Source organism: Carassius gibelio, chromosome B14, assembly GCF_023724105.1.
Source record: "Carassius gibelio isolate Cgi1373 ecotype wild population from Czech Republic chromosome B14, carGib1.2-hapl.c, whole genome shotgun sequence".
NCBI classification, from domain to species: Eukaryota; Metazoa; Chordata; class Actinopteri; order Cypriniformes; family Cyprinidae; genus Carassius; species Carassius gibelio.
In genome coordinates this window covers 28,740,991-29,029,348 of record NC_068409.1, presented here as the reverse complement: position 1 = coordinate 29,029,348, position 288,358 = coordinate 28,740,991, and the positions used below count along the sequence as shown (strand labels likewise).

Sequence of the window (288,358 nt, the reverse complement as noted above, 5' to 3'; positions counted from 1 at the left end):
CTGAAAAAATAGGAAGTGAAATAAGCCACATTGTGTCTTTAGCACTGTTCGTCAAAACAGGAAAAATATTTGTATGTGACCTCTATAATGCTGACGAAGTTTATGTTTCAGAATATTCTGGACAAGATTTGCTCAGTCAAAAGATCTGACTAACAAACCTGAAACCTGAAAACATTCAGCTGTGTCTCATTATCTTGTTAACTCATCCTATTATAAGCTCGTTTTTGCGTGTCCTTGGTCACTGGTTGATTGTTTTCTGTTACGTTTTTCTTTATTCTTTTTGCCCTATTTTTTTTTTTTTTTATTTTTTTTTTTTTTTGGATTATTCAATAAATTCTGCACTTGTATCATCCGGTTTGTGAGTTTTCTGTGAAATAATCAACCAGTCATCACAGACCCAGCAGCTAGGCCGGGCTTATTGGAGTGTGAACCATTGACATTCGTATTATTCCTCCTGCTTTGAAGAAGGAGAGCAAGGCTCGATATTGGAAGTTTCGCTCAGACCTTTTGGAACCTTGAAGTACGGATGACTCTGGTTTGAAGGTCCCGTTCTTCATGACCCCATGTTTTAAACTTTAGTTAGTGTGTTATGTTGTTGTTAGAGTATAAATAATATCTGTAAAATTCTAAAGCTCAAACTTCAATGCCAAGCGAGATATTATATTTAACAGAATTTGCCTACAAAAAACGACCCATTTGGACTACATCCCTCTAGTTCCTGCAGTAATGACGTCACTAAAAAAGTTTTTTGACTAACCTCCGCCCACAGGAATACACAAAAAAGGGGGGCGTGGTCTTGTTGCGCTCCGATGGAGAAGAGGAAGAGCTGCGTTTGTGTTTGTCGCCATGTCGTCGAAACGCTGTTATTTTCATCTCGGAGTCCAGTCCAGTCATCTTTGTTTGGGCTTCCCAGAGACGCTGTACTTAGAGATCAATGGTTACAAATTATGTTTAACTCGGTTCCTGAAAATTATAATCCACATGTAAAACTATGTGTAGCAGATTTTGGTGGAGCAGTTCCCTCTTTGTCTGGAGAAGGCGTTGTTTATGGACCACAACCGGTAAGTGTATTTTATTATTTAAGTTGGTGTGTATAACAGTTTCTGTAACTTATTACACAAAGGGCAACGCTGTTTAGCTTTGTTAACTAGATGGTAGGGATGTGCAAAAAAAATCGAATGCGATTTTCATGCACATCTCGTCAGTAAAAACGCTTCTGTCATTAGAAGTACATCTCCAGCATGTGCGTTCATATCAGCATCGCCAGGTTTTCAAAACAAATTATGCCCACTTGCTTCTCAAAACTAGCCTAATCGCGTTTCCAGGAGGGCAGCATGCTCTAAGCAGCTGTCGAATCATAACACAGGAACCGCTGGCACAATCAGAACTCGTAACGTATTTCTGAAGGAGGGACTAAGGAAGTCATCAGCTCATATTTATGACAGTGAAAACAGCGGTATACAGATAAGTGAATTGTCTGAAAAATACTGTTTTTTTACACGTGATACATGAACATGTTATATTGCACACTGTAATCACAATCATAGCTTCAAAAAAGCACGAAAAACAGGATCTTTAAAGAAGATTTTTAATGATTGTTTATACAAACCCTTGCCTCCTTGGGAGAGGGGCTTATGATTCTTAACTTTTGGGGTCTCATTCAGTATCTCTGTTACCGCAACTTGGTTATGTCTTGTCTGTACCTTGCAGTGCCCCCGGAGATGCCCGAGCCAGGTTTATAGCGAATCCCTGGTGTCTCAGTCTCACAAGCGCAGATCACGGAAAAGGGCAGCAAGGTCCACTCCAGTTCTCCCACTCCAGTCCTTAAATCTGTCCCAAACCACAAGTTTGAGTCTGATTCATATCCAGTGGTCCTGGAGGACCTGATTCTGGGGTTGCCAAGTTCGTTGGTCCTGGATGACCTGACTCTGGTGGTCCTGAGTCTGGTGGTCCTGGAGGACCCAGCTCCAGTGGTCTCAAGTCTGGTGGTCATGGAGGAACTGACTTCGGTGGTCTCCGATGTCATCACAGAGTAACCCAATCTTACTGCTGCTGCCATAATCAGAAAGGTAGTCTTCGCCTTTCAACTCAGGGCTGTTCTGCCTGCATGGGCCACTTCAGAGTACACTCCAGAGCCTATTCCAGTCCTGGAGCCCTTAGAGTCTACTCCAGAATCTGCTTCAGTCAGTGAGCTTTCCAAATCCACTTATACACTTACTCCAGTCCAGAAGCCTTCAGACTCCACTCTAGAATCCACTCCAGTCCAGAAACCCTCAGAGTCCACTCCAGAGCCTGCTCCAGTCCAGGAACCCTCAGATTTTACTCCAGAGCCTGCTCCAGCTCAGGAGACCTCAAAGTTTATTCATGAACTCGTTCCAGTCCAGGAACCTTCAGAATCCACTCAAGAGTCAACTCCAGTCTGTGAGACCTCCAAGTCCAATCCAGACAAGAAGCCCTCAGAATCCATTCCAGAGCCCGCTCCAGTCCAAGACCCCTTAGAATTCACTTCAGAATCCACTCTAGTATCAGCATATTACAATGATTTCTGAAGGATTGGGTAAAACTGAAAACTGGGCCAATGGCTGCTGAAAAATCAGCTTTGCCATCACAGGAATTAATTAAACTTTAAAATATATTAAAACAAATAATACAAAAAAAGGTTTAATGTATTTATATTTTCATTATGTATTTTTATCAAAAAAAATCCACACTGATGAGCATAAGACTTAAAAAAATATACTTATTTTATTTCTTTCTCCCAATTTGCATATAAAATATGAGTCTGTTAATGTGAGTTACTTTAACATTGTCATGTGCTGAATGTATTACTGAAGATATTAAAAATGAGCAATTAGAAGAAATTAATTACTGACTGTTAGTGTTGAAAATGATGTTATTCATGATAAATGTCAATATGCTAAGCACTCAATTTCCACTCTGAAACTAGTCTCATTGTACTTTGATATCTCAATAATTCATTGTCTCATTTATGGAGCACAAACAATTGGCCTCTGTTAAATAAAGAACAGAAGAGATTACAGAGAGTAAGGCAGTGGTATTCACAAGGATAAACCCAACCAGAACAAGAAAGTCAAAATGTTTCTCTTTGATCATGATACATGTTTCTCAAAAGGACAGCGATTACAAATCATGTGTGTGTGAGTGAAGGAGAGAGATCTGAATGTTTAATCTGAAGGTCACAGAACACAGAGGATTCTCTCTGAAGGGGGCAGTCAAAGCTCTCTGTGGGACTCAAGGCTTCAGATATACAAAACGGATGTTGCTCTCGATGGTAGGGCTCAAAATACATTCACAATTGAAATACAGACTAGATATTTTCCCCAAAGTCACAATTTCACAGACTCCTCATTGAAGCTATGCAAAGCTGATTTTTATCACAATATTAAAGGAAAAACCACCATTAAGTCTCACCTGTATCTAACATTTTCTGATTTCAGCAAGAATGCAACACAGCATAAGAAACAAGATCATTAAAAAATATATCTGAAAGCCAACATGCTGATTATGTCGATGATTAACATATTTTATTACTCTATGCATCATTAATATATTTAAATGTTAGAAATATGTTTTCTATTATATTTATTTATTCCACAAATGCACACAGCGCTCCACATTACGAGGTCAAACAGCATCCAGGTAATAAACTTATCCTGGTTTCACACAGCAAGTGTGAGCGGCGCATATTTTTTTAGCGTGCATGTTAACAAATTCATTATTCATTCATTATTGACATGTTCTGTAAATACTATATTTTGTAAATATTGCACACTTACGATTGGCATGACAACAAACCTTAACCTCTAATTTATTTTCAGTTCTTCAGTTACAGAAACAGAGCTATGGACAAAATAAATGCACATAAAACATACTGACATCTTCAACATTGGGCCTAATAAAAAAATAGTATGATTGCTCAGCATGTTCACCTGGGTTAGAAACACACATATTTGTTTTTTTTTAATGAATTTCTATGAACAAATAATGACTTAAACATAATATTCTCACTTAACAATTTGCTAAAATAGAATGAATAATCATATCGCTCCAGGTCTCCAGTTACAAAAATGGACAATAAGGCACAAATCACAAACAAGGACACAAAATGAACACAGACATTAAAATTGTGGTGTATCAGACACAAACCAGACAAACTAAAGATTTGATTGGGAGCGTGGTTGAAACACGAGGAGCCGAATTCTGCAGAAAGGCAACAGAAGGTTGTAAATCAACTCCTAGCACCACAGTCTAAAGCAAGATAACCAACCAACTCTTTCACAGAACAGCTTTCAACATTAACACCATTAGAACAATTATTGACAATATCAATTCGGAAAAGAGATTTGGGGCAAGTAATCCAGACTGATGGTCAAAAAGATGCACAGCATGACCATCGCATGTAAACCCATGATAGTAATCATGATCACAAGATCTTTGGATTTACTTCCCCCACTTAGAAGTTAAGAACCAGACTGAATTTCCTTAGAGGACCTTTTAACCTCTGGTCTCCACAGAATGTACTTATCTCAGAGAATGGCACAGAAACTGTCTTTTATAGATGTAGATGCACTAAAATGAACTCAAAGAGACTTATAAATTAATATCAGTCCATTGTTTAGCTCCATATTCATATATATGTAACCCACACATTTGACTATCATGTTTCTAATCACTTATTGTGTATGTCTTTTTAATAACCACTGAATAGCTTAAGGATTCATATTCATGTTTAGTATGTATGTGTTTGAATGTGCTTGCTTGAAACGTTTCTGACCATCAGTTATTTGTAAAATGTATCGTATTCTTGTTATAGGAATCATGTCCAAAATTATACCCTGCAAGAGCGGGAAAATTTGGACCATGCGATTGATAAGATAACATATGATTTGTGACACCCCGAGCAAAGACAAATTTCTAATTGGTCAAGACAACATTTGAGGTGTGGCCAAAAGGCCAGTTTAATTCCTCAGGACACCATAAAATTTAGCTTTTAGCTTTTTCTTTTTAGCATTTGTTTTAGTCATGCCAGCTCTTAGCTGCTGCTTTTAGTCATCAGTGTTAGGATTCTTTGAGCGCTGTTCCAGCGTGCTTCGGCCTGTACGCCTGCTGCTACTTAGATACGATGAGAAGAAACACCACCTAGTCTTGTCAAAATTTACTTCTATTCTTTTACTTTTGTTTATTTTCTTTTCAGTTGAGAGTTTTGTGTTTCTCAGTTAAGTTTTGCAATGCAGTGTCTCCGAGTCTGACCTTGAGCACCCGCCTAAAACTACAACCAGTCCACAACTCTGAATCGTCAGCCGATGCCCAAATCAGGCTTCCCAAGACGTCACTTCAGACTACAGAACTTCCAGCCAATCGACAACCTCGGGAAACCCCTTTTCAATGACAAAAAAGGGAACCCCCTTTACACAGGCAATTCAAGTAACTAACCTCAAGACTCTGATCTTAACTGGTGTAGCTATCTAATATAATTTTAACTTATTGAGGAACTCAGTGTGAGGGTTAATTAAGTGATTGATAGTTGTTCATGTCTATGCAATTTCACGTATTGCTGAAACTTGGGATTTCACATTTTCATTATCTTAAACTCATTCTTCCCTGACTTTCGATCTTCCTGCCACTTGTGTGAATGTGTGTGTGCTTATGTGTTAGATTAGTTTATATGTCTTAGATTTTTCTAATAAAGCCTTATTCATATTGAAAAGAGAAGTATCTTGTGTTTTGTGCTTACGAGTTAATGTCTTAAACTGCCGTTCTTGTTACTGTGCCAATTAATAGTGTTTTCACTATACTTTGTTTGTTAATATCCATTGCAGAGTTGATGTAACATGTAACAGCTCATTCAATGAATCGCTGGCCATCTCAGTGATCAGCCGTAAAACAGTTTTTTTTTAAACAAAAATAATGATTATATTAGAACATTCTGGATGATTGAATTAAATAAATATGAAATATATATATTATACAGATAACTGACAAAATTATGAAAACTTAAATACATTATTACAGTGTAATTTTTTTTTCTTTAAATTTCAATGTATTTTACTTCTACTTTCTGGAATTTTAATTACAATTATGGATCTAGTTTACAACCTCAACTCAGTTTCTACTTCAGTTTCCATCATACGTCATTCTCCGTTTAGTCATGAATAGTGCACCATGGTGGTCTGTAGAGACATTACTGCAGTCTGTCCCTGTTCATTCTATCATGCAGGCATAAGTGATAGTGGTATATGACACAGAGGCTTCAATCTATCCCATCAGCATCCAAAAAATAGCGGTGGTTAATAATTTGTAACTGTGAGAGAACCCATGAAATGAAATGGGAATAGGAACAGGCCAACAGAGGCAAGAGGTTGTCATAGAAACTGTCTAATGTTATAACATAAGTCTCCAAGTCACCAATGTGAATAGCTGAACTTAGACCTAAAGACATTCTGTTTAACCTATAATAAATGCACTTGAAATCAGTAGGTTATATTATAGAGTGCATTTTGATTTCTGTTATAATTAAAATGCTTTTAAGCTCATATCCACTACATTTTAAGTGAAACATTAGATTAGATTAAGTGCTGGCTTACTGCTTTTATGTCATTTCCAATATTAGAAACCAGAATTTGAGGTTACTTAGAATTTGAACATGACCCAGAGAGGAAATATGCTATACCTTAACAAAAGATATTCTGCAAGAAGCTCTTTGTTGTGTTACACGTCACCTAGAGACTGTTGACACATTTACATTCTTTTTGACTGGGTTTTGACAGTCTGCGCTTCTAAAATGAGTTCTGCAGCTCTGGTAAACTAAGCAGGTTAGTGTGTGTTTGTGTGTTTTGCACATTGTGTTTCACTCCACATCATCTGCCATTGATGGCTGTTCAAGTATAAGGCAGTCAGACTGTATCCACACTGATGACAGTCAGATCCATACCTACAGGCTGTGCAGTATTCAAGTGTGCATAGGGCTCTTTGTGTGACATAAATGCATATTGACCACATTGCAGAAACAAAGATGGCAGCTTGAGTTTAACTTAATTTTATGACCTTCAGTGGTTTGATTTTGTAGATTCGGAATTCAAAATACACATGCTGTTTAACTGTTTATTAACTATAGGCCAGTGTACGACACTCTTTTACCTCAAATATTGGGCAAAATAATACATTTAAACTGAAGTATTTCTATAAATACTTTTCTGAATTTAAGAAATTATATTTATAATCAACAAAAAATGGCAGCTTTAGAAATTAATATATAGATATATTTATTGATACACAATTACATAATAACATATACCATTTACTGTGTGTGTGTGTGTGTGTGTGTGTGTGTGTGTGTGTATAAATAGATTTCGACCGCAGAGACCATGCAAAATCTTATCACACCATATATTGATTTGTGTGATTAGATGAGGTTAATTTGATTAATTAATCAGCATATAATGTGATAAATTCAATTACAATTCTACAAACAAGCATTACACTGTAATATCAATGAAGAGAGGAAGAATAATAAAGCAGAGGGGAACAGAGATCTATTTAGTGTAAACGCCTGACAGGTTTATGTTATAGACAGGTTACACATCAGGTTTATGCTTTAGATTCTACACTATCATTCAGCAACACACATGTAACCATTAGCTAATACATCACAGAACAAAAGGAAGAGAATGATAAGAGGATAGTGATTAGTGAGTGAGGATGCAGGAAAAGAGCGAAGGACATGCAGAGTGTGCTCACAATAGGGACAGCCTGGGTCTTTTGTATACAGCACAACTCTTCTAGCATTTTAATATGCAGGACTGAATAAATTAGGATAAAACAGTTTGGCCTGGGTAAAGCTATCTGGTTAAAAATACTTTATCAAAAGGCAAATATTACAGAACTTAGCCATACTTTAGCTAAATGCAATGAATCCTTCTTAACACATTGACATTAATATATAATTTATCTTAATAAGTAGCAATGAATAATAGTCATGCACCTGCTACTGCCATACCTGTGGGAAAGCAATAAAATAATTAGCTTGGAAAGGTCATGTAAGTGGCTAAATTTAGATGTTTTAGATTCCTCAACTTAGCTTGCCATTTTGCAAGTGTTGCAGTTCTTTTTACATCCCGGCTAAAGGTCACAAATGTCCAGAAGTCACAAAAGTTAGTATGAAATTCATCTTGCTGGTATTTTTTTATTATTTTATGTTATACCTTGTCTTTTATAATTCGATGGAGAAAACGTCATACAGGTGATTTTTTTTATTTATTCTTTTGCTAAAGGTATTTATGAATTGTGAAGTTGAAATGCAAAAAAATAAAAAATAAAAATAAAAAAAAATAGATAATTCATTATATAAATACAATACATAACTGACAAGTATAGTTGTCACGCACGCCACTATAAACTAAATCTACTTTGTCTCCAAATTAGAACAATATCTCATTACAACAGATTATTAAATTTAGCAAGATCGTGTTTAAAGTCTATGTACAAGTTACAATTGGTGGAATTGAACATAAGCAGCAGCTCAACCGAACCTGAATAATGCACAAGAAACTAACCTCTTCCAGAAGCTCAAACGTACTGTGTGACACACATGAATGGTTATGCAACGTTTGAGCTTCCATAAGAGTTTTGTTCTTGTGCGTTATTCAGGTTAGGTTGAACTTCGGGTTATGTTCACTGATCAATGTTTACAATTGCTAGTAAAAGCCTAAATTAAAGGCTTAGCTAACCCTAACCCTAACCTAACCCTAACCCTAATTAATGACAGAATTTTCAGTTTAGGGTAAACTAACCCTTTAAGATTCTATTGCTTGTAAATATATAAAGATTATTTTCTTTTTCTTTTTTTTTCAACCTGAATATCCATCTAAGCAATGAATATAAAATTAATCAGGCATGAAACTCCACATCTTAAGCACACAGTAAGCCATTTCCTCTGTGTATTATGTCATTCTTTTCATCCTTGCTTTATTAACACACTGCAGTATGCGTTTTATGTCAGTAAAAAAAGTCACTCTTTTGATTATAGTTTACCTGAGGTTTGAGACTAGCTTGAACACATCAAAAGATAACCACAATGCACCAAGTCAAAATGAGTCACACCACTTCACATTATGCAAAAAAGTAAAATCCACAGTGTGGGTGTACTTAAAAGTGTTTTTATTACCCAGAAGTCTCAGGTAACTATTTTCTTTTGTCACAATATTTCTGTGATGAAAAATATATTGAAAATGTGAATATATATTTGCTTTTAATACAGCGTCCAAACATCCTAGAATATATTCATATAACTTTTGATTAGTTGAATTTTGTTTGTCAGAACATCTGCCATGTTACTTCAGAGATGTTGGAAGTGGGAATTGGCTCTTCTCTCTTCTGTGCAAAACTCAGTGGTTTGATTATATTCAGGTGTGGTGACTTGTCTAGTTCATCTTTGTGCTCCAACTGTCCAGGTTTATTAATTGTATATGATTTATATGCACATGCTCACATAAAGAGATTTACCATTGGTAAACGGTGTCATCTGTACATTACACTACTGGCAGTTATGTTATAGCTATTGTTCATGACTTTAATAAAATGTCTTTCTTTTCTCATTTGAAATGCCTCATATGCTTTGACCTAATCTTCAATAGTGAACCGATGAGAAACAACGCACTTGTGGGAAAAATTGTACAGTCTGCTTCAGTTTTCTACAGGTTTCTAAATTACTTCAGCATTTGTACTAACAGTCAAACTAACAGTAACTAACAAACAGTAACATTTGTACTAAAAGTAACAGTCTTTAGGTTTTTTTTTTTGTTTGTTTGTTTTTTGATTCTCTGTATTTGTGTATGTCCTTTGGGCTTTTTCCAAACATTATACTAATTGGTGGACTAATTTGTGTCCAAATAGGTTAAATAGGTCTGTTAAATAGGTCTGTTTCACAAATTAAATATATAACAAATATTTGAAATCACCATTCCTCCTCAGTTAACTTCAAATTATACAGTACCACAAAAACAACAACACCATCAGGTTTTGGGTTGCTTATTTATTAATAATACTTAAATTAAATCTATTTCTATCTACATGGGAATCACAAGTTCAAAATTTTACTTCAAATTTTCTGAAACTTCCATGTGCAAACTCGAGCAAAAATGATCCATTAGCTCACAGGTTCGGACTCATTATGAAACATCCATACTGCTAGAAGAGCATGACCTTAACTTAATAGACAGATAGCATCAGCCAATCAATACGGCTCATCATGGGGCTTATAATCCGTTCCTCTGGTCTGAGGCAGACGTGCACTGTCAACTATACAGACAGGAATCTGTATCTGAAGTGAATAAAAGAAGATGTATGTCATTGAGCTTAAGGCATGTGTCAGAAAATATCAGATCCAATCGATCCGTGTTGGATACGTGTTTCAATACTTGTGTTTTATTTGTATTTTTCCTGAACATGTGCTTTAAGGGTAAACCCTTTTCTTTTTTCTTTTTTCTTTCTTTTTTTTTTTTTTTTTTAGTTAAGTAAGTATATAAGTGGATTATATTTTAAGAAAAATACAGGTAGGCCTAGAGGATTAAGCATTTGAAAGAGGATGTTTTTGTACTTTACGTTTTCTGAAATACAGTAGGCAGACATACTGTGATCTTACTCCCTAAAGGTTTAAAAGTCCCACATTAGTCGAGGCTGCATTCTAAATCAAATGCTTTCTTCTTAATCTTCTTCTCTTTTGGCTTAAGGAGGCTATTCCAAATATGTCTGGGTGACAAATGACAGTGAAGAAAAGCATATTTTCAATTCAAGCCATTAATCCACAACCGTAAATAAAAGCACTCCCTCTTAACGACCATAAATTATCTTCCTCTTTCTCCCCATTATCTACTATGCACACTTCTGCTCTAGCTTTTTTATTTACTCTGATTCAAGCTGCTGATATTATTTGTGATCCTGGATCACAAAACCAGTCTTAAGTGTCAATTTTTCGAAATTGAGATTTATACATCATCAGTGCCATGTTTATTCATGGATTTAGTTCCATGATTTCCTTCTAAGTCTACTTCCCAAAATATACGTTTTACCCACGTTAAATTTCAATTGGAAAATACACATTGAAGTGGGTTTTAGCTCTAGATGATTTCTTGCAACAGAGAGCTTGAAAACTAGACAAAATAAGAGCTGTCAATCGATTTAAAAATTGGGAGCAGTGGAGGTCTTTCTTTCTCGTACCTGATGTGATTGATGGTAAGGCTTATGAGAGGAATGAAGTAATCCTTAACCCTGGCCTGGCTGATCACATGATACACGGAAGAGTCACACAGTCAAGTGGCCCATGAAAGATGCAGCTGGTGTTTCTTCATTGGCTCTATTGCTCTCTTACTCTCTCATAGGTATGCTTGAAAGCTTTAATTGCGATATACAGGAGTGAGTATATTATACCTGTCCTAGAGAGCAATAGTGTATTTTTATCTTTTCATCAGAATCTGTCAAACTTGGTGTTTTAAAGAGGATAGGCTCTGCTGTATTTAGGCCAATCATTTGATATGTATTCCCACAGAGACTGCCTGCTACTGCTTGCATTACTTGGGCATACTCTAAAAAATATTGACAGAAAAACCCACGCGGAGCTAGATCTTCTTTTTATGAAAAAGAACGCCGGGAGCATTAGTTAGGTGGATATTTTCCTCTCTAGTGTTTGAAGGCTGTTTTTCACAGGGCTTGATTAAAGCTCAAAAGCAACCCATCTGCCAGCGTGGAGTCCTGGAGTGATTTGGCTAAAATTACCTGGGATGCTTTTCGAGATTTCTTGAAAATTCACACCTGGTTATCAAAGCATTTTACGTTGCTGTTGCACTGGAAACCAAGATGATGGATTGTCATCTTCCTAGTTCTTTCTTAGAGGTCGTGGTTTCTGAGTAAAACCTCTATAATGAATAATAATACATTATTCAAAATTATTAATCACTTATATAACAAATTATTTTTATTATTATTCATTGTAATTATTAATATAGATAGTCACTACTTAAAAAATAAATATTATAATTTAATATCTACACATACACTTTTTATTTAAAATCATTAAATAATAACATGTAATGGAAACAGGTCAATTTAGCTCAAAGGGAATCATTTAAGATTTTAAAGGGAATTTGAACAGAATCACTGTTTCACGGCTGTTCACGGAGACGCGCCTGCGGTTCAGTGAACGAGTCGTTTAACATCAAATCTGCGCTGGATACTAATATCCAAGCTATAGTGAAACACTATCAATTAGCACAGTAACAAGATCGGCAGTTTAAGACATTAACTTGTAAGCACAAAACACAAGATACTTCTCTTTTCAATATGAATAAGGCTTTATTAGATAAATCTAAGACATATAAACTAATCTAACACATAAACGCACGCACTCACACATTCACACAAGTTGCAGGAAGATCGAAAGTTAGGAAAAGATGAGTTTAAGAGAATGGAAATATGGAATTCTGAGTTTACAGCAATACGTTAAATTGCATAGACATGAACAACCATCAATCACGTAATTAGCCCTTGCATTGAGTTCCTCAATGTGACTAAAATTATATTAGATACACCCAGTGTTCGAACTATACCGTGTCCTTTGGGGGAGCCCACTTCTTTTTTTTGGGGGGGGGGGGGGTAGAAGTCGTGCACATGCGCATGCGCATGCCTCATATAGGGACTTACAACAGCTACAAGTGTGTGCACTATTATACATTATCGACACGAGTGCCTCAAAAAAGGACATATAATGACTTACAAAGATACATAACAGCCACAATATGCACTATTATACTTTATCGACACAAATTGATAGGTCAGGAAGACAGCCTTGAATGATGTTGCGCTCTCCTCCGTTAATTTAGAATTCACCTCAATTACTTTATTTGCCAGAATCGCCTTTTGCTTAGTCAATGCCACTTCAATGGCCATCTTGTGTGCAATGCTGTCCCTGTATTTATATATAATTTTTCGCGACTGGTTCTGAGCATTAATCATTAATCCACTCCTCAGACAAGTGCGTGCCAGGTACCTTTTCAGACAGAAGAAGGTTTTTTGCGTCCTTTCAAGTTGTAACGAGTGGAAAAAAATGTGGCCCCTTTAAGAGCTGCGCGCTCCCTGTAAAACGGTATGCACTCTGTATGATAATGTATACACGCGCGACTCGAATCCCCTATGTATGCGGGTAATCTCTGTTTGGAAATCATTTTGTTTTAATCTTGTTTGTTTTGTTTTGGTTACGCTGTGGACGGTGGAACATGGGACAGACAATTGCCCGAGTTCGATTGGAGAAATAAAATGAGTCGTTGTTAAATGTCAATCGCCTCCGTGAGTTTTGTCTGGCCTAATAACTTTGTGAGCTATCCATATTTTTTCCCCCTCCTGACACAACGCGTTACAAAGTGATACACCCCAAGCTTCCATCCTTAACACACAGCCATGTATATTGGCTCTTCCAGTCTCTCCACTGCTGGCTGTTCCAGTTTAACGCGAGAGAGGACTCGAAGCAAGAGGGGTTAGGATCCCAGAGATTACTTTTCTTCAGCTTCATGCGTTTTCACAGTGGGCTTGGCTTGAGGTTTACCAGTGCTTGCAGCAGGTAAATCAGTCGTGCGTTATCACTACACAATTTCTTAATAATACCAAAATTAATTGAACTACCTTGTTTTCTTTTTGCCCTGGCTATGATGCTATAACTGCATAATGGAAGGACTTTGCGCACGATAAATGGCCTCCAACGTTTATTTTTTTCGACGAACCTATGACATACTAACATGGAATTTGCAGCGCAGCACCCCCACACCTTGATGCTGTGACGTCTTTAATCTTTATTGAAGTTAATTAGGTTTTTGCCATCATAATCACATTACAAAACTGAAATTGCACTTAAAAATATTCACATTGTCAGTATTTTTTGAGACCCCCCAAAATTTCAGATTTCTCGTTTTCAGGGGAGCCCATGTCTTATTAAGGGGAGCCGAGCTCCCCCTAGCTCCCCCGTAGTTCGCACTATGGATACACCAGCACAACAAATATCTGGGGATACGTTGCCTTCGTTTCCTGTGAAAGGGACTCCCGTTGAAAGGGGTATCCCGGTGTCGCTGATTGGCTGGAAGTTCAGTAGTGAAGTGACCTCTTGGGAAGCCCGTGGTTGTTGGGCGTTGGCTGAAAGTGCAGAGTCGTGTGCGCTGGTCGAAGTTGAACGGGCATCCGAGGTCAGGCGTCGGAGACTCGACGTTACAAAACTTAACTCAGAACACGAAACTCTCAAACGGAAAAGAAAAGAAATAAAGTTTGACGAGACAAGGTTGTGTTCCTTCTCACCGTGGCATAGTAGCAGCAGGCAGGCACGCTGGAACCGCGCTCAAAGAACAATGATGACTAACCGCATGGCTAGATGCTACAAGCTAAAGCTAGGTAGCAAATCTACAAGCTAAAAGCTAAGAGCAGGCATGACTGATAGCACGAGCAAGGCTGGAACTAAAAACCGACATGGCTAACAGCAGCAGCTAGGGACTAAAAGCAGACTAAAAGCAAGGCATGACTGATAGCACAAGCAATGCTAGAACTAAAAGCAAAATTTCATGGGGTCCAAAGTATTTAAACTTCCTTGTTGGCCACCCCTCAAATGTTGCCTTGACCAATCAGATATGGTCTTGGGTCTGGGGTATCATAAATCATTTGTTTATCTTACCAAGCATGTGGTTCTTGCCTCACAGGGTCTAATTTTGGACATGATTCCTATAACATGATTATGATATATTTTACAAATAAATGATTGTCAGGACAACATCAAGCAAGAAAATTCGATTATATCAATACTAGACATGACTATGTATCCTATAGTTATCAAAAGACATACACAATAAGTGATTATACATGATAGTCAAATGTGTGGGTTACACATAAATTAATATGGAGTTAAGCAATGGAACGATTAATTTATAAGTCTTTTTGAGTTCATTCTGGTCCATATATAATGTATAAAAAGCAGTTTCTTTGCCATTCTCTGGCAAAGGGACTTTTCTGTGAAGACAAAGGTTTAAAGCCCTTCCCCCTTAGGAATTTCAGTTTGGTTCTGCCTGATGGGGGAAGTCAGTGCAAGTATTTAACTTGATCTCCTGGGTTTACATGTGATATCCAGCGCTGCATTTCAATCACGAACAATAAATTTGACAATCTCTTCTTCGAATTAAAATTGTCAATAATTGTTCTATTGGTGTTAATGTTGAAAGCTGTTGTGTGAACAAGTTGGTTGGTTGGTTATCTTGCTTGGTTCTTGTGGCACTAGAACTGATTTATGACTTCCTGAGGAGTTCGGCTCTCGTTTCAATGCACACAGCTCTGATAGACTCTTTGATTTGTCTGGTTCGACTCATTTCTGCTACAACATTAACATTTATTTTGCAAAATATATTTTATTTTTGTAATGATTGGATAAAAACAACAACAACAACAACAAAACATTCTGATCAAAAGCCACTGCAACTAGACCTCACATAAAATAAAGTACTTTATTTCAGTAAAGAATTGTGGAATGTCTTTCTGAGCTCAGTTAAAGGTCTTCGTTATAAAAGCACCGCTGATAGCATCTAAAGTTCAGCAAGTCTTGGGATAACAGCTTTTCATTCATATACACACAGATACATGTATAAATAAACAATTCCAATTGATGCAAAAAAAATAAATAAATAAATAATATATATTATGGGTGGCACGGTTTAACTTTACATGGTTCAGTTTGTTTCACGGTTTTAGAATCATGGTATGTGCTACTGTATGTTTATGGAAAAACTATACTTTATAATTAAAAAGAATAAGAATATTCTATCCAACTACAAGTAACAACACAAATAAATACAATAGAGTACACATACAAACAATAAATAGTGATTTTCAGTGATTTTTTTTTTTTTTTTTTGCTAGGTCTAGATTAAGTTTTTGTAACAGAAACTGAATAAAGTAATCAAATGTAAAACAGCATTGCATGTTGGACTGTATTGTCCTTTATTAAGTTACAAAAAAAAAATAATCAAGAGCAGTGAGTGATTTCTTTGTTGTTGCTGTTTGATTAATATAAAGACTGCTGCTTTAAGAGACTGCACTGATCCAGTAGGCCTACGTTCAGCCGGCTATGTCTGCTGTAGGATACCTACCAAGATGGGCATTTTGACATTTTTATTTTTTATTTGTCCATATAAACACAGTATTTCAGAGAGAGCTTAAAGTGTTAGTTCACCCAATAATCATAATTATGTAATTAATAACTCCCTCATGTCGTTCCAAACCCGTAAGACCTCCGTTTATCTTCGGAACAGAGTTTAAGATATTTTAGATTTAGTCCGAGAGCTCTCAGTCCCTCCATTGAAACTGTGTGAACGGTTTACTGTCCATGTCCAGAAAGATAATAAAAATATCATCAAAGTAGTTAATGTGACATCAGAGGGTCAGTTGGAATTTTTTCAAGCATTGAAAATACATTTTGCTCCAAAAATAGCAAAAACTGACTTTATTCAGCATTGTCTTCTCTTCCGTGTCTGTTGTGAGCGAGTTCAAAACAAAGCAGTTTGTGATATCCAGTTCGCACACAAATCATTCGATGTAACCGGATCTTCTTGAACCAGTTCACCAAATCGAACTGAATCGTTTGAAATGGTTCACGTCTCCAATAATCATTAATCCACAAATGACTTAAGCTGTTAACTTTTTTAATGTAACTGACACTCCCTCTGAGTTAAAACAAACCAAACCAATATCCCGGAGTAATTCATTTACTCCAACAGTACACTGACTGAACTGATGTGAAGAGAGTATTGAAGATGAACACCGAGCCGAGCCAGATAACAAACAAACGATTGACTCGTTCTCGAGTCAAAGAACCGTTTTTGTCGGACGTGTCCGATTTGAGAACCGAGGAGCTGATGAAACTGTGCATGTATGATACAGTGTGAAGCAGACCGACACACAGAGTGTCTGAACTGAACTGATTCTTTTGGTGATTGATTCTGAACCGATTCTGTGCTAATGTTATGAGTGCGGGTAAACCGAAGGCTGGAATCAAGGGCAATCATCGCCCATGACGTCATTACGTCCATCGCAAAAGAACAGGTGAACTGTTTTCTCCAACCGGTTTATTGAATCGAACTGTCCGGAAGAACCAGTTTGTGGAAAAGAACTGAACTGCCCATCACTACTAGTGATCCGAAAACCGATGCAAACGAAGAGTATATATATATATATATATATATATTTTTTTTTTTTCTTCCTCAATTTTCTTTAAGAACATCTTATGGAATTTAAGAATGTATGCATTTCATTTATTTACTAAGCTGTTGTACATCTTAAATGTTCAAGAAGATGCATTAAGGGATAATAACACATTCTGCTGTTCATGATGCCTGTCAAATGAGGAGTTGGTTGGCAGCGGCTCAAATCTCCATACGTCAAGTAATCTGGGGGAACAGATGTGCATACTGACGTTCTATCCGACTTCCCTAGCTCCCCTCCTTCAGAGGATTAAGATAAGTGACTTCAGGAGGCTCTTCTCTATAAATACATATTCAAGGTGGACCAGAAACGATGCTTCAGCAACTTATTTAGTTCACTTACACAGTGGGGTCCAAACATCAGAAAGCACATTGAAAAATCAAGGGATTTAAAATTTTAATTATTTAACCCTGGAAATATCAGGGTTAAAAATAAATAAACAATAATAATTATATCAATTTCAACATTGAATATAATTATATTGTGTGACTGAATTACCACTTTGTATGAAATGAGCAATGAGCAAACAAACAATACCTTTGTTTTGCCTAGTTTCATTGTGTTGAGCAAATGTGTTATTTAGAGGAAAAAAAAAAAAAGATTAAGATTAAGGTCTTTGCACACTGCGTTCAAAACGTTCATATACATTTTTTAGTGTTCATAATCATACATAAACCTTGCACACTGTGTCAAAATGCTTGCTATGGATGTGAAAAATGCAGAACCTCAATCTGAATTTTTCTGTGGCGGACAGTTTTTGGTGGCAGTGCGAAAACATGATTGACACAACGTGAGGTTAGATTTATTTTTTAACGTGCAAACATTTTAGACAAAAATTTCAGACTCAGTGTGCAATGACCTTAAGTCATTATTTTAATATTACATCTGCATTGCAATTTCCTTTCCTTATAAGAACCGTTCTATGGATGTTAAAGGTTCTTCGTGGAACCATCAATGCCAATAAAGATCCTTTATTTTTAAGAGTGTACTTGATCTGGACTCTAATGGCTCCTGAGAGACAATATTTGTCTCGATGAGCTGTGTGAAATGTCTGAGATGAAAGTTGTATTATAAGCCGGTACCTCTTTGTCACAGCTGGATCAGGTGGCTAATTAGCACTTGTTAATTTGATGTAATGAAACCAAACCTCTAGCTGACCAAATAACGAATGTGCGATGCACGCCAGAGCAACATTACATATCCCAGTATGCACAGGTGAGCACTGGCAGTAAGACTGGCACCAGCTGGCACTCAAAAAGGTGTTCGCTGTGGGAGACAAATAAGAAATCTCAACCCAACACATCATCCAGGCCATTCAGTGCTATATGACTTGGAACACACAAAGACAGTCCATGAGAGAGCAAAGCAATCAGGACAGAAAGCATGACTGCAGAGGAATTAAGTTCTTTGAATAGGAATAGAGTCACAGATGAATCAAGCTAATTAGGAAGTCATAATATGTGAGTCATTTGAATTAATGTATAGCAACTTGTATACACAGTGTTTTCTCACACATAATGTGGTTTAATTAATTGTCCATGGAGAATATGTTTCTGATGTCTATGAATCACACTCATTTTACCACTTCAGTCAATTTTAAATTGTTCCAGAGGATAGTTAACCTAGTATTTGAGGTGAACATTTCGAGGAGAGTCATTACGGTTTATTGGCTAACCTGAATGTCCATATGTGATCAGATGTCTGCAGTTATCACCCTTGTATGTTGATGACAAAGTAGCATAGATAAATAGCGTAGGTAAATGGGTACATTATTTCCCCTTTATTTATTTATTTAATTAATTATTAAATTTGTTTATCTAAGAGTATTTTTCAACTCAACTGCCAAGACTGGATCATTGAGTAAGTGATGAATTGACAAATATTTAATGAAATTATTTGGTTCACAAACTGGAACAGTTAATTTCTTCATGACTCATGGATTTGCTCAGTCAGAGTTTAACTCAATGAGCCCTTCCCTAATCAACATCCCACTGGAAGAGAAGATTAACAACAACATACATTTCTCATTGTTCCTTACACAAATCTAGTTTATGACTTAAGAAGTTGATGGTTTCTAGGTGATTTAAACAGATTAATGTAGTTTAACAGTGATGATCCCTAAATTATTATTATTATTTTCTTTTTATAGATTAGAAATTCTATGAGTAAAATATCTCCATATACACACACACACACACACACACACACACACATATATATATATATATACTCCACAACATAGAAAGTGGCTGAAACCATTGGAAAACACTATTTCCACTACCAGGGTAACAATTAAGAAGTTCCTATCAAATAAAGATTTTACAAATCTGCCTGGAAGAGGACATGTGTCTATATCGTCCTAATGCATGGTGAGGAGGAGCGTTTAAGTGGCCAAAGACTCTCTAAGGATCACAGCTGGAGAATTGCAGAAATTACTTGAGTCTTGGGGTCAGAAAGCATAAAATAATAATAATAATAATAATAATAATAATAATAATAATATTAATAATAATAATAATAATAATAATAATAATAATAATAATAATAAAAAAATAAAAATCAAACAGCACCTACATCACCATAAATTGTTTCAAGAAAAATGATCCTCGCTCATCCATAAACTCCTGCATATTCAGATGTCAAGACACGACTGGAACTTCAAATGGCACTGGATTCTAAGGTTAGATAAAACAACATCAAAAAAGCCTTTTTAGCAGCAAACCCACCAGATGTGTTTAATACAAACAGGGATACAATGTACCCATTGCCTATGGTTCAATATACTGCTGGATATTTAATTAGGTGGGCCAGTTTTTCTGCTGGAGGTCCGGGACATTTTGTTCAGATGTATGACATCATAGATTCTATCAAATACCAACAGATAAAAAATTTAAACCTGACTGCCTCTGTAAGAAATCTTATAATGGGCCATGGTCAGATCTTCCATTACAACAATAATCTAAAACAAAATCAACACACACACACAAAAAAAAAAAAAAAAAATGTGCCGCTGTGCACAAAATAAATCTTCTGCCATGGCTGTCCCAGACCTCTGACCTAAACCCTACAGAAAATGAGTGGGGTGAATTGAAGAGAAGAAGCACCAACATGGAGACATGGAGCAGTGAATATGAAGGATCTGGAGAAATTCTGGATGAAGGAATGGTCTCTGATCTCTTTTCAGGTGTTCTCCAAACTCCTCAGGCATTATAGGAGAAAATTCTGTGCTGTTTTCTTGGGATAAGGATACTGCAATAATTGAGTGCCAATAGTTGTGGCCAACATGAACTAGAGAAAGCATTTATTTCACAAAGAGATTCTCCCCTGACTTTCAATTATTTTATTTCAGTGAAATGCTAGAATCTTTTTTTTTTTTTTTTTTTTTTTTTGAATGAATGGTCATATGGATACAAAATGCCTATTTATTTTCACAGCTACCTTTGCTCATGTTTACCAAGGGTGCCAATATTAGTGGAGGGCACTGTAGATAAAAGTGCATTTATTCGCATCCAGAATCTCATCCCACAATCAATAATTTGTAAAAGAGGTCAAGATATAAAAGAGGGACAATCTTTCCCCTCAAGGTAATTTTTGGCTCATATTCTTACAAGCTTAAGAACATTTTCAGGTCTTTTCTTGAGCCATGGGGCAGCTAGAGGGGCTCTTTCTTAAACCTGAAAATATTCCCATTCCATAAATGTTTACTCACTTCTCCACATCACTTAAATTATGGATAGACTGAGAGAAAATGGAAGGCATATTTAAGAAGCTAGACCACTAGATGGCCAAACAGATTTATATTTTATTGTAAGTGCAAAAATAACTTTTACATGCAGTACAGGCAAAATAACTTGTTCACACATTCTTAGTTACAGCAGTCAAATGTGAGCAAAGGAAGACCAACCAAATACAAACCTGATATGATAACCATGATAACCAGGGTGTAAATTAGTTTACATTATTGTAGTAAATTTCATATAAGTCAGTTAAATACAATCATGAAAACTGAGACAATATTTTAAGCAATGCTCTGACTGGCCAGAAATGATGTATCACTGGGTAGAAGTTCAGCCAGTTGACTGTCTACTTCTTCATTATATCACTGTGCTGGCGTTAACTGTAACCTTAATGAACTCATCTCATCATCATCACCATAATCTATCAATCCATATACATCTAAATTTAAATTAGACAGAGGTAAACGTGAAAGTCATATCCCATGAGCAGAACATTGAAAAACCGTTGCAGCAGTGTTTTTTCTATGTTCTTCCCCAGACAGCATTTGGCCGGGTGCTTGCCATTACAGCCTGGCATTTGATTGATGTGCTAATAGAGGCCTGCTGCCTCTCTGGAGGCTGAGACCTCAGACTCTGCATTCATGGCACTGGAGATCCGCACAAACACTGGCATCTCATCAATGCTAACGGCTCTGATGAAACAGCGAGAAAGAGGGAAGTGCCCATTAAAATACATATGTAAATCTAACATCAGTTTATCAGCAAGATCTCACAAATGATATGTTGCTGTAAGGAGGGATGAAAGCGATGTCAGAAGACATAAGGAGAAGGAGTCCAAGCAATGACAAGTGCTGAAGATCAAACTCCAGACTGCAGCCGCATGGGACTAGCTGTGATCACTGTAAACAGCTGTGTCAATGCAAATTAAATGGAGTTGAAATATTGGTCATGTTATGGGAAGAGATTTATATTTGTATGTAAGCTTGCAGCAGTAGCTAAGCAGTGAAACAGGAGCTTTGTATAATTATGCAGTTTAATGGCATCTACAGTAGGTGCACCCGGACCACAATTTGTGACACGCTAATTTATAAACATGCCATTATACTAACACATTATATATCATGTGCATCGATATATACATATCATACCCCTAATAAGCACATTAGGTTGACAAACCATTTGTGTATACAGTAGGACATGCACAAATCAAAAAGTCATAGTTTTCTATGTCTCCTGACAGAGCTCAGTCAACAAAACTTAACACTGTCAAATGAACAGATTGTATAAAATTTAGTAATTTGTTATAAGGTGAAGCCAATCGAGGAGGAAACCTATTTTATTTTGTAGAGCATAGATTTAACAGCTCTCTATCTTTTACGAGACAGTTCCCATGCGAGCTGATCGACTTCCTGCTGAATTGGATGTGTGTATGTATGGATGGTGCTGGTTACTAGCTGGATGACTTTGGTGGTGTTCTTATACAAGCCCATAAAATATATGTCCAGTCCCCAGACTGGAAGCAGTATAGTGGAAGAACCATTAAATGAGACTGGAAAGCTGGGGACAAAAGGTGATATAGTATCCTATATACAACATTACCGAGTTAAAATAATCATTTACAGAAAAAAAAAAAGAATGCCTAAAAGATACAAACCCGTTACGGGCCCGAAGACCACAGGCATCCAGTATGGTTTTCTGGCCTTGACCCTTATGCACAGAGATTGTTCCAGATTGTGTAACTCTCATAAAATCCAAAATGAGCCAATATTTGGCATGACATTTCATAATGTCTCACTTTCAACATTTGATTTTTTATCTATATTCTCTTGTGAATAAAATATATGTTTATGAGATTTGGAAATTATTCCATTCCTTTTTTTTACTCACAATTTGCACAGTGTCTCAACTTTTTTGGAATCGAGTTTGTAGAATCACATATTAAAATGAGAATATACTGCCTCGCATATAATAAAGAGATCCATAAAAATCCATCCTGATATTTCACATCAAGTATGTCACAAAGTGTTTTGCATCTTGCAAAAAAAAAAAAAAAAGATATGTTTTGACATGAAATCAGGCTTGCAGTTACTGTATAACCATCTATGATATAATTTTAGTGTTATAGCTTAAAAAAAAAAAAAAGAAAACACTTATGTGATTACTTTGATGAATTTCTCCCATTGTGACACAGTGTCGCCTTCAGGTAAAAACATCTGAAAGAAAAAAGACAAAGGAGAAAATAAAATGATCATTGATTTCATAATGCTTGCAATAAAGGGCTAACTGATGAATGTTTCTCGTTAGCAAGAGCTGCCTTTTATATTAACACCAATCATAACCAAATTATCAGTTTCCATTATTTCTAGATTGCTCAGCATTGGATTTTAAAGTGAAGATATGACCCCTAAGTGTCCTGTACTTATCTGATTCTTTCTAATTCTGTCCGTGTCTCTATCTCACAGCAGTGTGCAAAGCAATCTACCACAGTTCACCTGCGATTCTAATCTCACACATTCAACTTCCTATTCTCTTTTTCTCTCTGTGTCTGTCCCTCGCACATTCACTTTCAGTACAGCTAAAGACGGAACAATAAATAACAGTAAAAAAAAAGTGTGAGTTTGAATTTGATCTTTCCAAAGTGCTTATTCACGTCCTGCATATGCATTATTTTTGCATACAAGGGAAATTGAAAACTTTTATAAGAATATGAACAAAGCTATGAACCACAGAGGCTAATGGCATCTTTACACTAAGTGTCTGTGGGACTATATGTATATTAAATATATATTTCTGTATATTTCTGTTAAACTGAATTAAAATGCAGAACTGTACACCACGACACAGACTGGATCTAAAGCCTTCAGATAACACAACTCATATCTTAATCTCTGAGAGATACCGTAACTCTGAGTGAAACAATAGCACACTTTACTAAAATTAGCACTGACAAGTGCCCATCCTTCTGCAATGTCCTTTTACTTTTCATAAAATAATGTATCAGGATATAGGAGTGAAGACCATTACTGACAGTGTTTACAATAGGTTCATAGGATTGACTCTATCCTTCTTTCCTAATTACTAAACCCTACTCACATTTGCATGTGGATGTCAGTGAAAGTGTTTTAAACTTAACCAACTTAAAGGTCACTTGGCGAAAAATAGGAATGTCACTCAAATGCCATGCAGTGGTTTGTGTTTGGTTAGCAATGGAATATTGTGTGGAGGTGGTTATCTGAAGGTTATTTCATGAATCCTAGCAAACAAAAGATGAAGAGGAGGATGAATATTAACTTTCATCACCCCAGTAGGGGAGATGTCCTTGCTGAAGAACCCGAGGCCAGGTCAAAGAAGAGGTACAGAGGTGGACAGCGAACAGCTCCTTTGTGTGTCAGTACAGTTGATAGTTGCTCAGTAGGTCAGACTGTCCTCTGTTTTGCTAGTGCTAATGTAGATCCAAAGATATTAGCGCTCCTGTTTTACCAGCGCTAGATCATGATATCTTTGTTAAAGCAAAAGATTGGCTGCACTAAAGGCCCTCAGAGGGTCAGAACAACTGCAACTGATATGAGGCATTGCGTCTATCAAAGCTTTTAAAAGCTATTAAACTGTTCACTGGATGAGCGCGTTACACTACCAGAATCACCTCTATGTTCTGTTATGCAAATTTCCCCAGAGGTGTCGTATAATTAATATAGTAGATATGATTTAATTAAGAGCTCTAAAATTACTCATGCCAGCCATCCCATGTGACGATATGACCTAATTTATAATTTTTTTTTTTTTTGGGAGACCATTGGTTTATTTATGTATTAATTCATGCAATCAATATTATATTATATCAAGATAACTGATTGACAGATTCAGTGAAGCATTCCTCAAAATTATTCAAATCTGTAACCATATTAGTTTTTGATTTATTGAAAATAACTTACTCTTAAGAATCATCTGTTCATGAATCAGACTGTACTTGACCCATGGCATGTTTTCAATTCACTAAAATAGTCATTCGTTCATAAATCACCCAAGCTGGATGACTTTGCTTCATAAAAAATAACTGGCTCATAAGTGTGATTTGTTCATTAATTGGTCTACACTTTTTATTTATAATATATATATATATATATATATATATATATATATATATATATATATATATATATATATATATATATATATATATATATATATATATGTATATATATATATATATATATATATATATATATATATATATATATATATATATATTAGGGCTGTCAAAAATAGCGCGTTAACGATGTTAATTAGTTGTTTGTCGTTAATTATGTCACATTTTTTAACGCATTTCATGCATGCACAGTGTGAAAAATTATTTAGGTCAGGAAAGTCTCGTCGATCTCTGAATTCTCAAGATAGTAAAAAACAGCGGCGAGCGCTGCGACGAAAACACAGAAGAAGCTTAAGGTTTTACCCCAGTTACTCTCAAATACATTCATGCCAAGCTCGATAAACAGAGACGACTTTGGTAGTTGATACGTTGGAGCTTCTTCCTGTTATAGCGTCCTGTGTTTCACACTGCGCATGCGCAGAACGCCTACATGAAATGCAGCGAAAATTACAGCTGTTTGGAAAAGCATTTGCATTTTTAATTGGTTTTACTGGCACTTGAAGCCTTCAGAACGTGAAAATATAGATCCTAAAGTATTGTGGCAGAGCAAATGAACACCTCCTAAAAACAAGAGTGCCCAGAGTGCAGAGGGCGCATGTTTGTGTTTCTGAGTTCATTCTTTTTAGTTTCTCTATGCATAATTTCATAGATATGTGGCTATATTTAACCACTGGTTCACCTAAAACTCTTACACTATCTGTAGTTAAATGGAATGGTTTGATATAGTGCTCAGGTAAATTTGATTAAGTAAATGTTAAACTTTTGAAATTCAGAAAAAAAAGAACCACATATTGATGAATCAATACATGAAAATTATGTATCTGTGTCCTGTTATTTATCTTTTGGTATGCATTTCAGAAAAAAAAAAAATGGTTAGGATTCAGGTGTAATTGCAAATAGTGATTAATCATGATTAATCCACTGAAAATTCTGATTAATTTGATTAAAAATTTTAATCATTTGACAGCCCTAAAATATATATATATATATATATATATATATATATATATATATATATATATATATATATATATATATATATATATATATATATTTCATCATCACATTACATACAGACCACTAACTCATATTTAAGATTAAGTGCAATGCTGCTAAAAAGCAATAAAAGGAAGTATAGTTGTTTCTTCAGTAACCAATTTTTAAAACAATTCTAGAAGGCCTACTTAAAAAGGATGGGCATTATTTGTTTCACAGTATTCTTTCATTCTAATGATTAAAATAGACTTGAACTGTATTGGATACTGGCTTAATACCATTGGGCATGGAACAACACTTCAGAAAGTGACGGCTGCTGAAATAGGCTACTTCAGAAGATGTCCATTCCTATTGTGAGCTGAAAGTTGGAAAACTTTTCTGAAAACCAAGCTGACTTTAGGCTTAGATTGGAGTTGAAAAATCCTTGAGCTTTTCAAAAGTACCAGTAATTGCTGCCTCAGAGCTGCAATATCCCGCAAAGAGCTGGAATCCCTCTGGAGGACTTGCCCGCAAAGAGCTCTCTGTCAGATACAGTGTGATGAAGGATAAACTGCGGTTTTCTGGGCTTACCACATAATGTTACCCATAAAAAGCTGCATAAACAGAAGAGACAGCATTACTACACAGCCATTTTCAGTGATTGCCAGTTGAACTATGGATTAGGGCTGCCTAACAGACATTTCTGCTACCGTTCTTCTGGTTTGAAATGGGAAATTGTAAAACATTATGATTAGCACATGACCTAATATGTTAACTATAATGATAATGAGAGTGATTTCTCTGTTGAAAAGCATGTCTTAGCATCAGACTGGTTTGGTGATGGTCTAGATTGAGGGCCAGCATATCCAAGTTGTTCCCTGACTAGGGCTTACTGACTATGCTAGCTAAGAATCCAAGCCACAACGTATTGTAATTAAACTGTCCAACAGGATTGGACTTTACTAAACTTGTTTTAGATTCACTAACTTTTTTTCTTTGGTACAATCTGTGTAATTAAACTTATTAAACAGTTGAATTAAAATTTGGATCATACCACAAACACACACACACAAAAAAAGAGGATCTAAAGCAGAGGAAATACATAGATCTAGCGGTGACATTTTTTTTCAACTCATTTGTGATGCTGCAAACAGGTAGAAAATTCTAACAAGAAAAAAAGCTGAAGTGTTATTGCTGTGTACCATCCTAAAATTAGGCTTAACTCGGTATAAAACACAGTTTAATGATAGTTAAAAATGTTAGTAGAGAAAATGTTTAAAGTTTAATGGAACACATGGGGCTGTTGCAGACAGTTCTGATTAAGAGGGCATATGGGAAAATGCATTGCTGTGCCAAGATCTACAAGAATACTCTAGACATGGTGCTATATGCATCTCATAATAATTTGTCTTAACACAATCTGGTTCATAATCCGCTTTGTTTTACACTTACCTAACAACACTGATCAAGTATGGACTAAATATAACATGCAACAACACCGCTAACTGATGCAAACATCAGTGACATGGTTTTTAGTCATTTAGAGCCATTGCTTATCTGACCTCTTTAAATAATTTTGGTGTTTTTTTTGTTTTTTTTATCCCCCAGACATGGCATCTACAAGCTGTCTCTCCCATCTTGACTTGATCAACATGATTACATTCAAGTGCTTCACATTATCCTAGGCTTTCGGCATGTCATATAGCCATGTATCTTTGAGGACTAAATGGACTTTAATATTTAATTAGAGGCACAAATGACATTGAAGACTAATTTATTTCTGCTCTTGTATTACATTAAGCACTCTCCAAATGATTTCCCAGATGTTTATAAGATGTCAAGTGCTACTTTAAACTTTAAAGAACTTACAGTGATGAAGGAAAACAAACTGATATACAATGAAGCATCCCCATCCCCATGCCCTGCTTTATTTTATCTACAGATGTGATGTCCATTCCTGTGAGATATAGAACACAGCCCATGGGATAATGTCTGACCTTTAAAACTTGAGGAGGAGAGACAGGAGACCAAGATCATTATCACCCCTCAAAGAGTCACCTTTCTGTCTTTGTTACCTGCAGTGTAGCAATGACCACATTTTCTGACGGTCGACCATCAGCTTCACCCGGTTTTGTCTCTGAGATGTGTGATTGCTATTATCTCCCCGGCCATGACCTTTCAAAAGCTGTAATCTTCAACAAACCCTCACTGAACTACTTACATCATTCCCACGTGTCATATCCCAACTGAAGTTTAAATGCTAACAGATATACGTATGGACAAATATATCAAGACGCTCCTTTTTAATGAGGAAATGTGTCTGTTCCAGTAATTTCAGTGACAACAACACAGCACACAATATTAAGTATAGTGGTAACAGTTTGTAAAGTACTAAATGATTTTAATTAATTACCACAGTTTTGTCATACAAATAAATATTTAGTGTTGAGGTGTCCACATACTATAAGACCATGCACTGTTGGTATCACTCGGATTCTTGTCTACTATACAATACTGTACAGTATTCGCAAAGCTAGAAAATGTTTAAAGATGACAGAAAGCCATCTCCTGAAGTTGAAGCAGCATTCTTCCTACTCCCAGATCTCCCTCACTGTGAATTGTAAACCCTTCTGCTAGCTTGAATGTAAAAAACATTATACAGTATGACAAAACTGTCTCTGATGGCTTCAGGTAGTGAGCGGAGATGGTCTGAAGGAATCCATATTATACCAGGCTTATGTATTTAGATCTATCATTAAAGGACTGAAATGCAAACAAACCCCTGTCGACAGCATTCCTCACATTCAATTTGACAATAATCCAGTTGATATCCCAATCTGACACTAGTAGTTAATTTTCCTGGAAGCTTTTATGATTTGGAATGATAAAAAAAAAAAAAAAGCATAATATAACATTTTGAGAAATATAACTAGACAAACATATACACTCAAATGAGAGAATGTAATATGATTTAAAAAGAAGATTATTTATTATAAAAATATTATTATTAAATCAAAATACTTTCTCTCATTTAGGCATATGATTGCCTTATCTCACGACCAATATATGATATGATTATCTGACGACCAGTTCGTACGTATGTTACAAGGTGGCTTATTCATACGAATTTGTACTACCTCACTCGTACGATTTTATACGATTTGTCTAAACCCCAGTGACGGATAGGTTTAGGGGCGGGGTTAGGTGTAGGTCATTCGTACAAATTTATGCGAATTGTGCAGCTCGTAAAATACATACGATTTGGCAACAATCGTATGAATTTGTACGAGTGTGGTCATACGAATTTGTACGAATAAGCAACCTTGTGAAAAATGTACGAATTGCCAATATCAATAAACTAAAAAGGTTTTAAGAGGTAAATAAATAAATAAATAAAAAGTATTATTATTATTATTATTATTATTATTATTATAAATGCTAAATGCACTGAAATCACACTGTTTAGTTCATTCTTTTTAGCCCAAAAAGACTGGGACAAGATTAGGATTTCCACCTTGCAGACAGCATAACCCAGGCAGCACGTGCAAATAAACGGCAAGTATAATTAGTTCTTAGTGAATTCTCTTAAGGGTTTTTCAGGTATCTCTATATATAGAGAGGTCATTTCAGTCTGCTTGAGCAGCTGAACAAACTGTGTATGAGACGGTCTACAGCGAGTGTTGATCCAGACAGCTGGAGGAGTTCATCTGTCAGAGCAGAGATCAAAGGGTCTGATGAACTGACTCCAGATCAGTGGGCAGAGCAATAGTGAATCTGAGAAAATACTGTCCCTCTATGCATGCAAGGAGAACACAGACAGCACTGGCTTAAATTAGATGACCTGTGAAGAAACCCTGGTTTTCTGTCTGGAAAAAAGACCCCTAATGTGCTCAGACACAGCTATAGGTTAGCGTTCCCATTCATCTCAAAGACAATTTGGAAACCACCCCCTCCCCCACCCCAACATTCAGAACACACTGATGTTTTTTAAATGCCAGTCAATGGAGAAAGAGGCTTTTGCATCCAGATGGTGTGGTTACAATTTTTACTAACAGCTGTTAACTGGCTCAGGTTGACCATCCAATCCTTGTCATCTACTTAATTACAATAATCATAGCAACCATTTTGCATCTGTGGACTACATCTCCCAATATGCTGAAAAATATAGCAATTAATTTGTCATGTGATTGCAGGTTAGCTTGAACCTGTATGTCACTTTCCATCAGACCACGGAGACTCAAATCAAAATCATAGTCACTACATTTTGGACCATCTGACACTAAGGATTAATGTGTATGAAAAAGCTATAATTTTATTCATAAATGCTTTGGAAGCAACAGATCGTATCTCTTGTAAACCAGAACGTTTCTCTTTCTTTTGATGCGAGTGTGTGGGGGTGGCATGCGTGAAAGGTGTAAGTATTACTTTCTGCAACAAAAGAACTTTCAAAATAAAGGAAGGAAACATGATCTAAATCTATGCTAATGCCATGTTTCATTTTGCTTTGAATGTAGACTATAAATGCTCCAGATTTGGCTTCTTGCCATCTGCGGCCCTTCGGAGCTTGTTGTTTCAAAGCCTGAGTAGTGTGAAATTATTGCTTGTTATATGCTTCATGAATAATTCATACACTGGTTATACTGTATGTTTTTAAGGATTGGCTAATATTTACCAAGTTATGGTCATTATTAACTTCAGATTGTTAAATGCATTTAAAAGTTTCATTTGTAAGTATCAGTGTGAGATTTCTGATCACCAATATACATGTGTTGAAATAAAAGTAGTTTTTGCTTCAAAATATTGCCAATGATAAGGGAACAAACATCGGCCAATGCATCTGAGTTACAACAATGATTGAATCTGGTTTCAGAAAAGTCAATTTTCAACAAGTGTGAACTATATTTGCAATCAGATAATAGAATATTGGCTAATTTATATACAAAACTGCTCTTCAATTTTGCACTAATGGTTATGTGAGAGGGAATATAAGTATAGATCTTATAATATTCAACATTTAAATGTATTTGGACTAAAAGGATTCAGTATACTATATTTCATTCTTTGACAGGAACAAATGGGCTCATATCCTCCAAACTGCAGTACTCATCTTTGGGATGTCACCTGTATACCAATGAGCTGCAAATCTAATGCAAATTCACAGTGATGGTCATGAAAGAATTATTATTATTATTATTATTATTATTATTATTATTATTATTATTATTATTATTATTTATTTATTTATTTATTTATTTATTTATTTATTTATTTATTTATTTATTTAGGATTTGTAATCCTATAAAAAAAACCATTATTATTATTATTATTATTATTTGGAGATTTATCTGAGATTTGATCTTGCTTTCAATAAATGAACTTTTGATATTTACTGAGTCTCACCAAGCTTCTCTAAGTGATTACCACCTGCTCAGCTCTGCTTCAGGCCACATAAAAGAGAATAAAAGATCACTGAGACTTTTTTTCCATTATTTGAACCCTGCTCATTCTATTATTACATCTGAAGTTTATAAACTATTAACATTCTGCTTAATGAATAATGCATTTAAATGGGAAGAGAAGCTCCTTCGTAAGAATAGATGGGCTTCATGACTTATACATATGTGTTCTCTGAGTCCTGCACAAACAGAGAGGATGATGTCATCTCCAGCGTTGTTACAGGACAGCCAGGCACCTTGGTGTTTTCAGTGTGGATGTTACTGTCTTATCCCTTACTAGCTGAATTTGTGGGAAAAATAAAAAATAAATACTGTAAATTTAAAGTGCCAATATTTTCAAACTGGTCTTTAAGTTGAAGTTCCATTAATGCAAGGATTGACTGATTGATTGATTTTCCAAATCTGTCCTGATAAAAAAAAAAAAAAAAAGTATTACACAGAAGACTTGCTCACCAATGGATCCTCTGCAGTCAATGGGTGCCATCAAAATGAGAGTTCAAACAGTTGATAAAAACATCACTGTAATCCACAAGTTGTCGACAATTAATATCAATTAATATCAGTTAAGCAAATATTTGTGTGTTTGAGATAAACGTTTAAAATCCATAAAAAGTCCATTCCTGTTGCCTTCTCAGATACAAATCCACTAACATATTTGTTTAGGACATTGAACCATTTTTTGCTTGCAAACAGAGCTTGCTTGATCTGTGCATATTTCTCTCCTGATTCATGAGAAGACTTTTTAACTGGAGAAAGCAATATTATGGACATAAGCAATTGTTTAAAAATAAAAAACAATTTAAAAAAATATAATAATAATAATAATAATAATAATAATAATAATAATAATAATAACAATAATAATAATTATTATTATTATTATTATTATTATTATTATTATTATTATTATTATTATTATTAGTATTATTATTATTATTATTATTATTATTATTATTATTATTATTAATAATAATTTGTTTATTACAAACACAACAAGTTGTGTGGATTAATTGTGGAATATTTTTATTTGATTTTATTAGCTGTTTGGATTAGTTTTTATATTAACATGTTACAATTATACAAATTTGTACAATTATACAAATTTGATATACACAATACATTAATGAGTCAAAACAATTAATAATATCTGTATTATTTAAGCATTTACACTTTTTTATTATATAAAAATGTTACTCTTAATGTTACTCTTACAAACATGAAATATTTTATATATTTTTTTATTTTATTTTTATTTATTTATTTATTTATTTAATTCCTGTCCTCATTTGACATCACATTAAATGCACTAGCCTGGAGCAAGAGTTTCTACTAGTGCAGAGCTTGCAACTAACATTGAGATGAATGGGAATACTAAATGGACAACTCTCACCAGGTATCCTAGACCTCCTTGGTGGAAGTTAGTCTCACTGGGCTTTATGATTGATCTTTTCACAGATTTTAGGGATAAAAAAGAAAGAAAAAGCAAGTTTGTGGACCCAATGCTACAGCTGCATCCAAGCAAATCAGCTGGATAAACAGAGATGACTGCTGCTGAGCTGCCATTGATTTCTACATTGGGATCCATCGATTTCATGTGCATTAACTCAGGAAGATAGATATAGAGATGTGACAAAGTTGATAACAATAATTCATGTTTCTTTTATTGTAATCAGGATAGTTTATATTAAGGTATTTGAATGATTGGGGTCTCAGTATACAACACTCTGCAGGAATCTTGCATTGACATAATGTACTGCTTCACCAATGCTACAGTCTCTAGAAGTCATTGTGATCTGCAGCAGCAGATAAATATAATATAGAAATCTAATCAGGAAACATTTAGCATTTAACCTCTCCTTCCAATGTGAACGATAAGTCACTTGAGAAAATCTAATGTTGGAATCATATCTGTTTCTTTGACTTTGTACTCAGCCTTGACACTATAATTCCTGCACTACTACTTAGCAGCAGGACTGAATTTACAGCCTCAAAACAATTTCAGATTTTAGCTTATTTGTGAAATTGAAGTCTGAACTGAATATAATGAGAGAGAAAGACTACTCGCTGTGAAACAATAAACAGACAGATTCGATGATGTACTGGTCATTGGGAGCAGCGAGATATTTTTGTGATGAGCTAGTTGGCTATCAAAACCAAATTTATATAGAGTGCAAATATACAAAAATTTTAAGAGGAAAACTTCAGTCATTGTCAGACCAGCCAATTTCCATCGCTGATCTTTTTCTTATGCTAAACATAAAATAAGCTATTTTAAAGAATTCTGGTAATCAAATAGTTGTTTGCTTTGATTATTTCTTTCCCAACTATGGAAGTCAATGGGGACCAACAACTATTGGTTCTTCAAAATTCTTCAAAATATCTTCTTTAGTGTCCATCGTAAGAAAGAAACTCATACAGGTTTGGAACGACATAAAGGGTGAGTAAATGATGAAATCATTTTCATTTTTGGATGAACTATCCCTTTCATTTCAGTCAACCTGGTGTCTGCTTTGCAAACAAACAGTGTTTTGAGAGTATTCAGTCAAAATAAATCATAAGTCTGACTTAAACAACAATACAGGTTCAATTTAATTTATTAGGTTAAACAAATTTTAACTAGGGTAACTGTAGCATGTGACTGTAAAGGCTTGACAAATACCTTATAATGCTTAAAAAATGCTCCTCGTAAATAAGAAACAACTGATCAGTTTTAACCTGCAGTAGGTGGAAACATGATGCATCTGTTTACTGTTTGTACTGTACATGCTGTGAGAAAACAGAAATATATATTTATATCTTAGCTGATATGAAGATTCCAAAAGTTATATGTTCAAACTGAAGATACAGTGCTGATATACAGCAGGAAAAGTGAAAATCGTGTACAGTGCTGATTGAAGGAAGGGCATTTGGAGGAGAACGTGTGTTTGTGTGTTGAAGACAGAAACAGTGGACTACATCCTCCACCATCTGTTTCCTCTTCCCTCTCTCCCAAAGGGATGTGTGGGTGCGTGTTCTGAGTCAACCAGCACTCACACAGGTGAGAGAGATGCAGTGGGAGAGCTTCAACCCTAGAAGACCCAGCAAAAAAAATACAAAAAATCCCTTTTTTTGTTGTACTGATTATAAGGTCTGATACAGAAATATATGTTTTTAATTTTTTTTATTTTAATTTTAGTAAGTTTTTGGGGAAATGTTGTTATATTGCAACATTGGACTCTTTGGGTAGCAGAATATCATTGATTTTACTCACTGTCTGAACAAATGTAGAGAACATTTAAAGGTTCATTTTCTGGCTGAAATGCTTCTTTAATCCCATTACAATAGTCTATATACAGTATTTATACGCACTGATAATCAAACAATAATGATGAAATAAGTGATATTTTTATGTGAAAAAAAAACATTTATTATAAAAAACAGAAGGTTTCTATTATTTTTTTTTTTTTCACATGGAACAGATGAGAAGTACAATTCACTGACATAAGCTCAAAATCTATCTATCCATCTGTCTGTATGTCTGTCTATCTATCAATTAGCAAGCTTATTTGCAGGACCAAGATTACTGTAAAAATGTGGTTACCTGTAATTGTTATGTTTTTTTTTTTTTTTTTTTTTTTTGTAGTTCAGTGTAGTTTTAACAAAGATTCAAAAGATTAGCAGATCAGCGGTTTGCTTTTACAGGCCATGATAACCCCTTGTTCTGCAGTATAATAGTTAAGAATACTATCTGAAAAAATAAAGAACTCGAATTCAACCTTACTAGATTTCTTGGTGGCTAAAACTAAAGAATTGTGTTTGAAAATGCAGGGATGCTAAGTCTAAATTAGCAAGTACATGAAAGTGTTAGGCCTATTGCTGCTGAAAAGGAAGAGAGAGAGAGAGAGAGAGAGAGAGAGAGAGAGAGCAAAGTACAATTTTGTAATATTATTATTTGACTGCACTTGTGTAACAGGTGCAAATCACTGAGCTCCTTCTTGTAAATCTAGTGGGTCATACAGGGGATTGAAGGGTTGTATTATCGGGTTACAAGCACATATTCTCATTGTTCTTATATCAATGTTTTATGGCAGTTAACACAAGGGATTGCAGCAGTATATCTTCAAAAAATCAGGGAAAAAAAAGAAGTCTGTTTTTAGACACTTGGTTATTAGCATTAAGTTAACAGCATATTCTATAATAATAATAATGATAATAAAAACATGTATCAATCACTAAATTACATGCAAAAAATATACATATGCAGATCTGCTCGATATCTTAGATGGAAAACACCAAATCCATCTGTCCATTACTGTACACAGCTATATAATTAAAATATGAATTAATAATAATATAAAAGTAAATGCAATAGATTATACTGAAATGTTTTATCGCTAATTAATGTCCCTTTTCTACATTTTACCAATTGCCTGACAACAATTGAGACTTTGTTTATTTATTTTTCAATCAATTAAAATCGTATCCTTTTGAAGTTGTTGACTAATTGAGTCACACTCACAAAAAGCTGTTCCATTGCTAAATCATGGCACTTGTGCAGTGTTTGAGTGAGGCCTACTCATAAACTGTCACATTCGCCATTTTATGCTTAAATATTAGCTTAATTAAAGTCAAAATTACACTTACATTTGCAAGTACAAACACTGTTGGCCGCCAAGGCATTGATACTGTCCTTGTGTGCTAGAAGAACCCAGAGGATCTGGAGGATAAATACAGTAGTCAGTAGTCAGAGAGGAAATAATTACTCAAACCAAACAACAAAATGAGCTGATCTCTTCTAATAACAAGCCAATAACTTATAATTCATCTTCCTCTTCTGCAAACAAAGCAAAACACTGTTTATTTGAGAAAGAGTAAATATTTACACATAAATGTCCAACTGCTTTCAATATGTCTGTGATTAAACCAAATGGAAGGCAGTTCTCAGATCTAAGCTCCTTGCGAAAGTATTTTATGAATCAAATGAAGGGGCAACTTTTAATCCACTTCAACATAAACTCATGGGAATAAATCAATTTACCAGCAGCATCCTTTGAGTAAAAAAAAGCAGAAGTGTGTTTGGTTGTAGTGATAACTGTACAGATTAAGAGGAAAATTAGCATTAGCATTTCAACAATTCTGGCAATTTATTATTCTGAACAAACACTAAATAGATACAGAATGAATGTGTATACTGAAACAATCACTGAACCGGAGTGTGAATATACTGTATGGAATGAAACAACAAACAAACTGACAATTATTTCCCTCCAAAATTAAATAATTGTTCACTGTAGAAAGGACATCAGCAACATATTTTGTTTTGTTGTTCTTTTCAAAACCAAAGAAAATTGTGTGTATGATGTGAATACAAAATAAAGTGACAGTAAAATACTTTGACATTGTTACAGGAGAGAAAAAAAAAAAACTTTTCAAATAATTATTTTAATTTTAATACTTACATTTAAAAAAGAAAGAAAGGAAAAATGTTTCCACAAAAATGGGAATGTCTGCTGGAAATTATGCTTTGTCGTCACAAAAATACATTAAAATAAAATAAATTATAAATATGTTAATAGAAGTTTAGATGATCACACACTAAATTGGGGACCGATTTTCACTATTAACTACATTTTAACTACAATCTTTGCATAAAAACTCCCAATATGCAAATAAACATCCAATAATATGCATGCTAATTAGCAACTGTTCAATAGTGAGAACTTGCTGTTGTCTTGCTGTTTTTGTAAGTGTAAATTTTATCATGTAACTCAATCTACTGTTATGACAGAACTAGCATTAATTATTGGGGGCAGCTGTGGCCTATAGGTTAGAGAGTTGGACTTGTAACCCAGGTCACAGGTCCGGGTCTTGGTGCTGTTGTAGGTGGAGGGGAGTTAATGAACAGCACTCTCTTCCACCCTCAATACCCATGGCTGAAGTGCCCTTGAGTAAGGCACTGAACCCCCAGTTGCTCCAGGGGTGTTGGATATATAGATGACCACTGCTCTGGGTGTGTTCACTTCTCACTGCTGTGCATTTCAATTTCAACTATGACCAAAATTTTAAATACAAAACAAGGCTAACATGTGACCCTGGAGTCCTGGACCACAAAAGTAGTCATAATGGTCAATTTTTGGAAATTGAGATTTAAATGCCTGATAGCTGAATAAATAAGGAAGAAAAAATAACTTAAGGAACTTAAGAACTTAAGAAAAATCTATAACTTTGACCTATACAATGAATTGTTGGCTATTGTTACAAATATACCAATGTGACTTATGAATGGTTTGCGGTTCAGGGTCACATGTGATAAAGCATATACAAGTCGTCCAAGGCAGGGGGCCTGCATGGTAAAAAAAAAACAAAAAAAAAACAAAACCCTGTCATCCACCCAGTGTCACGAACACAGCCTCTGTGGCTCTCTCCGATCACCACCAGAGGGAACCGTCACCTGAGTATTAACCTCCTTCAAACTACATTTCCCATACACCCCGTACCTGGGGCTGATTACCTGTACAGGTGTCGCTTATCTTCATCCCCTATTTAAGGAACTCACCCTGTTCACTCAAACGCGAAGTCTTGTTTTGCCCATGCAGACATTACCGAGCGTTTTCCCACTGTTGGATCTTCCGTGTATGACCTGGACTGTTCATTGGACTCTGATTCTCTGCAGCCTGCCTTATCGACCTCTGCCTTGTTCTCTCGCCTCTGCCTGCCAGCCGCCAGCCCTGATTCTATGCTCTGTCAAGGTTTATGATTGTGATCTGTCTACATTGTATCCTACGCCCCTGATTGACCTGTTTCTGTTTACCCTGTGGATTATTGAAATAAAGCTGCTTATGGATCATAACGTCTCCGACTCAGCTTTACAGAAGACTTCGCCAGATATTGATCCAGCGGCTTTCTTCCAGATCACGGCAGAAGTATCCGCTCAAGCCGCGGCGCTGACAGCACATCAGCAGCAGCTGAATCGACTCACCTCTCTCACCGAAGAGATGATCCGAACCCTCCAAGCACTCCGCCTGCAAGCCCCGGAGGGAAACATTCCAGCCGCACTTCCACCTCAGCAAATGGCCGCCGCCGTAGTCACACCTCCCGCTTCAATAAGCCCGCGCTTGGCGTTCCCAGAGAAGTTCGATGGCTCACCAGCCAGATGCAAGGGGTTCCTATTACAATGTTCTATGTTCGTTAACCAGCAGCCCTCGCTATATCCCACGGAGGACAGCCGAATCTCGTTTGTGTGTTCTTTGCTCACGGGGAGAGCACTAGAGTGGGCCACAGCTATCTGGAACGGTGATCGATCACTTTTCACCACCTATTCAGCATTTCTACTCCGATTCAGAGAGGTTTTCGACCACCCCGCGGGAGGAAAAGAGGTTGGTGAACAGCTTATCGCACTCCGTCAAGGAGGAAGATCGGCCGCAGATTATGCCCTCTCATTCCACACCCTAGCTGCACAAACTGGCTGGCCAGACGACCCGTTACGCCTGCACTTCAGGAGGGGACTGGATGCTGAGCTGCAGACCGAACTAGCCTGCCGAGACGAAGGCAAAACCCTCGAACAACTCATCGATCTGTCCATCAAGGTAGACAATCTGATTCGGGCACGTCGGCCACGTTACCGCACCTCATCATTCACCCTGGTCAACAATTCAAATCCGGATTCAGAACCCATGCAAATCGGAGTTACCCGATTAAGCGAGGAGGAAAGGTCACGCAGGCGACAACACAACCTGTGTTTATACTGTGGCTTGGCTGGACATCTACGGACTTTATGCCCCACTCGACCGTCGCTACATCCAGCTGCGGTGAGTTATCCCTCTAACTCTCCTTCTATGTTAGAAATACCAGTCAGGGTATATGTTAAGGGAGTGAACATCGAGGTGAGGGCTTTGATTGATTCTGGAGCTGCGGGAAATTTTATTGATACCACTTTCATGGAGACTCATAACATCCCTTGTATCCCGTGTACTTCTCACTTGGCAGTGGCAGCCCTAGATGGATGACCGCTGGGCTCCGGCCGCATCCAAACCATCACTGAGGAGTTAGAACTCACCGTAGGGGCTCTCCATTCTGAAAAGATCCACCTCTACAGCTTCCAATCTCCTCATAACCCCATCATCTTGGGACTGCCCTGGCTGGAAAAACACAATCCAATCATCTCCTGGTCCACGAAACAGATATCACAATGGTCAGATTATTGCAAAAAACATTGTCTCCAATCCTGCACCCGACCCACGATCACTCATACTTCCCTATCGGCCTCTCCACTGCCTGCAGAGTATGACGATCTCAAGGAGGCTTTCAGTAAAACCAAAGCTGCGCAACTACCTCCTCATCGACCTGGCGATTGCGCCATTGAACTGATACCAGGTGCTCAACCACCCAAGGGCCGAGTATTTCCGTTATCTCAACCCGAAGCCACAGCCATGAAGGAATATATCGAGGAGGAATTAGCCAAGGGATTCATCCGACCTTCCACTTCACCAGCTTCTGCAGGATTCTTCTTCGTGAAAAAGAAGGACGGAGGCCTCCGCCCTTGTATAGATTACCGTGGCCTCAACGACGTTACGGTGAAGTACCGATATCCCTTGCCACTCGTCCCGGCGGCTCTAGAACAACTACGCCGAGCAAAGTACTTCACGAAGTTGGACCTCCGAAGCGCCTAGAACCTGATCCGAATTCGAGAAGGGGATGAGTGGAAGACGGCCTTTTCAACCACCACTGGGCACTACGAATACCGGGTCATGCCGTTCGGCCTTTCCAACAGTCCTTCCGTGTTTCAAGCCTTTGTGAATGACATATTCAGGGATATGTTGAATCGTTGGGTCATAGTCTACATAGACGATATCCTCATCTACTCCGAAACGTATACAGAACATGTTAAACAGGTCAAAGCCGTCCTCCAACGCCTAATCCAGCACCAACTGTATGCTAAACTGGAGAAATGTGAGTTCCACAAACAGACTATCTCCTTCCTGGGTTATGTAATCAGCGCTGGAGGAGTAGCCATGGAGGAGGGGAAGGTTCGCGCTGTGGTCGATTGGCCCCTACCCCAGACTCTCAAGGAACTACAACGCTTTCTGGGTTTTGCTAACTTCTATAGAAGGTTCATCCGCGACTTCAGCTCCATCGCAGCACCTATGACTTCGATGGTTAAGAAGGGCTCTCAACGTCTCCACTGGGCCTCCGCCGCCCTCAACGCCTTCCAGGCCCTCAAGGATAGATTCACTACAGCACCCATCTTACATCATCCTGACCCAGAGCAGGAATTCATTGTGGAAGTCGACGCTTCAAGTTCGGGTCTCGGGGCTGTACTCTCACAACGTCAGGGAGATCCACCTAAATTATACCCATGTGCCTTTTATTCTCGAAAACTAAACGCAGCCGAGAGGAATTATGATGTTGGAGATCGCGAGCTCCTGGCTATGAAAGCAGCTTTCGAGGAATGGAGGCACTGGCTAGAGGGGGCTAAACACACTTTCACAGTCCTTACGGATCACCGCAACCTAGAATACCTCCGGTCTGCCAAACGCTTGAATCACCGACAAGCCAGGTGGTCACTCTTCTTCACAAGATTTAATTTTCAAGTCACTTATCGTCCGGGTTCCCAGAACACCAAAGCAGATGCACTCTCTCGTCTCTACGAATCCAACAATCAAACTCCAGACCACGAACCCATCATTCCTTCCACGATCATTCTTGGACCCATCCAATGGGACATTATGACCGAGATCATTGAGGCCCAACGCATCGAACCTCCACCTCCTGAGACTCCCCAGAACCGCACATTCGTCCCTCAAACACTGAGACAACGAGTACTACACCAGGTCCACTCTACCCCAAGCTCAGGACACCCGGGTATAACCGCCACCATCCAGCTCCTATCTAATCGCTTCTGGTGGTCCTCAATGCAAACTGACACCATCAATTTCATTAGAAACTGTATCACTTGCAACACGAACAAATCCTCCCGTCAATTACCCGCTGGCCTTCTTCAACCATTACCCATTCCTCAACGTCCTTGGTCCCACATAGCCATCGACTTCGTGACTGATCTGCCTCTCTCACAGGGTAAAACCACAATCCTATCCGTGATCGACCGCTTCTCCAAAGCCTGCCGCTTCATCCCATTACCCAAACTCCCAACAGCCTTCGAAACAGCAGAGGCACTTTGTGAGAATGTGTTCCGGTTCTATGGCCTCCCGGAGGACATTGTCTCCGATAGGGGTCCCCAATTTACCTCCAGGGTATGGTCGGCATTCTGCAAACAGTTGGGCATCAATGTCAGTCTCACATCAGGTTACCACCCACAATCCAACGGACAGGTCGAACGCCTGAACCAAGAGCTCTCCCGTTTCCTCCGCTCCTACTGCAATCTGAATCAAAATGATTGGAGCCGCTTCCTGCTCTGGGCCGAGTACGCACAAAATTCCCTTCAAAAACCTTCCACTGGCATGACTCCCTTCCAGTGCATCCTAGGATTCCAACCTCCTCTCTTCCCATGGTCTGGCGAACCATCCGAATTACCTGCAGTGGATGCTTGGCTGAGACGCTGTGAGGAGACCTGGAACAGCGCTCATGTTCACCTTCGCCGAGCAGTTCGTCGGACCAGAACTCAGGCCAATCGACACCGCAGAGCTCATCCCAATTACCAGCCCAGACAATGGGTTTGGTTGTCCACACGGGATCTTCGCCTAAGGCTACCATCCAAGAAACTTAGTCCCAGGTACGTGGGTCCTTTCAAAATCCTCCGTCAAATCACCCCAGTATCATTTAGACTATCTCTCCCATCTCATTACCGTATCTCACCCACTTTTCATGTCTCCTTGCTCAAGCCCGCTGGTGGACCGAGAGGATCGGAGAACCTAGAGGAGGCTGGTGACCAGAGAGCGCCTCCCCTCATCATCGATGGCCAGGAGGCCTATCAGGTACATGAAATCCTGAATTCACGTCGCCGGGGTCGAGTCCTACAGTATCTGGTTGATTGGGAGGGGTACGGTCCGGAGGAAAGGTCCTGGGTCAATGCTGATGACATACTGGATCCCACTCTTATCACGGACTTCCATCGAGATCATCCCGACAGACCCGCTCCTAGACCCAGAGGAAGACCCCGGCGACGATCACCTCATCGCGTCAGGAGCCGCTCGCAGGGGGAGGGCTCTGTCACGAACACAGCCTCTGTGGCTCTCTCCGATCACCACCAGAGGGAACCGTCACCTGAGTATTAACCTCCTTCAAACTACATTTCCCATACACCCCGTACCTGGGGCTGATTACCTGTACAGGTGTCGCTTATCTTCATCCCCTATTTAAGGAACTCACCCTGTTCACTCAAACGCGAAGTCTTGTTTTGCCCATGCAGACATTACCGAGCGTTTTCCCACTGTTGGATCTTCCGTGTATGACCTGGACTGTTCATTGGACTCTGATTCTCTGCCGCCTGCCTTATCGACCTCTGCCTTGTTCTCTCGCCTCTGCCTGCCAGCCGCCAGCCCTGATTCTATGCTCTGTCAAGGTTTATGATTGTGATCTGTCTACATTGTATCCTACGCCCCTGATTGACCTGTTTCTGTTTACCCTGTGGATTATTGAAATAAAGCTGCTTATGGATCATAACGTCTCCGACTCAGCTTTACACCCAGATTATTCAGTATGTTATATTTTCAGTAAAAACAAATCGAGGAGAAATTAATTTTAGTGACTGGAAAGGGAAGTGTTGGAGGCTACTGACCACTCTCCTTTCCTACATTCTCATACAGCCTACAGTAATAAGTGAGAGGAACTCAGAATAGAATAAGTTAACTGAATATTAATAGACATCCACTCTGGAGAGTCAGTATGCCCTCTGGCCTTCTTCTCTAACCGCTCTCCTCTGTCTAACCTCCTCAGATCTCAAATCTACCTGTGTGCTACATGGCTGGTCATTAAGCTCCAGAGAACAGACACATGCAGAGGAGAAGAGAAGGACAAAGGCATCAACTTGAACAGCCCAACAGTCCAGCAGCCTACACCCTAATCTTCTAAATTTGTGAGTCACAGGCTGTTAATGTAGAGCCCGAGCTCATTAGCTTCAACAATCTCAGTGGTGGAGGGTCAAACGCACACAGGTCTTGAGGTCTGTGCAAGATGATCTGTACTGAGGAAACTGGTTCAAACTTCAGGTGAGACGTTTAAGAGCTATACAGTAAATTATGAGTAAGTGCCTCTAAATGTTCTTGAAATGAGTAAGTATTTTATTTTTATTTTTGTGCTGTTTGATCATGTAAGAAGCTACACTATGCAATTTAACATTCCATATTTTGCATAACAGTATTACATTCTATTTTAAACATAACTGTGGTCTAAAGTGTCTCATTTGTCATGATTACAGACATGCTTTAGAAACATATTATAAATCTGAATAAATTTCAGATCACTAAAGGGATATTATGGCATTTAAGTTATTTGGAACCTGTCTAAATTGTAAGAGCAGGAGTATGAATACATATAAAGACAAAATAAACTGTATAAATAAATCCCAATATATGAAAAAACATGTAATGGCATCAATGCAAAATTAAATAATTGGCTTTTGGATCCAAAATGAACTGAAGACAAAACAAATAACTACAAAACTGCTTACAAAAATAATATATATATATATATATATATATATATATATATATATATATATATATATATATATATATATATATATATATATATATATATATATATATATTATGGGACTATTAAGTAATTAATACATTTCTATTATATATGCATATAACATCACAATAAATTTAATCACAAAGCTGTTTTTTCAAAAAATTGCCCCCCAATATTTAATATCTAATTTAAAGATACAAATATTTATCTTATATATGTTGCAAAGAAGAAAATATTAACTTTTTTAAATACTGAATTCAATAAATGTGCAATGCATTGTGTGATAAATTTAATATCCTAAGTTAATACATTCATTGTGAAGGCCATTTTTAATATTTTTTCACTAACCATCAAATTAATTTAAATAGTTAAATCTGTAAGCATTTTGTTCAAATGTGTACTTCTTTTAGCTTTTAAAAGGGTCATATGATGCGATTTAAAATAATCCTTTCTCTTTGGAGTGTTACAAGCTCTTGGTGCAAAGACTAAAGTCTCAAATCCAAAGAGATATTCTTTATAAAAGTTAAGAGTCAACCACACACTCCTAAAATGGCTCATTTAAACACACCCCCACATGTCTAAGTCACAATGTGGGAAGATTTGCATAATGCCACCCATATGTTCATGCTAATGAAACTAATGTAACTTTTATTCTAGCTGTTGCTGCCACCATATTGTTGCGACGCTGTGTGTTTCATTGTGAAAGCGTATTTCTTTAAATATGAAAACGTCAGAAAAGCCAGCATTACAGTTTACTCTTTGTAAAGTGCTTTATTTGGCCTTCCAAAAGAGGAATCAACATAAACAGTTCAGCCCAAATATATAGATATTTTATAGACTGTTTCCTGATCCTGGAAGAGTAGACTACAATGCCGGATGTTCTGAATCACAGTCTGTAGGTAAGTTTTCATATTTAAAGAATTTGCCACTGATGATTCAAACGCAAGTTTTGAGCAGTGTAGAGTAGCACTTGTTGTTTGTCATTTCACTGATAACAAATGCAGTAAAAAGACAGTATGAATCATTATAATCAGTAAATATGTCCCCACTGGATGTAATAAATGCCTCGTTTGTAATGGGTTTTAAATTTTTTTTTTTTTTTTTTTTTTTTTCTCGTCGCTCCGGGACATGCCATCACAGTATGATAAGGAGCGTAACATTTCCGTCACATGCTTGAGGTGTTCGGCATGTGATGGCATGTGACGCTTTTCAGAACAATGAGCTTTGTAAAAAAAACGTTTCAGGAAGGTGGGGCATAGAGGAGAAACAATAATGTAATTTATGTGGAGAATAATTTGCTTTTGGAGACTTAAACTGCACAAACACATAACAAATACTCAAAAAAATGCTCTATTAGCAACATCATATGACCCCTTTAAAGTAAACAGGATATCAAGAGAATATTAATTGTTTCCATTTTGTTTCTAATTTTGAAAGTGTAGCTATTAAAGCCTACATGTCATCCCGAGAAAACACAGATAGAATTATCATATTAATTTCCCTACATTCAGTGAATAGTTTGTATTAATTTTCCCTGAGAGATTTTTAATGCATCCAGCTGCACAATGTGATGCAACGTTCAGCAATTGTCCTCATTTTCAGCACAATAATACACATAAGTTACTTTCCTTAAATGTAGACTGGGTCTGTTGATATTCTTATAAGCTTTTGTTGTTCTGGGATTTACAGCTCAGAACGAAAAAAAAATAAAAATAAATAATTGTTACGGAATGTTTGACCTGAAGCCTTCTCTCCAGTCTTTGTAGACATGCGGTATAGTTTTCAAAAAGATGAACTAACTTTTTGGAAACCAGTAGTAGAGAACCTCTGTAGGATAGAAACATCTAACAGATTGTGCAGGGGTAGAGGGCATACATGCACTGGAAACAGCACTAAGTACATGCTCAGTGACTTTAGGATACACTCTGGCACTTTAAAACAGTTAAAAAATTTTTTACAAATAAATACCTATCAGTGTCCCGTTCCAGTATACCAGTATAATACAGTGTAAATATATATATATATATATATATATATATATATATATATATATATATATATATATATATATATATATATATATATATATATATATATATATATATTGAGAAGACACATGAAATACAGAATCAGAACTAAAATATGCCTTAAAATTATTTGAAATATATTGTATATGAATACTTATTTGAATAACTCATTCAAAACCATGATGATAAATTGGCTTCCTAGTCAAATTTTGCAAACAATAGCTATTTTCAGTGGCATAGTAAAAAAAAACAAAAAAAAAAAAATAATTAGCTAAATTTTGTCTAACATGAAAGTGATTAAATATTACCTTGTTTATGAACTGCAAATCTGAATGTAAAAATGCAGAAAGCTCCATAGAAGATCTACAGGTCCTACACATTCACATGACCTACTAGCATGAATACAGCAAATTCTGTGAATTAATACATTTTAGCATATTGAAATCCATTCTACAGAAATCCACAGTATTTCCAACTAACAATCAGTCAGTATATTACAGCTTAGCCTCAGATTACCTCTGAGTTCAATTTAAATAATCTTAATTTCAATACTACATTTTTATTTAATTTTAAAACGATTTGAAATAGAATATTGATGTTTACACACAGCATTTGTTTGTCTGTTGTCACAACATGGCCTTGGTCTTTACAGAAAATTTACTGAAAAGAGAAAAATCTGCAGTCACTGGTAAAGTACATGGCCTTCGTGCCTGAATCTCAGGGACTATAAAGCTTGCATGATGAGGTTAAGTACACTGGGGAGTCATAATACCTCTGGGATAGGACTGCACTGTTTATCAAAAAAATCAAAAAATAAAATCAAGAAAAGGTCAGCAATCAACCTGTTCATCGATTTCATTGCACAGCCTGCCCATTCACCAACCCCTCTTCTTATTGTAACTAATGGGATGTGGTATTTGAGAACACAATCCAATATAGAAGAAATACATAGCAAGTGAATGTACATGTACGTGTGTCTGTGGTATCAGTGTGTCCATTCTGGACAAAGAACAGAGAGAAAGAAGCCCTTAAGGAAGCTGAGGGCTAAAGTTCTAGAACAGGATCTTGGCAGTCCTAAGCGCCTCACACACTTTAAAATCTCATAAACATTTAATGTATCGGGGTAGGACTGAGGCTAGAGTTATCACAGACTTCTGTTGACTCAATTACAGAGAGCCAGGCAGGCTTTAAGCTTGACAAACACAAACAGATCAACTGGCATGAAGCTCCATGCACTAAAACAAAATCATCAGACACAAAAACATAAATCAAAATCACACAACTAAATTCTCACAGCACAGCATGCGAGAAGATGAATGGGTGCTATTGCCATCAACATTGTTATCTCACCATATCTACGGAAAAGTGCTTGCTGTTTCATTTTCGTTTTCATCATTTTCTCTTTGATGTTTGTATAACCCTCAGCCATCTCGCAAGCAATCCTGCTCTTCTGAAGCACCTCATTTCATTCATACTGCTGTTAGGTGCTTCCATGTTGAAATCAGGTGTTTAGCAGAGCAAGAGTTTCACTGCAACTCTCAAATCAAGTTTAAACCATAAAATCCTTGCAGAATATTTTTCTGGAGTCTATTTAGACAGCGGTTGCCACAGGGCAGTAAGCTTGCATATTAAAATGCACGCTGAGAGGTTCTCCAAAACCACATAACTGCACAGTCAAAGATGAAAAGTCGAGAAAACTCAAAATGTCAAGGCAAAGTGATGCAAGAGCTTTTTTTTGACTTCTCAGCTTCCAGCAGAAGTACTGTACCTCAGAGAAGTAAATTGTCAAACCTTTGTACTATAAAAAGAAACAATATAAAATAAAATAAAATTATATATATATATATATATATATATATATATATATATATATATATATATATATATATATATATATATATATATATATATATGGGCTAGATGGGACAACATATAGGTTAAAAATATTGTATTTGAATTTAAAGTGCCCCTATTATGTAATTTTTATGGTTCTTAATATTTTTTGGGGAGTCTCCCACAATAGGTTTACATGCATGTAAGGTCCAAAAATGCTTTTGTTTTCTCAAAATATGCATTTAATATCACTTCTTTTTCCAGCAATTCCCAAACTATTAGTTCAACGCAGTTCAAAGATTCAGTATCTCTAAACCCCTCCTTTCCGTGAGTCTGCTAATGACCTAGTCTGTTGTGATTGGTTTACCACATACAGCGCTTCAAAAACGATAGGCCTATTCTAACAGTTCTGTATTTTGAACACTAGACAGAAAATATAAACGTATTTATCTTACTTAAAGGTTGTGATTCAGTAGAACCGCTGGTCTAAATAAGAAGGATACTGATCCATCTTTCAACAGCAAGTGTTTTATGAATACCGCACTTAACTCCCTCAGATTATATTTATATTTATATTTATGCATTTAGCAGACGCTTTAACCAAAGCGACTTACAGTACATTCAGGCAAACAGTTTTTACCTAACATTATAAATTAGAGAAGCAGTCAACAGTAGTATGACGTGTTTATGGGCGGTGTAATGTTCTCTGTGGTTGGCCAACGCAGAACATAGGTGTTCATTATGCAAATGTGTCACCCTATTACGTGTAGCCATCACGAAATTGGGATTCAAATTACACATTTTTGTTTAGGCTGTAGAGAGAATATTCTTTATTTTGGGAGATGATAGCAATATTTATCATGCTTTTTCAGTTTAACGACTTTGCTGATAATTTACATTCACGTACAGAAACACACTGCATAAAGTCAATATAGGTAATTGCATAAGAGGAGACACTTTAAATTAACATTGCATTACCTAAACCTGAGCAGGTCAACATTCAAAGAGGGTTGTTTTGAGGACATTGCAATGATTGTTAGTCTAAAAACAGATGGGTGAATTTGTTATCTGAACCGGCAGTTGAAAGTCTACACTCAAAAACACTTCTAAGTGCAACAATATATTTTGGATTCTTACAGTGTGTATCTCTCAATCAAAGATCCGGATTCTATAATAAAGATCCAAACAAACACATAGATAAGGGGCTAGGCCTATATAGAACACACGGGGCAGCGTGTGCTTATGCACAATTTTATTTTATCTTCTAACAGGTGCTAGAAACACCAGAGTGGCATTAGGGTTATACCGTTAACACTTGTATTTCCCTTTTTGCTTCTTTTAAAAATTTCACAAAAACTGAGCTGACCATTCAACACTCTGCAATGACTAATTCTTTATTAATCAACTGCACAAAGAAGATTTGCCTAACCTTAACTAATGATAAACATGTACAGTATAAAGATGGACTCAATTCTATGAAAGATTTTGGAAATGAAAGCAATGACTAATCTGAGATGTGGTTGTCAAAAAGATATATAACTGCAATAAATTACACCACCAATGAAACAATATACGATCACACTCAAACCAAAATAACACACACAGAACAAAATAACTAAATGAAAGTAAACATTTATTGATGTAATGGTGTTCTAGCTGCGTCAACTTATGGGCTATTGACTAGAAGAACATAAAGCATGCCGTGTCAAACAAAAGATACGTTTTACTCAATGCAGCACAGCCAGTAAAAAAAAAAAATATTGGTTTATTTGTTTATCTCAAAACATACCAATGTAAAATAGCCAAGACACTTGGAGCCTGACGGACTTGCTCAAAAAGGAAAGACACCAACAAAAACAAACAAGCAATAAGTAAATAAATAGACAAATGCTATGCAAAATTTCACATTACTACTTAACTACTACTAACATTTCCATAAAAACTTCTTACATTTGTACATGCTATATCACTGTTAAAATGTTTCATAATTAACTCCCTGTATGTGAATTTAAATGCACATTCACTGCAGAGTACAGTGATCAACACCACACAGCAGCATGACTGCAAAATCATTGCAAATGCAAATACAAGAGGCATAACAATATTAACACTGTAATTATGGGACTGTAATGCAAAGCCCATATCAAACAAACTGCACAGTAAACTAACTGCAATATAAAACATCCAGAGGGACTAATATGGCCATGTAGCATAGCTTATTATAGCAGCGTTCTAAACTCATTCATTACACTCACGACACAGGACTCTGTAATAAAAATTTGTAAGCTACCAGAGACAATAGATGCTGGCCGATATAGAACCTCCTGGGAGCATGAACTTGCAGCATAGATGTCACTAAAAATATCAGCCGTACACTAAAAACAGCCATAATGAAAAGTTCAACCTTCCCAGCAAATGTTCTCTCAGTGATAACAGTAATAAATGTCAAATACAGCAAATCTGTTGTTTTACAGATGAACTATGAAATTTCAATGAGAGTTCAACAAATTTGACTATTTTTAGCAGTCACACATTTTTGCAAATCAGTAAAAAAAAAAAAAAAAAAAAAAAAAAGGGAAAAAAAAGGATTTAATTAAAAAACGGGGTGGGGTGGAGGGGTTCTTTTACAGTATAACGAGATATTACATGCAAATAAGCTCACTACATGGATTTAATAACAATTCAGTTGTCACTACCTGAATATGTCAGGAGTAGATTATGTAACCAATCTTTATGTGTTTATACAGAATTGCTCAAGCACTCAGAAGAGTAGTGACGGCCATATTTAGCAGCAGTGTGTGTGTAGCCTATGTGTCAGCTCTCTGTTTGTGTGGCCTTTTCAGAAAGGATATTTAAAGTCTTGTCTGCAAAAGGTCATACCTAAAATAATTGTTTATTTTTTGTAACAGCCTGAGAAATCCAATAATACTTCATAATGCTTTTCCATGTCGTATAAAGGCTCAGAGTGTGCTTTAAGTTTCAGCAGTTTTTTTTTTTTTTTCGATAAAACAGTACTGTTAAAACTGTGTGTAATATAGAATGAAGAAAGAGACTATAAATATGTGTGTGCGTGTGTGTGTTTGCATGATATTGTGTTATTGTGAAAAAATCATAGCAGCAGATAATGAATGCACACTGTCTAGCGCAATGCATATACAACTGATTAGAAAACATGCTGCCAAAAAACACATCAGTTAACACAGATTACCTCTATGCACTTTACTTATCTCTGCTGTTTTCCCTGAATTTATTCTGGTACATGTTAAGATTCCCAGAACTGGACACAAATGGCCTGGAACCTTTTGATTCTATGCATTGGCTAAACAATTTCCGTTTTTGCAGAATAACTTTATATGTTGTCAGGCAACAGCTATTAAATAGATTATCTAAATCACATGGACCACTAGATCGGAGGACATTAAAGTGTATGGACATGAATTTCCTCTTTTGTTGTTTCACAGACTGTTCAATGAAGACATTGAAACAGCTCTTAATATACATAAGGATAGAATACAACACAAATTTACGCAAGAGTTGAACATATTTTAAATAAATGTTCAATTTTCATTAAACACCAAATTTGTCTTGCATGCAGTTCTAAATATGTATCAACATCTTCCTAGAAAAGTGTATTATGAATTTATAGCTATATATCAATCCTGATACCTAGATGAAAATAAAAAGCATATTTTCCATTTATGGCCATTTAAAAGTCTTTTTAGTGAATGTGTTTTTGTGTGTGTGTGTGTGTGTGTGTGTGCGTGTTTTAATATGTTTATGAAATTGCCCACTGAGGCAAATGAAAATGCTAACTGACTGCTCTCTCAAAGTATTATAAACCTCTTTGGTCAATATTGCATTCCATATTATGTATTTTTATCAAAACAACTTTCAGTGATGATTAATGTCTGTGACCTATTGCTTTGTCTGGCTTGTGTGATTGAAATGGCATGTAATAAATAGAAACTGATAAAATATTAACCAGCATACTGTTACTGTGTGTAAGTAAAATAGAATGTGTGACAGTAGATTAGTACAGCTCTGAATCTTTTAATAATATCCTCCCTGACCATTACTCTTATACTGAAATAGGCTCTGAATACTCCTTAGAGCAAATCAGCCCATTAATATGGCAAGACAGAATATCTCAAGTAAAGTTAAGGGAAGTTAAAGGGACAAGGACAAAAAAGAAAAAAGAAAGAGAGAGAGAGAGAGAGAGAGAGAAGGAAAATGTAGATGAATTACTTATTTCAAGATTTTGGGTTAATTACATGAACATATACATTTCGCTGCCTTGAAATTATAAGGTTCTATCTGCATTCTGAGCAGTTTTGAGATGTTGAGCTTGAAGGTTTTTGCATTCCATAGACTTCTGTAGATAGAACCCTTTTTGTTTTTTTTTAAAAATCCAAAATCTCAAATAATGTAAATAAATTGTCACATAATTAAATATGCAAATAACGAATTTTTGACAAAAAAATAAAATAAAATAAAAAATAAAGATAGAACCTCAATTCCAAGGCGGCGCTTTTTGTAATTATGCATTATTTCACCATTTTAAACAGCTTTTTGATGTACTAGTTCATTGTAAAACAACCCATGTGACAAATCAGTTTAAAACATGAAAAATATTCCACATAGCCTCTTAAAATACCTCATGAAAGATGAATGCACAATAATAAAGAGTTAGCAAAATTCTGTTTAAAATTCTCAAGCTGTCAAATTCCCAATTGATATCAACTACTCATAATTAAAAGTGTGAGACAAACAAAAAAGCGAAAAGCGATGATCTAATAAAAATGGAGGAATATATGACATGGCAGGAGCTGTCAAGACATGTAATCCTGAGTCAATGTTTGTGATTAATGACAGTATACAGTAAGCAGAGGTTTTACCCCCTCATTTAAGGTACATGCAGCAGATGAGTAGACTCTCCCTAAGGGCTCGACCATCTCTCACAGCAGCAGTGTGGAATTAAACCTGAAGTTCACAACTGCAATTTTGATTTAGTTCACACTTTTTCCCATTACAGAGCAGCGATGCTTCTACAGCAGGAGGGGCTAAATAAAACCCGGTGAAGAGATGGTATAAGCAAGGCTGCCTTTATGTGCTTTAGCAATCTTAGTTTCTGGTCATTTGACTGAATTGACCAACTTGCCATTGCTCTATGATTTCTAACAGCCTTGTCCTTGAAACAGACTGCATCTATGTATCTGAACCTGAAATGGAGACTAATCAAACTGTACAATGAAATAAACGTACTTGGAATAAACTCCTTACACCCAGTTGAGGTAATTTATGGCAATAATTTGATCCAAGATGGTGGCGTGTCCACATGCAGTGGCTTCTCTCTCAGAACGGTGTTTTCAAGTTTTTTGTCTTAATCGCGTCCTCCTGTCATTAAGCGTGCATATAGTCGTGAGTTTCTGCTCAATGTCGACAGAACCAAATTTTTAGAGTTAAACTCTGCGCACGTGGAAGAGCTGTAGGATTTCGGTCTACTCTGGAGGCCTACACCCAACACTTTGGTGTAAAAAAAACACATTGACTTTCCAACATGGGGTAACAACACTGTGGACTTGGTTTACACCACACAGAGAGGAGCTTACAAAAGAGGCTCTTCAAGACTGTGTTTTTACATATGTTTAACCTGGCTGCCACATACAATAACACCACAGATCTCCAAGAGTACTCTGAGACTTTCACTGCCTACATCACCAAGTGTATTGATGATATAACAGTCACAAAGACCATCACTGTCTGGGTCAATCAGAAGCTGTGAATGACAGGTGAGGTCTACAGACTCCTGAAGCCTCAGAATGCTGACTTCAGCGCTTGAGATGTGGAGGACCTGAGGACAGATAGGGCCAACCTATTCCACTTCAAAGACACTCCAAACCTGTGGCAGGGGATACAGATCAGTACGGACTACAAGCCCCCATCGCCAGACCTGTGACAGCACCATGTCCCTGCTAATAAGCTGAACACATTCTTCGATCTCTTTGACAAAAAATAACAGCACCACTGCACAGAAGACTCCACCTCCTCCCAGCGACCAGGTGATGACGCTGACCTATCAAGGCACTCAAAGCTCCAGGTCCTGACAACATTCCTGGGTTTGTACTGAGAGACATTTTCAGCATCTCACTCAGTCAGGCTGTTGTCCCCACATGCTTTAAGCTACCACCATTATTCCAGTCCTGAAGAAGCTGTACCGTACAGTTGCTCTTACTCCTATTCTAATGAAGTGCTTTTCATGCACCATATCAAGTCTTCATATCATAAGTCAAATTATTTCTCTATCCACAAAAAATAATCTTACTACTAATACATTGCTCCCAGACCATGTAACAAAACCAGAATGTTGAAGTGACCTCGTCCTATGATCAGCAAACACAGACAACCTAGTGTGAATACATATGTATGTTTATTATACGACACTACATGGGAACATGCACCGTCTGACTAGACACAAACATACCCACATTAAACATAGATGACAATGCAAGGAAAGCATGGATAGAGAGAGTGTATGTGTGTGTGTGTGTGTGTGTGTGAGAGAGAGAGAGAGAGAGAGAGAGAGCACTATAGAGAGAGGTAGCGCACGCTCGCAAGAGAGCAGAGTATAACAGCAGTATTTACTCATCAGCTAATCACAATCTGTTAAGAACCATCAAAAAGGGATCAAAGCCTAGAAGTGCATCTAAATAGTTAACAAGCGGTTACTTTCATTGCTTCTGTAGTTGTTGAGGAAAGTGTCCTGGTGCATGTATAATGCATAGATTCCTGTAAGGAGTAAAAGCTTTGTAATTTCATCCACGGGTTGACTGCTCCAAAGTGAATCAACAAAGTTACTGAAAACTGCCAGAAGATCGGTTCCCCTGCAAAGAGAAAACCCACTTTTTGGGTGTGGAGTAGGTTTTATCTGGTTTCCCTTTTACACCCATTTTGGTTAGACTGACCAGTAACAAGGCGTATAGTTTCAGCGGGAAAGTGTTTCTTTGTTCCAGTAACAGCTCGTTTGCATGCTTTATGACTGTTCTGGACTAGTTTTACCCAAAATATGGTACAAATAGTATAATGCATTTCACGATCACATAGACTACATCATGGTTTGAGGAATAAGGGCATATCATTTTGATACCAAGAATAAGGCATCCAGAAAATATTAAACCAGAGATACATTCATATACCTGAATATTAACATTTAGAGCTTAACTAATACAAATAAACTGTGGTAACTAGACTAATGTAATATGGAAATATATAGACAACATGTATATACCAGATGGATGTGTAACTGATTAATTATAAGCTAAATTAACAAAAAAAATGAATTTGTGTTGTGAAAATGTGAGTTTGCTGGTCAGCCAGGCCATTGGTGCCTGGCATCAAGGCCTATCTAGTTATCTTGGAATGTGTTTGAAGTCAGTTGGGAAGACCAGAGATTTGATCTATTCAGCATCTTCCAGACAATGGGGATAAACATTGGCCATTTAACACCCATATAACGTTAGGCTAAAAGGAATTTCTAGGAGAGTGCAGACTCAACATGTTCCTCTGACCATCAACAGTGCAACTGTGGAGAGAGTGAGCAGCACAAAGTTCCTGGGTGTGCACATCACAGAGGACCTCTCCTGGGCTGACAACACTTCAGCACTACTCTCTTCCCTCCCTCCAGGACATCTATGGAACCCACCTCACCCGTAAAGCCCTCTGCATCACAGGTGGTCTCACTCACCCGTCACATAGCTTCTTCAGTCTGCTGCCATCAGGACCAACCCTCCCCCCCCAACAAACTCTGACCTAGACCAGTCACTTTGTGCAGCATTGGTCTGCTCACTACCTCATTCAACTACATATGCAGCCAGTTTAAATAAAGAACTGTTCTCTAAGCTTTTTGTCACTTTAAATCAGTCTAAAAAAGCTATTTTGCACTACAATCATTTTATATGTACTGTTTGTTTACTTCACTGTTTTGCATCTGTCATGTGCCTTGTGCTGCTTTATTTATCTGTATTTTATTTAAATTTTTTAACATGCCATTATATGTTACATGTTGAATAGTTGTATTTTTATTAATTTAATTTTATATTTAATCTGTATCTATCTGTATTTTATGCTCTACTGTTAGTGTTATCTCTATGCACCAAGGGTCTGAGAGTTACGCAATTTAAATTATCTCTATCAGAGGTGCAGTGGTAAAAAAAAGAGGTGGGTAAACTATAAATTCTATGTGACCACACCTTGGACACAGTAAGGTGGGCCACTGCCTACCGGTGTATGTGTATCCTGATGACATCGCTATAGGCTATCATTTGATATTACTACCAAGGGTATCACTGGTTGTTCCCTCATATAGGTCACACAATCACTATTTAATTCATACATTAATCTAAGTTCTTGTTAAAGAGACTCAAGAAGGAATAAGGTTGAAATCTATAAAGTTTACTAAATGACAAAACAGAGAGAATGTTTTTTTTTTTTTTTTTTTTTTTTTTTTTTGTAAAGCGGAATAGAGAGGGAGGCTTATATCCAGGGGTTCCAATGCAATGCACTTGTACGTAATGATTAGGGATTTTGGATTATTTTCATAGTTGATTAATTTGTTGAATATTTTCTCAATTAATTGGTTAGTTGTTTGGTCTATAATATGTCAAAAAAAATGTGGATCAGTGTTTCCCCAAAAGCACAGGAATGGTCCTTAAATGTCTCGTTTTGTCCACAACTCAAAGAGTTTTCTTCGACCGGCGGACATGAAAAACAACCTCGGACTTGGCAACACTGGTTCCGGTGGAGCGGCAGTTACTACACAAAGCCGTAGTCCACCAACAACTAACACAAAATCGCTTTCAAGATCGATTTTGTGTAGATTGTCAGTGAATTACGGCTCTGTGTAGTATATGCCAACCAATGTTGCCAAATCTGTGGTTGTTTTTCATGTCCGCAGGTCGAAGGGACAATCATACTTGCCAACCTTGAGACCTCAGAATCAGGGAGATATTCAAAATGGGGGGGGGGGGGGGGCTCATATATAATCACACACACAAACAAACGTAAAGAAGAGTATAATTCATTTATTTGTACATAATTTATACATACATATTATGTACAATAGCAATTAAATCTGTTCGGCCACCGTTTTCAATGGAGAAGTCTGATCTAGAAAATTTGCAGGCAGCATATCCCTTCCCCTTCGAGCTGTCCTGGATGAACGTGAATAATTTTTTCTATTCAGTTAGGAAGTGAGTCTCGAATAACTACTTTAGGGGCTGTTCACATATCGTGCCTAAAAACGTGCGCTCTTCCGGCAGAAGTGCCCTTAGGACCCATATAAGGAAATTCCGCTCCATCTAGAGCCATACTTGAAAAAAAAACTTTCAGAAACTTGTGACAAACCGGAAGAGGTATTTTTGGAACAAAAATACTCCTTCAAACGTGCAACTTAATTTTTTAAACTTTGTCCATGTTTAGCATTGGGAATCCAACTCTTTAACAGTGTACAGTTTTTTACACTGAGTTGAGGTGGATAAACGCACTCTGGAGGTGGGTAAATGCTATTTCCGAATTTTGGGAGGTGCGTAAACGGCGTTTACTTGCGAACAGCCTCCACTACATTCCTGATCTCTATGTATGTGCTGTACATGTGGAATAATTGAAAATAAAGCAGACTTGACTTGACTTGATAATACAAACTGGGCAAATGTTTATTACTTTGAGAGTAAAGTTACTGTCATTTATATTTTGTGGAAACTTGGTGACAAACTGTATACATTCAGGTAATATTTAACCTAAATCCTTGCATCTCTCTTTTTCAGCTCTTCCCTTTGTTCGTATCCATTTAAAATCCTCTAACTTTACTCAAGATATTCACATATTTAATTATATTAAAACCTGAAATCGACCGCAGATCTCTGTGTCACAAGCTTTGGGGAAAAATGACAGTTTTTAAAATCATGTACCTCCTGAACCAGCTGCCATAGAGATGGGAATGCTAATGGATAGTTCTCTCCAGGTATTACAGACCTCCACAGAGAGTAATCATTGCATTTGTCAGCCTGGACCCCAAGTGACATGCACATAATAGCATGCTAGCTTAGTCTAATTGGATTAATTGGGGAGGTATAACTCTGTTGATTGAGATTTATAAACTGCTGTGAAAGTCTTAAATATCCTGTAGTGCATATCCTAGATTCTTATCACACTTTGACACAAACAATATTACTAAACCATTGAGTATGTTTAACTGTGTAGTTATAACTGTATACACACACACACACATACAGTGGCAAAAATATATATTAGATCACCTACTGATTTTGTAATTTTGCCCACTTACAATTTTTTTTTTTTTTTTATTTATTTATATATATATTTTTAATGGTAGATTTATATATATATCATCATCATCACATGTAAGCTTATATAAGCAGTTGCAGGCACTCTAAAAATTATATTTTATTGGCTCATTTAAACTAATTATCAACTGACTAAACTAATTACATTTCTTGTTTACGTTCACTTTATATATAAAAAGCAATATAATTTGCCCTAGTATGACCAGTTCTAAATTTATTGCAAACATTTATTTAAAAAAAAAAATACTAGTTTAAATTTAGCTCCCTTTTGGCATTAAAAAAAAAAAAAAAAAAAAGTTTTAAATGTCATTATTCTGTAAACACAAAATCATGTTTGCACTCTCAACAAACAATATTAACAACTGCAGCATAAGTTTTTTCCACTTACCCAATCACCAGGGAACCTATGAAAATATTCCTTTAATTGAAGCTCAGATTCAGAAAATAACTAAATTGATGCTAAAGAATACACAGTCCGTTTTTCAAGGACTCCCCAAAGCTAGCAAGGCTCATGCACAACAGGAGCTGAGCCTGATAAAAAAACATGGCACATTAATTGTCACTGCACATCTTTGAATAAACGAGCCACACTTTACTGTAATCAAGCTGTAAAAACAAGAGCTACTCTAACCCTTGAGGATTAGAAAATCGTCTCTAGAGCCATAGACAAGGGGCAGGATTTACATAAACACATTTAGCTTGTCTTAAAATGCTTCTCATATACAATATTCAAATTGCTACAACAAGGAAAACACATGTGACTACATAAAAAGGATGCCTTTGTGCATTGTTAGCTACAGAAAGCATAAGGTACCTTGCAATATTTGTCTTTCTGTTCGATTTTCATGCCAAACCTCAACTCTGCATCTCTCCTTAAGCTCTCGGGAGATTTTGCAAAACAAAACTGCATGTATTTCATGCTTATATGGTCTGTACCCCCATCAGATGTACACATGCAATGCTTATATACTGGCAGAGCAGTAGAGTTTGAGCAAAGCAAGCTCATATCATCAAACTTTGTTTACTGTTTACAGCCAGAGCAGCTAAAACATCAGTTCAGAGTACTAACGTTTTAAGGTGTACTAAAAACCTTCAGAAACAGGGATGTTTGTGACCCTGTAAGCATTGAGATTATATGATTAGCTTTGTTTCTGATACTGTCAGATGTCAATTTGATAAAGTATTACTATTTTATGGTCTCACTCATGTAATTGAGTGTATATAATAAAATCATACCAATTGTGTGTTATTGACACACACACACACAGAGAGAGAGAGAGAGAGAGAGAGAGAGAGAGAGAGAATTAACACAGTAGCAAGAATGAATAATTCATTGAGAAACAATGTGTTATTTGAACAATAACAAACAATGCTGTGAGAGTCTGCATTTTTAATGATAGAATAGGGAATAAAAACAATCATAAAAGACCTTGGAGTTCAGAGAATCACATACTGTATGAAGAGTTTGTGTGAAGATTTGAAAAAAAAAAAGAAAAGAAGAGTTGCAATGTACACATTAGCAATGTACTATAGTGTTGGCTTAGCAACATGCTAATGACAAACTCCATTGGATCTATTACTCTGACTACAAGACAAAAAGGCAGCATTCTAGATTTTGGAACAAAGCTTTGGTGTCATATTGGCTTAATATTGCAAAAAGAGTTATTCAAGTGTAAGCCTTTGTAAAGATCAGGTATGTGCTTTTTTAAGAACGATAGCTTATCATATTTTTGTAAAGAACATACAAAAAGATTCAAGCATCACCACAAACCTTATTTCTTTCATAAATTAGAAATCTGTATAATACATCTTTATATAAACCTCTGTCACTATCCAATAAGAAAAAAAAAAAGATCTGCACACTGTTATGCTCCCTTTATTAAAAAAGTTAAAAATAGCAACGTTTCGGTCAAAGACCTTCGTTAGGCAAACACACACACAAGCAAAGGTAATAGTTCATTAAGTATTCAAACAGTTTCAATAGATGACACCTGTTAACAATCAAAATCAATCAAGTGAACAGCTATAGTATATCACATTAAAACAACATCTCAAAACATTGTAAGACAACACCCAAACACTCCCTCATCTCTTTTAAATTGCTTTCTAAATCCTAGAATTGATCAATGCATACCATACATTTAAGCACAAAACGAGACCGTATCAACAACATTCACCTTTAATTAATAAATACAAAATATATATCAATTAGAAACATGAATTAAAGTCAAGTTTTAAATGCAATAAGAAACATTAACAACAAGAGGGGAATACACAAAATCAAGAAAAAAAAGAAGAAAAAAAACATGTGGAAATGCAAAAATGTGGAAAAAAAGGCCCACGGTAGTAGAGGCGTGGTTGTCTGCTTTGCAAATGGGCTGAGGGTTCAGGGACAGGTCACAGCCTCACAGGAGTCGCACTGTCTGGCACAGCATCACTGCTGAAAGTTGACGTGTCTTCATGGAAGTTGGCAGCAAGTGCAGAGCCCAACTCGACCGCAGCAGAGAAAGTGAGGTAAAATTGTTGACCCGCGAGATAAAGTTGTATGCAAGCTATTTAAGATGCAGTTAGCATACCATTCGACTACTAGCAACATGAGGTCACATCTCAAAAATGTGCACCCAAATGAGCATGGCATAATGTGTGGAACTCCAGCTAAACAGTCACGTCTGGACACTTAACGTTACTTTGCTTTGCCTGCCACAAGCTCTTTGTCCGCAACACGACAAGATGCCATAACAGATAAAATAATTTTGTTCATTTGTAAGGACATGAGAACTATCAGTATTACGCGGATGGGGCAGGCTTCGGGGGTTCTGTCAAGCAATGGATCCGAGGTTTGATTATTTATTGTTTCATGTCAAGGAAAAGTTCCATGTTTATCACAGCACAGCTCACTCGGAGCATTCAATGTCAGTTCTATATGCTGTAAAACTTCAATTAATATTAATAATATTTGTTTCAATCACTGAATGAAGCATGCTATATTTGGGACAACAGCCGCGACCTTAAATTGCTTGCACAAAAATTTGTTTGTTCATTTAAACCATTATGTGCAGATAACGTGAGGGTGAGCGAGCGTGAGGTCTGCAGTCTTGGCCATTAGTTGATTTCCTTGTTTTTGTGTAGTTAATACGTTGTCATATATGTTTAAACTTAAATAGACTATCTATACAAGTAGTTATGTCTCTTTGTATTATTTTGTCCTGTTATTGACGTAATGCGCGTCATTGACAACATGCGCAACAAGATGTTCGAATAGTTCGAATATTCGTGTATTTTTGAAGGGAATATTCGAACGTCATTTTTGAGCAATTTATATATATATATATATATATATATATAAGAAGAAGTTGTATTCATCTTTCATATTTGCCATGATTTGGCGACAGGAACCACACTCTTCTTTTAGAAGAAAGCAGATATGAGGAAGAGGATTTGAGATTCAGAAAGAGAGAGAGAGACAGAGAGAGAGACAGAGAGAGAGAGAAAAGTTTCTACATGACAACAGATGAGCAACAGAGAAATTCCAGAAAATCCTGGAAGAGTGCTTAATTATGGATTTTTTTTTTTTTTCACCTGCTCAAGACTTGAAAAATTACAATGCGTCTTGCTGAATGTAAGTGCAAATTGTGCAGATATGAAATGTCAGAGCACATAAAGGCTCATGAAAGAAAATACAAGAGGAAGAGTTGACATTAAAGGCAGCATTAGTGCAAAGCAAATGAAGAAACACGAAATTGTGAAGTATCGATACCATTGAATATGGCATTAACTAACCCACATCCACATTGCACATGAAAGTGGCAGGAGATTTCTCAATCTAATCTGATTGGCTGGCTTTGTGCAATTTCAAGGAGAAGGGCATAAAGGACTTTTTTTTTTTTTATCAGCCTGTAAGAAAGTCATGCAAACTAATATAATGTGTACTTTTAAGGAAGAACTAAACACTGGATTTGCCAAAGTTTGCAAAGTTAATGGCATCAAACCTTGGAAAAAAATCTCAGTGTATGGTTGGAGGAATTCAAATAACTACTTAAACTACTAATATTATACTATAATAAACTTGAGAATCAACAAAAGCTCTAGTTGGTCATGTTATTTTTCAATCAGAAAGTCTTTTCCTGTACTGAAGTGAGGTTCATGCACAGAATAAGATACGATTAGGGTCACAGGTGTGTCTACAAAAGCTCTATTAAATCAGTAACAAAAACAGTAAAATGTTATGCATTTCTTCATTACATTGCTTGAATAAGATTCACTTCTGCATTTAAGTATCTTGCATGATGCTATAAAAAAAAAAAAAAAAACTAATAATAATAATAATACAATTCCTATAGATCTTGATCTTGGTCCATAATGTTAATTTATGCACCTCGTCTTTGTCTACAACCCCTTTAATGAGCATGTGATAAGCAGCATTTTTTTAGACTTGTCACTGCTCAGTGATCATTTGGAAGATATCACTTCAGATTTCAATTAAAGCTTAATTAGATTTGGTTCACCTTATAAAGGTCTGCAAGGTCTTGAGTGGCCGTCTGCTTCAGAGACCACTAAATTCATTTCAAATACTCATTACATATTTACTACGGCATCTCCATTACATGTTACACTTCACTGGCTGAATCCTCCCAGTAAATGTAAATCTCAAGCTCTAATTTCACTCATGAAGTATAAAAATATTTAATTTCTCACAGAAACAACCCATGACCCATGAAAACTTTGTGTTTCCAACAGATATAATCACTTTAGTTCGTAGGTCACTTTGTAGCCCTAAAACTCGGAGTATATGCATATTTATTTATTTATTTATTTATTTATTTATTTATTTATTTATTTATTTATTTATTTATTTATTTTTAATAATTTGTTTACTCACAGATGTTGACTGTAAACATTATTATAGCAGCAAAATTGAAACTTAGACACTGGATTAAACACATACAAGGATAAAGTGCAATTTGCTCACTGTTGTTGCGTTTTTATTCCCACTTCTGCTGTTTGTTCTTGGCACACTGGGGCAAAAACAGAATGCTCAAAGAGATAAGACACTTGCTTAAGAAATATGAGTTAAAAAATTTAATATTCAGGAAGTGTGTTGCCACAAACATCGGAAAACAATTAAGTAAGCAACTAGCTTACAACAAGGTTACCAAATATTTGAGACCACAGAAAATTTGGGATTTTCAATCTAATCTAATTTAAACCTGTAAATAAGTAGCCTTCTAGTACTTTGAAATCTGAAAAAAAATATAAATTTTATGACTTAAGTCTATTTCTTGGTAAGAAAACAAATATGCAAAATTGTGATAGAAAATATGATCAACAGGTTTTTTTTTTTTTTTTTGACAATCTTGTGAAGTTATACACTATGCATAGTCCAACATTTCACTCATATTGTTATGCTGATAATACCATGTGTAATTAAAACTATAACATTAATTAAATTAGTTGAGGATTAGAATAAATGCAAAAAGACATTTTCGGTAGTGGTATCAAACCTTTGGAACACCCCAGAAACGCTCTTTCCTTTGTATGTCAGTTCTTCCAAAAAAAAAATTTTAAGTACAAAATAAGTAAAAAAAAAAGTACAGGAGTAATAGTACAAGTCATATTTGCTTAGACAAATTAATGATTTAATTATTATAATTGATTGCAATATACTGCATTTGGATTTTCTGCAAATAGAATTAATGCGTAATCAAGGGGTTTTATTCTGTTTCTATGATAAGTAATTCAAGGCAATAAATCTTCATTACTGACATATTATAACCTCTAAAGATTTAATGACATACCTGAAGAGATGCAGTATAAATTAAAAAATGTTCACTCCCACAAAATACGGATATTGCTCTCCATTCAACCAAAACAGCAAAAGCTGATTGTGATGGCATGCCTCTCTTCCAGAAATCAATCAATAATCCAAGAGGAGCTGGAAAATTGTCTTCAGCTTTAATCCTTGAAAATCATCCCGAAATAAGCCTCACTGAGATGGAATAGCAATCCGCTTTAATTGCTTTATGAAACTAATGGCTATTCCCTTGTGCTCAGTCACCTTTTAGCCTGCTGTAGCTTCACATCTAAAGGCCAAGCTTCTGTATTTAGAAATCTGAAGTCTGAAATGGTCCATCTGAATCTCCATTATATAATGAGTCGATTTGAAAAGACTGTAGCCAAGTTTTCTCCAGAGATTCAAAGAATGTGCAAAAGGTATGAAAAGTGTGCATCAGGCTTATTAAAACATGATTTCAAAGATGGACAGATGGAAACATTAACCTGTCATGCAGGAAGAGAACAGTTTAAGTGAGGACTACAGGATTTCAAACTGCGATTCAAACGAATGAAATAAATTGTAGGGTACTGTAGATTGATGACTTGCAATCTCAAATGATGCAATGCTTCCTTAATGTGCCCATTTTGCATTGTTCCCATAAAGAAAGCTGTGTTTTTCAATCATTTTCAAAATGTTTAAATGTGATCATGGTACAGGCTAAAAATGTCTAATGTGAGACATCTGGATCACGTTTTGGATCAAAATGCCAGAAAACAAATTGTCAATGAAATAAATAATCACAAACTATGAAATATACTTTTAAATATTATGCTAATAGTCAAATTGTGCAGAAAGCTGTGAAATTGTGAACAATTCAACTATATCTTAAAAAGATGTGGATGACAAGCCTCTCATCATTATTGGAGTATATTGCTGAAGATAAAGCATCGAGAAATGAGTTTTTCTTTTGACAGGCTTCCTTCCACTAATGTAAACAAAGATGAATCATAATGCATATCACAGAATGACAAAAACACACATCAGAGTTAACACAGTGACGCTGGTGAGCAAAAGCATTGCACAGTGTCAAGGAAACAGGGAAGGATTATTTGAGTAATCATGTCATAGAGAACACATGAAAGTGTTCGGTACTTGAAGCAATCCTTACGGCTGACAAAAATAACGATTGGAACAGCTTGTCAAGCCTACTTCAAAAGCTATGATTTTGTCAGTTGCCGTATTTTACAATTTCTTGCAGTGGAAAAAATACTGGCTGATGTTATTTCATAGTTACAATTATGTCTTTGTGTCACAAAAAAAGAGAGAAAGTATAGAAAGGCAGCATAAAAGACAGAGGAAAACAAAAGCTGAAAAGAAGCACCTGGTTTCTATGTCTGAGTGCTTTTACTGACAGACAGCACATCCAATGTGACTGCATCAATGTATTATTGTATGCAAAAATATGTTTAATACATTTTATTTTATTTTATAAATATAATTTTTTTTTTGACGTGTAAATATTGTGTATGATGCAAAAACATGGAGCTCTACACTTAAAAAAATGGCTTCTACTTTGAAAAGCCACAGTGACAGAAAAGGTGCCAACCTCAGAAATGGCAGAATGAATAAAAGATAAATGCCTGTATACATTGCCCAGGGGAGATGAAGGTCAGTGTTGACAAAACAGTGTGGGTGTGGGTGTGCACAAGAAACGAACAGTTATCCCTGCGTTAATGGATAAAAACTGATGTTAAATATATTTTTTAACCCTTTTACGGATGGGGGCCATATTTGTGGACAGTTAATTTAACTTCATTTATGTTTCATTTATCATGGTAATTTTCTCCAAACCACTTGAGGGCAGTGTCAGTAGATTGACAGCAATATTGTAACACTGGTTACTATTGCCTTGTCCAAATACCCACACTTGCAGTCTTTGCACTTGACTAATTGTGTAGAAGTGTACTGAGGTGAGAGCTGTGACGCAAAGATCGCGTGTGTCATCGGGTGTCAAATAACGCCGACACAGATGCAAACATTGTTTAAACGTTTGCTAGTAGTCGCCATTATATACAGAGAAAGATGTAATAAAAAGATTAATTAAAAAAATCTATATAATGTTTTCCATAATTCATGCATGAAAGGGTTTTTTTTTTTTCATAAAAACTTCAACTGAACAGTATGTAAAGGGGTCACTCCTACAGTTTGGTGGGTGGAACAGGTCTGAAATTCAATATATACAGTGTACATATGTGAAAAGTGAGAAAATAGTTGGCCATCACAGAAACACACTGGTTGAGTTCAATATAATATAACCTAATAATCTTGACCAAATAATTCACATTCTAGGGAATTTGTGTGTTTTAAGCTATGAGTCTTCCAAAACTCAGAAAAAGAGAGAAACATTTATTACTGCTGTAACACTTACTTTGTACTTGGACACTTTGGTTTGAAAATGACATCACTTCTAGAAAGTCATGTGATTTAGGGTATTTTAAAGGGAAAGTGGCACCAATGTAACAGGGTTGGTTGAAGTTTCAGAGACATTAACCAATAAAATGAGATGTGTGTGTGTGTGTGTGTGTGTAACCTTTATTTCAGGTACTAATCTTTATGAAGTTGTGTTAATGGGGTATATTTATGCATGAAAAATAATGTGACACGATAGCTGATTAACATTTTATGTAAAACATGCAGTATTCTTTAATGGGAACTGTAGAAATAACCCAAAAATGCCTAAGATCATTGAGATTGTCAGTTGGTATTGCATCATCAGTCAATTAGTTTTGTCATAACATAATTTTCTGCAGCTCCAGAGGCACATAGCAATTTTGGCTTAGCTCTATGGGAACAAGTTTCTGGTTTTATGTTGTTTTATTATGAAATAGTGGCCAATAAAAAAGAAAAGAAAAAAACTGTGGTGTCATAATTCATATTCCAATAACAAAAATAATTAATTATAATGATAATTACCGTGATAAAAATGCATAGTTCCAGTTACAACAGTGTACACAAACAATGAATCATGGAATAGAAATTATATTGCATGGTGATTCATGTTTGTCTATAGTGACAAATAAATAAATCACCATAAACAGACAAACCACTTCAATGAAGGGAATAGATTCTGAAAGCAGAGCAAGTTTCTCGGTCTGTTTCTTTATATATTTTAAACACATTTGAATTTAAATGTTCCCCGCTGGGACTATTTAAAATGTTGGCATTTGATGATCTATAGAGCTCTCCCTGGGGTGTGAAAAAGACTAGACCATCAACAAAATATGCAAATGCTAAACCACTGAGAACTTCAAAGGCAAATAAATGGACAATTCTGAAAGACAGAGCATTTTTAATTACATGTGGTCTTTCAAATGAAGCCTACTTTGCCGATCTTATGAAAAGAGAATTATTTAAAAAGGTGGACCGGGAATAAAGTCTCATTCTTGCTAGAGGCCTTTTCTGATGGGAAATGTTAATGCAATTAACTATATAATCCTAATTCCGATCACAGAATCAAGACTATGTCCATATTTCTTTGTTTTAATCACTGTGGCCAAAAACTCGGCTCTTCATTTTGCTGAGTTCCATATTAAAAAGCCTTTTCAGCAATAAAGTTTGAGAAAATTACTTTCAAACTATTCTGTTATGGCATATGGATGTATCAGATTATTTGCAGCAGTAAAATCATCAGAGTTGGAAGAGAAATGCTATAGTTCATAATCTTTTTAAAGGTGCTGTATTTATTATTATTATTATTTTTTTTTTATACCAAACACACCTGAGAGCAATCACAGAAATAGATGTCCTAAGAAATCACACCTGTTTTTTGTGGCTGTAAACAGAACGAAAAAGAAAATATTTAGGCAGTCACAAATGCTTTCTGCATGTAAATCATTTTGCACATACTGTAGAGGTTTGCAGATATGGGTTTGGTGAGAAGGAAGTTAGTGAAATGTTAACATTTCTTACAGCACCTTTAAAAGTTTAAATTAACTTTCAACTGATTAAATGTCCACAATAGATCGAATTGTGCCTTGTCATACTCGGTGGATTTTCATTGGGATCAGTTAGAGCTCAGACTGTCACTCTGCATTAAACTAATTCTCAGCATTCACAGAAAGACTCAATCTGGCTCAATATTGCGCTGTCACTCATGTCAAGAACTGTAAAGCTGAAAGGTGCAATTTTTTTTCAATCTTAAAATGATTTCTCCCAGCGTAATATGCAAAACCGCTGTAATTAAGACATTTGTAGGTAGATTTCCTTAAATAGTACATTGTGGCAACTATTTTCATTTAAAGTATGTATCTATGCACTGCATTTATTATACATTTTATCGGTTCTGCCTTCCCTGGAAATGTAATACATGACATTGGAGTTGCTAGTGTCATTTTCATCTACAGGAATTTCTTAAACCAACATTATGAATTTATTATTTTCAATTAGAATTAATTAATTTACAATAATTAGTTAAATTAATAGATCATAAATTACATAAATATTAATTCATAAATTATAATTTTATTATATTAAAAGCATACATTATCATAAATTACACAATAAATATATTTCATGCAGTTGCATTGCCTTTCATTGTAAAAACTTAAAGGTGCCATAGAATGCAAAAATCACTTTTATAAGGTGTTGGAACACAGTTGTGTGGCTGCAGTGTGTGAAAACAACCAGCCTATAATGTTAAAAATCCACTCACTCATTGATTTATGATTCTAAAAAGTCATAAACAGTCTCTTCACACGAGCAGTTCCAGACTATGACAACATACAGGTAGTTGGTGAAAGTCCTGCCCATTTGTGACGCTCTCTACCATATTAGCATATACACAGCCCTGAGTGAGAAGCTGTGGTCTGCTGTTATCTTGGTGTACTTTCTGGAGATACAATATCAGTGCCAAAAAGCCATTAAAAGTGTCATGAGTTGGGATGCACCAATGAACATAGGAGCCTCTATAGACCACAGACACAGTGGTTACATTTCATTTTCGAAATGTCCCGAAAAAAAAAAAAAAAAAAAAAACGCAAACTTATTATACTTTGTGCTAAGAATTTACACCATATTCAACTGCCATACAAACAAAAAAGGGGTCTGAAAAGGGGGCGATACCAACACTTCACGCACAAACGTCCAGACTCCAGACAAAGTAAGCATCATGCCTTATATTTTGTTTTCCAAAAGAGATTCTTGGCTCTCTGTAAGGGTATGGCTCTCAATGTTGCTAAAGCTACCATTGTCAATGCCTGTTCACTAATGCTGCCTTCATCTGCTACCAGAATGATTGTGAATAGGAATGTGCTAGTTAAAAATTGCGTTTAGTACCGGACTGCCTTTTTTTGAGAACCAAATTAGCTCCTATACTTTGGGTCTAACCAGCACAACTGGTACTACCCATGAATTAAGTATAAATTGATTGGCCAGACACATTCTAAAATGCCCTCATCTGCCATAATTTAAACATCCAGTGTAACATACTGTAAACATTGTGTCAACTTATTTTGCAAATATGATGAACAGCGGTAAATATACGGATGCTGAAGTTCAGGCACTTGTAGCAAATGTAGCACTGCCAGTTGTTGTAGATTCTTATTCCTCCTTTCCATTCTTTCAATCGCTTTATGTATACGTCAACATTCCATGTCCATTATTGTGAAACCCGCGAGACACAACAAAAACACAACTTACATCACATCCTACACTAAAAAAAAAAAAAAAAAAAAACCTGTTGGATAAACATAAAAAAATATATATTTACATCGGTTGCATATAATAAACTGAGGTATACGCAACATGATTTACACGTTAAAGCTGCATAATTTGTGCTTGTTAAACGAACATGATTTTTATATGTTAAAGATACATAATTTTGTGCTTGTTAAACGAACATGATTTTTATATGTTAAAAATACAACATTTGTTTGTTAAATAAAATAGATTTATACAGTATATGTTCAAGATACATAATTTGTGCTCATTAAACTAACATGACATTTTTATATTTTGCATTCATATATGCCGAGTTTTCAACAAATAAAACTAACCTGATTAAGTTTTAGAATACTATAAGATGCCTTTAATTTTTTTTTAAAAAAGTGTTTTTACATCCACTAGTTTTGAGTACATTAACAACATTACTGCAGTTTAAAAGCAGTAAGACAAGCAAACACATTTCTTGAATCAAATCGCTGTATTCTTTTTTAAAGTTAACATACATTTTGTGATATTAGAAGTAAGATTTCTGTGTGGATATTTGAAGTTAAAAATAGCTTAGATTCCATGAACAAATGTCAATGAACAATGACAGCACATCAGTACTCATATCACTTTACCCATTTCATTTACTCATCACTTCAAGTAAAAGACAAGGCACAGTCAAACATGTGGAAAAGGTGAACAGTAATAACCATTCATACAGTAACTGCAACAAAACAAACATTAAGAAAAATACACTGTCAAACAGGTGTAGAGGAAAAGGTGAACAATATCTAGTTGTCAAAAGCGTACCTTGACATTTTTGTTTTCAATTTTAAAATCATAAGAAGTCCAATTCATGCATTTCTTTTAAGAGTACAACTCATTTTTATGTATGTGCTACAGAAGTAAACAAACAGTGTCAAGTTATTAAAAAACATACCTTGACATTTGTTTTAAATTTTAAAATCATAAGAAAAGTCAAATTGATGCATTTTTCTTAACAGTACAACTATTTTTGTATGTATGTGCTACAGAAGTAAATGAACAGTATCAATTAGTCAAAAGCATAACTTGGCTCTTATCAGAGTGTCCTTTTAACCAATAGACCATGGAAACACCTCACTCACAGAGTCTGTTTCTGATAACTTGTGCTTTCTTTGACAGAGTGGAGCCATCCAGCTCCATGACTATCTTCTGCAGTATCTCAAATGTACTTTCCATTTCAGGTGAGTAGTTGAGATTTAAGGCATACATAAGACCAAAAAGCATTGCCGTAGCTAACGCAAAGTTTTCCAAGCCTTGCAAGATGTTCTGGCCTTCCAGAACAATCCCGATGTCATCTGATCGGTCACAGACTTTGAGAATGAAGATTCCCACTGTGGTCTCCTCTGTGGATTTTTGGATGAAGGCTTCGTCATCATCCTGCAGAATGCACAGACAAAATGAGATTGGACAGAACACCGGGCACTGCTCTGGGAATTTTAAAACAAATGCAATTTCAATCATTAAATAATGTAGATATCATGAAAAATGTGAACTTGTATATAATGAGAACGAGACAAGACCAAGAAAGACAGATGACCGATTACAGATTACTGTTAGACCTCAGTTCTAGGATTGTGGATGATAGTCCTACAAGTTTAGATCAAAGATATCCAATTGTGCAGTGGTCAGCAACCTTACGGCAGGCAGATGGATGATTACAGAATGATTTGTTGGATCTGTGCTTTCTGAAACTTTATTATTATTTTTTGCACCTAACTTAATAAAACATGCTATATGATGATGTGAAATGATTATCTCAAAATATATGTCCATATGCAATAGGGGTGTCGAAATTAATTGTTTGTACGATGCATCGCGATGCAGAAAAGGACGATTTGGGATCAGTTCAGTAATAGACTAAAACCAATAATAATGTACAGACGTGCTTTGTCGTGGTAGCAAACAATAGCCATATATTTTGTTCTACTAATAATCTCAAGGTTAACTGGGTTTTACTTTTACACGATTCTTTTCTAGTGTTCTAATTTTCACATTCATTTCTAATTTTCACTTTTTTGAATATATGTTACAATTTTGAATATTCGTTGACAGCCCAAATGCTCATTCATGTTTATTTCGCGCTGTAACTGGTATTATTGAGGAAGAGAAGATCATGTGCTTCTCTTGAGCTGAGCCTGAGCGATCTCGCACCACAGCGCCAAAATGGGATTTATGTTTTTGAATTTCGTAAGAAAACTGACGTAATTTGAAATCTGAGACTTTGTTTCATATCAATAATAACAAAGCACAAAGATTATTGTGAGTTATTGGATGGGATGTGCACTACATGTTCCATTCATTCAACAACTGAAAACAGGATGACTAATCAATTCCTGGTATTTAAGAATCGATATTGGTTCATAAAAATGAGAATTGATTAAAATTGACAAATCAATACATTTACCCAGCACTAATACAGAGGAATACTGAAAATAAAATAAATAAAAAAAAACAAAAAAAAAACAATCAAATATACTTGCAGTAGATTTACAAAAATACTTACCACTATAGAGCATTTGCAAGTCAAATTGCACTTGACTAGATGAATCTCATATGTTTAAAATATATTTAAAAAAATTACGCATTACTTTTAAAGCAATAACATTTTCTCAGAGGTAGGCTAGTTAAGGATTTTAGAGAATTGAACACATTTCATTCTTAAATTAAAAAAAAAATAAAGTAATACATTATTATTGTAACAGTGTAAGGCAAAAGTGTAACAGTTTGTTTTAAATTTTAAAATCATAAGAAAAGTCAAATTGATGCATTTTTCTTAACAGTACAACTATTTTTGTATGTATGTGCTACAGAAGTAAATGAACAGTATCAATTAGTCAAAAGCATAACTTGGCTCTTATCAGAGTGTCCTTTTAACCAATAGACCATGGAAACACCTCACTCACAGAGTCTGTTTCTGATAACTTGTGCTTTCTTTGACAGAGTGGAGCCATCCAGCTCCATGACTATCTTCTGCAGTATCTCAAATGTACTTTCCATTTCAGGTGAGTAGTTGAGATTTAAGGCATACATAAGACCAAAAAGCATTGCCGTAGCTAACGCAAAGTTTTCCAAGCCTTGCAAGATGTTCTGGCCTTCCAGAACAATCCCGATGTCATCTGATCGGTCACAGACTTTGAGAATGAAGATTCCCACTGTGGTCTCCTCTGTGGATTTTTGGATGAAGGCTTCGTCATCATCCTGCAGAATGCACAGACAAAATGAGATTGGACAGAACACCGGGCACTGCTCTGGGAATTTTAAAACAAATGCAATTTCAATCATTAAATAATGTAGATATCATGAAAAATGTGAACTTGTATATAATGAGAACGAGACAAGACCAAGAAAGACAGATGACCGATTACAGATTACTGTTAGACCTCAGTTCTAGGATTGTGGATGATAGTCCTACAAGTTTAGATCAAAGATATCCAATTGTGCAGTGGTCAGCAACCTTACGGCAGGCAGATGGATGATTACAGAATGATTTGTTGGATCTGTGCTTACTGAAACTTTATTATTATTTTTTGCACCTAACTTAATAAAACATGCTATATGATGATGTGAAATGATTATCTCAAAATATATGTCCATATGCAATAGGGGTGTCGAAATTAATTGTTTGTACGATGCATCGCGATGCAGAAAAGGACGATTTGGGATCAGTTCAGTAATAGACTAAAACCAATAATAATGTACAGACATGCTTTGTCGTGGTAGCAAACAATAGCCATATATTTTGTTCTACTAATAATCTCAAGGTTAACTGGGTTTTACTTTTACACGATTCTTTTCTAGTGTTCTAATTTTCACATTCATTTCTAATTTTCACCTTTTTGAATATATGTTACAATTTTGAATATTCGTTGACAGCCCAAAAGCTCATTCATGTTTATTTCGCGCTGTAACTGGTATTATTGAGGAAGAGAAGATCATGTGCTTCTCTTGAGCTGAGCCTGAGCGATCTCGCACCACAGCGCCAAAATGGGATTTATGTTTTTGAATTTCGTAAGAAAACTGACGTAATTTGAAATCTGAGACTTTGTTTCATATCAATAATAACAAAGCACAAAGATTATTGTGAGTTATTGGATGGGATGTGCACTACATGTTCCATTCATTCAACAACTGAAAACAGGATGACTAATCAATTCCTGGTATTTAAGAATCGATATTGGTTCATAAAAATGAGAATTGATTAAAATTGACAAATCAATACATTTACCCAGCACTAATACAGAGGAATACTGAAAATAAAATAAATTAAAAAAAAAACAAAAAAAAAAAAACAATCAAATATACTTGCAGTAGATTTACAAAAATACTTACCACTATAGAGCATTTGCAAGTCAAATTGCACTTGACTAGATGAATCTCATATGTTTAAAATATATTTAAAAAAATTACGCATTACTTTTAAAGCAATAACATTTTCTCAGAGGTAGGCTAGTTAAGGATTTTAGAGAATTGAACACATTTCATTCTTAAATTAAAAAAAAAATAAAGTAATACATTATTATTGTAACAGTGTAAGGCTTACAATGAGCTTTCATTAGTGAACAGTAGTTAATGTTTTTAATCTATCTTAGTCTATCCATGATTCGTACTGACTAGGCTTCCAGCACGCATTTGATTTGTGGATTACTTGCTATTTTAACCACCATAGACCTAGAAGATTACCATTTGCACAAGTTTTGTCTTGATAGTTTACACATTTAATTTTGTCCTCTTGTAAAATTAAATCAGCTCATTAATTCTCAAATCAGACACGTCTGACAGAAACGGTTCTCAGTTCAGTGTACTGGTGATCCGACAACTTATGCAACCGGTTCTTGACTCGAGAATGAAAAGTGCTGCAGCAATGGGCATGTTCGTTCATCTTCAGTTCTCTCTTCACAGCAGTTCAGTCAGTGTACTGTTTGAGTAAATGAATTACTCCGGGATATTGGTTTATTTTGACTCAGAGGGAGTGTCAGCCACCTTAAAATAAAGTAAACAGCTTAAATCATTTGTGGATTAATGCTTACTGGAGATGGGAACTGTTTCAAACAATTCAATTCGATTTGGTGAACTGGTTCAACCGGTTCACTAAGAACCGATTAAATTGAACGATTCGTTCACGAACTGGAAATCACAATTTTCCAGCATAAAACACAAGAACATATAAGATTTTTTGTGCGCATTTGAAATATGACAGTAAATTTGAGTGTGGCATGCATTTTATGAGATTTCGGTATTTCCCAATTTAAGATTATGTTTTGTAACATCTCCTCCCCCACCCCGTTGGCACCCAGAAAGGATTTTTCCATTCGTTGCAATTAAGGGGCCGAGTGAAATGACTTTCTTTAAAAGATAATTCTAAATAAACAGAGAATAACAAGTATTTTCTTTGTGATCAAGTTTAAAAGATACGTAGTTAAGCCAGACGGACTTAACGTTCTGTAAGTATACATTAAATGTACTTGAAGCTGTTAGTCTCATGCTTCATGAAAGACCTGTTAGTAAGTATCTCACCTTGCTCCATCTCAATAAACATGCAGGAGATAAAGCAGCCCTAATAATCATGCCACTCAGCCCATGTTCAACTAGAGACATGCCTCACCTTGGGGTCTGTTCCTGCATAAGAATGTCACTCAGAGAGGACACATGTGCTTGTCTTTTATTGACCTGTGCTGTAGGTTGGCTGTCCTTATGTAAATCCTACCATCATGTTGCTTAGACAGGATTCAGAGGGATGTACAAGCTTGCAGAAGGTGATTTCAATTCAGAAGGGATGGAAAACCAGGGAGTGACAAAAAAAAAAAAGTAAACAGCCTGGGACCTATGACTGCTTATCACAACCCTGTGGAAGAAGAAAACGCTCTATGCACTAGATAAATAATGAAGTTATTACAGTAAATAAATATATATATTAGGGGTGTAACGATACGCGTATTCGTATTGAACCGTTCGGTACGAGGCTTTCGGTTCGGTACGCGGTACGCACTATGTACCGAACGGTTCATTGGACTAATTAATTATATTTGGAAAAAAGAATTGTGAAATATAATGATATGCATTCAACAAGGTAGCCCAATAACCCAAACGACGTAACAGGCAACGCCCCTGACACCCCCGAAGAAGAAAAAAGCACCAACTTATATGTTTATGTTATGCTGCTCAGTCAGGCGCTTGCTCACTCAGTAAGCGCTGAAGGCTCGTTTAAAAAATGGCCAATGCGTTTAAAAGACCAGAAATAGAAAATCGATGGGTTACTTAACGTAATCCCAGGTTCTTTGATAACAGAGTGAGGTGTTTCACTATGGGAATCGCTTTGGGCGTGACCAACTACGGAAGCTCCTATGCCACCACGTCTGTCTTTGACAGACAGGTCGACCTGAGTAATATAGGTGGGGGCGGAGCCTGATCTCAGGTCGACCTGTCTGTCAAAGACCCCTACGAAGTCATTAAGAGAGATTTCTTCCCGTTCCTATGCAAGGAGGGAAGTGTTGGTGAAACACCTCACTCTGTTATCAAAGAACCTGGGATTACGTTAAGTAACCCATCGTTCTTTTTCTAACTTCGCTCGGTGTTTCACTATGGGAGATATAGACCACTCCCGGATTGCAACATACGCTATACCAATCATATGGGACTTGATGTGCTGACTCCTAACACTGCATGAGCTAAGGATGGCTCAGACACGTTCAGTCTATAAAATCGCACAAAAGTGTGCGGTGTGGCCCAGCTTGCTGCAGCACAGATCTCCTGGACCGAAACACCTCTGAGTAAGGCCCATGATGTCGCCATGCCCCTAGTTGAGTGGGCCCTTAAGCCCTCGGGAGGTTGGGAACCTCTGCATGCATATGCTAAGGAAATAGCTTCTACAATCCAGTGGGACAGTCGCTGACGTGACAATGGCTTCCCCTTGTGAGGAGTAGCCCATGACACGAACAGTTGGTCATTTTTCCTGAAACCTGCTGTCCTTTCTACGTACACACGAAGTGCTCGTACAGGACACAAGGCATTCAACCTCCCCTCCTCTGGAGAAGAGAACGGAGGAGGGTGAAAAGCTGAAAGATCTGTAGTTTGACATCTATATGACGAATCCACTACTTTAGGTACGAAAGCCGGGTTAGGGCGAAAGGAAACCCTTGTAAACCCTGCAGAAAACTGCAGAAAAGATGGGCTAACCGACAGTGCCTGTAAGTCACTCACCCTCTTAGCTGACACCAGCGCTAACAGTAGTGCTGTCTTGAGCGAGAGAAACTTTAACCCTATAGCTTCCAATGGCTCAAAAGGGTGTTGAGAAAGGGCCTCTAAGACTGTAGACAAATCCCACAATGGGACCATTCGCCTGGCCCCTGGCCTCTTACGTCGTGCCCCCTTCATAAATCGACTTATTAAAGGGTGCTGACCTGCTGTCTTGTCACCAAAACCCACATGACAAGCAGATATAGCCGCTAAGTATACCTTTATTGTAGAAAAAGCTTTCCCTTTATCTAGCAGATCCTGCAGGAAACATAAAATGTCCCTCACTGAACATTGAAAAGGGACAATATGAATCCGTCCACACCATTCATCAAAGACTCAACTGAACAATCTCGGCCACCCAAGGTCTGGAAGGCCAACGTGGGGCTATCAGTATCAGCGACAATCCCATTTCCCTCACCCTGGCTAGAGTGGGTGAAATCAGGCTCAGAGGGGGAAATGCATACAGCAGGACATTTGGCCATTGGTGGGCTAAAGCATCCACACCCAATGGTGCATTTCCGTCTGCCAGAGAGAAGTACAGAGGACATTGGGCGTTTTCCTGCGAGGCGAAGAGATCTACGACCGCCTGGCCGTATCTCTGCCATATCTGCTTCACCACCTGGGGATGAAGCTTCCACTCTCCGTACAGGGGATTTCCTCTGGACAACAAGTCTGCCCCCCTGTTCAATATCCCTGGAACATGGGTTGCCCTGATGGATAAAAGACTTATGTCGCACCACACAATCAGCTCTTTTGCCAGCTGGTGCAGCTGAAGAGAGCGTGTGCCTCCCTGTCGGTTGATATAAGCAACCACTGTGGAATTGTCTGTTTTCACTAAAACATGCTGACCCCTGATGAAGCTCAGAAAATGTTTCAGCGCTAGAAACACTGCCAACAATTCCAAGTAATTTATGTGTTTGTGAATTAGCTGAGGGGGCCAAACGCCGTTCACAGTTCTGCCCATTAGAGTCGTTTAATACACGGAGATCTAGAATTGGACGCAGAGATATGCTCCCCTTCTTTGGGATCACAAAGTAACGGGAATAAAAGCCCTGACAGCTCACTTCCTTTGGCACTACTCTGATGGCTCGTTTTTCTAAAAGACAGTCTATCTCGGCCGTCAGGACGCGAGCTGACTCTCCCTCGGCCGCTGAGGCTATTATTCCATTGAATCTGGGTGGTTTCATGGCAAATTGAAGCCTGTATCCCCGTGAAATCGTGTTTACAACCCACGGATGAGCTGCGCATGCGCGCCAACTGAGTATGCGAGTCGAGAGAGGTCCCCTGTATACTTCCCCAACGCCGGCGCGTTTTGATGACGTCATTACCGTCTCCGCGCTGACCCCTTCTGGAGGTGCGCGCGCTCCCTCCAGCGGAGAGGCTAGGGATACACATCTCAATGTTTGGATTTTTTTGCAATCTATCGCCCTCGGCTGACTGCCTGGCTGCGATAGTGAAACATTTATTGTGTTTAATGAGTTGGGGGAGCACGTCGCCCTCAGCCTGTGGCCTGGATGCGATAATGCATTTTTTATTAAACATTCCCCTGAACTGATGGGCGTTTGAAAACCCAGTGTAAGTGCTTGGTGACACTTGAGAACGTTTTGAACTTGATTGCTTATAGCTGGAGCCCTTACTGAACTGAGAACAACAGGGCTGGACCCCCTCTTTCTCTTTGCGGGTGGAGAGAGAAGTGACGGGGAACATTCGCGTGTCAGGTCGCACGCTTCTTCTTCCGATCCTCGGGGTGGGGTGGGCGGTTTCTCGCCGCCGCGGCCGCAAATGAATGTTTCCCCCCGGGTCCGGAGCCATCAGATCTCGGACGATAGCCCACTTGCTGTCCGCTGGGAGGCGGTCTCACACTCCTAGCTCCCGTCTGCCTTCCTCTCGCCGCAGCGGCTGCTGCAAAACCTTGCCGTGCTGGCTGAGAGGGTGGTCGCGGTGTTTGCTTGCGCGGTAAACAGAGGTTAAAAGCCTCGTCCTCCTGTTTCCTGAGGGTGCTGGTTTCTCTCATTTTCTCGAGAGCTGGTCCGAAAAGGCCCTTAGTTGGGTCGAACGCAGCGTCCATCACCTCAGCTTTTTGAGCGTCGCCTAAACCAGACAGGTTCAGCCATAACGCTCTCTCACCTGAAACGGCCAAGCCCATAACACGGCCACAGCCCTGAACCGCGCCACGAGAAGAGCGGAGAATTAGGTCGTTTACCACACATATCTCGTCCCAGAGAGCTGGGTTCGGCACTCCTGTATCTAATTGTCGCCCCATCTCCTCCAAAATCTCCGCCTGGTACGCTGACAGTAAAGTCACTGCGTTCAGCGAGCACACTGACTGCGCCGCATACTTGTACATCCTCTGATAGATGGACGCGGTCAGGCGCTCCATCTTGTTCGGCAGCGAAATTTGAGAAGAGGCAGAAATAGATCGACGATATGGATGGAGGTGATAGGCCACTGAAGACTCTATCGCTGGGGGTCCGGCCAGCCCCAGCTCTCCCATTCCTTGGATCTCAAGTTTAGAGCATCCCTTGGTCGGGAGCTTGCTCTTAAAGGGGCTACCCCAATGGCGGGACATCTCCTTCATGCACGCCGGCACGGCGGGTAGGAGTTGTCTCGTTGTGGTTAGAGCAGGCGGTAGCCTTTTCCCGTCATAAAGGTCCCTCTCTGCTCCCTCTGAATCCTGGGCCGCGGGCCACGCTAGGCCCAGTTTTGCCGCGGCTCGCTTGCATACCTCGTGCAGGTTACTGTCTGCCTGCGAGCCAGTGTCAGTCGCGCTAGGAGGTCTAGACTGCTGGACAGGGAAGAGAGAGTTGTCTTCCTCCTCCTCTTCGTCCATGTCCAAGTCGAGGAGGTCAGAGTTAGCATCGCCCTCTGCGTCCTCGTCTCCCGGCTCCTCATCCTCGTGTGCGAGAAGGCCATCGAACAGAGGAGGCATATCCGGGGATTCGGCTTCCATCATCTCAGCCCAGCTCGTCGTAGTAGCTCGCTGATGATCGTTAGCCTTAGTTTTCGCAATGGCTCCAGCCAGACATGGGTCCTGCTGACTAGCCACCGCCACTCTCAGCCTTCTCTCCAAAATTTTAACCGGCAATGACGCACAGTGAACGCACGTTTGTGGGTCCGCAAGCGACGTTTGAGCGTGCTTGGCGCCCATGCACACAATGCACATGGGATGGGGATCCCTGCCCGAGACGGTTGCTCCACATGATGATGGACACGGGCGGGGTGCGGGTTCCTTCTTCGACTCATTCCCTTTGGCGGGGGTAATGACTGTCGACATGACGGCTGGAGAGAGAAAGAGAGATTCGAAGACTCGTCGTAACACGTTAGTCCGATTAATGGTTCACAGGGTAGTTAGCCCTTTTCGCGGCTCGCCCTGACGCGTAAAGCCTATGGTGGCTTGACACCACTGAAAATCCTATCGTCGTGATAACACGCGATAATCTGAACAGAATAGCTCGCCTTGACGCGGACACTATTCGGTGTGACACTCAACACAGTACCAATCCAATCCACTGATGTCGCGTTCGGTAGCGTACTCCAATGACGGCCCGCCAGTTGAACAGTTAAGCGAAATCAGCGAAAAGTTTGGACTTGCTGAGAGAGCTTGTAGTCCCTCACGGGAAGAAAGCGAGAATGACTTCGTAGGGGTCGACCTGAGTAATATAGGTGGGGGCGGAGCCTGATCTCAGGTCGACCTGTCTGTCAAAGACAGACGTGGTGGCATAGGAGCTTCCGTAGTTGGTCACGCCCAAAGCGATTCCCATAGTGAAACACCGAGCGAAGTTAGAAAAAGAACCTCCAATAACCAACAGGTCTCGTGTTTGGGTGCACTTTACCAATCGATCGGGGCATCCAAACAAGCACGGAAATCAAAATGGACTAGTACTATACTGTTTCGGAATTTCCTGACCAGTACGATACAATTAACAGGCCTGCACGTTATTAGATAGAAGAACTGTTATAAATAGAACGTATGCAAGGGCAGTTTTGAAAACTCCACCTACTTTGCTCTTGGTATGGTGCAGCGCAAATCGCGTTGTATCTGAAGGGCAACGCTGAGCCCAGGGTCCAGCACCGCGCATACCGCGTCCTGTGTAAAAGACCCTTTGGCCATTTTCCAACGAGCCTTCAGCGCGTACTGAGTGAGCGAGCGCCTTACTCTGTAGTGGAAAACGCAGGTTTTAAGAACACGCTTAATGTAATTGAGCCCCGTTACAATATTCCTTCACGAGCCTATTTCAGCCAGAGAGTAATTCCTGCTTTGTTCCAAAAAACATAAGCCCTATAGAGAACCAATTGAGTAAAAACACACTCAATATAAAGAGTTATAGAGTTCCATATAAAAGGTTACATCTTTCTATGTGTTCATAACTACTACAACAATATGACATTTTCATTTTTTTTATTTTTTATAAGGAGCTGTTTTTGTTTATACAATATGCTGCTAAGAAAACACCATAGAATATGGGTAAAGAATAGCTCCATCATTGTTCAATGTAAAAAAAAAAAAAAAAAAAAAACATACTTTGTTAGTTTTAATAAATAAAACATTTTTTAAAAATCAAGGAAATTTATCTGCCAATTTTTCTTTTTGCTGTATCTAAAACGTACCGAACCGTACCGAACCGAACCGTGACACCAGTGAATCGTATCGAACCGAACCGTGAATTTTGTGAACCGTTACACCCCTAATATATATATATATATTACTAAAAAACTAAAATGAATTATTTTAAATTCTACAAGAGAATTGGGCAACAAAACATTTTTAATATACAACAGACCATTATTATTAATTTTGAGATTTGCTAAAGATTACATTTAATAGCGTTATTAGATTAAAGATTATGTTTGGGTGAACGTTAGGTTATCTTAAAAATTAGATGGAAAAGATATGCCAAAATTGATTACAAACAATAATAAACCCCAATATCAGGTGTTATGCTATGATCCCTATTATAACTAATTATCAAAAGGCAACAATCACTGATTGAAGAGACCCAAGTTCAAGTTATATGTCATTAGACTACACTTTTCAGTAAACAAATAGTGTGGGTATATGATTTCCTAGCATTTATTTTGTGATTTTTTCTTACTTGATTAACTTGACCTTTCCTGTATGGTGCTATTAAAATTTTACCTCCCACATATTTGGATTCTAGCAGGTGAGGAGACTCATGTTCAGACAGATAGCACAGAAAAAAAAAAGGTACCCTTAGGGACACGAATTGCTTTCAGTAAGAAAGGCGAACTGTCACAGAACAGCAAAGAAAAAATCCAGAGATACAGCAAAGACCTAATTTTATGTGTCCCTGTGTTTCAATTTAGACTGTACAGAAACATTTGATTGATAGATAATGATCGCCTCTGTGAAAGAGACACAGCAAAATAAGATCCTCCTCAAATGAATCATCTTATACTGTTGCATGACCCATCACAAACAATTTAATACATTTAGTAAGCCTAAAAGAATCCAACAGAAGAACAGAAGCTTGATATTTATTTATTTATTTATTTATTTATTTATTTATTTATTTATTTATTTATTTATTTATTTATTTTTATTTTTTGCTTGGACGAGGCAGCTCAATTATGTAATGTATATAAAATGTTCCAAATGAAAAATGCCAGTAATATCCCTTGAAATCAAATGTATCCCCATCTGCAACACAATGCCTGATTACATCACAACTTTATACTAAGCTAGTTTCTAAGTGTTTTTGTTTTTACCATTCATTTCTGTAGTAGACTAATGAGTTAAAATAGAAATGTACAAATTGAAGAATATTCCACATTTAGAACAGTACCATAGGAATAAAATATGTGCAGTTCTGATTTCCCTGCTTGTTCCTCTGAGAGCACATGTTTTATTTGCTATATACAGGTGCATAACAAACTCACACACACACACACACACATACATACACCTCTAACACAAGGTCACTATTCGCTGGAAATACATAATTTAATAAGAATGCTGTTATAGCTTCCACGTTTTTGGCTGTAGAAACAGATGTTCGATGGTGGTCGGCCATAGAGAGTCATTCAATGTTAGAAGTTTTACGATACCTGGAGAATGTTAAAGTATTCATTAGTATTATTAACATTCCCCCAATGAATTTCCCTGTTTGCACTGCAAATGAACACCAAAAGAAAAAAAAGAAAAGAAAAAAAAAAAACAGAATGATCCCATTATTATCAAAACAGCTATGTACAGCAGATGCAGTCCCCCCTTCCATAATGAAAGCTGTACCCATTAAATTAAAAGGTTACTTCCACCTTCTCCTGTAATCTCTCCAATCCTGCAGCACCTCTAATTTAAGGTTTACACTGTTTTTCCCCTCACATTTGTCTCACAATCTTTTTTTTTTTTTTGCTCTTCTCCAATGTCCTTATCTAAAGTTCCTCACTTTTCTTAGACTTTGATGCAGCTTGGTGGAGCTCATTAGATGAGAACATGGCTTCTTCTCCAGAGGTGACAGTGACGATAAACAGTATCTTATTATTCCTGTCCAGAACCCAGAGGTGAATAATATGTCTTCCACACACACTTAAAGGCTATTTTCTGGCTCTTTCTCCTCATTTTCACATAGTCAACATTGGTTCTCCTTTACAGCCTTTAGTTTTCAGGACACATGTCTCAGATGCAAATGTCGGAATGGCCACCCATTGGTCTGATTTTCTGGTCTTCTGAATGGCCACTTTTGAAGTGCTTAATGTACTGTACAACAATAGATATACAAGCTAGATATGGATTGCAGAGAGCTGATTCACATATCATGGCACTGCATTAACCTGTGGTTATTTCAAGGCATTATGGAAGGTGTAATATTTCACTTTTAGGCACTTTGGTAGTAATTTTTTTCTCCTATTTTTAAATTCATTATTTAATCTTATATGTTACTTAATTTAAAATCAAAATTGTATTCATTATCATAAAAAATACATTTATAATGTTACAAAAGATTGTAATTTCATGCAAATGATGTTCTTTTGAACTTTGTTCATCAAGACATCCTTACAAAAAACGGATCATGGTTTCTACCAAAAAGCTGTTTTCAACATTGGTAATACTGATAAATGTTCTTGAGCACCAAATTAACATATTCAAGTGATTTCTCAAGGATCAAGTGACACTGAAGACTGAAGTTATATTAAAATATATTAAAATAGAAGCACTAATTTCATATTGTAATAATAGTTCACAATAATATTGTGTTTACTGTATTTGTGATTAAATAAATGCACCCTTGCATAAGAGGCTTATCAAACCCAACCCCAAAACTTTGAATGATAGTGTATTTTGTAAATTTGCTGATTTTAACTTAATATATCATTAAAATAAATAACTAAAATAAAATCATAGATAATATTGGTAATTTTAAAATTTCGTTAAAATACCCCACCTCAATATACAGCACTAATTTTACCAGATTAGGGCTTTTCAATAGCCATATTAATGTTCTCACGATGGATGAAGCAGAAGGCAACAGAGAGAGACATGCTGTGTGTGAAGTCAGATTTATCTACTACTACGATCAAAAATGGCTATTTTTTACTTCTATTTACAGATAAAGATTGTTTTGAGAGTGAGGCAGCACTTTTACAAAATGCAGGACAAATGACAAGACAGTTTCTAAAAGAAGATAAGTGATTAGATCAACAGAGACAAAGCAAACAAGTGACACTAATAAAACACAATAGGTAATCTCCTGTTTTTAGTACAACAACAACAAAATATACTCCAAAGGAAGCATCTGGTCAATTGGCTAAACGAAAGAAAAAAAGACTTTTTTAAAAAAAGGGGGAGGGGGGGGGGGCTAGTGGGACTAGAGGCACAATGCCATCTAAGAATGATTCTACAGAAGTGGTGAACATTGATTTGTGAGAGGAGGAGAAATAAAGCTGGTAATATCCGACTCCACTTTGTAAATCCAAATGTAAATACGATGCTGCTATTACATGCATACATATATGCATACATAAACAAATAAAGTTACATTCAAGTAGAGTGATGCATTGTAGCATTTGCATTCAACACAACAGATTCATTGGTTTCACCCACATCAGTTGTGGACTCACATGCAAATGTGACCACAGCGATGCAATTAGCACATGTGCAATCATTATTGCACAAATTATGCACATTAACTAATGGCTTAAAGCGAAAGGTGTCTGATCTTCTGGGAAATTTATCAAACAAATACCCTTTAAAAATATTACATGTATTGACAACAAATAAAGTAAGTTGTATTAAAACATGATTGTGGATAAACTCTAATCAGCTACAATTGTTTTGATTGATTGTTTTTCCCCCTTTACTGACTGAATGTGGTGTTGTACGACCAGGTCAATGAAATATTAGGCAATCAGGCCATGTATAGGCTGTGGTTTAAAGGGGGAAAAGAAAAAAAAGGAAAACAAATCAATGGCAATTTCAGTGCTGCTACTGAGGTTACAATGCACTGTAGTGGTTAAGAATTCAACATGTTTGTCTGTGTCATATATTGAATGAGTATTGGCCTTGTGTTTGTTGTACCCTTCTCTCTCTCTCTCTCTCTCTTTCTCCTCTTTTCTTGTCCCTTATTTTTACTCAGCACATTTATTCTCCATTTTGTTTGAACATTCAAGGCCACAAACAGTTACGGTTTATGTGCACAAACTGGGAAATGAGCAAACAGAAAATACTTCAGAAACACACAAAGCACCAAATATGAGTAAAATCAGGTAGTCTAAATTAGACTAATAAAACAATTTGCATTACAAGTTAATTTCCTCCAGAACTCTATTTGCCAACTCATACTGTACATGCAAGATTCCTCTAATTATGCCATGAGCAGAAAAATATGAGCAGCAAACATCACAGTGTCTTCACGTTTTGTATCAGATGGCTTATATATATTCCGTTGTATTTTTTTGTTTCGTTTTCTTTCTTTTTTTTTTAGAAAATATATGTGGTCTGCAGGGCTGACCGGTGTTGGGCAGTAATGCATAACTTTATCTAAAGTTCCTCACTTTTCTTAGACTTTGATGCAGCTTGGTGGAGCTCATTAGATGAGAACATGGCTTCTTCTCCAGAGGTGACAGTGACGATAAACAGTATCTTATTATTCCTGTCCAGAACCCAGAGGTGAATAATATGTCTTCCACATATACTTAAAGGCTATTTTCTGTCTCTTTCTCCTCATTTTCACATGGTCAACACTGGTTCTCCTTTACAGCCTTTGTTTTCAGGACACATGTCTCAGATGCAGATGCAGAATGGCCACCCAAAAACCCAAGAGAAAAATATGCTATTATGCAAAATGAATTAATATAATTATTTATTAAGAAAATATATGTGGTCTGCAGGGCTGACCAGTGTTGGGCAACAATGCATTACTTAGTAACGCATTACTGTAATTAGATTTTTTAGTAAGGAGTAATTTAACTCAAATAATTTTCAAAATAGTAATAAGAGTGCAGTTACAAGCTGATGTCTCTATACGTTACTGTCGCGTTACATTGCTGACAGAATGCAGTGTTTTATAATCTAGAGATTGTAAGAAGGATGAATCACAAACATTGTTGAGTCAAGTGCATTCAGCGCATTAGAGACGTGCTCCCACGAGACCCGATGCAACATAGTACTGCTGCAAGCAGGAGAACTCATGTGTGTGTGTGTGTGGGAGGCGGGAGAATAAACTTCTTGATGAAATTGCGTGCTCACGGATCTTCTAATCATAACACACAAATTGTAGACATTATGAAATATTTAAAAATATATATATATATATATTATGTGCTATAACAGAGATTTGTGAGATTGCGATGAACTGAGATGTCTTTTAGAAATTATAAATGCAGCGCACTTTGCATGCATTCTGCCATGTCAATTAAATAACAGTGTTCAGTGAATGTTGATGCTTTTAATAACAAATATTAACTGGGAGTGTGTATGCTGGGATTTAATAATTTCATGTAGAAAAAAAAAGTAACATAATTAGTTATTACTAACTAATTACTAATTACTTTTGAAATAAAGTAATTAGAACAGTAACGTGATTACTTTTAAAAGGAGTAATCAGTTATTTGATTACATTTTCACATTTCCCAACACTGGGACTGACGCATTAAAATATCATTAAATACATTATTTAATTGCCTGGTTTTTATTAGTCATTCTGTAAAATTAAATTAAGGGAGTTTGATGTCTGACAAAATATCTGTAAATAGCTTTGCACATCAGTATGCATTTTGTCACAGAGATGATCACAAATGCAGTGGAATATTTCAAATATCACTAATATCTCCAAGCTATCTCAAAGGGCTCAGCTGTCATAACCCAGACATTTAATATTCAGCTAGCTATAATGTGCTGAATGCTGTCTCTTTGATGGATAAAGGAGAGGAGTGACACAGTGAATGGCTGCCATTACAGAGCGACAGTAGAGGCCATGATAAAAGAACAAAGGCAAACACTCAGTAAAAGATTATTCTTACACCATGTCTTCCAAAGTGGATTTCTCCCCAGAGTGATCTTACTTTATGTATGTATTTTGTATTTAGCTGCTGTAAATGTACTGTGACCAAAAAAAAAAAAAAAAAACTCTTTATACGAAGAAGTGCATATACGCTAAGACGATTTTGACGTTGTCGAAGTCATATAAAGCAATTTAAGCAAAAGTAAATGCAATGCTAATGCATGTCTGGTCTGTTATTGTATATTCAAGCTTGTTAAATGCGTCCAAAAGTGTTTACTGTTCAAAAGTATACAAACTATAATTGAGTTCTGGCTAAAAATATTTATACTTAAATATTTATATTAGTTCTTTAAAACAAAATATTATTTTTGAAAATCAGTCGCTGAACCCAGTGTTAAAGAATCATTCTAACATTGTTTGAATTAGTCAGACTGAAAGAATTATGCCAAGCCAGCCCAAGGCATATGCAAACTAAGTGTCTGCTTAGGGCCGTAGGCCACCAGGGGGGCCCCAAGAGTACTTGAAATGGCTTGATTTTTGAGCAAATAGCCTAAGTGTTGGCAGAGGCTATTTACATTAACTTTGCCCACCAGTGTGTGAATCGGATAATGATGCACTACAAAAGACAGCAGATAGTCATCAGCTCCTGTGTCTCAGTAGGTAAAACATGTTATAAATTCATTTTGATCCGATCGACCCGGGTTCAAATTCACCTTTTCAAATTTCAAATCACATCAGAAAAGCATTTATTTTCAATGGAAACTAAGGAAATAATCAAATAGTTTAAAAAAAAAAATAATAATAAATAAAGTTTTGGGTAGGGTTAGGGTAGGTGTAGGGGTGGCTTTATTGTCCCAATAAGGTGTCATCCATTTAGTAATTTGAATTAAAATTATAATTTACACTCAATACAAAAATGCTGTTTTATAACGAACTATAATTCTGAGGTGCAGATAACAGACACTATTTGCAATAAGTAATATAAATATGTTTTGTCTTCTGTGTAAAAATAACTTTCCTGTGTATATATTTTTTTGTAATAAATCATTTCGGTAACACTTTATTTTACGGTTACATCTATTAGTTGCGTATTAGCATGTGTATTACTAAAATACTAGCCTTATTCTAAATGACCTTATTCTACATCCATAATACTACCCAATACCTAAACTTAACAACTACCTTACTCACTATTAATTTGCAGAAAATTAAGAATTTATTGAGAGTCATAGTTAAAAAAGCATAAAAAAGTCATAGTTATTAGTAATAAGCAACTAATAGATGTAACCATAAAATAAATAGTACCAACATTTCTGTAAAAAACTTTGTACTAATAACAGCTTAAAATGATTTAACTTTGCCCACCTTTGGGGTCTTTGCTAGTATATTCCAATACCATTATGCCTCAGTTAGTTAGTTATAGATTAAGAGTTGTTGTTTTTATTATGTACAGATGGCTGGCTGCAGAGTATACAAATTTATGTTGTTAAAATAACATTATTTTCTGTAAATGCATTGTCTGCTGGTTTATTTAGCTACTTTTCAGTACACCACATTATATACCACTTAGTACCGTAAGACTGAGGGCCCTATTTTAACGATCTAAATGCAAAGTGTAAAACGCGCGGCGCAGGTGCACTCAGGGTGTGTCCAAATCCACTTTTGGATTTCGGGCGCATGGTCTAAACGGGTTGTCCCTATTCTCTTTATGAGTAATGGGTGTTTTTTGGGCGTAACATACAACAAACCAATCAGAGTATCACCTTCCATTCCCTTTAAGAGACAGTTGCGCTTGTGCCATGACAGATTTGCTATTTACACGGCGGAATTTGGCATGTGAATCTCTGAGATGAAATGGAGCTGCTCGTGTGCGAGCAAAAAGATTGCCTAATTCTGATACATGAGATGACTATCCATTATGAGATGTAGGCATTTTTTTTTAATTAGCCTACAAAAAATTATTATGGATTGCACTCCTTTAACATTTGGCATGCCAAGACTTTGTTTTGCGCCAAACTTTAGACCAGGTTTGAGTTGGTCTATGGCGCAGTCTATTTTCAGCTCCTTAAAATAGCAATGCACCAGCAATGTGCGTGAACTCACCTATTTTTAGAAAACCATGCACATGCGCACACACATGGGCGCAAATACATTTGCTTATTAAAAGACGTGGCACTGGATGGGAAAATACGAACGCCGCCAGACTGAAACTAGCAAACACACTTGCGCTGTGCCTTGCGTCGCATTGCGCCGTGTGTATGATAGGGCCCAGAATGTTAAAGTGCAAATTAACACCTGACCACTCTTGTGAGTTTGCTACTGTTATAATTAAAAATAACAGAAGGGTAAAAACATTGGTGTGTTCTAAGCAAAACAGCTAAAACAAATAAAAATGATAATGGGTGAGTTAGATTTATAGTGTGTTAATAATCAAGCATTGACTATAATCAGTCGCATTGACGACACAGAGGGATTCCCCAAATAAAATTCTGCTTAGGACCCCATTAAGGCTTGGGCCAGCACTTTATGGAATATTTTAATACATTAAATGGTTAATTAAATACATATTTGAATAAAAAGTAACAAAAATGTATCTTAAGAACTGGTTCTGTTTAGTGAACCAAAAACATTCAGATCAATCAGTGTAGTCCTATTTATGAACAAATGACTCTTTCAAACTTTTAAACCAGTCAATTTTAATGAGTCTTTCAAAGTTTGTTTTAATTAGTCTGACTGAAAGAATTATGGAATATTTTTAATCATAGGCCTATTACATGATGAATTAAATACATAAAAATTAAATATGCTCCACGAAACTCCTTGCACATTAGTATAAAAAAGTACAATTAGTATGTTGGTGCTTACTTATAAACCTTCGTTTAAATGCTGACACACAGGACAATCTTGGGAACAGAAAGATAAGAGAGAAAGAAGAGAGTTTTCAGTTACCTGTGGAACATAAAATGGACATACGTTCAGCTGAACTCCACTATCATAGCAATGCCTCTTCTCCTTGAGCTTTCTGCTCTGCCAGAATGGTCAGTATTAGGGGAAGTGATGAGAAAGATCAAATCACCTCACCTTTCTCAGAGCTGATGGAATAGAGTCATTTGAAAGAAGATTTCAACCACTACAGCGTCTATTAACTCTGAGTCCTTAATGTGAAGCAATTCCAAATACTTTCATTCTTCTGTCATGTTTATGTTGTTAACACTTAATTGAAACAAAAGATGTCATGGTTTTAACAGATAAGATTAATAATCCTCCACAATATCTAGATGTGCTAACTTAACACCGATAATAACAGCCAGATGATTGAGATTTCCTTCCTCTAGCCATTTCCTCTAGCCAGTTTTGCTAAGACCGATGACAGCGGCCGTCAGAGTCTGGATGAAAAGATCCATGGGACAATTTGTTGCTTTAGGTCCCCATGGACATAAATTCTACACAAAATGAGCTATTGAAACAGTAAAATTCCACCAAGTAACACTAAGACTAAATGCCCAGAATACATCTTTATTCCATGGTAATGGAGAGGCGAGATATGCCATCCATCTACAGATATGTTTATGTATGTGGTGACACATAAACGCCTTGGCTAACAAAATATGGGATCTCAGAATAGGAAATAAATCAATTATTGCAACAGAAGAATGTTGTGTTTTCTCTCATCATGTCATCCATCTTCTCTCCTGCTATCTGTTGGAATGAACAAGCTAAAGAAGTAACAGACCGGGCTGTCCTCATTTCCTTAAAGATTTCAGCTACAGGAGTGTCTCATGATCCATGATATGGAATGTTTTGGGCATCCTGCAATTAAATATTCCTACCGTTGTTCATTTTCATGTCTTGAATTTAAATATAAATATTAAATCATCTCACTTCAGATGTTGATATTTTTAGCAATGCCTCTGGGTGCTGTGCATTTCTAACAATTAACATGGCATCTTAAGATACTAATATTAATTGAAAAGATTTCACTGATATTTTTTGGATTGTTTCCTATCTCTAATCCAAATGTTGCTAACAAAAAATGCTTTCTTGGGAGTACTCATTTAATTGGTAACCATTTTTATTTATTTATTTATTTATTTATTTATTTATTTATTTATTTATTTATTTATTTATTTATTTATTTATTTATTTGTTCTTCACATGGGGAAAATATCAAAATTAACTTCAAACTGGCATTGTCACCCAGCGGCTACATTAGCCTTTTATATATCAATCCTGTTCTTTCCATTTTGATGAATAAAGTTTAATATTCTTACCATAGTTAGTTATCATGTCTTGAAATATATTAGATAAAACTTTAAACTTCACATCACCACAGTTACAGTAAGTGAATGTTGTACATTTTAAATTATCTCACTACAGATGTTGTAATTTTTTTGTCATGCCCCTGGGTGCTGTGCATTTCTAACAAGAAACCTGGCAATTTCTCCAGATATTCTTATACAGTATTTATTTATTTATTTATTTATTTTTTTATCCGTCTTCAGTGTTTTTGGATTATTTAATATTTTTAATCAAAATGCTGCAAACTAAACATGATTTCTAGGGAATATTATTTTAATTATTTTTTTTTTTCTTAAAAAAAATTATTTCTTTCTGATGGATGGATGGATCAATAGACAGATAGATAGTTTATGGATTATTTGATATCTTCAGTCTAAATGTTGCATACAAATCATGCTTTCTTGGGAATATTATTTTGATTGGTAACTTTTTTTTAATAAATAAAAATAAAAACATGGGGAACTGATATATTACATTAATTCAGTGATGTTTCTCTTTAAAGCAGTTCATCCTTGCTGAAAATTATGTCAATTATGTTACATTTCTTTCCATTTGAATGAATAAAGTTTAAGTGCTTTAGCTCAAACAGAGCCTATTTAGTTTGGCATGCCCTTTTACATAAATAAATCAGAAATAAGCCTTTTTTTGTTAAACACAGAAGTACAGAATTAATTTACTCAATAACAAGAAAGCTCTATTTTATTTATACAGCATTATAGCTCTCATCATCTGATTATCCATTGATCCATTACCCACGTCCTTATGGAGGACTGATGAAAGATGATCTACATTCCACAGTTGATTCTAGACAATTCAGCATACAGTACAAACCATAGTGAACACCTCAGCCTCATAAAAATCACATGAATTTGTGGTTTTTCCTCATGATTACTGAAAACTGCAGCTGTGGTTAACTCTCTAAGATAAATTTCATCCACATCCTCCCCTTAATTATTAACCAAAAGGCCAATCTCCTATCCAGCCAATAGGAGGCCCTTGCATAGGTGAAACACATATCTGCAGTGAAATAACAAAAGTAATTAAATGCAACCAAATCCATCCTGATATACATCTACACTGACTAAAAGATATAGTTTTACATGGTTTATTCAAAATTCTCATAAAAGCAGATTTTGACTGACCTTACGCCACAGAATGTCAAATGTCAAGAGACCACTGGCTCAAAATAGGCTTGACTGATAGTCTAGTGGTTCTCAGCTGCCATGCAGGAACCGGGGCTTGGTAAAAGCACTTCTATGTTGTCAGTAAGTGTTAGTGGTTTACAGCACAGACAGTTCATTAGGCTCTGAACCCCCCAGGCTGATTGCAAAGTGGAAATTAAAAGCAAAAGCTGCCAGACAAATGGTCTCTCTTTATCTTTAAACATCATCCCAGCATCACACAGGTAGCACACAGAAGGGACGACTTGGGTGGTTCTCTCTGAGAGGTCACCACAGCTGTCTCCACAGGGAGAGCGCTTTAATTAGATGTCAACACGCCAGAGGAGATGCAGACTTTACAATACTCTGCGGTACAGGGCTTGGCTGAGTTTCTACAAAACTGACGTGACTGGTCATGGGTGGCAAGTCTTGTGGGTGGTTATATTTCCATGTGTGAATATAAATATGAATCAACAAAAATATTTTCTGAAAATACGACTGTGTTCCTACCAAAATGTCAGCAGAAATGTGACCTGTATTACTGCATCAAACAAATAGGTCTAAGCTTATGCTGGCAGTGAATAAATATTATAATATTATATTGTTTAGTTTACTTCCACAACAATGGATTAAAGACAAAAATGTGTGTGGCTGATCACTGGCAACATGAGGAACCCAAGCCTCACTGAGTCCATATGGACTAAAAAAAAATAGAAGTAGTTGAAGAAAAACGATGGGATGCAGTGGTCTGTTGTTCCCATGACTTATGGCCAGTCATGGAAAACAACAGACAACTCGTTTTTGCAGAAGAGGGAAACAATATCTCCCAACTGCAGTTGCTGAAAATATACAAAGAATACACTTACAATGAACAGTTCACCCCCAAACACACTGAGTGCATACTGGCTTGCGTAGTGGTTCATGGCATCATAATATTTGGAATAAAGCTCATATGGACTACTTTATGGTGCTTTTTTTCTGCTTTTATATTAATGGAAAAGACTTCTAAACAACATAACTTACTGCTGTCTCAAGATTTTCAGCTCAGACAGGAACCAATTTGTCAAGTTTACTTGAGTTTATTGAACACAATTTATCTTTGGCTGTATGGTTCCTTATGGGGGTTCCTGCTACCAGAATAATTGAACATACAAAAGCTCTAACATTAACCCCCTGGAACCATGAATTTAGAAATACATAACAATTAAGATTTTTAATAAATTCTTTAAAGCAAACAGTGATAATCATGTGGATGTGGCAGTGGGACGTGTAGCCTGGTTATGAAGATTGTTGTCTCTCAGCATTGAGGTCCGTACCAGCTAAGATTTTGGAAGCCTTAGTGATCTGAAACAAAGAAGACTACAGCCAGAAGGTGCACAGTAATGTGCTCATGCTTATAATGGGGAGGGAGGGAGGGAGGGAGGAAGGGTTGCGAGTCGCTGAGCACACTTACCAAGCAGTAGTGCCACGTATATATATATGTCCCGTGTCTAACAGGAGAGAGGTGGTGATTGGAGTGATTTGACAGTTGACCGCATCAGCTGTTCACAGCCTTGCCTCCGTGGCCTGACTGAACTAACACTGCGCTCGATTTTTCTCATATAATTCCATGGTTGCAGCCTTCTCACATAATAGAATAATTTCACTCAAATCAATATTTGATGTCCATTTATTTATTCACTTGTCAAGTCGCTGTGTATTGAGCCGGATAATGTAAAATCACCCAGTCATTATCATAAAATAATATGCTTCAGGGTGATACAGACGCCTCTGCATCGCCTACATCTTTATTTCACGATAATGACCGGCTGACTGCAGATTGTTCCTGAATTATTCTTATAATTATTCTTTCCACCACAAACCCAAGAGTTACTATTCCAAACCCTGGCTCTAATACCAAACCAAACACCAGCAAAACAATGTTCAATTCTCAGCGTTTTCTGCTGGCAGAACTCTATAACACTTCCCGACCAAGGCCAAAAGTGGGACAGTCTACTACAGCAAATATTCTGACTTTTAATATGCTGGGCCATTGGAGATTATACCGTGTTGCTCTTTGATGTGCCAAGCATGCAGTTAGGGAAAGAACCGTTTTATCTCTCTGTTCTCTGAAGCCTTCCATCCTGCTTTTGGTTAATATGCCCTGCAAGATTCAAGGACCTCAGAATGCTGAACACCGTCAATATCGATATTTGCACACACCTGCTGGCCATACAGTTGAATGCCCCTAGAGACACTGGTAAACACAAATGCGACATTTGAGTTCAATGACTGACGTGAGAGATTGCTGTATTGCATCAGCAAGAGCTGTTTAGTATGCTGCGGTTCAACACTTAATTGTCTACTGCTGTGTCAGTTGACTGCAATAGAAATCTCTGACTTCTGTAACAGGAAAGAGTCTGCTTCTTACACCAGACAAGCAGCTGTATACCACTTAATTTCCCACCTGGTTTACAATTTATATTCCCTATTTCTTAAGAAAGGCATCAGTGTGCTGCCATATAAAGAACACAACTAACTTGTGCCAGAAGAAGCTGTTCAACAACGTAATTTATTGATTTAGTAAGAGCCATCTGGAATATGCCAATGGACATGTTAACAGACAAATAGACTGATTGAATTAACTTAAAATGTTAAAATAAGTTCCAATGACAAGTGGTTCAATCATTTTTCCCTAGGTCTTTAGATTACAATATAACATTTACATTGGTGAATTTTCAAAAGGTAGTTAAAATATTAATATCTCAAGTTGACACTCACATGTAAATTAATTGTCAATCAACCTTCATTAAAATTATTATCAATAAATTATTAAATTATTAAATTATACAACTGATCACATTTGTGTCCTCTATAACACATCAACAAGTTATTTAGAGAATGCACGCTTGATTGAATTCATGACACCATTCTGTCCTTGACCTTATTTAGCCTAAACTGAACCCAAGGGTCAGTTTTACCTTTGTTCATTCACATGTGTCTGATTGGAGTTAGATTTTTCTGGATTTCCAGCTGAGTGTGGCTTGACCATGAGAAAGGTTACATATAGATGTACGGATTACAGAGTGAATTGTGAACTGACTATTAGCACTGAAGTTGCTTTAATAAAGAGCTGAACTATTGTTGAGTCTCTTTCCCTGTACATCTGGATGCTTTAGTCAGCCTGTTGCGTTGAATTAATTAGTCTGTCAACTCTCTGCATACAGGGTTAATAATACTTATTGGTTTTCATTATGAAATGTATAGCACTTGTTTAACATCTTTGCCAGTTTTCTTCAAATCAAGGGTCATATGCAAACCTATATAGTCTTGCTCCTTTACTGCTTGGGACAGAGAGGACTAATGAGTTGTTCTCTACATGGTGCCTGAAATAAAGTCCTGCTTTCTATAGACACATTAGTGTAATGTTGTCTTACCACATAAATAATTTTGTGGACGTGAAATATTAATTTGATCTTGTGGCTTACTCTTTGAAAAAATGGCACATTTCAAGACAGTTGGCCTATAGCAACAACACAAATACTGCAGTTTACCACTTATCAGTTTATTAAATGTTAGGGATCTTTTAAGGCCATGTTATATTATTTATCAAACTGATATTGGTTAAGATTCATAACCATACTAGATAGAATCAAAGGTTAGTGGAATTGATGGTTCTATAAAGAATATTTAACATCCATGGAACATTTCCATTCTACAAAAGGTTATTTATAGGACAAAAATGCTTTTCATGAATAAAAAAAGGAAGATTATTTTATGATTTTTTTTTTTTTTTTTTTTTTTTTTTTTTAGTTTTTAGTTTTTTTTAATTATTTTTATATATTTTTTTACTTTTTAATTTATTTATTTATTTATTTATTTTTATTTTTATTTTTTTTGTATGGCATCACTGTTAAAACCTCATTTTGGAACTTTTATATTTAATAGAGCCTGAAGGTGAGAGAATGGATTAGAAATATGCAAGGAGATTATACTACTTACCAAACTGATACTGGATTATCTGTTAAGATCCAAACTATAGTGTTGGATGTTGTGACTTACCAAACAATATCACACATTTCAGAAGAGACATGTAATAAGATTTTATCATACAGTTTGGTGTTTCTCTAATTGACATTCATTGTCTTTTGTCAAAGTCAAATCCCAGAGGCTCTGCCAGCAAACTTGATAGAATGATTGATGGCATAATGCAGGTATATGTGTGTGCTGTTTAGAATTGTCACTCAAGACAGAGTTCCAGTCACATTTTACACCATCTGCTGGTGACTACAAGATTAGAACATATGTATTAGAATGTAACAGTCTGCATTTGTATGACGTCTCCCTGTTTCATTCTTGAGGAAGGATTCAAAAGATGGATGAAAACTGAAACTCACTGAATGATGAAAAATATGTTGTTAAAGAAACGCTAAAGTTTTGTGTTTCTGCAATTACAATATATAATGGGTTTCATATTTTCTTTCAGCAGGAAAATGTTGGAGGATGAATCAAAAGCAATGTTTTCTTCTAATCTGCTGTCTAAAGAATATTCTCACACACTTTCATACTTACTACAAAGTGCACAACTGCACAGGAAACTGTTCCCACTAATGAGTCAGACCTGCAGTGGAAAACATGATGGAACATTTGTGTTCATTTTGATGGGCATGAAAAGGAAAAAAATGTTTTAGTCATGTTCTGCCAAATCATCAGTTGATGCATAGTGCTGATTTAATACAGATGGCTGCGTGGAATTTTTGGCATTACTGTTTTTCCTGTCCTACTTCTTTTCACGGTTTCCATTTTATTCCATCAGAGTGTAATACATATGAAAAATATGATTTGTACATGCATTTCTTGAGCTTGTGCTGCCGTTTTTCAAGGTTTTAAAGCACAATCACTTGTACATTTCCTGAGGAATAAGAAAAAAAAAAAGAGATTTTATGCCGAAACTACATTTTATGTATTTATTTTACATGTTAAAATAGTCTCCTTTTTTCTTTTACTTTTTTCGTTTTCTTTTCTTTTCTTTTCTTTCTTTTTTTTCTTTTTTTTTTTTGAATAAATAAATAAATAAATTATATAAAATTTAAAATCTCTCATTGAGTTCTTTATTGAACAAGATATTAAAGGTCACAAAGAACACATAATTCAGTAGGGAACATTTTGTGTTACAGTACATGGCACTTTGTAACCAGCACACTATGGTTTCTTTGTTAAACTCAATTCCTTGCTTTATTTTCATTTCCAAATCTCCCCAAATTATCAACAAACATGTGGTGTGTGAAAATGTAAGAAAAGCCAGGCAGCACCAAAACAACAAGCTCCAAATTGCTAATAACAATTATTATCACTACCATAGACAATAATGTGTAGATAGATACAATATATATGTTTTTATATTCAAAAACATAATGAGAAATATTTTTAAAAATCAGTGCTGTGTGTGATGGACAGATGGACATTCCAATTCAAATCCCAATTCAGCTTCCTGAAAAAAGGTCCATCCCTAAACCTAACCATAAGCATATTTTACGAAAACTTATGCATTTATTCAAATTAGTTGCCAATTTTCCAAAGCATAAAATAGCTATGAATTGCTATGAGAGTGTGCAATGAACAATAGAGTGTTTATTTCTCTTTTTTCAGGAATAAAAGCTTAAAACCTAAAAGCAGTATCCTTAAAAAAAAAAAAAAAAAAGTTATAGAAAAGAAAGTGCTCCAACTTTTCAGTGTTTTCGGATAACAATTTACCTCAAAGTTCTGGGCTTAGTCTAGCCTTTGGAGGTTAAAACCAGTGCTTTTATTGAACTGGAAGCATCAAACTCAATCAGTTGTAAACAGGTGTGACAAGACAAGAAACTCGCAAGCTTTGAGATCACTCAAGCAAGATAATAAGTAGAAAGCTACATCAATGGCAGCCATCTCAAACATGGGTCACCAGCCAATCAGCTTGCTTGCCCTTTGGGAACACCACTAGAGGAAAGAGCTGCAAAATCATCATGGGGCCGTTAAGAGTTGGCTCTCAAGGTTCAGCTCCTTCACAAGTCTTTCTTGAGTCAATAGATTATTCTTACACTTTCTTTGAAGCTGAATCTTATGGAGGGTTCATATCTTATGGAGCACAATTTAACTATTAAAATTAAATATGAGATTATAGAAATATTAAAATTGAAATAATGGTTGACAGCAGTAAGATGACTGTCATGTCATGGTTGACAACTAATTACCACCAATATTACAATCTATACTTAATCTAATCTATAAAAGAAAATAAAAGGTAATCTAAATGGCAAAGGTAATTTTTTTTGTAAACTGTAATAACTTACAGTATATCAGCTAAACAAACAACACTGTCAATGGAAATGATTCCTTCTTAGTGATTTCCACCTTGAGCTTTATATTATGGTTATCACTGTGCCTGTCAAAGCTCCATCTTTAAAAGGCAGACATTTTCGGAGAAACAAAACGAGATAAACTTAAATCAACTTTTTACCATGCCAATCAATTCCTGGCAGGAGTCAAGGAACCATAGAGGAAGTATCATCCCACTGCACTGATGATGTGCAGGCCATTTGAGCTTTAGATGAAATATGTATGAATTTAAAAAATGCAGCTCAAGTTCTAGCAAACTTATCAGTTACAGAGAGATGGCTATTTTAATACTTCAATGCTTCTACTAGATATTTCTTTAAGAAATAGTCGGTCCAGACCAGGAGAAAAACATTTCAGACTAGCTGGTGCTAGTCCTACAGATAACACACACACACACACACACACACACACACACACACACACACACACACACACACACACACACACACACACACACACACACATATATATATATATATATATATATATATATATATATATATATATGTATACATATACATACATTGTGCATTCCAGTTAATCTCAATCAAACTGCAGCTGGATTATTTTGATTATCTTAAAAAATACAGCTAACTAACACAATAAAACACAATAGAAAACATATGAGGTGCCAATCATTATATATAAATCTGAAAATATAGTTATAAATCTGAATATATATAAGTAAATCTGAATATATAGTTAGAAGCCTGAATATAGAAAGGTAAATTGTGAAATAAATATATGCAAATCTTTAGTCATAAGTCTGAATAAATAGAAGTGAATCTTAAAATAGTTATAATTCTGAATATATAGATGTAAGTGAATCTGAATATATAGTTATAAGTCTGAATATATAAATGTAAATCATTGATAAAAATGCATATCATGAAATAACACTTTCACTTTCAGTTATATATATTCACAATTTACTTATATTATATATATATTCAGACTCATAACTATATATTCAGATTTACATTTATATATTCAGTCTTATAACTATATCAAGTCTTATAACTATATCCCTGGGGATTCTGGGTAATGTAGTAAACAACAGTGAGCAGTTTTCAGCTTTGCTCACTGAAACACTTTAAGAAACCTCTGTGTACTCTGCCAGCTCCAAACAACAGGAAGCGAACCCAGGTAAACAGCCAGCGAACAATAAATTCAGACATCTTGCCAAAGACAACATATCGATGCACTGCACTCTCGACCTGTACCATCAAACTCAGCTGACATTCCCCCAAACATCATTCTTTACACTTCATTTCTACAACCAGAATATCTCCCAAAGCTGCTGTTGGAGAGCAGAATGAGATATCACAAAGTGGGTGTTGGGTTTTCTCACAGCTGGTTGTATTTATAGAATAACAGTCATAGATGGAAAACACTGTTAATGTGTTCTCAGGTGGGCTACCGTGTGTTGTACACAATCGGTTTATATCAAGGTAAGTGCTAGATAGATTAATGGGACAGTTGGTGTTGTCTTGTGCAGAATGAACTTCTCATGAGGTACGTCAGTGCATAATTACTGCCGTGCAACAGTGACAGATGAGCTCTATGGAAGCAAATGGAATGGGAAGTTACTCCAACGTGATTTCAAAGAGGTTGATGTTAAGGATGCTAACTTTTTTTGCATCTATTTAAATCACTGACAGCTCTGTAACCAAGGGAAAAATCACATCACTTGTAATGTATCCTTTCCTTGCAGAAGACAAAAATATTTCTAACATAACCTTAAAAATTGCAAAGAAAGAAACAAATAAACTAGTTTGAATGGAATACTGGTAATGCAATTCTTGTTTTCACATTAAACTTTTTCTTCACTAACAGATGACTCAACAGTTAACAGTTATTCAACAGTGATTTGGCAGGCACAGAGGTGACTGACAGACTAAAAAGACAAGAAAATTGCAAAGATAGAGGGTCAAGTTCCCAAAGGCAACAGAACAGCTTGGCAGAAGGAGAAAGAGAAGTCTTTGCTGTTTTGTTCCTTCTTTTGTGTCCTTAAAAATAAATACTGAGAACTGCAGAGAAGTAAACAACATGGAACAAGCACTGTTTCTTCACCTAATACAATTTCAAACTGCCACTATTTGGGTATATTGGAGTTAAGGCCAAAAAAGGGGGGAGTGGGGTGCAAGTACAACCTGACTGAATTGTGAAAACAAGGAAAACTCAAAGTCAAAACCAATCAAATTTGCCACAGATGTTTTGTGATTATGAAGGTAGTGTGATTGAAATCTTATTTATTCTTGATACATTCTTGAGATTTTTCTTGCTATTAGATATGAACATTTTAATTGTTTAATTATTCAAATATGATAACTGGAATGTTTTGAATGAATTTCTTGGTGGATTACATTTTGTTTTCTTTCTTTTTCAAAACCAGTGCAAGGTCAAGAGAAAATGGTCATACTTCATAATACTAAAGCGAGTTAATTTTCTACTTCAGAGTTCCATCATATTCAACTAGCTCTCCTATATGTGTTGTTAATTGTTAACACTACTGCAAATGTCCTTCTGTTCATTTACACTGCATAAAGCTGTCTTACAATATGGCAGTCAGCCAATATGCTCTTTGGGTTGTGACTGTCTGGAAAATGATTGTTTCACACTTGTGCTAGCTGCATTGTCACTGATCCGTCTCTGTGGAGTAGATGGGAAAAGAAGAAGCCGATTTCCCAAAGCCATAAACAAATGAGAAGCTTTTCTACCAATAGGGTGCTCATGCCAGTGTCCAACTTGTTTTTTGATTGCATAAAACATTACATTAAATTACTTTGAATACTTAAAACACTCAAGTCTCATAAACAGAGCAGTTAGCCTGAACAAGCAACATCTCCTTCCCAAATAAAGTAATAAAATAATAACAATCATCACTTACATTTATGTTCTTCGTAGACGTTTACTTAGGAAAATGACTTTCGACACATCGCAACAAACAGATTGCAAGATGTTAATTACAATGTATCTAAAGTTCAATGAAAAGTTAGCAATGATCTATTTTAACATGAATTGCATGTTCATGAAGTAGAGTCTGCATAAATGTATATTCAGATATAACAACAAATTATTGGTTGTTTATCTCAGAAGTTCCTGCTGAAGTTGTTAAGTTTGAAGGGAGAAAAAAAAATATTTTCCCCCATTAACAGATGCTGGAAAGGCTGTTTAGAGCCAAAGTTCTCCTCACAGCTTGTCTAACAGCTGGATCTCCCTAAGCCCAGCTGAGTCACTCTACAGGAGAAAGCATACTGAACAAAGGGAGGAGAAGAAGTTGGGAGAAGAAGGAGGAACAGGAAAGGGAGAGGATGTATAAAAGAGCCAGCATTGCTCCATCTATAATTGAGGTGAATAACACCTGTGAGCTCTGAGACACAACAAAGTTTTCTATCGAATTACATCTAAATGAATCAGTGAGAAAAAGATCAGCAGTTGTATCTCTATTTCTTTGTTTATTTTACATTGCATACAGCATCAACTTGTGAGTGGGCGACGTAGAAAGTAACAAAATCACTATAAACTACAGTTCTCAGTTTTGTGGTTTTAATATTATTCCGCCATCAAATGAAGAGTGAGAGAGTAATTTAATGTAAATTCTTTCAAGCCTCAGAGAAAAATTCAAAGTGCTGCAGGGAACAGAGCCGGGGGCTACTGAGGTCAAGCTAGCTGTTAGCATTATGCCACAGCAGTTCCAGAATAGTTTAAATGCCTTTGAAAATCAATGGTTTTAGCTTTCTGGTAATGAGCTATGAGGACATTAGCATATACGCTGATGCTGGAATTCTTGTTTTGGTTCCAAAACATATGTGGCCGTTTGAACAGCTGGTATAGCACCACCGAAAGTGGCAGTATCTCTCAGGAGTATTTGGATTTATTATATTTTAACCACAAATCATTTGTCACAATGAGCCATTGCTCTTGTTTCATGGGTTCCTGTAGGGAAAACTTCATGTTTTATAACTAACTATAATCAATAGTGTTTATAAAGATGAATTTATAAGTGTCCACATTCAAATTTATTTGTCACAGTTATCTTCTCGTTTCTATTTCAATTTAATATGATGCAATTTAAATGTTTCGTTTGTCTTTGGAGTGTTACAAGCTCTCTGCATAAATAAGATCTGTAAAGTTGCAAAGACTAAAGTCTCAATTCCAAAGAGATATTCTTTATAAAAGTAAAGACTCATCCAATCCCTCCTAAAACAGTTCTTTCTAAAATGCCCCCAGATGTCTACGTCATGAAGTGGGGAGATCTGAATAACACCACCCAAATGTTCACGCAAAGAAAGAAGGTGTAACTGTATTGTCGCTGTTGCGGCTGCTGCCATGTTGTGGAGACGCTGCGGGTTTCATTGTGAAAGCGAAGGTATTTTGTTTGGCCTTCCAAAAGAGGACACGACTACAAATCAGTAGTTTGTATTTTTGTATTTACAACACTGTTACAGAACAGTTCAACCCAAATATACAGATGTGTGCAGCGGATTTTGTAGAGGACGTTTTCCTGAACCAGTAGCCAATGCGTCTGTGGCACAAAGGCTGTTCTATAAACTGGGGCAGTTCCAACTTTGCAAGGCCAGTCTGGCACTTCTGACTCATAGCCTGCAAGTACTGTATGTTTTTTATATTTAAAGAATTTGCCGCTGATGATTCAAACGTGAGTTTTGAGCAGTTTAGAGTTGCATTTGTTGTTTTTCCAATCACAAATGCAGACATGGTTTTACGTTTACGCAGCACAATACGCAATGCAACACTAAAAGAGATATTAAAATCAGTAATTATGTCGCCACTGGATGCCTCATTTGTAATGGGCTTTATTGGTTTGGTCTCATCGTGCTGGGAGACGGCGTCACAGTATGTTAAGGGGAGAAACATTTCCGTCTAAGACTTGAGGCATTTGGACAGTCACAACACACTGGATAGCTGTCCAATCAGCTTCGTCAAAATGTATGCGTTTTAGAAAGGTGGGGCATAGAGGAGCAACAATAATGTAAATTATATGGATATCAATAATGTATTTTTTAACCTTAAACCGCATTAACACATTGCATTACACCAAATACACAAAATAATGTTCCTTTCTTATGTTTAAACTGTTTTGTACATACAATTAAAATCAGTGGTATCTAGTGCTGTTTTGGACCCAACTGACTTTCATTGTGTAGACACAAAATTTGAATATATTTTTTCAAAATAGCTTTATAATTTACAGCTATTGGCTAATCTTCAGCATGTTTGCCAAAAAACTTTGATTTTGGATTTATCTGTTTTTAGAGCCAGATTTACTAACAGCTTGCTCCAACCCAAACTATCTTATGGCGTTAAAATAGTACTGTCAGACCGGCACTGAAAAGGCATGGACATGGTTATTTTTACACCTGTCCTTATTGAATATGCATTTGTAGCAGTTTCCATTCCAGATGCCAAATTTATAGGTGGAGAGTGTTTAAATGAATCGCGCCATGTGATTTACAAACATTTGTGTTCATCAAATCACTGGATGAACCATTATTTAACATCCAAAAATACATGTTTTAAAGCAGTCGGTTATATGTGCTACTCTTGGTAGATTGCGTTGGTCATTATGAAAATTATATGGCTTTGAGTTTTCCCCACCCATCGACGCTTTTATGGAATTGAGCTCTAAAGCTAATTTTCACTGTTAAGTAAATCTGGACCTTAAAGTTTAAACTGAAAAAAAAAAAATGTTTCATAAGAGAAGTCAATTATAATTTTTTTTTTTTTTTTTTTTTTTTTTTTTTGTGACAGGTAGGTAACTGATGCACAACTCGACAATAAACTATGGCAAGGCAACGCCCCTCAGAATTATTATGATAAGGTTTTCACATGACACCACTTTCAACTAAAAAAAAAAGCTTTTTTAATGCCCTTTGACCTAACATTACAGGAGAATTTTTATTTATTTATTTATTTATTTATTATTTTTTGAATGTCTGACAATTCCAGTTTAAAGTTAAAGTCTTAGTCTAAAGTCTCTCTGTAAACCAAAACAAAACAAAAAAAAAACTTGAATTTGTAGAAAAATGGTGATTTCATGCAGATGCATGTTACATGTTTAGACTAAAGGTATGTGTACAGTCATGTAGTGTTTCTATACATATTGACATAACCAATACAGCTTTTTTAGTCATTGCAGATCCGTGTGAATGTGGACCCTTTTGACAATGTTGTCATCTGTACACAAAATGTTTCAAGAACAAAGGACAAAGGAACAACTTTTAAATTTTTAGTACATAGCTGTCATGTAAATGTCCCCTGGTTGATGATTACTGAACAAAACAGAAAAAAAAAAAACTATAAAATGTTTTGTCATAAAACAGTGTCTGTTCACATGATTGCATATCACAATAACTTATGTCTGTCCTCATCCTCAATAACAAACCATGTTCCCAGTTCCCACCCAGTTAACACATTGTAAGTGTTTCATCCGAAATCTCAGTTTCTGTAATTTTGTAATAGCAACGAAAGAGATCAAACAATAAATTGACAAGAGGCAGCAGGCAGTGCTGTCACCATTAAAATAAGTTGGGATCATCTTGGAATAATTCATTTGGCAGAAATTACTGCAGGCGTAGAGATGGTAAAAGCACTGTCCTCTGGTCTCATCAGACATGATGCTGCACTCACTTATTAAAAGTGCAACGGAGTCCTGGAACGACGGTGGGGGAAGATTCGTGGATAAATGTACAATTTAGAGCCCTACCTCCATATCACTTTGAATTATTCAGATTTCTCAGTCAAAGGGGCAGTCTATGCATACAGAGTAATGAAGCTGAGACACTGTGGAGAACATTCAGGGGAACATAGAGTTTCATAAGGATTCCTAAGAAAATTAGGCCATTGTGAAATGGGAACACTGTGAGTCCAATGCAGTAAACATCCGATTGCATTATTATTTCCAAGTCAAGAAGTGGTCAATTTGGGTTACTCTCAAAAGCCGTATTTTTGAATTCGTCATCTCTGAAGTATTTGTGCCAGAAGTATAATGCATTGCTTTGCGCTGCATGTTTGCTGTGTACCTTTAATAAGAGTGCCAATTGTATCCTTAGAATGTGCATCCCACAGATTTTGTTTTATGATATTATACAAAAAAAGAGCTATTTTCTCCAAGAGGTATAATTTTACCAGTACCAGTAAAGTAAATTCAGTTGCCTATGGGAACCATCAATGGCAAAAAAAAAAAAAATGTTGTTTGAGGTTCTACATACAGGCTATTCTGGACTGTGATCATGTGTCCTGGACTTTTAATATTTAATTGCCTCAGCAATTTCCCTCCCTCCGGGTTTAAATGATATTTACAGTATATTTTTGGATAGTGCTTGCCACATTTTCACAGTAATTTTAACACGATAGTCATGCAATTTATTACTTTACAACTAAACTATCATAGTTAACAATATAACTGCATTTTTTTTTTCATTCAACTGAGATTATAAATGAGTTACCAAGGAAACATTTTTCTTTTCTTCAGCTTCAAAAACAAAAAAACAAAAAAAACATATAGACATAATAAACTAATAGACTAATTAAAATGACAAAATACTACAAATTTTTAAACAAAAATAAAAATAAAAATGGAAAATATAAAAATAACAAATAATTTAAACTATTAAAAGAAATCTACAATAGTATCTAATTGATAATAATCCATTGCTTTATAAATTACTAAATAGCAACTATATAATTTACATAATTAATTGTAAAGTAATAAACGGTTCAGTGACGTGACATAACATACAGCCAAGTATGGTGACCCATACTTGGAATTCGCACACACACAGCATTGAACACACATTGTGAACACACACCCGGAGCAGTGGGCAGCCATTTATGCTGCGGCGCCCGGGGAGCAGTTGGGGGTTCAGTGCCTTGCTCAAGGGCACCTCAGTCATGTTATTGAAGGCGGGAGAGAGTGTTGTACATTATCTCCCCACCTACAATTCCTGCCAGCCCGAGACTCAAACTTGCATCCTTTTAGATTATAAGTTCGACTCTCTAACCATTAGGCCACGACTTCCCCAGTTCAATACAATCAAACATATATCACAATGCTGCAGGCTGTTTTTTTCTATAAAAATAAATAAATTAATAAATGCCAATCTGAATAAAGTATTTTTATGTTACATATACCATTATTAGCTCTTAAGCGGTAAAAGAACATAACCTAATCATTCAACCCCCCACTGGAGTAACAGAGTTAATTAGATCCAGGCAGCATGTTAAATGTAGTTATGGGAAATTGTCCATTATCCCATTAATTATAATGGCTGTGACTGGAATGAAAAGAAAGTTTATCCAGAGTGTAAATGCTCCTTATGTAATTGATTTATTTATTTATTCAAAGGAAAGATTTATTTCATTGTTATCCCTATAATAGTCCCTGTTTTCTTGTTATTGACTTCACATGGTTCACATGGTGGTCTCCTAAGGTGTAGGTGGAGAGATATTATAAAAGAAGGGTGTCTGAAAGCGACCCTGTGCTTATGATAATGTCACCCGCTCAATTGCAGCACTGACCTTCTGCTGTCCATAGAAAATGAGAATAAAAAGATAAAACAAAGCAAAGAAAAAACAGCACTCTATCAAAGTCTGATAAAAGCACCCTTGGGCAGAGGTGATGCTGGCACAAGCATCTTTGAGATGACCGGAGATCATTTTTACAGCTGGGATTCACCCCACACAGAGACTGGGGAGTGAGATGGATTTTTCATGTCTCAGCGCTCTCTGTATGTACTTGGCATCATCCAGCAAACCTGTGTGCCATCTTATTACGCTTGCTTGCTGGGAAACAGATAGCATGGTTTAAGATTAACAACTAAATTCAGTGTATGGCAGTTTGCTTGCATGAAAATTATAGTGTTTACACACAGTCTGCTTAAGTGCCAAGTGCTGTTCTGCACATGATGGAGTATGCATGACATGTATTTAGTCCACATATAAATGGTAAGTAAAAATTTCAGACAGTTAAAGGGTCACTTGTTTTTTTTTTTTTTCAAACAGGCTTCTTGAAACATCAAGGAATGAGCACATTAAAATGTGAGAGAATGTATTTTAACATTTAAAATAAATTTTAAATGTAAAAAAAAAAAAAAAAACTTGAATTTAGCCATTATTCGGTCACATATATTAAATAAAAAAATAATGAAATTAAAGTAAATGAAATGAATGAAACAAGATGCAAAGGAAATCAATTAAATTAAATTGTATGAAATTTTTTGAATTTAATGAATTAAACATCATTCAAATGTACCTACAGTTTTACCATTTGCTGATGGATCACCATCATCAGCGCTGGGGTCCAAAATAGTGTGGGACCCCAGAAAGCATATAGCCAGTTCTTAACACAGCATTATTGTGTCCCACTTACTTGCAGCTTTCTCTGCCTTTCAGGACATATTCTTACTCTGGGGAGAAGAGAGAGTCAGTTCATTCCTGTCAGTTCAACACCTCTCCAACCAAAAGAAAGAAGCTGCCAACAGTCTATTCTCTCTTATGCTATATGCCAAATACCATATGTTTTCTGTCTTAACACACTGTATGCCTCACATCTTAACCGTATGGGTTACTGTAACCTCTATTGCTTCTTTTCTTCTACTGTATATGGATATTGAATGGAATAAAACCCCATTGTCATTGCTCAATTTTCACACACACACACACACACACACACATACACGTCTATGTTACTAAGAGGGGACTATCGCTCTACACTGACCAAGAGGGGACCAGTGTTTCTGGTCATTTTTAAGAAACAAAAATTACATACAAAATTTTCATTTGAGGTCTTTTTTCATAATATAACTGAAAAAATGAATTTTAAATTTTTTTTAAAAACATGCCAAGTGGGGACCTGAGTGACGTCTACCTATCCAACAGAGGACCTCCATAGACTGCAATGCAACTGTGTGTGAAAACACAAGGGCAATTGTACCAAGTCTTTCTTTACAATCTAACTGTATTTAAATGCAACTCTAAACTTTGAAACATTCACACTATATCACCATTGAAGAAATATTCTGATAGAAATCCAAAATGTTTAATAAATTAGTATGACGTGCAGATATTTTCTGGGCTTGACACTAATACAAATACACTTCTCAATATATGAATGCAATCACACAGATATATATATATATATATATATATATATATATATATATATATATATATATATATATATATATATATATATATATATATATATATATTTGTTTCAGTCAAACCAAAAAATATTAAGACAAAACAAACAAGACACCATAGTTAATTTGAGGATAGCAAAAATAAAGTAAAATGAAGAGCTCTTTAAGATAACAATTGCATGTCAATACTTCTGACAGTAAAGAGTGCATGTGTTAGATAAAATGAGTTTGGTCCCCAGTTAGATGGTGACGTGTGACGCCTGTTAGACTGAATCACCTCTTCTTACATCACAGACACATTAACATTATATGTTAAATTAAGAAACATCATATGTTAACTTAAGAAACAATATTATATGTTAACTTAAGAAACAATATTATATGTTAGCTTGCTGCATTGAAAAATTTCAGTTGAGTTCAGTAAAATATCTTTTAACCAGGCTACTTTAGCTGTTTAACACTGACATTTTCCAGAGGCTCCATTTTTAGGGTATTATCAGCATTGCCATTATATTCAGAAATAAATAAATAAAATAAAAGTAATTTGTTAAATGTAAAGGCAACCAAACAGATCACGTCATGCTTCACCATCTAACTGGGGACCGGTTTGATCTTGGAGGCTAATTTTTTTTTTTTTTTTTAAAGATAGATAGATAGATAGATAGATAGATAGATAGATAGATAGATAGATAGATAGATAGATAGATAGATAGATAGAATAATGCTAATGTTGATCTGAACACTTAGGTCCCCTGTTAAATGGTAAACTGCGACATCTCTTTGGTTGCTTTGACATTTCTTGAAGATTTCATGTTGACTTTGAAAATATTCACTTGGCTAAATTTCTAAATCAATGTTACAATCAACATATATTGTAACATTGTATTATCATCCTTGCCATAGCATTCAGAGATGGTGAGAATGTGAAATATTGTTAAATGTAAGGTCAGCTGATCAGGCGTCACACTTCACCATCTAACAGGGGACCAGTGTTTTTATTTTATTTTTTTAATGCAACAATCAATATATAATTTTGAAAAACTCTGACATATTATAACCAGAAATTCTTCATAAAGTGGACTACCAGTAAATTTGCTAAAAATTTGGGACCAAAAATTATTCTGACAATAGACCTGACGATTTTTTGTTTAAGTGCTATCTGATAATATCAAGATTAATTTGTTCTGACAGGTTAACTCTGAGTTCTTGTCATCTTTTATTACCATTATCTAAACAATAGCTAATAAACTGTGATAGCGTTTGAAATGTTCAAGGTGTCTGAATTAATGTAGTTTTTACTGTATACATACACAATATACGTATATGTACGTATGATACTGACACATTGAGAAGTGTCATTATAGTTAGTTTGTAGGTACTTAGTTTCTTTATTTTTCAAATAACAATAATAGTAATAAAAATAGTAATATAATTAGAGTCAGCCAGCTGTCAACAGTTCAAGGGCAGAGGTAATGCCTCTTATAATTAACTATATATATATATATATATATATATATATATATATTTATTTATTTATTTATTTATTTATTTTTCACATTTATTTAACATTTTCTTGGCTTAACCCCAATACACTTCTCAACGTATGAATGCAACCAAAACCCATTCCTGAGAAGGTCCTATCGTGATGATAATTTGATCAGACAGATAGATAGATAGATGGATGGATGGATGGATAGATAGATAGATAGATAGATAGATAGATAGATAGATAGATAGATAGATAGATAGATAGATAGATAGATAGATAGATAGATAGATAGATAGATAGATAGATAGATAGATAGATAGATAGATGGAACAGTGCTAATGTTGATCTGAACACTTAGGTCCCCTGTTAAATGGTAAACTGCGACATCTCTTTGGTTGCTTTGACATTTCTTGCCAATTTCATGTTAACTTTGAAAATATTCAATTGGCTAAATTTTCTAAATCAATGTTACAATCAACATATATTGTAACATTATATTATCATCCTTGCCATAGCATTCAGAGATGGTGAGAATGTGAATTATTGTTAAATGTAAGGTCAGCTGATCAGGCGTCACACTTCACCATCTAACAGGGGACCAGTGTGCTTTACTCTAGTGAAAACACCACTACATGCACAGACCTGTTGCTGTGTACGTTTAGTATGCACAGTTTAGCTTGTGTGAAATTGTTTTTATTATTTGACTTTTTTCTGTTCAACACAAACAAAAATGACCCTCATTGGCCGATAAGAAACATCAAAGGAGGATTCGTTGTAGAGTGTCTGACAAAATTAATGTCTTGTAATCTATAATGTACGCTCAGCACTGCCGAGTGTTCCCGCGATCTTTAAATCAAACATGTACGCGTATTTAAAAGCAATTTTAATACCCCGCATTTTGAGAGTGACTCCCTGATGCTCGCAAGTTAGGCTTCATAACATATCTAGACTGTTATTAGTATGTAGGCTATAACATGTTTTGTAGTTGTCTATAGATCTGTTATCTTTCTCTATTTGAACTTTGAATATATAGAGAGCACTTATTGTTTCTACTTAATACAACTATTATGTTATTTGTTATGTGTTTATTTGTATGTTCAGTTTGTGAAAAGGATTTCACTTTCAGTCGGTCACTCTCCACGTCACATCAGCGATGACTGACACATTGGGATCCTACTTCTAGAAGCTCATAATTCATGTACGGTTCCAATGTCTAAAGAGACTCACATAAAATCATGCAGGAGAGAATCCAGGCAGTTGAACAAAACCTTTTACAGAGCTTGAGTGTTGTTGTTTTTACTGCATATGATAATTCATACTCAGAAAGTAGAACTGAAATTATATTTATTACAAGATGATTTTTCCAGTCAAACATTTTTAGACCAGAAGTTGGTCATTAAGATTCCTTTTTTTTAATCTGTAAAAATCTTGTCTTGTGGCTTGAGTTAAGTGTTGGCATTAATGCTAATCAAACAATAAAAGGAGAGGAGAAAAAATAATTACATTAATTTCTCCAGTAAAGCATAATGATAAGTTTATGTTAATTTACACCAACAAAACAAATGTACAGGTTAAAAAGAGCAGAAAGAGCTCTTTAAGGTAACAATTGCATGTCAATACTTCTGTCAGTAAAGAGTGCATGTGTTAGATAAAATGAGTTTGGTCCCCAGTTAGATGGTGACGTGTGACGCCTGTTAGACTGAATCACCTCTTCTTACATCACAGACACATTAACATTATATGTTAAATTAGGAAACATCATTGTATGTTAACTTAAGAAACATCATATGTTAACTTAAGAAACAATATTATATTTTAACTTAAGAAACAATATTATATGTTAGCTTGCTGCATTGAAAAATTTCAGTTGAGTTCAGTAAAATATCTTTTAACCAGGCTACTTTAGCTGTTTAACACTGACATTTTCCAGAGGCTCCATTTTTAGGGTATTATCAGCATTGCCATTATATTCAGAAATAAATAAATAAAATAAAAGTAATTTGTTAAATGTAAAGGCAACCAAACAGATCACGTCATGCTTCACCATCTAACTGGGGACCGGTTTGATCTTGGAGGCTAATTTATTTTATTTTTTTTTAGGATGGATGGATGGATAGATAGATAGATAGATAGATAGATAGATAGATAGATAGATAGATAGATAGATAGATAGATAGATAGATAGATAGATAGATAGATAGATAGATAGATAGATAGATAGAATAATGCTAATGTTGATCTGAACACTTAGGTCCCCTGTTAAATGGTAAACTGCGACATCTCTTTGGTTGCTTTGACATTTCTTGAAGATTTCATGTTAACTTTGAAAATATTCACTTGGCTAAATTTCTAAATCAATGTTACAATCAACATATATTGTAACATTATATTATCATCCTTGCCATAGCATTCAGAGATGGTGAGAATGTGAAATATTGTTAAATGTAAGGTCAGCTGATCAGGCGTCACACTTCACCATCTAACAGGGGACCAGTGTTTTTTTATTTTTTTTATTTACTGCATTAAAATCTTCAGTTGGCTCCAGTAAATTAAATGAACTGAATGTCTTTTAACATTTGCCCATTTGTAGATCCAACTGAAAATTCTCAATGCAACAATCAATATATAATTTTGAGTTTTGACCTCTATGTGTGTATTAGTGTCAGGTGTTGTATGGAGAGCTACAATAAAATACATTGGCACTTTAGTCGTTTAACACACTGACATTTTTCAGAGCAGCACTTGATTTAGGGGCTCCATTTTTATTATCAACATTGCCAAGAAAAGTAAAACAACAAATCAAAATGAAAATAATAAAATATGTTTATTTTAATTTTTTTAAATAGTTCAAAATTACAGTGGCTTACATCAAAGTTATAACAGGTCTAAAACAGAGTCCCAAACAGGAGCTGAAAGCAGCTGTAGTCAATCATTTCAATGTTATGACGCACTGATGCTGCATGTACATGGACCTTCAGTGTCCCAGCACAGTTAGGACTCAACACTGATACTCCACATCACAAGCTCTCAGGGTTCATGGGCTCAGTACTGTTCACCCAAACTTCTCTTAACTGAAATTATTCTGTTGAGCACAAAGTATTTAACTGTTTTCCAGTCTCTTCCATTGTCCTTTAGAATCCTGTTTGCATTTATGCATCTTTCACAGTCCACTTTTCCAGGAGCCTTCATTTCCTCCAAGTAGATCTTGAAACAGTGTTCTATGAGTTTCCTCTCTGTTTCTGACCAGGGCTTTCTGGCTCTTGCTATTTAACAAAATTAAAAGATAAAAAATATATATAGTGAATAAATATATGAATGAATTAAAAAAAATTAATGTCAGTAATACATACTTTACAAAGTTGAAAACACGAAAAGACAATGATCTTTAGATCTTGTGTATTGTTTATGGTGAATGGATTATACCGTTTTGATTTAATGGCACTAGTGATTTACTAATGTGTCCAAGACTGAAGACTGAAGTCTTTCCTGAGCTGTAGCTGTTTGTGGCTGATATTTGATAAGACTGGTGATCAAACCTGTAAATTCACACTAATACTTATATCCAATCATTTGAATGCTTATTGTAAACTCTACAATAAGTCTTTGCACATAGTTCCGGCTTCCTGAAGGCATTCCTCAATAGTAGGATGCTCTTCCACTGATTTGCTCATCATTCTGCTTAAGATAGTCTTTCATCCCATTGAAGACTGAAGTTACTCGTTCTGACATGTAGAGACAGACCAAGTGGATCCTGGGTGTAGGGTGTAGTTGTCTGATGAGGGTGTTGCCCATCCGTCTGTAATGGACCAAGCATCCTGCTACCTGTAATATAGAAGATTCATTTATATCAATGTCTAGTAATGGCCACCTGACTAAGCATTACAGAATTAATACAATTAATAATAATATTGTTATGAACGCTGAAAGTGACATGCAGAACAATTCAACAAGTGCTCTTTTTTGTAAAACTGATTTTAATTAATGCTTTAATAAATTATTTTAATCATATTTGTTACAGACTCAAATTGTATCATTGCATACATTAAACTTGTTGACTTGCATCCCCTTTTATACTCAAACCCAGACCCAAATTAAAAGATGTAATTCATGTAATAACACACTAGTAATTCATGATTAACCTAACATTTTAAGGATCCAGAATTGTGCATTAGTTAAGAATAAACATTGTATTGTAAAGACCATACCAATGCGGATTGTTTTTTCTTCACTTTGATCAATAATCAATTGTGTTGTAGTGCTATCTGCCCTGTTCATGCTCTCTCTCTCTCCCACAAACATTCACACCTCTCACAGGATCAACACCTGACCAGTGAGTCTGGGATCAGGAAGACTGGTTTAGTGTTTTTAAAAGAAGACTTTTCTGCTAATCAAGGCTTTACCTGATCAGAAATATTGTAAAATGAATTTAATGAGTACTTTTTAGGATTATTTAATGAAAATAAAGTTCAAAATTACAGCATTTATTTAAAATAAACTGAATAGACCTATATAGAGATATCTATAGATATATTGTCTATATATACAGTATACGTATATGTGTGTATATATATATATATATATATATATATAGAGAGAGAGAGAGAGAGAGAGAGAGAGAGAGAACTGTTACTTTAAACTGTGATAATATATCACTATTATATAGTTTTCACTGTACTTTTTATTATTAAATAAATGAAGAGTTGGTGAGCAGAATATTCTTTTAAAGACATTTTAAAAATCGTACTGATCCCAAACTGATTTAAAATTGTTTGTAACAAGTTTGCCAGGTTAATTCCATTATTTTACATTAAAACTCAAAGTAAATTTGATTTACTACAAATAAATAACAATTCATGAAATAACTCTGAAATATGAGCTAAAGTTATTGAAATAGAAATGTACCTGTCTCCATGAGCTGTCAGGATCTCCGCAGTCGAACATCATTTCTTCTCCTGTAGTGATGTTTGTGGTCACAAATGCACACAAATGTGCTCTTTTCTGTTCATCAACAATCTGTTGGTCACAAACACATACACACGCACATATTAGCTTTAGAGAATACATACATTTATGATACAAGTTTAATATGTGTGCCAGTTGTTTTCGAGTTCCAATGATTATCAATATTAAACATTTTATCAAGTATGATTATCAGTACATTACAATCTTTATAACAGTGCATCAAAATTAAAATACACTAAATATTCAAGCCACTGATTATCTATAATTTCTGTTTCTGTATTTTTTCACACTGCACACTATGAACAAGTAATAACATTGCACAGTACACTTCTTGAAATTCATAAGCTACTATGCCAAGTATTTAATTAATATTTGCAGTCATACAGTATTGGAGACAGAGTCATAAATGATAACTTACCTTTCTCTTGACTCTTGACTGAAATATGTCTTTATCTTTCCCAGATGCCATGAATTTCAAAGCTTCCTTTTCAGGACAGACTCTTCTGGGTCTCATTTTCCTGTGAAATATTCAAGATCTTTTTAGGGTACACTGCATTTGCCAAAATGAAAAACAATATTTAGAAACAACCACAAAAAAAAAAAAAAAAATATCAATAAATGAACAAATATATACAGTAAATAGAGATTAAACAGCACTAACATTTACTAAGAGACTACATGCAAATTTTAACAGTCTGCATGCATTTTTGCATTTTTGGCAGGCATTTATTTTTTAAGGCTACCATTTACATATTATTAGAATCTAAATTCAGAATGTATAACTTACCTTTTCAGTCTTGAATGGAAAAAAGAGATGAGAAATGGCCTTAGTAGGCTTTGTTGTATGTGGTCCCTTGTAGGCAATGTAGGAATTTCAAAAAGCAGTTTGTCCTTCAAGGTTTTAGAATTTTACTTCACAAAAAAATAAAAAATTCAATGTAGATTTTGTCAGAAAAACAGTATATATATATAACCCCACCCAGATATCTGGAGCGTGATTGGATGAGACTCAGTTAGCCCGGATACTGTTGGTACTGTTGCTGTGAAGGGGCAGGTGATAATGTGGAGACATTAGTGTTATTAGCATATAAGAAGAGAGCACAATCAGTTTACCAGACGCTGCTGGGGGAACTGGGGGATGTGGGGATTCTTTAAAACAAGTCACTTTGACTGGGATTGGTTTGCTTTTAGATTATGTAGCTTGAAAAATAATCAGGGAATTTTTATTTTTTTTTACACTCAAGGGCATTTAGTGCTAGAAAGATTATAAAAGTATTAAAAACTATTTGTGTTGTATTCAAAGTCTTCTGAAGTCATACAATACGTTTATGTGAAAAGTTTCAACATTGAGGTATTAATTGCTGAAAATGATTCCACTCCATAAACACAGTCATCATAAAATACAGCTGAATTGAGTTTGAGATAAAAGACATCAAAACTGACGTAATAAATGTCCCTGTCCACAGCGTTTGTCTGTTGATGCAAAGTTATCTTAATGAAAGCAGTGAAATACCCTGCACATGGAAAAACTGCACTAAATGGACAAACTAAAGATTGACACCAAGGGCTCCTGACCAAGAGTCAAGGATTGAGAAAGTGTAAAAGACGGTCCCCAATGAGACTGTGAATTGTGACGCCTGTTTGGTTGCCTTTACATTTACCAAAATTTAATATTCTGTTTATCTATGAAACAACAATGTTGATGATAACACTAAAACAGCCATTCTTTCCATCAGAAATAGTTAAACTTAAGTAAAAACATAAGACATAGAGTGACTCGTCAGGTAGAGATGCAATGCATAAGAGAATGGCCAGCATGCTGATGACTGGTCAAACAGATGTTAATCATACAGATGACCGACCATACAGACCGCATGGACACGGATATCAGTTGTACAGACCAATCGCTCTCCAGCTGGAGGAAGTGCTGCTTTATAATCACAGAACATTCACTCACTATTAAAAGGATTCTGTCTGCTAGAAGGGAGAACATATCCTACAACATGAGTAAGTTCTACATTTTCTAATCACTTATTCTACAAATGTTGCAACTATGTTTAAACATGTTTAACAAAACTGTTTTTCCTTTCTTTCTTTTAAGAAAAGTCAAGTCAACAGTTCACATTGTTCACTCTAAACAAGAATTTCACTTCATCAGAAAGTTCAGTCCTCCAAAAAAAGGTATGTTGCTACTATACATTTTTAATATAAAATGTTCTGAATACAAAAATATATACTCCCAAAAATGGAATTGCCACAATCAACAAGAATCATAAAGGTCAATCTCATTTCAAGACAAGTAAACCTCTTAGTGTTAGTGTATATTCATCTGAATATCTTTCAGTTTCAGGGACCAGCTTTAACGTTTAAACCTGTGAGTTTTGACTGTCCATGTTAAAGACTGGAAATGTAACAATAAAATAAATATCGTATAAAGTTTTCAGCAATTATGGAACCTTCAAAGATTTGAGCCATAATTAATCATTTGTATTGTATATTTTCTATCAGCTGCATGCATAATCTGGATTGTTGGGACAGCTACATTGGACGTGGTGAAAAGCGAGCAAGGGAAACCATGGGCACCAATCTCTGTGTGTCCTCCCAGCTCCAGTGTTTGTCAGAGGAGGCATGTGTTGGGGTGACCTCCTTCCTTTCTTCCAACAGTGTCTTAAAGAAAGAACTGGACAAATGAAGATTATGCTTTCTTCAATCGACCCGAGGCACCACTGGAGGAAAGGTGGACAAAGTCAGGAAGTTTGTGAACAATGTGATGGCCAAGTTTGTTCTCTGTTTTAATGGGAGCATTGTCCATCATCCACACATAGTGTTTGACAAGCCTGGGCTATATTTTAATGATGAGGTTCATTTAAGCCCTAAGGGAAAATGATATATATTTTTTTAACTGATATTATCCAGTGTCTGAAAGACCACAGACCATAAGCCTGATGCCGGATTGGTGCATGTTATGGGAAAGAAGGTCTCCTGTATTTTTTGTAAGTACCTGTAAAAGTAGCCAGCAGTGTGTTCAACAAATGCCTGACTTAATAAAAGTATTCCCCGGACTTACTGCTATGATCTTATTTTATTTATCTAGCATTTAAAAATAAAATAATATACAATACCTAAAATATAAACAGCTTCTTTGTTAAAATTTCAACCTAAATTTAATAATAATAAATTAGTATCTGGTAAAATTAAATACTATTTGTATCATTTCATTTCTAAAATACACTTAAATGGACCTGCTTTCTTTTCTGGGCTTTGCTTGTATGTCCAAATATCTGCTCGCTGTGAGAGGGCAGGTGATAATGTGGAGGCATTAGTGTTATTAGCATATGAAGAGAGGAGACACTCAGTTTACCAGACGCTGCTGGGGGAACTGGGGGATGTGGGGATTCTTTAAAACAAGTCACTTTGATTCAGATTGATCTGATTTAAGATTATGTAGCTTGAAAAATAATCAGATTTTACTTTACCCTTTTATAATGCACTAGCCAGGAAAGACCATCATACACATTGTAGATACTGATATATATATATATATATATATATATATATATATATATATATATATATATATATATATATATATATATATATATATATATATGTGTGTGTATGTTTCAATGTTTAGGTCTCCATTTTGTTCACTACTGCATGGTCATTTCTACACAGACTAAACTGTACATGCTAAACTTACACAGCAACAGGTCTGAACCTGAACTGTACTACTAACTTAAAAAGAACACTGCAATTAAAGTCTTTTAAATCATTGATGCAACTTATAACAATGACATTTTCTGAATGAGGAATTGTTTTATTTTTTTGTGTGGCTTAACGTCGGGTTTTGAGTAGACTTTTCTATTTAAATTATTAATTTTAAGTTTACTCCGTGATGTCACGTTGTTGTTCTAATCGACGTTCAGAAGAATCCATTCAACACGGCGGGTAATCACAAGCGACTGGAGCAAACTTATGGAACAACTTGTAAGTACATCAAAACAATTGTGAAAATGTCTTATTTAATATCACGATAAAGGGATGTTTTTATTTTTGGGAAATGCTGTTTTTACACAGCGCCCAAGTGCTTTTGAATGCGCATTGATTTGGATTCTATGTTAGCATCACTGCTTACAGTATGATGTTAACGTCTAAGAAGCGCACTAATCTTAATGTTAGCTGGCATTTCGTCACTAAACGATTTGAATGTCACTGGTGTTAACTGTGATGTTTAGGACTGTGTTTCTCAAAAGCATTATGAACAAGTCGATTGTTGAGACCATTTGGTGTCAAATGTTTCTACGCTCATCTTAGCCATACAGTGCTTTTTTGGGGAAATGCCCTGGTAAACGTGTGTTTGTTTGTTTTTTGGTCTGTTTTTAAACAACTAGCTTCTAAGAGTACTAATCCAAAATTAGGTTTAAGCTTATACACAGACATGAATATTGTAATATATTAAAATTACAAAAGAAATGTACAAACTTGTAGTAAACCTTTACAAATCTTTCTTAAACTGCAGGCTGAGCTGGATGCTGAATAAAACAGAGTGAGCCGTAACACTTCAGGTACTGTAACTTCAAGTTGTGTGAAGTGTCCGAACATAACAGGACACAGACTTGGCTTTCTCTTTTCCAATGTCGGTTAAACACTTTACGTTTTTGTGGTTTTCTAGGTTTCACCATATCAGAGACCTGCAGGATTTCACAGACATTCATGACAGTCTAAACGCCTGATCTTCATGTGAGGGCAAATCACAAACACTAACTGCCTCCATCACAGTTTTTTTATTATTATAGTTTTTTTTTTTACATGATGTCAACATGAAAGGAGCTCTTCATGCTTTCCCAGTGTACATGTGTGAGAATAAATGTTCTTTAGGACATAAAATGTAAGAATCAACTGCCATAATAGATCTGAAATAAGAGTGGTGGAATTATGACGTCAGAGCTGCGGGTTGCTTTGAGATTTTCATGTTTTTTTTTAATGGAGTTTTTCAATTTATGAATAAAATAGTGCCTGTGGTAAACATAACTTGACGATGCTTCTATTTATTTTCTACAGTGTAAACTGCACACACTCACAGCCTAAAACTTTCTTATTTAAATAAAAATTAAATTAAAAATTAAATTTATGCATTTAGCAGACGCTTTTATCCAAAGCGACTTACAGTGCATTCAGGCTATCAATTTTTACATATCATGTGTTCCCGGGGAATCAAACCCCCAAACTTGCGCTTGCTTGCTTATTTTTATTATTTTTTGCTTATTAAGCTATTTATTAAAAACATCGTTTTTCAAAAATGAACATAACTGCTTCAGTATTTGTGTCTGATGTTGTCTACACTGGATGTGACACGATCCCCATCAGTGAAATGATGCTCGTTCTGTTTATGATCAAATTTACTGACACTGCGTTCAGATGATGTGACCCTATAGTGTGATGTCATCAAGTCTAGACACACTTTTAGCTCAGCGGGGCACGGCACAACTCTCACGTTCGGTGTAGACACGGTTAGACAGTGTCTGCTCTATTACAAATAATTTATATTTAAATCAATCAATAAATAATAGATAATTCTGCCTTTATATATATCTTGTCTCAGTTTTAAATTTGACTGTTAAATTATAAAGAATGACATTTTAACTGCTTTGGAACTACTTCTTTGTCATCTGAATATTGATTTTAAGTAGGGGGAAAATCAATTAAAATTGTAAATCAGATTTTTTTGTGAAAAAATTAGTTTTTTGTTTGTTTGTTTTTTATGCCATATCGCCCAGCTCTAGAACGATCCCATGGTGAATTACTCTTCTGGGTTCTGATGTTAAAGTTCCCCCCACTCTGTTGGCATTACATATTAATGTCTACTTTAGTCTCTGACGATAAAGTTTTCCTCTCTGTGCTTATTCCAGGAGGAATTGTGCGAGACATCACTGACACAAGCCCCTCTCCTGCTGATTGTGTTATCAAGGACAATGAAATGTCCTGCAACACTGCAGCTGTGATGAGATGATCTTCCAGTGTTTCACATTCAGAAATACACAGATCGTGCGGTTTAAAAAAGGCTGAATATTTTTTTGAGTTTTTGATTCTTTTTTTAGTTAGTATTTGTAATTTATAAAGTACCAAAATAATTGCTAAATGAAAAACATATGTATGATAAACAGTTTTAAGTACACTGCACTTAAACATTAAGCAAAAAAAAAAAAGCTTTTTAGCTTGACTTGACTAAATTAATTCATTTAATTATTATGATGTATAATTTAAAAAAAAAATGTAGTTGCTTAAATATTCTTTTTTTTTTTTTTTTTTTAGATAATTGGTGTCCACAAAAAAAATTAGTATTTAGAACTTGAAGTATTTAGAAGATGGGTTTTTAGAGTGTAGAAGTGATGTGACTAAACTAAAGCACACTGGTCCCCTGTTAGATGGTCAAGTGTGATGCTGGTTGACTTTACATTTACTGTACCATTCTCTCCATTTGTGCATGCAACGCCAATGTTGATCATAACACTAAAATACCTGTTCAACAAACACTGTAAAAAGATTTTAGGGTAAAAAAATAAAACCATATTAATACTACTAGTGAACAATCAAAAGTAATTTAAGTAATTTAGTAATATGAGTAATATAATAATATGCATTATAGTCAAAATTGTGTATAAAGACAGATAATATGTGTAACTCATATGTCATTATTACATTCAGAAATAATGTAAAAAATCTCTTAATAGAATTAAACTTAGTAGGCTTCTCATGGCAAAATCAGCCAAATAGGTGTCACAGTTCACCATCTAACTGGGGACCAAAGTCATTCTAACAGAATCTCTTGTGTGTCTATTTCCACACTGCTTAAACTCTACAAGTGTTCTACACTGGTCACATATTGACAGAAAACACTGTTTCTCCACATGCAGGTGCTCCATGGCTTTGAATGAGAAACCTTTAGCATCAATATGCAGAATCTATGGCCAAATGTTATTTCCTGATGAAATAATATATTGGGGTACACATACTCATGGACATTTAGTGCAAGAAAGATTATAAAAGTATTAAAAACTATTTGTGTTGTATTCAAAGTCTTCTGAAGTCATACAATACGTTTCTGTGAAAAGTTTCAACATTGAGGTATTAATTGCTGAAAATGATTCCACTCCATAAACACAGTCATCATAAAATACAGCTGAATTTGTGTTTGAGATAAAAGACATCAAAACTGACGTAATAAATGTCCCTGTCCACAGCGTTTGTCTGTTGATGCAAAGGTATCTTAATGAAACCAGTGAAATACCCTGCACATGGAAAAACTGCACTAAATGGACAAACAAAAAATTGACGCCAAGGGTTCACTGTAAACTGACATTAAGAACTTTTACTTACAAACTGTTGTTAAAATTAAATTTAAGATTTTAAGATGAAATTTAAGATTTTTTTCAAGCATTTTTTACAACATCTGCTGAATAGTTAGTAAAATATGCTACTCATGTCAAACACAATTGTTTTTGACAGAAAAAAAGTTGTGTTTCATTAAACTCGAAATAATGTAAAATTTGCGTATTAAACGAATAAAAACTATAAACACCGTAGTCCACGATAAACCCTTTAAATTTAACAGTATTCATCAGTAATAGAATTGTTGAGTTTTAAGCTCCAGAATCTTTAAAGTGCGTTTGTTATTCGAGAAAGGGCAAATCAGCCAGACATGTGTCGCACATCACCATCTAACTGGGGACCAAACTCATTTTATCTAACAAATGCACTCTTTACTATTAAACGTACTGACCTGCAATTGTTACCTTAAGGAGCTCTTTCTGCTGGTTTTTACCTGTACAATGTCAAAAGTTTTGTTGGTGAAAACTGAAGTGTAAATTTGGTTCAATGATGTTCAATAATTTTTTTTCACTTGAACAAAATCAGTTCATTTCAATGTTTCTATGTTTAGGTCACCATTTTGTTCACTACTGCATGGTCATTTCTACACAGACTAAACTGTACATGCTAAATGTACACAGCAACAGGTCTGTGCATATAATAGTGTTTTCTCTAGACTAAAGCACACTGGTCCCCTGTTAGATGGTGAAGTGTGACGCCTGATCAGCTGACCTTACATTTAACAATAATTCACATTCTCACCATCTCTGAATGCTATGGCAAGGATGATAATATAATGTTACAATATATGTTGATTGTAACATTGATTTAGAAATTTAGCCAATTGAATATTTTCAAAGTTAACATGAAATTGGCAAGAAATGTCAAAGCAACCAAAGAGATGTCGCAGTTTACCATCTATCTATCCATCCATCCATCCATCTATCTATCTATCTGTCTGATCAAATTATCATCACGATAGGACCTTCTCAGGAATGGGTTTTGGTTGCATTCATACGTTGAGAAGTGTATTGGGGTTAAGCCAAGAAAATGTCAAATAAATGTAAAAAAAATAATAATAATTATATATATATATATATATATAGTTAATTATAAGAGGCATTACCTCTGCCCTTGAACTGTTGACAGCTGGCTGACTCTAATTATATTACTACTTTTTATTACTATTATTGTTATTTGAAAAATAAAGAAACTAAGTACCTACAAACTAACTATAATGACACTTCTCAATGTGTCAGTATCATACGTACATATACGTATATTGTGTATGTATACAGTAAAAACTACATTAATTCAGACACCTTGAACATTTCACACATTATCACAGTTTATTTGCTATAGTTTAGATAATGGTAATAAAAGATGACAAGAACTCAGAGTTAACCTGTCAGAACAAATTCATCTTGATAATATCAGATAGCACTTAAGCAAAAAATCGTCAGGTCTATTGTCAGAATATTTTTTATCAAATTTACTGGTAGTCTACTTTATGAGGAAGTTTTGGTTATAATATGTCAGTTTTTCAAAAATTATATATTGATTGTTGCATTAAAAAATAAGCACACTGGTCCCCTGTTAGATGGTGAAGTGTGACGCCTGATTGGCTGACCTTACATTTAACAATATTTCACATTCTCACTATCTGTGCATGCAATGGCAATGTTGATGATAACAATAAAATACCAGTTCTTGACATTCAACATACACTGTTAAAAAATTTTGGGGTAAAAAATATATAAATAAACTTTTTTTTAGCATTAGAGTGAAATAATAATGCTAATAATTCAGACACTATTTTGCCTCACTGTAATGTGGTCCTCCTGGATGTTTGAGAATATGAATGTTTTAAGAGTTTAGAAGAGTTTAGGAGTTTAAAAGGTTTGTGTTCAATCTCCTCTCAGAGCCTCAGAGTCTCTCTGGAACAGCAGGCATTCAGACAATAGAGGAGTGTGAACGACGTGTGTGAATTTGCCCTTACAGTTCCTGCCCCGGCCTACAGGGGCGCTGCTGAGAATGAGTTTAAACACACACACACGCCCAGGTCCCCACTTGGTCAAAATTAAAAAAACTTCACCAGGGGCTTTTTCAGTTGATTTTAGCATGATTTAAGGCATGTCTAACAGGGGACCTGAAAAATGTCCCCTCTTAGCTCTGAGGTCCCCTGTTGGTGAGTGTGTAACGACACCATGGTCCCCTGTTGGATAGGTAGACAAGTACACACACACACACACACACACACACACACACACACACACACACACACACAGGTTTAAGTCCCCACCAGAATAGAATAACAAGTACACACACACATACACAGACACACACACACACACACACACACACACACACACAGACACACACACACTGTCACAGTGACTGGGTTGTGTTCCCTGGGTTTCCACTAGGTGTCCTCCGTTCCCACGGTGTCTGTCACCTTATCACTTCCTGTTCCCTTATTTGATCACCTTCCTCCTTGTTTTAGTTAATTGATTGTTCCCCACCTGTCTCCTGTTCCCTCATTATCCTTTTGTGTATTTATACCCGGTCTGTCTGAGTCTGTGTCACAGAGTCCTTGTCTTATGTGTGATACTTTCCTGAGTCTGCTCTTGCCGTGTGTTCTTGTTTTGTTATGTTTATTGGATATCCTGGTTTTGACCCTGCCTGGACTGTTTACCCCTTTTGGATTGCCCCTCAATAATACTCGTACCTGCATTTGGATCTCTCCTGTGTTTCTTGTATCACCGAACGTGACGGAAGGACTCCGTCAACCTTGAGATCCAGCGGTATATCGATTAACGCTTCTTCCCCAACCACCGAGCAGGAGAGAAGCAATCGGTTTGAGGGAACCCGCCTGGTCGTGTTTCGCGGGACCAGGGGAGGTCGACGAGGAGGAGGTGGGCGAGAGGAAGCTCAGCATCGCTCTCCACCATGGCCCCCCTTCGACTCGGGGCTCATGTGGGAGGGACCAGAGCCGCCGTCTCACCAGGGCAGAAGGAAAAAGCCAGCGCCACTGCCCATGATGGCCGCAGGTCCAGCGCCACAGCATCAGATGGCCGCCAACCCAGCGCCGCTGCGTTGCATGGCCACCAACCCCGCACCACGAGGCAAGAAGATGCACCCCTACACCCCTACTGAAGATGCACAGACAGTGTAAGTGACTACAGACAACCAAGCTCTTGTTTTTATGCTTCCACACATCAAAAGAAATTTGCCCTGCTAGAGCTTTTCTTCCCTTGGTAATTACAGGGTAACCCAATAATTAATTGCGTGTGATGAATCAGCATCAAAACAATGAGAACATTAGCAAAAGAAGCAGGAAGAGAAGAAAAAAAAAAGGAAATTGCATTCTTTATAGTGAAGCAAGGCGTAATGCCTTATTTGCCCTATGATTTAAATCATAAAGCAAATTTGTATTTAATTACAGGCAATGCTCATGCATACCAAAGCTGCACAGTCATTTGAACTCATTCAGGAGATTACCACTCTCTCCCAGCGTGTCCGGAGCAAAGTGATATCTCACAGAAAGTCTTTAAAGGTTAGACAAGGTTGAAATGACTCAATCTTTCACCTCATGGAGACTGCTAATATGTTTTGGGTCTATAGAGGAAATATCAAAGGGTAACTGGTAAATCATTTAGATCCAAGTGATCTGTATTTCATATATATTGACAATCAGCTCCCATTATGAAGACATAAAGTGCAAAGTTATTACACGAGAAGAAGTGTTCTCGATTAAGCCCAGTTCTCTGCCAGCCATGAATAGGAATGACACCAGCATGAATATTTCATAGTCAGACTGCTGGGATCCTTGTCTATGTTTCTGCTGGGCTTTTGGGCTGAGGACTATTCACTATAGACTTGCATAATGGGAATGATACATGATGCATGAAGTCCAGACACCAAGCTAAAGCATTTCTACTGCTATGCACTGCATGTATGTGGAAGAACTAGAGACTCAGTTAAAACAGAGTAGCATGGATTAAGCATGTTTGTACTTTTTGCTACACACTCATTAAATTAGAGAATTATCTAAAAGGGGACATTGCATAAATATAAGTTAGTTAGTTTTGCACAATATAAATTAACCCAAACCCATGCCAGATGTTTCTACCTCGCCTCTCAATATTGTGACTAAAAGAAAGCAGTTTGTTTCTTTATGTATTTCTTTCTGTTGAATTAATGAAAGCAAATGCATTCTCTTTCTCAGGAAAGTATGTAACCTTCATGTGAAGAGAAAACCATCTCAAACAAAGAATTTCATTTGAGTTCACAATTTAATTTTAATGTGAAGAAAACTCATCAAATGTGTGTAAACACTAGCTGTGTTTACATGGACCCGGCTTATCCGATCATAACAGGACTATTTAGTGTTCATGTAAACACTACGTTCTGATGTGTTAATCAGAATGAATTCATTCTGATGGAAGCAAAAAAGTGTCCATGTAAACGCACCTACTGTTCACAACTGATAGCCATAGTATTGTTTTTGGAGCTTAAAGTAGTCTTTGCATGACCATAGATCAGATTTTAATCAGATTATTTACTTATAGATGTCAATAGGTTTCATAACCTGGGTTAATATTTTAGTTTTAGCCTTTTGGCAGCATTTCTGCTATTCTCAAGGGTGCCATGGAGTGCCACGCTGCAACATCACGTGCCAAGCTAAAACCAAACTGGCCACTGGCCACTCACTCTCACGCTTTCATATTTATCTCCCTAACAAATCCCACAGAGCCTTTACACCAGAGCACTCTCTCAGCCGAAGTGTCAGAGCTTGCTATGAGCTTATCTGACTATAATCTATCTTGGCAATGTAAATGCAGCTGAGGACTTAGAGTTGCCTAATGTAACCTTCACTGCTCTTCTCCCATGTCCAATCACACTCTCTCTCACTCTCACATACTCTGACAACTTTGCTGATAATGCAGTTAAATTAAAATCCATTCTTAGACAAAAGCTTAATATTGCTGCAGAGCCTTTCCCTACATTTTTCAAGTCATTTCAGATGCTTTGAGAAACCCATCAACTGTAACTCAGTTCAGAATAAATTTGATGATATAAAGAAAATATTGTCAATCAAGATGAATCAACACAGAGAACACCCCACTCAATACAAGGATTATTTAGAACCCATAATATGTGTTATTCAAAAAGAGTAGATTTAAAAAGTTCACACTTCACTGATCCATAAAGCACGGGTGTCAAACTCATGCAGAGTTTAGAGTCAACCCTGATAAAACACACCTGATCCAACTAATCAAGTCCTTCAGGCTTATTTGAAATCTACATGGTATGTGTGTGGGAGCAGGGTTGGAACAAAACTCTGCAGGGCTCCGGTCCTCCAGGAATTGAGTTTGACACCACTGGCATGAAGCCAAGAACAAGAAATTACTTTATTTGTAAATGACCAGAAACTGAAAGTGACATGACATGTGGCCAAGTATGGTGACCCGTACTCTGAATTAGTGCTCTGCATTTATCCCATCCAAAGTGCACACACACAGCAGTGAACACACACCCGGAGCAGTGGGCCATTTTTTGCTGTGGCACCCTGGGAGCAGTTGGGGGTTCGGTGCCTTGCTCAAGGGTACCTCAGTCGTGGTATTGAAGGTGGAGAGAGCGCTGTTCACTCCCCCCACCTACAATCCCTGACGGTACGAGACTCAAACCCACAACCTTTGGGTAACAAGCCCGACTCTTTAACCATCAGGCCACTACTTTATTTTTATTTATTTTTTATTGCAAATCATACTATAATAATCTTTGTTTTATTTACAACTTCCAAAAATATTTTACAGCATTCTCCACAATAAAATGGAATGTACAATATAATATAATATAATATAATACAATTTCACTTATTAGAACATAAGCTTTTTTCCATTTGCATTTCAAATATCTTCTGCACTTATTTATTTATATTCTTCATGTATTGGTATTTTATTCTCATGCTGCTGCAGCAGTAAATAAAGAGCAGTTCTGCTTTCTCATTTTTAATATTGTTTCTACCACAACAGTTTTAGATGTAGCTACTTTAAATTGACGTGGAGCTGAGGGTGTGCTCAGGGTTTGTCACCCAGCAGTTGTTCAGAAAGCAAATGAAAGACCATTTCAATTTATTTCAGTCTAAAAGTGAATCATTTTGACCCTCTGGGGAAATAGTTTGTTTACTCAAACACAACGAGTGAAAAAAATATCTAGTCGTGTTGTCGGCTTTCTTAAAAATGCAATTTCATACGCTGATGTGTAAAGCAGCTTTAAAGACATTTTGTCTGGAGAATATTATTGCTATTACTACTTCAAAAACACCATCAAAGGACCAGGTGCTACTCTGAACAACAGATCTTACATCTTGTCTTGACAGCCATGTCAAGGGTTAGCCAGAGACTAATGAGAGGACATGACATTGGAGTCATCGCACTGAAATATATATAGCTGAGAGTTTGAGATGAATTGATTCACATGAATGGAAGAAAGGAGAGATCTTGGAGGGCATCAGGTGTTTGACACACCAGACTGCCTTGGGCAAATGACCAAATCAATAATTGATCAGCTTTTGATCTGTCAATCATAGAAGAAACCTGTGGTTAACTTCACAGCCAAGTTAGACTGCTGGATTATATGGATCAGAACCAAATCCAGCTCATCAATGAATTTTATCCAGCCCTCCAAGTGATCAAGTTGAGATCATAGTGATGTCTCTCAAATCAGAGCAATTTCAGAAGCAATCAGCAGTCTACAATTAGTTCTTTTTTGGCACATTTGGACTCAGACACATCTTAAATATCCTAGTTTTCCAAACAGAAACCAACATAAGCACACATATTCAAAGATAGAATGATGAGGGACAGAAACTGATACTGTGACATGTCAGCCAATACACAATATTAGCTCAATATAGGCTATATTATAGGCTATTCACGTTGATTTGTATGGGGACAATCTCACAAACCGCTTGTCACACTCAAATTTCAATACCAGGTTTCAAATCAGCAAAACATTCTAACATGGACAGTAATTGGCAATTGGCACTTTTATTTCGAAGCCAAGACTTATTCTGCTACATTTAATCTTGCACTTTCTCCCATTGATATTGGTATATCTGTAGTTTTTAAGTCAAGTCTGTCAAGCACAAGATTTGCTGCCTGTGGGATAGCATACCTTGTCAAATGTAAAAAAAAAAAAAAAAAAAAAAACATTGTGTGTGTATATATATATATATATATATATATATATATATATATATATATATATATATATATATATATATATATATATTTGTTAAATTAGCCAGATTAAATGTCTTTAAGGGACAATGATGAATACATTCAAGTGTTTGTATGGGAATGTGTACCTATGAGACTATTCTGAAGCCCTGACAGAAGTAAGCACTCTGCCTCATTCAGGGTTTAATTGATTGGTCACATAATGTGGACCCTCTGTGTTTGAATGGTCCTCGCTCAGGGAGACAAAGAAGGGGAGACACGAGAAAATGGGACGGCTCGGTAAAGCTTTATTGTGTCTCTTGGGAAAAGACAAAACCCATTATCGGTGTCTCGCTGTGTTGGTCACTAAGATCCCCTGCTGCAATGGTTAGTCAATATACATTCAGTTAAACTTTCTTCCTATGTTGTTGCTGTGCCTCTATCAGCTCAGCTTATTCAAGTGGATTTTTCCCCCATGCCCACATAATGGATATTGATATATGTGGATATTTATCTTCAATTTCATCTTGATAAGATGAGAAATGTGCAAATAATAATTAAAAAATATTATTTTAACTTGAGTCTACAGGTTTTCTAAGGTTACAAGAGCACTGAAGAACATCTTCTGCATGATAAACACACATAGTGAATTACTCAATGAACAATTTCTAAATCATTTTGTCAATCAGTATTTTTGCTGGAAATTCAGCTTTAATTTTTTTTTTCAGAATAAATTGTATACAATTTTATAATATATTAAAATAGAAAACCAGTGTTTTAAATTGTAATAATATTTCACAATTGTATGGCTTTCAGCCATATTTTTGATCAACTAAATGCAGTCTTAGTCTGCATAAGATACTTCTTTTAAAAACAATCAATAAATCAAACAATCAATCAAATTATTCTTACCAACTCCAAAATTTTGAACCGATATCTTGAACGTGTGCTACAGCTGCCTGATTATGAGTGGTAGTTTTTTTTTTCTTTTTTTTTCTTAACACAAAATCAGCATCTTTGGCTATATTACGGGGCGAGAACCAGTTAATCACACAACACTGTCCATACACAAGTCTTGTCTTTACACACTCATCTGGGGACAATTTAGAATAACCTGCATGTCTGAGTTTTGAGTGATAGTAAGAAATGTGTGAGAGTCTGAGTGGCCTGATCAATGTCCAGCTGTTTTTGGACACTCAAAAACATGTTTTTGGACATTCCTCTCCCTCTGCCCCAATCAGACTGATGCAGTAATTATTGCTTGTATCTGTTGGTGTGGAGGCAGATAAAGTCCAGTGTTTTGGGATGCACAGTAGAGAGAATGTTATGAAGTAGCTGATGGCATGCTGCATCACACAGCTCCTCTCATCTCTTCTTGAACACTTTCTTACTTGCTGCTTCTTGTGGTAAACCTGGTAATATGATTTCACCCCTTTTGTTTCACCATTTAGTTTTCTTGTTTTAGTGTAATTTGACTCCTTAGTGAGTGTTGTAGTGTCATGACAACACAGCCAGCTGCAGTAAATAAAAATGTTGTCATGATTAATCTCGCTAATATTTCCCTGAGTTCACTCTAAGGTACCATAATTACAATTATGTGTATGACGGTATAAAATTTTCATGTTGCGATTAATTGCTAATGCTTTTATCACATTTATCAATAACTTTGTTTTTTTTTTCTTATAACAAAAATAACTATGGATAAAGCAATACAGAAAAAAAATATATAAAGTTAAAAGTTTTACACAGATTAAAGTGCAAAAGAACTATAAAGACTCAATAGGTATCACTTTACAATAAGACATCATTAGTTAGCCTTAGTTAATGCATTAACGTTCACAATGAAAAATAGTTACATTTGCTAAGGAAGTCATCAATCTTTGTTAAAAAAATATATATATATTAGTTCATGTTAGCTCATTAAATGACACAGCTGCAACTTTCGATTTTAACAGCGTGTTATTAAATATTGGAATACCAAAGATTAATGAATTTTCAGAAGAATGTTTCATTGGCAGTTTGTTAACTAATGAATTAACTAATGTTAATTAATGAAGCCCTAATGTAGCCCTAATAACATGTGAACAAACAATAAAGACTCAAAACACTTTCAAACAATATCTAGGGTATGTTGTAGTCCAGATTAAAATGTAAAATTATGTTTGAAAATAAATAGCATATTAAGTCTTAATATTTAAGTATTTGCCGCTGTGATGAACAACACAGCAAATCCACAAATCTTAATTTAAATCTTAAAATAGAAAGTAGAGCAGCTGCTTTATGGAGTTTCCAGGGTAACGGCTGCATTTTCTGCAGTTTAGCGCCATCTGCTGTCAGAGAGAGAATGTGCTTTCATTTAGCAGCGGTGTTGTGCATTTTTACCAGTTGATGGGAAAACTATTCTTAAAATACATTTCAAATTCGGAATAATTTAAAATTATATAATTATTCACGGTATTTAGAAGTGCCCACAGTAACAATATCGTGCATGTTCATTACAGTGATATATCGCATTACCGAATACCAGCACATGTCTTATTGCAATAGACAAAAGAAGATGCAAATGCATTGCGAATTTAAACTGATGTTTCTATTAATAAACCCACACTGATATGTGAGATTATATCTCATCTGGGTTCAATTAAAGAACACTGGGCATCACAAAGAAATGAAACCTGAGGCAGGACAAATAGTCAATATATGAAAATAACAAACAGAATGACAGCACATCCCTGTACTGTAGACACATAAATAAAATCCTTGGATTGTTTTGATTCTTTTCAAGGAGTTTGCAGATATGCTCATCCCTGGCAGTTTTCAGATCCAGTCTATAGCTGTACATACTTTTTCATGCAATTCTAAAAACCTCCAAGTTAGTTTTGCTCCGTTTGCACCCTAGATTACGAGCTTCTTTCTTGAGAGAATGGGTATTGCCATTGTACCATGTGCAATACGTTTTTATCTAACCTTATTTAGTTTAATGGAGGCAACAAATTCTAATGTATTATACAGTAACAATATCTCATAAGTATACTTTATGCACCATCAACAATTACAGACCTCAAGTCTCAACATCTAATACTTGATTCTCAAAAGACAGTAAATGTGTTTGTTTTATATTTCCATCTTACACCAAAGATTCTTCTTTCTAAAACTACACATTGTACTTCTAGTGTTTGAAAAATATTGAAATGTAATAAGCACAAGAATAATATAGAATCTCAGCTTAAATCTTGTTTGTCCTTTAGCAAATCTTAGAATTTTAAATCAAAGCAAAGTTTGTGTTTGTAGTCAGGCACAAGGCAAATTTAAACCACAGCACTAGTCTGCAACAATTCCTCTTCCAACAAGTATTTCTGGGTCTCTGCTTTTGGGTTTCTCTCGTCACACTCTGCAGCTCAATTAGTGTGAAGCCACAATGGTTTAAGTCACAAGACATGCTTAAAACTGAATATAGACTGTCACCACAAACTATTGGACAGAATATATATATATATATATATATATATATATATATATATATATATATATATATATATATATATATATATATATATATATATTATAATATAATATATATAGTTGGCAAAGCAAGCTGTCAACTTCATAGTTTAGAACCATAATGACAACTTTAAGAAAAATAAATAAAAAAGCAATAAACTGCACAATAATAAAACAAAATAATTGAAAATAATGCTCAAATTAATAATAATATTAATCAAAATGTAAAAAAAATATTAATTTATGATTTTTTTTTCTTTCATTTACATTGTTTGAGAACTCATGGGTTAATGGACTGATCACAGTGTCCTTTTTTTTTTTTTTATTTATTTTTTTTTTTTATCGGATTCAGTTTTTATGAATTGCAGTTGATGCTTATCTTTGCACTCCTCTTGGAAAACCCATGTTTCACATGACTGGTTGGAAGGCAGAATTACTAACAGAATCTCTTCAAAGTTAGGCTCTGAAGGCAAACCAGTATCACTCTGTACTATGAATTCAGTCATGCCATGCGGGATAGTGATCATAACTTCGCCTGCTGGCCATAAATTGTCTTTGGGACATCTAAAGTGCTATGGCATTGACTTTCACGTGACAGTTTCCTGCTGCTCACAGTGTCTACAATATATCATGAGATGACATTTCGCCTGCAGGCAACACAGCAGGAGTGTCCCCCATCAGATTCAAAGAAGCACTTAGCTGCAGTGGTGTGGAGAGACAACTCACTTACTGATCAGGGTGCAGCAAATAACTTTACCGTACCTCCAAAGAGCTGATCTGACTCATATTTTATAAAATATGCATGGTTTTTGTCTTTGACAATAGTAGTAGTGAGTAAACTTCTATGTATAAATGTAAATTAGTTGTGCAAAAAAAAAAAAAAAAGATAAAAATGTACAAAATGTACAAAATCCATTTTAAATACAAATAAACTTGCAATCTGCCAGGATAAACACACAAGATAACAAATAATTTAATTTTGCATTCCTTTCCGATTTAATACTCCATTTTCATGATTAATTCTATTAAGTGCATAACAAATCATGGGATATTTGCCAAGTGTAAAATAATGGTAATATAACAACAACAATAATAATAATACACCTTTTTTTTTCTTAATTTCGACATACCTCACAGACATTAATCTGGCTTGAGATTCAAAATGTCACCTGCATGAGGAAAATAAAGAGTTAGATCTGACTCAAAAACTGCAGCATTTGTGTTTGTGTAATTCAACATAAACCTCCCTGTTGTATGTGATTCATTCTCAAACATTGAGCTGTCACAGTGACAGATGTTGGGATTTAAAGCTCTTGTGGGAGTGATTATTTGTCAGAGAATTGCTCCACTCTGTCCTTTTTAGGTAGTTTTTAATTATTTATTTTTTTTAATTTAAAGTTGTTGTTGTTGTTTTTTAAGCCCATTTGGTACAATCTGGCAGACTAAATCTAGATTGTACTATTTGATTTTATTGCTGTCTCCTTTGTCACACCACTAAGGGTAAGTATTTAGTCTTTGTGATTTGTGGGCCATTGCTATGCACAGGACTGGAGTGGACATCATCCTCCTCCAAACTGTCCCTCTGTCTTATCCTAAGTGCAGGTCATGCAATTAATTTAAATGCAGTTTTTATGCATAATCCTCTTAACCAATCATGAAATGTCTGCTGCTCAGAAATTTGTATTGTTATAAAAAGATTGATATTTAATAACCACTATATATATATATATATATAGAGAGAGAGAGAGAGAGAGAGAGATAGATTAGTATATAGGATTATGCTTTATTTTATTAATTTTTTTTTTCATTTTTATTAAAATTATTTCCAAACATGTTAACTATGTTAGGAAATATCTTGATTCTCAAATATGTGTAGCTTATAAATGTGTTTTGCACATTTATAGATTGTTATTTGATCAATAAATGGTGTTGGGCAAAGTAGACTAAACCCAACTTTTTACTTGAAGGGTTAGTTCACCCAAAAATCACAGTTTAAGATCTTTTAGATTCAGTCTGAGAGCTCTCAGTCCCCTCCATTGAAGCTGTGTGTTTATGCTATACTGTCCAGAAAAAGTCCAGAAAAGTAAGAAAAACATCATCAAAGTAGTCCATGTGACATCAGAGGGTCAGTTAGATTTTTTGAAGCATCGAAAACACATTTTGGTCCAAAAATAGCAAAAACTACGACTTCATTCAGCATTGTCTTCTCCTCCAGGTCTGTTGTGAAACCGTTCAGAACACTGCAGTTTAGTGATATCCGGTTTGCGAACGAATCATTTGATTTAACCGGTTCTTCTTGAACCAGTTCACCACGCTTTAATTTTGCACACAGTAAAGAACATTTAGGCTACATTATCAAATAACATTTTCATTCAATCTATCCAGATAATTCAGTCAGTGAGAGAGTGAACAAAACACATAATTTCAGAGATGACTCAACTGAATGTCTCTGATTGGTCATTGCATTCATTAGCTCTACAGAATCGTGTGTAATTGGTTATAATGCAGCGCTGTTCAAATGCGTCTGTCTCTGGCTAGCTAGTGCACATTTGGATTTAGAAGCTGATGCTGTGCAGCACTGAACGATCTAGTCACATCGGTTATTCTGCTATTTTATGTCTTTTGGAAGCTGCATTCAAAATCCACTTGGCTCAGAAATCTGAGGGGTTACATTTCCCCTCACTTTGAATGGACATAACGCTTCTGAAACTAACCATAACTGTTTCACATGACATCAAAAAGAGGCTATCTACAAATCTCTTAGTTGTGCACCTTCAAAGCTCAAGTGTAAAGTATAACCATAAAAAAAGAACAGAATACGCTAAAATAAATAAGACAAACAGGACTAGACCTTTTTTTTTTTTAATCAGAACTAGGCTAGTGAATCAATTAATCAGTAAGTTGATCATAGAACCATTGCAACCAATAAAGCTACAATCAACTTAGGTTTACGATCCTTTTAGGAACCACAGCTTTGAATCTGTTCAGGGAATTGGGAAAGTCATGGCCTAATGGTTAGAGAGTTTGACTCCTAACCCAGTGGTTGTAAGCATTGTTAATAGTTTTTGAGTTGTTGTTCTTAATGAAGTTTAGTCATTGTTCATTTTTCTTTGATATTCCATTTGTGCATTCCATTCAGTCATACATGATTAGAAGTTACAGGTGTAGCAAACAGCAGGCCTTCACATCTAGAGGTCGTCGTTTAGCCAGCTAGATCATCCACGGCCTCTGCTTCTTTAACCAGATTAGCGTGAGGAGAGTAAGCTTATACAGGACAGGATACAAGGACCATAAATATCCCTGAATCATTAGACCCAAAGTTCTGTCTCTAATGGCAGTCAGATAAAAACATGCTGGCATGAGCACACAATTGCAGATGGGAAAAGAGATTAGATTCAGGACTTGTGTAAGAGCTGTTCTGTTCATGTGTACTTGGTGGCATTATTGATTTCCCTGGTCTTTTTAAGCCCCTCCATTCATAGTGATTACACTGCAAAAAAATGCGATTAAAGTGTGACGGATGTTCCAGTTATGACATTTAGATTAAACATTATGGGGCAAAAAAGAAAAAATATATAATATGCAATTAGACAGTAAGATAGATGAATAGACTAATATATATATCTATATATCTATGATTTAAAAGCTTTTGATAGTGCTACTGACTTTCTATTGATTCTACAGCATTTTATTTTATTATTATTATTATTATTTTTGCAAAGAAACAGTAAGCCATCTTTCAAATGTATAATGTGGCTTTATCAGGTTTATATCCATTAGGGCTGACTGAGCCTGGCCTTTTAAACACATCAACTGGAAATATAACACCTGAAAGACAATATGTCCTAAAACTTGCAAGGTATTATCAGACTGAGAAAGACAGTGCATTTGGTTCTAACTCCAGGGCTATTATTGCAGACAGAAATTCAATTTATTTACAGCCAGAACACTCAAAAAACCTTGGATTGCTTTCCAGGATCTGCATAAACAGCACACAAGAACATAACACAAAAAAGAAAGAAGAAAAAAGAAATCCAAATAGTCTTAGTATTTCTTTTTTATATATATAGAAATATATTTATTTCTAGACTGTTTAAATGGTTACATTACATTTTATTACAAAAGTGTGTCTAATTAATTGAAATCTTAAAACTGATAGTTTAACAGCAATATCTTAAACAAACAACAAAAAAGTACAAAAATTAAATTTTAAGGCCCTATGAAAAATGTTTCCCCTCAAATTTAGTAATTAAATTTTCTGAATTCCATTTTAATGGTTTTATAAATAAATTCTGGTAAATGTTTTTTTTTTCTGCTAAATATTCCTTAAAAATAATGTTTTAATAATACTTTTATTAGTAGTAGTACCCTTCTATGTACATGTATATCAGTATATTTTTGTCACAGTTTCTTTAAGTTTAACCAATCTTTTATTTTGACAGGTTGTTGTGAAGGGCTTTAAGTTTCCCTTTTTGTATGATATGATATAGAGACATGCAGGATTCATATTTAAATAGTGCGCTTTGGAGCTTAATATTTACACAGACTAGTCCATTTTGCGTATAGATGTAAGTGTACTGACTTTTGATTTATTTATTTAAAAAACTGGCAAATTCCATTACATTCTTCTTTATACAGTGAATACAATTTTTGACTGTATTCTGTGATTCTGTCTCTGTTTTCCACTTGCAGAAATTATAAAGCCCTAAATGTACCACCCAGCTGTCATGTCATCAATATTTTATTTTATTTTATTTTATTTTATTTTGTATATAGCTATTTCCAACAATATAGACACATATTATACAAAGTGCTATAATAAACTACAATTAATAAGCTGTCAGATCAACTATTTGGTGCCATAACCTCTTTTATTAGAAGTTACATGTATCAAGACAATGAAAACAATAACTTTATTGCTGGGACCATTTAAAAAATAAAATAAAAATAATTAAAAAAATAAATAAATAACCATGCACTGGTTTATCCAGGTTAGTAGTAGAATAAAATCCTTAGTGTTGTGCCCTGACTAGTACTATCAAACTAGTATCAGTATCTAAACTATGACTCAGTTTCATAGATTTAACCCTATGAAAGATGTTTTCTTTCTATACTGATATGGCTTACAAGCAGAGAGCACTGCTTTTCTTAGATTAATGGAATTCTCTATGGTTCTTCCTTCTCCTCGCAAAAGGCCTTATCGTGGGCAAACAGCTGGCCATGTATCAGTGGAGTGCAACACGTGCCCGCACACACAGAAGCGTGCAGCACTTGCAGTCAGGACTGTAGTAAATCAACAGCACAGAGCTGTAATGGGCTCAGATTCACAGGCTCTCCTTCTGAGAGAACAGCAGCACAGACACGCTGAAGAGACAATTTTAAGACAAACATATACTGAAAAGGGCTCTATAAATAGATCATTTGTTAATCATTTCAGGCTCTGTTTTGCTTTTCACTTTTGTGTTGGATGCGAGCCAAACTGTTTTGGAATTTATAGCATATAGCTTAGTTTTTCTCACAAAAGTGGAGGGTATTCATTTTAGGTATGTAAAAACCTCTTAATGGAATGTTTCAGGTTCCAAAGTCAAGCTTATCATCAGCTGCATTTGTTGAGAATAACAGAAAATACTTCCAACTAGTCCTTAGGTTTTGTAAAAAATAAATAAAATAATAATAATAATATACACTAATTTATACAGTACATATAAAAGGCACATATTTGTAGCCTAAATTACATATTAATGTGTGAGTATACATATTGATTTTCCTTTTTTTTTTTTTTTTTTAAAGGATACTGCCCCGGTGAAAGTGCTGTAACTTTTTTAGTAAGGTCTCAATAATAATAATAATGATAATAATAAAACAATAAGAGATCCAGTATTGTGTTAATGGTTTGCTAACTGAAATGTTTGGTTGTCCCTTAATGTGTTCTGCATTGTTGTTGCAAATTCTAATGGCTTGTCACCAAAAATAGAATTATTTAGTTGGCTAGCAAGAATTAAAATAAATCAATAAATAAAAACAGGGGCAAGAAGCTTTGTGTTCATGATTTATCAATTATATTTATAGCTGTATAACTTCAATTATATTGCATATTTTGTTATTGTAAAGAAAAAAAAATATGTTGCTTAAAATAAAAATGGATTTTCCTTTTTTTAATTTAATGAAATAAGGCACAAGTATATTCCATTTTCTCAATATCATGCTGAGTAATACCTGCAAATGAGAAGGACGGTAATATTTCCTTTTCTGTAAGCTGAGCAAGAATATTGGAAAAACAGAGTAACAGGAGAGGGCGAAATGAGAGAGGATCGGGGTTGCTGAAGGAGTGGAAGTTGCTGCCGGACATGCAGGATGAGTCATTGTTTTTGCCTTGGCAGACATGCAGTACACAGGAAGAAACAAAAACCACACCTCAAGCACCACACCTCTTCTAAATGAATCTGTCAGAGAGAGCGAGAGAGAGAGAGAGAGAGATGAAGATGAAGATGAATGCATTTTATTTTAGCAATACAACAACATTAGCTTTAACTACTTACATGCAGTGAATATGCAGTTTAGCTGACAAAGACAAAAAGCAATCAACGTTGTCCTGAGACAAGAACTTGAAAAGAGCCGATTTATAAGCCGATATTTTGATTTTGAAAATAAACTGGATATTAGACCCATTTCCTATAAACTGCACTTACACAACATACAATAGCAAAATATCTGCCTGTTCTATGTATGTGGGCTGTATTAACCATTTTCCAGAAGGGATTTATGTTATCATTTTGTGATTAAAACAACAATAGTATTTTGAAATGTATTACAGTTCTCCTCTGCCAATGATGCAAACCTGGTTCGAACTGAATTCTGGGTTATGACCCGTATCGAGTCCGCACACGTCAACTCTCCATGCATCCTCGATAAAAGGGGCGCATCAAGAACACATCCGGGGATTTGAACTGGACTTGGCTAGATGTGAACTTTCAATTGGAACAGTACTTGGGCAGCGACTGATGACGTTTCACAAGTCCACAAGAACACAAGTACAGACAAGTACGCTTATTGAGAAACAGCTTACATCTCTGTGGCTTGGCTGATCGCTTTCTTCTATAGTGGATTTCTGGCGCTGTTGTCAACTGGGGAGTTGCAGAGCTCTCTCTGGTGGGCAAACTATGCAACACTCATGAGACTCTGTTTCTCATGTTTCATCGGCCGTTATAAACGCTGATGCCGATTTAAATGCAATAAGCTCATATCGGCCGATAATATCGGTACACACACACACACGATGCAAAAGCAGGAAAATCTCTGAACCTCAAACACTTTTGTTTTATTCTGCAAGTTCATAGGGATGGACAGTATCAAACAGATTTCCAGACATGGGCTAGGCAATCGCTTAGGGCAGCATGGTGCATTTCTTGCACAGCCTCTTGCACAGCAGTTTCATAAGGTTGTGCCCAATCTGTTACGCTCACCCTTTTCACTGAAAATGAGTTGTGACCTATTGGGGAGCATTTTTTCCATCCAGCTCCTTGTTATACTTGTCCACCCCCTCTTACTCGAGCTATCTGTCAGCATTAATATATATATGGTCAAGTAGTCTGCTCCTGACAAGTCTCTTTGCTTTTAGAGTTCAGTATAATACTGTACTGCTATAACTCATAATAATAATGTGTGTGCTGCTAATACAGTATTTGATATATTAAAAAAGAGAAAGATTTAAACTTAACATTTTGCTTACTCCATAACAACAAGCTCATCAAGTGACATACTTTGTATTATTATTTATTTAATCTTGATATAGAAAACTTAGATTGTGCCTAAGTATAATCTCTTTCTTATAATAACGATAATGATAATACTACTATTCTTATATATTCTGGTTTCATTTTCTTTTTTACTTATAGTAATTGTGTGTGTGTGTGTGTGTGTGTGCTCTTGTTTTGTGACATATCAGGACTCAGCTGAGTATAATGACATGGGTATGACACATGTATTACAAGGAGAAGGTGACTTATGAGGACATAACCCATGTCCCCATTTTTCAAAACGCTTATAAATCATACAGAATGAGTTTTTTTTTTTTTTTTTTTGAGAAAGTAAAAATTCACAGTTTCCTGTGAGGGTTAGGGTTAGGTGTAGGGTTGGTGTAGGGCCATAGAATATAGTTTGTACAGTATAAAAACCATTACGCCTATGGGATGTCCCCACTTTTCACAAAAAGAAACGTGTGTGTGTGTGTGTGTGTGTGTGTGTGTGTGTCTTTTTAATATAAATTATTATTTTAGTACTAATATATATATATGTCTACCTACCTACTTACAACAGCCCCACTATATTGGTAGTATACGGGAAAATCATGTTTCACTTATTTGTATTCTCAGTATTTTTGATTGTTTGACACAAATGATCAAAATTAATGTTATTGAATATCATTTTGGGATTTTTTTTTTTTTACCTTCTTTTACACAAAACCCCCAATAGTTAAATCATTTTAATATAAAATATTTGTAAATTTAAAAAAGTTCCTGAGAGAGCATTTAACCCAGGACTTACGTTCAAAAACCCTTGAAATACTGATCGAGTGCAGTAAAATCTGCTTGTTTTATACTTTGCAAGGTGCTTAATTTATTGTTTTGAAAATGAAGGGAATAGGAAGGGAATGTCTATGTAGTTATGCACACGCAGCATTACAGCAAGCAAAAAGGGGCTTAACAGATCAATCAATAATGTGAGCTCTGTTGCCTCTACATGAGCTGGGGATTTAAATTTGCTTGACTGCTGATTGAATTTTACACCTTCAGCTTGGGAAAACGGGAACTGTAATTACTTTGATGATGGAGAGAACAGGGTATAAAGGAGCACCGGACGAGAGAATTAACAGCACGGATCGTTCAACGCTGCCTCCCTTTTCACTCCATAAGTCAGAGTAATGAAAAGCAGGGGTATAGAACACAGAATTATAACCATGGACCCCTGTGATGGATGGTGATCACCATGTAGTTTAGCTAGCTGTCATCGAATGGCTGCAGCAGGGGAAATGGATACTGGAGTTGGAAGCACTTGTCAAGAAAGCCTAGACAACCTATCAGTTCGTTTCACTGCACAGACCAACATGTTAAAATGTAGGACAGTTTGGAGTAATATCTAAAGACTCTACGGCTAGTTTGTTTCTTCATGCAAATCTCTGGGAAGATGTTAATGATTAAAAGTTTTTAGAAATCAAGTTTCTAGTTGAGAAGTCTAAAGCAACTTAAGTCTTTAAAAGCATCTTTTCATGAAAACACACATCAAGTACCCTGTTCTTATCTCAAAGGTATTTACATGTGAGTTTAAAGGTACAGCAAAACCTACATTTTTGGTGTTATTTAGTCAAAAACAAGAAAAACTTAAAGGGGTCATATGACATTCCTAAAAAAAATAACTTTGTTTTATGAATTGTAATGCAATGTGTTTATGCGGTTTAAGGTTCAAAAATCACATTATTTTCCACATAATGTACATTATTGTTGCTTATCTATGCCACGCCTTTCTGTAACGTGTCAAATTTTACAAAGCTCATCATTCTGAAAAGCGAGGTGAGGCCAGTATGTTGTGTTTGATTGAATTCCTCAAGCATGTGACAGAAATGTTACGCCCCTCACCATAATGTGATCCTGTGTGTCCTGGCGCAACGAGACAAAACCAATAAAACCCATTATAAATGAGGCATTTGTTGCATCCAGTGGGGACCTAATTTCTTTCTTTTTATGCGTTGCATACCATGCTACATAAACATAAAACCATGCCTGGATTTGTGATCAGAGAAACAACAAACAACAAGTGCTTCTCTACTCAAAACTCGTGATTGAATCAACAGTGGCAAATTCTTTAAATTTGAAAACGTACTTACAGGCTGTGAGTCAGAAGCGCCAGACTGGCCTTGCAAAGTTGGAACTGCCCCACTTTATAGAAATAGACACTGGCATTGTCTCCATCCTCAGTAAAATGTGCTGCACACATCTTAATATTTAGGTTGAACTGTTCCTGGAACAGTGTTGTAAATACAGCTTAACCACTGATTTCTAGTTGTGTCCTCTTTGGAAGGCCAAACTAAGTAGTTTCGCTTTCACGACGAAACACACAGCGACTCCACGACATGGCGGCGGCGAAAACACTGCGTGAATATTCGAGTTGCGTTATGTAACTATTTCCACATTGTGATGTAGACATGTGGGGGTGTTTTAGAATGTGTAGTTTTAGGTAGGAATGGTTGAGTCTTAAATTTTATAAAGAATATCTCTTTGGATTTGCAACTTTACAGATCATCTTTATGCACCAAGAGCTTATAACACTCCAAAGACAAAGAAAAAATTTGCATCATATGACCCTTAAATATGTTTTAAATATAATTTATTCCAATGTATTTCTTTACTGACACCTTTGATCTTTTGAAGTTCTTGCAGAATAATAGTAGTATATGTACTGGTAATTAGTCAAAACAAAAGTCAATCTAAAATAAGAACTTTGGCCTCAATAATTTGATTTGGTTTCAGCCAGAAATATTAATTTTGGTCTATCAATAGCTGCCAAGAATTCAACTCGAACTGACTTCAGACAAACCCAGCAGCATATAGGACCTCACACCATTTCTTTTATCATGAAAGCACATTAAAATGCAGATGGCTATGCTGTCATCAGTGATGTGAAGCACTTAAGTGTGTGGGCAATTAGATGAGAGCTTATCTCCAACGAGTAACAGCGTGCTAATAGACGTCTGGCTTAAATATGATAGATGAAGCATGGAGATACCAAATTGCAGATTTCACTTTGGGAACTTTGAGTGACAGACCTGCTTATTGCTAAGTTTTTCCACTGTTGGTGTATGGTAAAACACTGTCAGCTCTTGATTTATTGTTTCGCAAATTAGCTAGCTAGCATATCATTGCTACTGCAGAAAGACTGGAATGAATTCTTAAATGGAGAACCAGCTGCCTGTGGAGTTCCTATCATAGTTAAATTGTTTAAATCACATATGAAATATAGCATGTGTTCTGCGACCTGCTGTGAGACACATGCAGGCGAGAGGAGATTTCACTCATTTCCACAAGGAATAATTTTACTTCCCTGCTGAGATTGTCAATGCAACAGCTTGTTGTTATGATGCCATATATTAAAGATTTGCCGGTTGATTTAAATACACCTTTAACCCTAATATGCGTTGAAAACAAACTCGGTCTGGCATTACTATGTGATGTGACATTTGCATATTTCTATAGCAGTTATGTACAAATAAAAATTACTTTTGTATAATAGTGCAGTAAAATGTTTGAGCTATAGATTCCAAATATACTGTTTTATGAAGACACCATGCTAATGGGACTGGATCTAAATCTTTTTTTTTATTATTCTGAGAGCATCTGACAGCCATGGGAGACTGAGGCTTTATCTGCTTCGAGTCTTAATTGGTTCCATTCCCTTTAAGAATTTTCCAGTTATCTACACATCTGGAGACATTGGTGGCATTGTGCCTGACCAAATAAACACACATACACACAAATATACAAAGAGAATGGGATGTCAACTGTGCAAGCCCTTGTGGTCACACAGAATCAGTGGTGCATTAATTACCAGAGTCAAATTACCAGAGTAAATCTTTGCTGCTTTGGTCCATTAAGGATAACATATAACTAAATCCAATAATGCATTAAAAAATAACACTCATACAGTACATTTTATCATATTAAATTCATTCATTCATTCAGTATTAAATTTACTATATTAAAGATGTAAACCTTTGCAACTAAACAGAAAAGTTTACCCAAAATGAAATAGATGGATTTTCGACTAGAATAAGTGTTATTATAAAAGAAAACTTGTATTTTGAACTTGTATCACTTCGTCAGAAGTGATGGTGCAAATTTAAATTGCTCCAAAATGGATTTGTTTCAAGTGTACAGCTTTTCTTTTCACAAGATGTTAACTGATGGACTGGAGTCATGTGGATTCACTTATGGATCATTGCTTTTTTTCATAAGCTGTTTGGACTCTCATTCTGACTGCAGTCATTCACCAAATGATCCATTGGTGAATGAGGGAATGATGTAATGTTGGAACAAATCTGTTCCAAAATAGGAAAATTGTCAGCAAATATCCATGTATTTACCTTTAGATGTGTATGTCGGAGTAAGTTGGTGTGTATGTTTCTTCGTAAAAATTAGCTTCATTAAAAGGACAACAGTTTTTATTAGTAAGCTTTTATTTTATTTATGTATTTTTTATACTCACTCTCTTGCATAGTGCCCAACTAATCATCAAATCTCCAAGCTCTACTCTTTAACCAGTTTTTCAACTACCATATTTAGAGACATCAGCCATGACAAGATCGAGATGCTGATGTATTTTGCAGGCTTATTATTATTATTTTATTTTTTTCAATTTTGTTTATTTCAAATTTTAATCCAGTAATACAACTTGGTAAAAGAGAACCATGAGCATTAGTTAAGGACTTTAATTCTCCAAGCATTTTGCAGCAATTTTCCACAGCACTGTCTTTCTTAATTTCATGGGCAACTTTTACTGAACCTGAAATACGCTTCTTGAATTTATTCTCAGTTTGAAGCATTAGCCACATCTAAATTTGAAATACAATTTATTCTCCTTATATAATACAAATGTGACCCTTGACCACAAAACCAGTCTTAAGTCGCTGAGGAATATTTTTAGCAATAGCCAAAAAAAAAAAAAAAAAAAAAAAAATTATAGATTTTTCTTTTATGGCAAAATAATTAGGATATTGAGTAAAGATCATGTTCCATGAAGATATTTTGTAAATTCACTACTGTAAATATATCAATACTTAATGTTTAATTAGTAATATTCATTTGGACGATTTTAAAGACAATTTTCTCAGGATTTAGATTTTTTGCACCCTCAGATTCCAGATTTTCAAATAGTTGTATCTCGGCCAAATATTGTCTTATGCTAACAAACCATACATAAATGGAAAGCTTACTTATTCAGCATGTATAGACACTTAAGACTGGTTTTCTGGTCCAGGTTCACAAATGATCATCTGCATACATATATACACAATAGCAGTTCAATAACTTTAAATGTGGTGGTGCATCAGTTTGCAAACTGAATCATCAACTGAAATTTCACTAAAATTTCTGGACACTTGCTTTTAGGTTAACTCTGCTTTTGTCCCATACCATATTAGTGTTAATAATTCAGAAATGTTTCTGGATAGATGTGTATGTGTATATATGAGAGTTGTAAGAGTTATGCAATGAAAACCATTTGTTATAATTATGTGTTTTGGAAATACATGCATATGTAAATGACCAAAATCGGGATTTCTGTGTGTGCTCCACTGATTCAATGCTGTATTGGACACTAGTATATGTTATGTATGCATGCCTGTACATTAATATAAACACGCATGACGGTTGAAGCTGTAATCTTTTGTACACAAATGCCCTCTTTTTCCATTTGTTCTCCTCTAAACTCTAGCCTTGTACTCCCTCTTGGCCAGAGATCTTTCTAGTCAGCTCTGTTTATTCTGAATCCATAGCAACATTCAGCTCTTTGGTTGCTTTATTTAATATCAACATTTGTCCTCAAAGTTGGGCTGTACCTCACAATGGGGTTGGCCAGACCTGTAGCTTGGCTTTATGTGACAAGTCTTATTTCTATGTGGAAACTCAAAAGACCTCTTCAGAGAGCTGTACAGTCAGTGTCAGCAGACCTGGATATTGATTAATCTACCCTGTCAAGTGAAAAGTTTTTGCAGCCTCAAAAGCAACCACTTTATTCACATAAAAGCCAAGGGGAATTTTCTTTTGCTTTGATTGAGATATTGACCTCACAATCTGACCTCATAGACCAACTCCAGGTGCTGCTATTCGGAGGTACTTTAAATTTCCCTGGAGAGGAGAGGAAATGTTTGAAGTGATAGCAGAGAGCTTCCAGTGGTTTTTGTTAATGTTGAAAATTTCGTTCAAAATGGCAACTATGAGGTGTTACTGAACCTCTTTAATATTAAAAAAGAAAAAAATAGCATTAGATGCATTTAAATGAAGCTATAATAAAAAATAAAAATAAAAAATCCCTAGTGGAGACGATGGATGATTTTATAAACTAATCATTAATTTAATGTTTTTCCAGTTCCATTTTAAGGGGAAAAACAATATCAATGCATTTGGCAGCTGCTTTCAAAGGAAGTTGAACAAATAGTATTAATATTGAAACTTGATGTTGTATAACCTTGAGCACATGCTTTATTGTTTGCGCTATTGGAACGTTTTTTGTTTTTTTTTAAGTTTGTCTAAATGATAAAAAATTACCTTTAGCATATGAATGGGAAAAAAAGGGGCAAGGTTAAATGTATATTTCACCCAAAAATTTAAATGTTGTCATCATTTACTTAAATTGGTATACATATAATTTTATAAAGCTAAAGTCTAAAGACTCAGTTTTTGCTGAAACTTTCGAAATTATACTATCTAATTTAAAGGGGTTATATGATCTTTTTTTTTTTTACAATATTGTAGGTCCTCTATGCCCCGCCTCTCTCAAGCACGTTGTTGTCTACAAAGTCCCTCCTTCTGGCAAGCAGAGTCTGCTCTGATAGGCCAACAGACTCCGTGCATTGTGAATGGCCGGACACCGCAAGTACTCATCAGAAATGTAACAACCCTTTCCATAATCAAAGCTTCATCTTTTAAAATAAATGTAAAGACAGTTTGTCCTTAGTTTTACCATCAGTTCATGTGCAAAAGGGGAACAGAGTCGCGTGACAGACAGAGTAATGAATCTCCTATGTGTTTGCAGTGCATAAGCCACAGATGGTTAAGACAGCTGACTCTGTGATGTGACCCTGTCTCTCTCTCACACACATGCATTCGCGCGACACATTCAGTAGCAAATACTTAAACTAATAACAACACATAAATAACAGTAGGTGATTCAGAAGAACCAGATTTTTGAGCCAAGTCAGAATTACCTCCTCTCCTAGGCTCACTAAACGGTCGTCCATAAAATGCATTGCTGTTCTGTTTTAAGACATCTTAAAAATTCCTAAATACTCCTACTTTCAGGAGGCCAAATAAAGTGCTTTTGCGTTCACCTAGAAACACAGAGCATCTCCTTGACATGGCTGCTTCAACACTACTGTGGTTACTGAAACCATGTCTTCTTTCTTTCCGTGAAGATTTGGGCGGCATTATGCAAATATTTCCACATAATGACATAGACATGTGGGGGTGTGTTTGAATGAGGTGTTTTAAGGGGATGTGGCAGAGTCTTAACTTTGATAAAGAATATCTCTTTGGTTTTGAGACTTTGGTCTTTGCAACTTTGCAGATCTTCTTCATCGCATCATATGACTCCTTTAAATCAAAAATGATGAAGAGATTTATTTTATTTGTGTTAGTTATTTATTTGAACTGGAATTTATTTTCAAAATTAAATACAATTTTGTTATTTGATAGTTAAATTTCACAAAGAGCATTTTGTCTGAGAAAAAATAAAAGGACACATTTTCATTAAGAATTTGTCTTAAATATAATTTTGTTGAAAGATATTTTTTAAAAATAAAAATAAAATAGTAATGTGAAATCAATAATATGAATTGTGAATTCCTTATATATATAAGTTCTGTCATGAAACTCTAGATGGCGCAGTATGATGGGAAACTGATTATATTCACAGTGTTAAACTGCTTGGCATTTCACATCACACTGTTAGAGTTTCCTTTGAAACCCTTCACCTTCCCCAGCTCCACCTGTATAGATCTGCTAAGGGTTACTATATGCTACTTGTGCTTGGTGTAGGTATTGGCAGTAGCTTGTTCCTGTTTTTGCTTTGCAGCAGCAATAATCTACATCAACAGCAATAACCAACATCTGCAGTGTAGCAGATCTATTCCACAAGGCTAAATACATTAACATTGTCATATCCATTATCAAGCTAAAATCTACAGAGAGCTGTCATTGAGATTTTATTATATAAGTTGGTATTGCATCTACAATAAGAACGTGGAGAACAGTAGATCATCACACAATTGTTCTAGAGTTGTGTTTGGATTCTAACAGTTCAGGAGACCTGGCTGAAGATACTTATCAGAGGTATCCCTACCTCAGAAGCACCTGCGGCCTCTGAAATCACACTTAAGATGCTCTGATCCCTCAATCTCCAGTGGCAAAGCTGAGAAGCCATGTGATCTGGTTAGCCGTACAGCTACCTCATTGGGACGGTTAGAGCTGCTATTAAACTGAAAGACGGGTATGAAAACAAATGGTGAGGCTGTAAAGCTCTTTCTGTTTTTCCATCTGTTAGAATAAGCCGAAACATCTACTGAATGCTTGAACATTTCTGCTTAGCTGAGCTTTGTGGATGAATCAAGACAGAGTCTTAAGGGACATTTGGTTTCTTGAATATTGCAAAGTTGGTTAACAAATTCGGAGAATGCTGATCATAAATCTCTGCAACGTACAATTTAATATGGATCAGATTTTAAAGATGTACGAAGAACTATAATTTGATTTAATGAAATTAAATGCCATAGTACCAAACAAGCCAACCCTTTTTTTCTCTCTGTCTCACTCTCTTCCCCACCTGCAAGCATTTTCCTTAACTAATGAATTACTCTGCACCCCTGAGCTGTCAGTGTGCACTACCAATAAAGCTCTTCTAGTTGACTACAAAGGGATTCACACTATCAGTGACTTCCCACTCACACATTTCTATCGAAAGCTCTGCCAAGTCCTCCGCTCAGAGGAGCCAATGGCCCAAAGCTCACTTCAACTCTGAACAGGATTGCAGCAGACTGTCGAGTGGCCTTGCATTAAGCGGTTAGCTTGTGAGAAAGACGTTTACAATCCATTCCTGATGGGGGTTGGACGTGCAAGAATGCCAAGAATAATTTTGTTTAATTGAAATATAAAGGATAATTCATATTCATGAGACATTTTTTGTCCTGACCTTATGTGACAATTTTCAGCCGAGGCAACAACAAAGTGAAAAATCCTGATTCAGCAAGCAAAGCAAAAAACTGTATGCAAATTTGAAGATGTTGTACAACCAGCAAAGTGTCCTGAGATTTCCTGTTAAAGGGATAGTTGACCTAAAAATGAATATTTGTTTGCCCTTATGTCTTTCCAAACTTGTAGGACTAACTTTTTTTTTTGCAAAACACCCACACACACACAAAAACAGTTTTTGTTCATACAGTGAAAATGTCAAAACATGGGAGTCTTTCTGTTTTTCCCCAATGCCTTCTACACCTTCATAAAGGTTTGGATTTTGAATAATATGAGGGTGAGCAAATGATGACAGCATTTCCAGTTTTCCATTTTTCCATCTCTGTGAACAAGTAATTGCCCTTGTGTTGTATGTTAGCTCTTGTATGTTTCTACAGGACTACTTTGTATAATTTTATTAATGGGAGCTGCTTTTCTGGGCAGTTAATGAGAGAGTGTGCTACCAATTCAGGACAGTGATTCAGTCATTAATGAATGTTTGTTAGGGCAGGAGGGAGCAGGAGAACTTGCGGTTACTGTGTCACCTCTGTGTGGGGAGGCAGGTGGCTTGCAGCAGCTGGCCGACAATTTCACTTCATAGTCACTCCTGACACAGGGGAAAAACACACAAATATATATATGATTTGTTGAATAAAAGTGTCAAATCCAATATATAAAATGTTCAGATGAATATATAACCTTTTAAAATATATGAATATATATATTTTTTATTTTAAATAATAATATTGGATTTATAAAAATTATTTATTTCTCTTTTTCAGATCTTTTCTAAGGCTCTAAATGAGATAACTGTGAGATAACTGGGGTCTGAAAAGAAAGGAAAAAAAGCTTTTCTAATTTACACATTACCATTATAGGTCTATATTCTTGTAACACCTAGTCCCATTGGTTTCTATTTTTATTTCTCCAATGAAACTAAGAGAAGGTGCCAAGGCGAAATTGACACTTATGTGGGAAATAACCGATAGGTGAATTTGGTGAGATTTTTTAAGTTATGGCCTACATAGTGTGACTCAGAGCCCACAATACCTGTTAACATCATCAGGTTACATACATTCTAATCTATTGTTGCCTGAATAACCTTTCCCCTACCAATGCTGACACAAATACTGGGTTTAATAGGAAGCAGAGGAAGTGTGATTTCACCTGGATGAGAGTAACAATGTTTAGAGAGAGACTTCCATGTACTTCCTTCATCAGGACTATCCACACACTAAAACAATGCTCTGCGTGAGCTGTTCTCAGGTATTCACCGGTTTTCTTTTTCTTTTATGTTTGTATTCATAATATGTACTTCCATCAGTGTCAGGGCTTGGAATTGATACTAAAAACAATTGATTAGTTTATCCATTGGGAACTGAGAGTTGACTCTAAATTGCTGACTACTACCAGAAGAGCCTTAACAGTAGTAACATGGATTAGATTAGGATTTGAGTAATCCTAGTGACTCAAATCTTTTGATTCCGTACAAAAGACTCACTGATTCGTTCAGTTGCTCTTTCGGTAGATTACATCATTACACCTGTAGGCTGGGAAAGTGAGTGTATTTGAACATCGTGAGTGAATTATTGATTCATTCACTCAAAAAAACAAACAAATTCGAAATGAGTCAGTGATTCAATCATAATACTCAAAGATACTCGTGAACGTTTAGAAATTAATATTTTATTTCAATTTATATACAAATTATTAACATCAGAAAACCTTCATTGATTTTATTATTTCTATTTAGCTTGTTTTTCCCTTGATTTTTTTATCAAAAATTAGCTCACTTGAACTTCTCTAACTTTCTATCTTTTCGAACTGAGCGAAAGTGACAGAAATTGATTGTATTGCCTCTGAAATTGGAATAAAACAACCCCACTGATTTTTGTCTGGCTAAACAAACCTGTACAATGATTTCAGCATTTTACCAAGTGTAAAAATCTGATAGTAGTGGATCTTCTAATCTTCATTTTGACAGCCTTGTTGACAGGACTGACAGCATTTGTTCCACAACAAAAGAGATGCAGCAATGATCGTGTGATCGCCTTATCGATTGCAATCTGAGAGATTATGGGAGGTCATTCTTTCAGATAGAAGGTCAGTCTGTCATGCATTTTTCACTTTCTGTCCTTCCTTTTTCCTCGTACCACATCATTCCCTTGCTCTTTCTCTCATTCTCTCCCCTTTGTGTGTCTGGCACACAGCTTTGACAGACAGGCTGAAAGGTAAAGGCTCATCGGTGTTATCAGCAGGGGACAGAAAGACACAGGCAACTATACGACTGTCTGTGCTGCACTGTCTCAGCCTAATCACCCAGATCAACCGCACTCACAAACACAAAGCTTGTGCAGGAAAAGCAGGCCAAGAGGGGTAAAATGGTGTATGTTACTACTAACAATCAGGCCTACTGTTTTAAGCCCAAGAATTTTATTCATAATCTGTTCCAGAGAGGCCACGGTTGCATTTGTTCTAATATTACAATCTGCTGTATTCACTGCTTACGCTCCCAGTTGGTTTCAAGGTGCACTGAGATCAGCCAACCTAATCGCCATCATATTTCTCTATTTAAATGAGCAATACAGACAAAGGATCCCAGAGACCCACTTAGAAGTTGTCACACCTGAGCATTAGGTATTTATCTTTTTTTAAATGTAACAAATTATAACCCTCATTTTGCTAATCAGCTATTTTTATTTATTTATTTATTTTCAGTAGGGATGAGGAGGCAATGACTTTCATCAAATTACAATATATAAACTAGTTAGTTAGCATGCAAAATTATTTTCAAGGGCTCAAAATGGTGGCAGGGTATGCTTTGGTTGTACACAAGCAGACATATGAAACTGAGAAACAATGACTGAATTACATTAGACACCACCATTACTATTTTTTCTGCATTGTTTGATGTCTTTGACAATCATATTTCAGGTGCACACATGGACTCTGTGTTAAAGCCAAGTGAGTGGATTAACTTCACGCTGTGGTGCTCCAGGTTGACTGCCAAGGCTAAGTCTGCCAGGAACATGAAGGGAGTCATCGCAAAGATATTACTATATTTTTAATTCCCTCTCCCCCTGCTTTTTTGTTGTATTACGAATTTCATTGAGAATAAATCTGTTTCAGAGAGTTTGGAAAAACAATCATCTCTTTACAGAATGGTTATTTTAGAACTGGGTATTTGAATTGATAGATGAATTGATGGAAGCAGTGAAGATTTGATAGATTGGATGATTCAATACAAATAGCCAAGCTGTTGTAAAAAAGTTTAAAAAAATAAATAAAAATGTGAGCACAGCAACCGCCAGAGCATGCTTCATTGCTGAATAGTAGCTCTGCTTGATTTTTCACATGCCCTTAGAGTGAGATTTAAGTCGTCACATGAATTATTTAGAGATGGAAAAAGAACTGGACCTATGAAGCTGTGTGAAAGTGATTTTGTTCTGTTTTGTAAAGATCATGTTACCCGCCAACACCAAAATGTAATTACAAAATCTATTTTCTTTACTTTTTTTTTTTTCTTGTAAAGCAGCCAAATAAAGACATTGTAATCTTGACATTTTCCAGCAGCTATATGCTATCAGTCAAACATCAAGGTTTTTAAAAAGCTTGAAAAAAGTAAAGCAGTCTGCAGAAGTCAGTATATATATATATATATATATATATATATATATATATATATATATATATATATATATATATATATCATCTAAAGGATTATTAGGAACACCATACTAATTCTATGTTGGACCCCCTTTTGCCTTCAGAACTGCCTTAATTCTATGTGGCATTGATTCAACAAGGTGCTGAAAGCATTCTTTAGAAATGTTGGCCTATATTGATAGGATAGCATCTTGCAGTTGATGGAGATTTGTGGGATGCACATCCAGGGCATGAAGCTTCCGTTCCACCACATCCCAAAAATGCTCTATTGGGTTGAGATCTGGTGACTGTGAGGGCCATTTTAGTACAGTGAACTCATTGTCATGTTCAAGAAACCAATTTGAAATGATTCGAGCTTTGTGACATGGTGCATTATCCTGCTGGAAGTAGCCATCAGAGGATGGGTACATGGTGGTTATAAAGGGATGGACATGGCATTTAATTGATGCCCAATTGGCACTAAGGGGCCTAAAGTGTGCCAAGAAAACATCCCCCACACCATTACACCACCAGCCTGCAAAGTGGTAACAAGGCATGATGGATCTATGTTCTCATTCTGTTTACGCCAAATTCTGACTCTACCATCTGAATGTAGAAATCGAGAGTCATCAGACCAGGCAACATTTTTCCAGTCTTCAACTGTCCAATTTTGGTGAGCTCATGCAAATTGTAGCCTCTTTTTCCTATTTGTAGTGGAGATAAGTGGTACCCGGTGGGGTCTTCTGCTGTTGTAGCCCATCTGCCTAAAGGTTGTGCGTGTTGTGGCTTCACAAATGCTTTGCTGCATACCTCGGTTGTAACGAGTGTTTATTTCAGTCAAAGTTGCTCTTCTATCAGCTTGAATCAGTCGGCCCATTCTCCTCTGACCTCTAGCATCAACAAGGCATTTTCGCCATCAGGACTGCCGCATACTGGATGTTTTTCCCTTTGTAAACCCTAGAAATGGTTGTGCGTGAAAATCCCAGTAACTGAGCAGATTGTGAAATACTCAGACTGGCCCATCTAGCACCAACAACCATTCCATGCTCAAAAATGCTTAAATCACCTTTCTTTCCAATTCTGACATTCAGTTTGGAGTTCAGGAGATTGTCTTGACCAGGACCACACCCCTAAATGCATTGAAGCAACTGCCATGTGATTGGTTGATTAGATAATTGCATTAATGAGAAATTGAACAGGTGTTCCTAATAATCCTTTAGGTGAGTTGTAACGATAAAACCTTCATAATCATCGGGAAGAAGGAGGCGGGAACAGGCGGACAATCAAATATAGACTTTAATTACAAAATAAACCCAAAACAGCACAAATAAAAACCAAAACACAAACTAAAATCCAGGCCTGGTCCTCTCTCATCCTTCACAGTTGTCGCTCCAGTTTTATATCCTACCATCTCCTTCGTGGGACTCCACCGGCATCGCCTTGTACCCACGTCTCTCAGCCCCGCCCCACTCGTCACATGAGTATATATATATTTTACTTTATATACATATATACATACAGTACAGACCAAAAGTTTGGACACACCTTTCTTATTCAAAGAGTTTTCTTTATTTTCATGACTATGAAAATTGTAGATTCATGCTGAAGGCATCAAAACTATGAATTAACACATGTGGAATTATACATGGAATTATATACATAACAAAAAAGTGTGAAACAACTGAAAATATGTCATATTCTAGGTTCTTCAAAGTAGCCACCTTTTGCTTTGATTACTGCTTTGCACACTCTTGGCATTCTCTTGATGAGCTTCAAGAGGTAGTCACCTGAAATGATCCAACAGTCTTGAAGGAGTTCCCCGTGTGATGCTTAGCACTTGTTGGCCCTTTTGCCTTCTGTCTGCGGTCCAGCTCACCCATATCTCGATTGGGTTCAGGTCCGGTGACTGTGGAGGCCACAGTCTACAAATCTACAATTTTCATAGTCATGAAAATAAAGAAAACTCTTTGAATGAGAAGGTGTGTCCAAACTTTTGGTCTGTACTGTGTATATATATATATATATATATATATATATATATATATATATATATATATATATATATATATATATATATATATATATATATAAACTTTACATTTTAGTTCTGGTTTTGCTGTTTAGTTTCAGCAGTACAGTTAATAAATTTCCCTTTGTATTTTTAGCTTGCATGTTTCAATGTTCACACTTTTCTTCTGCAACCAGAGTCATTCTCTTAAAATTTGACCGTCGATTATTTAAGCTGAACGTTCTAGCTCTCTATAGCTTTTTTTTTTTTTTTCATGTATATTGTTATAATATGTATAATAAAGTTATCTGTATATATCAGGACCCTAAGTTCTAAAGCTCTAAAATCCGGTTTCTAAACGTCCATGAGTTTATTTTTATTATTTATTTATTTATTTATTTATTTTTTTACTGAAACGAAGATTAAAGTTTAAATAAGTACCAAACTGTATCAAATCTTCATTTTCAAAGGAGACTGGAGATTTTACTTTTATCAGCTACACCTTTTTATAATACTTTTTACAATTTTATTAAATAGATGTTAAATTTTGACAGTTAAAAATGTATTGCAATTCATTAAAAAAAAATGCAATTCATGAAATGGCAAACATGTACTAGATAACATAAAAAAAAAAAAAAAAAAAAAAAAATTAACATCAAAACTTTTTATCAATAAATAACAATAACAGTCCAAATCCAACTTTCCCTGACCTGACATGTGGAAATTTCCATTGTTCTTGATGTACACTTCAACTCTTTTATATCATCTGCCTTCAGTATATAGTTGAACTTAGCTTTCATTTTGTGCAAGGCTGGTTTTTTTTTATTCACTTACATGTTCACAAACTAACGTTTACATCCTCTGCTATTGAAAAAAAAAAGTTTGATTCGACTTGTTGAGTTGTATAATGTATAGTTATGCACTCTTTGTGACAACTTCCCTATGTGACCACTAGCTCCGGTCTCCCTATAAACTGTACTTATACAGTATATTAAAGGATGAGATGTAGTCCTACTGGCTGTCTGTTTCAGTCTCCCATTGCTGACAGATAATAGTTGGCTCTGGAAAGAGATAACCAAGTCAGAAGTGAAGGCCTCAAAGTAAGCCTCTGCCTCCAAAAGGACTCTTTACAGAAGATATTATTTTTACCTCTGACTCTGTAAATACCTCCTAGTGGTCTCTCTGTCTCTCTCTCTCTCTCTCTCTCTCTCTCTCTCTCTGTTTCTCCCTCTTGCTTTCTCTCACTCTGTCTAGAGACTCATCTATCTTTTATTTTCTCACAACATGTGTCAGGTTTGAGCTAGTCAGAACCTTTCAAGGCTCTGTAGAAAATGAAAGATGGCTTTGAATACTCAACTCGGATTCCCACGCGAAGATTTCTCCAGATCTTCATTTGTATTTTTCTATTGTGAACAGGATTCAAGCTCATATAAGCTCCAAATTGTTTTTGAATATTTATATTGAAATACAGTTTCAATACAAGTATTTACATTATGCAAACGTAGAACCTTAAATTCATATTCCATTTAGAAAGAAGTCTGTGATGCTTTTTAGAGCAAAGATATATGAATTTATAACCAGATGGACTAATAACAGAAAAGTGATGGTTGTCATTATAAAATGGCAGACATGTTATGTGATGATTATAGTGCGAATATGGTCTATCCACAGTTCCTGTAATGAAGTGTGAAGGAATTTTCTCTTCTAATTACAGTAAAAAAGTGATATTGTAGGAGGAAGTAACAAATCTTTCTCACAAGAGAGTAGTTTATGAGAAAAGAGGCACATCTGTAAAAGGGTAAAGTGGTTTGATGGAGTTTGGCACAACACCAGGCAACTGTGTGTGTGTGTGTGCGTGTGTGTGTGTGTGTGAGAGAGAGAGAGAGAGAGAGAGAGAGAGAGAGAGAGAGAATGAGTTTGCATTTGTGTGACAGCAGAGCAGATGGCGGACTAGTTTCCATGTCTCAGCGCTCAGAAGTGCTGATGAATATATTCCATAAGAAACACTGTATGGAATTTACAGAATGGGCTTCAGTGAATTTAATCTTAAACTGAATGCATTACTGTTTAATTAGCTGAAGCAATGAGGTGCTGATTACATTTAAGTGTATATAAACAAAGATAGGTGAAAAATGTATTTCTGTATATCTGTATATTCCGTATTTCCTGACAACTCTTGGAGGGATTGGCATGGCAATGCAAATGTATTTGGTCTTGGTGGAATAGATCTGCTCTGCTCCAGCTGCTGCGGTGCAAGTACAGAGGCTTGCTACTGCCTATACATCCACATGTGAGCATGTAAGAATATTGCTGCTGCAAACAATATGAAGTAACCCCATAACATACATGAATCACCTCGTAGCAGATCTATACAGGTGGAGCTGAAAAAGGTGGTGGGGGGGGGGGGGGTTCTGAAGCAAGCTGCACTGCTACAGCAAGCTCTAGTCGTATATTTGAATGTTGAACTGTGAGCTTCATTGTTCTACCAACACAGGAAAGAGCCAATCAGCTGTGCCACGTGATAATGATGGCATTACATCAGATTGAGTTAGACCTATCAGACTGCACCATCAGAGTTTCATGCCAGAAACGTTTGTTTGTTTATTTACTTACTATTTGCAATAGATATTTTGAGAAACCCTACAACAACAAAACAAGTAAATAAGTAATAGTGAATAAAACGTAAAGAACAGGATTTATTCAAAATACAAATATTTTGTAACAATATACAATGCTGTTCAAAAGGATGTGTTAAATTGATGAAAAGCGATAGTAAAAACATATCGTTAGATAAGATTTCTAATCGATGATGATGCTATTGGCTCTATAAATATCTCAATTCATTTTAGATTACTTTTATTTGCATGACTCTGTGACATATCACAAAGCAATACATATATATTCTCTCTCTTTCTTTCATTGTATATATGTGTGTGTGTGTATATATATATATATATATATATATATATATATATATATATATTGTAAAAGAAAGAGAGATTATATTATATATATATTATAAATAATGGCTTCAACTGTGACATTTGGTACATTTGTCATGTGATACACGACGAGTACAGAACTTGAATGTTGCTCAGCAACTGTCTGCGTGTAAAATAAAAGGGTTGATGGGTGACTACTTAATCATTAATGTCAAAAAGAGTAAACAGACTTTAGAGGTTTAGAGGGGTGGCTAGAGGCAAAGAGTGGTTTGTGGATGTTGTGAACGTTAGTTTTGTTTTTTTCAGCTTTCAGCATGTGGTTCTGTGAGTGGACTTACGCTGCGAGTCAAGTCTGATTTAAGGTCAGAATAAATGGTGGCAGGGTTGGCTCTGTAACCCAGTGGTCACGCTAATGGTCGATTATAACCATGGGCAGGAGGTGACTGATGTAAGGGCTTTTTGTTTTGTTCTGTAAGTACAGAGGCTTGAGTTTGACTTCATCATAAGGCTGGGAGATGGAGTAGAAGGACACAGAGATGACCCACAGTGTTTCCTTGCCATCAGCTTTAATTTACTATTCCACATGTTGACTTTTGTCAGCATCAAACTGCTCATTAGCTCACACTCTTTATTTCTTCAGCCCTAGGTGCTTGGTTACAGTCAGAGGCAATAGGTAACACTTTTAATACCACATTTTGTGATCTTCTTCTTCTTTTTCTTCCTCTTCTTCTCTGTTCTTCTTCTTTATCTTCCTAAACAAAAGTATCATGTATACCACTGAATCTCAACCAGAGATATGTGTTTTTACTATTAATTAAAAATATATATATTATTTAGGCAAGGCGAGGTACGTTTATTTATATACCGCAGCACATTTCGTACACAATGGTAATTCAAAGTGCTTTACATAAAAGAAACTAAAATAACCATAAAAAAGTATGTAAATGGTTTAAACTTTTTATTTAAATAATTTCAATAATTGGACAGTCAATCTTCACAACAATACAAATTAGTTAAAAATATTAGCTCAAACTGTCATTTTTATAACCATTTAATATTTAACAATGATCCCTGTCACAAAAACACGTCCACCCACACACACCCACACACAAATTCATATGTATTATGATTTTACATATTAAGTTACTTTCGAAGATCGTCCCTAGGCTACGTATGTAACCCTAGTTCCTCGAGGGAAAGAGACGCTGCGTCGAGCGCTTTTGGGGAATGCATTTGGCAAGAACAACTCTGAATATTGTGTGCAATCAGTTCAATGGAAGAGCGTGACGTCACGGACGGGGTGAAGTTCCTCTTCGGGAACTCGAGCTGCGTCGAGCGCTTTTGGGGAATGATGTGCCAATGCTGCCAGACTACCAAACCCCTGCCTAGTGTGTATCCGAAGAGCACAGCTTAGGACGAGAGGACAGAAGAGCCAGGAGCAGCTCGCATATCGAGATTGTAAAATCTGGCGAATGTAGAGGGCGTGGACCACCCCGCAGCGTTGCAGATGTTCAAGAGGGACACACCTGCTAAAAAGGCCTTAGAGGCAGCCATACTCCGCATAGAGTGAGCCTTGGCTCCCAAAGGAAGGGGAAGACCAGAGGACTCATAGGAGACGTTGATAGCCTCGATTATCCAACGACTAAGGGTCTGCTTAGAGGCAGGAGAACCCTTTTTAGGAGGACCGTAGCATACAAGCAATTGGTCAGACTTTCTCCACAGGGCAGCTCTGTGGATGTATGCGTCCAATGTTCGCACTGGACACATACAGTTTAGATTTTCCTGGTCTGGCTACCGAAAGGGAGGAGGACAGAAGGCCTGCAGTATGACAGGTTGTGGTGTGACAGAGGGAACCTTCGGAACGTAACCCGCTTGAGGGTATAAAAATGCTTTGGCCATACCAGGGGCAAAGTCTAGATAGTTAGGGGCCACTGAGAGGGCCTGAAGATCTCCAACTCTCTTTAGAGAGGTAATAGCCAATAATAGGGCAGTCTTAAGTGTCAGATGTCTGTCTGAGATTTCTTGAATTGGCTCGAATGGAGCTTTGCATGGCATCTAGTCCCAGTGGTGCTGGGTGAACTAAAGAGAACCAGAGGGGACATCGCGATGTCTCTCGAGTCGCGAAGAGGTCCACCTGAGCTTTGCCAAATATTTGCCATATCTGCTTCACCACCTCGGGGTGAAGCATCCATTCCCCGGGCCTCGGCCCCTGTCTCGATAGAATGTCTGCTCCCACATTCAATCTCCCAGGAATATACACTGCTCTTAGCGAGAGGAGTTTGCCCTGGGACCACAGGAGGATCTGGTACACCAGCTTGTACAAGGGGTGTGAACGCAGACCCCCCTGGTGATTGATATAAGAGACTACCGCTGTGTTGTCGATGCGCACTAACACATGACAGCCTCTCAGGTCTGGGAGGAAATATTGTAAAGCTCGACATACTGCTAGGCTCTGTAACCCAGTGGTCACGCTAATGGTCGATTATAACCATGGGCAGGAGGTGACTGATGTAAGGGCTTTTTGTTTTGTTCTGTAAGTACAGAGGCTTGAGTTTGACTTCATCATAAGGCTGGGAGATGGAGTAGAAGGACACAGAGATGACCCACAGTGTTTCCTTGCCATCAGCTTTAATTTACTATTCCACATGTTGACTTTTGTCAGCATCAAACTGCTCATTAGCTCACACTCTTTATTTCTTCAGCCCTAGGTGCTTGGTTACAGTCAGAGGCAATAGGTAACACTTTTAATACCACATTTTGTGATCTTCTTCTTCTTTTTCTTCCTCTTCTTCTCTGTTCTTCTTCTTTATCTTCCTAAACAAAAGTATCATGTATACCACTGAATCTCAACCAGAGATATGTGTTTTTACTATTAATTAAAAATATATATATTATTTAGGCAAGGCGAGGTACGTTTATTTATATACCGCAGCACATTTCGTACACAATGGTAATTCAAAGTGCTTTACATAAAAGAAACTAAAATAACCATAAAAAAGTATGTAAATGGTTTAAACTTTTTATTTAAATAATTTCAATAATTGGACAGTCAATCTTCACAACAATACAAATTAGTTAAAAATATTAGCTCAAACTGTCATTTTTATAACCATTTAATATTTAACAATGATCCCTGTCACAAAAACACGTCCACCCACACACACCCACACACAAATTCATATGTATTATGATTTTACATATTAAGTTACTTTCGAAGATCGTCCCTAGGCTACGTATGTAACCCTAGTTCCTCGAGGGAAAGAGACGCTGCGTCGAGCGCTTTTGGGGAATGCATTTGGCAAGAACAACTCTGAATATTGTGTGCAATCAGTTCAATGGAAGAGCGTGACGTCACGGACGGGGTGAAGTTCCTCTTCGGGAACTCGAGCTGCGTCGAGCGCTTTTGGGGAATGATGTGCCAATGCTGCCAGACTACCAAACCCCTGCCTAGTGTGTATCCGAAGAGCACAGCTTAGGACGAGAGGACAGAAGAGCCAGGAGCAGCTCGCATATCGAGATTGTAAAATCTGGCGAATGTAGAGGGCGTGGACCACCCCGCAGCGTTGCAGATGTTCAAGAGGGACACACCTGCTAAAAAGGCCTTAGAGGCAGCCATACTCCGCATAGAGTGAGCCTTGGCTCCCAAAGGAAGGGGAAGACCAGAGGACTCATAGGAGACGTTGATAGCCTCGATTATCCAACGACTAAGGGTCTGCTTAGAGGCAGGAGAACCCTTTTTAGGAGGACCGTAGCATACAAGCAATTGGTCAGACTTTCTCCACAGGGCAGCTCTGTGGATGTATGCGTCCAATGTTCGCACTGGACACATACAGTTTAGATTTTCCTGGTCTGGCTACCGAAAGGGAGGAGGACAGAAGGCCTGCAGTATGACAGGTTGTGGTGTGACAGAGGGAACCTTCGGAACGTAACCCGCTTGAGGGTATAAAAATGCTTTGGCCATACCAGGGGCAAAGTCTAGATAGTTAGGGGCCACTGAGAGGGCCTGAATATCTCCAACTCTCTTTAGAGAGGTAATAGCCAATAATAGGGCAGTCTTAAGTGTCAGATGTCTGTCTGAGATTTCTTGAATTGGCTCGAATGGAGCTTTGCATGGCATCTAGTCCCAGTGGTGCTGGGTGAACTAAAGAGAACCAGAGGGGACATCGCGATGTCTCTCGAGTCGCGAAGAGGTCCACCTGAGCTTTGCCAAATATTTGCCATATCTGCTTCACCACCTCGGGGTGAAGCATCCATTCCCCGGGCCTCGGCCCCTGTCTCGATAGAATGTCTGCTCCCACATTCAATCTCCCAGGAATATACACTGCTCTTAGCGAGAGGAGTTTGCCCTGGGACCACAGGAGGATCTGGTACACCAGCTTGTACAAGGGGTGTGAACGCAGACCCCCCTGGTGATTGATATAAGAGACTACCGCTGTGTTGTCGATGCGCACTAACACATGACAGCCTCTCAGGTCTGGGAGGAAATATTGTAAAGCTCGACATACTGCTAGCATTTCTAGACAATTGATGTGCCATGTCAGATGGTGACCGCTCCACAGACTGCGGGCAGGGTGGCCACTCATGACCGCACCCCAACCGGTGAGGGACGCATCTGTCGCTAGCGTTACACGGCGACCAAGAGCTCCCAACACCGGGCCCTGATTCAAGAACCAAGGTTTCTTCCATATGTCTAAGGCACGAAGGCATCGCCGCATGACCTGAATAGTTCGGAAAGGATTTCCCTTCATGGAAAACCCCTTGGTCTTGAGCCACCACTGAAGGGGCCTCATGTGCAGGAGACCAAAAGTTATCACATTGGACGCAGCTGCCATGAGCCCTAACAGTCTCTGAAACTGTTTCACAGTGAGTGACTGGCCTTCTCTGACTCTCTTGACTGATGTGAGGATCGACTCGATCCGAGCAGGAGACATACGTGCCTGCATCGTGGTCGAATCCCATGCTATGCCTAGATAGGTGGCTCTCTGAACTGGAGAAAGTACACTCTTCTTGGCATTCAGTCTCAAACCCAGCTCCCCCATATGGGCGAGAACGACACCTCTATGTCGAAACGCCATCTGCTCTGATTGAGCTAGAATCAACCAATCGTTGATATAATTTAGAATGCGGATGCCCTGCATACGGAGGGGTACCAGAGCCGCATCTACACATTTCGTGAACGTGCGGGGTGAGAGTGCAAGCCCGAAGGGAAGTACTCGATATTAATAAGCTTTGCCCCCGAAAACGAACCTCAGAAACTTCCTGTGTTGTGGAAGGATGGATATGTGGAAGTATGCATCTTTGAGATCTATTGTGACAAACCAGTCCTCGGATCTGATTTGAGCTACAACCTGTTTGACAGTAAGCATTTTGAACTTCAGTGACATAACTGAGAGGTTTAACTGACGCAGGTCTTAGATCGGACGCAACCCCCCATCCTTCTTTGGAACTATGAAATACCGGCTGTAGAACCCGGATTCCCTGTCTAGAGGAGGGACCACCTCGATGGCCTCCTTCCTTAATAGGGTATTCACTTCTTGTTCCATAACCAGAGCCTGCTGGGGGCTGACGACTGTCGATGTAACCCCATTGAATCTCGGCGGTGGATGGCCAAATTGAATAGCATAGCCTCTTTCTACTGTGTGCAGGACCCATTGAGATGCATTTGGCAGTAGTTTCCACGCTGCTCGATAATGTACTCTCGAGACTGATCTCTGGTGTAAGAGGCCCCCGAAGGGGAGGCGAGCTTCCCAGCTCCGCTACACTCACGGGCGGAAATAACTGGGAGGGACGCTCGTGGGAGACTGCTGCGCCCTGAAACACTGGCAGGGTTGGCAGACCGGCCTCCAGAGGGCCCCCGGGGAGAGACGGGCACCGTATAATGAGGTGGACACCGCTCTGACCCCGTAGGGGCTACCCTCGAGGTCACTGGAGTACTGGCGTCAGGACCTCTTCGTCGAGGACTTCCTAGCTTCGATAACTGTACGAAGATCATATTTAACTCTAGGAGCCCCCGACTCAGAGCGTCCCCGACGTGGGGGAGCACGAGTGGCGACGCTCTGCTTTTGAGCCTCGAGGTATGAGGAGCCTGCTAGTGGTGTGAGTATCTCCCGTCCAGATAACCCACAAGAGCGACGAGGGAGGAAACTCTGGAATGCCGCCGCCTGCTTACGGGCCTCCTGGAACCTGTCAACGACAGTATTAACCCGAGGCTTGGAGCGGGGCGTCCAGGAGGCAGAACCTGTCACGGTCTTTCATTTGGGACAGGTTCAGCCATAAATGCCTCTCCGCAGCCACCAAGGCTGCCATAGACCGCCCAATCGCGCGAGCGGTCTCTTTGGTGGCGCGGAGGGAGAGATCAGCGGTCCGTCTAAGCTCTGCAATATCGTCGGACTTGATCCCCTCTCCCTCGTCTACATCTCTCAGCAGGTCGGCCTGATATGCTTGAAGGACGGCCATAGTGTGAAGGCATGCCCCTGCCTGACCTGCTGCTACATAGCCCTTGCCCACTAACGCTGATGCTGTTCTGAGTGCTTTGGTGGGCAAGGCCGGAGCCTTCAGAGACGATGCTGAACCGGGTGACAGATAGCGCGCAAGCGTCTGTTCGACCCGTGGCATCGCTCTGTACCCACGCTCATCGAGCCCTGTCACATTCCCATAATACTGCGAATCAGGGCCGAAGAGACGGGAAAAAAGGGAAGGCTCCGGACTGGAGGTGGTTTTCTGGGCCTGAGATACCACTCATCGAGTTTACTTCTCTGCGGTTCATGTTTTTTCTCTGGGGGCCAGTCTATCTTTAACTTCTCGACAGTGCGAGTAACCACCTCCAGCAGCTCCTCATACTGGGGCGAAAGGGGTGGCGAATTTAATTCAATTCAATTCAAGTTTATTTGTATAGCGCTTTTTACAAAACAAATAGTTACAAAGCAACTTTACAGAAAATTATGTTTCTACAATATTTAGCAGTAGCTAGTAGTTTGTGCACATTTGACAGGATTTTAGAAAAGAAAAAAAATAATAATAATAATACAAGACGTAGTCAGCTAGACGATGAACTATCAATATTATTAATTAAGTTATTATATGATTCAGTCACACGTTTAGCAATAATTGATAATTCTGTTTGTTGATTCAGGGTTAGCATCATCTGAGGTCCTCTGAGGGTCAGCATCATCTCTTCTCAGGTGTTCTGGATCCAGACTGGAGCTTGTGAAAATCCTAGTTACCATGGGATGTTAATCCCGTGGCGAAACATAGAAATCCCTGGCATGGGGCGAATCCCTACCAACTGTCTCCACATCCACCTCATCAGACGAAGAGAGGTAGAGTGTCGACCCCTCGCCCTGGGGGGAAGAAACCGACGAGCGTGCTTCCGATCCCAGGGTTTGGGTGCCGAATCTAGCAGATGAGGAAGGAGATAAGGACTGGCACGTCTCGATTCCCTCTGCCAGATCCACCTGCGAACCCCACGAGTGCAGCAGCCACTCTGCCTCAGCAGAAGCGGGGCCAGAGCCGCGGGGAACGCTGGCGAAGACTCCCTCCTCGAAGAGAGCCGACTCAGCGTGCTTCGACCCCAGGCAAACCACGCATAAATCATGTGTGTCTTCAGCCGTGATGTAGCGCTGGCATGGAGGAACACACAGTTTATAGCGCGATTTCGTTTCGCCCTTCAAATGTCTAGTCTTTGCTTTAGACTTAGGAATTTTAGTCTACTGATACTGGACAGACAACAGTAAATAAGACCTACAAGACAGACTTATGAACATGCACACACAGAGCGCTTGCTGAAAGACGTGAAGCTGAAGCCAGTTGCGTGGCACGTGCCTTTATAGATTCCTGGTCGCTACGTCACCCCGTCCGTGACGTCACGCTCTTCCATTGAACTGATTGCACACGATATTCAGAGTTGTTCTTGCCAAAGGCGTTTCCCAAAAGCGCTCGACGCAGCTCGAGTTCCCGAAGAGGAACTATTTATATTATTATGATCTATTTAACATCTATTTATTTAAGTTTCTCCACAACATTCAGTACAAACTGCTCTAATATTATTATTATTATTATTGTTGTTGTTGTTGTTGTTGATGTTGTTGTCATTTTTAATAATATAATATAAAACATTTATAATATTGATGGTTATTTTAAATGATATCCAGTATAATGAGAGGACAAAAAAAACAATTTCTGGATTGGTGTTGATGAATTAATAGACGAGGCTGTGTGGTACATAATAATAAAAAAAAGCCCACACAAATTACACAAAAGCTGAAGGCAAATGCTTTGTGTAACAGAAATTAGCAAAAGCATTTGTTTTTCAGTCATTTTTTGAGAAGGGCAAAAATAACCAAGCAGCTAGTCATTAAATCTGCATGAAACAAACTGTTTTTGATTTTTGATTGAACTCCAGACTGCTGAATGATCCCAGCATGGCTCCTCAAGTGCACCTGCGATTGCCACGTGAGAGTCAGCGGTTCATCTGCACCTGTTCTCCAGAATACGGCTCGCAGCGGTTGGACGTTTCATTTCATGCACGTCAAAGCTAGCTAAATATAAAGACATGGGTCAAATTAGTGTAAATTAAACCCAGCACATGCAGTGTGTATAAGGATGAGCATTATTACATGTACATTTTTATCAACAGACATGCATGCACAGAGCAGAACCTACTGAACATATACTGAACTGCTGAGTGCCAAGGGGATGTAACTACCTTATGAGTTTTAAAGGCTAGAGCCTGGCCTTCTTCTACTGAATCCTGAAATGCAGTAGAGTCTGAGATCACTGTTGACCTGTCTCTCTCTCTCTCTCTCTGAAGTGTCAGCTTCTAAAGCAGTCACTCTTAAATAGGATTACGAACAGATTTTTGATTAATGGCCATAATCTATAGAACCTATTCCAGGGTCTAGGGTCTACAAAGTGGTGATGAAGATGATGATGGTTAACGCCCTATACTGATAGACACAATTATCTAGAAATTTGTTAACCGATAGAGATTTTGTACTATCGGCTCTATCACGGTTTCATGCTCAAGACATTGATGTGCTATGTGGTCACAAAAACGTATGGTTTGCAAGTGCTTTTAAGTATTGCAGTATTGCAATCAGCAGCGAAAGAGAGACAATTTTGCTATGAGTGCTGTCTGCATTCAATTCAATTCAATTTTAATTCAATTCAATTCAAGTTTATTTGTATAGCGCTTTTTACAATACAAATCGTTACAAAGCAACTTTACAGAAAATTATGTTTCTACAATATTTAGTAGTAGCTAGTAGTTTGTGCACATTTGACAGGATTTTAGAAAAAAAAAATAATAATAATAATAATACAAGACGTAGTCAGCTAGACGATGAACTATCAATATTATTAATTAATAGTTATTATATGATGAAGTCACACATGTAGCAATCATTGTTCGTTCTGTTTGTTGATTCAAGGTTAGCATCATCTGGGGTCCTCTGAGGGTCAGCATAATCTCTTCTCAGGTGTTCTGGATCCAGACTGGAGCTTGTGTAATCCTAGTTACAATCCTGCATGACTTTATTGAGAGGATATATATGTGTATATATATATATGTGTGTGTGTGTGTGTGTGTGTATATATGTATGTGTATATATATATATATATATATATATATATATATATATATATATATATATATATATATATATATATATATATATATATATATATATATATATATATATATATAATTATAGAACTATTTTTTTTTTTTTTTTTTCGTCCTATTACTTGTAATTAGTATCTAATTCTTATTTAATTGCTGGCTTTTTAAAACTTAGGCTATATTGATTTGTTGTGATATTAAATCTGGGGACAAGAATTAACACCTTTCTATGGTATCAATTTTTTTTTTATCATTAATACCTTATTTAAAGCAAAGATAACTATATTGAGATATACATCGTTACTGTGAATATATATATATATATATATATATATATATATATATATATATATATATATATATATATATATATTTAAAGCTGCAGTCTGTAAGTTTTGCCTCTTTGTGGCCATTTCATCTTCCTTCCGTGGGTTATACTGTGGCATGGCTCCAGCACGGATGAATCTAATATTTTTGATGAGTATGTGTGACAGTCAGTCCCTGCACTGGTGTGGATATTTAATGTACTTTGCACACACACAGATTCTAGTCTACAGTATGTCTTGGAATATATGACCCAAAAAATAATTTTCACCAGATATTATCATCTGTACAAGTAAGTAACAAGTCTGCCACGTTTGTTCTGACCAGCTGAGGAAAAAAGCATTACAATAAATTGCGCTACCAATGGTGATTTAATCTAAAGATTGGTTAGCTCATATCACATCAAACCATGCAAATTATTATTACTATTATACTTTATTTTCAAATAATTAATGTCAACAACATCAGAATTGTCTATAGTATGTATTAGCGTGTAGATGTCCTTTTCTGTACAGTCTATTCTAGCTGCTGTGAGAAAATACTATTTTCATATCAATAATAATAATAAATATTTATTGAGCAGAAAATCAGCATATTAGAATAGTTTCTAAAGGACCATTTGAAACTGAAGACAGGAGTATTTATTTATTTATGTGCATATTGATAGTTGATTTTATAGGAAAAAGGGGCCCTTGCAAGGAAATAATCATATTTGGGGGGTCCATGGCATCCAAACTGAGGAAACCCCTGGCCTGGTATAGAAGCTGAAGAGTTTTAAAGCCTTTATTATTTTTGAGTATTGTGCTGTATGAGTATTTCCTTTTTTTTTTTTTTTTTTTTTTTTAGTGCAGATGAGTTCTGCTCAAACGGGGCAGGGAATTACAAAATTAGAGCTGCATAAGTTAAGAGATGGAGCGAAGAGGCTTGGATGTGTACAACCACGCAATAAAGAAACAACAAATGCAGTAGATCAAGAGATGAGAGAAGAGGACGACGTGAGGGTGTGGGGTGGGACGTAAAGACATGGAACAAGATGTAAACAGATCTGTGGATTTCTGCTGATGAAGATGAAGTTGTGTTTTATGATGTTGTGAAAGAGATGACACTTTCAGTGTCCAGGAAAATTAATTTTTAAATGGAGACATTTGCCAGTTTGTAGACCATGTATTAAATCATAAATTAAATAAATGATCTGTGGAACATGTGGACAGAATAAGTATAGCGTTTCACTACAGATAGTTTTATACTTCATTTTTATAGCTACCTGACATTAAAAAATTGAAAATTTATTAGAGAAGTGGGAAATTAGATCTTGCAGATCTTGCAGTATGTAACCCTTTTTGAAATTTTTTTTTGATACTAATTTTTTTTTTTTTTTTTTTTTACATTGAATACAGACTACATCAACATCTAAAACTTTACAGATTTTTTTTAAACTATTAAGGGAAACTTTATAAATCATTTGCAGTGTGTTTATATTATGAATATTTAAGTTTAGTTAAATTACTATTACTATTATGGAGATATGTTTTACTTCAGATCAAGATCATAAGTCATATCTCAGTGCTTTCTAAATGCATAAATGTAAATAAAATCAGATCTCGTTACCTGTCCTGTCTCCCAGGTTACACCTGCATGCTGCTGTTGACTGCACTTCTGTCTCTTGATAATTATTTAGCTTTAGTGACTTACTGTCCCTGAAGGGAATCATGTCACTTGCTGTTAAACTTGTTATGTTTATCAGATTGGGTGAGAGGGCACAGTGGCAAACCTGTAAAGTCACAGGCTGATGTAATTAAAAGCACTGCTTCATGGATACGCACTGCTGAGAACAGATCAAGGTTTAAAATTGAATTAAATACTGGAAATTTACAAATGAAGGGGGATCAAATGTACAATATAATAATAATTAATAGATTAATAAATTAATATTTAAACCATCCTAATATTAAATATTATTGTCCAATAATTTGCATTGTTTTGTATTAAAAATGAATGCTACAAAATAACAAAAATCTGGTGTTTAACATTATGCTAAAATAATTATTACTTTTTCAGATTTCACCCAAGTGCAGCCATAATTTTTTGTTTCGGCCCAGAATTGTTTTTATTTTATTTATTTATTTATTTTTATTGCAGTGTATCCCTAATGCTTATAGAATGAAGGTTTAATTTCAGAAGGCTGTTTTTTCTTCTTCTTCTGCTTCTTCTTTTTTTTTTTTTTCTCAGGAAACAATATTTATGTACTGTATGAGTTCATAAAGGGGATGAAAATTTACCCATTACCCATGGAATTCTGGCTGCCCATGGTGTATTTATTTTTTATTTTTTACATATAAAATTTAATTTCTTGATTCACTTAATCATGTAATTTATTTATTTTTATTATTATTTGTGGCTATCACAAATTTCTTAAATTTAGGATATTTTTCTTTTCTTTTCTTTTCTTTTTGCAAACCAAACATTTTTTTTTTATCTATTTAAACAAAATACAAAATTTTAATTATTTTTTATGACTTTGTTATACCGGAAATAGATTTAAAAATGTGATATCACTTCTTAGAAAACTATAAAAATTAAACTGAATCAGGTTTTGACTTTTAATTTATTTGTGTATCTTGATTGTAGAACATACAGAATTTATATTGTGCATCCTAAGGTAGACACTTTCAAATAGTTTTTCTTCCTTTCCCTTCCCAGTATTTTACTGCATAACAACATGCCAGTAACAGTTCTGATACAAATTACAAGTTACCAAATAATCACTGTACGTGTGTAAAACTCAGTGGTGTCCTGCTGCTGACTGAGACCGTGCAATTAGCTTCCTACGTAGTGTGGGTGGATAAATCCAGCCACTGCACCTCCTCCGTCTGCATCACTGATTTTGTGAGAGCTTTTATACGTTTTATTGGTTGAATACTATTTCCATGGCCTATCAGCTTGAGCCATATGGGCTTTGTCTTCGTAGCACTCTCGCCATCATTTTCACTGTAGGTGACAAACTCTAAAAAGACAGCTAAGTGGGTCTGTAGTGAAAACAATTATATGGAGATTCTTTCTTGCTCAGCGAGCTGTTTTTGGTTCTCTTCCAATAGTCGGCTTAGATATTTGGCTCTCTATCCTTCAGACTAGTTGCCCTCAGAATTCCACTCTCATTGTCTGTGTACGGTTGCTTTGACTGTCTCGCTTTCTCTGGTGTGTTGTTACAGTGAGTTATAGTTCCCTAAGGAGCCCAACTGGATGCATTGTCTGGCTGATATTTACTGCAGTGTACAGTCACAAACATCATAACTTTTTCTATGTCAACTGGCTGCACGGAACAGGAGGTTTGTGAAGTCTGAATGGTGCACTCTAGCGTAATAGCTTGGACGACTGAGGCTTTTGTGGATTTGTGTGTAATAGCACTACAGAGCTAGTATGGCAATTTAGAAAAAGAGAAGATTGCCAGTATCGCTATGCTTAAATACAAAATATATATATATATATACTGTGTTGAAAAATACTTAACCAAATTATGTGTTCTCAGGACAAAAAGACTGGCAAATTAATAGTTGCTTCTAATTATGCTCTCATTATCACCAAATTCTAGGCTTGAAAGTAGTACTTCCATTGTGGTCAATGCACGGTCATACAGCTCTTGGATTTGCTCAGTGAAGAAAAATGTTTTCTGTCATCTTTATGTGACAAAGCCCCTTTGAGCCACATAATTTTGGCACCATGATGACCTGACTAATGTAGAAATCAGAGAGACACTTTACTTGAGACTGACATGAGGGACCCGGCACACATGTAAAAATGCACCTCTAGAACATGTGTTGAACTACTATAAATCTGTGGATCTCAGTCCTGGTCCTGAAACTGCTCTAATGCTGATTCCATTTAAAATGATATTTAAATTAATTCATTGTTTTTTATTATTATTGTTTATTATTATTATTATTATTATTATTATTATTATTAAGAAAATTTATATTTTAAAAAGCTAAATGCTAATTTTTACTTTATTGTTAAATTACTATTTTTGCTGTATTCTATGTTATTTAGTTTTTTTTTCTTTTCTTTTTTTTTTTTTTTTGCATATATTGCTTTTTAATTGTTGTTGTTAATCTGTTGTTACTGCATTTTACTGTTACAGTTTACATTTTAACGGCTCAAATAGATACAGAAACACCCACTGACTGAAATGGTATAGCTTAGAAAGGCCAGGACAATTTTTTATATAAATCTGATTGGATTCGTCTGAAAGAAGAAAGTCATAGACACCTAGGATGCTTCAAGGGGTGATTAAAACACAGGCTAATTTTCATTTTGGAGCGAACTAACCCTTTAACCCTATATGAATTGATGACATACTTATACAGTTAGGAATTGTAAAACATGCAAATATCCAAAATGTCATGGCATGGTTACCTTTTTTTTACATGTAGGTCACAAATCAATGCTGGACATGGATCATATATGATCATATATTCCCATTTACAGACCACGATCTAAATGAATCTGCACGCTAACATGCAAACACTGCACCGCATGGAGGGGAGAGGACAGGATCAGTCTGCTCTCAAACTCTGTTCATCTTTGTCAAGGACAATTCATTTAAACGGATGAGCTCAGACAAGTCGGCTGGCTGTTTCCGCTCGCCGGGGTTTGCGCCGGAGCTTTTGATTGGCTGATTGTATTATTGTATGCAAATCCTTTCGGGGTTGCAGCCAGTAGGTTAAAGGCTCGTGCTGGTGTGGCTCTCGAGACCCGGGGCGCGAGGTGAAGCAGCTTTCCGCAGAGCTGTCCACTCTACGGGTGCTGAAACGAGGATTTCACGTCAACCGACAGTTGGAGGGAATTCACAAACTCCGAGGACGCTGTACAGCTTAACCAAAACGGGATTGGATTTACTTCGCGCAGTTAACAGTGTTGTTTCAAAAGTAATTCTCGAATTTTAAAAACCACACTCGGAAATACCTTTCTGGATGAGTTGTAGTTGGACAAACAGGTATGTTTTTCTTCTCTATGATGCCGGGTGTGATTTAAGATCAAACCTCAGGTCCGTGGATCCACCACGGATGTATTTCAGTGTGATTTAAACGCGTTCACTATATCATCTGAGCTGGCTTTTGTACTGATGTGCAGTTTTTCATATGGATTAAATGGAGGCAAGGTGGAAAGCACTTTCTCTGTAGAGTGTGAATAATTTAGCATTTTGTGCAGTGACATTCAGCGTAGCTTGCACAACCGACTGAAGCCCGGTATAGCCGTGGTTGATGGAGGGTGATGAAGTTAGACGAGCTTTTCCCATCCGCCGTACCGGGGACAAGTTCACTCGTCGGTCGCCCCGATGTAATGTTGCCTCAAACGGTGCTGCGATATTCCTCGAATGAACAAAGTAAACGTTAAGCAAACGTACGGGACCCTGAGCAAAGCTCGTGGCCGTTTAATTTAGCCGCAGGGTACTTAGCAAGTTGTTTTTCTTGGCACGCAAATCCTTGAGTGGCACCGTGCGCGCGCGGGGGGATTATACTCTTGTTTTCCTCGTCCAGATTCAATCTGGCGGGTGTGCACGGCGATCTCTGGTAATTGACGTGGCTGGCTGGAGACGGGCGACAAATTGGTGTCTGTAGTGCAATTATACGGAGCCGTTCACATAGGACGTGTTCTTGCGTTGCCTTGAATTAAAGATCGAAGGAGCGCGAGGCACTTAAAAAGACGCGTTTTAAGTTGTTGAATTGATCGTTGAATCTCAACCCTGCTGTCAAGTTACAACACAGCTTTTTAACGAATGTGAGCATAAAGTGGCTGTTCCATATATGACCGAGCTATATTTGTACTAATAAATCTGCATGTGATAATTTTTATATTTTTTAATGGCCATTAGCAGTCAGCTACATCCATATAATTTTATGCACTCTAAGGTATTCCAAAAAACTCTTTATAAATTAGATAATGCAGAATAACTGAAGATACATATTGTTCTTCAGACTTATTTAGCTCTCAGATTGAATTAGAAGCAACCTATATATTAATATTTTGCACAACAGATGACAAAACTATATATATATATATATATATATATATATATATATATATATATATATATACATATATATATATATACATATATATATATATATATATATATATATATATATATATATATATATATATAAATAAATAATAATAATAATAATAAATTAATAAAAACACTGGAATGTGATGTCTATGAGTCTGAATAGTTTATAAAAATTGTGTGCATCGCTGTATGATTTTTCCCATGCACCATGTTCACATGAGCTGCCATTTTACTGATTTATTATTGTCTGTTTCCTATTGAAAACTTATTGTGTGTGTGTGTGTGTGTGTGTGTGTGTGTGTGTGTGTGTGTGTGTGTGTGTGTGTGTGGCCATCGATCAATAGTACTTGTCTTTTTCACAGTTTCTATTTGATAGGCTGTAGGCACTATTTCCAGCTTTCCTATTGTATTGGCTTTATTACAGCATGAATAGGCAACAAGACCTCGAGAGACAGTATTGCAGTTGGTTCTTTTTTTATTTGTATGAAATATGAAGCCAAGTTTACACAGTTTAGTTACATTCTCAAGCTCTCCTGTTTTGTTATTGGCTGTTAGTTTAGCTTTGCCAGGAAAGATATTCATTGAATTCTATAGCAAAGCATTGACATAAAATCTGCTTTTGTAAGCTGTGTTTGGAGCCAGTGCTTTGTGTGAACTTGACTCCGTAACGAAAGGTAAATGAAACTCGAAGTGAACAAAAGTGAAAGTTTAGTTTAAAAAAACATACAGAAAACAGTAAAAGAACAGAAAGGTGGGTGGAAATGCATCACACCACCTGCTCAGTATATGACTGATGATGCTTATATTTAATGCATGAGAACTCAGTGAGGGTCAGCTACTGTATGAGCTTCCATGCTCTTCTGCTCAAGTGAATCTGATGCACATTGAATTCTACATCAGATGAGTATTTAGATGCAATCCTGGAACTTTTTCCATGGCTCTCAGTTGCAAAGGATTTACTGAAGCAAAGGGTACTCATGCAGTGCATAAAGGGAGAGGAACAACAAACAATTGCTTCTCCCACACAAATAGACACACAAACATGCATTCTCACACATATAGACACAAAAGTAAAGCCTCAGATCTTACAAACACGCATTACAAATCACTGAATAGGCCATTAAATATGCCTCCAGAGCAGATGGCACTCAAAAAAAAAAAAAAAAAAAAAAAAAAAAAAAAATTCTGTAAGAGACCTTGCTGGAAAGATTGGGAAAAGAACACCCAATGGAAAATAAAATTTTACATATGGTGAAAGGGAAAATTTACTGTAAGCATATGGTTTTCAGCAATGGATCTTCTCATAATCCTCTAAAGGTGACCGCATCCTTTCTCTTTCAGTAGCAAGACCTCACCCTGTCTCTATTCTCCAACTCTCCACTTTTAGAGTTTCACCCAATTATTGTAAATTTTTCAGCAGCAGGTTGAGGAGCTGCTGTAATGCTGTGGTGTGCACTGATGTGAGAAATACTGCTCACAGTGGAAATATATGTAGGCTCCATACGCATAAGCGTGGTTTAGCATGTAAGAAGCGAATCTACATAAAATTAAGTATGTAGATGTAGACAAGATGCAGATGAGTTTGTTTCTTTATCAAAACAAATTAGGAGAAATTATATAATTTGTTCACCAATGGATCCTCTGCAGTGAATGGGTGCCGTCATCTACATCCAGAATGACCTGGTGGTGAAATTGGACTGAGAAGTACATTTTGAGCAAATTTTCATTTTTGGATGAAATATTACTCTAAAATTCACCCTCATGCCAATCCAAACCAGATGACTTTCTTCTGTGTAGGAAGATTTATAGTGCCTTTCTTTGCCCATGCAATGAAAGTCAAACGTGTTGTCCTTGAAAACATTTTCTTTGTGAGGGTGAGTGAATGGTGACAGGATTTTTATTTTAGGGGTGAATCTCTTTAACAACCTTGCCAGTAATTGATCATTATATGAAGCATTTATCATTTCTTATGCTTTGAAAAATCAGCCACATTTTTCATTTCGATCATCACTATCCTCTTCATCATCAGCTACATTGTCAGCCACAGCTGCATCTTCATCATCACCATCATCGGCATCATCACCATTATTGTCTTCATGCTTTTCTCATTTTCCGCCTTCATCACAACTCGTGGAATTATTATTGTGCGCATAATAGTTGTCTGAGATTTGCAGTTGTTTACTGTGCTGAAAGGCACTGCACTCACACGAAACAAAAAAAAAAATGAAGAGGGGCAATACAAACACTCTAATTGCTTTCAATAATTAATCTCCTCAAACGACTGCCTTGCCTTTGCAGCCTCAATGTAAATAGCATCACCCGAGATACACATTCAAGTAAGAACCCAACATTACATTCACATAATGCTGCAGAAATGGATGTGCGAACAAACTTTATTCCTGGTGTCTGTGTATTTCCCTGTCCATAGATATGTTCATCACAGACCTGAGTGAGTCCTACTGTTGCACTAATGAATCCTGACACTGCTCACAGATTGGACAGGTCAGTGCAATCCTCCGTGACCAGTGAATAACACAGTTCACTGGTCAGTGGACATAGAGCTATCTCATAGACCTGGCTCACAAAAGGCTTTTCTGACTTGCTAACTGTATCAATCAGCCAGCATGAACTTTTGGGTTTAGGGCAACTCTGTGATATTTCTGGCAAGTTTGGATAGTATTTATGGAACCCAGTTTAATAGCTCATCACCAGTAGATCAGCATTAATGTCGGTTAGCCTTCAACCCTAAAATGAATTAAGGGAGTCAAATTATGTGGGGTTATTTATTTATTTATAAATTAACTCCTTGATTATTACGTGACAAATCTTCCTCTCTCAAAAAATAAATAAATAAATAAATATATAAAAAAAAAAAATATATATATATATATATATATATATATATATATATATATATATATATATATATATATATATATATATATTAGTGCTGTCAAACGATTATTCGTGATTAATTGCTTCTGAAATAAAAGTTTTCGTTTACATAATATATGTGCATATTATGTGTATATACATAAATATAAACACATGCATGTATATATTTATGAAAAATATGTGGTTCATACATTAAATATATTTATATATAATATTAAATATAAGAATATAAATATATAAACATACATGTAAATAGTTTTAAAATATATACTGTACTGTATGTGTGTGTACTTATTCATACATAATACATAGAAACAGTACATACCTGTATATGGAGGCAAGAGAGGCAGTGTCTCCTCAAAAAAACTAAATGAGAAAATTATCGATATAACAGAAATAAAACAATATTACAAAATATGATATTAAAAGTTTAAAAGTCACTCGTTTTTATGAAGTAACACTGTCTAACAATGACACCTGCAGGCCACAGGTAAAGTTACAGCGGAGGCTTGCCTCCCTTCAGTCCATAGACTTACAACAGAGACCCCTTATATGTTTTCTTTTCTAAGAAAGTGGCAAGATGAAAACGTTTTATATAATGTACTTTTATTTGCAACAGTTATGCAAAAACAATAATTATAATGCATTTATGCCATTAAAACAGCAACATCTGCTGACGGACACCATGCTGCATTGTCACGGGGGACATATGTAAACTCACTTAGGGCAACAACCCATATCTAATCAACTTGTATCTGTTGAATATAGCATATATGAATGGGTGACTTGATTTACACTTGATAGGGCAGATATGTGTTTGACAGAGTGTATTCACTACATACTGGATCTTGCTTTGGGCTTGGGAGAAATTAATTAGAATGTACAATCAACGTTTTGAAGTTGAATAGATTAAAGAACAAAGCCAAGCTTGGAAAAGCGATTTGAACTCACATAGGGAAATTGTGAGGATATTTTCAGCTTGTTCTCAGGCTTGTTCCCAGATTGGTGGGCTGGCTGTCTGATCCTGCTGATGAAGAGTGTGTGTGTGTGTGTGTGTGTGTGTGTCCACATTGCTCTAGGTGTGAGCTCTGGAGCATGTCTGCACAAAGACAAAAGAACAGTCTTTGTGAAAAGGGACTGGTTTTTAAACTCTGGCCAATGTGGTTGTGTTCTTTTTGACTGCCTTTGTGTGTTTGTGTGTGTGTTTCTAACTGTGTTTATGTGTGTGTCGTGGGATACGCAGAGCCTCAGTATGACAGTCTCAGCTGCCTTCCTGAGTGCCGCATTTTAATGGATGCAGGTGCCAGTTTCACATCATAGCATCTGTCCCGAAACACAGGTACAGGTCTAGAAAGCAGTGTATCTGTTGTATAACGTAACAGAAGCTGCGTCCTGGCTTTCTGCTCTAATATCACCTCTGCTGGCTGCTAGGGTTGCATGTGTGCATCATATTTAATGAGTCCAGATTACCCGTGGGGAAAAATGCTAAGCAACAACACCATGACAAACTAAAGTTCTTTGCCGATCATGATTTTTTAATCACACTCACTCAGGCTATGAGTAAAATGAATAACTTTAAAATGCACTATTAACTGCACAAGGTTTACCATGAAATACAGATGTTTTTAAGTCTAAAAATATGAAAAATAATATTATTGTTAATGGAACAATTCATTTTGTTATCATTTACTCAGTTTATTTGTGTCGTAGAACACAAATGTAGAAATTGAGAAGAATTTTCTGCTCGAGTTTGTCCTTGCTGTTATAAAAAATGAAAATCCTTGCAGAAGTAGTAAATTAATAGTTAGATTATTTCAGTGAACCATTTATTTTTGGTACAAAAATCTTGACTGATTCGGTTCTCAAGAACTGATTGAATCAGTGAGCCGCTTGTAGCTCCAACTCTTTGTAATTTTGACTTTATTCTCAAAATATTTTCACTTTATTCTCATAATTTTTACTTAATTCTTGAAATATTACTACTTTAATCTCATAATCTTAGATGTCTATATTTTTTTTTTGTGGCACTAAAACACCGTCGTTTTAACATTATCAACATGTTTCTACATTATCAACAATTCAGTTTGAAGGTCTGTTTGTCACAAAAAGCTACACTAAAGTTTGCATTCAGAAATTGCTTTCAAAAGTCACAGCTACAAAGAAACATTAAGTAACATATGGAATAAAACATTAAATGTAATCTTTGTTTTATTACTATTTGACAATTTTTTTACAGTTAATTTTATAATATACAATAGACCTACAATAGAAAAGTAATTTTATACAGATTTTCTGCTTTTAGAAAATGTATTAAATATAATTGCATGGGAAAAAGTATGGCTCATTCTTATAAAAAAAAAAAATCATATTTTGTATGCCATGGAAGAATTAAAGTTATACAGGAACAACATGAGAGTGAGTAAATTCTGACAGAATTTAAATTTGGGGTGAGCTATAACTTCTCATTAGCCACTTTTCCACCAAAATTACCTGGACCAATTTGTCCCCCAGAACTGTTGCTGTCTGCGTTTCCATAGTCGTCTAAAGTACTGCGAAGATTAGGCAAATAGTCTGGCGACAAAGGACTGCACGTGACTGCTCCTGCCAGTACATGGGCGTTTCTTAATACCAAGTACGCAATGTTCAGACTTGCATCGTTGGTAGTTCAGACTTCGCTAGTTTGACTAGAGAGTGTGAACTTCTGGGGATGGGACGACCCAAGTCCAGTAATTTTGCAAATGGAACAGCAGCGTACTTGATAACGTCAGTCAGATCGCCTTGGCTACTGCAATTTCCCTCACTGTAATTGCAACAGGACAAAATATAATATCAAATGCCACTGCCTCTTTTTTTCGTAGGCTATTAATAAATAAATAAATGTAGTTAAGGAAATGTACATACATTACAACTTACATTACAATGAAAAAAATATGATATCAAACAGCATCTTTTCATTTTCATTTGAATAAAGTTATAATGTAAATATTATAAATAAATGTATAAAGTTATGAAATATAACTTTGTGCCAAAACTATATTACCTGGAACAAATAATATATTCATGAGACCAAAAACTGCCAGTTATACTTACCCAAAACAAGTCATATCTCATGTTTAACCACTACAGAGAAATCAGAGCCAGCAGCTAATGTCAGAAGGACTAGCCGAGGTGAGGCCGCTCTCGCAGGGAAACATGAGCACTGAGCACCCGGTGTTCACCTGGAGCTTACATCTCTAAAATCGGCCAAGCCTAGTCCGTAGTTCATGGGGAAATCACCTGCGGTGGAAACAGGCTTATTGTTCCCATAAAGCTACTGTACACCATTCAAATGAATTTAGTTAAATGTAAGTTAAGATGGATGTTTTTGGGGATGGTCTCAGTCAAAGAAAACAGCACTTCAGAGGGCAGCGCGAAGCAAGAGGGCTCCCTCAGGGATGACTACTTTATGACTGTTTGGTACTGTTGTTACGCCTCTCATCTTATTAGATTTCAAAGAGCAAGACCACACGTGCTCATAAAAGAGAGCAGAACCGTTTAGATAAATCCTTATGCTCTGCCCAGGGGACTGCCGTACAATCTAGGCTGATTAGCATATTACCCAGCATGTTCAGAGAACTCATGTTAGTGGGTGGGGAGACTGGAAAGTGAGCCATTCAAGGTGGGAGAACCCCTATGGAAGTTATTCCAGAATCCGTATAAGTATGTTAGCACATTAATCTGCTTTTAGTCCAGCTGAGCATGTACTCCAAAAGGGACAAAATAGTTTTATCAAGAGAAATAGAGATGAAATGTGAGCCATGTACTTGATCTGCCTTCAGCAATGTAGCACAGTTGTGACAACACAGCAAAGTCTTGTGCTGAGGATGGCGGCTCAGTCGCCTCAATGCTGAATTTGATTTGAAACTTGTTTATCCTCCTGGATATGTACGTCTATGCTGGATTTCGAGAAAGATTACCTCTAAAGAGTGATTTAGCTCTGAGCTCAATTTCCACGCAAAACTGGAGGGATTTAAGCATTCGTGTCTCTGCTCACTGTTAGACCATTTTGAGCTGAACAAGAAAGGAAACAGAAAAAGTTACATCAAATTATAGTTCAAGTTCAGGCTTGAAAATGTTCAGCCTGGGTGTGTTTAAAAAATTATTATATATATATGTTTTTCTGCCCTACAATGGCAGATGCACACAAATCACAAGGCATTATATTTTTGCACACAATTTGTTCTTTCTTTTTTATGTTTACATAAACAGTACATACACATGATTTAAAACATTGCTTCTCATTGAAAAAAACAATGGTAAATGCAAAGAAAAAAATTAAATTAAATTAAATTAAATTAAATTAAATTAAATTAAATTAAATTAAATTAAATTAAATTAAATTAAATTAAATTTAAAAACTGAAAAATGAAACCACTACTATATGCATATGCATATGCATATATTACTGTGATGCATTGCTGCCTCACACATATTACTTTTTTTCCCCTTAACTATGTCATAATAACAACATGTTATGTAGTTTTAACGACATCTTTTTCTCATAAAAATGAGATGTCATTAATACAGCATAATTATCTCATTAAAACAACATCTTTTTTTGTTAAAACTACATATTTTTCTCGTAATAATGACAATAATTATGTCATAAAAAAGATGTTTTCCCATTATAGATATATGGTAGGCTATGTGAGCCAGCTACGCGACTGTGCACTGCAGTCGCCACAGTTTGACATATACGAGGATCTGCAGGATGCTGAAATTATTTAAATACACAGTTTTAAATGTATTTTAATGTAATGGTTTTATTTGTAGCAGCATATTTATTAGGATTAATCTCCAATCTGTCTACAATGTAGTGCTATCCAATCACTCAGACCCATGACTCGTTTAGGCTATGATCAAATTAAAACAGTTATTTTTGAATAATTGACTCTGGGCTTAACAATTCTTTATTTGGTTTAACAACAAATCGAAATATGAAGAAAAGAAATAAAGAGATTTTCTAATAGGGAAATAACTATTATATTAGTAAAATATAGCTGCAAGCAGCGATACCGGGGCCAAGCCCTGAAGGGCTGTAGCCAGAGCAATGAGCAGGACAAAATGGCCAAAACAGAACTTACATCAGGACAACAGATCAACCTTAACCACCCTGGATTCAAACCCATGACCTCACAGTTTCAGAGCAAGCGACTTAGCAGAGTGCGCCACATTAGTTGATGCACATTTGACATGCCTCAGAAGACAGGTTAAGGTGTGAGAATGATCTCTTAAGAGCCCAGAGTAGCATTTTAGCCAGATTAGCATGCTAACCTAAAAAATGCTAGCATTGCTCAAAGTTAATCAGATAGCTCAAGAGACCCATTAGAGTGAATAGAAACGTTTTAGCATTTTAGCTAATTAGCATGCTAAGCTTATTAGCATAAATCAACTAGCACAGGTACGGTCAACTTCAGAGCTGTAGATATCGGGAACGGGAGTGAATATCAAAAATCTGTTCAGTCATTTCTGTCAGGCCGGTCTGAAGTTCATCTGATAAAATTTTGAACAAAATTGAACAAGATTTCAGGGAGGAGTAGCGAAAAAACAGTTTTTCATTCAATTCAATATGGCGGACAGACGCCATGTTGGAAAATGACAAATGAGACATCATCAGATTCTGCATAACCCACGGAATAAAATGACATAAAAATAACAAAAATCGATCAACATTTACAGAAATTATAAGGGGTTTTGCAAGAATCGTTATTTCTCTTGAACACTAGGTGGCCCTGTCTTCAAACTTCCGGAGCACGTCCGAGACATGGTGTTGATGATGCCTATACATTTTTGTGATAGTAGATCAGTAGATCAAAAGATATATCAATTTATGACAAAATTCAAAATGGCGGATGGGTGGTCCAGGTGGTCTTGAAAAAATTGACATCCACAGATTTGGAATGGTCCAAAGAATCCATAGACACCAATATCATAATTTTTTGATGAATTGTTCAGATGTTATAAGCAAAAAAGTGCATTTTTGGTATCTTAACACCCATAGGTGGCGCTATTCCCAAATTTGGAATGGACCCCCAGATCATAGTGTAGATGAAGTGTACCAAGTTTGGTTTCGATTGATCAAAGTTTGGCCGAGACACAGCATCTCAACCAATTTTAGGTCAACATCAGTAAGTTAACAGCAACATAACTTTTTTTTTCACTAGTGTTCAAAAAATTCTGTTCAGTCATTTCTGTGCGGCTCAGTCCAAAGAACATCTGAGCCAAATTTCGGAAGAATTGGACCAATTTTGAAGGAGGAGTAGTGTTTAGACTGAATACTGTACTTTTCAAAATGGCCGCTACTGTAATGGGCGGAGTGTTAAAGGGGGGGGGGGGTGAAATGCTCGTTTTTCACTCAATATCCTGTTAATCTTGAGTACCTATAAAATAGTACTGCATCCTTCATAACTCCAAAAAGTCTTTAGTTTTATTATTTTCATAAGAGAAAGATAGTCTGTACCGATTTTTCCCAGAAAAACACGACCGGCTGGAGGCGTGATGTGTGGGTGGAGCTATAGAATCACGAGCGCGAGTAGGCTTTTGCATTGAGAGCGTTTGGAAGCTGTGACATTACCGTGAGGAAAAAAACATCCAAAACAAACCATGGCTAACAGTCAGATTCAGCGTATATTTATGATCCAGAATCAGATCCAGAGGCTGAAATTGAACAAGAGCAGCATCAGCAACGACGTCTCTATGTGGTATGTACTGAAACTGTATATATTTGCTTAGTGGTTTTGGAAAATGACTAAGTTCCACTTTATGTCACTTTATGTCGAAAGTGCAGTTTGATGACAACATCGCATGTTGTTTACTTGATGTGCTTACGCGCCGATAGCTAAGTTAACAACACAGAGATATTTGAAGCAGTTTTACTCACCGCATGCGGTTCCAACACACGATTGTGACCCTTTTTCGTTGGGACTGCATTATCCTTAAGAAATAAACGATGTGCAAATCCGGCGTCAAACTGGGCCTTGTTTGTAAAACAGGCATCTTCGAAATGCAGGGAACAAACAAAAACACTTGCACAACTCCGTTGATGCTCTGTAAAAATAAACTGCATCCACTGGTCCCTTAATGCTGTTTTTTTTTTTTTTTTTTTGGTAATCTGTGCAGGGTTGTCTTGCCCTGGCAACCAAAAACACACTTCTTTTGTGACATTTCGTGACACTCTAGCTCTGATCAGTGAATGTCTGTGCTCTCAGTGCTCTGCTATACGGGAGTGCACGCTCTTCTGGCAGAAGTGCCCTTAGGACCCATATAAGGAAATTCCGCTCCATCTAACGTCACACAGAGCCATACTCGAAAAAAACTTTCCGAAACTTGTGACAAACCGGAAGGAGTATTTTTGTTCCAAAAATACTCCTTCAAACGTACAACTTAATTTTTGAAACGTTGTCCATGTTTAGCATGGGAATCCAACTCTTTAACAGTATAAAAAACTCAGTATGCATGAAATAGCATTTCCCCCCCCCCCCCCCCCCCCCCCTTTAATGTAAGGTGTGGAATGGAATCTCCATGAAGAGACAAAATAGATGTACTAAGTTTTATTTTCATAGTGGTTCAAGAGTTATTAACGTTTGAATGTTGCATTTTTGGACTGCTGGTGGCGCTATAGAGTTGGGCCTAGAGACCCCAAAGTTGGTCAGATCACTAATAATGGTCATCTCTGCAAGTGTCCCAAATTTCATCATTTTCCCATGTTTCCTTCATAGGGCTGCCATAGACTCCCACTGGACGAAAATAATAATAATAATAAAGAAAACGTACAAATACAATAGGGTCTACAGCCCTTTGGGCTTGGCCCCTAATAACTTTTATATGTATATATATATATATATATATATATATATATATATATATATATATATATATATATATATATATATATATATATATATATATATAGAAATAACTATATTATTATTATACCGGAAAACATATCGTTTTTTGACATAATATGTTGTTATTTTGAGAAAATATTTAATTTTAACTAAAAAATATGTTGTCAAAACTACATAACATCTTGTTAAAACAACATAATTTAGTGGAAAAAAATAATTTGTATGTGGCAGCAATGCGTCACTGTTATATATATGTTATATATATATACACACACTAGCATTTTGGTACTGTTTTTGGTCACCACTTGATGTCTAATGTAAAATCTGGGCAAATTTAAGATTTCTTTTAATTTATATTTTCAGGTGCATAATTTCCTTTTTTGTATAAATAAACAAACAGAGCACAAAAAAATTAGCACACTACACTTTTATATAAACGATAACAAAATGTGACACACAGATACACATTCTTAACTTTTGACATTTCTCTATCAGTGACATTTCTTTAATACACAAAGGACTTACTAGGGGATATGCAGTGCAGCACTGTGTTCAAAGCAGGCAGCAAATCACACTTTTGTGATTACAGTGCTGCATTGCGAGAGATATCTGAATAAAAAGATAACATGTCCATGAAAATGATGAGCAGCAATAAATAATGCCACCTGGTACACATGAACAGAGCAGTGTTAATGCAAGCACTGATCTTTTTTCTCATCTGTGATTGTGCGTTCCTGCCAGCGTTCGTTTATCATCGGTTTCTAGTAGAACGTTGGGTGTAATGAATCAAGGATATTCATCGTCTATGTACACTGGGCTGGATAAAGCTTACTCTCCTCACACTAATCTGGTTAAAGAAGCAGCACGTGGTTCACCCGTCTGCCTAAACCCTGGTCATGTGGTGTTTATCTGGTCATATGATGACCTCTGCATGTGAGGTTGGCTGTTTTTGCAACACTTGTGACCGTCCCATCCCATGGATATGATCTCTTCGTTAGTGTCTTGAAATAAACTGGAAAAAAAAAAGCCTTAAGCCATTTTAATTTAAACTTAATTACTCCTAGTAAGGATTGTTATATTGGTTATTGTAGCGGCAAGAGAAGTTACACAGAAACAAAATTAACAGATGGAATTTGAAAAATAGAGAACAACAGACTTTTATTAAGGAATTCTCTTTACAAATGTGAGGGATGTTTATATTACAGATGCCAGCACTTTATTTAACATCTTCTGAACTGTTCACAACAAACACCCACTTACTGTACCCCCATTGAAAGGTTTGGAAGAGCAAGCAATTTTTAATATAACTTCGATTGGATTATTCTGAAAGAGGAAACTCACTTACACCTAAGATGCTTCGAGAAGATAGACACATTTTCATTCTTGGTGAACTAACCCTTTAAATGTTCTATGTAATTTATTTTTGTTTACAAAAAGCACATTTATTCATTTTCATTTGCAAAACTTTATTTTCTTTTGCAATACTTCAAGTATTTTGCAAGTATATGTGGCACGGTTTTGACTCCATACTAAACCATTAAAACTGAATTTAACACGCAACATATTGTAAGCTATGAACAGTGTTAACTTAACATGGAAAGTTTATCAAAATAAAAATGTATAAAGCAACATCCTTTACTTTGTGGATTCCAATCAATTAAATACTGACAAAATTGATGTTAATTGTGTTAACTTTACTAGTGGATTCTTTAGACACTTTCAGACACAGAATGAATGTGTTTGGTGCTGTTGTTGTGTTCTCTGGTTAGGGGTGTATCAGCATCAGAAATTGTCATTTGCGCTATTGCTTGTGTTTCTGATGTTTTTATGAAGGGCGCTTTTACAGTATACTTTTCCATTCTGACTTATAGATTTTTTTTTTCTTGTAAAAGCACTTGAGGCTGCTTGAAGAACATAAATCACTGAATGTGTTTATTGGCGTTGTTTCTTGGCTCTTTCCTGTATAAATAGACTGTATAAATAGAAACATCATGTTTTCCATAGATGTCTCTTCTGGGGTCAGACTCTTTGAGAGTTTTTAAAGTCTCTAATGCTCACCAAGGCTGCATTTATTTAATAATAAAAATGTAATATAAGTAAATAAGTAAAGTAAGTACAAAGTACATGTGTATAAGTATAAAGTAATTAAAAAATAAAATAAAGTAAAATTTTACTATGTAAAATAGCTGTTTTGCATTTTAATATATTAAATAATTTACTTAAAATGTGAAATTAAACATTTTCATCAGACTCTTGCTTTGAATTGCCTTTTTTGTTTTTTTGATTTCCGGTACAAATTAATATATTACTGTCACTGAAAGATTTATGTTGTAAAACAATGATGAAATATTGATGTTGAAGACTTAGCTATATATATAGTTTGTATAGAATTCTGCATTTTCGGCAGCATGTGTAAACAGTCTTTGGGCATGAGAGTGAGGATCCTGTGCCAACAGGTTTCAGCTCTGCTTTACAACTTCTAAAATGAAAATGCTTTATAGGAGTGGTTTTATGAAAATTACAGATGTTCATAAACACATTTGAATCTCCCAGCTCATCCGGAGGGCTAAAGTGAAAGGATCGTGGATTTTTTTTTTTACTTCAGGCAATACAAATCATTCATAGTCTAAAGTCTTATTCAAAACAGGCCTTAGAATCAAAGTATAAAGATTATTTCATAATGCTGCATGACTTTTCATTGATTTTGTCTTACAGTGTGTCACGCTTAAATTTTTAAAAAGACTAAATCTTAAAGAGATGAAAATTCATACTCATTTACTCTTTTTCTACCACGGAACACAAAAGAAGATATTATGAAGATGTGTTTTTGACCGTACAAGGAACATCAATAAGGTTCAATATGTTTAGACCACTCTGAATTTCAAAATATCTTCTTTTGTGATGCACAGATAAAATTTTCCCTTGAACTGAAATGCTTTGTGGTAGATTAGGGTTTGCAGGGTTTAATTTTTTGAGGTGACATTTAAACACTGACAGAAGTAATGATATTGAAACAAAGCTGGAGAGAGAGTTATTTTGCATGACCTTTAGGACACTCATGAGTTTGAACAATATTGCACAAATTGTGTCAGTCTTTATTTTTATTTTATTTTTTTAACAGAGGCTTCTTTATACAGTCCAGTATAATTAGAAGTTCTTCTGACAGTTTACACAATGACAGAAAAGTCACGTTGACACAAATTGCCAACATCTGTCACTGCCCACAGCCCAACGGTTTGACAGACTGCAAAATATAGGCGAGATTTCACAGGGTTTAGTTAGTGGACCATTTCCAGACTTTAACAGTCACTGTCACTTCCCTCGACATGGCGTAAACAATTGCACCTCAAATCCTCAGGATGAGACATGGGAGGGAGCAAGATTGCTGAAAGATCTAGGTTGTGCTCCTGTACACAGAAAGTGCAATGTTTCACTGTTCCAATTTGCTGAGAACATAATATGGCAGCTTTCAGGGGTGTAGGAGCAATTATGAATATTAATAAGGTGACTGCCTCATGAATATTAATAAGATTGCATGATATCCGTCAGCTAACTGATTTGCAGAAAGGCAAGTAAAAGGATGCCAGTTCAATAAGGAAAATAAAAACAGGTGACAGAGGTTCAGCTTTCCCTTAAATCACAGATCATAATTTGATCCAAAAATCACATAGGTATAAGCATAAAAGACTATAGAATGAAAGCAGCCTGATAATGTAAACAAACAAAGTAACTTTTGAAAAAGACATGCTTTTTTCTATCTGACCCTTTGTGTATGCCTTGTTTCATGATGAATGTTAAAAGATTCACCCAGGATGGTCAGTTTAGTTTGATTTGGAAAAGACTATTTCAAATGAATACATTTTTGCACAAATAATGCCAACACATAAAGGTTGTTTTTTTCTTCTTCTTCCTCCCCAAAGCAAACAACTGTATGTACAGTAAGTGGTAATAGAATGTTGTGTTATTGTTATAGCTTCCAGCCATGAAACTCAGTAACCAGACCTTTGGGACGGCTGCACAGATTTAAGCGAACAATGAAATAGGTCTGTTCTGTATTTCTTGAACTTGTGTCCACGCTATCTTTTTGTGTCATACAGTGTGCAATCCACATATTAATGCATGTTTTGCAACCATGCATGTTTTAGTCACAATTCACCATTCAATTTGTCAGAGCTTTTTCCCACACAGGAGAGGAACAAATAGATAGGTGCAAATACTGCTGCCCGCTTTCCTAAATGTACTGTACATGGCTTGGTGTAGATGTGCATCACTATCAGGCGATTGGACGAATATAAATGTTAAATAGACAACAGGACATATGTAGTCACCACCTGCAGAAGGACCTTCCTGTTGGAGGTGACAGTGATGTTGTTGGTCAAGATGTAGGCCAGATGTTTTAGCTCCCTAAGGAAGTGGAGATTTTGTCTAATGCCTTCTTTACAGAGGAAGGTTACTAATGTTACAAGAGTCGATCTTTGTGTCTTTCCACAACATCCTGATGGAAATGTGACTGAAATCTGTGTGGGATTTTAAGTAAATACATAATATAACATAAATACATAAATAAATAAATGCATACATTTTGTAGTTATTGAGCTACTTTGGAAACTACTTTGGCAAGCTTGATAATCTGGTATAGTGAATATGTTTTAGATGACCCACCATGCTTCAAGTACAGTTTATTGCAGATGGCAGCATAAATTGCAACTACAAACACTAGTAAAAAACACATTTAAAATTTTCAATAATTATTTTTCTAGTTTTATTTTTATTTTACAATATATTGTTTATATTTTTTTGTATCTATATCTCCTTTTCCTGTAAAAATAGCATTTGTTGACTCTCACTCTCATTTTCTTTCTATACTGTCATTTTTTTTAGTTGATAAGCCAGTTTGGAAACCTTGGTATTCTAGGATGTTCTAATATGTTTTGAATGACCAAAAATTAAGTACACATAATTGTAGAAGGTGGCATAAATCGTAACTAGAATCGTAAAATTATAGTATTTTTTTATAGCCAATGATTTAGCACACTTTATTGTAGACAGTGGCATAAATCGTAACTGCAAACACTACAAATGTCTGTGATGCCAGAGTTGCCAACACAGCATTATTACTCTAGTCTGCCAGAGCATGGGGGTGTAGCGAAAGATGGAAATAGAGAATGGTTCAGAAGATCATGATCTGAATACATGGCAGCACTGATCAGTAAACAAGCATTAATGCTACGACTGTGGGCAAGTACAGTACAGTTGGGATGCAATAGAAGACCCTCGTATCGCTCTGCCTGCTGGGAGACTGTCACATGATGATCTATTGTGAACACTATGAGTGATAGACATCCCTCATTTGAAATTCAGTGCCAAGACACTTGGCATAGATGTGTCGTTGACGATTTATGGCCACCTGATGAAGTTAAGATGACTGTCCCTATAGGTGGTTGTACAGCGTTCAATCTTCCTTCTTCATGCGCTCTCTCTCTCTTTGGCATACAGACGGCATGAAATATGACAGTCATGCATGTGGAGATTGAAATAAAAGCACAGATGGGTAGCACAGGTTTTCATCAAGTGTGCTTGCTCATTTCTTGGACCAGTCATCCACCTGACTTCAAACCAATGATGTGATATATGGACTGTCTTGCTTTGTTCGAAAATCCAATGCCATGTCATTCTAAACTTTGTTTCCATTCCACAGTCCTGAACTCCTGCAGGACATCATTCTCATGCAGTGATTATCCTGCGGCCTGTGATGAAGGGGGCCCCGGAGTACATGGATATATTTTATGTTTATGAATTGTGTTTGTTGCTTCATTGCTTTCTTTGACAGAACAACTCTGTCAAAAAGTTTTTGCATTGAAATACTGCAGAAGTGGCACTTTTGTGTGAATCCAACTATATTTTGAGTCAACTCACCTTTCTTTACATAACGCTTTATAAAATACATATTGTTTCAAAGCAGCTTCACAGCAGTAATCCTTATATAACAAAATCAATTTTGCAAACTTCATCAAATAACTTTTTTTTTCTAATCACTGTTATATTGATAATCGATTTATTAACTTCCAGCAATTTTATTATATTTGAATGTATATATTTTAATTAGTTTTGTATCATGGGTTTACTTTAATCACTTGTATTTATGAATTATGTTAATATATTAATATTTTAGTGATAATTTAATTGTTTATTTCTTGAAATCAAATTTTGTCAATTTTATTGATCTATTTATTTATTTTATTTATTCAAAATTGTATTAATTTATTTTTATTTATTTTAATTTTTGATTTTTTTTAAATCAGCTTGTATTGACATTTTTTTTTTTTTTTTATTATGTTTTAGCATCTTTACCAGTTACCAGTTTATAAACACTTGTTTTTCTCCAAGGACACACTATTGCTCTCCAAACCCCAGTCTGAAAACCACTTATAAAGGGGAAGAAAAAGTCTCATATCAGTACTGAATCTAAACGCTACCTTGATATGAATGCCTGACTTAAAAGGAACTGTAATCAAATGCGTTCACCGTCAACGCGGAAATATATTGATCCTTTTTCTTAGCTTTATCTTTATTTCCTCATGGTGCTCATTATTCCTTAATTGATTCAAAGTAGATTTAATCTTGCCATTGAGTGTGGGCTTCTTATTGAAAGCATTAGTTTAAACCCACAGTAGATCGGCATCCTTTGTCTGCTCTAATTAGCTGAGCTGTGATGCATTGTTTGTTTCAAAAGGCTTTAAATGCTCCGCTTGACTTAACCTACATGGGGTGTTGTTTATTTGTGTATTCATGTCTTTTATTTTATTACAGGAGGGTAATGAGAGGCTCCAGGAGATGGTGGGCAGCTGTCCTGCTCTGGGGGGCAGCGCTGATTGCAGAGGCACGTTCTGGCAAAGAAGGATTTACCCCGAGGGCGTATCGACCTCTCGTCAGATTCCGCCACAAGGTATCGATCTTTCCGATTTCATTAGCCATCACTTTATAAGACGAGACTTCTGTGTAGCCGGTTATGATGCTAATTAGTATGGAAATCCGCATCACATTGAGCGCTTTGGTTTGATTATTGTCACTGGACAATTCATTACTTTTCATCCGCTCTTGAGCCGAATATCAGAGATGCGTGATAATATTTATATTAAAAAGTGTTGGATCTTTCGCTCTGGACATTTTCGAACTGCAGGCGAAAACTCCTGCTGCGCTGACATCATGATGAAACAGCTCAGCGTGGTTGTGTAATTGAATGTTTATTGACTGCCCGTTGCAGTGAGCTTTGTGGACACACACACTGTCAGATAGCAGCAATTGATGCGTAATGCAGCTCTAACAAGCTCCACTGCTTCTCTCTCCTCTTTTTCCTTCATAATCTCCACAAGCGAACGTTCATATTATGTAACAGATCAATTAAACTCTGGGAGGGAGGGCACTGGCTGACAAAACAGGGACCCATGGGAACACTTTCCTTTTATATCCGAATAAACTGTTGAGCAGGGGTCACAAAAATTGTCCATTTAAGACACTCGATTGCATTTTTATGTCACATTCGATTTTGTTCATACTATCGGGTAGATTTAGGTGTAGTGTAGAAGGTATGTTATTTTAAACCATCATGAAGCATTAGATTTAGTGCCATATACAGGTCCACTCAGTAAATTAGAATACCGTTGAAAAGTTCATTTATTTCATAACTCTAATTGTGAAACTTGTGTATTAAATAAATTCAATGCACACAGACTGAAGTAGTTTAAGTCTTTGGTTCTTTTAATTGTGATGATTTTGGCTCACATTTAACAAAAAACCACCAATTCGCTATCTCAACAAATTAGAATATGGTGACATGCCAATCAGCTAATCAACTCAAAACACCTGCAAAGGTTTCCCGAGCCTTCAAAATGGTCTCTCAGTCTCTGATCTGACAGTTGAACAGAAGACAATCATCGACACCATTCACAAGGAGGGTAAGCCACAAGCATTCATCACCAAGGAAGCTGGTTTTCACAGAGTGCTGTATCCAAGCATGTTTACAGAAAGATGAGTGGAAGAAAAAAGTGTGGAAGAAAAAGATGCACAACCAACCAAGAGAACCGCAGCCTCATGAGGATTGTCAAGCAAAATTGATTCAAGAATTTGAGTGAACTTCACGAGGAATGGACTGAGGCTGGGGTCAAGCTATACAGACGTGTCAAGGAATTTGTCTACAGTTGTCGTATTCCTGTCCCGAACCACAGACCATGTAAGAGGCATCTTACCTGGGCTAAGGAGAAGAAGAACTGGACTGTTGCCCAGTGGTCTAATGTCTTGTTTTTTCTGATGAGAGAAAGTTTTGTATTTTATTAGAAAACCACGGACCTAGAGTCTAGAGGAAGGGTGGAGAAGTCCATTGTTAAGTTTCCACAGTGTGTGTTGATTTGGGGTGCAATATCATCTGCCGGTGTTGGTCAATGTTTTTTTTTTTTAAACCAAAGTCACCGCACCCGTTTACCAAGAAATCTTGGAGCACTTCATGCTTCCTTCTGCTGACTAGCTTTTTCAAGATGCTGGTTTCATTTTCCAGCAGGATTTGGCACCTGCCCACACTGCCAAAAGCACCAAGCATTGGTTAAATGACCATGGTGTTGGTGTGCTTGACTGGCCAGCAAACTCACCAGACCTGAACCCCAGAGAGAATCTATGGGGTATTGTCAAGAGGAAAATGAGAAACAAGAGACCAAAAAAATGAGCTGATGAGCTGAAGGCCAGTATCAAAGAAACCTGGGCTTACATACCACCTCAGCAGTGCCACAAACTGATCACCTCCATGCCAGGCTGAATTGAGGCAGTAATTAAAGCAAAAGGAGCTCCTACCAAGTATTGAGTGCATGAACAGCAAATTAACATACTTTACAGAAGGCCAACAATTCACTAAATTTTTTTGTATTATTGTTATTGGTCTTATGAAGTATTCTAATTTGTTGAGATAGTGAATTGGTGGGTTTTTGTTAAATGTGAGCCAAAAACATCACAATTAAAAGAACAAAAGTATTGAACTTCTTCAGTGTGTGTGCAGTGAATTCATTTAATACAAGAGTTTCACAATTTGAGTTGAATTACTGAAATAAATGAATTTTCCCTGACCTTCTAATTTATTGAGATGCACATCTATAATGTGTTTCTCATAACTGCTTGCCTTTAATGAAATTGCCTTTGGAGAGCATCTTGCATTCTTTGCATCTCTTGCAATACAGCTCACAAACAGTGTTGGTTTGTTTGGATATTTTGTTTTGCTGGTATATCCAAAGGGACAAGCACTTCAATAAAAACGTTGAAACTGGCGTATTTTCCTCATGTGTTGTTACCTAGCTACAGTAAACGTCTGCCTTTAGGGAATTACTGTTGGAGGTGACGTAATTATACCATCATCCAGACCCACAGAAACAATGTGTAAAGAACCAAGCGATTCAACCAAATGTGAAAATAGCCTGAGAGGAAAAGCACATGCTGGCTTTTTGACATGTGTAAACTGTTATCATTTCAGACCATTAGTATTGTCATATTATAAAAAAAAAAAAAAAAAAAAAAAAAAAAAAATCCACTTATGCATGTGGTTTGGTGTTAATTATTAGATCATTAGAATGTGACAGATGGCTTAGGCAGATACGCAGTGTTTTATAAATGATCTCCAAACTGGTTCCTGTGATTTGTTTATTTCTTATGTGTGATTGATACTAGAGTGTTAATAGCAACATGTCAGCAAGTTAAATTTATTTGTCTTATGTGCAGTGCCATTTAGGTCTGATTTATTTACTGTGACTTTTAGAAATTATTGGGGAACTTTTTACATTAGCAAGGGGGTAGAGTTTATTTTTATTTTTAAACATTAAATGTAGGCAACTCTAAAAATAGTGAAGCTCACTCTTAATGTGACCCGGTAATACAAGTAGCAAATCACTACTACCGTTGTGGTTACAAATGTGGTTGAAGTGGACAGTTAACCTAATGACTCTGTCATTAATTATCTGAAGGTAACCTTGAACATCCCAGTTCGCTCAAGTATCAGTGTTGTTTGCTAATGCTCACAAGCCTCTCATGTAGAAATTCAATAAAGCTGGAAATTGTGAATGAAGATGCCCTTCTCTCTTTTCCCTCTGTATTAAATGCAAATGCTGTCACATACATCAGAAGGCCTCCTGTTTATATTTGAAATGTACACTGTGGTTAACAAATAGTAACCATATTTCCTGCAATAACTTCCTTATCAGTCCACATTGTATGAAAAATCCATTAAGTACAAAGCACAAACAACATCCAGTATCAGACAAGAATGCATTTAATGGCAGAAAGGCCAGAAAAAAAAAATATTTCTTATAATTATTATTATGTTTAGTGGTCATATTATATATGAATCATATATCAAGGTTCATTCTGAGTCATTCCAGAGTTTTCCAACAATGTGAATCCATAAAGATGACTGGCAACGGATGTAGCAAGCCTGCGTTTCAAATAGAGGAGGTGTGTTGGGCGAGGTTTGCAGGCTTGAGCCTGTTTTTCTGGCACGGGCACAGAGATAAGCAGTGACCCCATTAGCTTTCCCTCAACTCAGCCTGCTTCAATCATCATGAGTAATTCAGCTTATAGTACGAAGCTTTGTCCTGCTCTGCAAAAGCCAATCTCTTGTCAAAGCCAAAGGTTTAATTCACCGTAGCCCCACCCTTCCTGTACCTCCACTCAGATTACGGCCAAAATTTTGCTCTGCCACACATTTAGACCAATCAAAAAACTAGTTGCTTGAGTGACAGATGGCACACATGTAAGATAAAGCAAGAGGCCTGGGTTTCATAGCCATGATTTCATTTATGTAGTTCAGTTGCATAATTGATTCCAGGAAGATAATCTATTCACCGAGCCACGAAAGTCTTCGGAGCTGAATGAATGAGCTGTTACTCTGAACTAAATGCTCTCTCAGCTTTTGCAGGAATGTGAGTTTAAAATAACATGAATGAATAACAATGCAGAGCAATTATACTCCTTCCTTGGTATGCTATATATATATATATATATATATATATATATATATATATATATATATATATATATATATATATATATATATATATATATATATATATATATATATATATTATTTTTCAACATCTGTATAGATAGTATATATTGATAGTATTTTTTTTAATAGAAAAAAGAGAAAAATGTGGAGATAAATGTTGGTGATAGGCACCATTTTAAAGGTGCTGTGGTGAAACTGTCTCTGAGATTGGCATAGGAAGGGGAGGAGCTTGCAGCAAGTTTGTTTTAATTTTGGACAGACTGGACAAATGACTTGAAAGTCTTTGGAAAACAAAGAGAGAAAGCCGGAAATTTGATGCTTCATGGTAATCTCAATTAAAATCTCACCAATTATCCATCTTCTAGATATCCAAATCATTGTGTAATTCTATTTAAACCAAGACCAATTACTGATAGATTTACTGATTACTGATTTATTTTGCCACCATTTGTCTTTATAGACATTGTAGTTCGTGAACAATTTAAAAGCATCAAAGTATACAGTATAACTTACTACAACTTTCATTGTATGGAAAAGAGCAACTCATTATGTAAATGCTCAATTCTCATGAGTAAACGCTGACCAAGTTTTCATTTTTGGTTCAGCTATTACTTTTGAGCGTCTGGCTTAGAATTTTGTTACACTTTTTGTTTTATTTTTCATCCTGTGACACTGTTGTATTTCATCCTTAGAGGCAAAATGACAGCTAACATTAAAATTTCCCATTTGTCTCTTTAATGGTGGAATACGGCATCCTTTAACCTTTAGAAATAGACTCGTTGAGAGACTGCCGTACTCTGCCTGGTCTGAATGAATGAATCATTTAACTCAGACTGACAAATATTTCAGGGACCAACATTTTGAAAGAATATTTAGACTTTGCTATGGCAATATGGCATAGGAAGCATCTATATCATACTTTTAAAGAAAGAAAGGAGCAGATAGTTATAATTTTCTTTAGAAGATAATCAGCATCAGATGTATTTGGGGTGTGTAAGCCATCCAATATCCAGTATGTGGACGTCTTTGGCCAGGACACTATTGATTTACTGTGCTGTGAATGTATTGTAAGTTTTGTTTTTCTCTCTGTTCTTTTTCCAGCAGGACGGGATCTCAGAGAGCTTACGGATCAAAGGTATGTACAAACCCTACTTCTCTCTCATTTCCTTTCACACAAACAAATATTAATAAACAAAAAGGTCCAATCAGGGTCTTATTGGGATGTTCCATGCTAGTGTTGTGGTATTTTTAAGTATTTTCTTTAGAGGATTTTTTTGAATTGATAATATTTCATGTAAACATGAGATATTTATTAACAATGTTAACAATATATGTTTGATGAACTCAGAATGTATGAGGCATAATGAACACATACTGGCTTTTATATTTTGCAAGATTGAGGAAGAACTGCGATTTTGTTGGTATTTTGAACCAGAGATTGTATATTAATTCACTCTAAATGAAAAAAAAAATTACTATTAGACTGTTCCTTATATAAAAAATATTACTCTTATTTTAATGAAATAATCTCGAATAGGGTGCCAAATGACTGCCACTGGTGCCCTTGAACAAAAGAAATGGTGCATGGTGGCAGTATTTATATTGAATGCATGTTTATTTTTGTGGAGCAATATTGCATACTCAAGCGGGACATATCTAGCCACATTAATTATCATGCTAGCAAACCGTCTGTGGTTTAAGGTGTAAATCACATGTTGGCTATTGCCCAGCAGTCATCTGTAATTAAGATGACACAAGATTTACCCAGATGATGCCAAGAACCTACAGAGAGCCCTGAGATGTGAAAAATCCATCTCTCTCCTCAGACTCCATGTGAGGTGATATCCTACCATAAATTTTTATCTCAGGTCAGCTCAAAGGTGCTTGTGTTAGCAGCTACTTTGGCTACAGGTAACATAATCAGACTTTAATAGAGAAACAGACTGTATTACTGCAGAAGGTCAAAGCTGAGCTGGCAATGTGATATAAAACAGGATCTTACTTTTCTACAACTGTTCAATCATGCTCTCTGTTTTTGTCTTCTTTGACTTTTAAATTAAAAATAAAACTGATCCCTTTTACTCTATTAAAGCATGTTTTTTGATATTATTGTGAGCGTTAATCTCTGCTTGTTATTTAAAATGTTCTTCATAATTTGAATCAAGTCTCTCTTCCTCTAAAACAACGTTAGGCCACTGTTGGATAATTGTCACTTGCCATGATTAATTTATTTGTAAACTTTACAGCAGCAGTGTTGGGTATAGTTACTTTGGAAAGTAGTTAGTTAGGTTACAACGTTACCATCACTTAAAAGTAATCAGTTATGATACAGCGTTACCTATTCATAAAAGTAACGCGTTAGAGTACTCATGCGTTACCAAAAATTAAAAGCAGTTCTCAGCGGCTCACACATGACAGACACAGCCCCCGGCCCCTTTAAATGCACCTAAAAGTTGTGACTCCTGACAATGAATAACGTCAGTCATCCGACTAAATTAACACTGCAGGATAACAATAACAGGAAAGACAGTCAGCAATCGGCTATTCCACATGGCGTTTTATTTATTTATTATCACAGAACATATTATTAATCAAAATTCGCACCTACCCAGCCCGGGTAGCCTAGGCTACTGTATATTATGAGCACCACAAGATAACTCCTGATTTTTCTTTAACTTTAAATAATGCAGTTATCAAAGTACAAGTATGCTTACTTGTAAACACAACCTTAAACAGGATTGCAGATTTAAATCCATTTAGGAATGATGAACAACCAGCCAGCCAACGATCTAACAGAAATTAACAGCTGCCTGTCAAACAAAAATCATAACAAACCGACCGAATTAAATCCTTCACTGCCACACAGGCAAATGACAAATAGCTTAATAGCGAACTAATTATTATTAAAGTGTCACTCACAGAGTGTGCATTTTACCGTTATGTTCTTTTCTTTTTCGAAAATAATGTGCGTACTTCCATAAACCAAACGCTGTCCTCTCTGCCATCTAGACGGGAGTTCGAAAAAAAAAAAAACCCACACACACACACACAAGGTCAGGCGCAGGGCACAGACGCATCACAGCCATTGACTTTACGATCACAGAGCTTCGGCTCCGCTGATACTGTACATCCGCAGGTGGCACAGTAGACCTAGGCCTACTGTCTGACAAAAAGCAGGCTGCAGTCGGGATTTTCCTTTCCTTAAAATAACGGATTACTTTTTTTAAAAAAATAACGAAGTTACTGATTTCTTCCGCACGAAACTAACGCGTTAAGTTACACATTTCAGGAAAAAAGTAATTAGAGTACTCTAACGCGTTACTTTGTAACCCACAACACTGTACAGCAGTTTCTGAATTTACTAGAATTTTTTGAGTATAATTGTAAATGCTGCACCAATTTATTTTCCAATGTACATACGCTTTGGACTCATTAAAAATCTTCATAATCCAAACAAAAAGGGATTCTCATAATCCTAACAAAATGCACCAAATAGTCTTTTCTTTTTCACATTACTCAATTAAGAAAAGCAGTGTGGAAATGCTTGGGTGCCTTGTTCCGCACTCTACTTAAGATTCTGTCTGGAAATTATTTTTTGAAGGGCTGTTTCAATTATTTATTAATCATTTTAATTATTCAGTCTAATTACTCCACGTTTAAGTGGATTAAATTCTGACTTAGGTATATTACCTTAATGGAGGTTTTGGAAGATTCCTCCTTCTACTGCCTGAAAGGCATTTGATGAAGCTGATTCATTTTTTTTCTGATGAAGCTCATCTATTTAATAATTGTTTCACCTTTTGAAGTATATTAAGCCTTTGTGGTGAATACATTCAGTACATTCAAGACAAACCGCTTTCAGCTTAATTTGTGACATGGCAAATGTTGCCTGCTTTGTAAATTCAAAGTGCAGACAGCACATGAAATATAGCTGGAAAGAATGCGAAGCCAACTGAAATTGGCTCTCAGAATTTGGAAAAGAGTAAAACTAAGACAGCATGTACAAGCGCATAGCAGAATGCCCTGTAATTGGAATCTTAAATGAAGTGGCTGGCATATCCACAGTTCCACTGTGTAGCTGAACACAAAATATCTTACTACTGAAGGTAAAATTACATCTTTTTTGGGTTGAAGAATAGCTTTTTGTGTAATAGTATGAAAATTGGAGGTAATGTGTTAGGACCACCAGCCACTCTACACTATTTCTCATGCCCAGCTCTCATAGCATGCAGGCAAGTTCTATACCTTATACACAAAAGCTTTCAAAGGCAAAAGCTTTCCAGATTTTTTTTAAATACGAACATGACAGGGTTTGCCCGTTGAGCTCTTAGCATGCACAAAAGCAGGCCGGTCCCCCGATTATAGCTTTCTTTATACTGTTTCAACTTTGTCATTACGATTCAATTTAATAATGTGCACACAGGGATGCCTCTTTGGCCTGCAGTTGATGAAACATTTTGAAATGCTAAAGGCTTTAACTCTAAATTGTATGTTAATCCTGAAATCTCTTTAGCGTCTTTGGGATTCCTTTTCACTTTTTGAAAGGGAACATTGCATTGTGTCTGGTGAGAATAGAGACTGGTGCTAGACTTACTGCCTGGCTGCAGTAATTTTTCTTAGACAGATTTACTTTTGGGCAACTGCCCACCATTCGACTAGCTACTGAACATCCCCTGTCTATTTATTCATGTGCGATCACTAAATATAATTGAATTCTATTTATTTTAAAATTTTTCTAAATGCTGTTTTGTTTAATATGCCTAAAGGAGAGAGAAAGAATGTATTATCTAATTGAATGCATGATGGAAGATTCAGGAAAATTCTAAGCTCAGTACAAGTTAAGCTCAGTCAATAACATTTCTGTCAGGACCACTATCGTCAAAAATGATTGACATTTAGCTTGCAGTTTGGATTGGCAGTATGGTTCTGTTTTGGGCAAAAACTCCCTTCCCGTCCATGCAGGCTGTCATGAATGAGCAGGAAGAGCAATAAGCCCTCTAGGCTGAAGAGAATTGAACCAAATGTCGCAGATATCATTAATTTGGGGAACTGGGGAAAAGCAGAAAGCCAAGTACTGACTGTCATGAAAGGAAGAGCTGGGGATGGAGGAGGGTAATTTGTTCCTGAGCAAGCGATAAAGCAGATGAATAATACTGAACAGACCTTACATAGGAATGCCATGATAGGCATTGTATTATTGATAGGCGTGGATCAGCTGAGAGTCAGCTGATGCAAGCTTGACTCACGTGACCAGCCTGAACTAATGCTACGCTTGATAGGGTCAGTATGTTAAAATACTTACTGTTAAATAACAGTACCTCTCATATAAAGAAGTTTTAATCAAAGAGTTACTAAGTACTTTTATAAATTAAGCTTTTTACCAGAATGTGATCTCATTCACTTCCATTGTAAGCTCCACACTGTAACCTCACATTTTGCTTCTTTTAAGAAAATAGAAATGAGTCAAAACTATATTTTGAGGCAAGTAATCTTCATTATGGCACAAATGCTGTTAAAAACTGCAGAGAGTGTGGTAAAAGTCTGAGCACTACTACTTCTCAAATTGGTCTTTGACCATTAAGACCTTTAATTTAATTACAGAATAGGCTCTCAACCCAGTAGGAAAAGTTAATATTGAATTTCATGAAAATTCATAAACAGAAAAGCCAATGAAGCGGGAGGGTGTCTAATATCAACAACAGGTTTTGCACATGGAAGGTAATAAATCTGAAAAGGCTCATAAGGAAGATGAACACTTCTGTTGTTGCTCTTAACAGATGCTGTCTCGGCAACACTGAGAGAACAACAACATGCTGAGAGAGTTTCTAAAAGCCCCACTTTAGCAGTTCTTATCTACAATCCATTTCCCTAATGCTAATAAGTTATTTAATGCTTATTTAGCATTCTCTAAAAACATGAATAATTCTCCTGAAAAGTTTAAATAAGACTATTTCAGACAAAGTGAAATTGTTTTGTTTGTTTATTAGTTTAATTTGTTTAATTTAATCTTATTATATTTGTTTTTAGATTTGTTTACACTGTTTTTCATTCATATACCCCCTAGAACTCCTTTGTGTCCCCTGCTCTTTTGAAATGCCCTAAAAGACAACTACAAGTTGATATGATGCGTATCGTGATAGCTGAATTGCTCAATGGCAAAGAAAGAACTTAATGCTATATAAATTAGCAGAGGGAGGTTTCTGTAGGGTGTACAATTACTGAAGCGTGGTGCTGCCTAATAAATAGTGTAACTCAGTGGGACTTAATGACAGCTGCATTTTAATGGGGTTTAACTCCCCTCACTGTACAGATCTTAAGGATTCCACCTCCTGAGCTTCAATTGATCTTGTAACCAATGACTTTGCCACTGTGCTGCTTCCTATTGAACACTGTAGCTATTGCTTTATGGGAACCAGTCTATAACTGCATCCGCATCTGGCCACTCATTAGCTGTAGGGTGCCTTTACGCTTATGCTCAGTGTGTAATTTCTTAAAGTTCAGGCAAAAGTCGATTGCACTTAATTTGCATTTAAACAGTCATTAGATCTTTTTAGTTCCTTAGTAGAACAGATTTTTTATTCATAGCAGATCTTCTGAGACTGATTGGAGATAAACAATGTTGCCATCTAATGGTCATTCGTTTGCTCACTGATGGATCTAGATATTAATATGGAAGGTGTGATATGAGGTCAAAAAATCTCATACTGTACTTTGGAATCTTGCTATAGTTTGCTATAATAGAAGACAAGTTACTGAAACTAAGCTATTTATTTATATGACATATTTGGTAATATAATATAATTTTGCATAATAATTATTTTCATTTATTCATAAATTATGTATGTAAATATATTTATTTAAGATTTGTGTATATGTATGTAAAATGTACAAAATATAAGGGTGAGTATAATATAACATCTCTTATAGGATATAATTCCTGCGCTGTCCATACTTTCACATACACATTGAAACCTTCACTATGTTGACTTTGAGTTTAACTCAATCTCAAAATTAAAAAGATAAAAAAGAATTCAGCATTTGTTGCTTTGAAAAGCATATTCTTTTTGAGGCACAGAATGTTGCTTGCATTGGGTAAATGTGATTAAAGGCCTCTGCAAGGAAACTTTATTAAATGCTTCATTTCTACATGAAAAAGCTTCCTGTTGAATCACTAGAATATACCAGCATTATGATGTAAGCATTACAACACCATTTTTATATTGAAAATATTTTATTGTCTAAAGTAAATCACTTAAAAGCTCCTGAGTGCTTGCAAACAAATTGTGAATTGTGAATTTGAAATGCTTTACTTGGAGTATTTTTAGCAGTTTATTGACGGGCTAAAAGCAATTACCCCCGATTGATTTTTGAGTGTAGAACTGTGAATATTTCCTAGTAAATTCAGTATTGTACCATATATTTGTCCGGCCTGTGTTCCTGTCTTGTATTGTGTTTTCCTCCCTAACATGCTCCATGTTCATTGCATGCCGATGTTTGATGTCATTCCTGTTCCTGTCCTGATTAATTGTTAATTTGATCCCAGGTTTGTTTCCTTAACTACAGTGTGTATTATAGTTTGAGTCTGTGCAGTCTGTCTTTGTCCGGAACTGTGCGTCTACCCCTCATCCTACATGTTAGTGCCTGTTCCATGTAGTTCCTTAATTGGTGAAATAAAGACTACTGAATGTTAATCCTCTTCGTCTTCGCACTCCATCGTCTCCTTGTCTCCACCAGAGTAGGCAAAGGGTGACAGAATTCCAGACCTGAACAGAAAGTAAGCAGCGCCCCTTCTCCCCATTTTGTTTTCATTTTTTGAAAAGTCTTTTGTTTTCCCATTCCCAAACCCGCCGGATGCCGCAACTCAACCCCGCTGGCCACCCTATTCAACCATGACCAAAATGGAGGATGAGGCAAAAAGGATTGCTTTCAGCCCTCATCCCCTCATCCTCGCTCCAGTGTCAGCTCCAGCCCCAGAGCTTGCTCCAGTGTCAGCTCTTTCCCCTAAACAGATTTAAGAGATGGCTCTAGTCATCAGGCTACTGTTCCTGAGTTTATCCCAAGAAGGGCACCCCTTGCTGAATTATGGCCGGAGAGTTTTGCAGTCTAGCCCACAGGGGTGTTATAGGGTTCGGGGTTGGGGCTGGGGCCATGACCTCAGAGGCTGCCCCGCCATGGCCTCCTGAACTGTCTGCTCCATCATGGCTGCCCAAGCTGCGTGCTCTACCATGGCTCGCTGAACTGCCAGATTCGACAGGGGTCCCAGAACCCTTGGATGTTGTGAGGCACGAAAACGCCTTCCAGGAGGAGGGAGGAATGTCAGGCCAGTGTTCCAGCCTGTGTTGTGTTTTCCACTCCCGTGTGCTCCATGTTCATTTAATGCCCATATTCGGTTTCCTTCCTGTTCCTGTCCTAATTGATTGTTCATTTGATCCCAGGTGTTTTTCCCTAATTTCCCTATGTATTTAAGTTCTAGTTTCTACAGTCTGTCTTTGTCCTGAAATGTGCTTACGCTCCACAATAAGCAAAGCGTGACAATATTATTTGTCATAAATATTCAGAGATTAACATTTCCTTGAATATAGCTTTCAAGCTTTTCAGTTAAAATGACTATAAATAGTATTTGTGAACTTTAATTTAAAGGGATAGTTTCCCCCAAAATGTTTATTCTGTCAGTGTAAATTATTTCAAACCTGAATGAATGAGTTTCTTCTGCAGAACAAAAAAGAAGATATTTTGAACAATGTGTGTAACAACAGTTTATGGTCCCTACTAACTTATTCTTATTATGTTTCCACCCTGACTCTAGAAGTCAACAGAGGCCATAAACCGTTCAGTTAGAAAGAAACTCAGGTTTAGAACTACATGAAGGTGAGTAAATGGTGACAGAATTTAAATTTTTTGGGTTAAGAAATCCCCTTTATGGGTCAGATTATTAGGGTCAAACTTTGAAGCGCTTCATAATACAGTGATATTTGCATTTATTAATAACTGAAATAAGTATTCATGAAGTAACACTCTTCCTGTGTTTATTGTCCAACTAAGGCTTCCCGTCGCAGTCTGTTGATGGTGTTCTGTAGCTGCTCTCGTTCCATTCGACAGATTTGTTAGAGCTGATCTGTGTCAGGTAATAAAGGAAAATAAAATAATAAATGAGAAATAATGCCACAACTGATTCAAACTGACGCATCTCGGGAGAAGCAGATCGCAGATCATTACGCCTGAGATGCTGCAGTGTCTCGCTTTAATTTAGCCAGTGCTGAGATGTGAATTGTTGTGCTTAGTGATTGTACAGCAGCATGTTTAATGAATGAAAACCTGGGAGCACATCAAACTTTCTGTTTTCCACCTCTCCCATAGCAAAGCTTTCTATAAATACGGCTCCCCTCAGCCAGGTGCTTGTTAATACAACCCCCAGAGTGATGAGAAGCCGTCGTCGTTTTGTGATATCTTCTTCTGCATTCCAACGACTCCGGGAGAGATTTGCTTTGTTTAAAGGAATGGCAGAGTAGTTGGTAAAGAGATGGCAGATGGATGAGTTATGCCAGACAGGTGAGATCAGCATGTCTCTATGTCATCTTTCATGAGGAGTTTGAAGCATTGTTTGAAGGCTGTTTATCCGGATGTGTTTCCTCTGTTTTGGAGCAGCAGGGTCCACAGAGGCTTCTTAAAGGGCTGCAGCGAGCCGAGCTGAAAGCAGCCGAGTGTTGTTTACTGCATTACCCAGAGTCCCTAAGGACTGGCTTCTATGCTGGAAAACATCAGATGGCATGGGACTCGCACCTTTGGTGGTGACAAGAGAATGAAACGATGACACAGTGTTAAGAGGAAAAAGACAAAACCCATGTGTTTAAACAAAGGCTATGAAAGTTTGGCGTGTCACCACTCATGCAAGCGCTGCGGTGTCAGTGCTTAGTTGAAAGACTTTACACAAAACACTTTACTAAAAACACTTCAATGCCAAATTCACTGAGAGAAACTTAAGTGAGTTTTTTGTTTGTTTGTTTTTTGACCAACATGATTAATCTTAATGTTTGGGCTGTATTCAGGCTATATATAGTATTTAAAAAAGGTAAAAGTAATAAAAAAAATAGGTGCCCAGTGGCTATATCCATTTTCTTTATTGTTTGAGCCTGTGAATGAAACAAATAAATTGCATTATTATTTTTGGTCCCTAAGGCACAAAACTAAAACACATCCCTGACAACAGTATACTGTATGTTGTCAGTGATATCTTGTGTACTTGTTACTTTGTACATTATTTTGAAGATTGAATGTGAAATTACTGCAAAATAGAAGTATATTTAAAAACTTTAAGTTTAGGTGGGATAAATCGCGACTAATTTCAGAAAAATTTGTGAATATTATTTTCTAGATTGATAGCACTAATATATGTATATACATTTTATGCATAATAAGCAAAGATCATTTTCATTGAAGAATTGTTGTGAATAACTTACTATAAATATATAAAAACTTTTGAATTAGTAAGTAGAAAAATGTTTGATTAGTAATATGCATTGCTAAGAATTTCATTTGGAATACTTTAAAGGCTATTTTTTAAGTATTTAGATTGTTTTGCACTTGCAGATTACAGATTTTCAAATAGTTGTATCTCAGTCAAATACTGTCCTATCCTAACAAACATACATCAATGAAAAGCTTTTTTCCGTTGTCGTGTTTCTGTATGCACCAGTCATGGTGAAGGCGACCCCCAAAGTGACATCTAGGGAACGCGGTGTCTCATTCCCCTTCCCAGGGAACGATGGTTTCATGAGTAACCTGAGACATTTAGATAAAAAGAATGGGACTTTCTACTTCTGAAACCAGACAGCACTCTAATTATCATTACAAATGGCTTTGAGCAGACGGATATAAATTACAATAGCTCAGATATGACAAGCATTCATGATTCTTTTCCAATGCGTTGCTTTTTCTCACAGCTAATATAAAATCTTCACAAATACAGAGTAACTGATTTGCTCATCATTTTATTTTGTCTGAAAAATCTTTGAGTGAACGTCTGTATGAAGAGATATGACTGTATCTGACCCTGAAGCCCTGTGCTGAGCTCTTATTAGTTATCATGCATGTCATATGGATCTGCTATAATCAGCACCTAAGGGATGATGACACTCAGTTTGGAGACCAACTGGGTGAGCGGAGCTCAGTTATCACTCAGTCATGGCTTTTCTGTCTGTGTCAGTTATAGGAATCGTTCCCCGGTGCAGGCCGCTGCATTTCTTTTTCAGGTCATGAAGTTTTTTTTTTTTTTTTTTTTTTTTTTTTTTGCTGTCAACTTTTTGTTGGCTCACATTTTTAAATATTACTTCTTTGTACTGTTACTTTAGTGCAGACTTTGATAATCTTGTATATACTACTCTGTTAAGGGTTTCATCTTTGCTTTTACTGGGATGAAAAGTCCATGTTTGATGGTGGGCAGATGAAAGCCGGACACTACACCACACCTTCACCCAAACCCTTCATCAGAATCAAGCGTTCCTTCTCTCCCTCTCAGCCTATCTCTTCTCTCTTTGAAAAGCTGACTCATCAATAACAAATCGTTAGGACTGAATTAGTCATTTGTCTTTGATGTCACCATGGTCACTGTGAGGTACTGTGTGCATACCAATCAGACGCTATCTTGGCTTCTCTCCACCCTGCTGGCAAAAGCCAATTTTCTCATTTTACTACAACAACCTTCAGTGAGAAGGTCTTCATTATGTGCTACTTGATGAAGGGGTCATCATTTAAGTACACATATCTAAAAAGTCTCTAACACCCTGTAAAGGCCACTGTTCGTAACACACGACTGCATGTTTTTATGCTTCACAATCTTTGATTTTCTGTGATGAATTGAACATGATTGTTGTGAATTTGGCTAATTTTAGTGTCATCAATATTATCTTGCTGGCTTATAAAGCATAACGTTTTGAAATAACCGGAGTGACTTTTCAGTTAAAGTGGGTTGAAAAGACCTACTAATAATTCTCTGCTACGTTTTCCAGCAAAAGTGTGTGTACAGTATATGAATGCAAAACTGGATGAAATAATTTCATTTTAATTCTTTTTGTTTTCTTTTTTTTTTTTTTTTTAAATCATTTTTTTATTGATCTCAGGGAATATTCTAATATTTTGAGATATTCTGAATATTTTACTTTCATAAGCTTTCATTAGCTCTAATCATCAAAATTAATACAAAATAACTGAAATGGTTTACTTTAGAAATGGTTGACTTTGAATGTAATGAATCTAAAATATGTTTCTAAAAGTCTAGAGTCTGTCATTTTTTTTATACAATTAAGAATAGAGTTTATGTACAGCTTATACAAACTTTACTTATTAAGTTCCCTTTCTCAAACTTAATTGCCATTGTTTAACAGGGGGACTGAGAGTTGAAACGTGACCGTGCATATTCAATTCTTAATCTCTATGAAATGATCATCTGAAGGAGGTGTGGAGCACACATCTTTGTAATTGATAATAAGGGAAATCGTGCTAGAGCTCAGGCTTTGTTTTATTACAGTCATACATATTTCATCTGAAGCCCATACGGCCCACATATCATCAGTGCAGTGGGATTGTTTCCTCCACAGGGTTTCTCAACTCCTGCCAACATTGTCAAAATACCACAAATACAAAACAACAGTCGTGAGACTGTTCATGACCTCTCGAGTTCTACTTTTTTTTATCATTGTTATTATTTATTTATTTATTTTTTACTGTGCTTTGTATTGAACAATAAGTGTAATGTTCAGTTGAGTGTGGGATGAAAAACAGTTATACCTTAAACCCTGTATAAAAGAACTCATTGACTTCTAATGATGAGTGTTTATGTAGTTGTTTAAGTGAATTAGCACAGCATGTGCATATGTCCATAATGTTACACATTAATATGATTTCCCCTTTCTTTGATGTGTCTTTGCAGGGTTCTTGGGTCAGAATGGTTTTCCTGGGCCCTGTGAACATAAGTACTGTGGTTTGGGGAAGCACTGTGTGGTTGATCGAGAAACAGGTGAAGGAGAATGTCAGTGTCTGGAGCACTGCAAACCACATTACAAACCTGTGTGTGGATCTGACGGCAAACTCTACCAGAACCACTGTGAGCTTCACAGAGCCTCCTGCATGGCCCATCAGAGAATAACCATCATGCACAGCGAGGAATGCTTCTACAAAGGTATAGAACCAACAATATGTGTTATAGTATATTGTCCGTTGTTGTCTATGCCGCAAACTTTCACTGCAACTGATGCCTTTTTTTATTCAAGTGAGTTGTTGAAGCTGTTTTTGTGAACTACATACTTTTGAAAGTTTTTTTTTTTTCTGCAATGACACATTATATCGATTAAGTTAACAAAATAATAAAAATAAATCTTAAATTAATGCTGTTTATCTTTATTTGTTTAAAGATGTGTTTTTGTAAGCTCTGAATGGATGAGTATTCTGAATCATAATAACAGCACATCCTAATGTGTGTGCTGAGGCAATGGAAATGTTTTTGACCAATAAATTTTCCAAGAAAGAGAGAAGCTGTTTTGTTCATCATATTAAGCAAGATATGATTCTCGGAAATGATGTCCAGCACTAATGGACTAATGGCCACTAATGAATGAAATGTCCACATTATGTTGTCCACGTAAAATCTGATTTAGAACTGCATTTCTTAAATCATGATTCATTTTGAAACAGAAACAGTACAACGTGAATTGTTGCTCATTTGGATGATCATTACTGTTCTGCTGGCTGAAACATTAGGTTCAATTCCTGGATAAGGTAAAAAAAAATATGGATGCACTGGTGGACTGGCCATAAATCGGAACCGGACGGTTTTTGCTTAAAATACGCGATCGGCAATCGAACGGTTTTTGGTCTTTTTTTGGCCGATTTTTCAAGAAGTGTGCCCGTGTGCACAGACTACATTCTAATCTTTCGCTATTTCATTTGTGTGGAAGTATTTCGAAATCTGTGCGCAGGACACGGGTAGCCGTTCAGCGCTGGAAGTGCAGAGCTAAATGTCTGAGGCACAAATAGCAGGAAACTTTCAGCCGTTGGTGTACTGGCGCACAAATAAAAGCCCCTTTTCTGCTCGCACTGTACCGGTCCACGCCCTGAACATGAGTAGACGGCGTGAAGAGATGTTCAGATCAACTTCTCACGTGTTGGATGAGAAACGAAATGGACAACTGTGACAAAACTTGATATTGTTTTTTTTTTTTTTTAATTAGAACTTGCATACACATCTGAAAAGCCAGAAGTAAACATCAGTTCTGCATAGGATGATTATTTTTATTTGACCTTGAAATTACATCGACTTAATTTGATTTAAAAACCAACTGATGTAGCACACTGAAAAAAAAAGTGTTTCATTCATCCAATTAAAAAAAATTAGGATAATGATTCACATCTATATTTTTTTACTTGAGACAATAAGTTATTTATTTTTCATTGGTTCAAGTAAAAAAAATATAGATGTGAATCATTATCCTATTTTTTTTTTTTTTTTATTGGATGAATGTACGGAAGTTCTAAGCGGCCATGCATTATAATATTTTTTCTTCTTGTTTTCTCGTTATAACGACTTAATTTTCTCGTTATCTCGACATAACGAAGTTCAGTTTCTCGTTATAACGACTTCATTTTCTCGTTTTCTCGACATAATGAAGTTCGTTTTCTCGACATAACGAAGTTCGTTTTCTCATTATAACGAATTAATTTTCTCTAAGAAGTTACAAAACTGCGCCAGCAGGTGGCACTATAGACCTGAATATAACTGATGGGGAGTTGTACACTATCCACTTTACTGTACGCGGACCTTCCTCGTGATCGCTATAATTTGTGAAGTCTTCATTACTGACATTTAATTAATTCATAAATGTTAAATGCTTGAATCAATATGAATATTTTGTGTATTAAGTTCCTGCCAGATGCATGAGTTTCACCAACGCGTTCTGTGTCATAAAATAACTGCTTATCAAAACCAAGGTTGACATCACTGTATTCTGTTTATCTACAGTAGGACGGGATTTAACGATGTAGGCTGATGTGCTTCTTTTCCTTATTACTAATCTTTATTGTTAACCATATTAATGAGAAATGTGATGTGCATGCAAAATCCATAGGCTAATTTAATTCAGTTTTGTTCTATAATGTTGTAATCGTTTTTTTCTACACACACACTACACGTAGTCCTACACATGGACGCTCTTTTCAAACAGAAGCTTGTAACACACATGATATCTGCCACATCATATAATGATTACTACAAATTACGAATTATATATAATTTTATTTCAAATAAAGGGAAAATGAAAAGTGAGTTTAATCCAAGCAGCTCTAATTTCGCGGTGTTGCCATTTAAACATGTTAATTACAAAAACAAAACGTTCCTTGTACTGTCTCTGGAAAAATCAACAGTGATTGATCAGCCTTTATTTATATACAGTATTGTAGACCTTATTACCTAGGCGAAGCTAAATTTGCTGAAATATAGGCTACAGTAAGATAGCCTGCATGGTTGTCCATCAAATGTCTGTCAAAGTTGAGTTCGTTACTATAGCAACAGTAAAACTGTCATGTCGTTATAACGAGAAAACAAACTTCGTTATGTCGAGATAACGAGAAAAATAAGTCGTTATAACGAGAAAACGAACTTCGTTATGTCGAGATAACGAGAAAAATAAATCGTTATAACGAGAAAACGAACTTCGTTATGTCGAGATAACTAGAAAAATAAGTTGTTATAACGAGAAAACAAAAAGGAAAAAAAAGTATAATGCATGGCCGCTTAGAACTTCCGTATGAATGAAACCCTTTGCATCTTTATTTTATTCAGCATTATTTGATTTTAACATTTTGGAAAAATCTATTTATATAGCATACTTTTATTTAGTCTCACTGGTAAAGACCTTTTTTTTATTTAAAACCAAATTTAAAAACTAAAACAAATACTGAATGCGGATTAAGAAACATCTTATTGAATGTGTGTTGATTGTGTTGTTTGGACTGTAGAACTATGCAGTTATTGCCTTTCATTTCACATGTTTACTGTTAATCTTTTCATTTAAGGCCAGTTTTCTGTAGTTTCAACCCAATTCAAAAACAAAAGCTAAATGCTGATGTCTGTACCATTTATGTTTGTATTGAATGTAGGCTACTTACTGTGCAGTTACTGACGTAAATTTCAGATGGTTACAGTGATTGTTTTCAATAGCCAAAAGCCAGTTTGGCCTATTAAATACCAAATAAACATCTTGTTTATGCACAATTTCCTTCTTTCTTGTTTGTTGCTTAAAGATTAAAGAAAATCGGAAATCAGTACCAGAATTGGCCAGTTTGTTTGTAAAAAATTTGTATCGGAATCGGCCATGAAAAATCATGATCGTGCATCCCTAAAAAAAAACAAAAAAAACACCAATCAACAGAGGGAGCTTTAGATTTCTAAAGATGACTTCAGATGAAACATGATAACAGTTTGAATGTGTTAGTTGAACTAATGGACTATCATATCACATTGTTTAAAACTAGTTGATATCATAGGAAAGATTTTAAAACTTTGTTCACTTAAGTTGTATATCATCAAAGAGACTCTGTGTTGAATTTTGTCAAATTTACAAAGGTCTGGCAACCTTATGAATGCAGTACATCACCCTGACCACAGCATTCATGTGCAGAAAATCTCTTCAGGCTCTTCCTCTGTCATTTAGAAAGCATATAGGCAATCCTGACTGAGAAATCAAACCTCTAAATGCCCTCTCAAATCAAATCTCAGTCATCAGATGATGATATTGACCTGCTTGGGTCAATCAGTGTACAGTACAAAAGGCAGAGAGGTGTGTGGTTAGGATAGATGATTGTTCCACAAATCAACGTTTCACAGAAGACACCACAATGCTTGATTGCAAAATTATCCTCTGAATATTCATTAATCTTTGTTGTTTAAATAGTTTTAATGACATTAATGTGCATTTGTGTAACACACCCTGCAGGGTATTTGTATTGTTTTTTTTTTTTTTTACCATCAATCTTGTATGTACGTAGCTTTAGACAATGATTGGTTTGTTCGCCTCAATTGAAACTTTGAAGATTAAACTGTAGAAAGTTGGTAATTGGTGAGATGATTGGATTGGGTTATTATGTGTTCTAATTATCAGCAGTGTATTAAATAGGCTCTAATGGTTTTCACAATGGCAGGTGCACTTACAACGTAATGTTTGTGCTTATTTTCAGGAGCTTTGAGAAAAATGAGCTTTGTGAATATGTTTACATTCGTTTCATACTGGGAGCCAAATAACAGTCTGACTACTGTTATCTGAGCTTTAGGCATTGTTTTTTAACACGTCAGAAAAAAAGGTAGAGAGAAAAAAGGTAAATGAGGAGACAAAAAAAATTGATGAACTTTGAGAGATCTTTGACTGCCCTATCCTCTTATGCTTTCTCCAGTCTTTATTTCTTTTTACTCTCAAAACAAGAGTAGATCTACTCAAGCGAGAATGTAAATAAATAAATAATATTCAAATGAGATCCTACAAATATAAACGTATAGCTTTCCACTGATGTATGGTTTGTTAGGATAGGACCGTATATGGCTGAAAATCTGGAATCTGAGAGTGCAAAAAAAAAAATCTAAATACTGAGAAAATCGTCTTTAAATTCCAAATGAAGTTCTTAGCTATGTATATAACTAATAAAAATGTATGTTTTGATATATTTACAGTAGTAAATTTACAAAATATCTTCATTAAACATCTTTACCTAATATCCTAATGATTTTTGGGATAAAGGAAAATCAATAATTCTGACCCATACAATGTATTTTTGGCTACTCCTAGAAATATACCTCTGCTACTTAAGACTTTAGATGTTTTTCGACTACCAAACGGTAAATGCATGGATTGGACCACAGACCAATCTAATGTAAACAGTGTATAGATCAGTGCATGCAGTCATGCCCATTCAAAGATTTGATGTGCTTTAAAATATTTGTACCTTTTCATAATTGAGTTGTGTGATTGTTGTAGGTACAAAACAGTTTTTGGATTGTTTTTTGTGTGTAGAAAACAGCCATGTCTGCACTCGGGACATGCAGCAGTGGCCAATTAAATGTCAAAGCCCTGCATACTACTCTTCTCTAATGCATCATTTATACTCCACCTTACCACTCCAATATTATTCCTGTCTCTCAGTGCATTTGATTGTGTGGCCAGGCAGTGTTTACAAATACTGATATTGTCAGAGTCTAGTGATTTGGGGCCTGTACATACGCCAGAGCAAATTATCCAAAAAACAGCAGGATGAAAGCTTACTGGAACATCAAGAGACTGCTGATTCTTCCCAAACTATGTGCTGACCAGGGCAAAGAAGAGACGTAGCAGGGTAGATGCCATAATACTAAGTAATAAAACATCACAGAGCATATGCTGTAGGCTACAGAACTTCCATGTCCCAATGGGAAAGCTGTGAAGGAGTTCTCTCTAGCCAAAGATGAGGTTTCGGATTTTGCGTGCCTGTAGGGCTGTGTGGTTTGGCACGATGCAGTGGGTTTGGGTAACGATGGGATGCAAGCTGTTGAGTTGGCAAAGCAAACTGGAAATGCTTTTCTAATTGCTCACATACATTCAAGCCCAACAGAACATCTTGTGCAATTACAGGGCATTATATTCAGAGGAATCTCTTTTGTTCCGTATCATTCGGGACACCCGTTAGTGGCAAGGGCCTGACCCATCACAGCATCTATCTGTCTGTCCAGTCAGTTTTTTCCCAGCAGATGACAATTTCTAAAGGACAGACATCTACAAAGTTGAATGGAAAATCAACACAGAAAAAGATAAAAGGTTATCTTGTCATATAGTTTTAAGTTAGACCCCCAAGATTTGTGGTACCCTGCTGCTCTTGTTTAATACATCAAACAAAAGGAAGAATATTACGCGTCAAAGTTTTAAACTTTCAAAGTACTTATGGTGAATAATCAGACGTCTCAAAAGACAGCTTTACTGTCAGCCAGAGCGAGAAAAAAGTTTCATTTCTTGCCGCGTTGACTGTTATGGGAAAATATCCTGCCATTAAGCTTTTCTCTGTCTGTTAAGCTTCAATTATGTCCCCTATTCCAGTGACTCACTCAACGTATGACTATTTGCACTGGGGAAATTAAATGGCTCTTTCAGAATTCTGCACTTTGCTCCACACACTGTGTAAGTTTGGGTTGTTTGAGTTGTTTTGAAGATGATATATTCATCGCATTCTTTTCTCCCCATTACTTCAATTTCTTTCATGAGAATGAAGAGTTAATGAAGCTTGTTGTCTGTCTGATGTAACTCCAGTCAGCCTTTCACATTTCTTTAGTTTTTTGTCTGTTGTTTTGGATGTTGCTGACAATTGAAAGGACTGACTTCAAATGTGGGTTACCTCCAATGTTATGGTTAAGTTATGAAAGAAGTGGAAAAGAAGCTCACGATCAATGTGTTGATGTCTTCAGATACAGTATACACTGCTGGTCAAATGTTTAATAGTAAGCATCAAATCAGCTTATTAGAATGAATTCTGAAGAATCATGTGACACTGAAGACTGGAATAATGATGCTGAAAATTCAACCTTGCATCATAGGATTAAATTACATTAAAAAAATATTAAAATATAATATGTCAATGCAGCCTTGGTGAACCTTGTATATTGTTTTATTGCTAAATAAAAGCCAGTTCACAGAATTAAAATATTTGAATTCACACATGCAGCATCCCACATGGCTTGGTGCCCATGACCAGACATGTCTTTTTTTTTTTTTTTTTTTTGCATGTCAGCCAAGTCCTGTATCTCAGAGTACTGAAAGCGTCTTCATCTCCTCTGCCGTGAGACATCTAATTAAAGCGCTTTCCCTGTGGAGACAGCTGTGGTGTCCTCTGAGAGAGACCCACCCGGGCCATCCCTCCTACTGCAGTCCGGACTGCTAATGAGCCTATTAGGAACTGCACTACCTGTTGGAAGTTGAGACATGGCTTAAAGGGATCAAAAAAAGCATTAAGGCCATGAGAAACAGAGAGGGAAACTTGATTTACTCTAATGAGTATGCACTGATTATACATGTTCCAGAGTCAAAAAAAAAAAAAACTCCCTGTCCCCTTATATGTTCCTAGCAACTTCAGAAACAGACACCTTCATTCATTACCCCAACAGCGGATTTTCACAGACATGTAAGGTTTTTTTTTTTTTCTTTGAGGACACTCAGAAGTTGTGTGTGGCACTGTTGGCTCTCTCTCTCTTTGGATAAATAGGTCATCCAAGACAATTAACTTAACACTTTACAGCTGTAACTGTGTAATAAAAACAATACATATTATTTATCAAATATAAATATACAATTTTAAATGTGATGTGTAGATAATATTTGTTATTTATTTTTGCAAATAATAATATGAATAATGTTTATATTAATTTATGAATAATCTAAAATATATTAGATCAACAATTATTCTTCATGTGACGCTATTTTATGACTTCAGAAGACAAAATATTGTTCACAGGTTATGCAGGGTTATGTATATATATATGTGTGTGTGTGTGTGTGTGTGTGTGTGTGTGTGTGTATGTGTGTGTGAATAACTCAGTTTTGACAAAAATGTCAGATAGAAGCTTATAATTTCTAGGTAAAGAATTGTGTATTGTTTGAACCTTGATAGTCACAGTTACAACTGTGTGAACATTCTTCACCATTATTATCCTTTACTTGGAAATAACAATGGTAAATAATATGGTGAAAACGTACTACACTCTTAAAATTAAGGATTCCAAAAGGGGGATTTCACAGCGATGCCATAGAAGAACCAGTGTGGTTCCCTAAAGAACCTTTTTAGGAGCCGTTCACATATCGCGCCTAAAAACGCATGGAAAACGCTAGGCGCGCCGCTTTCTCATTCTTTTCAAAGCGCTTGGGCAGTTGCGCCCCTGAGGCATCTGCCTTTGCTAAGTAACCATGACGTGCTCTTTCCATGAAGACACAGGAATTTCAGCGAAGGATAAATGGATTTGCAACTCTAAAAATCGCTTATATGGATTTGCAGCTCTAAAAATCGCTTGCAGTAGCTCTGCTACTAAATTTATTTCAAAATGGCAATCCATATACAACTATGATCAGCTGAGCTTTCAATGTTGTTACGGGAAGGATTAAGCTGATTGGTTAGTTCTTGTCACATGACCCGTGGTGCGCTTGCGGCATCCTGAAAAGTTTAAATGTTTCTAAGTCGACGGGGCACATACCGCGCGCCTACATTGGAAATAATGAACTTGAGCGCGCAAAAGACGTGATATGTGAACTTCTTAGTGTGAAGAAATTTTTAGAATCGTTTTCCATTTATCCAAATATTCTTATTTTGCAGATTCAAAAATAAATATGATTTAAAAAATTATCCACGTTCTGTCACAGTCCACACACTGTACATGTAACAATTTTTGTCATGGGGCCAGTCCGTAGACGTTGGTGCACATATAGTTCAGTTTGTGTATCCGCAAAGAGTGTGCATTCAACAGTGTACATGCAAAGTCAAATGTTTACTGAAGTGTCAATTAGGTGTTAATGTGTCAAACAAATCCATCTGTACTAATCCCCACTTGAGTATACTTTGAAAGCTGTGTGCAAAATGGTGTGGAACATGGGAAATGGAGTATGCTTGGGCTTTTATGCTAATATTGATTTGTCCTTAAGGAAATGTTGGGTTCATATGTAGTTTATGTTGTACCAGCCAACATCTCAAACCTTCCAACTTCCAACTTTAACAAAAAACAGAACTTCTGTCAGTCCAGATATCCAAGTTCTGAACTGATGTCTACTGTCAAAAGAACTGACATCCTCCAGAAAACAATGACTGTTGCAAGATTCCATCCTTTTTTATGATGTAACCACATCCAGGTCTTACACCACTTTGATACAACTGTTTTCTGGTTTATAGAAAACTGTTTTCAATAAATAAGATTTAAAAATGAAAATATATCTGAAATACACAAAGCTTTGCTCAGATTTTAATTGCTTTGTAATTTGAGTGAATTTGTAGAGGTAAGGATGAGGTCATGCATGGCGAAGCTCCAGGAGGCGTGATTAAATGTTTCAACCCACCCCCACGGGAGTATGTGATCATCCGCATGCAGCGTGAGCAGGATTAGAGCAGCATCACCACAATCACATCTGCACCAAAAATGAGACACGGGAACCTTATTACGTCCCTAAAATCATCAACGCAGACACAAATGCACAAGTTTGATGGACTATTTGGTGCAGCTTGATGAGGATGGAAGTTTTTTACACTGTTAGCTATTTAGTGAGGCTATAATAACAAATTAATTCAGATTGTGTGAGAGGAAATCAAGTTTTTTGGCACTGCAGTGTTGTTTGTGCAATTAACCATAAAAAAAAAAAACATCTTAACAACACCAAGTTTGGGAACATTTATTTAAAAATATAACATTTATGTAATGTTTTTGGGTCATGGAAAAAAACCCACATTTTATTTCATTTTATTACATTACAAATTAATTGAAGCGTACAGTGACTAGGATACATTCTTTTTATGAAGAGTATATTTCTAGTACTCTAATAATATATGTTTTATTAGCAGTATTTTCTATAGTGTAGTGTGACTTCCTAATAACATGATGATAATTATTAATCAATAATTCATGATATTTGTTATAATATTTTTTAAAACATTTTTGGAAATATAATTAAAAGGATGCTTAATTAAATGTACCAAAATATTTTTACATTTCTTTATCTATGACATCCTTTGCCATAGACCATTTTATTATATTATTCCTATTTGAAATAATGAAGGCAGACACAAAATGATTGATGGTTGCAGCTCAGGGAGGATTTGATTTTTTTTTTTTTTTGGTAAGCTATCTAAAAACTATTAGGTAGAATATAATATCAGAATAGATTATAATCAGAATAGATTATAATAGATGGTTTTTGACACTTCAGGGTTGTTGATGGATTATAATAGATCATGTTTGACACTTCAGGGTTGTTGGTGCATATGACAGTTTTCCTTAAAAAGGGTTTCTGTGCATCTCCACAGGATTTCCTGAAATTGTAAATCCATCATCAGCTGAAGTGATTAATGATAAGACCGCTTTTCGAAGTGCTCACCTCACATTTGATTTTGAAGGCTTCAAAGTCCTCACTCTTCCTTTTTAATAACAAAGTCAGGTGTAGTCGACAGGTGTAGTAGCCACTTTTAGACCAGAGAGAATCTGGAAACCTTGATGTTCCATTTAAGATGAAAAATATAGGAAAATGAAGAAAACTCTTAGGCCGTTCAACTTTTTAGTGATTTATTTAATAAGACAAAAGGAGAGTAAAGAAGATGGATGGCACAGTTAGTAGAGACATAACATTCAAGATAATTTACTCATTGTATTGATGGAGAAGCTCTGTCCCAATTTAGATCTCCTAATTTGGTTAGCTGCCCAAGGAATATGATATTATTTCGTCATGGACATACTTTGGTCTATGGGTAGATGGATGGTTCATCTCACCTCTCTTATTGCTCTGGAATGAAGATGAATTCTGTGCATTTAGCCATAGTGATGTTCAGTTGAATTGGACTGCTTAAAGGAAAAAAGTCAATGGCCCATTTTGTGTTGAATTGCTGTCATATGGGGAATTGAGGTTCAGAATTGTCTCATGGATCTTTTCGTCTAGAACCCAACGGCTGCTTTCATCAATCTTAGCAAAGCAGCAAAAATGAGCTAAGGGAGGCAATCGCTCTTGCCTAGCTAGAATGTGGTAACAGGCTGGCTAGCTCATCAGTAGGAAAGATAAACCTGGTCTGGGTGTTACACGTCATTAATGTCAGAAGCTAAACCTCTGGAGATCTTTGAGGTGGACTGCTGTCAGCAACTATGTTATTCTGTAGTAGTCTTGGTTGTGCTTTTAGATGCTCTCTGTGCTCAACCTATAAATCCAAAAGGGTCATTCATTATGCAAAATAAATATGTAGTCTAATTATTCTAATTAAATTGCAGATTTTCAGAAAATAAATGTAATATATATATATATATATATATATATATATATATATATATATATATATATATATATATGTGTGTGTGTGTGTGTGTGTGTGTGTGTGTGTGTGTGTGTGTGTGTGTGTGTGTGTGTGTGTGTGTGTGTGCGCGTGTGCGTGCATGTGTGTGTTTTAAATCATTACATTTATTAAAGTTTTTATTCAATTTCAGAATTTTATTTAAGGTAGCAACAGGGTGAATTTGAAATTTAAGAAATGTTTTTCAATATATTTGCACAAAAATAATTAATGTTTTAGTTCAATGCATGAAGTATATTTTAACTAATTCAATTTCAGAATTTGATTTGAGGTAGCAAACAGGATTTATTTGAATTAAAAATATATTAGCATACATGTAATTAATGCTTCAATTCACTACATGTATTATATTTTAACTGATTCAATTCCATAATTTGATTTAAGGTAGCAAACAGGATGCATCTGAAGTTGAATTTGATGAATATATTAGCATACATATAATTATTGCAGTTCATATAAATTCAGCATTCTGGTATGCATTCATTTATTCATCCGTTCATTTTAATCTGTTTAATTTGGTGAAGTTGATTAGGCTATTATTATTATTATTATTTCCCTATAAAACCACAGTGGATAGGGACGTTTTGCAGCTCTAGACAGTTAGATAGAGGTCATGTTTTTCATTCCCCTGACTTCAGCGCTGTGTTAAGTGCTCGAAGGCATTTATTCACGGCTTAGATTGTGCAGGAAAGTTCAAGGAGAGAATGTATATATGAGACAGGGGAGCAAAATGTACCATTCTGTCATCCTTCCTATCTGTAGAATCACACATTTTCCTCCTACAGTATAGTGGAGGAGCTCAGATTGGATAAAACTTTCACTCTCTTTTGAAAGGGCAGGGGATTGTAGTTTTGTTATCAGTCGAGTCACTCAGCATTAAGTTTGCTGTGATAACAAAAATGCCATTGTAAGACTGTAGAAGATCTTCTGGTGGCTGTTTGCCTTTGTTCTTATATCATGGCCTCCACCGTCACTCTGTAATGGCAGCCATTCAATGTTCGCTCCCTTCCTTTATTCATCAAAGAAACAGCATTTGGCGCATTATGGGTAACTGAATATCAAATGTCTGCACAGCCAGCATGAAAATACTGTAGAGCCTTTAATGTTTGTGAGGTGATATCAAGCGCTTTGACACGTGACATAGTTATTTAGATCCTCTGAGATAAAACACCTTTGCTCCCCTTTGATTGTCACAGCTTTTTCATGTTTCTGTGTAGGCCTTCAGGGCACATAAATGGTCATGTGTTCATTACTCAAGCCATATGGGTAATTATATTTTAGAATGTTCACCATGGACCCTTGAATCAAAATAGCTGCATGACACAATATGGAATGTATAGTTTTACATATACAGCACAGCTGTTTTCAACATTGATGATAATAAGGAGAATAAATCAGCATATATGACCTTGGACCACAAAACTTAAGTCGCATTTAAGTCACATTGTATGGGCCAAAATGATTGATTTTTATTTTATGCCAAAAATCATTAGGATATTAAGTAAAGATCTCCTACTATAAGATGTCCTACTATAAATATATCTAAACTTAATTTTTGGTTAGTATTATGCATTGCTAAGACCTTCATTTGGACAACCTTAAAGGCAATTTTTATTTTTTGCACCCTCAGATTGCAGATTTTCAAATAGTTGTATCTCAGCCAAATACTGTCCTATCCTAAAAAAATTTTTTAAAAAAAAATAATAAAAAAAACATACATCAGTAGAAAGCTTATTTATATAAGCCCAATCTCAATTTCAAAACATTGACCCTTATGACTGGTTTTGTGATCCAGGGTCAAATATTAGGATGATTTCTGAAAGATGACACTGTAGACTGGAGTAATGATGCTGAAAAATCAACTTTGCCACCACGTTTAAATTACATTTTAAAATATATTACAACAGAAAACAATCCATTTCACAGTATCCTTTTTTCCGTATTTCTGATCAAATAATTGCCGCCTTGATGAGTTGGAGACTTTCAAAAAAGAATCTAAAGAATAAAGAGTTAAGAATTTTTCCAAACCCAAACTTATGAATAAACTGTGTCTCAGCTCAACCTGGCCGTTGGACATTTCTCATGTTTCCCGTAAGACTGTTGTTAGGCACATTGTGAATTGCCCCTGAATGTCAAAGTCAAAGCGGCTGGTGTTTTGATCAAAACCCAGGACGTTTGTTGCAGTTCTCCCATAAGGCTGCTGTGAAGAGTGTCTGCTGGATAGCCCCATCAGTTTGACAGACAGTCCTTCCCAACCAGCCACAAAAAGAAAGCATGAGCGAATGGGTTGCCAATACTACAGATTACTTTGTTTATCACCAGCATTCTGATTACACACAGGCCCAATGCCACATTTGGCTGAGCCCATTTTTGGACACACATTAAATGAATGGGATGTCCTGTGATTGTCAAGAATGCTGAGGTACATAGTGGCTTTTTAGGTCAGCTTTAGATCTGAGGGCAAACCAAGGGCAACATACAACCATTGAAGTTTTGAATGGTATCTTTTGGACACTGTCATGTACTGTCCCACTGATAGAGGGTTTGACACACACACGTACACACAGCGGGTAAAATAAGTATTGATTTTTTTTTTTCATTAAATATATTTCTAAAGGTGCAGTTGACAAGACATGTTCACCAGATGTTGGTGACAACTCAAGTAATCCATGTATACAATAAAACTACAATATAAATAAAACAAAACAAATAAGTAAAAAAAATTAAGTTCTGTGTAATAAAATGGAATGACCCAAGAAAAAAAAGTACTGAACACACTTACTGAAATTTATTTGATACTTTGTACAAAAGCCTTTGTTGCTAATGACAGCTTCAAGACGCCTCCTGTATAGAGAAACTAGTCACACTATTCAGGTGTGATTTTGGCGCCATCGGATTCAAGTCAGGTTATTGGCTGGCCCATTCTTGAGTCAGTTACTTATAGTTTTCTTTGAAACAATTGTACATGCTAATTCCAGATCTTTCTGAAGCTCTCCACAAGTGGTCCTTGGCTCTTACCTGGTTTATGATAAAAAATAATGTTCTTTCCACACCCGGATTATTGCCCCAACAGTGCTCACTGGAACATTCAGAAGTATAGATATGCTTCTGTAACCAATGTCATCCGTATGTTTTGCAACAATAAGGTTGCAAAGGTCTTAAGAGAGCTCTTTGCTTTAACCCATCATGAAATGTTTCTTGAGTAACACGCTGGTAATGAGACACGTTTTTATAGGCCGTCAGTTGGGACTAAACCAGCTAATATTACATTTCCACTGACTAAGGGCATGACTGCTATCTAATTACTGATAGATTTCAGCTGTTGACTTGGCTTTCTATGCCTTTATCCACCTCCCTTTCTTCATGTGTTCAATATTTTTCAAAACTTAATTTCTGAGCTTGTTTTTGTTTTCTTTTAAGATTCAAGATTCAAGATCTTATGTATGGATTGTTTGAGCTTTTACCAACATCTGGTGAAAATTTCATGTCAGCAGTACCTTTAGAAATATACTTACTGAGAAAAATTGTGACATATGCAATACTTACAGTACTTTACAGTACTTTACCCACACACACACACACACAACACTAGTCTTAATTAATATCACAGTGAGATTAATTTATACCTACAGTACACATTACAGTTTGATAAATATTTCTACCTGTGTATTGTACTATATTACTATTTGTTTGTCTCCCTGATTGTTCATAATGGATGCCTACAAGACCAGGAAGCTTTTTGTTTATACTTCCGTCAAAAATGTATCTGAATACAACAGATGGTCCTACGTTGGATTGTTTATCCTCTCTTCTGTTGATATTATCAGGTAATATATCTCTTCCTCTACCTGATGTTCCCTGCTCCTCAGTGGGAGCATTCGTCAGCAGCAACTCTTGACCACAACAGCAGCTCGGTCAAATGCATCTGATAACAGTGGCTAAAAACAGCCCCACACAGAAGAAGATAGTGACAGCATTAAGAAATCTCTCTGCCCTCCTCTCATATCTAGTCTCTCTCTGTTCCCGACCCTCAGGGTGGCCGGCTCAGCCATGCAATGCCAAAATATTGCTCTCCTTGACGAGATGGCCTTGTCAGCCTCTCACTCATTATGTCTGTCAAAGCCGGTTCCTCTGAGTGTGTATGAGACCTTCAGCAGTTAAACTGTGAATTTTGCTTCTATTGACCTTCTTAAAACTGACTAGAGTACAGTACTTGAGTCTGCACAACCAAATTATAATTGATATAGTGATGTAGCCTTGTGTTTTATTAACTGCAAACAGATGTGCTTTAATATGTAATATATACATTGAGTGCTTTAAGGTGGGCTCGATTTTCTTTATAAATATATATATATTTTTTATTATTTCAGCAGGTGCAATGAGTTCACATTCTGTTGTACACATTTTTATCTTTACAAACAATTTAGCAATTTTTTTTTTATAGAAGTCTAATGCACAAACAGTGTTCCAAGTGTGTTTTTCAGACAGAATGACTATATGTTTATTAAGATCATTTAAGCCAGAGAGCTGCACGGGTCCGATTTTGTAAATCCGCACCCGCCCGTCACCCGCAGTGTTTAAAACCGCATCCGACCCGTTTTCCAACAGCAGCACTAATTAAAATCCGCACCCGACCCGCTTAAAATAGAACCGACACCTGACCCGCACCCGAAATCAAATCAGTTAAGCAAATCACATTAGACACACTTTTTTCGAATTTTATTGCCAGGTCATACAGAAGTTATTTATGGAAAACTCTTTTTAAAAGATATTCGTTTTTTTATACATTGTAGCAGCAATGAAATATATAGCAGACAATGAAAGTATATAGCAGACAATGAAATGACCTTAGTGTAATTGACAGAATTACAAAAAAATATTTTGCTACCTAAAATTTTTATATTTTTTGTATCACGCATGCATGCAGGTCTATTTCCCTCATATTAAATATTAAACGCATGTGTCAGGTATTGGTAAGGGAGGAACTCCGGTGCAGACAGGGATTCTCAAACAAAGGGTTTATTACAAAAAGGGGAAATCAAAACCCACGAGGGGGAAAACACGGAGCAAGGTAAAGACTAAATAACTAAAACAGGACTGGACTAACAAGATAAACAAGGACTCTAAATACTAACTATAAACAAACACTCACGGTAATACAAACACTTCTTTAAGGAACAATCACAGAGTGGAACAATCACAATCACAGGTACAATGAACCGACGCAAGACAGAGCACACTAGGAGATCTAAATAGGGGTACTAATCAAGACACGACAGGTGTTACAGATAGGACAATCAAGACACGACTAGGTTAACAAGGGGGGCGGGGCAAGGGGACGAGACAACACAAGCACATGGCCCAAAGACAAGGCCATGCGCTTGTACACAAAACAAGGGTCTGTCATGATCCTGCCTCAAGACTAGGAAAAATCAAGGACACGAGGGCAGGATCATGACAGCATGTGGACTGATATTTTCCAATGTCTGGACTCCTTTATTTATGGAGTAGGCTATATAAACAGATGTTTCAATATACTTGTATTAAATGCATTTTCTGAGAATTTATATTTCATTTTATTTACTGCAAATGTCGAAATACGTACTCTTTGGTCCATCAGTCACTGATCACATTAGAATAAAATGTCTCATAATAAAATACAAAATTGACTGATTTGTAAATGTATTTGCATAGTTCTCATCAGTCGGAAATACAGATAAACGCTTTCATTTGTTGTATTTTGGATCCTGAAAGAAAACAGAACAACAATAGAGCGAATTATACCACCGTCTGAGGTTGTGCTTCAAGTCGAACGCACCCATTTTTAAATCCTTCACAGCTGAGCATCGCGAGAGACGGATCTGCACCAGAGCACGCATGTAAATGAGCTGCACAAAGTAAAAAAAACCACAACCCTGGATAGCCTAGATTAGGCCCATATTCACAAATGTGTTAGCTATGGAATGAAATATCTGATATTCCGATTGTCAAATACATGCAAGTGGAAGTGTATTGTTGTTTAAACCCCTTTATAACGATCGCGTTATGCGCAATATAATTGTATGGCACAAATTTTAAAATGGGCTTAAATCAAACACATTTTAATTCAGATTATGTATTGTGGCGAGTGGGGCGGGGCCGAGAGGCGTGGGAACGAGGAGTGAGGCCAGGTGTAGTGATTGAAGATGAGCTGCACCTGCGCCCCACCGCCAGTATCGAGTCCCACGTAGGAGATGGAAGGATATAAAACTGGAGTGACGACCGTGAAGGACGAGAGAGGACCAGGCCTGGGATATTATTTTATGTTTGCTTTTTATTTGTGCGCGTCAGTCGCCGTGAGGGGCTGACGCGCTGTTTTGTGTTTATTTTTGATTATTAAAATGTTTTTGATTGTGCGCCGGTTCCCGCCTCCTTCTTCCCGATGAATATGGAGATTTGCATATCGTTACATGTATATATATATATGAACGGAAAACAAAAACAACGGGGAAAAAACAGCTGGCTGATCTTAACTGATCTTAACGTCTGTTAACTATGACTCATGCCGTTCGCGATGTGGTGATTTTTTATTTAAAGTGGAATGTAGGCCTATTTTTACGTTTGCACGTGACTGTTTTGAACCCGTGTTTAGACCCGTGTTTCCCTGTATCAGACCCGACCCGCACCCGTGTCCGACACAGTTGGATATTTTTCACCCGTTTCAGCCAAATTTGCGGGTCACCGAACTCGTGCAGGACTCTAATTTCAGCTGCTATTTCAGCAGATGCCAGTAGGTGGCAACAAGTGACTCTCTACAATGAGTGGATCATTTGAACCATTCACTCAACTGATTTATAAAAAAAAAAAAATCTGGGTTATTCAGGAACAGATCAAGTGTTTATGAGTAAGTCGATGAATAATTAATTCAGTAGATTATTTATGAATCGCTCACTGATTAATCAAATAAATTATTATTATTTATTTAAATAAAACTTTTATTTGCTTGTGTGTGTGTGTTGTTATATTTTATATATGTTGTGTATTCATATATAAAAAATAAATTATATAAAAAGTATTGAAATATTTAATTTAAATGCATATTTAAAATATATTTAAATACATAATTTCAAACCCTGTTGAACATAAAAAGTTGCTGTTTCAATGTGACTTGTCGCCGTTGTTTAATGAGATGTTAAATATTTATCATTCTGCTTTTCAAATTGCAGTCACAATGTTTGATAAATTGTCACATTTTTGTACGCTTACTTGAGGCTTTACAAAATCTGATTTTTTTCAATAACAAATTTATATATATATATATATATATATATATATATATATTTCTTACCGCTCAAATACAGACAGAGTGAGAAGGAGAAATAAGTTGTTCTGTTGCAGTTTTAGAATAGTGATAATAAGACCCTGAGCTGTTTTACTGTCACTGTCACCTCCAGCCTGAAGAGAAGCCACATCCGCGTCTGCAGCAGGTAATGAGCTCCTCAAAGGTGCACCAGCGTCTGCGAAAGTGAGAAATCAAAGATAAAGGGAAAGGGGTAAGAGAGGAGAATAGAAAGAACCAGTGACAGGAGAAAAGAGAGTGTGGAAATCAAATTAGAGGTGAAACGAGAAGTAGACAGCTGGAGAAGATGACTTTATGTAGAATAAAGCAGCACTACTGAGACTGAGGGAGACAAAAACAATGAAGACGAGAAAGGGAGGGGAGAAACAGGAAAAAGGACAAAACAACTAGGAAAGTGCTAAGTTTTCCACTCACACATCACACTGGGAGAGCCTGAATAATCGTCTGCCAGCGAGTTGTAAATTTGTCTTTGCAACAACTCATATGGCTATCCAGTGGCAGGTAGATTGTTATTGAATGCACTGCCTGTGAAATTCTCCAGTAAAATGTTAGGTGGTCAGGCACAGCGAGAGAGAGAGAGAACAGACTTTACAGCATACAGCTTTCACACGTCCATTTCTGCAGTGCCAGAACTTGACAGCAATGGCACTGGCCCCGTGCCCTTAAAAAGCGGAGTCAGCGACCTCAGACCGAAGCAGAGACTGAAGCCGTGTGTGTGTGTGTGTGTGTGTTTGATGTATAGAGCATGTAGAGCGATGTAGACCCTCCTGCTGTTACACAAATCTAAGCAGCTCACATGGCATCAGTACAACAGAGCCATGAAAAATATCTCAGTTTTACCAGTAGTGATGCACAAAATGTACAGAAAAATAAAGAGACCAAAATAAGCTGATTTCAGGGTTGATTTTGGCTGTGTTATCCCAAAAGAGGTTTAATATGCTATTCTTTCAAATATGTTTTGTTATATCCATATGCTTAACAATATTTTGTAAAGAGAAACATCTGGGCATAATTAAAAGTTAAAATCAGCACAACAAAAAAAAAAATCACATAAAATCAACACCTACTTCATTTTCATCACACTATGCAAACTGTAGCACCAGCAAAGAAAATTTTCACATCATTGTCTCATTTAAATGATATGCTGTCTACAGTCTTGTCAGCTTTGTTGAACAGTGGTCGCCGTGATTTTTCCAAGTACGACATGTTCCTGGATCAACATCTTTTGATGATCCTGGATCAACATTATTTTCCAAAACTATAGACTTAACCCAGTCCATACCCCTAAACCTAACCCTACCCAAAATAATTCCTGAAATCAGTGGATAGTTCTGATTAGTTGATTGGAATGTTGTTCCAGGATCAACAAGGACATTGATCCAGGAGCGTTGTACTTGGTGAAATCACACTCACCTTTGAAAAATACAAAAGATATATAAATGATGGATGGATGGCTGGATGGATGGATAGTATTTTGTGTGGGTTCCTTTTAAATCAAGCTTGACTGATGAGCGATCTCAGCTGATTGATGGTATTTTATGTGATATTCACCCAAAATAATGACTTACAGCATACCCGTTTGTAATTATTTCTTAATGAGGTTATTATTCCCTCATAATTATCTTAATGATCAAAGTTGCTCATTAATGTTAATTAGCTGTCCCTCAAGCTGTTTTTATTAATGCCGCCATTCTAAACCCAACTTCGGACAGGACTGAATTTCATCTGATCTGACTAGATTTAATAGCATGGTATTCAAAGTGAATCAGTGTCCCATACGTCACATGCATAGATCAAACATACAGATATGAATGCAGGTGGCCATCTAAACCCATTTCAGATGTGGAAAGATCAATCTGCATTCCTCTAGGCTTCCTGGACATGTCAAAATACTTCAAAGTAAATCACGTAGGCTACTTGAAAATGGTTATATGGGTTGTACTAAATGTCTTTGTGCTCAGAAATCCATTATTGTAATGCTTGTCAAGGAATACAGATGCTCTGAACAGTTTTAAGAGGATCTGGTGCATAGTCAGATTGTGAAGTGTAGAGTTGCATGGCATTCAAAACTGAATTGAGAATACTTTTTAAATTCCAGTTTAAGAAAAATGAATTGAGAAAGCATTGTAAGGATGTAGAATAATTTTTTTTGTAAAAAAAAATATCAAGACCGTCTTTGAATGTAGGCTTGTCAAAGCTTGTTTTAAAAAATCATTCTATTATGCTGATTTGGTTCTCAAACATTTCTTCTTATTATGTTGAAAACAGTTGTTCTGCATAATGTAACCGGGATACATTAGGATTACAGAAATTCAGTTGAAATATAAATATTTTGTAACATTATAAATATATTTACTGCAAATTTTGATCAATTTAATGAATCCTTCTAGAATGAAAGTACTTGTTTTTTTTAAAAAAAACACCTACTGAACTAGAGTTATTAAAGTTAACTAAAACATTAAAAATATATATATTTAACTGAAATAAAATGTAATAAAATTAATTTAGTTTAGCTTGATGTACTAAAATAACTAAAACTGAAACTTCAATAAAAATTAGTAAAAACAGATATATATACAGTGTGTAAAAAATCTAAACAACAAATAACTAAATGTAAAATAACTATTGTTATATAATGTATATATATATATAGAGAGAGAGAGAGAGAGAGAGAGAGTATGTTCAAATGAAAGCTCATTAAACTTACAGTATAAATAACACCCACAATTATATTAAATATCCTATTGAATTTTAAATGAATGATTGTGGATATTGTAAGCATTGATACTATCATACATTGTTCATGATGATATGAATGTATATTGTTGTGAAGGGCTCCATCTTTTAAATGATTCCACCAGTTCTAATTAACAGCAGCCATCCACAGTCAGTTAGACACAGCATAACACTTTCATTGGTCTGTGTCTTGAATTGCCCATTACAAACTTGTTTGTCACAGCTCCTGACTTTTACAAAGTAATATGATGACCAGAATTCCCATCAGGATGGGCGACCAGCCGTGGCATGCTTTTAGCTGCTGCGCCACGGGTCACAAGCATCAACTGCATGTGTGCTATGTGAGCAATGCTGTCATACCTTCATTAATGCAAGAAAACACAAGAGGCCAAATCTTGGTTCTTTTTAGAAATGGTCGGAGTCCTATTACTACCAGACGTGGTGAGCGCATGTTTACTGAGATGAGAAACAGTTGCATGATGGATCCATTATCAGTGACCTTCTATAGCAATAGAGGTATCGGCTGTGTTGTACGAATATAGATTGAATAGCCCTCATACATAAGAAACCCTCTGAGGGATGAAGACAGGAAGATCATTGTAGAACTTTGTAAATGTGCTCCTTAGTCCAAGAAATTTGGATAATGCATAGACAGAGCACTTGGAAACAATGTTCCTTCTAATTTATTTAATGAAGTAAAAACCTATTTCTGTCAGGCATGCGTTTTGAATGCCTTTGGTATAAGGACCCTACATAGTGTGAAATAGAGCATAAAGAAACATATGGCATAAAAAGATTCACATTCTCATGCGTAAAGTACTGAAATCATGTTGAATGTCATGACAACAGCACCTGTGTTTACCGGCCGCCCACGTTCACGTAAATGCAACTGTCGGTCTGACAGTTAACATGTACGCAAAAGGAGATACTAGTTATGATACTCCATTACATTATGTTGTCCTTTTTAATGCTGCTTTGAAACTCTTTATGCCGTGTCTTCTTCATGAAACTAAATTAATCATTAGTGATTGCATCCTGGATAAATGAGCCATCTTGGAGAGACTATTGTTGATTCTCTTTCTTTATGTATGTATGCATGTATTTATTTATTTGTATATCTTGTACATAGTACATAGTTGGCTGCTAACCTGAATAATTCCAATGCATTTCTAAATATACACTGAACAAAATTATAAATGCAACACTTTTGTCTTTGCCCCCATTTTTCATGAGCTGAACTCAAAGATCTACTGTAAGACTTTTTTATGTACACAAAAGGCCTGTTTCTCTCAAATATAGACCCTTTACAGTCCCAAATGATGTATTATTCTTACCTATATGAACAAAAATGACAGCGTGTTTAACTTGTTTCCACTGATGTCCTAAAGCTTGCTTCAGCTTCCACTCTCCACACGAAAGAGTGGATATGCACCCAACAGCGCACTTTTAAACTAACATTGTGATATGCTATAAGTATTTTATCTACAGGTTTTATTTTTGGCAAGTCGTTCTTACACATCTTATGACACTGTCTCATATAATGCTCATAGGGTTCTTTATATTGCATTAGTGTCTGATAACACCAAATCAGTAAAATAATAAAAAATGCTGTATGAAATATCTCCATGATTAGCCTGTTTTTGCACTTCCTGTTTTCCCTGCTTGAGAATTTCTGTCCAATCAATGGATGATCTTAGCACACGTGTGGTTTTGTTTACAATTTCTGGTTCACTTGCAAAAATGGAATGTGACAGTGAACCACACTTAACCAAAAAATAAATAAAAAATAAAGTCCAGGAAAAAAAAAAATCCATATTTCAAATGTAATAAACAGTTTTCTCTCACTTCCGTTACCATTCGCGGAAGCTGTTCTGCCAGATAATGTGTTACAGATGAGGTGTTGCATGATTGGCGACAAATTCAGAGAGAAAACAAAACAAAATGCCAGTCATGAATTAGAAGTACAATCCGAGGATCTGCAAAGAAAAACTGGTTTTCCTTTGCTAAAGTAAGGAAAATTTGCTTCCTTTGCTACTATATGCGAACTCATGAGACTAGCATACAACACACACACACCAAGATAACTTTTAAATTAAGATCACAAGAAAAATAAGTGTTCCCAAGTAAACAAAAGACCAAAAAAAAGGTTGCTCTCTGGGTTTCTGTATTTTTGGAAGTCATTATTTTTTCAGCTCCCTGTTGTGTCACTATAATATCTCTGTACTAAAAAATTAATATTTGCTGCATATTTCCACAAACAAGATTCCAAGCTTCAGTCCCCACTGAAAATCAAAGCACAGGCAGATGGGCTCCTGATGAAATGCAACTCATTCACATAGCTCTGATTCAAGAAATCTCCAGCTTTGCACACATTTTAGAGTTTTGCACGGTTGCAACATTGTTGAGAACTGTACAGCTGTCAAATCGCAGGTGGATGATGCGGAATGAATATTCCCCCGAACACACATCTGCAGTTCTGGAATATGATAGAAGATATGCAGTTCTTCATTTACCACCATGCCAAAAAATGTGAATACTAATGTGCCGTGTGTGCAAACGTGTACACACATACACACACCGGTTTGACGACACTGACCTTCATCTCCTCTGGGCAAGGTAGATGGTAGACAGCCATTTATCTTTTATTCATTCTGCCATTTCTAAGGAAGGAAGCTTTCCTGCCACGGTGGTTTGTCAAATAGAGGCCATTTTGTGATGTGTGGCACGCTATTCCTGATCAGCACACACACACACCAGACTCAGACACATATATATTCATATATCTTAGTATATCACACACACATTGCAGTTAGTGGTGCAGTCATGTGGAGATGAGCTGTGACTGTCTTGACATCTGTCAGTGAAACTAGTATGACAGTCTTTAAAACCAGCTGCTTTTCCTCTTTTCCCCTCTCTAGCTTTCATTTCTGATTCTGCCTTTCATTATCCATCTCTTATGCTCCAGAAACAACATCAGTATTCTCACAAGAAGCCACACTGCACCACCTGAGCTACATATAATGACAAAAATATCTCAAATATTGTCAAATGCTTTTTGACAAGACTTCCCAGCCGTTGTTTCCAGCAACTTGTTTCAAGTCCCTAACACCTTTCCAGCACTTTCTCTGACACGGTTGCTAGAATAATCGAAAGAGTCTGTCCTCCTCTGCCATGTTTGCATAACACCGAGCAATTTTTATTTTTTTTCTGTAGCCCATTAGCATTGTCATGACAGCAGTGTAGTATTTGTCATTTTTGAGCGGCATAATGATTCAGCTGTTTGAACAAATCAAATAACAGTTTTTAATCACCAAATTTATGAATTTTGTTCATCTAAAATTAAACATGACTTAATCAAATAGCTTAGTTATGCCAGTAGGTTGCAGCTACTGTAGTAACTGTCTTCATGAGTGAGTCACTGAATATTTGCATTTGTGGAACAAAATCATACAAGATAACTGGCTTGAGGCTGAGCATCAGTATTGACACCTATTTAGAATTCATTGTAATTTTTCATTCAGTCTAGTAAAACATAATGCTAATACTGCCAAGTTCTAGGGTTTGACTCCTAGGGAATGCATAATGATAAAACACATACCTTGAATGCATTATAATATATTATTTGATGAAATTGCATGCCAAATGTGTAAATACCTCTTCTGATTCTTCTTGTGAGATCCACAAAATCAGCAAATTCGCATCATTTATTTACATGAAAGACCTTTTAGATTCCGCACATGGACATTTTTGAAAAGGGCTCCATATTGCCACAGTATTGATGAATTAGTAATGCAGCTGAACAGTGAATTCATCTCCATAATACACTGATCTGACCAGCATTTCTCTCCCACTATTCACAGATGATAATTGTCATCTGGGAGACTATAAAAAATTGAAGACCAAGATGTTGGACTTACACGCTCAGAGGTACTTGACCCCCGGTAACCATGGCAGCCACGAGAATGATATGGCAGCTAGGAAGCATCTGGTGGACTTGATGTTCATGCGCTTTGACGCAGATGGTAATGGAAGAATTGACAGCAGTGAGCTCTCACAGGTAAGACTGAACAAGAGTGTGACTAAATAGATCTCTTTCTTTTCTTTCATCGGTTTAATTGACGTTGCAATTAGCTGACATTTCTTGAACTTCTTAACATGCGTCTGTCATGATGATTTTATCTCAATGACCATTTTCAAACCAACAGGAGAGGTCAATTTTCAGATGAAAAAATAATAAATTGAGATTTTGCAGGGTTAAACATGTTGAGTGAGCCTTTTATTGCCTTTACTGCATTAATCTTTCATGCACATTTTTATAGCTTGCAAATGAATTATAGCTTGGTGTTTATGATATATTGAACATCAAGTGCTTTGCATACATGTTCTTAAACCAATTATGCTTAATAAGCCAACAATGCACGTGATCATGTAAACACATAAAATCATTTTAATTTAGAGAAGGACTCTGACTCTGACCTAAAAAAAAAAAAAAAAAAAAAAAATGTAACAAAATTTTGCTCATCTTGTGAAGTCATTCCATCTAGAAATGTGTGTGTTCTTGAAATGTTTCCAGCAGCAAGGTTTATTGTAGTTCCTAGAATGTTCTGCTAAAAGGTAGGATAACATTCTCTAAAAACATTGTAAAAATGTTTATTGATAACATTGTTAGGACAATTATCCTCTAACATTCTAATAAAGCTTCCCATCACAGCAGATGTGGACTTACATTGCTCAGAAGTCAAATTTTGATTGAAAGTGAAAACCCAACCTTTGTTTGATGTCAAGCTCCAGCATCATTAAATAACTCCAAAAACAGCATTACCAGCTTCACTTATAAACCAGATTGATTTTTTTTCTGTCATACATTTACAAAAGTTCGTATTGGGATTAACATAGGTTTAGATGTTGATGTCTGTTTAAAAGTAATAGGTTGGTTTTAATGTTTACTTTAGTAAGGCAATTGGACTCTTGACTTCTCAATGTTTTTCTCTAGCTGCTGCAACTATGTTAGTTATGGCAAAAACAACGAGACAAAAAAAAGAAGATGGCTACTTGCTAATGAAAAAGATATAATCACCATGTAGTGACATGATTAATTGATTAATTGTCCAGCAGTGTTCTAATTAGATAATCTGTATTTCTATCCGTAATTTTTAAAACACACTGTTCACTAATCACTCTGAACTATGCTTAGACATACACAAATATCAAGAATCAGTTTATGAATCTTAACAGTGCTGACATGCTTCATGCTGCAATGCATTTCTGGAAGCACTGCACAAGTTTATGATGTGCCCTGAATACACTGCAGTCCAATCAAAGCCATTGTTCAAATGCATGTTGTTCTGTTTACAGTTATATGGTTTTTGATTCTTGAATCTGATGTATTGAGAAAATGGCTGGGAATCACTTTAAGCCATGTTGCATTGCATTAATTTGAAAACAGTAATGAGCAGGCAAGCTTGTCTCCTTTTTAATAACTGGCTCATAGACTGATCCCAGGTCAGCCGTGCTTTATCTTGTCCTGCGGCAGAAAGATTACACCTGTCCATAGAGATACGGTACACAGCAAAATGAGCAAAATATGAATTTATTCATATTTCTCCAGAGAGAAAACTCTGAACGCACTTTCACTCTTGGTTACAGGCGTGAGCCATTTCAATTTCATTGTGCAATATTTTCATGTCATTTGCATATTTCTTCATTCTCAGTGGAAGAAGAATACATCTCTTTTCATGCATGGCAGATCGAAGACAATGTAAAAAGTGAAAATTCTGACCGTCCCTGAATACAAAAGCTTGGCCTTTTGACATGAAGCTAGCGCAGGTCGAAGAGGTGATAGAGAAATGGGAACATGGTGAAATGCCTTCCAGCAAAATCAAAACATTCTGTTTTAATAAAGCAATTAAACTCCATTAGTATTCTGCTCAGGCATATCTTCTGGTACTCATGAAATGATCTTCATGCAGAAAGTCAGTCCACCAACACTGTCATCAGAATGAGAGTCCAAACAGCTAATAAAAACATCACAATAATCCACAAGTAATCTTCACAACTCCAATCTAACAATTAACATCTTGTGAAGTGAAAAGCTGCATATTTGTAAGGAACAATTTCATTATTGAGACAATTTTAAGAAATGTGCATTTTTATATCAGTAAGTCTTTTGAACTATACTTAGTATGAAGTAAATGTATTTTATACGTTTTTTGCTAGTGCACATTTGGATGCTTAAAATGTGTGCATCACTGCATTATCAACTGCAAACAAAATGATGCTCAAACTTCACTTTTCCAAGCCAATTTTCTGAAGTGTAAGAATTAAGCACATGCCTAAAGCTGTTCTGAGGTTTTCATTTAGCACGGTGGATCAGTTGTGTAGAGTCATTCATTATGGCAAACTTTTTTGACACCCCCTGTAGCATGCAGATCAGAGTGGGACACTGACAAATTTCAGCATTTGAAAGTCTGCTTGCTTGCTTGATACGTCTTCGAAATAAATGGTAAATCAAAACTGCAGATCAAACAGGTCAAAGTGAGGGTTGCCAGTCAGTTTCTGAGCTGGTTTCAAGTCTCTATAAAAGGATTAGAATCTGCAACAGATAATAAAAGGACAGGATTGAATCTGAACACACAGGTCTGGTTTTAGTAATACTAAGGATAAGTTTGGGTCAAATCTTAGCAGTAGCTATGAAAAAGCTTTCAGGGGATGGTGTCTATATTATGTGGAGTCAAAATCATTTTCACAAATGTTTTGAATCCGTTGGACACCAATCAGCAAAGTTAAGTATGGTTGTTTATATGCATATGCTAAAGGCATTTTCAAAATCTTAACTGTAATTACCATCAGATACTTCTGGCATGGATGAATGTATTATAGAATGTTTTACAGTGATCCCAAATTTTTTCCAACATAAGGCTGTTATAAAATCTTGCTCAGTTCTGGATGTTTGCCAGCTGACAGAATTCATGATGTCTGATGCAGATAGGAATCACATCTTTAATTATTCACAATGGTACACTAGAGCAGTGCTTTTTCTTCAGGATGGAGATTTTACAGCCGTGACGTCATGTGTAAACAAACATGCCCTTAAACATTTTTATTAGTATTACTGAGCTGCATTCAGTGCACAAAATGCATTTGCTTTGTTACAGCATCATACAGTAGATTCTGCTTTGAATTTAATGATCTTTTATCTTGTTGTGGTGCAGGTTATCAAGCAGGAAGGTCTCAGCAGGACAGCATCAGAGTGCACTCTATTCGATCTGTTTAAATATAACGATGTCAACGATGATGAACACCTAACCAGAGAGGAGTTCTACGTTGCTTTTGGTGAGTGTTTGGTTTTGATGAAGTGATGATAAAAGGGGTCATATGATTCAATAAAAAAATTTAATTTCTCTTTGGAGTGTTACAAACTCTTTGTGCATAAAGAAGATCTGTAAAGTTACAAACTTTGTGGATTTGCCACTGATAATTCAAATGTGAGCAGTGTAGAGTGGCACTTCTTGTTTGTTGTTTCTCTGATCACAAATGCAGACATGGTTTTATGTCCACAGCGCGATATGAAACGCAACGTGTAAAAATATAGTATGAGTCATTATAATCAGTAATTATGTCCCCACTGGACGCAACAAATGCCTCATTTTTAATGGGTTTTATTGATTTTGTCTTGTCACACCGGGACACATGACATCACAGTATGGTGAGGTGTGTAACATTTCCATCACACACTTGCCATTCGGCCAATCACAAGACACTAGATAGCAGGCCTATCAGCACACACCTCGCTTTTTAAGAGCAATGAGCTTTGTAAAAATCTATGCGTTTCAGAAAGTGGGGCATAGAGGAGAAACATTAATGTACATTATGTGGAAAATAATGCTTTTTTGAAACCTTGAACCTCATAAACACATTTCATTACACCAAATCATCACACAAAATAATGTCCTTTGTAGACCCCTTTAAGACATGGAAGTGAAAAAAGCTAGGAGAAATTGTCTGCTGTATAATTAGCACTATCAGGGCTGGATGTGCTTTTAGTAACTGTGACATGTACAGTATTTTCAGTGTTGTTTGTTAATAGCACATTGGATAATTGCAGCATTGTAATGAAGCATCTGTGAGCACAATTTCAGTCTCAGTTACAGGCGTAAGTGTTTTTTTATTTCATTGCGCACTATTTATTGTCATTTGGATATTTATTCAGTCTCAGTGGAAGCCCTTTTTTTCATTAGGAATGGGACCTTTGGGGAAGTTAATGATTCTAGTTTTGCTTATGATTTGACATGATGAAAGTAATGACTTGCAGTTCAATGAGTAAGTTGAGAGCCACTGACTTATGGTTCACCCAAATATGAAATGTTGCTGTTAATTTACCCTCAGGTCATCTAAGATATAGTTGACTTTTTTTCTTTAGTAGAACACTAAAGGTGACTTTTAGCTGAATTCATGATCTTTGATGATTCATAAAATCCAAATCAATGGGCTCCATTACTTTGAGAGTCAAAAAAGGAAGGTATAGGAAACGTAAAATGTATCTCCTGATGATATTGGGGTCTCATGAAGCACATTTTACAATTGTACATTTTTGGATGAACTATTCCTTTAATTTTTCACAATTCAAACTGCACTGGTCATAATGTATATTTGTTATTGCATGCAACATCTGAGGACTACTCTGTTTTTTGTGTTTGCACTGTTTTGCAGCACCCTGTCTTTTTCTCTAATTATATTTAATTAGTCAGTAGTGGCATAGTGGACAAGATTTGGCTGGTTAGCATAGTCTAGTTATAGATAGATGCTGGAAATACACCCTCTAGATGCAAAAACATCTTTCTGCATTGATGTCCATTCCAAAGTTTCCATGTATTCTTAAAATGTGTTTTTCCTTATTTGCTTTTTTTAACAACATATAAATTGCATATTTCATTATAATTTAGTAGATGTTTTACCAGTTTTACCAGTATTGAGTTGTTTTGAAGGTCTCTTAAAAATCACAAACTTTCAGATATTTTGTCTGCACAGGTGGAAGAATGCAGGCTGTTAATTACTGTGAACAGAACAAGATCAGGAAATTCAGTTTCCAGTAAAAAAAATGCTATATCTTATCCAGAACTGGTTCTTGGACCCCATCCATGCTCTTCATGGCAAGTTCAGACTATTGGCATGTCATGTAATGAAGTTACATTTCTCCATAAGTCTATTCTACAGGGTCAGTGGCCTCTGAAATGGACTGGGGCTCTGACAACCCACTGTTAGAAAGTCAGATCTCACTGTCACCGTAAAGGTGAATGGATCCTAATTAAGCTCTAACTGAAGTCTACACTCATATTTTTCATTAAGCCACTGAACAGTGATGGCCTGAGTAAAATTTTTTCTCTTTAGTGCACTCATTAACGGATTTGCTGAAGAGAAACTGAGGCACACTAATTAACTGCATGACTCAAGATGCAAGTAACATTTGTTACAGAGAATTTGTGTCAGCCTGGAAACTAAGTTATATTGCTAAAGTAGATGAATGCCCAGACTCAATGGATTGCCTATAGGAATCATGCCAATAAAAGATGTTTTATGTTGAAGAGGTGGACATGGCTGACCTCACTGAGCTGAGACAGTCCACTGGTTAGCTTTATTTTTGATTTTGATTTTATGCTCCCGAAGGCTGCATTCCTTAAATTAAAAGTACAGTCAATACAGTAATATTGTGAAACAGTATTATGATTTCAAATAACTGTTTAATAACTAAGTGGATATATTTTAATGTAATTTACTTCATTCCTTAGTGTCACATGATCCTTCAGAAATCATTGTAATATGCTAATTTGAACATTGTTTATTATGCATGTTGAAAATGATCTTGCTGGTTAATATTTTGTAGAAAGTGAGATTTGTTTTAGTTTTTTGTTGTTGTTGTTGTTGTTTTCAGAATTATTCGAACAACATGTATTTGCAATAGAAGCCTTCTATGACGATTTAAAAGTCTGTCCTGTAACTTTATGCATCATAATGCATCATATCTGATTACTGACCCCAAACACTGAACAATATTGTATAATTTATTTTAGATACACATTTAATAAATAAATATTTGAACATATCAATAACCAAGGCCTTCTTTTCTTATTTAAGGCTTTTGCTCCGATATTCTATTTCTAGGTTCTTTGTAGAAACATTTCATTGAATGAATAAATTAGCATTCCCAATATAGATAAAAGCCTTGAGTTCTTGGTAATAAAATACAGACTCCCTTTGGAAGGCTAAGACATCCCTTATGTCACAAGAAAGGACACATATTGAAAGATTCTGAGTTAGAGTAAAGCTTGCAGGTTAAATGAGGAAGATCGCAGTGTGTTCCAACCATTTTCACTAACGTTCAACATGTCTGCTCCATCTCATTTTCCTTTTTAGTCTCATTTTCCTCTGACATTTCAGTATGACTCAATTTGCACTGACATTCAGCAAGGACTCACACTTTTAACGTAGAAGGGATAAAAAAAGAGACAATAACGCACCTGCAATAGAAGCCTCTTTGCAAGAATCCCACTGTTACACACTGGGTTTTTGAGCATAAAGCAGCTTTTCAGACAGGAAGTAGAAGGTTTTGGGATGAAAATGGCAGCCTCAGTCTGCCCCTGTGCCCTTTCACCGATCTCAGCGGGAGTTTGGGTGAGATGGGAACAGCCCTACAGGCAAAGTTAAAAAAATGTATGCTACCTTTACTTTTCTTTTAAACTTAAAGATAAAAAGATAACAAGACATTTTGTCAGACACCTTCAGAGAGCACCTTCACACCATCTCTATTCAGCTCCTGATCCTTTGAACAAATGTTTTCTTTAAAAGTTTGAAGAATACTACTTTATAAACAGGGTTCATGCTGTGAGCTGCTGCTTTAGATACATTCCACGGAGTGTGTAAATATGTGCATTTGTTTAGTTGGTTCGACCTTCAGTGTGCAATTTACACACAGATATAAGCTTCTCAGATTCACCTGATTCTGACTTGTTTTTCCATGGCATGGGTGCTTGTCAGGAAGTTTTTCTCAGTCCACTTCTACACTACACAGTGCGTTCACACTGACAATGATTTGCAGCATCGAAGCTCCAAAAACTGTTGAGCTGAGAAAAGTGTGCTGTTATGCAAATGAGCATTGATGCAATGTGGCAACTTTTGATTGGGATAAAGGCAGTGATCTGTCTTCTCTGACATACTATAGTCAAGTGCAGACAAGATGGAGAGGTTAATGGTACTGTGAGCAATTTCACCATTCTGTGTAATTTGTCACAGCCCACATACAGCGATATAATACAAAATAATGCAAATGAACTATAACATAGATTGCCGGTGTTCTGAGCGAGTTTGATTCATGCATTGACTCATTAATCTTGTTCGTGATATTATGCATTATGTTCTGCATTGCAATTCATACACAAACACTTTCCATGCAGCTAAAAATGATTAATTGCAATAATAATGTCTTTTACAGTCAAAAACTGTGGCCAATTATACAGCCCATCAATAATGTATTACAAAAATGAGTCAATAATTCAGTAACCTGCTGCAGACTTCCAAGTCAGAAACCGAGCAGCTATATTCCTTCATCATTCATTGAGACATCTGATCTGACTTTGTCTGTGTTTCAAGAAATTGTAATGAGAGATTTACAGCTGATTATCTGTAAATAACCTGAATAATCGGTTGCGGTTCTAACAATAGTTTGTTGAATGAATCATTTATCATTTTAATTCACTTTAATAACTCTTGCATAATCTTGATCTGGGTGGACTGGTTTGGGAGGCAAGTACACTATGTTTTTTGTTTGTTTTTTTTTCGCTCTGATGGAGTTAGTATGCTTTGGTATGATAAGGAAGGTTGAATCTGGCCTGATGGGGTTTACTGATGTGTGGGTGAGCAGAGCTTGTCAGCGCTGACTTGTGTTGTTCAAACTCTCCAGGTCTGGGAGTACATCAGTCACAAGGGTATAGATCTCAGTCCTGATGAAGGTTGACAGGCTGTGAAAGCATGAAACAGTCCAGTTTTGGTTTGAAGAGTCTCTAGTTTCTCCAGAGTAAGATGGTGGGCAGGAGAATCTAAAGCAGGTATCTTATGCAATGTGTAGATAAATTATACAGCCTTAAAATTTACTAATTTCACTACATCTAAGTACGGTATTGAAAGATGCTGTCTGGGTTCTTCATGCCCTCTTGAATCCATATTGCAGCAATTAGCACATGGTCTGTAAGAGGTTTTTGAGACATGCTTAATGTGTTTACTCAGATTCCGGCCCTTGCTTTTGGCTCTAGGGAGCATTTTCATTTCTCCTCAAGAGTTTGAGTAGTTCACACGTTTTAAGGCTAAATACGTGGCTCGTTTATTCATAGCCGTGCAGTGGCAATTAATGTATACTCATCTTTTTCATCTGGCTCGGTTCCCGCCATATGTGAATCTCAAAGGCTCTGGGGGTATGAAGAAAATTTGGACTGGTAATGTCTTGCATATATTTTAGCATCAATTTAAACTTGACAGATTTCCAAATTTGAGTACTTATGCTGATTGCAAGCTTGTCCTGCCATGCGTCCATGCCATTTTTTTTTTTTTTTTATTAACCTGCTGAACCATTTCACAAATCTAGACTAAATGATTTGTTCAGGAATTGCACGAATCTGCTCAGTGCAAGCCAATTTTTTGTAAAGTAACTTGTTTGTGAAAATTGTATGTATTGTTTGGGAGAGTTTTGAAAGCAAACAATGGGTCTTTCAGACTTTAAGTCAGTTTTCTGCTTTTGACTTTTGTTTACTTATGCTCCTACTTGTGATTGGTGCATCTGCGTGGTACTTTGTCATGATTGGTTTGTTCAATTGGCATATCTGTATGCTTCATGCTCCAAACTATTTACATCCCCCAGTGGAGTCAGAAGGCAATTACTTAACGCCTCGCCGGCCCACAATGCCATTCCTTTCATCTGTCAAGGCTGATATGCCTCCGGAGAGAACGTCAATCCACCTGCTCTGTCTGCTAAACAGACAAATGCACTCACACGCACTCACACACAGAGAAATACTGGAGCTGCTCAATATCATTGGCAGTGGAGAATTGTGTGATAAGAAACAGGGCCTCACTTGAAACAAAATTGACTTCAGTGAAAGGCAATAGAGACTTTTAAAGAATGCCATATGGGAAGTAAAGAAAAAATAAAGGTGGAAACTTATAGAGAGATGGAAAGATCTAATTCACAGCACTGTAATATGGTGTGAAATGCACTTTCGTTTATCAAATTTAACCAGGTGTTGATACCACATCTTTCTGCAAAGTCCCTCTTGTATACGAGCCACAATTAGCCCAATTAGAAGTGCGCGTAGTGTGATGGCATGCTAATATGAGTGGGCCTCCAGCGTCCCTACTGACAAGTGCCATGAAGATGCCGTTTTTCACAGGTGGTGTGAAGTCAGCCTTTCTTCAGCTTCTGTTACTGCCTGTTTCTCACATTGATTGGGTCACAGTAAAGGTTTTATTCCATCTGACTTCAATGCGCAACACTTTTAAAAGATTCTGCAGCTATCACAGGGGTCTTACAGGCTCATAAATGTACTAGTGGATGGGGGCGGAGAGCAGAGCACACCTTTTGATGGAAGAGCAGCTGGTAATTAAGATTGAAGACCTTTGACGGCATCGCTGCTTGTTGAAAAGGTTATGTTGTTGCTTCTAGATGAGCTTATATATTGTGTTATGTGTATTGTATATAATGTAATCTATCCTTACATTTTAAAAAAAAAAATCTAGATTTTTCTCTGCTTTCTCTTTAGCTGTGTTCACACAGTCATTGTTCGGGTTTACGTTGTTTTTATTAACAGGTATGACTCCTGACTGTCTTGTTTTTTCTAGGGTTGTGTGCCATTCAAAAACAGTTATTAATGGTTTTTTTTGTTGCAGTTGTTTTTATACATTGTTCAGTTGCTGAATATTAATTTAATGTAAATTAAGGTTGCAAACAGGGTGCAGATATAACATTTGAATGATTTGAAATTGAATGAAATTAATTGGATTGCCGAGTATTACACTTCTGTTAAAAAGTAGGGTAGCACTTTATTTTACAGTCCTGTTCCCCATGTACATACTATGTACTTATTATATTATTATAGTACATAGTGGGTAAACAATAACTATGTAATAAATAGGTACTAACCCTGAACCTATAAGTACATTTAAGTACACGTTCTGTAAAATTAAGTGCAGCCAAAAGTAGTTCAGATTTAATATTTAAAAAGGCAATCTTTTGTGGCATTATAAATGTATTTGCTGTCACTATTGGTCAGTTTAAAACATCCTTGCTGAATAAAAATAGTAATTGTTTTAAAAATCTTACTGACCTCAAACCTTTGATTGATAGTATAGAGAGAGAGAGAGAGTCCTAAATGTTTAGCACAGTCACTTTATTTAAAGAATGCAGTTATCACTCATTTGTTACCGAACTGGTTGTGAACAGAACTGTATTTAACACTGAAAGAGGACTAACAAGTGTATTGTGTTGCTAAGTGACCATAGGCTTTCTCACACCAGTTTTGATTTAGCCCCTCCTACTGTAGAAGCATCACCGCTCTGTAATGGAAAAGAGTGTGAACTAAATCAAAACTGCAGTTGCACACTTCAGGTTTAATTCCACGCTGGTGCTATGAGAGACGTTCGAGATCTGAGGGAGAGTCTACTCATCTGCTACACGTGCTGTAAAAGAGGGGACAAAACCTCCACTTACTGTTCTGTCATTAATCACAAACATTGACACAGCATTAAATGTCTGGACAACACCTTTCATAATATTTTTATACATCATTCACAGTATTGTGATATTATCAGTGCACCATATTTGTTTAGGCTTTTTTATACCATTTAATAAACTCGTCCTCTATTTCTGTTTCTCTTACTGACATACACATAAACAAATACTCATCTTGCATTCCTTGTTCTGAAAAATACATTTGCCTTTTAATCCTACAGGGAATTGTAAAACGCAGTGGCTTGCCCTGGAGCAAATTCCAAATCTATTAAGTCAGAAAATATTGTAATTGAATGGCTAGGCAGGATATTACTGAAAGCCAGAGATGGAGTCAGAGTATTACTCACACATACACATGGCCTGATTTGATGAGAAGCTGTTATTCAGTTCACGCTATATTTATTACAATCATTAAAGGTCTTTTTCTTATTTTATTTAATTTTTTTGCCAAGGACAACAGGGTAAAAAGATGAAGAGAGAGTTTATACGTACTTAAGAACAGATCACCCATATTAGAAGCTCCAAAAGTGACATGAGACAGCACCATTTGTGTTTGTGTTCAATGAAAAATGTTCATTGGATATTTTAAGGGTCCCGTTCTTCGTTATCCCATGTTTTAAACTTTAGTTAGAGTATAAATAATATCTGTAAAATTCAAGATATAAAATTCAAGTTCAATGCCAAGCGAGATATTATATTTAACAGAATTTGCCTACAAAAAACGACCCGTTTTAACAGAAGTGTAATACTCGGCAATCCAATTAATTTCATTCAATTTCAAATCATTCAAATTTTATATATGCACCCTGTTTGCAACCTTAATTTACATTAAATTAATATTCAGCAACTGAACAATGTATAAAAACAATGTATAAAAACAACAGCAGCACTAAAGACTGCAGTAATAGATGCTGAAAATTTTGCCTTGCCATCACAATAATAAATCAATTTTTTTATAATATTCAAATATAACAGACTTGTTTTAAATTGTAATAAAATTATGGTTTTACTTTGCTTTTGATCAAATGTATTTAAACTTTATTTCAAAAGCATTTAAACAAAATCTTTAATATTTATATTTTATGCAAGTCTTCTGAAGACTTGTGACAACTGTTTATGTTAAAGGTCCCATTTTTCGTGCTTTTTTTGAAGCTTTGATTGTGTTTACAGTGTGCAATACAATATGTGTTCATGTTTCGCCTGTAAAAAAAAAAACAGTTTAAAAACAATTTAAAACAAGTCTGTTATATTTGAATATTATAAAAAAATTGATTTATTATTGTGATGGCAAGGCAAAATTTTCAGCATCTATTACTGCAGTCTTTAGTGCTGCTGAGTTGGTGCAAACATTTTCTTATTATTATCAATTTTGTATACTTTTATGACACCTTACGTTGTTATAGCATCTTAGAGTGTTAACAATCTCCACTTTTCTTGCATAAAAAAACAGAAGCTCTGTAACTAGAAATAAGAAATGAATATGTAAATAAAGACAAAAATGGAAATATAATGATGTGAGAGAAATATCAAGAGTAAAGTGCTGCCTTTGTGTATTAGCTATGCAGTTACTTCACGAGAAATTGCATTTGATAGTCATGCTGTTTTATTCCCCATTACTGGCATTTCCAGACAATGTGGCATGATCTGACAACACTCAAAAAATGATTGGTTGACAGGTATGAGGTTATAAGGAAAGGAATAAATAGATTTACCTCGATACCGCAGAGGAAATTTACAGTCTAACAGTCTTCTTGGTTTCCCACAATTCATTCTAGGAGTTGGTATTTCTGCATTCCTGTATTCTGTATTCTTTAGAATTAATTTTTCCATACTGTTCTAAATGCCCCAGTTTGATAAGTCAGCAAGAGATTATTCTCTTTGTTCACACCACTTCATGAAATATGCTTCAGCTTGTCTTTTTGCTCATGTATTATAGGTGCTGGAATGGGAAGCTTTTTCTGAAAGTTGTTGCGTTCATAATCGGTCAGGGAAAACAAATGCAGCTCTCAGACACATGCTGTCTCGTTTTTCAATGGCTCACTGTCTGTTCTACTGAATGCAAACAGAGATGTCCTCACTCCTAATTTACAAACCCTGTTGTAGAGCTGTGATTTTTGTTTCGTTTTTTAATTAAAAAATAAATACAACTATATTTTTACAGATTGGAACCAAGAACACTTCGTACTGTAAGCAACAAGAAAGTTCTGTGTAAACAGTCTGTGTAAAGACCTTTAAATGGTGCTTCAGAAGCACTTATGCGTCACCCTTGCAGTGTAAATTTGGCTTTGGAAGATTTGGAATGAGCAAACTTTAATACAGACCTGATCTCTGGATAAATACATGAAAAGTGAAGCTCATGCATTTGTGTTATTGTGCATACTCTCAGACCTCTTTCATAACTGCTCCATGGAAGTATTCCCTAAAGCAGAAAGTGTGCCATGCAGAATGAATCTGGCATTAAATGAGGATTGCTAAAGGTGCACCAGCGCTATACTGCTGTTATCCACTATATGAGCTGAGAGTAACACAATGAATAAGAGACATTACTGACTAATCTGGTAAATTAGCTTTAAATGAGAGCACAGCGCTGAAATGCAAAATTGCCGTTTGCGAGGCGAGAGGCATGTTTGTCTTGTGTGCAAGCTGGTTATAATTCCCTGGATCTTTAATTGCATAATCATCTGAGATACCCCAACCCATGTACTCATTTATTTTTTGCCGCAGCTTGATTATGTTTTCCACTTGTATGCGTCTCTATGCATGAATGTAATTAAAATACCTGGGAAAACCATTTTAGATGTCATTGACGTGATCATGGGAAGGAAATCAAGTCAATCAAGATTTAATGCAATTTAACTGGGGAAGCTACTTTAAAATTACAAGACTACAAGCATGTCATTATATGAAGTATTTAAATTAGTTTGCCGTAAGATGATGACTGCAGGACTAAAAAAAAAAAAAATGTTTTTATCTGCAGTATTTTTCTGCTTTATTGAGGGCTTTTCATTTTTTATATTTCTGTATTTAATAAAAAACAAAGAATTATTTTTTTTAGATGCTACTGGAAAATTTAGTTAAGTTAGTAGATAGATAGTTACTAAGTGTTGAAATGTTTCTTTTTTGCAACCTCATTTTGACATTTTTCTGATCTCTCTCATTTAAAGGCTGGTCACTGTCTGATTTATGAGTGGGTGGCCTTGGCTAACCCAAAAGGTCAGGGTACAGCTCCACTGAAAAGCAAATGAAGAGACCTTACCGTAATTAGACCACCAGAAATGTTTGGCACCTGGCTCTGTTATTCCTTTTATACTGTATAAAAACTGAGAAATTACATTTGAGGATCTTTTAACAGCTATCCTATTTATGACTGAATGACACTGTTGAGTCTTGACTGAGGAGATAATTATATTCAAATTAGATGTTAAGTTGAATGGTTTTTACTTGAAATGAAGCTGTCATAATGAATTGTCGTGTATGGTTGGCGTTTCTTCAGAAAGGCTCGTAGGAGCAGCCGTTATTTTCTACTGTCATTAAAATCTTAATTTCAAAACTAAATGACACTATCAGGAGACACACTCTTAAAGCAGCACAAAGCCTATCGACATCATTATAAAGAGTGTTATGAAGCTATGAGTCAGACTGTAAAGCCATCTCAGTGCTTGCCTTGGGCAGTACAGCAACTTGAGCTGTATTGATGCTTGTCAGATTCATGGAAGCATCAGAGCTGATTGATGGGGCTCATAAATAGATTTCGGGGTCAGGGGTTTGTTTGCTATCCTTGTCCTGCTCCAGGTGTGAGTTTGTTTGTATATGAGAAAGGTGGTTGCTGGCATTTCAAAGTTCAAAGTAGATTTTTTTTTTTTTTATCTAGTGAGCTATCTATGCAGAGAGGATTTTAAGGCAATAAATGCATGCTTCCCACAGATAATTATAATTATTAATAATATTTATTTATATTTTACATTTAGAATTGAATTTATATATGTATAAATATATGTATAAATTAAGTGTATATTTGTATTTATTAGTTATTTATTTTTGTATAGCTTTAGTTTAGTTTAGTTTAGTTTTAGTAATTTAGTAACTAAAACTTCAACATTTATTTATTTATAACACTTTTCTGTCTAATATTTGTTATTTTATTTAAGCTTTATTTCGGTTCCCAAAAGATTTTCAATAGTTTTAGTTTTGTTTAAATTTTAGTTAGCAATAACAAAAGTTAATTTGTGTACTGTAAATATCAAAAGCAAAACTTGATCACATCAGCAAAAGCAAATTTTAAGCAGTGGTTTGAATTAACAGCTCTAATATTGCTATATAGTATATTTTTTTAAATACATGTTTTATTCTTTAATAGTCAACGTGCAAAAGCCTCTGTGTGTTTGTGTGTGTGTGTGTGTGTGTGTGTGTGTGTTCGGTGGGGGGGAGCTCATATTAACCCACTCTTTCTCCCTGTTGTTTCTCAGAGGTCTATCAGCTCGACCTTCCTGAAGACCAGAAACTGAGTGTCACCACAGTAACAGTGGGTCAGAGTGTCGTGCTCACGTGTGCCATCACAGGGGACCAGCGACCACCAATCATCTGGAGACGAAACAACCATGCCCTCAACATGCTGGAGCTGGAGGACATTAACGTGAGTGGCGCATCCCTTTCACCTTATTTCATCTCCGTCACACTCTGCTTTTACCCGGTCGAGTGTGTGTATGTACAAGCCATCTGGAAAGCATTTCAATCAGCTACCTTTTTAAAGCTGCTGAAAGCAAGTGGTGGCACTTTCAAGCCTATAAAATGACACACAAGTGCAAACGCACGTTCTGCAGCGGCCTTGTTTTGAAATGATTTGACATGGTGTGGGATCATTCGATGTTCAACCTAATTCACTTCATCTCTCTTAATGTTCCTTAAACTCGGTTGAGCTAGCGTTAAAGAACGAGATGCAAACCAGGTGGGATTTCACCAAAGAAACCCATAAATAACACAATAAGAGCTTTTCAGATGTTTTACAAGTGTTTTACAGTTGTGTCACGCTTCAACTGTAATATATATTTATTACAATAACCTTAACCATCCCTTGCTGATGGAACATGGCCCCATGATTCCAAATTGAGATATGAGTGATGTTTTTAAATGTTCACGCTGTAACGCATCATCACTCAACACAGCTACAGCTCAATAGAAAGCACATTAGTGTAAATGAGGATTGAGAGAGAAGATACTCAAGAGAAACTAAATTGGTTTGGCAGTCTTTTATGATGCTTGATTGAGCCAATATGAAATGAAGTCATTTAAGACGAAAAGAACGGTTAAGAAAAGAATTAAACAGAAGTACTTAAATAAATGAAAGCAGCATAGACAATATTGTATGTCTCTCTGGGGATATGCTGCAGGGAAGAAACTAGCATAAATGTCTGAGTCTGTCTACCATAAATGAATACAATTTCATTAAAGTGTTCAATATATTTGTGGATGTAAGTTTGTGAGCATGCCGTCTGCCTAAGAGGAAATTTGTATTCCCAAAACACTACTGTTTATCCTAGCCATATATTATCATGAACATTTCCATTGTCCTTGACTTTCATTTCATTTTTTTCTTTTATTTTAAATTTGCCTAATATAATGTCGAGTAAATCTGTGCTTTCTTCTTTATGTTGCAGTGTACATTTATTTCTATTGGGAGTGTGTATATTTGACCAGCCAAATGCTTGGCTCGCTGGGGTATTCATCAGTCGAGTCAACACTAGCCTCTGTGTCATCCTTAATATATTAAAAGTTTATGAGGCCTTTAAATGAGGAAGGAGTCTGTGGCTGCCAAGATCCATCTGTAGAACCTTTAACCTGCAGTCACTACCACAATATAAGCCAGACGGGACATGCACACATGCACACAAGATGGTACAGTAACATCTACATGAATAATCTAAAAGCTCAGAGGAAAGCTCTGAAAGCCATAGACAATCCTTTAGGACAGCAGAGCTGGCTGAACTAAACCAGAAGATGCAGAAAAACATTCATGTACCTTTGAGGTATCCTGTATTCCCAGAGCACTTAATGTCATCATGTCATGTCAAGGCATGTTGCATTAACTTTTTTTTTTTTTCAAGTATAGATGGGGGAAATGTTAAGTTCACTGAATTTTATTTTTATTATGAATATTTTATCTTTCTTTCTTTCTTGCTTTCTTTATTTCTTTCTTTCTGTTTAAGTCTGCTGTCGGAGAGAACATCATTAATCCAAGTACTGTATAGTTAGAGGTAATTTCATTAAGTTTAGTGAATCCCATCTTCATCTAAGAAAGCATCTTCCACACATTAATGTGCTGAAAATGAGGGCTCTTGCTGAGCATTGTGTCATGGGACGCAACTGAGACCACCACATGCCCATTATTATGAACTGCTCACTGAATACATTAAACAAAAGAAGAGGATTTAGAGACTAAGGTAGAAGTTGTGGGTAAACCATTAATAAGGATCAGCAGGAAGAATTGTTTGAGCTAGCATATAGTTTCACACCATTGTCCTCTGTATATTTCCCTTTCAACATTCCTCAAAAAGATAAATGATAAAATAGAAAAACCAGCATTTAACTTTGCATGTTGACATTTTCACTTTTGCACCTAAAATCATTCTTGAGACTGAAAGGTTTTTGTTTGGATTGATTTCTTTTCTGCAGATCCCCTCTCAGGTAGGGTTATGTTTTTGGGTCTGCATGCCTTTAAAGGGTTTGTTAACCCAAAAATGAAAGTTAGACTATGTTTTACTCACCCTTGAAGCATCCTGGGTGTATATGACTTTCTTCTTTCAGAGTAATTCAGTCGAATTTATATAAAAAATTGCCCTAGCTATTCCAAGCGCTATCATACCAGTCAGCAGGTGTTGTAGTTGAAAAGTCCACAGGATGTTAAATAAATTGCGCGCATTCATAATAAACATTTTTGTAAGAAAAATATCCATATTTCAAATGTAATAAACACTTTTCTCTCACTTTCATTATCTGTTATACGCAGAAACCGGGGGCATGTATGCACAGTGTGTACGCCTCTGAGATATGCTAGTCTCACGAGTTTGTTTATAGGAGCAAAGGAAGCAAAGTTTCCTTGCTTTCGCAAAGGAAAACCAGTCTCCTCTTGGTTTACATCAAAATCCTCTGACAGTTTTCTTTTCAAATCCTCAGTTTTTGTTTCTAATTTATCACTAATCAAGCAGCACAGATGTCTTACGTCATCTGCCCGGAATGGAACGGAATAGCTTCCACGTATGACAGATAACGTAAGTGAAAGAAAAGTGTTTATTGCATTTGAAATATGGATTTTTTTTTTTAACAGAAAAACACATGGATTCACTACAGGAGGCCTTTATTCACCTTTATTCATGTGCGCACTTTATTTGACGACTTGTGGACTGTTCAACAGAAACACCAGCTGACTGCAATGATAGAGCTTGGAATAGCTAGGACAATTTTTTTTATAACACTGACTGGATTCGTCTGTAAGAAGAAAGTCATAAAAACTTAAGATGCCTCGAGAGGTGAGTAAAACACTAGCTAATTTTCATTTTTGGGTGAACTAACCCTTTTAGCTGCTACAGTGATAGAACCCTGAAGCTAATCACTTCTAACACCACAGTTAACCCTCGGTGACTCACAAATCTGAAGACCAGGTTAAGGTGCCTGCACTATTGAGCTGGTTCAGAGTCAAGGGAAATGAAGGAGCTGGTGGTTTGCACTCTTCAGCACTTCTTCAGGACATCCTATTTCCCTGTTCATTTACCATGAGGGTTAAGATGCCATATCCTAGCCTTTTGCAGTGGTTTGCCATATATCATATCCTCGATAAAATACACTCCAAACCAGCGTGGAGGAAATATGTTGAAACTGATAGTTTTAAATAAATTAACAATTGTATAAGGTTATGAATTATAGTTACTATAATATGGAAACTGCAACATTTAACTAAATATGTAGCTGTAAAATCATTGTCTGGTTGGTTTTAAAGTTCCATGCATAATATAATGTCATGTTAAAACCAGTAATGTACCATCATTCTACACTGTGATTCATTAGGTAGAAAAGGAGTTATTGTTATGCTACTAAGTGTAACTTAGTTGCATCACTATTTACAGTTTATCTCTCCCACATTCACTATGGCTTTGTGTGCATACATGTGTTCAAGTTTTTATAGTCTTACTGCATCATTCTGCAGCCTAATCAAAATTAACATATTTAATCAGAACCATCTGAATTGTCCTTGAATCCATCTGACCTTGTAAAAACAATGGCGTTTGAATACATTAGCTTCATTGGGTTTTGTTTGGACATTGATGGCGTTTCTCTTCAGCCTTTGTTGTCTTTGATGCTGCTTGTTGCTTTACGCACTCGTTCTTCTTTTTTTTCTATTCTAATCATTAGACTTTCAAATGACTGGCGCAATCTGATTTTATTTCATATTCAGAGGCTCCTCTGTTTTGCCTCTTTTTAAAATGCTCTTTTACTGTACCGCTGTTTTCACTCGTTAAGAGCACATTGTGAGGAAAGGGGCTTGTTTATTTGCATGATCAAGGTCATGGCCTGTAGTGAGCAGAGTTTTACATCCTTACTGGTGCATATTAACACACAGCCAAACTGCTGTTTTTCCTTGATTGTGCTGTTAGAACTATGTGGCTGTGTAGAAACAGAATTTTTAATGTCTAAATACTTTGTCTGGCACAATAGTGTCCACAATGCCTTTGAATAGTTCCAAAAGTATTTTCATCAACAAAAAAATGGTTTAAAGTCAGTTATTTCTATCTTTTGCTGTAGTGTGTCAGTAGAAATATCAGTTTACATTTCCAGACATTCCTTTTGCCATTAATTGTAATAATCCAGTATGCAGAAGGAGTCTGACAACAGCCATAGCCACATCTCACCATCCTCCAGTCTGTCTGGAATGACAAAACTGAGACAGGCTAAATCCAGAAGAGCACGGGCAACATCTCCAAGATGCTTGAAGAAATCTTCCTACAAAGCTACATTACTTTGAAATGTTTTAGGCACTTGTGTAAAAATGCTGTAAAGTGAGGGTGCTTTCAAAAATTATGCCATAAATTTTCTTTATCGATTAACTTTGATTAACTTATCAACATTTTGTGTGACCACCCATCATGTTTAAAGCAGTGTTTGCCCTAAGTGCTCTTGCACAGTTTTTCAGGTAGCTTGATTCTTGAACCGTCTTAGGGATGTTGCTACAGATCTTCTGGATTTAGTCTGTCTCTGTTTTCTTCTGATTCTTCATGTAATCCCAGACAGCATATTAATTTGGGGGATTTTCTTAACAAGTATCATATGCAGTTATTTTCAATATATAATTATTTTATCAGTTGGCAGCCCTAATTATTTGCTTATTTTCAGTATGTAATTCTTTTATCAGTTGGTAGACCTAATTTACATTTTATGTTCTCTAAAGTCTCCATAAATACACTGTGGCTCAATTTCTCTCTTGCTCCCATTTTAAAGAGAGCGTTCATCAAAATATTTAAATTCTATTATTTATTCACTTTCTTTCATCAGCAGAGCACCAAGCAATGAAAGTCAGTTGGACAAAAAAACAATTATTTTCATTCCTTTGTGTTCTGCGGAAGTAAGAAAGCCATACAAAAAGCAGCTGCGTGAGTAAATGATGACAAAATGTAGATGTTTTTTGGCTGAACTGTACCTTTAAGTTTGTTGTTTTTCTTAGAAGCAGTGTGAGGCGAATAAATGGTGTGTGTAGAGCTTTAATGACGGCCTGCAGCAGAACTGATGCTAATGTCCGATACAATCTGCTCCTATTGATTACCCTGTTTTTTAACTATCCTCATTCTCCTTTTCTTTCTCTCTCAGTCCCTCTGTGTTTTCTTTTCACTGTGTCATAGAGTGTTACCGCAAGCTGCTCTCTTTTCTCTCAGCAGTCCAGTATCTGGATGCTTGATTGCGCTTCAACATTTTTATTTGCAGATTAATGCATTCAAGCTAACGTTGATTATAGGACCACACTCTGACATTTCCAGCTCTGGGCTGTTGTTTGCACTTGTGTGTCGTAATCTTTCACTCTGTAAGGTCATGGTGATGGTAGTTTTGTGTATTTTTAACAGGATTTCGGAGATGATGGATCACTGTACATTACCAAGGTGACCACTACGCACATGGGCAACTACACGTGCCATGTAGACGGCTACGAGCAGCTTTTCCAAACGCACACCCTACAGGTTAATGGTATGTAATGTACGAGCGCATTCACTTGCATTATTAATCAAAATCATGTTTTCCAGAGAGCTGTATAATAAGCATTGGATTTAAAGAAATAATGAATGGAATCCAAAATGAAACATGCACTTTACTGTAGCTCACTCAATATTTATGTTCACTTCAAGCACACAACACAACTTGACAGCTTGCATTGTAATCACATGCATACATGTACATTGTATGTGGCATGTTGTATACCATACTCACATTCCATGCTGTGAAAAAAAAAAAACAATTGAACTTGCCTCCAAAGTTGTTGCCTAGCAATTAATCGTGGTCAGATCTGTGATGAAATTGGAAATTAATTAGGAGATGATACATGTGCCCTTTTTGTGTTTTAAGTAACAAGGGCACTAGTGCTTTCCTTAATTATGCTTCTGGGTGACCAAAAGGATTGGAGTATTGCTTGGTTTTATTTTTTTCAGAGTCCTCAGTCAGTTTTTTTTTTTTTTTTATCTGTGTAGTTTAATTTGAGCTAAAGCATTTCCATTTCTTTATAGCAGACAAACAGTTTTTAATTAATGTCCTGCATGGCACACGTAAATGACCACCAACCTTTTGGTTTTCATTTGTAGTCCTTAGAGCCTTTTATCATTTATAATAATGACAATCTAATCATGTTGCTTTGTTTTCCAGGCAGGGGTTTGTTTTATTGCTAACTGAGGTGAATATAATAAACGTAAAAAAAGAAAGAAAGAAAAATATTAATAAGCCTCTCTGCGAAGGCTATCTCTGTTATGTATGTATGAGTATGTATACTGTATACATATATAGTGTGAATGGGTGTGGGTGTCATTTTCTGTTATTTTTAAAGACCCTAAGGAGCACATAGATGTATGAGAGCGGTGTAAGCTGGGGAAATGAAAAGGGTCGGACAGGTTCACAGAGACCTGCTGAGTCTCAGAGGTGGTGAAATGGAGAGGAAACTCTAATCGAGGACACTGAAAGCTCATCAGCACTGACGCACATACACAAGCTCCAGAATAACACACACTTCTCGCTGCCGCATGTAATGGACACGTCCGCACACCAAGAGAGACAAAGACAAACATAAACTAATAAATCTGACTCTCAATTTCACGGAGGAACAAATACACACAGAGAATTTATCCGGTCCAGTGATGGTGGACTTACACGCTGCCAAGCCAAGGCACTTGCTTATTCTCACAGAAAATCAACACTGGGGAAAACAACGAAAATGCGGGCGGAGGAATAAAAGGAGGGAGATTGGAGGAGACAAGGGGCCATGAGAATTTTGTGATAGAGCTGTCAGCTTTGATGCGTTTCACACAGGGGACTATCTCAAGTCGATCCCCAGGTAATAAAATACACACAAAGATAGATTCAGTTACACATAGAGACATCTACACACAGAAAGAAAAGTCATTTCGTAAGGATTGTTACCTTTTCTAGGTTGAGCTTAGTAAAGAACAAATCCATATGGCTTTTTTTGTTTGTTTGCTTGCTCGTTTGTTTTTTGCCCATATCAGAGTTTTGGTTGAAGATATTTCCTCACACAGCTATTTTTATGGCATCAAAACACTTGAGTTGTATGAACAATATACGACTCAAGTGTATATATACTCTGGACTATGACTGGGCTTTTGCAGAACCTTGATTCTTTTCTCTTCAGCTGTTGTGTTGTAGATTTGCTGGTCTGCTTGGGATCATTTTCCTGTTGCATCACCCAATCTTCACCAACGTTTGAACTGTTGGACGGATGTCCTCACATTTGACTAGAATATTTTATATTCTAAATATTAACAGAGGAGTTCATGGTCCACTCAATGACTGTGAGGTGACCAGGTCCTGTGGCTACAAACCAAGCCCAAAATCATCAGCCCTCCACCAGCATGTGTGACTTTTGGTATGAGCTGTTTATGCTGATATGCTTGTTAGGTTTTCACCAAACAGCAGCTGTGCATTATGGCCAAGCATCTTCACTTTGGTATAATTTATTCAGAGGTCATTGTTCTAGAAGATTTATGGTTTGTTCAGATGCAACTTTGCAAACCTAAACCGTGCTACCATGTTTTTTTTAGATTGAAGAAGCTTTCTCTTGACAAGCCTTCCAAACATGCCATACTTGTCCCATATTTTTTGTCACCCATTGCTTTTCCACTTTGTTAAATAAACAATGACACAGTGCAATATGTCATGTGTTGTTGTTCATCTGAAGTTTAATTTTCCAAATTTTAAGACCTGGAATGAGCCTGCTAATTTTTTTATTTTGTCCCGATGAGGAAAACCATGGAATATAATAGGATGTCCTTACTTTTTATAACTTGTAGACACGAGGCTGCTGGTCAGGTGCTGTAGGTAAATCACACCCTTGCTGAAATAGATATGATATGCTTTTACTTTCTCAAACTCTGTATCACATATATGCTGACATGCTTTTATACATTTCAATCATGCATGGCTTTGTTTTCATGTGGTTTACTGTTTATCATAATCTGTTTATTACCAATGAGCTGATCTTGGAACACCACAAGGGCCTGAGCTCGCAATTTTTACACTAAATGATTTCTGCTTTCCAATCGTGAGTGAAACTCCACAGTAAATAGTCCCAGGGAGCTTAAGACTCAGATTCTACTCCCTGTGCCTTGAAGCAAAGCATTTCATTAAATCAACCCCCTTTTGTTACAAAATGGTGCCCCCCGCCACTGCTGTCCAAACATTTCTCCCATTTCCTCTCATATAGAGTTCTAAATAAAGTAAACTGGTTAAATCCAGATGCTTATTATTGTTGTCCATATTAGTATTTATTTTTTCTAAGAGTAATCTTTATTTAATAATTAATGACAATTTGGCAACCATCCTCTCAAGCTCATTTGAGTTTCCGTGATGATCTCGTGGCATATAGAGGATTTTTGAAAGTCAAAAGGCAAACAAATATGTTCTTGTAAATAAAAGAAAAAACATATATTTTGCTATTCCTACTATTCAGGATGTTGTTTATTTGTTGATCCATTCACTTTGCTTACAAATCTGTCCTTTCTTGTTTTTTTGTTTTTTTTGTTTGTTTTTTTTATATAGTGCCCCCTGTTATTCGGGTGTATCCAGAGAGCCAGGCACGTGAGCCGGGGGTCACAGCCAGTCTGCGGTGCTACGCTGAGGGCATCCCTGACCCACAACTCTCATGGCTGAAGAATGGCATGGACATCACCACAAAACTCTCCAAGCAACTCACACTTCAGGGTACAAACAAATAATCCATTGAAATGTAATTCTTATTTAGAGAATTTAAGTTCTTTTTAGTTTATTTAAGAAATAAATATTTAGAATAAAAATTCAATTGCACTGCCTAATGAAATATGGAATTTTAATAATAAAGGTGTTTTAAAACATACTTCTTAATGACTTTTCACAGTTTTTTAGATGTGATATTAAGTATACACTACCCTTCAAATGTTTGGGGTTAGTAACACTTTTTACTCTTTTATATTTCTTTATTATATTTTATAACGTAACATTATGCTGAAATTCAGCTTTGCATTGGATGAATACATTTTAAGCTATGTTAAAATGTAAAAATAATAATAATAATAATTTTGTAATAATATTCCATATTACTGTTGTTTTTACTGTATTTTTGATCAAATAAATGCAGCCTTGATTAGCATAAGATATAATTATTAGATGTTTTTTTATTATGTATTATGTTTTACTGATCCCAAACTTTTTAAAATGTAGTAACATTTTATTCTGCATTTGAGTAAATAAACTACTGACAAATGCATAATGTTGTTATATGAACATTTAGTCCCACCGTCAATTGTAAGTGTTTAAATCACTAAAAAGAACAGACTCATAAGAGTAATTTATTGTGTATCCATCCATTCTGGTATGTTTGGCATTGTAGATTCAGTAGTGGTTAATGCAATGCTAAATAAGTAGTGAAGAAAACTCTGTCAGGATTAAAATATAACCAGTTCTGAATTAGAATTCAGGGAATTCCCAAGTCTAATGACAATACAGTTCTCTATTCTCAACAAAAGCTTTAGACTAGCAGATTTCACATTGAAAAAAAAAATGTACCCATATCTTTACACAAAGCCATCGTTGATCTTGTCATTGTGAAGCAGCTTTATTTAGCCTTGATGCCTGCTGGTTGCACTGTAGCAGTGACTGACGTGTTTGTCATGATCTAGATCTTTACTCAATCCCACAATCCCCCCTGTGGGGCCTCTCCTCAACAAACATTCCTCCGACGTCGGCTGTTCAGACTAAAGCTAACATGACAACTTGAGAACACTATAAATGTTTAAGCCAATATCAAACACATTTCTTACCATCCCATTAGAAGAACTTACATAAATAGAACTGTTTCATTCTCAAGTAATTTAGAAGTGATGGTGGAAAAGTTCACTTCAGGCTTTTCTTTTTTCCTTTCCAGCTAATGGGAGCGAGGTGCACATCAGTAACGTCCATTTCGAGGACACCGGTGCCTATACCTGCATCGCCCGTAATGAAGCAGGAGTGGACGAGGACATTTCTTCTCTATTCGTGGAGGACTCCGCTCGGAAAACGTGTATGTATAAGTCATGAAGTACAGCCCATCTGTCCTTATGATGGAACTTCACTCCCTGTTTCTTTGCATTATTCATCAGACTGAACGTTAATAGTTTATAAGCTTCAGAAAACTATAGATAAAAACAGAAGGAGATGCAATATGGAAGAAGAGTCCCAGAGGCCAGATATTTCAATATTTGTCAGCAGTTTTATGGCACATGTATTAAAATGTTATAAAAATGTTAAAATATATATATAGGGGTGCACATCATTTTCTCAGAAGAGAACCTGTAGATTTGGTTTGGTCCTCACACTGCGTATATTGTGACCCATTAAATGCAACTATAACAAATGAATTAATAATAGTTATAATATTATAACACTTTATTTATTTCGTTTTTTTTTTATTAAAACATAGTAAATAAACTAAATAATACTGTGTTATAATATTATTTTAAATAAAATTCAATCCTATTATTAAATACAAATGCATTTACTTATAGTAAATAAACGTTAAAAAAAAGATGCTAATATTTACTAGTACTTTGTTTGTTTGCCTCTTTAAGAAGAATCGCTTTATGTATTCCCCAATTTTAATTTGCTTTGGGAAAAAAAGCATCTAAAAATAAATGAACAAAAGCGGTTTCATCATATTCAAACTTAAAATCAGCATTTTTATTTTGGCAGGTTGCCGGCAAGTAATTATACGTGCTTCTGGATTTAGCGCTGCTTTTTAAAGAGTGTCAGTGGATGAATGTCACAGTTTTGTATTGTGCTTTGAAAACTGCATGGAATAGCCTAGATTTATGCTTTCAGGTTGAAAATAAAACTTATATAGTACAGTTTGTGATGTAAAAAAGTAATTGTGCATTAACAGCTGTCAACCATAACACTTTTTTTTTATGTCCACTTATGTGCACCCCTGTATATATATATATATATATATATATATATATATATATATATATATATATATATATATATATATATATATATATACTTATATACACACAGTACACTTTACTGTCACTTTTGATCATTTTAATGTGTCCCTGCTGAATAAAAGTATTCATTTCTGACCCCAGACTTTTAAATAGTAGCGTATATGTGCATTTATATAAATGCTTATGGATACAGTCAGGTTTATTGTATTGAAGCCATGAAGTTGTGGGCAGTGAAGGATGCAGAGTAACCTCACAGGTCACCATACACTCATCGGTCACATTTTCTGTAATGGTTTTGTGGAGGTGTTGGGATATGTAGTCCTCAGACCGAGTTCAGGGGTCTAGCTATTGTAGTTTAGCGAGATTTGATCGAGCAATGCACAGTGCACACAGAAGGCCATGGTTTCCTCACAGGTCACAGAGCCTGAGCCAGTGCTGTCTGTGCGCATGCATAATGGATGACAGTATTTACACAGATTCTCTATTGCTCTGCCCACTGATCTGGAGTCAGTTCATCCAGACCCCTTGATCTCTTCTCTGACAGGTGAACTCCGCCAGCTGTCTGGATCAACACTCGCTGTAGACCGTCTCACTCATGGTTTCTCCTCAAGCAGACTAATATGATTTCTATGATCGCTGTGTTAAAGAATATTCTCATAGGCGTGATATAGCAAATCATTTGTACACAATGAAGATGGCCAAATTTGTCTTATTTTGTTGAAATATAATTGTTTTCCATTTAGTTCTGCCCTTCGTAAGCAACAGAAGATACTTGTATGTTTCCCGGTACACAAATTAAGTACAATTTACCTTGATCTTCAAATTCCAAAAGTTTTCACCCCCCAGCTCTTAATGCATCTTTTTTCCTTCTGGAGCATCAGTGAATGTTTGAATCTTTTTAAATAGTTGTGTTTGAGTCCCTCAAATGTCCTCAGTGTGATAAGGTGCATCTCAAAATCATAAAGTCCCGGCTGGAAAAGGTTCAAATATGTAAAGATGCTGGAAAACTGAAGAATCTGCAGGACCTTAAAGATTTTTCTGAAGAACGCTGCTCAGTTTAACTGTTCAGAACAAACAAGGGACTAATGCACAACCATCACAAAACAGAAGGTAACAGAACACAGTATTAAGAACCAAAGGTGCCCAAACTTTTGAGTGGGGTTATTTTAATAATTTCAGCAATTTCTTTGTCTTGTGGAATAAATGTTAAAATATTTTATGTACAATATCTTACTCAGGACAGTACTAAATAAAAAATAAAAAAATATCATTAGTATGATCTCTCTTATTTTTTGAAAATTACTCATATTTTCACAGATTCTGCAAGGGGTGCCCAAACTTTCGGTCCCCACTGTATAGTCAATTAATATTTCTTAGTCAGTACTTAAATGTACAATTACTCTGTAACAAGGACACCTTAAAAATAAAGTGTAACCATAGTAATGCTTTTATAATATTATTATTTTTTATCAATAACAAATATTAATTATATTATGCTTAACTGATCATTAGTTAATATATTCAAATAGAAATGTGAGATAATGTGCTTATTAATGTTTCCTAATGAACGTATTATCTAATGATTTACATTATTTCATGTTAATTAAAATGCTTGCAATGCTTACAGCTTTATTTCAGTTATCGAAAATGATTTTAATAGTTTTAGTTTTTGTTAACAGTAACAGCACTGTCATACAGTGAGCTGAAACTGAATTACTGAGTCAGTGATTTAAACCAAACTGTTGGTTTCATTAAAAAATAAAATAAAATAAAAAAAGAAATTAAAATAATGATTAGAGTTTTCTCTAGGAGATCTAGGGCATCAACATGTTCTATGATTGAAGACTTGTTTTACACACAAAGCTATGGTATAGCTTGCGTAAGTTAAATGGACCACTTTTATGATACATTAATGGTGCCTTTGCTTCACTGTTGAATCATTATTCATTGCATTATTAACTGCAAAGTGCATACAGCTAAATTACTTATAATTCTTTAATCTTCCACGGAAGAAAAAAGGTCATACAGGATTTGATCAACATGAAGGTGAGTGAATAATTAAATGTGGGGTAAACTGTTCTTTTAATGCATTAGTGTGTGTCACGAGTAGCTCTGATACGTCTCTTGTGTTAAAACTGGGCTAAACGGTTGGATTTGATAGTCTGTGCTGTTGCTTTCATTGGGCATGAGAGGAACAATCCTGCACTGTCAGCTGGGGTTTCCACTTGCATTATTCCTGCAACGGCAGGTCTGAACTCATAAGCCTGAGATGATACACGGCTCCCTGCTTCCACAGAGCGCACCAGCCCGGCAAATACATTTCCAACTTGTGCCCAAGCACTACATTTAAAATTGTTCTTATTGATATCAATGATCCTTTAGCCGGCTGCTTCAGCTTTGTGTAATGAATTTGTCCTTGTTGCTGTGCAACTTATGAATGGGAGATGTGGTTTTTATACAGCAAAGTGCATGCCTAAAATTAGCTTCCACTGAGGTTTGGTTACACAAGACGACCACTGATACAGAGCAATAAAAACTAGGACTCATAGCACAAAGTTGTATGTTGGTTGTTGAATGTACAGTGAGGATTACAGCTTCTGAAAGGTTGTAGGGGCGTGTGACAAAAGTAATCGCACATCTAAAGGGCAAAACAAGGTGAAGTTGGTGGACAGCCATTAGCAATTGGGGTCAGAGCTGTTCTACAGGTCAGTGGAGGAAATCACACTGCACTCAGAGGGGGAGATAATAATCTTGGTCCCCTCTCTGTCTCTCTCCTCAAGCTTTACAGGTCAGACAGTGTCCTTCAGCCCAGCCATGGTGCTCTAGAGATCATAAAATTGGATGTCCGCCAAAACATTTAAAGACCCACTGAGTAAAACTAAAGAGCCACTGAGTAAAAGTCTTCCGGTTTTGTTTCTAATGGCCTCAAGTTGAAGTGTGTATTTTTTTCACTGTTAAAAGGCATTGTTTTTTTTTTTCAACAACACATTAAGTTTTATAGCTGCCATTTTCAATTATTGCTGTGTTTCTTTTATTCAGGCCAACATGTTGACTTCTTATATTGACATTACACATTAAAAGTTTGGAACCAATAATAATTTTTTTTTTATGTATCTTATGCTCACTAAAGCTGCATTTAATTAAAAAAAATTAAATAAATAGTAAATTATAGGTAAATATAGTGCATATTATCACAGTTAAATTAGTATTTACTGTTTTTTAATTTATTAAAAATAAAAAAATATTTTATAATATATTGTAAAATATCTTATAAAGCTAAATATACACTATATACACTATTCAGAGTCACATGGTCCTTCAGGAATCGTTCCAAGTTGATTTGGTGCTCGAGAATTTTTTTTCTTCTTTTTCATTTTATTCATGTTGAAAACTTGTTTTGCTTAAAATCCGCATTAAATCAAAATTTAAGATATTTTTTTTGCGCAGATTGCTAGTCTTAAAGTCAACAATTAATCTGTGCAAGTCAATCCTCTGAAAACAATTGTCTTGGTAATCTTTAATTAAATTCTGATCATTTGCTTCCGCTCTGGAATAGCATGCCTTCTCTTATGACGTCAGTTTGATGGATTGGGCAGAATATGTCTAATCACACCCCTCCTACTGTTAATTTGCTGTGAGTGAGAAATGAGAGAGGGAGCGCAAAAATAAAAACCCCGGCCTCCACTCAATATTCCGTTTCAGTTGGTAATACATCACTATACTGAAATCCAGTCGGCAACTTCCGGTTGATGCAGACTTTAATCTTTTTGAGGAAGCAGATTCTTTTTTAATTAAAAAGTTCAAAATAACAAAATAATCGTTGTTTAATACTGCTTGTGGAGAAGGGGCTACACACTTCACCTTTAGACATTAATAGTCCGGCACCAAACAATAGTCTCTCTTGTAAAACAATGCAAACATTCTGGTTCAATTAAGTTGTGAAGCAAATCCTGCCGCAAGTTGCTATCATTAATTATTTGAGTACATCTCTGGTCCCAGAAGAATTTTTTTTAGCGGAAATGTAAGCAGATGTGAACTGAGGACGATTTAAACAGACAAGTGATTTGAGCCTGGGGTGATGCGAAGCACTCAGGTGTGATTGTGCTCATCATCTATGAACAAGAGAGACTATATGCTGTTGCTGTCTTGTCAAGGGGGAAAAAATACTGGCCAAGTATTTAAGGCTGTCAGATAAACACCACCTGCTGTAAACATACAAACAATAGTAGTGCTGATCTCCCGGTGGTCTGCTGCAGCTGTGCACTTGTTGAGTTAGAGGATCCCATGTTTGCTCTGCTGATATCATGAGAGATGGTGAACGCAAATAAAAGAACAGATGCAGAGAAGCAATATGTCTGAGTACCCACAACTCCACAGTCAAACACGAAACCCTTGTTAGCAAAAGCCTCGCCAAAAGCCAAATGTGATGGTTACTTTGTCCATTTATCTACTTTTTTTGTTTGTATCAGGCAGTCTACTGTAGGGATCTTGTCAGATTTATAATTTCACACACTGTAATTTTGTGTTCTGCACTGTCACAGTCTGAACAGTGTCGGCATCTCTTTGCCATTGCATGCTGGGATATAATTTAAGGATAAGTGCGCAGAGCTCTATCCTAAACAAGAGAAATATATATATATATATATATATATATATATATATATATATATATATATGTATATATATATATATATGTATATATAAACAATGCATAGTATGTGGCCCTTTCCTTTCTTTTTAGATTGTTTTTATGAATAGTGTTAGAGTAGTTCAGAATACTTGCCTGAACACTTCATTCACTACAATTTGTCGAAACTGACACAGCTGGTTTCAGTAAATTGGTCTGCTTTTGTATTACTTTGGAAAAGTTCAAATAGCACATACGTCATACAGATCACTTTTAAACTGTATATACTTTTGCAAAGTTTGAATGCTTCAGAATCCATCCATTGTGATGGCATGTAAGGCATTTGGGTTGCATGGAAAAAAACTGGTCAAATAGATTTGGAGCAGCTTGAGAGTGAATGAATGAATGAGAGAATTGATGTTGCTGGATGAAACTTTATAAACTCATGTTTATACTTGTATAAATATAGCCCATAGTTGTAATATACCAAGTGACTGAAGTCGGCATAAAAAAAAGAAGTTTTCTTCTTAATTCTTGTTACCAGTCTTGTACATTGAAGACTGGAGTAAAATCACAGGAATAAAGTACATATAAAATAGTTTTCTATTAAAAAAAATGGTTTAAATTGTATAACATTTCACAATATAACTTACATAGTTGTTGTTGTTGTTGTTAATGAACACCGATGTGCATAAAAGACTTTCAAAAACGTTTACTCACCCCAAAACTTTTATATTCAAATATTATAATTTGTGTTTCATGGTGACTTAACATTTTTTTGCATTTTTTTAGTTTATGTCAGTAATGACTGAGCTGAACACATCCCCTGTGTGCAAAGATGTGTCTAAAGGATAGTTTTCCTGGACAGTTGAACCTTACACTATGTATCACTGCTCTAAGGCAGAAATTAGTGGCTATTTTCTTTTCCTTCTATCATCAAATGTATTTTCTGGAGTCTATTTCAGCATCAGCCCTTCTCTGAGGTGGTGCCCTACACCTGAGGGCATTAACCTCAATATCCAAAAGACTGTAGGAGTTTGTATTAAAGTTTAAAGAAAGCAATACCAGCAAAATAAGGACCCTCCAAACCTACCAAATGCACAGTATTTTTTTCCATATACATGCTACACACCACATATGGTAAAGGTTGCTTCAAAAAATCCTTCAGTCATATAGCATATTCACTTATTGAGACTTCATAATTGTCATAATTAAATCATGTTTGCTTAATTATGCAGGACCACCAGGGGAATTTGCATAATGGAGCATTTTCGTGATAGACGCAGAGTTTCATTCTCAACTCATGAATACTTTGATAGGTCCATGAATGATTCAGAGAGGCAAAGCAGAAACACAGACCCCAGGCATTTGTCTTGATTAGTTTTCCGTTGTGTTGGAGACATAATTAGAGTCCAACACTGGCCCTCACCTGTTTCGCCATCCCAGTCAACTCGTACCACTGCTTGATCTCCCACCGGCAGCATGAAATGTGACTCTGCTGTTGGAAACATAGCGTTTTGGGCAGAGTGCATTTGAGGTAAGGTTCAGCAGCCGTGTACCACTAGCCTGAACCATTCCGATGGATAGAGGAGCTAAATTATGCAAATACAATGTAGAAATGGAACTTTTTAATGAGCTTTTATGAGACAAAATTCTCAAAATAATCATTAAAAAAAAAATAATAATAATAATAGTTAGTTATAGTTTTGTCATGGCCATGACATATTAACTTGTGGGAACGTGATAATATGTTGTGGCCACAAAGTCATTTTGTCAAGGTAACGACATCCTTATGTCGTGGCCATGTAATGTGAAATCATGGCCTCAAGGTCCTATGGTGAGGGAACGACGTCCTTTTCTCATGGCCAAGAATTTAATGTGTAAACAAACCTATGTGTAACACAGATGTGTAAAACATTTTATCCATACCACAGACTTGTAAATATGTTAATTGATTGTGTCTTTTTATTTGATATTTGTATATTATTATTATATAGCTGTAGGCTTCTATAATAATATCATTATATTAACTATATATTTTTGTATTTATTTTTATATATTATTATTTCCCCTTTCAGTTCATGTAGCCCTTCACCTAATTAATGTATTATATAATTAAGATAGTATTTTTTTATTAATATTGTATCAGTGAAAAGTCAAAATGACGTGACATGTGGCCAAGTATGGTGACCCATACTCAGAATTAGTGCTCTGCATTTACCTCATCCAAAGTGCACACACACAGAGCAGTGAACACACACACACACCGTGAACACACACCCGGAGCAGTGGGCAGCCATTTTTTCTGCGGCCGTTGGGGGTTCGGTGCCTTGCTCAAGGGCACCTCAGTCATGGTACTGAAGGTGGGAGAGAGCACTGTACATGCACTCCCCCCACCTACAATCTCTGCCGGTACGAAACTCGAACCCACAATCTTTGGGTTACGAGTCCGATGAGTTCGACCCCCAATTTCGCAAATACTGTAAACGCCTGACAATTAATGATTGTATTCACAGTCATATGTGATAATAAATGTTTTCATATGAGGGGCCTAATGGATAGAGAAATGGACTTGTAACCAGAAGGTCGTGGGTTCAAGTCTTTAGGGATTGAAGGTGGGGTAGTGAATAACCAGCTCTCCCACTGACTGAGGTGAGACCCTTGAGCACAGCTCCGCACCCAAAACTGCTCCCCAGGCACCACAGCATTGGCCGCCCACTGCTCCAATGGTGTGTTCACGGTGTGTGTGTGCATATTTGTTCACTACTCAGTGCTGTGTGTGTGCACTTGGATGGGTTAAATGCAGAGCACAAATTTTTAGTATGGAATGTCACACGTCATGTCCTTTCCTTCATTCCTCAATGAAACATTATATTTATAACAATCTATTAATTGGCTGGAATAAAATAAAATATATGTTAAAATCAACCTTTTAACTGCACTTTCGGTAAAAATTCCAATAAGTCATAGCATAATCATAGCTTAATTGGTATGTCGGGCATTGACAGTAGGTTATTATTTACAAAACTATTTAGAACATTGAGTAAAAAGATGAAAATGAAGGGAAAATAAATCAAATACATAACAGTGAATATAAGAATATAAGCAATAATAATAATAATAATAATAATAATAATAATAATATACAAATATTACAGAAAAAGACAATAAGTTAATGTACTTAAAAGACTGTGGGATGGAAAAAAATGTTTTCTTTTAGGGCTATTTTATTTTATGTACAGTACTTGATGAAACATTTATTTATGATAAACTTCATTCAAATGATTTCTACATTGCGCCCAATACAGTCCGGTAGCCTAGGACTATGGTTAAAGTAATTCAATAATGTAATTATAATTTAAATAATAACTAATATAATTATTTCTTAATTCAAAATAAAGTATTAATAAATCCATCTCTGATAACCCCAGGTAACAAAGGTATATTTACACATTAAACTCGTGGCATTGAGAAAACAATGTCATTCCCTCAACATAGTATCTCGAGGCCAGGACATAAGGATGTCATCCACAATATATTATTACAGTCCAATTTACGGTCAATGTTAATATGGCATTCCCACAATTTAATATCTCATGGCCAACGCAAAACTAAATAAACTGAACATGTCCCCTCCAGGTCACCATAGAAAAGTATTTTATTATCAATATACAAATGACGGTATTTGTTGCATGTTGAGTCTAATGTGTAAAATAAATAGTGTTCCTTTAACACAGAAACTGTATGTACATCAAATATGAATTTACTTTGTACCCAGATCAACACTTTGACTTATTTCACCAGTGTCCATACACCAAGCAACCTCTCACAGTATTTCTGTGATTCTTTATTTCCCCTGGCCGGTGATGAACTGTGTCAATACTGTGTTATTGGAAAAGACTCCAGATCACATTACTTCCAAACCACTCCCTTCTGCTTTCATTTTATGGTGGAGCTCCATATTTCCAGAATCCTTTTCTTTCTTTTTTTTTTCTTTTTTTCACATTTCTCATAATTTGCTGATGCAATGGCAGTATTTTTCACAAAAGTCTTCTAGATTGTGCTGATACATTAACTCATAGAAAAAGAACTCGACTAAGGACTTTTTGAAGATTAACTCTAGCTCCGTTACTGTGATCTTCTGTCTCCTTGAAACGAGAGAGTGGAATGAGAATCTCTTAGTGCAGGGATTGTATGTAGCACAGGTGAATTGTGGGGGATTGATTCGCAGACTGTGAGAGATTGAATCAGATTGCTGAGGAGCAGTTGGAGGTCAAATCTTCACAACGAAACTGCTGTATTGAACAATCACAAAGTTATAAGGAGGAGACTTTGGACGTTATTGACATAATATATTGTTCATTTCTGCTAACGAGTCATATTTATCAATGGATCCTTGGTGACAAATATTGCACGAGCATAATAATGGCATATCGATTATTTGCGGGTAATGGCCATCTTTGTTATTTTTAGCACAAATGCTGAGGCCATCAGGAAATATTTCTTCATAATGGAGTTGTTTTTATTGTAGTTATTAGCAAGTGTATTCTGTACTAAAATGCTTTTGGAATTATTCAGGAGTTAATTGTGTGTGATATTTTTTGGTTATGCTTCAGCTACGCTTTGCTAAGCTACTTGATTGCCATAAGAGCCCTTTTAAAGGTGTTTTATCATTGTTAGTAAGGCATTGATCTCAATCTCCAAAGTTTAAGTGTTTTAAAAGGTAATACAAGTCACAGCTCCAGTAGTTATGGGTAAATATTCATGCTTAATGCAAAGATATACTCTAACTCTCACCCTAATGCACATTGTTTCCTCTGTGTGAACACTGTGGTTGGTGACTGTGTGTGAGTGTATAAATCCCCATAGGCTGACCTCAATGTACAATGCAGACACAGTATTGAGTACAAATGAGCGAGTCGAATCAATAAGCTCCTCAGGTTGCAGAATATAATTACTTGACCAAATCAAACGCAACTCTCAGCATTAAACCACAGCAGGAAAAAAAGTACAAATGTTGTCGCAATAATCTGTGGGAGGTTTTTATAGCCAGAAGTTGTGAGTTCATCTTGTATCTCTGATGGGGTGGATTTAAAAAAAAAAAAAATTGGATGGATAAAGTACAGCAAACATCTCTCACATGAGTCTTCTTTGTGTTGTCTTGCAGTGGCTAACATCCTGTGGAGAGAAGAAGGTAAGTAAGCATTCTGTTTCAATGCAATATTAATGTCTCTTGAGCCCTGAACAAACTTATCTATATCATACTACAGGTCTGGGGATTGGAAACATGTTCTATGTGTTTTATGAGGACGGTATTAAAGTCATCCAGCCAGTGGCCTGTGAGATTCAGAGACACATCAAACCCAGCGAGAAGCTTCTTGGCCTGCAGGTGAGCTGGCGTATAAGACATTTTTAAGCACAACATACAGCATAAAGCATAACATAAAGCCTCTGTTTTCCTTCCTGCGTGCTGTAACCACAAGCAAAGTGTGAAGTTTATGACTGCTATTTATTTATCAGCATTCTTGTGCAATTATTTTACAACAAAAATTATTGATTGCTGGTGTCTGCATGAATTTCTATTTCTTACTTTAAATCAATCCATTGACCCTTTATCATCCATCTATCCATCCTTCGTTCTCTTCTTTCTTTCTTTCTTTCTTTCTTTCTTTCATCCATCCATCCATCCATCCATCCATCTATCATCTACCTGTCTATGCATCCATCCTACTATTCTATTCTTCCTTCATTCCTTCCATCATCTATCCTTTTCTCATTCTTTCCAACATTCATCCTTCCTTCCTTTCCCTTTTCTCATTCACTCTTTCTTTAACATCCATCTGTCTATCCTTCATTATGTTCACCCATCCATCTTTCTCCCATACTTCTTTCCTTCCATCCATCCATCCATCCATCCTACCTTTTCTCTTATATTTTACCCATCCATCCCATCATTCATCTGTCATCATTCCTTCCTTTTCTCTTGTATTATTTCTATCCCTCCATTACTCATCCATCTATCCACCCTTCAGTCTATTCACCCACCCATACATTTTTGTTCCATCATTCTTCTATCTTTCTTCTTTATTTACTTGATCCCATCATTTTTGTCTTTCATTCTTTCTATCCATCACACATCCATCTATCCACCTTTCATTCTATTCAGGCTTCGTTCCTGTCTTCCTTCTTTCTTTCTTTCTTTCTTTCTTCCGTTCCTGACATGACTAGTAATTTAACCGTATGGAGTTTGATCCTCAGCACAGACATCAGCTGATCTCCTTCATCACTTTACATCACTTACATCCCTCCTTGACTCTGAATATAAATTCTCGGCTCTTTCTGATAGACAGCTGTTAGATTTACACAAGCTATTAAATGATTGCCTCCCTCTGTTTAGCTGTTACGTTGGAGCTGGGTATGCTGATGAGACAGCTGTATTTGTTTGGGGATCGGGGCGGTGAGAGCTTGAGTTTCCAGACTCCAGAGAGGCAGCAGGCCCCTATTAGGACATCAATCAAATGCCAGGCCTTAACCGCAAGCCTCGGTGCAAACATTAGGGAGCATTATGATGTGTTTTTCCTATCACATGTACTTCCCTCCTATATTAAATATTCTCTGATCATTTTGAAGATCTTACAGATTGCAGTTGCAGTCAACAGAATCACCAGAGGAGATATTTTACTGTTTGATTTTACTGAGTAGATTATTAAAAAAATTTATAAAAAACTTCATGGAAAAGTTTAGTAGCATTGTTGAACTTCAACTCAGTTGTCAATTGTTAACTCCTAGTTTCCTTTAACGTGAAGAGCCACTTCTAAAAATCAATTTACTCTAATAATCTTTAATATGTCTTTGTGTAGTTTTATTGACCCTTTTTTGTACCTTATTTCTGAAGGAGGATGTCTGTCCACAAGTGGAGGGAGATAAGGAACAGAAATGTTTGTGGACATCAGCCGTCAATGTGAAGGACAAGTTCATTTACGCCACACAGCCTTTGCTGAACAGGTTGCTCATTGTAGACGTCCAATCCCAGAAAGCTGTTCAGGTAAGCCAAGGAATCAGTAAACTAAAACATTATTCTCATGAACATACTATAGGCACATCATGAAATTTAAATAATGATGCATTTTAATATATGCAATGTGCCATTCTAGTTGGCACATTTTATTCTTTATTTTCACATGGTATGCAACATTTTCTTTTTTTTCTGCCATGGGAACTCAATAATCTCTTGTTTGAGTAGTTTCTTCTGGTTACTCCAAACCAGAAATAATCAGAATGTTAGCATGCCGTGTTCTGATTGACTGACGATCTGATCTGCTTGATCGAATCACGGTTTTGTTTCAGAGTGACTGCCCAAATGAGTGCTATCAAGACTTTCTTCATGCCAGGCCTGACTTGGGTATTCCATGATGCCTCAGAATGTGCTGACAAGGGTCTCTCTTGGGATCACCTGGGAATTTGGTTTTTATTGCCTCAGATTAGCAAGTGCTAATTAGCCACCAGATCTTTAAGATTCGGAGAACCATAGAGAAGAGTCTAATATTTACCTGAGAATTCATTATTAAATAAACCTGAGAATTCATTATTTAACCAAAACATTTTTGTACGATTTAAATTTTCACTGCTAAGGATAGTGGTGAGAATTTGTTCATCCGTGCTGAAGAGTTTCTATTATTCAATCTAATCCTCGTAAGGGGGAAGGGATGTGTTGGGATAAAAATGCAATGTGCACATCTGCTCCCACAGATTTTTGCACACATGGAGATTGACGCTGAAGACAACAATCACCCTCCTTCATCATGGCTACACGAACAGTAGTTCTCTCTTGATTTCTTTTAATGCGGTGTGTTGTCGAAACAAGCTGTTCAAATGCTCACATTCTGGAGGACTTAACCGTGAATGCTGCATCAGATCTGAAGTTAGAGACATTCTGGGGGGGGGGGTGTACATCCTACTGTGAGAGAGAGGGTGTAATAATTTTTGCAACGCTCAATGTGCAAATTACATTTTTTTTCATATTCGTGTGCATCCATGTAAGCACAATGAGGTGTGAAAATTGCACAGTAAGGCTATCACTGCACAAAATGAATCATTTGTTTCCCAGTAGAATATCTTCAGCCAGGTGACAGAGAATGGATATGGATGCAAAGCTATTATTGCAAACGGGCTGAGCTATTGTTTCTGTCAGCACCCCATTTAAAATGCACACCCATCCCAAACTCTGCATGTGGTTAAAAAACATACAGCTGTGCTTTTGGAAGCAACACACGTTCTCTCTGTCATGGATAGTTGCTTTGGAGGACTTGTAAACTTTAATGGTGACTTTTGTAGAATGTTAAAAACCATGGATAAAAGATGCTTCATGAATTAACATAATGAGTTCCAGTGATTTCATTGAATTCTCAAAGGGATGCTTGAAAAGCAAACAATGTGGAGAAGTGATCAATTTTTCAAACACGCTCTACTGACCAGGGGCAAAAATGCTGAAGTGTCTGTCTTAGTTGTGCCTATCATGAGATCATTATAACATTTCACTTAACTTTGATGAATACTGTGTTGCATCTTTCTAATTAGATTGTGGGTCTTTTATAAGTGAACTGACTATGATAGTGTACATTATATCAAATTCCTATAATATGAGTATATCTGTATATTTGTGAATGTTTTAAAAGAAGATTTATACATTCACATTCACCTTAAAGGCTTCAGTTATTTGATCAAATGTATAGTAATACAGTATTTGTGAAATATTTTTATGTTTATTCCTGTACTTTATTCCTGTAATGGAACATTGGTGTCATGAATTTTCAGCATCTATTCAGAAATCATTCTAATATGCTGATCTGGTGTTCACGGAACATTTATTATTATTATCAATGTTGAAATATTTTGGTATAATACAAGATTATTTTTTTCAGGACCTTGCTGAATATTATTATTATTATTATTATTATTTATTTATTTTTTTTAAACCTGATACCAAGCTTTTGAACAGTGATGTATGGATTTATTTATTAGATTAGGTAATAAATTAGGTATCAATTTATTATATGAAATATTAAATTTACCTTAATTTTTTTAATGGATCATGAGGCTTTTTTGAACATAGGACTTGCCCAACCCTTCCACATAAACTACATTTTTAGTTGTTAAATGTTACTATGTTAACTGATTTTGATAATCAGATGGAAACTGTTGATCTGCTGTTGTCAACAGACTGTGAGCACCGACCGGGTTCCAGTGAAGCTGCACTATGACAAGTCTCATGACCAGGTGTGGATCCTGAGCTGGGGAGATCTAGAGAAAAACTTTCCAACCCTCCAGGTAAGTCAAATCACTCCAGATTCATCAGTGAGTGCTAATCACCATCTGATGCCTCTTCAACATGAGTACTGGCACGTTCTGCTCTCATCTGATTATTCAAGTAGATGAGTTGGCCCTGCTGAGAGTGTGTTTTGATGATTTTAGTTGACATTTTTGGAGCCTTCCCAAGTGATGTAAAATTAAACCAGAATAGCAAGGGGTCTCAGTGGGGCTCCATATCGCATAATTGGAACAGTCTTGTCCCTCATAATGCATAGCTTTGGTTAATCACAAACATAATACATTGAGTTCGTCAAAGACAAGGGGAATTTTGACATTTAGAAGTACACAAATCTACCCCTTGTGTGTGTTCCTGCACATGATCACTCATGTTCCTATTGTGACTCTTCCATACATCAGGTGATCAGCCAAGCCAGCGGAAGCATGTCCCACCACACCATCCACACCCAGCCAGTTGGCCATCGCTTCGACAGGGTGGAGGATTTCTTTATTCCTCCCATAAGCCTCACCATCAGTCACATCAGGTAAATGAGAAAAAGACTCCCACCAAATACATAAATATATATATATGCAATAAGCAATGCATGAACACGTACTGACTGCGATTAAAACTCCTGAGAAAACAGCTCTAGTTCTGAATAGTGTGTAATGTGGATTCGGGAACTGACTTTTAGATCTTAATAAACCATTTTGTGCATTCAAAGTCACTCACATGAGAAAGTAGATTTGGACGTAGTCGAGAGGGAAATGTTTAAACCCTGAATAAACAGACCAGGAGATGTTGCATGGATATGGAAATCTCATTTGAATTGATTAAAATCTGAGTTGAAGATTACTGAGCATGCCCTGATCCTCTTATTGTCCCCTGTTGGCAGATAGATGTTTACTTTTGCTCTCATGTCGTGCTAGTATAAAAAAATAATGACTCAATTCCAAACGCTAGAGAGATTGCTTGTTCTCTTCATTAAGAGAGCAAGTCACACTGCTGATGACAAGAGTAGCAAACAATGTAATATGTTCACACACACAAAAAAAATAAGAATAATGTGACGGTCATAAAGAAAAACTTAAGTTCTGTTCCAAAAATCTAGCAGTTTGCTGCCTACATATGCTGCTGTATCTTAACTATAAAGGAACCTCATAAGTAAGAATGATTTATAAGAGTGCAACAGCCCACTTTTTCAGCGGTTCCAGAAGTATTTTTTCTGTAGGAAAAAAAAAAACTTAGTTAAAAAGTTATAAGTTATGAGCCAAACCAAACTTTAGCAAGGTGAATCACACCATTACAAATTTTCATTTGAAGCAGAAGTATATGAAAATTGTACAAAAAGTCAAAGGTACAAGGCTGTGTACTAAATGGCTTCAAAGCGGGGAAGTTGGAGATGTAATTTAATCATAAACTATACAATCAATCTACATCCTTGTAGCTTACAGTAAGTCTGTCTTTAATGATTTAAAAGTAATTATTAAATCAATTCCTCTATGGAGAAAATTAATGGGAGAGCAAAAAAAGTGTTACAGGAACTTTGATTAGCTGATTTCAGTAGCCTTAATGTCTCCAACACAGTGATGTTGCCTTAAAATACCTCCTTCTTAGGCTGCTCACTAGTTTTGGATCAGAGCCATAGACTTACCCTGTGAGGCAAGATGATGGACAGTTTCTTTGCAATGTAATCAAATCAAATCATATTCACAACATTTTAATAGGGCTATCCGGTCAAATGATCATAACTCAATCTCATAATCAGTAAACGCTAATAGCATCTATCCTGTTTACTTATCTGTGTGTAAACATATTTTTGTAGTTCAAATAGCCTGTGCCTCTTATTATAGTATTAATAAAGGTTTTGGAGAATAAGCACATCGTTGCAGTTCAGTTGCAGATCCTAAGCACAGCTAGTGACCGGCTTTGTTAAAAGATAGAGTTCATCCGGAGGATAGAGCGTAATGCACAAAGACCAGTTTAATTTTCAGTCCTTTAGAGACCTGAGATAATACGGCTTACATGGATGCCACTCACACTCTCCTCATAGACGATTCACTGAACCCAGCTGTTTGCTTTCGCCCTAATATTTACAGCACTACAATTCGGTTCCTGACACTAGAGTTCAGTGCATGTCAGTCTCGCTTTTCTTGAATAAACTGCTGGATGCTCAGTTGAGGGTATGCACCTTTTTTTAGTGCACTGTCCCAGTAGGCTGGTGACATTTAGCGGTGCTGTCCGCTCTCTGATGGAGTAATGTGTTTCTGTGCTCCAAGTCAACATAGTGCAACATCAGCGCACTACGCTGAAATAGAGGTCAACACCAGTGTAAAGTATTACAGCCCTGGCAAGAGTTTGGATTTAGCACATGACATTAGCTTTTGGATGGAGAAGTTGTGTTTCTTTGTAAACGCGTTATATAAGAGGAATTACGTCATTGATCTAAAGGGAATAAGATAAAGATTGAGAGAATGATTATGTAAGAAAAAACAGACTCTCAGATCAAGACCAGACATGCTGATCTCAAAGGTATTTGATGTAAAGTGTATTGACAGCCTCTGAAACAACTAAATCCCTTTTAAACACAACATTAGAGAGCCACAGTTATTTCAAAATCTTCTGAAGAATGGTTGGAAGTGGATTTGCCTCAGTCTCTGAACATAATGTATTTAAATCATGCTGACACAATTGACCCTTCACCAGGAGTTTGATTGACAGGTGATCTGGCCAATCATAACGGTGAATCTGCAAATTTTGTCGGACAAACAAACCAGGCTGGAGAGTAGATTAATATCAGTGTATGTGGGCTTAAAAAATGGTGTGTATGGATGTCTTTCAGAGAAAAATAAAAATAAAAACATGAAACATTAAAAATATATAGGCTTACCAAGGCTGCATTGATTTGATCAAAAATACAGTAAAAATGTATAAACTGGTTATAAAGTAGACAACCTATTTTTAGACTCTCAAATGATTTGTGAACATTTGTACATCTCTAAAGTTGCACACACAAAAGGTTTCCTTTTTTAGAAACTATTTTTTACAATGATACTGTACATATCAGTGTTTATCTAACCATAAACTCATGTTATGACTAGATTTTATGCACGAATACCCATACATAATAATTAGATCAACCAGAGAGCTCAGCGTGCCTTGTAAATTTATATGAATTTACTTGCGTAATCCTCAGGAGGATATTGATTTTTGTGAATATGCTGACATAATAAGATCTGCGACTGGTAAACAGCGCCCGTGTCATTTGTACAGAACACTGTTGTAAGGAGGAATGTTTGGTGATCCGTGATCCAATAATTACTTCATTCGTTTCTCATTTGCAATGCCTCATATATTTAGATTTCACCTGTGGCAGTGAACTGTTGAGGAGGGATTTGTACAGGGGAGAGACTGCATGTGACATTTTTTGTCAGCTTGTCAAATTATTTTAGCATTTACACACCTTCACACTGGGAAAATAACAGCCTACAAGAGTCTCATTCACAGCATTCATTGACTTTCTGTCATGCTTTTATCCGCAACCAGCCTGCGCACAAATTAGTTTGTCAACTGTAAAAAAAAATAAAAAAAAATAATTACCTTTCCTTATTTATCTTATTTGAATTGGACAGTAAGCCCTTTACCAATGCTAAATACACATTTTCAGTCTAAAGCTTTGGTCAGATAAATATTGTTTGTATAAATGGAAGTATTGCCATGAATGAGTATATGTGTTTAGTTTGTTCATAGGAAAATGTTTTTTGGGATGCCTATGGTTTAGTTGGGAGAAATAATTGATTTACAACAGGAAAGTGTGTCTATTAATTGCCCTGCAGTGCATAAATAAACAAAGAAATCACGAAGTATACACACTGCTACAAAAAAAACCTGTCCGTGTTGTTTTTTTATTATGAAATTACAGAGCTGTCCTGTTGTATATTGACTGCATGGGTAGAGGCTAGTAACTTTATAGTGTAATGAAATCAGCAGCCGATATCCATATGACAGAGCTGTGTATGCCAACTCAAAAAGATGAATGTGACTCTTAAGTATCCTATTCTGGGGATACATCATTACATGTCCCTGTAGAAATGTTTTATATCCAGCACTACAAAACCTTTTTGTAATCATTATTGAGTGATGCATGTTTCCTCATGGGTTGCATCTGTTTAACAAAGCTGAAAGCTGATTCTGAAAACATTGTAGTGACCCCCATAGCACACAGGCCTGTTTTTTAAAGCATACCCAGGATGAATTGTATCATTGATGTATGTTTGTGAGTGCTAGCAGCAGCCGCATCCATTGTTTTATTCATGTTTTTGTTGCATTGGATTTACCACCAAAATTTTACTTGCATAAAAATATATATATATATTCAAAGGTATTGGGCACCAAGTGTAACTTTAAATTTCATGAAAACATTTTGAAGTTTAAATTTTATTTTTGTTTGTATTTTTTAACATGTTTATGCAAAATTTAGGCAAATACATTTTTCAGAAGAAATGCACATAGTATGTAAGAAGAAGTACTTTGCGTAAGATCTCCAAATCAGTAGGTCAGTTTGAACCATATTGAAACAGCTAGAAACACTAGTGAAAAATTATACACATTTATGGTGATAAAGGTGCACTGTTTTTGACACATAGATGTGATTTGAAAAGTAAATACAAAATTGCCCCCCTCAATGGTTTCAAATCGTCAAAATATAACACTTTGAAAAGTAAAAAGAGAAAAGGGAAAAAAAATATTTTTACTGTTTTTTACTGTAGCCTGTCAAATACAAGAGTCATATTAATTCAATATGATTTTTATGTAATTTGAGGTCAGTTTGACCTTTAATCCAGACAGAGAAGATATTTTATTAACACAGCAGGAGAGAATTTTCCTTGCTTGCAAAATAATCCTATTTACAATTGAAGTGGATGACTGGGTATTGAACACACACTTTTACATTCATATTCCATGGTCTCGGCCCCCAGTGTCCGGATCTGTCACCAGGCCTTCTTGCTGGACCTCATAATTTAGAAATTAAGCCCCAAGCATATCGTCACAGCCAAAACAGCCTGGCCTGTAGCTAATAGATGGACTCCTGCTGCCAACTGGTGGAGCTCATCAAGGGCGGTGATAATCTGTCCCATTGGTCCTCAGCAGACATGGCCTTTTGGCCAGACGCAGACAGTAACCACATTCTCGAGTGCATAAAAGAAGATGGATGTCAGGGTTTGAGGTCTGTGCTAGAATTGATTGGAGAGCATGCAGATTTAATTGGACTGTGTCAGATCCTTTATTTCCCTCACCAACTTCATTTGTTCTTGGTTCTTCTGAGAATTTTTTATAGCCAATAATTGGGCTCTTTGGATTTCTCAGTGGATGAGACAAAGTGTAGATGATTAATTTTTTAATTGAAATCAATTATGAAACCAGACATCTGGCAGAGGATATTTAGCATGGATGGATTTAGAGATGTGACATTGAATTCTTTGTCTTCCTTCAAGCTTTTGGATCTCCCTCATTAGACTTGAACCTGCACTCTGAGTTTATTCACTCAGAAGCTTCGTTTGTTACTTTCAGTGTGGCAGCTACTTCTTATCCAAAGCAACTTACACTTCATTAATTGCAAGCGCAGTGCCCTCAGGGCAACATTAGTCAAGTGCGCAGTGGAGTTAGATCCAGTTCCAGGGACACTTTAACTTGGGATTGGAGCAGATCCTTAATAATTACAAAGCTTCAGGGTTGGGCAAAAGTCAGAATTTATGAACTGGCTTTCTGTCAGTTCTTGTGTGTCTAGAAGAGGAATTTACTATTTGCAATTTGCAAGGAAATTCAACAGTTATGTGAAAAATGTTTCAACAAAAAATAAATTATTTCATTTTTAGTTTAACTAATTATGCTTATTAATACCTGTAGTATATTTGACCCCAAATGATTAGAAAATTCTATCAAAATAAGATTTTGTCATAGAACTCCATAAAGCACATTTTATGGTCCATAAAATTATATTATTGTCATGAAATAGGTTGTAATTATGAGATTAACTTATGTTTTTTTCTATATTAAAAGATGTTTACAAAAAGATACAAATTAAAGCTGCAGTTTGTAACTATTTTTGGTTAAAAATCATCTGAAATAAATTTTGAGCAAGCACAGTTCATAACCAGCCTTACCTTAGCCCAATTCACAGTGGAAATCTTATAATTAGATTTTGAAATGATCTATTTAAGTAGTACTGGTTGGTTTTCACAGGTTTATGTGTTTATAAACCACATGTCTGAAATCAGATTATATTCCAGTTTTAAATATTCATCTGGTTACACATACATGGGATTGTACAAGTTCTGTATTTTAAAGAGAACCAGTTCTTAGGAAGAATAATTTGCTTTTTAGGTTAAAATAATTTCTCTATATGAAATTGGAATGGTATGAAAATTAAAAACAGAAATAGTAATTTCCATGTAACACTAATACACACTGCATCTGTACACTTCGCCGTGCAATGCTGATGTTGTTAACATTAACAGTTTGAGAACAAATATAGAAGTGATAATTTGCAAGGTTTGATGTGATATGAGCTAACAGATCATTAGATTAGTGCAATTTTATTGTAATGCTTTTTTTCTCAGTTGGTCAGATCTAAAAGTGGCAGACTTTTGACTTACTTGTTTCGATGACAATATCCAGTTAAAATTCTTATTTGAGTCATACTACCAAGACGTAAGCTAGAATCTGTGATTTTGAAGTACAGTATCCACACCGGTGCGAGCCACACATACTCCTTAAAACATAAGACTAATCCGTGAGGAGCTGAGCCAACGCATAACCCACGTAAAGAAAATAATTCCACGAATCACTGCAATTGCAGGTTTCAAACAGAGATGACGTGAGAGAGGCAAAACTTACAGACTGCAGCTTTAAATTAAAAACTATTGCCTTGGCCAAATACCCACACTTGCACTTAAACACTTTACTACTTACATGACGTATTTCCTGTATTTGGCCCAAGTGTTCAAGGGAGCATGAAGACCACAAGTGTGTGTAGAACTTTTCATTACCTGATGGGACACACTTATAGTGTTGTAAAAATCTAATGTTTATATAGCTTTATTCTAATTTACATTTTAAATACTTTGCATTTTGAAATCAACTTCTAAATAGTATGTTCAGTAGTCTCTACAACATGATGCATGATGGGATACACTAAGCCTTGAATACTGCTCTGGAGTGGATTTAGTCTGTGTTAAGGCACCTTGCTTTGGCATTTTTAAGAACTGGGACAGTCTTGAACACTTACTTCCTGCCGCTCGCAAGTGTTCTCAAGTGGCCAAGACCGCACGTGTGGGTATTTGGACAAGGCATATGCATACGCAGCAATTATATGAATGCTTGCATTTAAAAAACAAACAAACAAACAAATCTGTTTAAAATGAATGATTTGGAATATATAAAGCATTATTTAAAAAGCCTAATTTTAATCCTTAATGCTAAAAAAAGAGCTTGTTCTGACAAAGAAACATGAAATAGTTGTGTTGAATGAATGTTTTGCTTGACAGAAACTGATATCTAACTGATATTTACGTCTAACGCATATTTTTTCTTTAATAGGTTTGGTATCATCCTCCACAAGAACGAACCAGCTCTTCATAAGATCGATCTGGAAACCACCTCCTATGTGAAAAACATTAGTCTGCAGCAGTACGATTGCATCCCACAATCCCTCGCCTACACACACCTGGGCGGATACTACTTCGTCAACTGTCGGCCAGACTCAACAGGTGCGGTACGGCCACAGTTAATCATCGATAGCGTAACAGACAATGTCTTTGGTCCAAATGGGGATGTGAGTGGCACACCTTATGTCTCTCCCGATGGCCACTATTTAGTGAGCGTGGATGACCGTGATGGCCTCATGCGCTTGCAGCATGTGTCCGTGCGGGGCGAAATCGACCAGTCCTTTGACATTCACACCAACCTGCACCTGTCCGACCTGGCCTTCATGCCCTCGTTCACCGAGGCTAACCAGTATAACGTGTTTGGCAGCTCGGGCCACCAGACGGATGCTCTTTTTGTGGAACTGAGCACTGGTAGCGTCAAAATGATCAAGAGCCTAAAGCAGCCCACGCCAGCTGCTCAGTGGCCTTGGAACCGCCAGAACAGAGTCATGACTGGCAGCGGGCTGTTCGGACAGTACCTCATGACCCCGTCTCAAAGCTCCCTGTTTATACTGGATGGGCGTCTGGATAAACTCAACTGTGAGATCACTGATGTTCCTTTGGGAAATACTGTGGTGTGGGTGGGAGAGGCGTAAGCTGTTTTAAAGGGGCTTGAGAGGGAAACAAACAAACAGGTTGCAGTGAATTTGGTCTCCGTTTAATTTATTGAGAATAAATTAAGTCTCAACATTTGGAACAAAAAAACAAAATTGACTGTTCAAAAACCTGCATTGGAAAAGAGAACTTGGGAAATGCTTGTTTTCGATAAGCTAGCCAGGTTAAATAGCTCATAAGTAGTTTCTCTAAAAATATTCGGTGGTGTCAAACTCGCATTGGTATCCTTTAATAAGAACGTCAGTAAGAATCACTTTGTTTGAAGGTGAGAATTGCTTAACTGATTAATTGAATCAATTCAACTGACACAGACCCAGAAAAACAGTGATTTTTGACATCTTTTAGGAATGATATTTCCACATCTCCCTGTTAAACACCTAAAACACAAACAAAATGCATTCGGCCCATTTTTTCCAGTGCCTTGAAGGAATACTCACTAAAAAAAGAAAGTAAACATAATTTACCCCCGAGCCTGTGGATTAAACCCTCCTCTGCTTTTCCACACGCAGAGTGAAAATGAGAGCCACACTTAAATTTCACCTGTTTATAGTTCCCACAGACCCCCGAGGCATCTCTAGCTTATTAAAACAGCGTCGTGCTGGGAAACTGTCACCTACTGTGGATATTGAGATATTGTTAATGATGTGTTTGACAAATGTAAATCTTCATGAAATGTTTGGGTGTATGAATGATGACACCAAGAAGTCTTTGTGTTGAACCCCCAATTAAAATCTATAAGAAAACCAGCATTGGTTATATCAGTGAACAACTGAGAACGAGTCCGTTACACAATAGAAAACATAACATACCTAGGGACGGTTCTGATCCTGTATAATCTTAGTAAGAGGGGATGTAGTGTTTCAAGGGCACATAAAGAATCAAGTTTTAGTTGACTCAGCAGTCACAGCCACTACCGTAAGAGTCCGCTTTCAGTAACTGGTGCGTCACGTGGTGTGATGTTAGACATGATTTATGCATTGCAATGGTTATAGCTGGAGAACATTTATTTAAAAGTTTGAGAGTCACAATGCTACAAGAGCACGAACAAAGGAATCTTTAATTGTCTGTAGGAAGCACAAGCGTGTGCTCACGATGTTGAATTATTTCCTCGATGGACAGAGTCTATGCATTTTCGTTGACACGCCAGCCAGTGAGCTGCATGAATTGAGCTTTTCCCCCCAAATTACAGTACTTATATATCATGTTTTAGTTTTAGATTTTGTATATTTTGTTAATATACATACAATATGGCTTTTATCAACTGTATTTTCCTTATTCCCAGACTGTTTGGTTTTTTTAGTGACTTTTACTTGCATTCTGTAAATAGCAGGTTGGTTTACGCTTGCGTACAAGAAATTAGCTAGTCGAAAGTCATCTTCAAACAGTTCAGGTTGATTCATTTCCCCTTGTTTATTTTGAAGACAAAAGAGCTGCACTGTCTTTGTTCCACAAATGACCAAGTACATTGTGATGTCACATCCAGAGATCTCATCAGCTCCATGTAGCCATGTACGTTGATTCTCGTGGTTGTTATTTACGTAGAAACATGCTTGACATTTTGGCAGTTAAATAAAGCCTATAACTTTGAAAAAAAAAAAAAGGGTTTCGGGTATTATTTTTTTTCTCGCTCTGTTGTGTGAGTGGAATGGACTGGAAAAATGATCAAAATCCCAATCAGCATGAATTTATAAACTAGTGCAACAAATTTGATAGATTCAGTATGAATCTTTTCACCTGGAAAGATTTAAGAGATTCATTCAAAGCATAAATATAATTTATGAATATCGTCATTTGGAATTCAATAATATATCATGCTCCACTAGACAGCCAAACTTCATTTATTAAAACTCACTTTATAAAGCTGAAGCATGCTATTGCTCACAAATAATAAGCACACTGTAACAAGAAGAAAGCAGCTAGTTTTTAGGGGCAGTTTGGTAAAAAAGACTCTTGAAACATATGAATTAATGACATAAATTTGGGCAAATGAATGTCAGAAAAGTCGGTTTTCATTTTATTTTACTTCTGTCCTCCTTTCCACTCCCTCTTTCCTCCACTTTCTTCTTTTTTCCACTTTTTTTTCCTTCTGTATTCCTTCCCTCCTCTGTGACTCTGATCCATTACGTTAATAGTCTTCTTTTTGCAGTCTCGCTCATAATGCCAAATGAATGCACAAGTTGCTGCATGAACGAGACTAAGGCGGCACTGCAATTATCTGTTGTCAGTCGTTTATCTTTCCTCCATTCTCTCCTTCTCTCATTACAGGCCACACACCAACCATTTTTTGGAGATATTTTTGGATAATTTAGTGGTCAAAGTTTAATATGTTCATGCCCTTCCTTTCTAGGTCTGTTCACCTTCACTCATCTTATTCACAATTGTCCAATGGCCCAAAAATATGCAGTGCTTGAAAAAATTTGGAAAACAAAACATGCTAAGTTTAAGGCCAAGGACAATAACTTTAAGTGTTTTAATTCTATGAGTAAAGTCCGCACCACAGCTACAGCCATTACAACACCGAGGAGCAATATAATTGAAGTCAATTTTAGAACACTTTTTTTTCCAGCTGATGAACAATAAAAACATTGACAGGTAATCAGATTCTTTAATTAGCTTACCTTATCACAGTTGGTTCTTGTAATCCTGTTTTTATCACATTTGCAACTCCATACCTTAAAGATCCCTTCTCATAATTATAGATTTATTTAGTATATGCATGGTGTATAAAAAATGTAATTTTACATTGGCAGAGCCTGGCAAAGCCAAGAAGCTACTGAGCAACAACATGAGTATTTACTGTACAAATGCACAGTCCACTTCTTTGTTCGTGGTGGTTTTATGGGACTGTTCCATCTGCCCTTCTTAATAAAAGGGAGTTGTCAGAGCAGGTCTCTCTGCTGTACTTCCCTTACCATGTTGGCTGACCCATACCACTTCTGCTGCTTCTCATCTGCTCATGTCAAAAAATATCATTTTTGTTAATAGCGGCAAAAAGTACAGGTCAACTTAAGTCAGCGAAATCACAAAATGAAATGTTACTAAGTGCGCCCATGCTACTTGCTTAATTAAAATTGCAAATTGTATTCAACCAGGATTTGAAGCTTCAGAACTAGCAAGATAGCATAATATAAACATTTTTTATTCATTATGTTATGAAACTGTGCTATTTATATTCATTTTGAATTCCTAGTTGATGCATGTATTGCATTTTATTAGTTGACTGCCACACATTGAAGCAGTAATTCTATGTAAGTATCAACTGGACAGCTCTGCAGTGCCTTGTTTCCTGGTTTCTGGCGTCTGTGGACAGAGGTGCCAGTGCATTAGCACCATTGGACTCAGTGAAGAAAATGTAGATCAATCAATGATAAATCAATCCTCTGGAAGGTGCATTTCATGAATCTTCAATTGGACAGCATAAATAGACAGAGGACAGCACAAGAGTTACACATTCTGACAATTGATGAACATCCAGTAAATGATCAGGTCAACAGCCAAGAGGAAGAAGAGGAGGTGAGGATATAATATTGAAGGGTGCAGCCAAATATTGGGAGATCGACCATATCCTTGATTCAAACATTTCGAAATGTTCTTTTCAGTCAATATCCCACATATAGTAATATGTCAGTGATATATATGTGGCATAAATAAGTTTCAGTTTCAATACAGTAACTGCTAAATTGTTGCCATAGTTTACATCAGGTAATACTAACAGAGTGTACTGTTATATTGACAACATGACTAAGCATTTCGGCTATCTTGTTTGTGAACAATGACACAAGGACTTTATTCTGATGGCACTGATATGTTCATTGACATAAATAAATACTTTTGAGAGATGAACTA

General features: G+C 36.2%; 2 protein-coding genes and 1 long non-coding RNA gene across 4 annotated transcripts; 1 reads left to right on the top strand and 2 right to left on the bottom strand.

The window, feature by feature from the left end:
* Window positions 1-76,440: 76,440 nt before the first annotated feature.
* LOC127971591 (uncharacterized) lies at window positions 76,441-78,402 on the bottom strand. The gene is made up of 2 exons (XM_052574706.1): window positions 77,634-78,402; window positions 76,441-77,550 (listed from the first exon to the last, which is right to left on the bottom strand). Exons 1-2 carry the CDS (start codon window positions 78,400-78,402, stop codon window positions 76,607-76,609), a joined length of 1,713 nt encoding a protein of 570 aa, XP_052430666.1. The 3' UTR covers window positions 76,441-76,606.
* A 35,653-nt stretch (window positions 78,403-114,055) lies between these two features.
* Window positions 114,056-117,789, bottom strand: LOC127971177 (uncharacterized). The gene is made up of 5 exons (XR_008156761.1): window positions 116,890-117,789; window positions 116,521-116,620; window positions 116,043-116,153; window positions 114,564-114,962; window positions 114,056-114,403 (listed from the first exon to the last, which is right to left on the bottom strand). It is a non-coding gene; the product is annotated as an uncharacterized LOC127971177 (long non-coding RNA).
* Window positions 117,790-174,288: 56,499 nt separating this feature from the next.
* Window positions 174,289-286,106, top strand: LOC127971150 (follistatin-related protein 5-like). Of its 2 annotated transcripts, none has more exons than XM_052573979.1 (16): window positions 174,289-174,716; window positions 193,382-193,517; window positions 198,714-198,744; window positions 210,535-210,783; window positions 235,632-235,828; window positions 238,983-239,103; window positions 251,008-251,174; window positions 256,645-256,765; window positions 259,838-259,999; window positions 261,198-261,332; window positions 272,052-272,078; window positions 272,155-272,273; window positions 273,780-273,929; window positions 276,104-276,211; window positions 276,611-276,735; window positions 283,791-286,106. In XM_052573979.1, exons 1-16 carry the CDS (start codon window positions 174,694-174,696, stop codon window positions 284,491-284,493), a joined length of 2,574 nt encoding a protein of 857 aa, XP_052429939.1. In that variant the 5' UTR covers window positions 174,289-174,693; the 3' UTR covers window positions 284,494-286,106. The 2 variants fall into 2 exon arrangements, with proteins under 2 accessions (XP_052429939.1, XP_052429938.1); XM_052573978.1 differs by having other exon boundaries at window positions 198,711-198,744.
* The last annotated feature ends 2,252 nt before the right edge of the window (window positions 286,107-288,358 follow it).

Excerpts from the sequence above, each read along its gene's own strand:
- LOC127971591 (XM_052574706.1), bottom strand. The coding sequence starts at position 78,402 with ATGAAACCACCCAGATTCAATGGAATAATAGCCTCAGCGGCCGAGGGA. Across the intron at positions 77,551-77,633 it reads TTTCACCCACTCTAGCCAGG|TCTTTGATGAATGGTGTGGA; the intron begins GTGAGGGAAATG and ends TGTTCAGTTGAG.
- LOC127971150 (XM_052573978.1), top strand. The coding sequence starts at position 174,694 with ATGAGTTGTAGTTGGACAAACAG. Across the intron at positions 174,717-193,381 it reads AGTTGTAGTTGGACAAACAG|GAGGGTAATGAGAGGCTCCA; the intron begins GTATGTTTTTCT and ends ATTTTATTACAG. Across the intron at positions 210,784-235,631 it reads CGAGGAATGCTTCTACAAAG|ATGATAATTGTCATCTGGGA; the intron begins GTATAGAACCAA and ends CACTATTCACAG.